At 54.1% G+C, this 247,492-nt stretch overlaps 1 protein-coding gene and 1 pseudogene across 50 annotated transcripts; both read right to left on the bottom strand.

Annotated features, from left to right (window-relative positions):
• Positions 1-7,037: 7,037 nt before the first annotated feature.
• On the bottom strand, positions 7,038-225,309 carry ABLIM2 (actin binding LIM protein family member 2). Of its 50 annotated transcripts, none has more exons than XR_012434605.1 (23): positions 225,178-225,309; positions 171,529-171,672; positions 162,172-162,355; positions 154,312-154,427; positions 145,857-145,983; positions 142,860-142,953; positions 125,686-125,773; positions 118,077-118,135; positions 108,887-108,964; positions 100,371-100,517; positions 97,156-97,188; positions 94,150-94,270; positions 92,245-92,343; positions 84,659-84,760; positions 84,078-84,131; positions 74,734-74,853; positions 73,316-73,368; positions 72,281-72,422; positions 56,085-56,146; positions 47,716-47,770; positions 46,363-46,422; positions 46,132-46,212; positions 26,236-28,001 (listed from the first exon to the last, which is right to left on the bottom strand). XR_012434605.1 is itself a non-coding variant. In XM_065544736.1 (22 exons), the coding sequence occupies exons 1-21, from the start codon at positions 192,913-192,915 to the stop codon at positions 46,167-46,169; spliced, it is 1,947 nt and encodes a 648-aa protein (XP_065400808.1). In that variant the 5' UTR covers positions 192,916-193,004; the 3' UTR covers positions 7,191-7,306; positions 46,132-46,166. The 50 variants fall into 50 exon arrangements, 16 of the variants coding, with proteins under 16 accessions (XP_073895474.1, XP_065400808.1, XP_073895465.1 ...); XR_012434606.1 differs by having other exon boundaries at positions 72,281-72,419; XR_010586722.2 differs by lacking the exon at positions 225,178-225,309 and adding an exon at positions 192,891-193,004.
• Positions 222,711-223,646, bottom strand: LOC141410275 (uncharacterized; annotated as a pseudogene).
• Positions 225,310-247,492: the final 22,183 nt, after the last annotated feature.

Genomic DNA, 247,492 nt, shown 5'->3' with positions numbered 1-247,492 from the left:
TTAAAACCTCTTTCCTCATCTTATTTGAGCTTCCTGCATCATGTGATCCCACACCCTTGGTTTTCCTGTACCTCCATAGCTGCCCCTCTCTGGGTCCCGGGGACCCACCGCCTTCTCTGCCCCACTTGTACATGTCTGGACTCAGGCCAAATGCCCTTCCATTTGCAGTGGGCACTGCTACAGGAAATCTCATGCCCTTCCGGGCTTCACAAACCATCCACATGCTCTGCTGCCTGCCAGAGACGTCCATCCCATCAGATGCCCAGCCCTGACCTTTCCCAAAGCCCCAGCTGGACGCAGGGAAGCATCTCAAATTTTCCGCGGGCCAAAACAGAGTGCTTTATTAGTGCCCTAACCTGCTCATCCACATTCTTGTGATTCTCTATAAACAGCCCCTCCATCCACCCAGCTGCTCAGGTGAAAATCTCAAATCCTCCTCCAGTCCTTCCTCCCCGAACCTCTCATACAGCCCTCTGCCTTCCTAGGACGCTGAGCACCCCTCACTCCCAGCGCCAGCTGGGGTGCTGTCTGAGTGGCTGCTTCCCACGTGGCATGAAGTGTGACCTCTCACCTGGTGTGGTGGCTTACGCCTGTAGTCACAGCACTTTGGGAGGCTGAGGCGGGCAGATTGCTTGAGGCCAGGAGACTGGGACCAGCCTGGCCAATATGGTGAAACTAAAATACAACAATTAGCCAGGCATGGTAATGCGTGCCTATCATCCCAGCTACCCTACCCAGGAGGCTGAGGCAGGAAAATTGCTTGAACCTGGGAGGCAGAGGTTGCAGTGAGCCAATGTCACACCACTGCACTCCACCCTGGGCAACAGAGCCAGACTCTGTCGCAAATTTAAAAAAAAAAAAAAGAAGAAGAAGAAGAAGTGTGACCTCTCTAAGGCAAAGCAATGTCCCACTCTGATTCACTTCCATGTGTAAAACAGGACCTGCACCCTGAAGGCACTCACCCAGGGAGGCTGCTGGGATGGGTGGATGCACAGTTAAGGTCTTCATGGTGGCTGGGGCTGACCCCATCCCCATCGCTCTTCCCACACACACCTGCACACTCATCACTCCCACGGTCGCACCCACCACTGAAAGCCTGGCCCCTAATCTGATTTGCCTAACAAGGTCCCCGGATGAACATCACATGCTTCCCTACCTCTCCCCTACTAGGGCCCCATCGTGTTCTGGGATGTACTCAGGGATCAGGAGAACAAAACCTCAGGGAGTGAAAGGACATTCCAGGGTGCAGGCCTCTGCATCCTCCATGCCCTCACCCCTGCCTGACACACCCTCACCCCTGTACCTGGCCAGCTCCTACTAACCCTTAAAGTCTCACCAAGTTCAGTGGTGGCAGCCACACCCTAAAGTGACTGACCCCCCAATGACCTGTGCCCTTGCGTAGTCTTCCTGACCTTGGGTACGAGCAAAACCGGTGACTGGCTTCTAACCCATAGAGCCTGGCAAAAGCAATGGGATGTCACTGTCTGGTGCATCACCTTCGCACACTAGAGAGAGAGGTTCCGCCTGCAGGCGCTGCTGGAGGGAGATGCTGTGCTGAGAAAGGACCTTTGAGGGGGCCCCGTAGGCAAGGAAGCAAAAAGCTGGGCCCTTGCCATGCGGGTCCGAGGAAATGAATTCGGCCAATAACCTCAGTGGACCTGGAAATGGATTCTGCCCCGGTTGAACTTCAGATGAGGATGCAGCCCAGCTGCTTAGTGTGAGATCCCAAGCAGAGGACCTGCTAAAATGTGCCCAACTCCTAGCTTGCCAAAATTGGCTTAAAGGTGTGTGTTGTTTTAAGCTTCTAAGTGTTTAGTTATTGCCTATGAAAGTGTTAAAATATGAGACAATAACTTAGGTCCTCTCCCCATCACACACATTCTTCTTTCTGGCATTCATCACAATTATACTTATTGATTTAAAATCTCCCTCTTGACTGGGTGCAGTGGCTCAGGAGTTCCAGACCAGCCTGGCCAACATGGTGAAACCCCATCTCTACTAAAAATACAAAAATTAGCTAGACGTGGTGGTGCAATCCTGTAATCCCAGTTACTCGGAAGGCTGAGGCAGGAGAATTGCTTGAATCCAAGAGGCAGAGGTTGCAGTGAGCCGAGATTACACCATTGCACTCCAGCCTGAGTGACAAGAACAAAACTCTGTCTCAAAAAAAAAAAAAAAATTGTCTCTTGCCACTAGCATGAAGGTCCCATGAGAAGAAAAATGGAAATTCTTGCTCATAACAGTGCCCCAGTGCCCAGCACGGTGTAGTTCTAGGGCAGTTGGTCGACGGTGGACGCTGCTGGTTGGAGGGCCCAGCTGGCCCTCCCAGCTGCCTTCTCCCTGGTCACATTCCATTATAGAGAACAGAATAGTTTCTTGCCTTTCTGGAGTCCCTCTTAGTGGGGATTGGCCAAATGACATTGTCCTGCCCCGGGAGACATAAGTGGAAGTTGGCTGAAAGGTTTTTAGCCGTGGTGTGCTGGGGCAATTTGAACCAGGACATAAGTGCTGACCATCCATTGTTCGGGAATTCTGCAAGTTGGTTGTTCAACACATTCAGTACTTAAAAATATTAAGTAATATAAACTCGCAAATTAAAAAATGCACTAGACCAGGTGCAGTGGCCCACGTCTAACACATTGGAAGGCTGAGGCAGGAAGATCACTTGAGCCCAGGAGTTCAAGACCAGCTTAGGCAAAAAAGGAAGACCCTGTCTCTACAAAAAATTTTAAAATTAGCTAGGCGTGGTGGTGTGTGCATGCAATCCTAGCCACTCAGGAGGCTGAGGTGGGAGGATCGCTTGAACCATCTGTGCAAGGCTCCAATGAGCTATGATAGTGCCACTGCACTCCAGCCTGGGTGACAGAGCCAGACCCTGTCTCAGAAATAAACATATTTTATATATTAATAAATCTATAATAAATGTATATTTACATATACATTTATGTATTATAATTATATATTTAGACATAAATATATATTTTTTATTTTATTTATTTATTTATTTTGAAATGCAGTTTCACCCTTGTCGCCCGGGCTGGAGTGCAATGACACGATCTGGGCTCACCGCAACCTCCACCTCCCGGGTTTAAGTGATTTTCCTGCCTCAGTCTTCTGAGTAGCTGGGATTACAGGCGTGCACCACCATGCCTGGCTAATTTTGTATTTTTAGTAGAGATGGGGTTTCTCCATGTTGGTCAGGCTAGTCTCGAACTCCCAACCTCAGGTGATCTGCCCACCTCGGCCTCCCAAATTGCTGGGATTACAGGTGTAAGCCACCGTGCCCAGCCTATATTACATATTTATATATTATAATTATGTATATTAAATTTATATAATTATACGTAAATATAAATATAAAACAAAGATAATAACTCATCAAAATGCATTATTGCCTGATGATTTTACTCTTACTAAGTTCTTGAAGATTTGCATCTCCCGCGCCAGTAGGTGGAAATCCTAAATCATGGTGTGTTGCTGACTTCTCTCCCCAACTCCGTAGTCAGCAATGTCATGGCGGTAGCTTGGAATCAGACATAGTAGGAGAATTTATACATAACATGGCAACTGTTACAAATCAGGACGTTCCCTCTTCCTCCTCTCCCCCAACATACCAGCACACCCCTGATTTTGAGGGAAGTGTTTGCTCTCTTGGAAAAGGAAAAGACACAGCGGAGGCTGCTTTTTCTCAGCAGCAGGGATTATGACCACGAGCACGGGTGTGGTATCTGCAGCTATAGTGGCCACTGTGCAGCCATCTCAGACACTACAGGCAAGAGAATTAGAGAGATTCTGAACCTTGCACTATTGACCCAGTGAAACAACACCAGCAACCACTGACCCCCAGATCCTCTGTTGGGTAGAAAAAACAAATCCCTTTTTATCGAAGCCTCCGGTCATCAATTCTATACTTACTCACAGGATTCTGTAACTGAAGCATGTAGAATTAGTATTTGTTGAATTAGTAAATGAATAAACTCGGCCTGATTCTTGAACACGTACTTGAAAACCTCTCACCACATTCCTGCTGAGACATCCAGGTCTATGTCTACCAGGAAGAAGCTAACTACCCAATGAACCAGTCCAGAAAGAGTCTGACAGCTCTGATTAGCAGGAAGTTTTTCCTTTTATGCAACTGACTTTTTCTTTTTCTTTATTTTCTTTTCTTTTTTTCTTTTTTTCTTTTTTTTTTTTTTTTTTTTTTGAGACAAAGGCTCACTCTGTCGCTGAGGCTGGAGAGCGGTGGTATGAATATGGCTCACTGCAGCCTCCATCTCCCAGACTCAAACAATATTCCTACCTTAGCCTCCTGAGTAGCTGGGACTACAAGCGCATGCCACCAAACCCAGGTAATTTTTTTGGTTTTATTTCTTTTGTAGAGATAGGGTCTTGCCATGTTGCCCAGGCTGGTCTCGAACTCCTGAGCTCAAGCAATCCTCCTGCCTCGGCCTCCCAAAGTGTTGGGATTACAGGTGTGAGCCACCATGCCCAGCTGAAACTGAAATTTTCTGATCTCTTGGGACCTCAGAAAATAAGTCAAACCCTTCTTTTCCACCATAGCCCTTCTGATGTAAAGAGTTTTCATTCTCTGGAAAAACAAATCAGGGTTTATTGATCCAAGAGTTGGACCAACCCAGTTGGTGGAAACTCCTAATCTAGTTTGATACCGTGAAGGACTAGTTGCTGGAATGAGTGACCAACTGGAGACTTCTTCCCAGGCTTTTGCATTAACACATCTTTTGAGGAAAAAATATAATCACGAACTATTCATATGCCAAAGAAAGCTTCATCTCCATGACACCTTTGAGGCAGTCCTCTTCAAGGGAGTAAAGCTCGCCTCTGGCACCTGAGCACCTGGTGGAGATTCTGGGCCCAGTTTAGGATGTGCTGTCAGTTCGCCAGTGCAGTCAGAGCTCACAAGGCTGCTGCATGCTTTATCGATAACTAATCGATAATCACAGTTAATAATTGCATTAGTTATTGATAATGCACGCAGTAGCCTTTCGAACTTTTATTGCCTCACCCCACCTAAAGGCTTAAAACAACTCACCTTTATTATCTCATAGTTTCTGTGGGTCAGAAGCTTAACTGGGTGCCTGTGGCTTAAGGTTTCTCCCAAGGCTGCAATCAATCCATGAGCTGGGGATGTGGTCCCATGAAAAGTCTGAACTCAGAGAAATGTTTCCAAGCTCACTCGTGTGGCTGTATGCAGGCCATATTTTCTCACCAGCTGCTGGCCTTCTTCCATTGCTGGATTAGTCCATTCTCACATTGCTAGGAAGAAATAACTGAGACGGAGTCACTTCCAAGAGAAGAGGTTTTATTGGCTCCTAGCTCTGCAGTCTGTACAGGAAGCATAGCAGCATCTGCTTTTGGGGAGACCTCAGGAGGCTTCCAATCGTGGTGGTAGGTAAAGGGGGAGCAGGCATATCACAGGGTGAAAGCAGGAGCAGGAGGATGAGGGGAGAGGCACTGCACACTTTTAAATGACCAGATTTCATGAGAACTCACTCCTTATCAGGACAGTACCCAGGGAGATAGTGCTAAACCATTCATGAGAAATCCACTCCCCACATAAGCCAATCACCTTCACCAGAACTCCACCTCCAACACTGGGGATTGTATTTCAATGTCAGATTTGAGTGGGAACACACATCCAAACTCTATCAGTTCCTTACTGCATGAACCCCACATAGGGTAACTCACAAGAAGGCAGCCCACCTCCCCTCAGCACAAGCAGGTGGGGGAGCAAGAGAAAGCGCCTGAGATGGAAGCCACTGTCTTCTTATAACCCAGGACTGAAAGTGACATGCCATCACTTTTGCTGTCTTCTGTTCCTTAGAAGCAAGTCAGCAGGTCCAGCTCACACTCAAGGGGAGAAGACCACACAAGGGCAAAAATACTGAGGAGTGGGGATCATCGCAGGGGCCGCCTGCCACAGCTGCTGAAAACTGGTGTGTAAAACAAAATCTTGGCTTGACTTGGTGGCTCACGCCTGGAATCCCAGCACTTTGGGAGGCCAAGGTGGGCGGGCAGATCGTTTGAGCTCAGGAGTTCGAGATCACCCTTGGCAACATGGTGAAATCCCATCTCTACAAAGAATACAAAAATCAGGCCGGGCGCAGTGGCTCAAGCCTGTAATCCCAGCACTTTGGGAGGCCAAGGCGGGTGGATCACGAGGTCAGGAGATCGAGACTATCCTGGCTAACATGGTGAAACCCCGTCTCTACTAAAAATACAAAAAATTAGCCGGGCGAGGTGGCGGGCGCCTGTAGTCTCAGCTACTTGGGAGGCTGAGGCGGGAGAATGGCGTGAACCCGGGAGGCGGAGCTTGCAGTGAGCCGAGATCACGCCACTGCACTCCAGCCTGGGAGACACAGCGAGACTCCGTCTCAAAAAAAAAAAAAAAAAAAATACAAAAATCAGCCAGGCACTGGGGTCCCAGGTACACAAGAGGCTGAGATGGGAGGATGGCTTGAGTCCCAGGAGGTAGAGGTTGCAGTGAGCTGACACTGGGTGACTGCGTTCCAGCCTGGGCTACAGAGCCAGACCCTGTCTCAAAAAGTAAAACCGAAAATAAAAAATGAAAAAAATCAGACGGGCTCAGTGGCTCATGCCTGTAATCCCAGCACTTTAGGAGGCTGAGGCGGGTGGATCACGAGGTCAGGAGTTCAAGACCAGCCTGACCAACGTGATGAAACCCCGTCTCTACTAAAAATATAAAAATTACCCTGATGTCGTGGTGCATGCCTGTAATCCCAGCTACTCAGGAGGCTGAGGCAGGAGAATTGCTTGAACCTGGGAGACAGAGGTTGCAGTGAGCCAAGATCACACCACTGCACTCCAGCCTGGGCGACAGAGTGAGACTCCATGTCAAAAAAAAAAAAAAAAATGTATATATATATATATATATATATATACACACACACACACACATTAAAAGCAGCCATAGAAAACAAACATCACATCATTCTAGGCAGTAACCAAAGGAAATACAAGGGACTTCTCATTAGAAATAACGGAAGCCAGCCGGGTGCGGTGGCTCACGCCTATAATCCTAACACTTTGGGAGGCCAGGGCAGGCAGATCACCAGAGATCAAGAGTTCAAGACCAGCCTGACCAATATGGCAAAACCCCATCTCTACTAAAAATACAAAAATTAGCTGAGCGTGGTAGTGCATGCCTGTAATCCCAGCTACTTGGGAGGCTGAGGCACAAGAATCGCTTGAACCCAGGAGGCAGAGGTTGCAGTGAGCCAAGATCGTGCCATTGCATTCCAGCCTTGGTGACAGAGCGAGACTCCATCTGAAAAAAGAAGAAAGAAAAGAAATAATGGAAGCCAAAGGCAATGGAATAACAACAGTCTTGTCATGTTGAAATAGAAAGAAAAAACCTTTGTCAATCCATTTCCTGCAAAATCTACAATCTCTACTACCACTCACACACACTGTCTTCAGTCCCCTTTGTACACACGACATAATATGAAAAGAGCCACTTCCTGGCGGGCCCCAAGGAGCTCACGATTTTTACACGACTTCGCGCCTTAGCAGACTCTGGTCTATCAGGTTATTATGGTGGTGTGGTGTCTTGGCATAAGTTTGAGAGCAAAAACAATCATGTTTTGAAACCCAGTTCTAACACCTCTATGACCCTGAGCGTCTCAGCTTCTCTGAGCCTCAGCAGCTGTATCAGTAAAATATGATAATACCTGCCATGCTGGAGTTTTCTTAGAATTAAATGAGACTGTATAGGTAAATTGCCTATCACGTAGTGGTCACCTCATAGATGTAAGTTTTTGGTTTTGGTTTTTTGGGGGTTTTGGTTTGTTTGTTTGCTTGTTTTTTTGAAACAGAATCTCACTCTGTTGCCCAGGTTGGGGTGCAGTTGCGATCAGGGCTCACTGCAACCTCCACCTCCCAGATTCAAGTGATTCCCGAGTCCCTTGCCCCAGCCTCCCAAGCAGCTGGGACTATAGGCGCCCACCACCATGCCCGGCTAATTTTTGTATTTTTAGTAGAGACAGGGTTTCACTGTGTTGGCCAGGCTAGTCTCCAACTTCTGACCTCAAGTGATCTGCCCGCCTCGGCCTCCCAAAGTGCTGGGATTACAGGCATGAGCCACCATGCCCGGCCAAGTTTTTGGTTTTTTCTGGCAAGCAAACTCCTACCCATTCTTCAAGACCCAGTTCTTGTCACCTCTTCCCCAAAGCTGTCCCAGCTCCTCAGAAGGGCATCCCTGCCTCTCCACCATCTCACAGCTGCCCTATCTTATCATACTTAACACCCCATACAATCACAGTCTGTTTCTAGATCTGTCTCTCCCATGCAACAGAGAACCCATCCAGGGCAGAGACTCATCCTTATCTTCCTGGCTGGCACCCACGAGGTGCCTGGCTCCGTAGTACACACTCCGTGAATATTTGTTATTTGATTGGAAACAGTTGGGGGTTAAAATGATCGTGTGCTGAGCATTTTTATGCTGCAAACTTACCAGCCTCCCAGCCATCCTTTCCAACTCCCTTCCCTATTATCATGGAAGGAGGGACTTGCCCTCCCCAGGTTTGACTCGGTTGTCACTTTCACTGGCCACCGTGTGTTAAACAGCACCTCTCGTCACTCTCCCCCTTATCCTGCATGTTTTTCCATAGCATGTATCCTCCCCCAGCACAGGGATTGTCTGTCTGCTCCCCACACCCCGGATAGAAGCTCCAGGGTTTTATCTGTCTTGCTCACTGTCATATCTGAAGATTCTGGAGGAGTGCCTGGCACCTGGCAGGCTCTCAGTAGTTTTCTGTTGAATTAATCAATCAATCTCATGTGGCTGTCTAGAGTCTAAGTCTTCACAATAATGCCTGGCGGGACTACGCCCTCAGGCTCTCAGCACGTGCTGGTTTTGCTTCCTCTTCTTCCTCCTGCCTTCCCTCTCTCCATCCCTCCTCTTCCTCTTTCCCCTTGGTACTTGTGCGCTCAGGTCTCTCTCATTACAAGATTCTACATCAGCCACGCGTCACCCACATCAACAGGCCCTCCACCTCCCCTGGGTAGGAGTTTGCCCCAGCCTCTCCACCCACCCCAGTGCAGGCGCGTATGCCCTGGTGAGCTCTTCTGCAGCCCCAGGTTCTCCATATCTTCTGCCTGGGTTCTGCCACTCCACTTGACAAAACTCTCCTTACCAAGGTCGCTGAAACTCTTTAGGACTAAATCCAAAGGACACACTTTGGTCCTAGCTGACTTGATCTCACCTCATCGTCGCTCTCTGGGTCCCTCCTTTTCACACCTGGGACTCCTTTGCCGTCTGTTGTGCCATGCCCGCTTGAGCTACCTTCTCGGGCCTCTGCCTATCCTCCATCAAGCTCAGAAAGGCCTTGGGTTCCTCTAAGTTGCTCCACGCCCTCAGCTCTGCTTGCTCAGCTCTGTCTCCCTGAGCAATCTCACACAGGTGATGACACTGGCCATCCCTCCCAGACAGCTGTACCCACCCATCCCTGTCTACTGGGCCTCCAGCCTGTGGTTCAGTCTCTCTTGGGCACCTCCACCTGGGCGGACACAGGTGGGCACATCAAACACGACACCCAGCAGACGGAACACATCTCCTTCCGCCCACCCCAGGCTACTCTTCCCGGGTTCCTGCTCTCTGAACAGCCCCACCATCCGTCCCCTTGCTCACACCAGAAGGCAGGGCCCAGTGCATATTTGGTATTTGATTGGAAACAATATTCAGGGGTGCAAAGAGAGGCTGCACCCCTCCCCCTCCCTGTCCCCGTTCTGCATCACCGTGAGGCCAGGCGAATCTGTCCTCGGGATCCACATCCTCCTCCCCAGCCCTCGGTCCCCTCCCTGTCCCCATTCCACATCACTGTGAGGTCGGGTGTACCGGTCCTCTGGATCCATGTCGTCCTCCCCAGCCCTTCACACTTCTCCAGGCCTTTGCTTCTCTCCACAGAGGTATGACAGAAGAATCCCTCAGTCTCCCCATCTCCAGACCTGGCACCTCCAATCCATCCTCCTCAGGACAGCCCAGGGTAAAGGAAGAGGGATGGTAGTCGTCCTTCCAGAACAAATCTCAAAAGTCCTTTCCTTGAGGAAAGCAGCTGTCTAGGTCTGGGAAGCCTCTCCGGTTCCAGGAGGATGGGCTGGGGCAGAGAAGCAGATAGACAGCGGAGCTGCTCTGGAGGAACGTGCTGGCCACCAGGGTTGGGGAGCAACGCGGGGAGCAGAGGGCAAGGTGGGGGGTGGGCAGCAGGGAGGAAGAGGAAGAGGCTTGCGGGAGAGTCCCGTGGTGGGAATTGCCTGGGGCATTTTGAGAACAAGGATGTCTAAAGACCAGTCTTGCGCTCTCCCAGCTGCGAGGTAACCTCCTCCTGACTTTCATGAGCTGTACTGGGAGGGTCCTGGTACATAAAAGCGGGGTGATATGGTTTGGCTCTGTGTTCCCACCGAGATCTCATCCTGTAGCTCCCATCATTCTCATGTGTTGTGGGAGGGACCCAGTGGGAGGTAAGTGAATTATGGGGACAGGTCTTTCCCATGCTATTCTCATGATAGTGAATAAGTCTCACGAGATCTGATGGTTTTAAAAACAGGAGTTTCCCTGCACAAGTTCTCTTCTCTTGTCTGCTGCCATGTGAGATGTGCCTTTCACTTTCTGCCATGATTGTGAGGTCTCCCCAACCATGTGGAACTGTAAGTCCAATAAACCTCTTTCTTTTGTAAATTGTCCAGTCTCGGGAATGTCTTTATGAGCAACATGAAAATGGACTAATACTGGGCGGGGGCTGGTTCATGTCTGGGTCAGCTTGGAGCTGGAAGAGGGGCTGGCTGCAGGAGATGACACTTCAGTGTTCTTGCCAAATCCTTCAGAATTTCACACACTTTTACCCAATAAGTGGATTTAACCAGTTCAATCAAAGCCACCAACCTTTTCTGAGGTTGCAGGGTTAGTACATACATGGAATTCTGACTACCCAGACAAACAGTGACAAAATGCAGGTGTGGAACTACTACCCCCAAAAGCCTAATGATATTTCCTTCCGCAACAGCTCACAGCTCACACCAATATCTTTTTTTTTTTTTTTAATTTGGGTCCTCTGCACAAGGACTCATGCATTTAAGTTCTCACATGGGGTCTGAACTAGCTTAGAAAACCTGGGAGTTGGCATTAGGGCTCCTTCCTGGGCTTGGGGCTAGAGTAGTCTCTCTCTGCTTCCTTTGGCCTTAGGTTTTCCTCCTGCAGCGTCAGGACATGGGACTGGATGATTTCTAAAGACTCCTGTACCATGGGCCCTGTCTGTGATTAATATGATTTTTTTTTTTTTTGAGATGGAGTCTCGATCAGGCTGGAGTGCAGTGGCATAATCCTGGCTCACTGCAAGCTCCACCTCCCAGATTCACACCATTCTCCTGCCTCAGCCTCCCAAGTAGCTGGGACTACAGGCACCCGCCACCACGCCTGGCTAATTTTTTGTATTTTTAGTAGAGATGGGGTTTCACTGTGTTGGCCAGGATGGTCTCAATCTCCTGACCTCATGATCCACCCGCCTCAGCCGCCCAAAGTGCTGGGATTACAGGTGTGAGCCACCGCGCCTGGTCTGAATATTATTATTTTAATTAAGCTCTCCATCCATCCATCCATCCATTCATCCATTCATCCATCCATCCATTCATTCAGTGTTTATCTTTTGACAGTGATAGGTGAGCTATGCATCTTGACACAAGACAATGAGGCTGGGCACAGTGGCTTACACCGGTAATCCCAGCACTTTGGGAGGCCAATGTGGGAGGATGACCTGAGGTCAGGAGCCTGTCCAACATGGCGAAACCCCGTCTCTAGTAAAAATACAAAAATGAGTTGGGCATGCTTCTGTAATCCCAGCTACCCAGGAGGCTGATAGCTACCCAGCTATCCTGAGGCAGGAGAATTGCTTGAACCTGGGAGGTGGAGGTTGCAGTGAGCTACGACTGTGCCACTACACGCTCCAGCCTGAGCGATAGAGTGAGACTCCATCAAAAAAAAATAAAGAAAGAAAGAAAAGAAAATGATTCATACAGCACCTGTGCTAGCAACTAGTTTCCCTTTAGGGCTCTTTACTGAAGAAAATGGCTGCACAATGGGCATCATTCAGGGCTGCAGAATGCGGCCCCTGTGTGAGGAAGATGGAGAGGAGGAGGGCCCCAGGAACTGAAGAATGCGTGGGCTTAGAGCTCCGTGGTCCTGGGCTTGAATCCCATGCCGCCACTCACCAACTGTACGACTGCAGATGTTGCCTTGTGTCTCTGAGCCTCCGTTTGCTCATATGTAAAATGGAATGGGTGTGCTGGTTCTGTTATGTGATGAGTCACAAAAACTCCCAGTACTGGGCCTGACATGTGGCCCACTCTCAAACACAGTGACTACAGAGCTTAAAAACATGGCTGTTGGCATCAAAGACTCTTTGCTTTGAATCCCAGATCTGCCACGTACTAGCTGCATGATCTCAGGCTGTTTACTTAGCTTCGCTGAGCCTCAGTCTCCTCATCTGTAAAGTGGAGATGATAATACCTGTTTTACAAAGCTGTTCTGAGAATTGAACTGTACAATGCTGTAAAATACCTAGCCTGGTGTCTGGCACAGAGCAAACACTGAGTTAATGGTAGTTGCTGATACATAAAGATGAGGAGGAGGAGGATGAGAAAGAAGAAGAGGGTGAAGACTTCTGAGAAATGAAATATGGATAGGCCTTGATTGAAAATGGTAAGGTGGCCGGGTGTGGCAGCTCACACCTGTAATCCCAGCACTTTGGGAGGCCGAGGCGGATTGATCACCTGAGTTCAGGAGTTCGAGACCAACCTGGCCAACGTGGTAAAACCCCATCTGTACTAAAAATACAAAAATTAGCCAGGTGTGGTGGTGGGCGCCTGTAATCCCAGCTACTCTGAAGGCTAAGACAGGAGAATCGCTGGAACCCACGAAGTGGAGGTTGCAGTGAGCTGAGATTGTGCCACTGCACTCCAGCCTGGGCGACAGAGCAAGACTCTGTATAAAAAAAAAAAAAAAAAAAAAAAGAAAAGAAAAGAAAAAAAAAAAGAAAAGAAAAAAGAAAAAAAAGAAAAAAAGAAAGAAAAAGAAAAAAGAAAATGGTAGCTTTTAGATGCCTCATCTCAACAGAATGATTTTTTATTTAATTATTTATTTATTTATTTTTTGCCTTCTGCCAACAAAACAATTTCCTTAAGGGAACATTTCCACTTCTGGTTCCCTTCAGATTCAAATTCCCTGTACATACTGTTTTCCTCTAATTACATTTTATGTGAAGCTCCCATTGATTTCAATGGGACTCCTTTAAGTACTGGCAGAAGACGTACCCTGCTTGAATGCTCTCTCGAACAGTGAAAGACAATGTCTCCGTTCTTCTCATTTCAGCAATATGTGTATGTTGAGTTTATTTATATAATTCCAACTCCCACATTTTTTTGCAGAGTTTCATGATTTCCCAAAAGTGTGTAGATATTTCTTCTAGAGACTTCTGTGAAAAACATTTTACTATACACCAATCTTGCCTATGGTTGTTAAACTCTTAAATAAAACATCAATGAAGAAAATTCAACAGTACATCAACAAATAAAATAATAAGATACTCAATTATTATATCTATTATTATATTCTATAACAGTATATATTTTTCTGAGACGGAGTTTCACTTTTGTTGCACAGGCTGGAGTGCAATGGCTCGACCTCGGCTCACTTCAACCTCCGTATCCCGGGTTCAAGAGATTCTCCTGCCTCAGCCTCCCGAGCAGCTGGGATTAGAGGCATGTGCCACCAGGCCTGGCTAATTTTGTATTTTTAGTAGAGACAGGGTTTCTTCATGTTGGTCAGGCTGGCCTCCAACTCCTGACCTCAGGTGATCTGCCAACCCTGGCCTCACAAAGTCCTGGGATTACAGGCATGAGCCACCACGCCCAGCCTATAATGATTAAAAAAAACCCAAAAGGTCTGACCAGGTAGAGTTTATACCAGGAATGCAAAGCCAGGAATGCAAATATGGCTCAATATTAGTAAATTCAGCCGGGCGCGGTGGCTCAAGCCTGTAATCCCAGCACTATGGGAGGCCGAGACGGGCGGATCACGAGGTCAGGAGATCGAGACCATTCTGGCTAACACAGTGAAACCCCGTCTCTACTAAAAATACAAAAACTTAGCCGGGCGAGGTGGCAGGCGCCTGTAGTCCCAGCTACTCAGGAGGCTGAGGCAGGAGAATGGCGTAACCCCGGGAGGCGGAGCTTGCAGTGAGCTGAGATCGGCCACTGCACTCCAGCCTGGGTGACAAAGCGAGACTCCGTCTCAAAAAAAAAAAAAAAAAAAAAAAAAAAATATATATATATATATATATATATTAGTAAATTCAGGCTGGGCACAGTGGCTCACACCTGTAATGCCAGTGCTTTGAGAGGCAGAGGCAGAATTGCTTGTGGCCAGGAGTTCAAGACCAACCTGGGCAACACAGCGAGACCCTGACTCTACAAAAATACTTTTTAAAAAATAGCTGAGTGTGGAGGCGTGTGCCTGTAGTCCTAGTTACTTGGGAGGCTGAGTTGGGAGGACTTCTTGAACTCGAAGTTTGAGGTTACAATGTGCTATGATGATTGCACCACCGCAGTCCAGCCTGAGTGACACACAGTAAGCTCGGATTTGAAAACATTAAAAAAGAAAAGAAAATTTATTAATATATTAGATCACAGTAAAATAGGAGAAAAATCATGCAATCATATCCAAACATTCAATATTTCAAGGAGAAAAATCATGCAATCATATCCAAACATACAATATTCATTCTTGCTGTTTAAAAACATTCAATAAGGCTGGGCATGGTGGCTCATGCCAATACTCCCAGCACTTGGGAGGCTGAGGCAGATGGATCATTTGAGGTCAGGAGTTCGAGACCAGCCTGTCCAACACGGCAAAACCCTGTCTCTACTAAAATATACAAAAATTAGCCGAGTGTGGTGGCGTGCACCTGTAATCCCAGTGACGTGGGAGGCTGAGGCAGGAAAATCACCTGAACCCAGGAGGCAGAGGTTGCGGTAAGCCAAGATTGTGCCACTGCACTCTAGCCTGGGCAACAGAGTGAGACTTCATTTAAAAAAAAAAAAAAAAAAAAAAATTTCAATAAAATAGAACTGGATGCACATGAATGTTCCCCTAGCCTGGTATAATATAGCACTCAAAAGCCAGCATCAGGCCGGGCACAGTGGCCCACACTTGTAATCCCAGCACTTTGGAAGGCTGAGGTGTGTGGATCATTTGAGGCCAGGAGTTTGAGATCAGCCTGGCCAACATAGTGAAACCCTGTCTCTACTAAAAATACAAAAAAAAAAAAAAAAAAAAAAAAAAAAGCCAGGCATGGTGGTGCAGGCCTGTTATCCCAGCTCCTGGAGAGGCTGAGGAACGAAAATCGCTTTTACATGGGAGCCGGAGGTTGCAGTGAGCTGAGATCATGCCACTGCACTCCCACCTGGGTGACAGAGTGAGACTCTGTCCAAAAAAAAAAAAAAAAGCAAAGCAAAGCAAAGCCAGCATTAGACTTTAGGCAGGGACTTATAGAAGGATTCCAACTGAAACTCATCAACATTACCTGTATTTAAAGTTGCACTTGAGCTGTGCTGTGGAACCAGAGATAAGATTGGAGGCAGGTGGAAGAACAAGCTGGGTTATCGACAGGAATATAAGAAAGGGTGTTGGCTGGGCACAGTGGCTCACGCCTGTAATCCCAACATTTTGGGAGGCTGAGGTGAGAAGATTGCTTCAGGCCAGGGGTTCCAGACCAGCCTGAGCAACATAGCAAAACCTTGTCTCTACAAAAATAAAAATAGGCCGGGCATGTAGTGGCTTATACCTCTAATCCCAGCACTTTGAGAGGCCGAGGCGGGTGGATCACCAGAGGTCAGGAGTTTGTGACTTGCCTGGCCAATATGGTGAAACTCTGTTTCTACTAAAAATACAAAAATTAGCTGGGTGTGGTGGCGGGCGCCTGTAATCCCAGCTACTCTAGAGGCTGTGGCAGGAGAATTGCTTGAACCTGGGAGACAGATGTTGCAGTGAGATGAGATCATGCCACTGCACTCCAGCCTGGGCAACAGAGCAACACTCCATCTCAAAAAATAAAAATAAATAAATAAACAGAAACATTAGCCAGCATGATGATGCGTGCTCAGGAGGCTGAGTTGGGAGGAACTCTTGAGCGTAGATGTTCATTAGCTGAGGGCTACTCTGGAATGTGCTACCTCCCTGGTACCCCAGGCCTGCCCTACACGCAGATTGAGCAAGATCCCACAGCTGGAGACGCAGATGTCTGCATAAGAAGCCTACTGGCTACAGAGCAATGTTGAGTGCCCTGAGGCTGCAGGCATGGCGGTGTGTACAGGGAATTCTGAGCTGATACAGAAAGTGTCCTAATCAGGCACAATCAGGGCATTGTGGAGCCCTGAGGAGGGACTGACTCATGCTCTGGCCACTGTGGCATGGCTCCTGGATGTGCCGCGAAGCTTCCTGTCCTGAGGCCTTTGCCTGTGCCGTTTCCTCTGCCTGGAAGGCCCCTTCCCATCCCTTCCTGGCCGGGGCCTTGGCTGGCTGACCCCTGCTTGCCCCTTTGGATGAAGCGCCATTGGAACTTGGTGCTGGACTCCTCCCAGGTACCCGGTTTCCCTCCTGGAGAGGCTCTCTCCACACCCGTTCTGTCTACACCAGCACTGGCTGCCCGGTCGCGCTGGTGTCTGCTCCTTGGATGTCTCCTCCACCAGTCTGTGATCAGTCGTTGAGGTCAGGGATGGTGTCTTATTTATCTGCGTTATTAGCACTCAGCTCAGTAAATATTTGTGGATTAACTGTGTCAACCTTAAATAATGAGATTCAGAAAATATGATCAAGTATAGAGTTTATTTGAGCACAAAGCTTGGGTTTGGCCACCTGGGAAGGCATCCACTCTAGATGAATGCAGTCAATGTTCCCAAAGTGGAGGAGTTAAGATTCCACTTACAGAGGCAGAGACAGAGAAGTTCCAGTAGGGTTACAGCATTTTCCATGCAAGACCAGGTGCATATGCCGCAGTGATTTAGTTGGTTACAAGTTGCTACATTCCCAGGAAGATTACTTTATTACTCTGTAAGGAGGGGTAGTGATATGAGGGGGGGTCTTATCTCTGGCGCCATGTGGTCGTAATTATTTACAGAAAAAAAACGGGCAAAAGTTGCAGCTGCATGACTGTGACTCAGGCTGCATAGTCACATCTCTTCAAGGCCTAGGAAAATTTAAGTTCCAACAGCCGTAAATTCAAATTATCATAAGTTTGAATATTTCGTTTCGCAACCGGATTATTTGGGTATAACAGTTGTGGGAGGGGCAGTTGTGTCTCAGCTGGGTATTGAAGGATGAACAGGAATTTGCCAGAGGGGGCATTCCAGGCAGAAGGAAGAGCCTTTGCGAAGGACACAGCGTTTGAAAAGCAGGTGGGACGGTGCTGCTCAGCAAGGAAGGGTGCAAGAGGGAAGGGCCAGGAAGAGGTTGGAGAGGGAGGCAGTGGCCAGATGATGGCCAGTGAAGGAGCCGGGGCCTCAGCAAGGAAGAAATTCATGAAGTGCCCCCAATACCGCCAATCAAGTCAGCAATACACATTGCTGTGGGCTGCTGAGCAGACGATGGACTGGAGGGTGAAGGAAACCAAGATATTTCACTGCAAAATATACATCTTTTACACATTTCAAGATTGCTATTTGCAAGGGATGGAGCTGTAAGAATAGCCGGAAAACTTTTTTTCTTTTTTTTTTTTTTTGAGACTGAGTCTCGCTCTGTGGCCCAGGCTGGAGTGAGGTGGCGCAATCTCGGCTCACTGCAAGCTCCGCCTCTCGGGTTCACACCATTCTCCTGCCTCAGTCTCCCGAGTAGCTGGGACTACGGGCACCCGTCACCATGCTAATTTTTTGTAATTTTTAGTAAAGACAGAGTTTCACCATGTTGGCCAGGATAGTCTCGATCTCCTGACCTCGTGATCCTCCTGCCTCGGCCTCCTTGCAAAGTGCTGGGATTACAGGCGTGAGCCACCGCGCCCAGCCACGGAAAATGTTTTTTAGACAGAGCGTTGCTCTGTTGCCCAGAGCTGGAGTGCAATGGCATGATCTCGGCTCACCACAACCTCAGCCTCCCGGGTTCAAGCGATTCTCCTGTCTCAGCCTCCCAAGTAGCTGGGATTACAGGCACCTGCCACCACACCTAGCTAATTTTTGTATTTTTAGTAGAGACAGGATTTCACCCTATTGGCCAGGGTGGTCTTGAACTTCTGACCTCGTGATCTGCCCGCCTCGGCCTCCCAAAGTGCTGGGATTACAGGCGTGAGCCACTGTGCCCAGCCAGAAAACGGTCTTTTGTTGGGGAGATTTGCATCTGTAGGGAAACCTGCATTGACGCAGCCCAGCTTTCTCTGAGGCCTTCCTTGGTCCGCATCTAGGAAAGGTTAACTAAGTCAGACGCCTTTAGAGGCCTGAAAGAAACATTTCCCATCTATTCTCTCTGAGGGCTGCTACCTGTGAGGTTTCCTCCTCTGCCCTTCCATAACTTGTTTTGCTGAGATCCGAGCCCTTATTTTTTCTGTAACTTTAAGATGGTATAAAAACATCAACTGTCTTTCCTTTCTTTGAGAGCTTATATTTTGTTCCACAAGATAATGTTTGCCTCTCAGACCCATTCAAATTCCAAAGAGAACCCTTTACAAGTGAATGTCTTTTATTTTAGTTGTTTTAACAGGTGGGGATATTCAGCACTATACAAATAGAAGAATCATTTACAAGTTGATTTTATTCTCCCTGATGTTCAAGTCCTGCTCCTCTAAAAATTCCCTACAGGCCAGGCACGGTGACTCCTGTAATCCCAGCACTTTGGGAGGCCGAGGGTGGGTGGATCACCTGAGGTCAGGAATTTGAGACCAACCCAGACAACATGGTGAAACCCGGTCTCTACTAAAAATACAAAAATTAGCCGGGCATGGTGGCGGGCGCTTGTAATCCCATCTACTCAGGAGGCTGAGGCAGGAGAATCACTTGAACCCAGAAAGTGGAGGTTGCAGTGAGCTGAGATTGCGCCACTGCACTCCAGCCTGGGCAACAGAGTGAGATTCCGTCTCAAAAAATTCCATCTCAAAAAAAACAAAAACAAAAAAATTCCCTACATTCTTTATCTCCACCCTCCCCTATGAAAAAGGGTAGAAAAGCTTCTGCACCCCACTGGGGGATTAAGGTGCTCACTCTGTTGCTCCCCACAGCCGCCCCATGCATGTGAATAAACATGGATGCCTTTTCCCCTATCAGTCTGCCTTTGTCCATTGATTTTCAGTGAGACTTTTGTGGGTGAGCAGTCCCCATGGCCCCTGTAAAGGAGTGGCACGGTATCTAAGTGTTACAGCTGAGAGAGACTCAGGGTGTCAGAGGAAGGGGAAGCTGGTAGCAGGCAGGGCTTGCTAATGGAGCTCTCAGAATCGATGCCTGGCTGAGGAATGAGCCTCACAATTGGGACATGAGAAAAGAAAGCTCTTCTATTTATGAAACCTAGTTCAGCAATAGGCTGGGCAGCCTCTGGTGGTCCCCAGGGAAGCACTGATTTCCTCTCCCATTTAATTGCTCAGAAGTGCTTTTATGCTTAGGGACTTGCCCCTCTCAGCTCTGTGGTACAGAGACTGCGGAATCCCGGACTTCTCCACAGAGCACCTGCCCTAACCCCAGCCAGTCTGCTCGAATGTGTGGGCTACTCCCCCAACACCAGCCTTCATCCCCTCCGCAAGGTGGGGTTGGGAGGAGGGCAATGGGGACCAGATTCTGGAATGATGCAGCTTTCACTTGTGTAAGTCGCATTAGCTTAAGTAATAAACGGGTCTCTGGCCGGGCGCGGTGGCTCACGCCTGTAATCCCAGAACTTTGGGAGGCCGAGGGCGGACGCATCACGAGGTCAGGAGATTGAGACCATCCTGGCCAACATGGTGAAACCGTGTCTCTACTAAAAATACAAAAATTAGCTGGGCGTGGTGGCGTGTGTACCTGTAATCCCAGCTATTCAGGAGGCTGAGGCAGGAGAATCGCTTGAACCAGGGAGTCAGAGGTTGCAGTGAGCCGAGGTTGTGCCACTGCACTCCAGCCTGGTGACAGAGCGAGACTTCATCTCTACATAAATAAATAAATAAATAAATAAATAAATAAATAAATAAATAAATGGGTATTGTCTCCAGGCAATGGGGCAGCCTGGGAACCCAGAAAGGGGAGTGAGGTGGATCACAGCAAGGAAAGGTCAAAACAACAGGGTGGGGGAGGGCCCTCCACAGGCACAGAATGAAGGCAGCTTAGGGATGGCTGCTTTGGAAGGGACAAGGGAAGGGACCCAGCTGGGGTTTGGGGCCAGAAGGAAGTGTACCTGATAAAGGCATGGCCACAAGCAATGGAGCACGTGCAGTGTTCCCAGGGGGACGGAGACCATGTGGGGAGCCTCGAGAACCAAGGGTGACAGGAAGCAGCCTCCCCGACAGGGAACACTGGGCTCCACTGTCCAGCACACAATCAGCTGTTACCCTCACTAGCATGGTGGCCAGGACCCACCTGTCCACACAGCTGGAGCCCAGGGGTACAGCGTCAGCCCTGGTAACCTATTGAGGGAGGGGGGTATCTGGAAGGAAGCGGCCTTGCAGGACCACCCCTGGTCCCCGTCCAATGTGCCACCTGCTCCTCCCAGGCACGTGAGGGGCTTCTCTGATTGGTAAGATACCCGGCTGCCAGCGGCCCGCTGTAAGGGTGACCTGCACGCCAAGCTCTGCTCCTGGCCCCTGGGCAGGCTTGCTCAGAAACACACCTAGGCAAGATGATGCATCTTGTCACAAGCCAGAGTGTGGGGTGTGGAGTGGCGTGAATGACTGGATCTCCCACCCAGTCATTGACACCTGGGTAATCCTGAGCAAGTTACATTGCCTCGCTCTGTGCCTCAGTTTCCTCATTCATAAAGTGGGGACTCAGGAAGGGTCAGCCTCCTAGGATTCTCTGAGGACTCCGTGGGGATAAGAGCGACTTCATTTTAAATCCTAATCCAGCACGTGACTCCTGACTAACCTGAGCCCGGGAATGCCTCCAAGATGTCGAGTTGATGTATTGCTCTTTATGTAGAAACACCTCTTCACTAGCCTTTCCTCCAAAACAACCCTTGGTGTTGCATACATGATAGGCTGTGACGCCCGCAGCCACCTACACATTCCTTCCAGAGCACGTACACTTTTTCCCCAATCTGTGGGTCTGCGCGGTTGTGGTGCAGAGATCCACTGTGGCTGCCCGAGACCACATTTCTGTTTGTTAAGTCCCCCCTCATAAATCACCCTTTACTGATAAACTGGATTTGTCTGCCTCTTTCTTTGGTTTCTTGGCTCCGTCTGCCTTTGGGGCCCAATTTGCATATACGGCCTTTTCAGGAAACAGACCCCACGTGGTCAGAGAGGAAGAAATGCATGCTGTGATGATTCTCTTCTTCACCTCCCAGGGGGGTTCCCTGGTCAGGCCCCAGGCCTGGGCTGGAGGTGGGCCTGGAGACCCATGCCCCTGGGCTTACAAGCGGATTTGGTACCATGCAGCTGCCTCTTCTTCACCCTGCACAGCCAGCTATGACCCTGGAGGGACCTAGGTCCAAGTTTGGGGCAAGGATGGGGGTGGGCCACAGTGGAAGACTTTTCTGATCTAAAATACACTGAGCAGGTGCTGGGCGTGGTGGCTCAGGCTTGTAATCCTAGCACCTTGGGAGGCTGAGGCAGGAGGATCACTTGAGGCGAGGGGTTCCAGACCAGCCTGGCCAACAACACAGTGAAACCCCATCTCCTCTAAAAATAGAAAAAATACCTGGGTGTAGTGGCGGCATGCCTGTAATCCCAGCTACTCAGGAGGCTAAGGCACGAGAATCACTTGAACCTGTGGGGAGGAGGTTGCCGTGAGCTGAGATCATGCCACTGCACTCCAGCCTGGGCAACAGAGTGAGACTCTGTCTCAAAATAAATAAATAAATAAATAAATAAATAAATAAATAAATAAATAAATGAAAAATAAAATAAAATACACTGAGCAGTATCTTCCAACTCGGTCATTCCAGAAGCTCTCCATTTCAGGACCCGAGGACTGGTGCATTAGGGAAACTGATCCTTTCCCTGGGCCACGATCCATCTCCTCATGCTGGTTCTCGACTCAGAACCCAGATGGTGCCAGGTGTGGTGGCTCACACCTGTAATCCCAGCACTTTGGGAAGCTGAGGCGGGTGAATCACCTGAGGTCAGGAGTTTGAGACCAGCCTGGCCAACATGGTGAAACCCCGTCTCTACTAAAAATACAAAAAATTAGCTGGGCATGGTGGCTCAAGACTGTAGTTCCAGCTACTTGGGAGGCTCAGGCAAGAGAATCACTTGAGCTTGGGAGGTGGAGGTTGCAGTGAGCCAAGATCTCACCATTGCACTCCAGCCTGGGTGACAAGAGTGAAACTCTGTCTCAGAAAAAAAAAAAAAAAAAAGGCTGGGCGTGGTGGCTCAAGCGTGTAATCCCCGCACTTTGAGAGGCCGAGGCCGGCAGATCACGAGGTCAGGAGATCGAGACCATCCTGGCTAACAGGGTGAAACCCTGTCTCTACTAAAAATACAAAAAATTAGTCGGGTGTGGTGGTGGGCACCTGTAGTCCCAGCTACTTGGGAGGTTGAGGCTAGAGAATGGCATGAACCTGGGAGGTGGAGCTCGTAGTGAGTCGAGATCACGCCACTGCACTCCAGCCTGGGTGACAGAGTGAGACTCCACCTCAAAAAAAAAAAAAAAAAGAACCCAGAGGGGAGGCAGGGTGGGCTTAAGTGCAGCCCAAGTGGTCGGCAAAGTCCACCAGACTCTGCCAGCCCCAGTGCCCTCTGGGCTCCCCCTCTTCCTCCTCTCCTGGCCAGCATCTCTCTACCCTTCTCTTTACCCATGGCCTCTGCTGGCTCAGGCTTCTGGTTGAGTGTTCCCTGCTTTGCCCACCCCCCATCAACTCCCTATTTCATGACCTCCCTGGGAGAGCTTTGGATTGAGTAGATCAATGTCCAAGTAGAGCAAAGTCTTTCCATGGGGCACAGCGTTGCCCTGGGCCACTAGGGATTCACTCTGCCGATCGCTCAGGGGCCATCCTTGGTCTGATCACCTGTGCTGGGGACAGCAGGTCACACAGGAGAACATGGTGCTCTGTGGGTGAAAGCCCTCTGGGGGGGTTCACTGCACATGGCAGAGACTCGGTGGGTATGGGGGCCAGGCTGGAGCCAGCATGCAGATCTGTGTGGATGAATGAGTGAATGGCTCACCCAGAGAGGATGGTGGCCAGGGCAGGGGAGGGCTCCAAGTGAGTTCCCACCAAGAGCCACCGAAGGCACTGGGGCTTGGACTTGGGGAAGAGAAGACACCCGTGTACCCTGGGCTGTAGTTGGTAAGGCTTGCTCCCGGTTCTCATCCTCCCTCTTCTCAGACAGACAGCCTGTGCTCCCTAGACCCTTTTTCAGCTGGGCAGGGACATGTGACTAGTTTCAACCACTAGAGGTGACAAGTGTCACTTTTCAGCCGAACACTAAGACCTGTGTGAGATTGTCACGTTCTCTCGCATGGCTGCAGTGAATTCTGAAGCTTTTGGTTCCGATTTAAGTAGCTTGGAATGCACACAGCTGCCCTGGGGAGAAGGGCTGAGGACGGAGGCCCTGCAGGCGCCGATGTCTGATGTCTCCCTGCCTATCTCTCCTGGGAGTTCCTCACACAGGCCCAGGGTGGTGCTGAATTGGGAAGGTTGGTGCCACTGGCAGACACGAAGACTGGCATGGAAGACTGAGCCAAACTGGCTTAGAACCTGGGGCTCTGAGGTTCAGATGGCAGACGTCATGAGTCTGGAGGGCAAGAACTGTGCCAAGCAAACCCCTGCACCCAGGGCAGTGCCAGGCACAGATGCATGCTCAGCAAGTGCATTCTCAATGGATCCTATAGACCAGGCACCAATGAACACTCGTTGCGAGACAGGAGTGACAGATCCCAGGGCCTGTGGACATGCACGTCTAAGCTTAGGGCAGCAGCAGTTTCTAATCCTCAGGGCACTGCACTGTCTAGCACGCAGCCAGTAGCCACATGTGGCTCCTGAACTCTAAAAGAGTTACATTGAAATCTCAGTTCCACTCACATTGGCTGCATTTCAAGTGCTGGTGGCTGGCGTGTTGGACAGTGCGGATGTAGAATGTCATTGTCATCACAGGCAGTGGGATTGGACAGCGCTGTTCTAGAAGCACGAGCGCCATGAGACTCTTTGGGGAAAGCACAGAAACCAGATGGGCTCCAGCCTTGCTAGGAAATACTCCAAAGACATTCCCAGTTCATAGAGCACGGTTACAAAGTCGTCAGCCCTCTCGGGCTTAGGGTTTGATGGACGGAAATGGTCAATAAAGCGAGAAAGAAGAAACTGTGGGCCGGGCGCGGTGGCTCACATCCGTAATCCCAGCACTTTGGGAGGCTGAGGAGGGCGGATCACGAGGTCAGGAGATCAAGACCATCCTGGCTAACACGGTGAAACCCCGTCTCTACTAAAAAATACAAAAAATTAGCCAGGTGTGGTGAGGCACGCCTGTAATCCCAGCTACTCGGGAGGCTGAGGCAGGAGAATCGTTTGAACCCGGGAGGTGGAGGTTGCAGTGAGCTGAGATCGCGCCATTGCACTCAAGCCTGGGTGACAGAGTGAGACTCGGTCTCAAATAAATACATACACAAATAAAATAAGATAAAATAGAAGAAACTGCTGACACACAGAGGGCATGAGGAGGTACCATGAGGAACGTCGGGATAGGTGGCAATTTGGAAAGTCAGCGGAGGGCCCTGTCTGAGAGGGGAGCTTCTGAGTTGAATTGAGAAGGAAGGGAGGGACCCTGTGTTGAGAAGCAGCAGAGCTCCCCCAGGAGGGAGATCGTGGGTGAAAACCGGCAGGCTTGGTGTCTGAAGAACTCAGAGAGAGCCACAGTTTGGGACTGTGACCATGGGGACAAACTCAGGGGCAGGGGGGTGGACAGGAATGGCAAGTGGGGGTCACATAAGGCCTGGCTCTTGAAGCCACAAAAGAAGGCCGCTGGGAGCTTGGTGTGATCTGACTGATGTTTTCAAAGCATCACTCTGGCGTTAGGTGGACACAGTTTGCTCAGGGGCAAGTGTGGGAGCGGACGGCAGAGGAAGGCTGTGCTGTAGCAGGGGAGGGGCCTGAGGGTGGCCAGGGTGCCTGCATGTCCTGGCTGCCAGGGCCAGACCAGGCTTATTCCTGTGTCTAGTGTCATGGGTCAGAGTGCCACCTCCTGTTCTCAGCATGCCCCACCGGGGACATCTGTGCAGGTGGAGAGCTGTAGGCCGATGCTTGGGAGGTGGCACTTACTAGGGCTTGTGGACAGTTGTCCTTGGGCCCGGGGTAAGAAACTGAGGACAATGCTGATTTCTGAGTGTGTAACTGGGTAGACGGTGGTGGCAGGTTGTGTGTATGGACAAGCTTTTTTGGGGAAGACTGAAAGTTAGAAAGAATCATGACTGTTATGGGAATAAGATTAGAGATGATGAGATGTTTAATCCCAGCAGGGCACTGTTTAATCCCATGTGGGAGCCCTGCCTCCAGTCTCTTTCCTTCCACCCTTTTCCTTGGCCCTGCGTTCAGCCATAACCAGCCACTGAAATTTCCAGAACTTGGGAGGCTGTGTCCAGCCTCAGCGCCTCCGCTACTGCTGTTCCAGCTGCCCAGAATGCCTTTCCCTTATTGGGGAGTGTTTATTCCCTTATCTCCCATTTGCCAAGACTTAGTTTGGGCAGCATCTTGTCTAGAAAGCTTCCCCTGACCTGGTGGTGTATTTGGGACCTCCCTGGGGCCAGCTCCACAGAGCATCGATCAGCCTTGCTGTCCTTGTCTCCCCAACCTCCGGGGCAGGTGTGTATCAAGTTTCCCTCATCACTGCCATCAGCAGAGGGCCTGGCCCTGGTGAGGGCCCAGGAATGCATCTGTGCAAGCTGCCTCTGGGGAATATCCAATGTGAACACTTGGCCCCTTCCTAAGGCCTCGCTTGCCCCGTGAACACACCCAGCGCTATGCCTGGAATGGGTGCCCTCCCCAAGCACTACTTGCAGAAGGGGCCTTGCCTTTCAAATCACACAAGTTCATAACAAGTGCTCTTGTACTGCCGCAAGTTATAATGCATCGTCTTTTATTTTCCAGGCTTCCTGGGATCAGACATGACATTGCACTAATGAGAAATGGGGGTTTCCAGTTGCTCAGGCTCAGATTGCTCAATGGCAGGAAGCATATTAGGTGCTAAAAACTCCCCGTCCCTAGCCGAGCCGGGCGGGTAAGAAGCCGAGTGCGAAACGGGACTTGGCGTGTCATGGGCGCTAAGGAAGCGGAGTAAGGCCAACTCACAGGCAGGAACATCGGGACACACACAAAGAGGCAACACCCACTGCGGACAGGGAAACAGACTTTGGTGTTTCATCCACCTCTCAGCGCGCTTATCCGCATCCTGTGACGGTCGGCGCTGCACCCTAACGCACTCCTAATGACAGACACCAATGCCTTCGCTTGGGGAGCCCGGCCAGCCTCCTGCTCCAGGATGCCCTGCTGGCTTCGAAGACGAGAAGAGCCATATCTCCATCCCATCTCCATCCTTCTCTCCCCAACAGCGTGTGGTTGTCTGTTTCAGGGAGCACATCACTCCTGGGGCGGGTGGGGTTTCTGTTTCAGGCTAAGACACCGCCAGCCGCAGCACAAGGATGGTGCACCAAGAGCTGCGTCGGGTATCAGGCCGGGTACGTGGAAACCCTTGATTCTGAGGCTTTGGCCGTCAGAGGAGGATGTTTTCTCTCCAAGATTTGGAAAAATAACCGCAAGGAGAACAGTGGTGGCTCTACTTCACGTGTATTTACAAAGCGTTATTTAGAGGGGTCTGTCTTTAAGGTTACCTGTGTGACAAGAAAAAGAAAAAAGAAAGAAAAAAAGAAACCAGACAGGGAGCTCTATGTATGAGACCACACCAAGAACTGACTGAAACCACACAGATCCGAGCGGTGGAGGATAAGGCTGGAGGCCGCTCCCCTGCAGAGGGACTGTAAAATTAAACTCTATATATGTCATCTTGCGTGTAAGTAGGCTATACTTTTTAATAAAATAAAAACTTCTGTGTTACTTTAAAGATATTGTGTAGGCATCTAGGGGGTGATCTGGAAGAGGAACGCAGCACATGGAGGGGCGCTGGCGGAAGGTGCCCTGTCTTGTCCCTTGTTGGCATTTGTCCCTAAAGAGACCCATCACAGACGCCTGCAAAAATCACACACCCCACTCTTGGCACTGTCCCGGACGCTCCCTGCCCTGTCTGCGAGTCTGCCCGTGAGGCCAGGCCACCCAGGCTCCGAAGGGCCGTGTGCCCACCCCCAACAATGGTGTCAGCACCTGTCATCAACAAGTCTCACAGCTCACGTCCCAGCCACCTCCGTCCCCCACGTGCCTAGCACCAGGGCCAGGGCACCTCGAGGATGCTGGGAAGGTGGACTGGGCTGCAGCCACCTGTGTGCTCCGTCTAATGCCCGACACAGCCACTCTGCAGCCTCTCCCTGACACCAAGCCACAGCGGGGAAGGGTGGTGTGAAGCTAGCCGTCTCGGCCCTAAACTACGGGCAGGAGCGTCGCCGGCAGCCACAGGGGCTGCACCTGCTGGGGGACCCCCTCCCGCCCACCCCATCGACACAGAGAAGCCAGAGCAAGGTATGTGGGAGGGGTGTGCGTGGTGCTCGCCAGGGACCCCTCGCCTCGGCGCCCGGCACACACCGGCGGGGCAGGCTGGCAGCTGTCAGAACAAAAGGGCTTTCTTCTTAAGGTCATTCCTCTTCCAGAGGGCCAGGCGGTCAAACTCCTCGATGCTCATCCCAAACACTTCCTGGAACTCCTCGGGCGACAAGTGTCTCTTCAAACAAAAAGGCAAAACAGAAGGGACCAGTTAGCACGCGGCAAGGGACACCGCTGGGCCGTGTGCTGCCGCCAAGCAATGCAGGGGCAGGACTGCATTGAGGACGGGGTGGCTCTCAGTGTGCGTGGCCTCCTGGCAGTTCCTGGCACCCTCTCTGCAGTGAAAGAACTGAGCTCAGGGACGGTGACCCTGTCAGGGACACAAAGGGAACACACAGCGCCCAGTGGTGGAGCTGGAGCCAGAACTTTCCGCTCTTGACCCCTACAAAGGCATCTGCTGCTGCAGACCGAGTTCATTAACATGGCCCAGAGCAAGACCCCTACCTGCCCGCGGATGTCTGAGCTTTTATAGATTTCCTTTGGCGGTCATATTCGTTACTTCAGTGAGCGGTCACAGCTGCCATCTGAGAGCAGGAGGTGGAGGGTTTAACTCCCCAGACTTCATAGCCCAGGAGGCTGGGGTGTGGACAGTGAGCAACGACGCCAGGCAAGGCCCAGGCCCGGGCGCAAACCCTCCCTCCACCGGAAGGCCCTGGTGTGTGAGTGTGGGAGAGTTGTTAGGCCTCTCTGAGCCCAGCTTCTTGTCTGGAGTCACCATGGAGAGGCACACAGCTTGGTGGTCAGGGCATGGATGCCAGTGCTTCTGGGATGCCATAGGAGTGAGTTAGCCCCTGGAGCCCTAGTCTGCTCATCTGCGTAATAAGGTCCCCCAGAGCCCACACCCTGAGCTGTGGGGAGGAAGGCGTGGACATAGGTCAGCACTGGCTGTGGACTGTACCTGTGGGTGCTGGCCGCGTGTGTTAGTATGACCTCAGCCACCGCAAGCTCTGTGGAGCTCCTCGCCAAGCAGCCACCTGCCTTCTAGCTCTGCCTTGCAGGACCTGCAACCCCTACTCTCTTGCCTGTCTTCCTCAGCAGACTGAGAAACCCCACATCTCTCAGAGCTGGCTCACGAGTCCCCTCCCAGGAGTAGCCTTTCCAGGGAGCCTGGGGCTTTCCATCCACAGGGATGCTTCCCTTGCCTCGCCTGGGCGGGGCTGAGAGAGGAACTGGAAGGAGGCTGAAGGCTAGTGGCAGGAAGAGGCCAGGCTCTGCCCGGAATCCCTGTCTGCTGCCCTCTGAAAAGTATGGCTTCAGTGCAGCTATGTGGGAGCAGTCTTCCACAGTTCTGCGACACGTTCCACACAGTTATCATATGCCCCAGCCATCCACTCTTGGACGGACACCCGGAGGAATGGAAAACAGGGACTCAGACAGATGATGGTCATCCACGTTCCTAGCAGCATTACTCAAAATCACTGCAATGTGGAAACAAGCCAGGTGTCCATCAATGGACGAATAGATACACAGAATGTGGCATGTCCATGTGACGGAATACCCTTCAGCCTTAAAAGGCCGTGAAGTTCCAACACATGCCACAGCATGGACAAGCCCCAAACATGCTTGCTGGCTCCGTGAAGGAAGCCAGACACCAAAGACCACATAATGTACGATTCTACTTCTTTGAAATGTCCAGAACAGGCAAGTCCATAGAGACAGAGCATGGATTCACAGTGGCCAGGGACTGGGGGAGAGAGGAATGGGGAGGGACTGTTTAATGGGTATGGGGTTTCCTCTTGTGGTGAAGAAAACGTTCCGGAGCTGGAATGTTCTGGAGCTGGAATGTTCCGGAGCTGGAGAGTAGGGCTGGTGGCACAATGTTGTGAATGCAGTGAACAGTACTGAATGGCACACTTTAAAATGGTTAAAATGGGCCGGGGGTGGTGGCTCATGCCTGTAATCCCAGTGCATTGGGAGGCTGAGGTGGGTGGATCACCTTAGGTCAGGAGTTCAAGACCGGCCTGGCCAATATGGCAAAACCCCATCTCTACTAAAAATACAAAAATTAGCCGGGCATGGTGGTGCATGCCTGTAATCCCAGCTACTCGGGAGGCTGAGGCGGGAGAATCGCTTGAACCCAGGAGGTAGAGGTTGCAGTGAGCTGAGATCACACCACTGCACTCCAGCTTGGGTGACAGAGTAAGACTCCATCTCCAAAAAATAAATAAAATAAAATAAAATAGTTAAAATGGTCAATTTGGATGGGCACGGTGGCTCACACCTGTAATCCCGGCACTTTGGGAGGCCAAGGTGGGCAGATCACTTGAGCTCAGGAGTTTGAGATCAGCCTGGGTAACATGGCGAGACCCCATCTCTACAAAAATTACAGAAATTAGCCGGGTGTGCTGGCATGTACCTAGAGTCCCAGCCACTGAGGAGGCTGAGGTGGGAGGATCTCTTGAGCCCAGGGGGTCGAGGCTGCAGTGAGCTGTCATCACACCACTGCATTTCAAACCTGGGTGACATAGTGAGACCCTGTCTCAAAACACAACCAACCAAAAAACTCAAGTGCTGTATTAGAATCACTGTGATTAGCAAAAGAGAAAATGGAAGTGGAGACATCTGGTCAACTATGAAAAATGTAAACCATTGCCATTCACGCATTTCACAAAAGTCACCAAATCTGTGAGGTATGCACTGGATTTTGGAGCCCCAGTAGTTGGGGTGATCTGGAGGAGGGACTCAGGAAATCCCCCAGAATGTCATGTTTTAGTTGAATCTGTGCCCAGAGTGAGTCTCTCTCTCTCTCTCTCTCTGTCTCTCTCTATCTCACACACACACATACACATACACAGACACACACACACACAGACACACACACACACACACACACACACACACACACACAGAGTATATCCAGCAAGTCCGCCAAGAAGAGGCCCTCGGCCGCCTGCTGCTATCTCGAGTTTGCGAAGAGGAAAAGAATCCTGGTGTTTGCCAGAAATGAACCACTTGCATGGCGCTGAGATCGGGGTTTCTTGGTGCTGAGAAATCCATCAGCCAGTCCACAGAAACTTAGAATTGTCATTTCAGACCGTGTCTCTTAAGACATTTAAGACACTCAATGTGTCATTTAAGATAGCAGCCCTGCACTTACAGGAACCAAATCACCATCTTCTGAATTACGGTGGAACAATCAAGACAAATGAGATCAAAGGAACGAAAAAGGAAAATCATTTCTAGCTTTATCCAAGACCTGGTGATACCAGACCTTGTTCCAGACATGGAAAGCCAGAGACATAAGGCCCCCGGCAGGGGTAGGCTGGGGTGGTGAACTGACACATAAGTAAATATGTGAACGACCAGAGGCTGACATCGAAGGGCAGGAGAGTTCAGTGCTGGCGCCTGGGGCAGGCCTCCCTGTGGCCACGTTCCTGCTTCCTGCTGAGGGAGGCTAGAGGAGGGGCACCAAGGTGCTGGCGGCAGAGAGAAGATGTCAGGGGGTGGTGTGGCAGGATAGCTGGGCAGTGCCCCCTGCCATCTGCAATTTCGTATTTAAAGGGAGGAAGACTGGTGAGTGAACAGTCTCTTGGGTTTAGCTGGGGTCAGGTCTTTGCTGGAGGAGGGAGAAATGGAGAGGGAGCAGACGGTGGGCAGTCATGCCCCGCATGCTGGGGAAGGAGAGAAGGGCAGGTGTGAGGATGACACCATGGGCTCCAGGCTGTGGGAGCCTCTGGGGAGGGCGATTCGAGGAAGACTTGGAGCTGGCAGGCAAGCAGGAAGGCTGGCAGGGTGTTGGGAGGTGGGTGTGGGAAGCAGAGGTACCCTTGGGGATGACTGTGAGGGGCGGTGGAGGGGTGGTGTGGCTGAGGTGTTGGAGGGAGCACCTGGGCGGCTTCTGAAGTTGCTGTGAATGGTTACCTTCTCTGGGAGTGCGGCACTGGGACTGGGACACTGCATCACCAGAGGTCCCGGGGAGCAGCCTGGTTTGGCAGACCATAGCAACAGGGAGGGGCCAGGGGTGTCCTGAGCACGTGGGCTGGGCTGGGTCACTCGTTTGTGGCCTACAGGGCCCAGGACTTGGGGTCAGGGGTCTAGGGGGCTGGCAGGGATCACCTCTCCCCAGGCTCCAGTCCTGTTTGCTGTCTGCAGCGTGAGAACAGAACTTGGTTGCCTGGGTATCTGGAAGGCTGGGTGAGGGTCACATAAGGGGCTGTCCCCAGCGGAGGGTCTGTTCATCACTCTGGGCTCCAGCTATGGGATTCTGAGTGTCACACCTCACCTGGCTGAGTCTCCACTGCCTCGTGGGTGAGAAGGGCTCAAAGGTCCCCACCCCGTGGCCAGCTGCAGAACTGGCATTCAATCTCACTCGGCCAGCGGCAGGGAGGCTTTCTCCATGGGTCTGCCAGGGCGGGCAGGATGGGTGAGGCCCAGTTGACCCCAGAGGCCTGGCCAGCTTTCTGGCCTCGAGCCAGCTCCTCTGGCCCCAGGTTCCTGAAGGCCCTGCAGGAGTGCACCTCACCCCCAGGGCCTGCGCAGGCCAGGCACAGCTGGAAGGAAGCAAGCCTGGGGTGGGTGTCTCTGCAGAGGGTGGGGCGGCCTCACTGCTGAGGTGCGCTGGTTTCCCCAGGGAACATCCTGCAGGGAGGCGTTTTTGCAGCCTGGCAGGGGGACTGCCTCAGGAAGCCCAGGCTCAGAGAGGTTGTGTGACTTGCCCAAGGTCACATAGCCAAGAAGTGGCAGAGCCAGACCTGGGAGCCAGGCTAGGTGGCTTGACCTTTCCTCCACCTTACTTCCTGCCTCCCACCTGGACCTCCAGGGCCATCTCAGGTTTGCTGTGAAGCCTCAGGGACCTGTGCCACCTCCACTCCAGCAGGCACAGGTTGTCCCGGCCAACTCCCCCACCAATGTCCAGCCCTAAGTCCCCTCAGGGTACTCCCAGCTCCCCTGACCCCACCAATCTCAGAGGCCCCTGGGAGGAGCCTCTCTGACACCTCCTTCCGCCACACAGCCCACCAGTCACAGCCACCCCCCGCACCAGCACAGGGCTGGCTGACCGGCACCTCCTTCCTCCACACAGCCCACCAGTCACAGCCACCCCCCGCACCAGCACAGGGCTGGCTGACCGGCACCTCCTTCCTCCACACAGCCCACCAGTCACAGCCACCCCCCGCACCAGCACAGGGCTGGCTGACCGGCTGGGCCTCAGGTCCTAGCCTTGCTCAGCCTGGGCCCCCAGGGCCAGCAAGGGGCCACATTTCTCCCAAGGCCTGGGCTCCGTGGTGCATCCCACTAGCTCATGCTGCCTTGGCCTGCACAAGGAGGCCCTGCATACAGGGGTGAGTCTCACTCAAGCCAGGCCCAGGCCCCAAAGTTCCAGCCCTCCCAGCAGGAGGTCCCTGCAGGACCTACAGTGACATCACTGTCATAATGATGGTGGCCACTGTCCCTCCAGGCGAGCTCTCCCTCCACACCCCGGGACCTCTCCCACAGCCTATGGGGCAGAGAGGGGACAGTGGCTTAGCGGGGCAATGCCATGGCTATCAGGTGGCCCCAGGACCCTGCCCCTCCACAGCCTTGCACACTCTCCTCCGCTCCTCTGCTCCACGGTGTGCTGTGGAACCCCAGGGGAAGCACCACGCAGTGCTCCCTCTCCCATTCACTGGCTGTTCTTCCTCATCCTACTGGTCCTGACTCAAGTGTCCCCTCCTCCTGGAGGCCCTCCTGGATTGTGCTCATCAAGCAGGCCCTGGGGCCATGCTGTGTCCCTCAAGGCTGAGTCAGTGCTGACCTTCTCTGGCTCTCAGCACCATGGGGGTGAGCACAGGCCTGTCTGCTCACAGCACTGTCCCATCCTCACTGAGGGACAAGATGTCCTGTCTGCATCTGTGAATCTAAATCTGGGCTCCCCTCTGCAGCGCTGCCTCCCAACACCTCCAGCTTCCACTGCCTGTCCTGCTCTCTGCTGTGGCGCCACGGAGCTCCCCCACCACTGTCCTGGCCTACGAGGCCCCTGCATTTGGCGTCTGCCGGCCACTCTCCTGACTCCCGACACTTTCTCCCAGCCACACAGTTCTGCTTGTGTTTCTCTTCCTTGTCTTGGCCAGGGAGGCCCTAAGGTCCGGGATTCTGGTGCAAACCTATCTCTCAGACACACACATGTGGCTCCAAACCTCCTATTGTCACCCTCAGTCTACCAGGACACACCCTCTCCTCAGACCAGTTGGATGAGTTTAAACAAAGGAGATATTCTTTCACTGTAGGGCCCTTATTTTTCAGGCACATTCCAACAGTTTGAGCTCTCACTGCTTGAGCAAACCCTGGTGTGCATTTGGCCTCAGGGCCTGTAAGAGGACAGTTCAAGAAACCACAGGACTCCAGCAATGAGCTGCTCCCCTTGCTGTGTGTGTGTGTGTGTGTGTGTATGTGTGTATAAGGTGAGGGATGGCAGGTAGGAAATGAATTCCAGGAAGAATAAAGTGTGTGTGCAAAGGCCTGGGGCAGGAGGAACCTTGGCTGCTGGGGCAAGCATAAGAAAGCTGAGGTGTTGACTGGGCACGGTGGCTCACGCCTGTAATCCCAGCAGTTTGGGAGGGTGAGGCAGGTGGATCAGGAGTTCGGGACCAGCCTGGCCAACATGGTAAAACCCCGTCTCCACTAAAAATACAAAAATTAGCCGGGCGTGGTGGTGCATGCCTATAGTCCCAGCTACCCAGGAGGGTGAGGCAGGCGAATCACTGGAACCAGGGAGGTGGAGGTTGCAGTAGGCTGAGATTGTGCCACTGTACTCCAGCACCTGGGTGACAGAGCAAGACCACGTCTCAAAAAAAAAAAAAAAAAAAAAAAAGAAGAAAGCTGAGGCGTCTGACCCGAGCTGGGAAAGGTGAGGACAGGATAGGCCCTGCATGGCCCTGGACTGTGTTAAGCAGTTTGGTTTTTAGCCTAACAGCAATGGCATTTATGACTAAGCGTGCAATTTACAAAAGCTCCTGTGGCTACAGCGTTGTTTTCCTGCTCTGCCCTGCCCCGCCAAGCAAGCAGAAAGGTCTCAGAGTGCGAATCCTCGAGCCACGGACCCGGGAGGGCCTCAGGCCAGACAAGAAGTCCCTTTCCACCCATTCACCTTGCGTTCTGAGGCAGCTGAATTGTACGTGTTGACGTGGCTGGGCTGTGGGGCCCGGTTGTTTGGTCATGTGCTAGTCTAGATGTGAAAGTGTGCTGTAGATGCAGCTCACATTGACGGTCAGCTGACTGCAAGAAAAGGAGATTGCCCTCAAGAATGCAGGAGCCTCATGTAGTCTGTTGACAGCCTGAAGAGAAAATACTGAGGTTTCCCAGAGAAGAAGCCCAGCCTGGAATATTGACTCCTGCCTGAGTCCCTGGCTTGCTGGCCTGACCTTCATATTGCAGAATTGTCAGCCTGCACAATTGTGTGGGCCAAGTTCTTAAAACAAATTTCTTAGTATATGGCTGTGGCTATCTATCTATCTATCTATCTATCTATCTATCTATCTATCTATCCATCCATCCATCCATCCATCCATCCACCCAGCCACCAACCCATCTACCAATCCACCCATCCACCAATCCACCAATCCATTCACTCCTCCATTCATCCATCCATCCATCCATCCATCTATTGATCCATCCATCCACCCATCCATCTATTCATCCATCCATCCACACTCATCCACCCATCCATCCATCCACCCATCCACCCACCCATCCACCAATCCATCCACCCACCCTTCCACCCATCCATCCACCCACCCATCCACCTACCCACCCATCCACCCACTCATCCATCCACCCATCCACCCATCCATCTACTCATGTATCTATCCATCCATTAATCCATTCATCTGTCCACCCATGCATTCATCCACCCATCAATCACCTACCCACCTACCCATCCACCTATCCACCAATCCATCCATCCACTCCTCCATTCATCTATCCATCTATCCATCCATCCATCCATCCATCCATCCATCCATCCATCCATCCATCCATCCATCTACCCACCCACCCAACCACCCATCCACCCATCCATTCACCCACCTATCCATCCACCCACCCATCCATCTACCCACCCATCCATCCACCCATCCACCTACCCATCCATCCACCCATCCATCCACCAACCCATCCATCTACCCACTCATGCATCCATCCATCCATCCATCCATCCATCCATCCATCCATCCATCTATCTATCCATCCATCCATCCATCCACCCACCCACCCATCCACCCATCCATCCACCAACCCATCCATCCACCTACCCATGCATCCACTTATCCATCTATCCATCCATCCACCCACCATTCATCCACCTAATGGTTCTGTTTCTCTGGAAAACCCTGGTTGATACACTTTCCTATCTAAGGAGCAAAATGCCTGTCTGTACTGGGAAGTTGGGGGCACCTAAGACAGGTTAGAAATTCATTTTCAGGCTGGACACAGTGGCTCATGACTCAAATCCCAGCACTTTGGGAGGCTGAGGTGGGAGGATCACTTGAGCCCAGGAATTTAAGACCAGCCAGGGCAACATAGTAAGACTCTGTCTCTACAAAAAGTAAAAAATTAGCTGGGTGTGGTGGCACATGCCTGTAGTCCCAGCTACTCAGGAGGCTGAGGTGGGAGGATCACTTGAGCTCAGGAGGTTGAGGCTATAGTGAGCTGTGATTGTGACACTGCACTTCACCCTAGGTGACAGAGTGAGACCCTGTCTCAAAAAAATGCATTTTCCACACTGTAATTAACTCAGAAGACAGCATGTTGCAGTGGCTGCCAGCAACACCTTAGCTTGAATCTCAGGTCTGCCTCTTATGAGCTCCGTGTTCTGAACCCCACTCTGCATGTTGGTGCCACCTGATTCGTCTGACCCTCTTCCATAGGACAGCCCTCTCAGAGTGGAAGAGGATGACCATGGCTTCTCCATACTCCTCCATACATATCCACACTAACTCAACACCTACCATGTGCTGCGTGGCACCTTTCACCGCTGTGCGGCTGGGCATCCTGCATCCCCTTGGCCATGCCCCATCAGTGGGTGTTAATCACATCTGCCCACGTGCTGCTCCACTAAGTGCTGGCCGCTGCATCATCCAACCTTGAAACTGAGGGATGCATCTGATCGGAACTCCAAACTTAATCTGCCTGCTTGCTTCTAGTCACTCGCGCCTTAATTTTTTAACCTATATAGCTAAAAGTCATGTGGCCAAACAATACGTAACTCAATTCCCAGTAGCTCCCTTACAGATAACACCTCTAATGTGTGGATCGCTATAGTAATGGTTGCTTAAAGTTGTTTTTTGGGAACTTACAGTTAGCTCTTGTCCATTTTAAGCCAGGAGACCATGAGCCCTTCAAGTAGGCCTGAGCGAATGCCCGACTTCAGAGGGCCAAAAACACCTTTCTTGGATCATGCTAACACTGTCTTTTTCTTAAACATATGTCCCATGAAGAACCATGTAGCTCAATCATGTTCACCCAAAATCCCGATGCCCTCACCCTCCTCACCAGCCAGTCATCTTTCCCACGCCTTAGATCACCCACTTCTTATTCCTCCCTAGGCCCTATTCTCTGGGAGGCAAGTTTGAGATTTGTTCTCCAGTCTCCTTGCTCAGCAGTCTTGTGCATAAAATTTTCCTCTTTTGCAAAACCCACTGTCACAGTGACTGACTGCCGCTCACAGGTGCAGAGCATCTGGCTGGGTGTCACCATCCCACCCACACAGCCGGCAGCCACACCTGGGGTGCTGTCCTATCACCAAGTTCCGCTCCCTTGACTTCCCACAGATCACCTGCATCCATCCGCTTCTCACACTCACCAGTCCACAACCAGTGTCGAAGATGCCATCATGTTTTGCCCCAGACCCAAATTGCCCTGAAACAGTCTCCCTGCCTCTACGCAGCCAATCTGGGCTTCATCATGTAGCCACAGGGGTTGTTTTCAATTGCACACCTAGTCATAAATGCCATTGCTCTTAGGCTAAAAAAAAAAAAACTGCTTAACATGGTCCAGGGCCCTGCAGGGCCTATCAGGGTTCAGGTCCAGACACCTCAGCTTCCGTATACTTCCTCCAACAGCCATGGCTCCCTCCTGTCCCAAGTCCTTTGCACGTGTACTTTGTTCTTTCTGGAATTCATTCCCTACCTGCCATCCCTCATCTTACTCACACAACACATGCACACACACACACATATCCACATGCATACACACACATACACACACGTATACACACGTATACACACATACACACGTATACACACATATACACATGCACACATGTGTACATGCATACATAAACATACACATATGCACGCATACATGTATACACACCCATATACACACATATCCACATGCACACACACACATACACACGTGTACACACATATACAGACACACATATACACACATGCACACACATGTGTACATGCATACATAAACACACATATACATGTATACACACCATATACACACACATGCACACATATCCACATACATACATACACACAGGCATGTGTATACACACATACACACTGATATAGTTTGGCCGTGTCCTCACCCAAATCTCATCTGAAATTAGAATCCCCATAATCCCCACATGTGGAGGGAGGGACTGGTGGGAGGTGACTGGGTCCTGGGGGTAGTTTCCCCCATGCTGTTCTCATGAGAGTGAGTTAGTTCTCACGAGATCTGATGGTTTTGTAAGTGTTTGACAGTTCCTCCTTTGCACTCTCTCTTTCTCTCCTGCCACCATGTAAGACGTGCCTTGCTTCCCCTTCCATCATGACTGTAAGTTTCCTGAGGCCTCCCGCGTCGTGCAGAACTGCGACTGAATTAAACCTCTTTCTTTTATAAATTACCCAGTCTTGGATATTTCTTTATAGCAGTGTGAAAATGGATGAATACACACACATGCGTGCACACACATACCCACATGTATATGCACATGTACACACATGTAAACACACATGCTCACAAGTATACACACACACATATGCAAGCACACAGGCACACACACGTCCCCTGTGGGAACCACATTCCCAGTGGGCCACCACATGGCCATTTATAAGGTAGGGCAGGCTGGCATGGTGGCTCACGCCTGTAATCCTAGCACTTTGGGAGGCTGAAGTGGGCGGATCATCTGAGGTCGGGAGTTTGAGACCAGGCTGGCCAACATGGTGAAAACCCATCTCTATTAAAAACACAAAAAATTAGTGGGGTGTGGTGGTGTGCGCCTGTAGTCCCAGCTACTCAGGAGGTTGAGGCAGGAGAATCGCTTGAACCCAGGAGGCGGAGACTGTAGTGAGCTGGGATTGCACCACTGCACTCCAGCCTGGGAGACCGAGGGAGATTCTGTCTCAAAAAATAAATAAAAATAAATAAATAAAAAGTGGGGCAGATCGTCACTGACCGGCCTAGAAATATCCATGTCAAATTTGAAAGCAAAAAGCAGGATGTCAAACCTGGATATACAGCATGAGCCCTCTTGATCCAAAATAGGATTCAGTTAGCTCTGAGATGATGTGCAAAAGAGATTTCCAGAGGCATGTCTCCCACTGAGTTATCCGCTGTGACTGGGTGGGGGAATTCCTTAAGAGGTTTATGTCCTTCTTTGTATTTTTCTGGACTTTTATGACAGTTAAGAATAGTTTTTATATTAAAAATAAAGCTCTTTCCTCTGAAAGAAAAACACCAGGGGTCCCTTTCTCTCCTGCCGGGAGGTGGCCCCTCCTGAGCCCCCTCTGGCTCACATCCCACTCCCAGCCCGAGGCAGGCAGGCAGCCGCTGCTGAAGAATGAGGGACATTCCCCATATGTGGTAATATTTCCAGTTGCCTCCTGGCTTGGCTGATCCTGAGGAGGGAGGACTACGGTCGCACCCTTGGGTGTGTTCTTGGAAATCTGAGCCATTAAAACCATTACCCAGGTGTCAGAGGGTGTTTTAAAAGGATACATTTACAAATGTTAACCGCGTGTATTTTACAATTTTCATGTTGTATTATTACCAAAAAAAAGTTAAATAGAAGTCCTGTCAAGCACACTACAGTCCCAAGAGGGTCGCAGCGAGTCCCAACAGGCCCCTGGTTCCACGCTGCTGCTGGCCGGGAGCTGCCAGACATGCTGGCTGAGCTCACCTCTTGCGGTGAGAGCAATTAACTCCAGCACCATGAGACAGTCCCCAGAGGGGAAGCGCCCTTTGACCAACAACCAGCAGGAACCCTCCTGGCAGTTCCTGACCGGGTGAACCACCCACCCCACTGGAGACACCCATTTTACAACGGTCAGTAGTATTTATGCTTGGGACGGGACCTGACCATGCAGCTCACAAGGAAACAAACAGGAGCTGAAGAATGCATCCCTGCAGGCTGCTAGCGGTGTTGGAGTTCAGTTTGAGGTGCCTTCTCTGGCCACTGGGGGATGGTCACATGTGACGGTAGGCAGAGGCCACCCAGACATCTCAAGGATGAGGTAGCAGGGGCGCCTCCTGCGTGTGAGGTGGGTGGCACTGGATTTGCAGCCTCACCTGCGCACTCATTGGATTCGCAGCCTCACCTGCACATTCACTCAGCACAGATGCTGGGCTTCTCCACCCACCTGGCGCTGCCTGGACCTACGTACCAGCTTCCTAGCCGGCTCCTGCTGCCTGGCTTCCTCCTACTGTCAGGCCTCTGAGTCCAAGCCAAGCCATCGCATCCCCTGTGACTTGCATGTATATGCCCAGATGGCCAGAAGTAACTGAAGAATCACAAAAGAAGTGCAAATGCCCTGCGCCGCCTTAACTGATGACATACCACCACAAAAGACGTGAAAATGGCCGGTCCTTGCCTTAAGCGATGACATTATCTTGTGAAATTCCTTTTCCTGGCTCATCCTGGCTCAAAAAGCTCCCCCACTGAGCACCTCGTGACCCCTACTCCTGCCCGCCAGAGAACAACCCCCCTTTGACTGTAATTTTCCTTTACCTACCCAAATCCTATAAAACGCCCCCACACTTATCTCCCTCTCTTTTGGGACTCAGCCCGCCTGCACCCGGGTGAAATAAACAGCCATGTTGCTCACACAAAGTCTGTTTGGTGGTCTCTTCACACGGACGCGCATGACATCTACTGATGACCCACGCACATCCTAACACATCAGAACTTTTGGGTGGCCTTTCCTCTTCTGTGCGGTAAAGTTCAAATGTCCCACAAGCTGCCAGCTCCCCCCACACCCCTGCAAATGGCCTTGTGCTATCTGGCTCTGTGGTTCCTTTGCTAGCACGATCCCTACCCATCTGGGTGCTCGGCGCACCCTGGGGGACTGACCGCACTGACTGGCCAAGGCAGTCAAGGGTTTGCCCTGTGGCTTCTCCCTCCTCCTCAGCCCCATCTCCCACCCTCCCACAGGCAGACAATCACTGCCTGTGGCCCGGCGTTCTCTTCCCCATCTTCAGGAATGTGAAAACAAGTTGCTGTTCAAAATCTAAGCTGTTGGAAATTTAACATATTTTGAGCCTTAAGAGAATATGATTACAAGACCTGAGTCATGTGACAGGCAGCTGTAACCTAAGCAGCTGTCACCTTTGTTTCTCTGATTACAGATTAGTCTTTTTCCTTACCTACATTGTTTTGTAAAATGCTGGAAACGACCAAAAGGCACCAGAGAAGACCCCTTTCCTCTTAACCACTCATCTTCATTGTAGATTCACTTCCTTCTTTCCTCTCTGTGTGGAAGACTTCACGTCTCTGTGAATGACTATCACGTTATCTGAGATGGAGTGTTATATACGCCACCCAGCCCAGGTGATGTCAGCAGCCCTGTTAGCTCCCGGCATGGGCCTATGGCTAAGCCTGGCCAATTGGGGCATTGCATTCCTTGGGCCAAACTGGCTGATCAAAGGGTGGTCGTATTACCTACTCAGGGGCAGAGATGGGGCTTTTTCTGCGACTGCTGAGAGAAAGATGTGGGTCTCTTCCCTGCAGATTTAGAACCTGAGAGAGGTGAGGTAAAAGTCTATTAATAGAGCCAGCACAGAAAAAGCACAGTCAAAAGATAGAAAGAAAGAAACTGGGTGCTGGAGACATAATTGAGCCCTTGATTAAGCCACACCTGAAGGAGACATTCAGTCATGAGAGTCAGCTGTAAGCCAAAAATTAATTCTAAGCCCTGCGGCCAGCTGATGATTGAGGAGGAAAGAACCCCTCCTCTCTGCCAAGGGGATTTCAAAGAAACCTAAAAACCTAGTTCAGGCCACGAAGGGAAGAGGGGGCGAGTCAGACATGTCTCATTCTACCATCCTCCCTTCGGAATTCGGGCACAACTGATAACATTAACATTAAAACAGATATCTTAAAACTGTAGCAATAAGCCAAATTCTAGGCTGACTCTAGTAGAGCATCACATGACAGAGAGCAGGCCCTGAAAGAAATACAAATATTTTACCCCGAAATATATGTTTTTTGGCTTTTTTTTTTGGGGGGGGGGGATGGAGTCTCACTCTGTTGCCCAGGCTGGAATGCAGTGGCCGGATCTCCACTCACTGCAAGCTCTGCCTCCCGGGTTTATGCCATTCTCCTGCCTCAGCCTCCCGAGTAGCTGGGACTACAGGCGCTCGCCACCTCGCCTGGCTAGTTTTTTGTATTTTTTAGTAGAGACGGGGTTTTACCGGGTTAGCCAGGATAGCCTTGACTTCCTGACCTCGTGATCCACCCATCTCGGCCTCCCAAAGTGCTGGGATTACAGGCTTGAGCCACCGCGCCCGGCCTTTTTGGCATATTTTAAAATGGCTCTGCAGGCCAGGCATGGTGGCTCACACCTGTAATCCCAGCACTTTGGGAGGCAGAGGCGGGCAGATTACCTGAGGTTGGGAGTTTGAGACCAGACTGGCCAACATGGTGAAACCTTGTCTCTACAAAAAATAAAAAAATTACCCAGCCATGGTGGTGGGTGCCGGTAGTCCCAGCAACTCAGGAGGCTGAGGCAGGAGAATCACTTGAGTCTGGAAGGTGGAGTTTGCAATGAGCCGAGATTGTGCCACTGCACTCCAGCCTGAGCGACAGAGTGAGACTCTGTCTCAAAGTAAAAACAAAATGACTCTGCAAAGCTGTCTCTTGTGGGGAAAATGTACATTCCAGAATCCCTTTCCCTTTCTAGGTCTTTTTCTGATCCTGAAGAGATTAGCCGAGAGTCGAGGGCCTTTTAAAAGTCTGAATAGGAAACATTTGCCATCTATTGCCTCTAAGGATGGCCACTTATGAGACTTCTTTTATGTAATAAGAATCGTGGTCTTCACAACCGCTTATCTTAACCCAGATGCTCCTTTCTGTTGATTCCAGGTCTTGAGATAATAACTCTTTCAACCAAGGGCCAATCAGAAAATCTTTGAATACACCTATGACCTGTATACCTCGAGCTGTCCCACCTTTCCAGACCGAACCAATGTGTACCTTACATGTATTGATTGATGTCTTCTATCTCCCTGAAACATACAAACCAAGCGGTAACCCAACCACCATGGGCACGTGTTCTCAGGAGCTCTCAAGACTGTACCTCTCGGGTGGTCACTCACATTTGGCTCAGACGAAACCTCTTGATGTATTTTACAGTTTGACTCTTCATGGACACAGTAAATTCCTTCTCTGCTTAAGTCACTTTGGGTCAAGTTCCTATCGTTTGCAACAAACAGGTCAAAATGGATGCATCCACCCCCAGCGCTACAGTCACACCAGTGACCTGGTCCTCTCCCTCACTGCCACTAGCCCTGTACCGAGGGAATGCTATTTTCCAGGCCCTGGGCAAGGGCCTTTATACAGCCTCCCGTCTGCAGAGCAGCTCAGTCAGGTGCAACAATATCCTCATCTTAGAGGTGAGGAAATCACAGCTCAAGAGCACCCAGCCAGCTAGTGCAGGGCAGTGGGTGCCTGCTCAGTGTTCCTGGTAAGGACGTACTTCCTATCTGGGGACACAGCCTGTAGCACCCGCTCCCTGCCAGCCTTTGCTCAGGGGCTTCCCTGGGCCTGGAATGCCTTTCCAGACTTCCCGTTCTGAGGAGCAGCCTGGCGCCTACTCCCCTCTCTGGCACCAGCACTAGGGCACTGCTGAGTGCCCCTCAGCTGCATCCATACCCCTCCAACTCCCTCCCCAGCAGCGGACTGAGCCACTGCCCCTCAGCTGCATCCACGCCCCTCCAACTCCCTCCCCGGAAGTGGACTGAGCCACTGCCCCTCAGGGGCATCCACGCCCCTCCAACTCCCTCCCCGGAAGTGGACTGAGCCACTGCCCCTCAGCTGCATCCACGCCCTCCAACTCCCTCCCCAGCAGAGGACAACCACTGCCCCTCAGCTGTATCCACACCCCTCCAACTCCCTCCCCAGAAGCGGACTGAGCCACTGCCCCTCAGGTATATCCACCCCCCTCCAACTCCCTCCCCAGCAGCGGACTGAGCCACTGCCCCTCAGCTGTATCCACGCCCCTCCAACTCCCTCCCCAGAAGCGGACTGAGCCACTGCCCCTCAGCTGTATCCACGCCCCTCCAACTCCCTCCCCAGCAGAGGACAACCACTGCCCCTCAGCTGCATCCACACCCCCCAACTCCCTCCCCGGAAGTGGACTGAGCCACTGCCCCTCAGCTGCGTCCACGCCCCTCCAACTCTCTCCCCAGCAGCGGACTGAGCCACTGCCCCTCAGCTGCATCCACGCCCCCCAACTCCCTCCCCAGCAGCGGACAACCACTGCCCCTCAGCTGCCTCCACGCCCCTCCAACTCCCTCCCCAGCAGCGGACAACCACTGCCCCTCAGCTGCGTCCACGCCCCCCAACTCCCTCCCCAGCAGCGGACAACCACTGCCCCTCAGCTGCATTCACGTCCTCCAACTCCCTCCCCAGCAGAGGACAACCACTGCCCCTCAGCTGCGTCCACGCCCCTCCAACTCCCTCCCCAGAAGTGGACTGAGCCACTGCCTGGTGGGCAGCTGGGGCATGGCCGGGCAGCTGGCCCTGTGCACATGGGGCCATACACACTCTCCAGCCTTGGGGCTCGGATGGGGCTGGGTGTCCCCTTTCCTTCAGGAGCCTCAAGACCCTTCACTCTAGCAAGAGAGTCTACTAAAAGGCAGCAGCACATTCACGGCGGGGCTCAGGAGATGAAACCCCCTGGCTGGATGCTGGGACACCACAGGGCGCTTGTGAGGAGTAATGGAGGATTGCACATGCCACTTTGGGCACATAGTAGCTACTCAACTAAGTCAGTTCTCTCAGTCAACAGATCTGATTCAAACACCTACTCTGTGCCGACATCTTGCTGGGGTTTTGAAACACACACTTGCTTTCTACATACGTCCGGTTATTTTAGATGGGTGTAAATGTGGTTGGGTGGGAAGCTGGGGCAGTTTACTCAGTCTCAGTAGGAGAGAACAGGCGCCTACTGCAGAGCTTATTCTTCTTTTTTATTTTTTTTGAGACCGAGTCTCTCTGTCGCCCAGGCTGGAGTGGAGTGGCACCGTGTTGACTCACTGCAACCTCCGCCTCCCAGGTTCAAGTGATTCTCCCTCCTCAGTATCCAAGTAGCTGGGATAACAGGCACCCGCCACCATGCCCGGCTAAGTTTTGTATTTTAAGTAGAGATGGGGTTTCACCATGTTGGCCAGGCTGGTCTCGAACTCCTGACCTCCAGTGATCTGCCCACCTCAGCCTCCGAAAGTGCTGGGATTATAGGCGTAAGCCACCGTGCCCAGCCCAGAGCTCGTTATTCTTTTTTTTTTTTTTTTTTTTTTTGAGACGGAGTCTTGCTCTGTCACCCAGGCTGGAGTGCAGTGGCCGGATCTCAGCTCACTGCAAGCTCCTCCTCTCGGGTTCACGCCATTCTCCTGCCTCAGCCTCCCGTGTAGCTGGGACTACAGGCACCCGCCACTTCGCCCAGCTAGTTTTTTGTATTTTTTAGTAGAGACGGGGTTTCACCGTATTAGCCAGGATGGTCTCGATCTCCTGACCTCGTGATCCGCCCGTCTCGGCCTCCCAAAGTGCTGGGATTACAGGCTTGAGCCACCGCGCCCGGCCGAGCTCATTATTCTTACAAAGCCTTCCCTGCCCCATCCACAAACCAAGGTGGTCTTCTTTGCAAAGTCGTCAAGGTTGGAGAACATCACCATGTCATTTGGCCTCTGAGGCAACGTGGGCCCCCGACTCTGCGTCATGGCAAGGCTCTGCACTGTCCCCCACGGTGGCCCCTTGGGCAATGACCTTGACACCACGGAGGAGGCATTTGCGGAGACTCTCACACGAGAAATGAGTCCCCTGCCCCGGCAGTCCCCCCGCTTACCTCCAGTCTCGTCCGGTCCACATCCTTGGGCAGTTTCACTCGAATTCGGTTTGTGACGATGAGGGAGTCATACGGATAGATCTGTTGGGGGAGGAAATCACAGGGTCACCTCACGAAGCAAGTGTGTGCTGGCACCAAAAATCTGAGCAGAAGGCCACCGAGAATACATACTTGCGTCTGCACCTGACACACACATTTCATAGGGAAAGCACAACAGAAAGGACTTTTAACCTGGGCAGGTGTGGCGCGGCACGGAGGTCAGTGTGGGAGCGGCCCCGCTTACCTTGTATTCTGTAAGAGAGAGAGAGCGGAGACCACGAGATGGTTTAGAAAGTGCGAGACGTTGTCCAAGGTGAGTGCAATCCCCACCCTGGGGTACTCCCGTCTCCCCCCTGCAGTCAGCTGGGCCATGCACGGTCCCCGAGCAGCCTGCACTGGGACTCTAATCTCAGAGCTGTAGGCGGAAGAGCTCTGAGGGCCTCCCCTAGGAAACCAGAACAGGAGGCATGGTCAGGCTGGAGGCCAGGCTGGACGCTGGAGGCCAGGCTGGTAGCCGGAGGGCGGCACTGCACTTTTCAGCTGTGACGCTGTCTCTCTGGTGGTCTGGGCCACCCTGAGAAAGATGCCAGCCTCAGTTTACTTCCTGGGCAGTGGGCATTTCAAGGGAAACTTTTACGGGGTGTTGTGGAGACTGACATCTCGCTACAGTCTGAGTCTCTCCCATCTCTCACCGTCTTACCTTACTAACTGTATTTTCTCCTTTTCAAACTACTCAGCTCTGCTCCCTAATGTCTTACTTCCAGACTGAAAGCGTCTTATCACAAAAATGAAACCGTGTGGATCGTAGGGCCTCCATGCACACAGAACCCACAGAAAGCAGTTATCTACAGAACCTGGTCCTCAAGTCAGTCTCAGAAGGGAGACCCCGTGTCGGGAAGTCGGTCCCGGAGTTTCCCCACATGCCCCGTGTGGTTCTGGATCTGCCAGCTCCGAGGCCCCGGGGACCGAAGGCCACTTAGAGGGAGCAGGCTGTGGCGCACTGATGCTCTCCGTCCCCATGCAACCCAACCCAGCAGAGCAAGGTTCCCCTGCCACTCTTGGGGACAGAAGCTGACCAGGAGGTAAGCAGTGCCTTCTGCCAGGCACCTGCCACAGGACCAGGTGGCCGCTCTGGTAACACAAACCTCCTAGCAGCCCTGCTGAACCCGGAGGGTCACTCTGCATGCCAGGAGCCACACGGCGAGCGAGACGCAGGCAGGGTTTGGCCCAGCGCCGTCCCACTCAGACCCTGGAAGCCTGTGCCTGTGACTTTGCTTCCCCAAGTGACACAGCGTGCCATACAATGCAGGACAGGGCCACCGTGGCCACGGATGGGAGAGAGGGAGCATCGCGGGTAAAGCTAGCTGGGAGTGGAACTGACTGTCGGCCGGGAGAGGCAGGGAAAGCAGCAGGCCCTCCCCTGAGGTGTTCCTGCCCCGCAGATTTCTGCAGGCTGTGGACGGGGCGGTTTCAGAAGGAGACTTGTGGAATGTGTTAGCGACCCCTGCCCCAGCCAGAGACCCACAGGGTCCCCGCTCCGTGTACCTCGCATGCCCCAGCTGGCATCCGGGTCTGCTCCACAGGGGGCCAGATTGGCATTCTGGAAGAGAAAGAGAGGTTGGGCGGCAAGAGACAGGCGGCACGAGGGCATGTGGGTGGGCGGGGAAAAGGAGATGTTGCCTCTTGGAGGCTGCGGTCCTCTCACTGCCTGGGGAGCAGGGTGTCCTGAGCACAGAGGTGGGGTGTAGGTGACGGAAGGACAGCGACGGTGGCTCAGGAAGAGGAGAATCTAGGATGCTGCGCCCGTGGGACTGGCCAGCTTTCTTGCTCATAGGATGCCCACCGCCTGGGGGCTCCACAGACCCTTCCTGTGTGGATGGCTCCAACCCCGTTTGAAAGCTGCTCCCAGGTGCCTGGGTTCCCTGCTCTGCAGCTGGCGCGGATCACAGCGGGGGGCTCAGCACCATTTCTTTGTGCACGCGGCGCTAGGCATGGCGCTCTGCGGTTCCCCATTGGTGATCTGTCCCCTCCACACGGTGGGCTCCTGAGCACAGCGCCTAGAAAGTGCTGTCCCAGGTGCTCGGGGAGCCCCAGGGTCCACCCCGGGCCCTCTGTTCCCTGTAAGATGGCCAAGAGGGAAGACTGGCTGCCATCTTCTGGCACTGTGCACGATCGTGGAACTCCTAGGGTATTCTTAGAGCTACACGGACGCACGCGGCTGTGTGTGTGAGTCAAAGTCCATCCACCCCAAATGCTCCAAAACGAGGGGGCTCCTACCTCCCTGGAAACTGTGGTACTCACGGCAGCTGTGTGTGTGACTGTTTCAAAGGTTAAAGGAGCCCCTGTCTGTAAGGCCTCTGGGATGTCACCCGGCATGTTGTAAGTGCCCATACAAGGTGGCGGTGCCTCTGACAATGACTAAGGGTGACACTCTGAGGGGTGATGGGCCCGAGAGCTCCTGCCCCTGTCTCAGGTGCTCCTGGCATTCATCAGCAAACTCTGCCACTTTAGTGCACTGCAACCATTAGTGTCTGGAACTCTTTCCCTTCTGTCCACCTGGAAGCATCATCGACACGTCCTGCAAACCTCTATGGAGGGTTCCCCACCCTCTAAAGCCTGCACTGAGACCCCGCAGGGGTCTGTCAGTCCTGCCCCTGCCCACCTCCTGCACCTCACTGGCGCCCGGGGTTTGCACTATGAACCCGGAGCCACGCTCTGTGGTGGTTGTGCCTTGGCTGCCCGCGGTGGACGGAGCCTGTTGAAGAAAATGTCTTTTTCACACTCCGTTCCCCAGCACCTGCAATGGGGTCTCAAACGGGATCAGGGCTCTTGGCCAGCGCTGCTGAAACTGGGTACAGGGATCACATTTCAGCGGGGAGAGTTCTGCAGCCAAAGGAGAGATGGTACACTCAGCCCAGCGGGTCTGTTACAGGGGGAAGTGTTTTCAACGGGAGCTTTGCAGCAGGCGATCAGAGAGGAGCCGGTTATAACCTAGAAAGCATGAGAGCAGGAAGACCTCAGAGCACCGAGTCCGAAGCCCTTCACCAGAAACAGGAAAACAGAGGCTCCGAGGGAAGCCGGAGCCGGACCTTGTTCCTGACGCAGAGCTGGAGTCAGAGGGCTAGGGTCAGGCTCACGAGTTGGGTAAGCACCCAGGCAGAGGACTGGAACCAGTCTCTATTTACATTTTTGCTATTTTGTTTATCATGAATTTTTTGCATTAATTTGGATTTCTAAAAATATTGCATTAAAATCTGACTTATCTTGACTGCATTTTTTCTTTAGTGCTTTGCTCCCTCACCCTAGTTCTGGGCCTGGACCCTGAGCCAGGGCCCTCTTGCCTCCACCACTTCACAAAATAACTCTTCCCTTTAGGAGTATTCACAAATAATCTCTATTTTTCTTCGAGACAGAGCCTCACTCTGTCACCCAGGCTAGTGTGCAATGGCGCAATCTTGGCTCAATGCAACCTCCACCTCCCGGGTTCAAGCGATTCTCCTGCCTCAGCCTCTTGAGTAGCTGGAATTACAGGCACCCGCCACTATGGCCAGATAATTTTTGTATTTTTAGTAGAGATGGGGTTTCACATGTTGGCCAAGCTGGTCTTGAACTCCTGACCTCGGGTGATCCGCCTGCCTTGGCCTCCCAAAGTGCTGGAATTACAGGCATAAGCCGCTGTGCCTGGCCATGCAACTATTTTTTAATTTTTAATTTTAAGAGACAGAGTCTGGCTCTGTCACCCAGACTGGAGTGCAGTGGCACGATCTCAGCTCACTGCAACCTCCATTTCCTGGGCAATCCTCCCACCTCAGCCTTCTGAGCAGGTGGGACTACAGGAAAGCACCATCACACTTGGCTAATTTTTGTATTTTTTTTTTTTTTTGGTAGAGATGGAGTCTCCCTTTGTTGCCCTGGCTGGTATTAAGCTCCTGGTTTCAAGCTATCTGCCCACCTCAGCCTCCCAAAGCACTGGGATTACAGGTGTGAGCCATCCTTCCTGGCCATGCCTGGCTAATTAAAAAAAAAACAAACTGTAGAGATGGGGTCTTGTTCTGTTGCCCAGGCTGGTCTCAAACTCTTGGCCTCAAGCAATCCTCCCGCCTCAGCCTCCCAAAGCACTGGGATTACAGATATAAGCCACCGTCTCCACTCAAGAACAATGTTTTCATACATTTTCTTAGACTCAGACTAGCACCCCAGGTGCACCTGTTCTGGTCAGGGAACCTCTAGGATAAAGCTATGGCTTTGCCTTTGCCGCCTGGCACGTCTGATGTGAAAGAGAAATGCTGCCCCCTAGTGCCGGCTGCTCTGCATAATGGCCTTCCAAAACTCACAGGGCACCACCTTCACCTTGGTTGGTTGGAAACTCACTCCCCAGCAGCAAAACTAGCTTCCTTTGGTCTTCCAGGCTCTGAGATAAGATGGAGACTCTAGGGCGGAGATGAGGCATCTACCAGGTGGAGGAGGGGGAATACTTTTTAGGTCTAGAGCAGGGAAAGTGGGGTCTACTTCTGGTCTTGTAAGTGCAAAGTGGGGATGGGGTGTGCAAGGCCTTTCAGGTGCAAGGGGTCTTGAGTTACTGCCTTTATGTGTGGACCAGCAGGAGAGCTAAGTGGCCAGAGGGCACCACAAAGGCAGCACCACCAGGCATATTCCTGGCTGACTCCCCTACGCCGCTCAGTGGCAGCACCAGGGATTTTAAAAGCAATACATGATTTACCTGTCCCATTTGTTTACTACTTATTTTTATTTTATTTTTGAGCCAGAGTCTCGCTTTGTCACCCAGGCTGGAGTGCAGGGGCGTGATCTCGGCTCACTGCAACCTCCGTCTCCTGGGTTCAAGCGATTCTCCGCCTCAGCCTCTCGAGTAGCTGGGATTACAGGCATGCGCTACCATGCCTAGCTAATTTTTGTATTTTTAGTAGAGACGGGGTTTCACCATGTTGGCCAGGCTGGTCTCGAACTCCTGACCTCAGGTGATCTGCCTGCCTTGGCCTCCCAAAGTGCTGGGATTCCAGGCGTGAGCCACCGCGCCCAGGCTGTTTAGCACTTCTTATGTGCCTGTGGCTCTACACATACATTCTCTAACCTTTGCAGCAACTCCAGGAGGTGAGCTCTGTCATTTTACAGATGAGCCTGAGAGAGACGAAGCAACTTGCCTGAGATCATATGGCAAATACATGGGACTGTAAATATTTGAGCCCATGTGTTTTATTTTCCAAAAATTATACTGAAATTGCTAATAGGAATTGAGATTATGGCCGTTTGCCACTGGTCACCCTTCTTTTCTTGCTAAAGCTCACATTGGAATGTGTTACTTAGCAGCTAGTGGAAGCAAGATAGAGTAGGAATTGCTTTTTAAACAATTACTCATATGGGAACCATGCTATGGAGCTTATAAAAAATTTCACAACTATAATGTTATTTGTCCTCAAAAAAACCCTCAAGAGGTAAGGATAATTTTTTAAAGACTAGAGAATAGAGACTCAGAAAATTTCAGTAACTTGCCCAAAAACAGAGCTGTGATTTGAACTCAAGGCTGTCTGATGCTAACGCATGTGTTCTTTGCAGCACTACAGTTTGGAAATACCAAATTTTTTAAATTTGTTAATGCCTGTCTTGTAGTCACATGCATAAACATTTTAATAAATATTTTCTGAACATGTGAAAATCCGATTCAAGAGATATATTTTTCATGTACCTATTCGATTGTTTGCTATTTGTACTATTTTTCTATGTACATAATTAATTTTTTGTTCACTAGGTACATTTGTCTTTTTTTTTTTTTTTTTTTGAGACAGAGTTTTGCTCTGTTGCCCCAGGCTAGAGTGCAGTGAACAACCTCAGCTCACTGCAACCTCTGCTTCCCGGGTTCAAGCATTCTTTATTCTTGTGCCCAAGTAGCTGGGATATTAGGCATGTGCTACCACGCCTGGCTAATTTTTGTATTTTTAGTAGAGATGGGTTTTCACCATGTTGGCCAGACTGGTCTCAAACTCCTGGCCTCAAGTGATCCACCCACTTTGGCCTCCCAGAGTGCTGGGATTATAGGCATGAACCACTTTGCCCGGCCCCATTTGTTTTATTTATTTATTTATTTATTTTTGAGATGGAGTCTCTCTCAGTCACCCAGGCTGGAGTGCAGTAGCGTGATCTTGGCTTACTGCAAGCTCTGCCTCCTGGGTTCACGCCATTCTCCTGCCTCAGCCTCCCGAGTAGCTGGGACTACAGGCACCCGCCACCAAGCTCAGTTAATTTTTTTTTGTATTTTTAGTAGAGATGGGGTTTCACTGTGTTAGCCAGGATGGTCTCAATCTCCTGACCTCGTGATCTGCCCATCTCAGCCTCCCATAGTGTTAGGATTACAGGCATGAGCCGCCGTGCCCAGCCTCATTTGTTTTATTTCAAAAGAGTCATATTCCAATCACCCACCATACTTGTATTTAATCAAGGTATCTGGCATTGCCATGTTGCTTGGTGCATTTAAGTTGATGAATGCTATAACTGCTTTATTAAATTACGCCTTCATAATGAATTAGTGTTCCCCTTTTATACTATTAATTTTTATTAACTCCTTTTAGTCTTAACTTTCACTTTATTTGATATTACTATTGCCACTCTTGCTTGCCTTTTGTGATTTTAGTATCTTTCTTATCCTTTTGCTCATCCTTAAAAAGTAGTTTTTAAGTGTGCATCTTATGATAACACATCTGATTTAAAAAATCCAATCTGACAGTCTCTGTCTTTTAATAGCACAGCTCAGTCTCTTCACATTCAGCATCATGCTTTTTCAGAATGAGCCTTCTTCCAGGGAGCTACCACAAGGACCTGCTGCCACCAGTGGTCACGTTCTGATTAACAGACAGGTGGTACCTGTCAGAGTCATTACTGCCTCATCCACAGGGAGAGCAGTAGCAGGCCTCTGTTCTCTATTCATTTCATGGGTAGGTTATGAGCATCTACCATGCATCAGGCACTGTGGCAGGCTTGGCTATTAGGACATTTTAATGACCTTTAGGACATATTGTGCTTTGGGTCACTGGGCCCTTGTAACAAATCCTTCTGGAAGAACACCCAGGAAAGCCTTTGCTTCCCATGATGAACTAATTTCCCCTCTTCCATCAGACAGTGAGGACTACGTCACTGCCATGATTGCCTCTATGCCTTGGCTACCAGGAAGCTCAGAGGTAAGCTTTGACAGCTTTTCTCATGTAAAAAAAAAAAAAAAAAAAAATATATATATATATATATATATATATATTTATATATATTTTTTTTTGAGACAAAGTCTTGGTCTGTCACCCAGGCTGGAGTGCAGTGGTGTAATACTCATTGCAACCTCTGCCTCCCAGGTTCAAACAATTCTCCTGCCTCAGTCTCCCAAGTGGCTGGGACTATAGGTACCCACCACCATACCTGGCTAATTTTTTAATTTTTGTAGAGATGGGGAGGCAGGCTGGTCTTGAACTCCTGACCTCAAGTGATCTGCCTGCCTCGGCCTCCCAAAGTGCTGGGATTACAGGCATGAGCAACTGTGCCCTGCCTCTCAGGTAATATTTTTTTGTTTGTTTTTTGATGTAATTTTCTCCTGTAGTTTCCTTCTCTCCTCCTTTGTAATTTGGTGTTCACGGGATTTTGGTCTCACTGCATCTATGCTTGAGGTCACCCAGAATCGTTTCTGGAAGTAAAGGCAAATCAAGAAACGACCTAGCAAATGACTTAGGAGCACCGTAGGCCATCAGCAACAGGGCACGGACTCACACTCCCAGGGCATCTCCAGGGGAAGGGCATGAGTCCAGGTGCTGAGCAGGGCCACCCTGCAAAAGGCTGGTCATGTGAAAGATCAAGTATCTGGCCTTCTCACTGAGAAACAGGCATAACAGTACATAAAAGTCTTAGAAAGAGTGAAAAAATAGGAAAGAACATTAGCAGGGAAAAGAGAATCCCAAAGCAAAGTCGTTAATAATGTTCACCAATCTCCCCCAGAAGCAATGTGAAAAGCTAAGAATCTCCACGTGATGATGAATTCCGTGCATATCAGTTCTCCTAACACATGCAGAGAGCACACCAGCTAACGCTCTCCTTCCCACCCCTTAGTCTGCAGGAGAAACACATTTACAGAAATTTAGTTCTTAATTCTGTAAAGCTTGAGGTTCTGTTCTCAATAGTTCTAGGAGAGGGAGTGAAGACGGTCCCTGCCAGAATGTCTGGATCGGCTGTTCTCAAACAGTGCGGCATCTGGAGACCACGACTTTCTCTGCAGATGCTGAGAGGCGTCAATTTGCACCATTTTAGCACGTGAGCCTAGAGAAGAACCTTCCCAGAGGATGCACAGCCCCGGCGTCAGTGACGCAAGACTACAAACGCAGAGCGTGCTGTTCTCTCGCTTTCCTTCCATATATTGAGGAAAGTCTCCAGGACCTCACTCGGGTGGTGGAACACCTTGGCTTGGTCCAGACTGTGAACACTGCGCTCACCAGCCCCAGGGTCAGAGAACAGCTGTTCCAGGTGAGAAGGGAACATTCTAGACAGTTTTCCCACTGTCCCCAGGACCCCTAACATTGAGCTCAGGGATTTGCACATCTTGGTGTCGTAGGAGTCCTGTGGACATTGGTCCAGCTCTCTTATCTCCCCTGCTTTCCATGTGGAAGAAGACGAGTGGAGAATTCCTTTGGAGAAAATTCAAAGAAGCATGCCACATGCATGGTCCCCAGTTAGGCCCATTCCAGAATGGGAAGAGCAGTTCGTTGGGTGGGGGTGGGGTTGGCTAGAATCAAATCATGCAGAGGTGCCTGGGCCTGGGGGAGATCCAGGGAGGCTGGGCCTTGGACAAAAACACAGCAGCAGGTCTGACAGAGCCTGAAGGAGATGGAAAGAACAAATGCCGGCCCAAGAGGACACCCACGGCTTCTGGAGACGGTGTCCTGTGGCCTTGACCCTGGGGAGAGTACCTGCCTGAGGACGCCATCCAGGGGTTACACACAGCCAAGGCTGCTCCAGTGCAACAAAGACGGGGTTAGTTTTTTAGTGGCCTCTGTTGAGAGGTGAATTGCCTCCGTTTATGAACAAATTTCCAGACTACGACGAGGCTGCCTTGTGCAGTGGGGAGGCCCCTGGGCTATGTGTGTGTGTCTGTGCGTTGGGAGGTCTGGGACCAGCAAGCCTGCTCCACCCTAGGGGTCCTCACCGGGGACCCCTGTGAAGCTGTGGGCAGAGGAACAAACACGAGCAGCTCTTCCTAAGGCGTTAACTGTCCTGGGGAACAGGACCTGGCCCCTCTGCAAGGCAATCAGCCCTCAGATTTTCTGGGCTCATATTCAGATGCCCCAAGAGTCAGCAAACTCAGGGTAGGAGATGGGATCGGCCTTCAGCTGGGGGCAGCCAAAGAGCCTGACTTCGAGTTAATCCAATCTCCATGCAGCCTCAAGTAACAGCCTTGGATGCTAAGGATTGTTTGGTGTAATCCCAGTAACAGTAATAGCAGTGAAGGCCAGGCCATCCCAGATAAGGAGGTGGGCACTTGGCTCACACAGGCTCACCGAATGCAACAGCCCTTGAGGGTTGTCAGGCTCAGCGCCACAGGAGGAGGAAGAGGGTTAGGAGTGGCTTCTTGGAGCTGGGCCTGATCACCGTGGGTGGCCCTTGTCTCCCCTGCTCCCACACACTGAGGTCTCTCTGGGGCCGGGGGCAGGGAGGCGGGGTGGGGAGGGTGTTGCCCAGGTCTGGTCCGGTCCTGGTAGGGAAAAAGCAGTGGTGGCAGAGGCAGCCCCTGGGTGGGGCATCAGGCAGAGGCAGGTGGGCCGCAGGGTCCCCGGGGCCTCTCCTCCTGCTTCGTGGTCAAGAAGCTGTGGGAAGCGTGCTCAGCCTCACAGCCATCGTTAGTACCCCGTGGCCAGGGAAGGGTCAGTACCTACCCGCTGGTCCAAGCCATTCTTTCCATGTCCTGGGAGAGGGTCAGATTTGGAATAGGGGAATCCTGAAACAGACACAGCACAGCTTTGTCACGCGCGCAGACTAAGTGCAGCAGCGAGGGGGGTGCAGCCCTGGGGGGCTTCCCACCGAGGTGGACAAGGCTGGGCAAGTAACACAGGGGAGGCCCCCTGAGGACCATGCCCAGCCTCAGTGGTGACCTTCTGTTCCCAGGGCACTGACTGAGGAGGAAGCCACGGAGGGGTAATGTCCTGAGCCTGCCCATGACACCGGAAACGCCACAGAACCTCAGCCCAGCTGGCCCCTGTGTTCAGGAACAGGCTCTGGCCTGGGCACCACCTGGCACCTGGGCCACGCCCCTTACTTTACAGACAGGGGAGTTGGGCAGAATCAGGAAGGGACACAGTCTCTGGAACCCTGGAGGAACAGCAGAGCTGTGCCATCCTGTGGCAAATGGAGGCCCACCAGAGGTGGCAAATGGAGGCCCACCACCAAGCACATGGGGCCTGGAGGCAATTTTATTTTAATAAACTTCTTGGCTGGGCATATTGGCTCACACCTGTAATCCTAGAGCTTTGGGAGGCCAAGGAGGGAAAATCATTTGAGGCCAGGAGTTCAAGACCATCCTGGGCAACATAGCAAGACCACCTCTGCACAAAGCAATGAGACGGCTGCAGTGGTGCACGCCTGTGGTCCTAGCTATTTGGGAGGCTGAGGTGGGAGGATCCCTTGAGCCCAGGAGCTTGAGGCTGCAGTGAGCTATGCTCACACCACTGCACTCCAGCCTGGGAGACAGAGTGACACCCTGTCTCTAAAAACAAATAAATAAATAAATAAAATCCTGAGTTGCTTGCAATTGGGGGGCTTCATATTAAAATCCAAATTTCGTGAAATAGTAGAGGGCTAGTCTGAGACAACAAATTCTGGATTCTCTGTGCAGCAAGGCTTGCTGGGGCTGCCAGGAGGGGGCAGCCTTTCCCAGCCCCCCACTGAGCTCCCTCCATCGCTCATGTCCCTGGCTGGCCCTGGGTGGGCCTGGGAGCTTGCTGGAAGTTTGAGACCTCCAAAGTAACCTCTTCAACGTCATGTGATGGGAGAGCAGGGAGGAAGTGAACGCCTGCCTGGCTCAGAGGGGGTGTGGTTGCATTCTGGAAAGGAAGGGGCAGAGTGTGGACCCTGGAGAGGCAGGGCCCTCCACACGCAGGGAAGCATCCTTAAAAGACCTGTCCTGGGTCCCTAAACTGTCTGTCTTTCCACTAGCCTGTGGGGTCTTACAGAGCACAGCCCACACCTGCCTCATCTGGCGGTGTCACCCCAGTACCGGGCCCCAGTGGCACAGGCCAGCCATGTACAGGGCCAGATGCCCACAGTCACTCCTGGGAGCTGCCAGGCCGCCCATGAGGCCTCTGAGGGGAAGGCGGCTCACATCCTTCAGTGCTCACAAGGCTGCATGTCTTTCGCAAGGACCGTGCCTCCAGGGGCAAGGCAGGTTCTGTGCACAGAACCGCCCACCCGCCCACTCCAGGGACCTCATTTCTGAGCAAAGGATGCTTCTCCCAGGGGTTTCATTTGGGGGTTCCTCATGGACTCAATGAGGACAGGGAAGAAATTCCATGAAGGTCATATGGGGACACAGAGAAGCCTGTGGGAGGAGCCTCAGCTGGGGACTTGTTTGCAACAGGGTGGCCAGTGGAAAGGTTCCACATGTGGGTCAGGAAGGCCTTTTAAACATCAAGATCAAGGTCCTCAAACCTATCTTAGCAGAGGAACTCCCTCGACATGCGAGCTTTTATGTGAACGCTGATATGCAAAACAGGCAAATGAGGAGCCGGGAAGACAGACGTGGGGAGAGGGGTGGGGGCCAGACCTTTGGGGCTATTCCTCCCCCTCCCAGCCCCTCTGAGGCACCCCCAGGTAAAAGGCCAGCTCTTCTCATGTACAGAAGGGGAGTCAGGGCCCAGAGACGTGCAGGAACCTGCCTGAGGTCACCCAGCCAGGTAGCGGCAGCACTGGGACGCCGGACGAGGCCGCCTGCCTTGCAGTCCTGGGGTTCCTCCAGGAGACACCTGCCTCCTCCTTTATGCCCAGAGCCCGGCATGCTCTGGGATCCCGAGGGCACCTCCAGCTCAGCGGGAGGTCCTTATCAGCAAAGGTGCCACAGGGGTGGTTCTCAAATTGGCATCCCCAGCTAACAGCCCCAACCTTGCCAGGGAACTTGTCAAAAATGCAAATTATTGGGCCCCACCCCAGACCTCCTGTGTCAGAATTCTGGGGCTGGGGTCCAGGGATCTGTGTTTTTACAAGGCTTCCAGACCATTCTGATGCACACTGGCCTACTGCCTCGAGAACAGAGAACACCCTCGGTGGTGTCCTGCACCCCTCTTAAGCCCGAGGGCCTCCACCTGCCTGCCCCTGGAGTCACCTGGACAGCGTGTGAGGTTCCCAGTGCGCAGGCTGCCGCCAACGGGTCTTGACTTTTAACCGCTTCACACGCAGGTGGAAACCTTTCGTCCACGAAGCCTGTGTTATCCTCCCCACTTTGACTACAACTGTCTCAGGGAGGTCTTCTATTTCCTTTGAGCACCCGTATCAGATGGTTCTAGAAGTTTTGCTTCAACCATCCAATGTGATGTAAGAATATGATTCTTTCCAAGAAGAGGGCTGTCTATCACGCTTTGTCCCCGGTTTTACCTATTCCAATGTTCTTCTTTCCTTTCTGAAGTTCCAAGCCTTCTATTATCATTTCCTTTCTGTTTGGAGAAGATTCCTCAGGGGTAGGTCTGTAGGATATTTCACTGAACACAGGATTCCTGCGCACACCACATGTTTCACGTGCTGTTTCAGCACGTGAAAGATGTCAGGGCACTTCCTGCTGGCCTCTGTGGTTTCTGATGAGAAATCTCAAATTGGTGTTTCCCCTCTGTTTTTTCTCTCTGGTTGCTTTCAACATTTTTTTATCCTTAATTTTCAGAAATTTAATTATGATATGTCTTGGGGCAGATTTTTGGGGTTTATCCTTTCTTTGGGACTCACTTGGTTTCTGGAACTTGTAGGTTTATGTCTCTTTCTTTTGCCAAAATTGTTACGTTTTCAGCCATTATTTTTTATATATTTATTTTTTTTGAGACGGAGTCTTGCTCTGTCGCCCAGGCTGGAGTGCAGTGGCACGATCTCAGCTCACTGCAACCTCCATCTCCCAGGTTCAGGCGATTCTCCTGCCTCAGCCTCCTGAGTAGCTGGGACTACAGGTGCACGCCACCATGTCCAGCTAATTTTTGTGTTTTTAGTAGAGACAGGGTTTCACCATGTTGACCAGGATGGTCTTGATCTCCTGACCTCGTGATCCGCCCACCTTGGCCTCCCAAAGTGCTGGGATTACAGGCATGAGCCACCACGCCTGGCCTTCTGCTGTCTTTTTTCATTCAAATCATTGATCTTTGGGGTTCTTGGTGTGATGGGTAATTTTTCTACAGGATCCTGGGCATTTTGGATATTATGTTAGGAGACTGATCTTGTTAAGTGTTAAATCCTCTATTTGAGCAGGCTGGCACCCTGTTTAGGTTTCGTGTGTACGGCCTGGTCTTTTGGAGGCTCTGGTTCCAACGACAATTTGCTTTTCAGAATGCTTGCTGAAGTGCTATTCTGGTCTGCTAGATTCAGCTGGAGCTGCCGGTCCGCCCACTTGGTCCCTGCTGGTGCTGCCCGTGGGGATAAAATGCCCTTCTTGGGGTGTCCTGTGTCACCGGGTGGGGGTGGGAGATGCCTGCCATGGGTAGAGACCGTGTCCCTGGGTTCACTCTCAGGACTGCGGGGTGCCTGCTGGCCACCTGCCCATCTACTAGTGTGGCTGCGGGAGGGAAACACCTGCATCGTCACCTGCCACTGCATGGGAGGCTGGGAGGCTGCAGGCCTGGGCCACCTCCTGCCGCTGGGTGGCGGTGGGAGTGGGCATGCAGGGCTGCTGTTCCCTGAGGTCCTGAGGCTGCCTCGCCAGGCCACTTTGCTGTTCCCACCTTTAGAGTTCTCCTATGACCAACCATTTGCCGTATCATTTCCAGGTCTGTTTAGTTGTAGGTAGCAGAGAAGAACAGGGAGAAACGAGATGACGCTATCTCACCCCCTGGGCTGCTGTCTGGGCTTCTGAAGTTGGCCTCTCTTGGGGAGGACGAGCAATCCACACATTTTAAAGGTCCAGGGATCCTTTGCACAGCCAGCGCTGAGAATCACTTGTTTATTTATTTAATAGTTTGAGACGGAGTTTTGTTCTTGTTCCCCAGGCTGGAGTGCAATGGCGTGGTCTTGGCTCACTGCAACCTCCTGGGTTCAGGCGATTCTCCTGCCTCAGCCTCCTGAGTAGCTGGGATTAGAGGCGTGTGCCATCAGGCCCGGCTAATTTTGTATTTTTAGTAGAGACAAGGTTTCTCCATGTCGGTCAGGCTGATCTCGAACTCCTGACCTCAGGTGATCTGCCTGCCTTAGCCTCCCAAAATGCTGGGATTACAGGCGTGAGCCACTGCACCCAGCCAAGAATCACTGGTTTAAAAAGTCCCTTTATGTATTCAGAGATTTCACTTGACTCTCACCAGCCTACACACTAAACATGAACCCATTTTACAGATGAGAAAGTTGACACCTAATGATATCAAGTGACCTGCTCAAGGTCAGTTACTGACTAGAGGCTGAGATGAGGAGGGCTCCCGGCTTCAGGAACCAGTAACCCCATCTGCTCCCAAGCCAGTGTGCCCTGGTGTGGGTTTGCAGACATGTGGGTCTAATGCGTGTCAGATGGAGGCAGACAGCTTTCAAGAGGCGGGGTGTGTGTATTACAGAGAGACACCCACACGGAGAAGGCAGGTAGGGGGCCAGGCGCGTGGCGGCAACTGGGTAGTCCTGATGCCAGTTACATGAGGCCCTGCAGGCACTGGATGCCCACCCGCTCCATGCCCAAGCTCAGCCTAACCAGGCTCCCCGCTGCCTCCCCTCTGTGAAGCCTGCCATGGCCACCTTGCCCTCAGCATCCACCAGGCCTGCTCCTAGGGCCCTGAGCCTCTTCTCCACGGGTCTGTCCTCTTCCAGGCTGGCTCATCAGAAGTCAAAGTCACCGCTGGACATTCAAGGCCGGGCATCTTGTGGGCAGAGGACTGTGGCTCACACGGCGTCTGGGTCTGCTTTGCGGACACCTGACCTGTGAGCCACTCGCTTGGGCAGCTCCCGTGTGCACGGGCAGGAGGCTTGGAGGCTGTGGCACTGCACAGGTTCGGGTCCCCTCTATGAGTCTTGGTGTCTCCATCTGAGGAAGGCGGGCACCCTTCATCCCTGAGCAGTGGTGAACAAGAGGCCCCTTGGCTGGTCTGACTGTGGACTTCAGAAGCAAGTGAGACGGGCCCAAGATGACCACAGAGGGCTTGCCATGGCCTGGCTTGTGAACTTGGAGGTGCTGAGCCTCAACATCCCTCGGGGTCAGCCCACAGGATCCCCGTGTGCTCACGTGCAAGCTCCTCAACCCCCACATGCTCCCTGGCAGGACTGGATCATCCCTGTTCTTACAGATGAGGAACTTCAAACTCAGAGAGGTTTCTCTTGTACCCAAGGTCACACAGCAAGGGATGGGCTGGGATTGAATCGTGGGTGGACCAGCGCCCTCAGGCAGCGCCCAAGGTCACACAGCAAGGGACGGGCTGGGATTGAACCGTGGGTGGACCAGCGCCCTCAGGCAGCGCTCTCTGAGGCCCCCTCATGTGCTCTTCTGGCCGGTTCTGTGGCTTTGTATTCAGGGTGGCCACCTTCATGTCCCCCACCCCACAGAACCAACGCTGGGTCCCAGGAAGGGCGGCTGCTGCTCGGGGAGCTGTCCCCGGAGCCTTTGGGAAGACGCGGCCAACCACAGGCACGGATGGCGAGGCCGCTGCCTGGGAACGGGAGGCACGGGACTCACACTGCTCCCAGGCACTAAGGGTCCACGGGGAGAAAAGCACACAGGTGACAGATCCGTGCTCCAGGGCCCTGAGCCGGTTCTCTGCGGGTCCGCCCTCTTCCAGGCTGGCTCATCAGAGGTCAAAGTCACTGCTGGACATTCAAGGCTGGGCATCTTGTGGGCAGAGGACTGTGACTTACACAGCGTCTGGGTCTGCTTTGTGGACACCTGACCCATGAGCCCCTCGCTTGGGCAGCTCCCATCCGCTCCCAGGTGCCTGGGCAGGAGGTCTGGAGGCTGTGGCGCTGCACAGGTTTGGGTCCCCTCTCTGAGCCTTGGTGTCTCCATCTGAGGAAGGCAGGCACCCCTCATCGCTGAGCGGTGGTGAAGGAGAGGCCTGTCCAGCTGGACTGGTGAGGGAGGCAGAGCTTCTGGTGTGGGATGGGGCTCTCCAGAGCCCAGGCACCATTGGAGGAGGACAGAGGAGGCCCTGTGGCTGTGGCTGTGAGATAACATAAGCTCCCAAAGGGACACAGGGTGCCACCCAGGCCTGTGCTGCTACCCGCAGAACTGGGAGGCCACACCTGTCCAGTCCCTAGGCATGGGTAAGCCTGCTGGGCACGGGGAGGCACGGGGATTCCAGCTGAAAGCTAGTCTCCAGCCAACCCGACGGCAGCGGCTGCTCCCTGGGGCTCCAGAACCCAGCATGCTCTGCCTGGGGCCGCTGTCCTCAGGGTGGTGTGTACCTCCAGCCATAGCACCTTTTCCTGGGCTGGGGTCCTCTCCCTGACCTCTGGACCTCCCTCTGCTCTCTCTGGGGGTCAGAGAGCACTCTGCCCACCCAGCGGGAGGCCAGGCCTTCCAGATAGGCCATCACTGTGGCCCAGCTGGCCACTCCTCCCTAATAGCCTCTGTACCAAGGGGCCCTCCGGCCACCAGCTGGATGCCAAGGTGGCCACGCCTGAGCCCCAGCTCTCCCTGGGCTGTCCCTCCACGCCCTTTCCCTAGGATCGGCCCTGTTGGCCACCCCCTTCCCTGCTTCCCTGGCCCACTCCTTCTCCCGGCTTTCTCCCTCCTGGGCACTCCTCCCCACATCCTCCGTGGAGTCTCCTGCCCGGCGATGGTACCTTCCCACCTGCCCGCTTGTCAGCACACACATGTGCTTGTTCTCTTTCTCTTCTTCTCTGTCTCCTCCCAGCATTTTGCTGAGATGGAGAGATGGGAGGATGCAGACAAGGAGTAGGCCGGGGGCCAGGCAGGAGATCACACCTTATTTGGGTCTCAGACCCTCTTTAGAAAGGAACACACACTCAGGACACAGCCACGCGCTCACAGTCACAGTGGCTGGGGCTACCAGCTCCCGTGGTTCCAGTCCTATCTGGGAGGCAGGGACCCTCAGTCTCTGCCTCCAGCCTGGACCTCTCCTCTGAGCTCCATCTGCCTGCTGGCAACCTCCCTGGACGTCTCAGGTTCTCCCAGCCAACGTGAAGACATGCATCTGTTCCCATTCCCATCTCTGAGTAAAGGTGGCCTCTGCCGGCCTGTGCCAGAGCCAACCCAGTGTCTTCTTTGATTCCGTCACTCCCGCACCCAGTGGTTCCTGAGCTGCCCCCATGCGGGCCCTGCCAGTGAGATCCTTTCAGGGCCCCAGATGCTTTTGTGGGTGCCACAATTCCTCTTGCCCTGGCTGAGCAGCCTGTAGTCCACTGTGTGTGCAGCTGCCTTTTGATGTTTTAAACACAGAAAATGCAACATCTCCTCTCACACTCGTGTCGTGCCAGCGTCCCCCTCCCTGGCACTGCACTCCAGACTTTTCCTGACTGGACCTCGGCCTGCTTCCACCAGCTTCTGGCGAGTCCCACCCCTGCCACCCTTACTGTCTCGGTTTCCCAAGGATGCCCTGCTCCTGCCTCCAGACCTGCCTATAGGCTGTCTGTGCTGCTTAAACCCTGAGTCAGGCCAGGCCTGGTCCTCTCAAGGGTGCACAAATTGCTCTGTGACCCGATGCATGGCCCTCACTGTTCTTCTAGCCCATGGCCCGGCCTCCATCCTGGGGGAGATGGAATGCGCTCCCCCATACATCGGCCCTATTCAAGGCTACACCCGCTTCAAGCCGTGCCAGGCACCATCTCTCTGCCCTGACTACTTATTGCATTTGAAAGCGCACCCTTCCCCCAGCCCTCTCTAGCCCTCTTAGAACAGGGCATTGATTAACTCACTTTCAGCTTGTTTCTGTCTGTCTCGCAGCCCCCAGTAGAATGTCAGCTCCACAGACAGGGAACTTTGTCTGTTTTGGCCTCTGCTCTGTCCCCAGCACCCAGGACAGCACCAGAACACACCAAGCACTCATGAAATACAGAGAGATGCCCCTTGGCTCACCACGGGCTCATCACATCCCATAAACCCAGTAAGATGAAAAGACCATAAGTCGAAAACGCATTGAATGCACCTAGCCTAGCAAACATCATGGCTTAGCCCAGCCTGCCTTAAACATGCTCAGAAACCTGCATTAGCCTTCGGCCAAGTCATCTAGCGCACACACAGCCTGGCGCAGCATGGAGGGCTGGCAGTCTCGTGTCATCCGCTTAATGCTGCACTGAGAGTGAGAAACAGAGTGGGTGTGTGGGTACTGGAGGGTGTGTGGGCACTGGAGGGTGTGTGGGCACTGGAGGGTGTGTGCGTACTGGAGGGTGTGTGTGTACTGGAGGGTGTATGGGTACTGGAGGGTGTGTGGGCACTGGAGGGTGTGTGCGTAGTGGAGGGTGTGGGCACTGGAGGGTGTGTGGGCACTGGAGGGTGTGTGTGTACTGGAGAGTGTGTGCGTACTGGAGGGTGTGGGCACTGGAGGGTGTGTGGGCACTGGAGGGTGTGTGGGCACTGGAGGGTGTGTGGGTACTGGAGAGTGTGTGCGTACTGGAGGGTGTGGGCACTGGAGAGTGTGTGTGTACTGGAGGGTGTGTGGGTACTGGAGGGTGTATGGGTACTGGAGGGTGTGTGGGTACTGGAGGGTGTGTGGGCACTGGAGGGTGTATGGGCACTGGAGGGTGTGTGCGTACTGGAGGGTGTGTGTGTACTGGAGAGTGTGTGCGTACTGGAGGGTGTGTGTGTACTGGAGGGTGTGTGCGTACTGGAGGGTGTGTGTGTACTGGAGAGTGTGTGCATACTGGAGGGTGTGTGGGCACTGGAGGGTGTGTGCGTACTGGAGGGTGTGTGTGTACTGGAGAGTGTGTGCGTACTGGAGGGTGTGTGTGTACTGGAGGGTGTGTGCGTACTGGAGGGTGTGTGTGTACTGGAGAGTGTGTGCATACTGGAGGGTGTGTGGGCACTGGAGGGTGTGTGCGTAGTGGAGGGTGTGGGCACTGGAGGGTGTGTGGGCACTGGAGGGTGTGTGCGTAGTGGAGGGTGTGGGCACTGGAGGGTGTGTGGGCACTGGAGGGTGTGTGGGTACTGGAGGGTGTGTGGGCACTGGAGGGTGTGTGGGCACTGGAGGGTGTGTGGGCACTGGAGGGTGTGTGCGTACTGGAGGGTGTGTGCGTACTGGAGGGTGTGTGGGCACTGGAGGGTGTGTGGGCACTGGAGGGTGTGTGGGCACTGGAGGGTGTGTGCGTACTGGAGGGTGTGTGCGTACTGGAGGGTGTGTGCGTACTGGAGGGTGTGGGCACTGGAGGGTGTGTGGGCACTGGAGGGTGTATGGGTACTGGAGGGTGTGTGGGTACTGGAGGGTGTATGGGTACTGGAGGGTGTGTGGGCACTGGAGGGTGTGTGGGCACTGGAGGGTGTGTGGGCACTGGAGGGTGTATGGGCACTGGAGGGTGTGTGGGCACTGGAGGGTGTGTGGGCACTGGAGGGTGTGTGGGTACTGGAGGGTGTGTGTGTACTGGAGGGTGTGTGTGTACTGGAGGGTGTGGGCACTGGAGGGTGTGTGGGCACTGGAGGGTGTGTGGGCACTGGAGGGTGTATGGGTACTGGAGGGTGTGTGGGTACTGGAGGGTGTGTGGGCACTGGAGGGTGTGTGGGTACTGGAGGGTGTATGGGTACTGGAGGGTGTGTGGGTACTGGAGGGTGTGTGGGTACTGGAGGGTGTGTGTGTACTGGAGAGTGTGTGCGTACTGGAGGGTGTGGGCACTGGAGGGTGTGTGCGTACTGGAGGGTGTGGGCACTGGAGGGTGTGTGGGCACTGGAGGGTGTATGGGTACTGGAGGGTGTGTGTGTACTGGAGGGTGTGGGCACTGGAGGGTGTGTGGGCACTGGAGGGTGTGTGGGCACTGGAGGGTGTATGGGTACTGGAGGGTGTGTGGGCACTGGAGGGTGTGTGGGCACTGGAGGGTGTGTGGGTACTGGAGGGTGTGGGCACTGGAGGGTGTGTGGGCACTGGAGGGTGTATGGGTACTGGAGGGTGTGTGCGTACTGGAGGGTGTGTGGGCACTGGAGGGTGTGTGGGTACTGGAGGGTGTGTGGGCACTGGAGGGTGTGTGGGCACTGGAGGGTGTGTGGGTACTGGAGGGTGTGTGGGTACTGGAGGGTGTGTGGGCACTGGAGGGTGTGTGGGTACTGGAGGGTGTATGGGTACTGGAGGGTGTGTGGGTACTGGAGGGTGTGTGGGTACTGGAGGGTGTGTGGGTACTGGAGGGTGTGTGTGTACTGGAGAGTGTGTGCGTACTGGAGGGTGTGGGCACTGGAGGGTGTGTGGGCACTGGAGGGTGTATGGGTACTGGAGGGTGTGTGGGTACTGGAGGGTGTGTGTGTACTGGAGGGTGTGGGCACTGGAGGGTGTGTGGGCACTGGAGGGTGTGTGGGTACTGGAGGGTGTGTGGGTACTGGAGGGTGTGTGGGTACTGGAGAGTGTGTGCGTACTGGAGGGTGTGTGGGCACTGGAGGGTGTGTGCGTACTGGAGGGTGTATGGGTACTGGAGGGTGTGTGGGTACTGGAGAGTGTGTGGGCACTGGAGGGTGTGTGCGTACTGGAGGGTGTGTGTGTACTGGAGAGTGTGTGCGTACTGGAGGGTGTGGGCACTGGAGGGTGTGTGGGCACTGGAGGGTGTATGGGTACTGGAGGGTGTGTGGGTACTGGAGGGTGTGTGTGTACTGGAGGGTGTGGGCACTGGAGGGTGTGTGGGCACTGGAGGGTGTGTGGGTACTGGAGGGTGTGTGGGTACTGGAGGGTGTGTGGGTACTGGAGAGTGTGTGCATACTGGAGGGTGTGTGGGCACTGGAGGGTGTGTGCGTACTGGAGGGTGTATGGGTACTGGAGGGTGTGTGGGTACTGGAGAGTGTGTGCGTACTGGAGGGTGTGTGGGCACTGGAGGGTGTGTGGGTACTGGAGGGTGTGTGGGCACTGGAGGGTGTATGGGTACTGGAGGGTGTGTGGGTACTGGAGGGTGTGTGGGTACTGGAGGTACATTTTCTACCCAATGTACATTGCTTTCACGCCAGCGGAAAGTCACACAGTCCCACGTCAGAAGTTGGGGACTGCCTGCATCTGTTCACTGGCAGCTCCCACCCACTGTCTATGGGCCGCTATGCTCTTCTTCCAGTTTTTTTTTTTTTTTTTTTTTGAGACGGAGTCTCGCTCTGTCGCCCAGGCTGGAGTGCAGTGGCCGGATCTCAGCTCACTGCAAGCTCCGCCTCCCGGGTTTACGCCATTCTCCTGCCTCAGCCTCCCGAGTAGCTGGGACTACAGGCATCCGCCACCTCGCCCGGCTAGTTTTTTGTATTTTTTAGTAGAGACGGGGTTTCACCGTGTTAGCCAGGATGGTCTTGATCTCCTGACCTCGTGATCCGCCCGCCTCGGCCTCCCAAAGTGCTGGGATTACAGGCTTTGGCCACCGCGCCCGGCCCGTTTTTTTTTTTTTCAGATGGAGTCTCACTCTGTTGCCCAGGCTGGAGTGCAATGGCACAATCTTGGCTCACTGTAACCTCTGCCTCCTGGGTTCAAGCTGTTCTCCTGCCTCAGCCTCCCAAGTAGCTGGGATTACAGGCATCCTCATGATCCGCCCGCCTCGGCCTCCCAAAGTGCTGGGATTACAGGTGTGAGCCACTGTGCCTGACCCTCTTGTTCCAGTTCTGATGTCTGCGAATTCCACCCCTAGGGGGTCTCACGTCTCTAAGCCTGAGCCAGGTGCCCTGCCCTTCCCACCAGATACCCTCGCGAGATTGACAGTAGCACGTCAGGGAGCCTCTTCCTTCGACCACGGACTAAGGGACGTGAGAAGAGCTCTTCTGCCCCACCTTGTAGCTCCAGAGGAGTAAAAGGAGAAAGGAGGAAGGCCACTGATGCCCCAGCCCCCACCCACCGCCTTCCCTTCTGCTCCCAGGAACAGAAAAGCTGCAGCAGGGGTGCTGTCTCCTAACCCTCCCTCCCAACAGGCTCCGAGACCTGGCAGTGGGGAGACAAGCAGAGACAAACACAACCCACCAGACACAGGACTCTGCCAGGTACCACAGTGAGAGGACACACAGAAGGTGACAGAAAAATGCCAAGCCACAGGTAGGTTGGGGGTGAAGCGCCCCCAAATGGGACCTTCCCTGTGTTGCTGCGGAGGTTAACTCAGAGCTCTCCTCACCCCCTCTCCAGCCTGGCCAGACCACCCTTGGCTCCCATCCTCCCACCTCTCACACGTGCCTCATGTGCTGGGGTTTGAGGAAAGGGTCTTAGTCCCTTTGGAAGTGCTGGGTCCTTTCTAGGGACCACTGAGTCCTCTGGGCAGTGCCTCGAGCTGCCCAGGGGGCTTGTATTATGCTCATACGCCTCTGACCTTCGAGGGCGGGATGTGGGAGACCTCAAAAGAGAGGATGGGGACTCAAGGGGCTAGGAATGTGGGACCCCAAGCAGTAGCAGGCCTGACCGCTGGGGACGCAGAGTCCATACCACCTTGTGTTTCTCCCCCAGGGCAGCGAGCCTTGTCCTAGAAAACATGTCACAACAGAAATTCAATAGCCTCCCTTCCTGTGTAGAAATCAGGTGCACTCATAATATAAACTGCTCTGCACATAGTCCAGATGACGCACTATGTGTAATACAAACAGGAACAGAAAAGTAGTCAATTGTAAAATGTAGATTTCAATATGATGCCCTCTTTGGAGAGGTGGCAGTGCCTGCTGGGAACTAATGGGATGGGGATGGCTCCCTGGTTTGTCACCGCCACAGAGTCCTCTGGCTTCCCTGCTGGGGAACGGGGACTGGGCCATGCTCACCACTGCCTCTCCGCTGCCTAGCACCATGTCCAGCACATAGTAGGTGCTCAGTAAGTATCTGGTGGAGGGATGGATGAAGGTCTGAATGATGAATTCAGCCTTGGGTGAGATGTGCGGATGGTGGTGTGGGTGAGATGAGTTTGTGACCGGGCGCTTGCGAGGCCACAGAGGTGCCCGGCGGGCAGGCGGCGGCGGGATGCGCGTGCGCTCGCTCTGTCGGCGTCTCTGCCTCTGCCAGCTCCCTGCACGCTTCTCCAGGTCAGGGGCTGTTCTCGTCTTCTCTGTCCCCCTCGGCGCCCTGCTCAGCGTCTGGCACAGAGTGGGTGCTCAATAAATACCCGTTGAATGTAACGCATTTCAATTCAACAGACATTTATTGAGTGCCCACTGTGTTGGGTGTCACAATCCTACCTTCCTTGGGCGCGCTACAGATGGACGTCCCGGGGTGCAGGTGGCGTGCCTTGCTGTGTGCAAACGCTTTGTTCAGTAAAAGTTGTGTGCAAATGGAACTGGTGCTCATGGACTCAGGTCTGGGGGCTACTTGGTGATAATCAAAAGAACCCCGAGAGAAAAGGGTGGCTGGCTGTCAGTCTCCGTGTGCTCCCCTTCCCACCTGGATTCCTCAGGAGGCCGCAGACGGCAAGGCTCACCTGATCCAGGCTCAGCCGGCAGCCTGGGTCCTCGCTGCCATTTCCATGCAAATTGGGAAACAAGGCAATGCCATCGGGACAGAAATAAAGGCACAATCAGAATGGTTAGACACAGCGGGTTTCCTGCTCAGAGGAAGTGACATTAAAACACCAGGAGGAAGCGAAGGAAGGACAGCATCATAGCCACATCCTCACAAGCAGGCACGGCCAGGGGAAGGACAAGCATGTCTGTGCTGGAGCAGAATCTCCCCGGGGAATTCACGAGTGCGGCGCGGGCCATCGGAGTCCTGCAGACCCAGTACGCCAGGGTGGAGGCAGCTGCAGCCTGCGTATGTCTGCACAGGCAGCCTGGGAGAAGAATATGACGGCAAGAGGCGGGGCTGACACACAAGCCCTTGCCACTGAGTGACCAGCCCACCCACACACCTGTCATGGCCTCTGGGCCTCGCAGGGCCGGCCACCCACCAGGCTTGTGTGCTCCTGGGGCAACTCCAGGGCACCTACATTCTGGCATTTTCAAATGAGGAAGCAGCGCACGAGGTGAAGGCCACCTGTGCAGGTCACACAGCGTATCAGGGGTACAGGGGTCACAAGGGGCAGCCCGTCTCTAGTCCGGCTTCTCCCACACAGCACCCCCGCTCCTCTCTTAGTCCTGAGTCCCAGGCAGGCCACAAACGTCAGTGGGAATTCTGGGGACAGTAGTTGGCCTCCCCGAAGAGTCTGTGGGAAGGTTATCCAGTGGGGGAGGCCATCAGTATGGCCCCAGCCTTGCAGAGTTCTGCCAGCCACCTGGCAAGGGAGGGACTGAACTCAGCTGAACGATGCCACCTTGAGATCCCCAAACACTGATTTCCTGGTTCCCAGGGCAAATGCCTTGATGCTGGGACACTGAGCAAGGTGGGGAGGGTGCTGGGGAAGCTGGTGGCGAGCGTGCTGGGGTGCAAGAGGAGTTCTCCTCCTCCAAACACAACGGCATCTGACACGTGAGTGCAGAGGGCAGAGGGACCACGAGCCAGTCCAATGTTCCCTGGCCCGCAGGCAGGTGCTGCACCAGCTGGGGGCAGGGATTCCTGGGATCTGAGAGAGAGGGACCAGAGGACTGGCATGCAGCCCCCCATGGGGGCACAGGCAGGCGCACAAGGACCAGCCCCACAGCCCCCTTGCCCCGCCTGCAGATGAGATGAGCAATTCCTCCAGAAGGAGCACGCTGCTATCTGGGGCGAACCCCTCTCCCTCTGGGGGAGTTTTTTGTGGGGTGGTTTTCCCATGGCAACGTCAACCTTGTGCCTGACCTCTGGGATCCTGGTATTTACAAAGCTGCACCCCAGGCGGGGGCAGAGGCCCGAGGCGTGCACGGACATCTGCTTACAGAGATCATACACAAGCAACACACCTTCCTTTGTTTAAAGTGATTCTTTAACACATGATCGTTTCCAAGCTTCTGTATCTTCTCTCTTTCCTGTCACATTGAAACACTTTTCTACTTTTGTTGTTAAGTAAGACGGTTTACAGTTTGCAGGCATGAGGATGAGGATGAGGATGAGAAACAGTTTCTGTTTACTGAGCAGCTACTATGGCCGGCCAAACGCCACACACATACCCAGTTCCAGTCTCCTAACACCTGGCCCCTGTCAGTGGTGAGCTCAGATTTGAACTTGGGACTGCCTCACTGCAAAGTCAGGTTTTTCTTCTGCTCTCACAACCCCCTCCATCCTCTTCCAGTCCCTGCTTCCGAGCTAAACCCAAGCCTTGCCCATAAAAACTGCCCCCAGCCCAGCTGAGACCCGCAGGCCACTTCTGGGAGGTGCTGAGTGAGTCTGGCCATGCTTGCTACTGGTTTTCACCTATGATTTACAGTGGCTGGAAACAAACAGCATTATCTGGAGTTTTCTCTACATTTGAACATCACTCCTGATTCAGTCTTCATAACACCCCCAGGGTCAGGCAGACGCCATCACTGTCTCTCTATGAAGCCTGAGGCCGTGCCTTGTTCAGGATGAGTCACAGGGGACAGGGATGGTGCCGTCACCAACTCCAAGTCTGCACTCATCAGCCGGACCATGCCCACGGCTGCTCTGGGGGGAACAGGCCCTGACTTCCACCCGGCAGCCCAGAGACCTTTCTCCTCAACAGCCCAGGAGCAGATCTGGGTTTCAGCATTCTTGCAGGCCCTGGAGATCTGTGAGGGGACATGCAGGCGTGGCCCTCATTAGCACACTGGCTCGGGGACAGTTCTTGGGAAGCCGGCAAACTGCAAAAGCGCCACTTTCCCATCCGGTCAGCCCTTAGATTTGTGGGCTTGCTCTTCCGCTTTTTAACAGGCAAGGCTTAGATTTGGGGGGATTGCTCTGAGTTATGGGACCCCATGTGCTGCGAGGCCTTTTGTGCACATCGCAGCTCCTTCTTCAAAAGAACCACTCACGTGAGTGAAAGCTGTCCCCTGGCATCCTTTGGAGAAGGTCTCTGTCGGTCCCGCTGCTGTGGGACAAGGACTGGGTGTCCAGGTCTGGAGAGTTGGTCCTCGTGTCTGCGTCTCCCTTGAGCATCAGCCAGCTGCTCTTCTGCTGAAGGTAAAAAACAAAGTCATGCGAATTTCAAGGTCATCTGCAACGGTGGGCACATCTCACCGGACCGTTCTTGTCACTTCCTTACTTCTAACATCCGAACTGACCCCGCTGTGAGAAAACTCATTATGTGAGAAACACAGCTTCCAATAAAAATCTCGCCATTTAGTGAGACCTATCCAGACGCTATCCAGGTACACGGAGCCTCTGGGGGAAATGGAGCTGCCCCCTCTTATGGACACAGACATTGAGGCTCTCGGAGGCCAGGGGCCCACGGGGCTCCGCACGGGGAGGATAAGGGATGCTGTCCAAGTCCAGCCTCGGGCTCTGCCCACACACAGCCCTGATTTCCAGCCCTAGCACAGGTGAAGGGAGCCAGGGACGCTGAACTCAGCCCAAGTGCCAAGCCCAGCCTGCAGCCTGCTTTTGTCACGAGCATGCTGTTGGAACACAGAGATGCCTGTTCGTGCCTCGGCTCCGGCTGCGTTCACAGAGTTCGGTAGCTGCATTAGACATGGTGCAGCCCGCAAAGCCTAAAGTACTTACTGTCTGGCCCTTTATGAAAAAGGTCTGCTGAACCTATTCTAGAATAATGGATGCCCCAGGGATGCACTTGGATTTATTTCTCTTTCACAGCACACATCTCTTCAGTCACAGAACCGTAACCAAGTCACACGGGCATATACCCAGGACATTGGTAGGAGACGTGTGCATCCTAAATGTAGGAAGGAAACTGATGGAAGGCCTCCTACCTTTGGCCTCGCAGGGCCCCTAAGGAAAAGAATGTAAGAGAAAGATTCGAAGTCTCAGTTGGAGAAGCCCTCACAAAACCGATTTCTTTCTGAGCAAGGCTGTTCTAAGCCTTCTAAGCCAGATCTGCTCCCTGGCATTACCTTCCTGTTATCCTGGTCGAAGCTTCCGTCCTCCCCATCCGATCGCCTGGCAGCTGGAAGGCAAAAATCCATTTGTGAAGGCAACACACCATTGATTGCGGGTTTCTGCCTCACCGTTTCCCATGTTACAGTTATGCTCAAAAATGAAAAATCAATCAAAGAGAAGGTCAGTAGTCCGAGTGCCTTTCAAGGGGCAAGGAACAAGGTGAGCTGGAGGAAGCTCCCAGGGATCATGTACCCAGGAGCATCAGCAGCAGGGGTGTGAAGTGAGGCCGGATTTCAGCAGTAGGGGTGTGAAGTGAGGCCGGATTTCAGTTCTAGCCAGACACTCACACAGAGTAGAGTCACGTTTTCAGATGTAGTCGCTTAGTCTTTTGATTTTGTTTTGTTTTGTTTTTTTGAGATGGAGTCTCGCTCTGTCACCCAGGCTGGAGTGCAGTGGTGTGAGCTTGGCTCACTGCAAGCTCCACCTCCCGGGTTCAAGTGATTTTCTCGCCTCGGCGAGCCGGTAGCTGGGATTACAGGTGTGTACCACCACACCTGGCTAAGTTTTATATTTTTGGAAGAGACGGGGTTTTGCCATGTTGGCCAGGCTGGTCTTGAACTCTTGACCTCAAGTAATCCACATGCCTCAGCCTACCAAACTGCTGGGATTACAGGCATGAGCCACCGCACCTGGCCCACTTGGCCTTTTGAGAACACACATTTTAAAAACCTCCCACGTGACACAAGGTCTCAGTCGGGGAGGCCTACGTGTCTGACCTGGGCGAGGGGCTCTGGATACACCACTGACTACCCCACCCACCCCCGCAGGAAGGGGCTTCGCGCCATTTCACAGATCGGGAGACTGCAGCTCAGGGACATGGTGTACCTCGCCCAAGGTCACTGGTGAGTGGGCGGCAGAGGCCGACATGAGCCCAGTCCTTCTGAGTCCAAAGTCCTTCCCTGTCTGCCCCACCCGGCTAACTGCTGCTGGCAAACTGCAAGACGGTGATGAGGTTCTGCTACTGGAAGACGTCCACGAAGAGCAGTCAGGAAATGACAAAATTACAAAATGCAACCAGAAATGGACTCAGTGAACTAGAACAAGCAAAAGTCCATTTTGCAACAGTTCCTTTACCAAGAATACCATCTGGAGCTGAGCAACGAGGCATCTGGATTTTCCATTCGCCTTTTGTTGGGGGGTTGTCACCCAGCTGGGCTGACATCGCCAGCCAAGAATGAGCAAATACATCACACAAGGCCATGCTGACATTTCTCGGCATCCAGTTTAGTACGTAAAGACCCACACCTTGTGTGTATCCCCTACAGAAACACTGACCCCATGCACTGAACAATTACACAAAAACCCGTCTCCGTCCCCAGCCCGCCACGAAGACCCAGGCCTCAGGAAGGACACGCCGAGGTGGGCCTCTTACCTGCAGCGGGCGGCAGGCTCGGGCCCGTCTGTCTGTTGGCGTACCCTGCCTCCTGCACCACCAAGGACAAGACTGATACCAGGCCAGAGAGCTTGGAAATTTGGGATTGGGCTACAGGACCTTGACAAGATAAGGCCAAAATTGAAGACTAAGCAGTTCCGTTCCGAATACACTGACATCTCGTAACTCTCAACGGCTACCTGTTTCTCCTTCTTCCAGGAGAGACAGTGATTTTCAGCATGAAAATACAAAGCCCTGCTCTCCCCACTCACAGAGGCAAATCAACGCCAAGCCTGCTCAAGAAGCACTTCATGGAGAGGCAGAGGGGGCAGGGAGCTCCGGGGGACGCATGCCCGCAGCTGGGCTCTCCTGTTGCCCAGACAACAGCCGTCGCCCGGCAGCGGAGCCCTTGAGTGTGCGGCCATACATCAGCCATGACTCTTGGCAGCTGCCCAGCAAGTCCCGGGGAGAAGGCAGGCCAGGGGCTACTTGGAGTTCTAAGAGCACAGCCATTGTCCAAGCCAGAGAAGGGCCCTAGGGCTGAGTCGGCTGGCAAAAATAAATGCACCGTTTCCTGAAAAGCCAGGAGGCTGGAAAGTGGATCACCACTCTTGGAATAATCTGCACGTGCATGGACAATTAAGTCACTCCAGCTGAAGGGCCCTTGGGGACCTGAAATCCCAGCCCTTGGAATTCAGGCCTGGGTCCCCAGAGGCCAGCCTGGCTTCCGGGACTTTCCTCGGCCATGGAAGATGGGTTGAGCAGACACATTCTGGCTGAAAAGCCATCTCAGGTCTCAAAAACAGCCCCGCCATCTGAGAGAGGGAGGCTCTGCCAAGATTTAGCAAGTTTCCTCTGCAAACACTGCCAGCTCCTCCAGATGTGCACAGTTTAACCAGACTTGTACCAAGGGCTTTTTCAAAACCAGTTTGCTAACCCACAGAACAGATGACCTCTTGAGAACTAGGAGCTTGGGTGGGAAAAGACAGGAAACTGGCACTTCGGATTATTGGCTTGCTTCCATAACAGCTCTGAGCCTCAGTTTCCTCATCTGTAAAATGGGCGAAGGATGCCCACCCCTCCACGTTGTGAGGATCACACGAGATAACCTGCATGGATGCTGGAACATAATAGGAAACTAAGCTTACAGGTTTTAAAAATTAGGAATAAACAAGAGGCTAAACTTTGAGGCTAATTTGCAGCATGCTGCTTTGGGATGTCAGAAAAAGATCAACTCAGGACAATAAGAGAAAGAGAGTTTAATGTGTCTTTTGTGTCCCACAGGCAGCTCCTTCTGAGTTCTGGAATGCATTTGCCAATGAGGAGCCCTCTTGGCAAAGGCTGACTTTCTACTCCCTGTGTTCCTTGGGGAATCTTCAGTTGGAGGCATCTGAAAGTAAGAGGCCTCGAATTTTTTTCCAGATACAGAACTGGCCTCTGCCTTTCCTCCTTCCCAAACCCCATCTTACCATTCATTCATATCTGAACATCCCTGCCAGCCTGTGTGCATCCCTTACTCCTTTATTCCTTTCCATACACTTCTTATCCATGCACCCACTCACTCCTTTAACTATCTGTCCATTCATCCAGCCATCCATCCACTAGTCCATTCATACATCCATCCACCCACCCATCCACCCATTTATTCATCTAACTACTCATTCATCCATCTACCCATCCACCCACCTATACATCCATCTGTCCATTCATCCAGCCAGCCAGCCAGCCACCCACCACCCATCCATCCACCCATCCTTCACCCATCCATCCATCTATCCATCCACCCACCTATCCACCCATCTATTCATCTATCTACCCATCCATCCATCTACCTATACATCCATCTGTCCATTCATCTGTTCACCCACCCGCCCACCTATCAACCCATCCATTCATCCATTTACCATTGATCCATCCATCCTTCACTCATCCATCCATTCATCCATCTACCCACCCACCCATCCACCCATCTATTAATCCATCCATCCACCCACTCAACCGTTTATCCATCCACTGCCCATCCATCCACCCATCCTTCCACCCATCCATCCATTCCAGCCACCCAACCATCCATCTACCCATCCATCCACCCACCACCCATCCATCCATCTATCCATCCACTTGTGCATCCACTTATTTTGATATTTATTCATCCAGCTTCCGCTTATCTACTCACTCACCTACCCATCCATTCATCCGTCCATCCATCCATCCATCCGCCCACCCACACCCACCCATTCATCCATTCCTCTCTTTGTCCACTTCATTTCTTTGTCCACTGATGCATCCATTCATCCAGGTAGCCCTTAATTCATTGATCAGTCCATCTACCCTCTGTTCACCCTTAGCCCCTCAACCTTTATCCCCATCTCCCTGTGCTGAGTACCTGCTGTGCACTGTCCTGTCTTAAGAATGCGGGATGAAAAAAAAAACTCAGACATGACCCTTGTCTTTCAGAAGTTCACAGGCCAGTGACGTCGAGGCAGAGGTGGATGAGAAGGTTTCTACACATAACAAGAGCTTTGATGGGAGGAGCAAAGTCAACACAGAGGCACTTCCCTGAGAACATGCATGTGATAAGCACTTACTGAATACCTGCTCCTCAGATAAGCACTGTATTGTGGTCTGGATAAACATTTTTCCTTTGTTTTTTTGAGACAGATTCTCACTCTGTCACCCAGGCTGGAGTGCAATGGCACAATCTTGGCTCACTGCAGCCTCTGTCTCCAGGGTTCAAGCGATTCTCCTACCTCAGCCTCCCGAGTAGCTAGGATTACAGATACCCGCCACCATGCCCGGCTAACTTTGTATTTTCAGTTGAGACAGGGTTTTGCCATGTTGGTCAGGCTGGTCTTGAACTCCCGACCTCAGATGATCCACCCGCCTCAGCCTCGCAAAGTGCTGGGATTACAGGTGTGAGTCACTGTGCCCGGCCCTTGGGTAAACATTTGTAAAGAATGTCAACAGATAATAATAGATGCTATGAACCTCATTTACAGATGAGGAGACTGAGGGCCGGAGTCTAAGGCCACATAGCTGGTAATTGGAACCTTGTCTGTCTGACCCTGAGGCCAGAGCTGGAGCCACTTTGTCCTCCATGTCAGACGTGTAAATTTTCAGACTCAGTGCTGCATCGCCACCAACTGTGCTTCCTGTGTCTTGTACAAATCCACTTCCCCACGGAGCAGCTGAAGAGAGATGCTTCCCGGGAAAGGGCTGCATCTGCTGAGTCTCTGCACTCCCTTCGGTGACCAACGTGCCAACCTGCAGCCTCAGGTGCACGGAGGAAGTGAGTGAGATGGGCATGGCACAGGGTCCTGTATTTCCAAGGGAGGGACCTACCAGCTCCCTCTTTGCTGGTATCAACACACTGACAGCTCTAACCTCCAAGGATCTCTTGCCCACGTCCAGGGGGCCAGCAGAGGTGTGGGGGCTGTTCCACCACCATGCCAGGGGTGCCAGCCAAGGCTCTGCAGCCAGCAAGCGGTCTCTGCCATGCTCCTCACCAGTTTTCTCTGCCTCCAGTGCAGAATCATTCCTGAGATTGCAAGAGCCTGAGGCAAGTCTGGGACTCTGGCAGTCAGGAGCCAGGACCAGGGGGCACCCCAGCAGGTGCTCTCTCTGGCAAGGGAAGGAGCTGATAGTAACTGGGGAAGGTGCTTGGGGCTTCATCCCTTAGGCCAGAGGGAGACGTCCTCTCCAGAGGGACGTCCTCTCCACTCCTGGGACTTTGAATAGCTCTGCAGGAGGTTTTGAGGATTTGTCCTCTCCTGTGTCTTCCAGACTCAGCCTCCAAGGAGTAGACCCATCAACAGGATTTTTTTCTGTTCTTCTCAGAATTATCTCTATCTCTACAATTCACATTGAATCGGAATGACATTGAGAGGGAGAGAGAGAGGCAGAGGGAGGGAGAGAATGTGAGTGTGTGTATGTGAGTGAGTGTGTAGGCGGGGCCCAGAGCATGGGCGCTGGAAACTAGAAACCTTGCTTAGCCTCTCACCTGTCTGGCTGTCGCAAATCCACTAGAATCTCAGCTCCACATGATCAGGGGCAATGCAGGGTCACCCATGTATCCCCAGCACTGGGACACAGCCTAGCACATAGTGGGGTGGATGCTTGAAAAACATCCCTTGGACGAACTAATGAAAAAGTCACTTAAATCCCTCCACACTGGGGTTTCTCCTCTCTTGAGTCAGAATAAGAACCTCTGCTCCCTGGTTGATGTCAGGATGGAAAAAGACTCCAGAGGATGAGGAAAGTGGGCCTGGAATCTCGGCCCCAGCCAATGCCTTTGCCTCCCTCCCTTTCTCCTTCCAGCCTCCCTCTTTTCCACTTTTATTTCTTTTTTTTTTTTTTTTTTTGAGACAGAGTCTTGCTCTGTCGCCCAGCCTGGAGTGCAGTGGTCGGATCTCGGCTCACTGCAAGCTCCGCCTCCTGGGTTTATGCCATTCTCCTGCCTCAGCCTCCTGAGTAGCTGGAGCCACCTCGCCCGGCTAGTTTTTTGTATTTTTTAGTAGAGACGGGGTTTCACCGTGTTAGCTAGGATGGTCTCGATCTCCTGACCTCGTGATCCGCCTGTCTCGGCCTCCCAAAGTGCTGGGATTACAGGCTTGAGCCACCGCGCCCGGCCTCCACTTTTATTTCTTTCTTTTCTTTTCTTTTTTTCAGATGGAGTCTCCTGTCACCCAGGCTAGAGTGCAATGGCACTATCTCAGCTCACTGCAATCTCCGCCTCCCAGGTTCAAGCAATTCTCGTACTTCAGACTCCCAAGTAGCTGGGATTACAGGTGCCCACTACCACACCCAGCTAATTTTGGTATTTTTAGTAGAGATGGGGTTTCCCCATGTTGACCAGGCTGGTCTCGAATGCCTGACCTCAGGTGATCCATTCATCTCGGCCTCCCAAAGTGCTGGGATTACAGGCGTGAGCCACCACGCCCGGCCCGTCTTCCACCTTTCTAGGATGGCCTCTCTGCGTTCTCTGCACTGCAGAAGGAGAGGTTAGCATGTCTTTTGTACCACACAGACAGTTCCTTCTGAGCCCTGGCATGCATTGGCCATGAGGAACCCTCTAGGGAGAGGCTGAGTTCCTATTCCCTAGCTCCCCTAGGGAGCCTCAGCAGGGACCTCCCAGTGCAATCCTCCCTCTGGACACAGGCTGCCTTTCCTCCCCATCCCGCTGGTCCCCAAACCAAAATGAGACTCCACCATTTTGGGTCAAAAAGGACCCAAAACCAAAATGAAACTCAACCCCACTAGAATCTGGAATCCCAGACAGACACCACAAGGAGTGATTAATTCCTGCTTTAAACCAGGGCACAAAGACACAGGGAACAACGCATGCCCCATGGGGTCACTTCCACAGTCAGCTTTGGGTGGGCAGGAGTGATAGCCCCCACCTGCCGGGCAAGTGGCGGGAGGTGTGTGTTGAGGGATGAGTGGGGAGCTGCACTGCCATCTGGTGGCTCATGTCTGCTTAGCAATGAAACAGCAAATCTGGTGAACTATGAGGACTGTCCCTGCATCTGGACAGTCGAACTTACTGGGAAATGTTGGGGAACCATCATTTTTCCTTCATGAATTCATTTTATCTTATTTTTTATTTTTATTTTTGAATTGTTCATCTTTTATGCATATTTTCCTAAATTTTATATAGCAAATAGATGATAAAACCACGACTACACTTCCTCAATTTTATAAGTTCAAATCAGATACGAGACTATTGTAAAGCTACTATTCTTATCTAAGAGGTGATTTCTTTTCTTTTTTTTTTTTGAGACGGAGTCTTACTCTGTTGCCCAGGCTGGAGTGCAGTGGTGCGATCTCAGCTCACTGCAACTTCTGCCTCCTGGGTTCAAGCAATTCTCCTGCCTCAGCCTCCCAAGTAGCTGGGATTACAGGCATGCACCACCATGCCAGGCTAATTTTTGTATTTTTAGTAGAGATAGGGTTTTGCCATGTTGGCCAGGCTGGTCTCAAACTCCTGACCTCAGGTGATCCACCTGCCTTGGCCTCCCGAAGTGCTGGGATTACAGGCGTGAGCCACTGCACCTGGTCACTCATGAATTCATTTTAAACTGCACACAGCTTCCCTCCCCTGAGGGGATCGATCAACAGAAGGTCCCTGCCCGGTGCCAAGTGTCGTGTGTCATCTCCCTGAAACTTCCTCAAAGCCCAACGGGCTATATGGCCTTGAGTCCCATTTTCCGGGGGAGACAGACTCTGAGAAAGGAAGCTCCCCACGATGTAGCTGGAAGCTGGGGGCTGTGGTTTGCACTGGGTCTGCCTCCTGGGAGGGTTGCAGGTCCCAGGATGAAATCACTTATTGTCAGACCAGACAAGCTAGAGCCAGGAAGCCATGAGGCAGGACATCTCCTGCCTGCATGCTGGAGATAAAGACTGTCTCGGGGACATTCCACAATAACCTCACCAGAAATCCCTTCTCAAGGACTGCAGCAACGGAGATAAGATGCTCTCCAAAGAATACCTGCCCAGCGATGGGGTCTCCACCAACGAACGGGCCTCAGCTCCGGCCTCGAGCCTCTGCAGCCGATGAACTCTGTTTCTAGACAGCTTATTTGAAAGGTTTTTGCTAAGAAGAGCTTCCCTTTACGTGCTCCTCTTCGGGTGCACATATGGCTTGCCACAGCCATGCATCTCAGATTAGAATCCTCTTTTCCATACATTCAACATATTTGGAGATACTTTTCTCCGCTTTGTTTTTTAGGTCAACACTCCTAAAAGTAACTGGGTTTAATACCATGAGTGACCCTAGATGGTGCATGGAAACACAAAAATGTGCACACTTATACCTGACCTGTTAAACTTCCTGAAAGTTCAGCCCTTGAGTAGATGACACACTGGTGGGTGGGAGATCCCCTGCGCCGCCTCCTCCCAGGCCCTCACACAACTAGCCCTGCTTCACGTCCATTCCTGACTGTCCAGGGAGGTGCTCTATTCTTGCCTGTCTTGTGTTCCTCCTTCCCTTTTTTAAAATTTTTATTAATTTTTTTCAGAGGGAGTCTCGCTCTGTCACCCAGGCTGGAGTGCAGTGGCACAATCTCTGCTCACTGCAACCTCTGCCTCCTGGGTTCAAGCCATTCTCCTGTCTCAGCCTCCCAAGGAACCGGGACTACAGGCGCCCACTGTCACACCAGGCTTTTTTTTTTTTTGTATTTTAATAGAGATAGGGCTTCACCATGTTGCCCAGGCTGGTCTCCAACTCCTGAGCTCAGGCAATCCGCCTGCCTCTGCCTCACAAAGTGCTGGGATTACAGGTGTGAGCCACCACGCCCGGCTTATAGCAAAATTTTGGAATAAAAGAGTTTTGGTCATTGCTCAGGGTTTAATCAAAGAGGAATTAATTTGCCTTTGGATAGGAGAATCATGCATAGCCCGATTTTAAAAAATGCACAAAGATGGCCAGGTGGCTCACCCCTGTAATCCCAGCACTTTGGGAGGCTGAGGCGGGTGGATCACCAGGTCAAGAGATTGAGACCTTCCTGGCCAACATGGTGAAGCCCATCTCTACTAAAAATACAAGAAAAAAAAATAGCTGGACATGGTGGCGGGCACCTGTAGTCCCAGGTACTCAGGAAGCTGAGGCCAGAGAATTACTTGAACCCAGGAGGCGGAGGTTGCAGTGAGCCAAGATCATGCCACTGCACTGCACTCCAGCCTGGTGACAAAGCAAGACTCCATCTCAAAAAAAAAAAAAAAAAAAAAAAAAAAAAAAAAAAAAAAGCACAAAGACGTTCACTGGAGACAGTAAAATCTAATCTCCCCACTGGATGGTTCAGTTAAAGGATTGAGGTCGAAGTTCTTTGTCTTAGACCTGGGTCTGTTGGATGGCAATAAGCAATTTCATAACCTGGTTTGCTCTCTTCCCCTTTCTAAGGGGCAGACCCTCTCCTGTCTTGCACATGTTAATCACACATTTTAAGGCACCAATCTGAGACAAAGTAGGGGGTTAATAAAAGGTCAAGGTAGTCAATCCCAATCTTGTGGCCCCACCAGCTCAGAACACACAGCCCTCCAGTTCAGGCCTGGTGCCATGATGGAAAGCCAGTCACTTACTGTGGCTGCTCCTTCTTTCAGCCAGGCCTTAGTTTCCCCACTTGTAACCCAAGGGAGCTGGTCTGGACAATTTCTAAGGGCCCTAGAGTCTATGCAGCCCATCCCGCTCCTATCCCTCTCGGAGGTTTGTGCTCTACGCTTCTCTGGTGGAAAGGTAATGGTAGAAGTCATCATTTCTGGAAACTCAAGAGATTTCATTCCTTTTTTCCTTCTTGGGAAGAGGAAAAAATGCACAAAGTACAGGACCTATGGCCACGATGGAGAAAATATTTTAAAAGTTTGTACAACCTGATCACTGATTTGTCGGCAAGTCACAGGAAACACACTTTCTATAAGATTCCGTCTAAAAGTGTCCATCCAGTTGTCAATGTGGGACGTGGCTGTTTGCTTTAAATACATCTGGACAAGAACATTTAATATGGAAATGCCTTTTCCCATCGCCAGTGACTTGATAACAGTTCCCATCGTGTGCACAGCACTTTACAGTTTAGAATGCACTTCCACATTCAGTATCCCATGAGGTTCCCACAGTCAGCCTGTGGAAAGGGCGGGGTGGAGGGGATGGGTCCTGTTTTGCAGATGAGTAAACCGAGGCTCAGGATGGTGAAGCAACCTGCTGTCAATCACCGAGAAATTCCAGGAGGAAAGAGAGGGGAGACCACGTGGCCCTGATTCCTGCTCCATGGCCCAAGCAAGCTGCTCCCTGCACACCTCCCAGGCAGGTTCACGTGGAGCAGAGCCGGGCATCAGCCCCTATTTGCTTATGCAACAAATCTCTGTGACTGAAGGCAAGGTCACCCATCCCATCATCAGTAATTCTCAAACACAAGACTAAAGTCTCCCTAAGGAACAAACGAGTGATTCACGTTTGTTCTGTATTCCAAAGATCAGGCCTGGATCAGACTGTGGTTCGAGAAGCCTCTGTCCCTCACCATCTTGGCTGAAGTCACTCTGGCTGCATAATTGAAGGCGCCACCACCAGGCTCTTGGCTACAAACCCCCATCCCAAGCCCTGGCTGACGTGCATCAGCCTCGGCGTCACAACACACAGAAGTGTCCTTACTCAGACATACCCTTCATCGTAATTTATAAGAAGAGGACTCTCAGGAGGCTGCTAGTGAATTTGCATTTAATAGTCAGACTGCTAAGGGCCTTGGTGGTGCCTTCACTGCATTTATCAGAACACAACAAAAGGATGCATTCAGAAGCAGATGGGTATTGACAGGCATGCGGGGCAAACCACAGCAGCGGGAGGAATCCAACCGTACCATGCTGTCTGTAGATAGGGGGTTTCCTATAGATGTTATCTTTTACGCCAGTGTCTGGGGAAGAAGAAAGAAAAAAAAAAAAAAAAAAAAGGAGAGAACAGGAGGGTAAGCAGCAAGTTGTGATGGTTTCTGTTCTACAGCTTTTTGTAAGCAACAAGCACTCACCCAGATTTAGAATCACCAGGCAGGAACTGGCACCCAGCAAGCGACAGACACCCAGGCCCCAGATCAAGCCTCCCTGATTCCAGATGCCACCCCCATCTGCAGGGGATGGGGCAGCAGCCAGGAACCTTGTGGCCCCCCGGGAAGTGCAGCCAGCTCAGACAGCCCTTTTCCTTCACCCCATTCCCAGGAGGACAAGCGCGTCTCCCTGCCGTTTGTGGGACTTTGGAAGAAACTCAAACGCACATTGGTTCGGGGTTGTGAAAACCCGTCTGATGGTTTTAAAGAATCTCAGTGTCTGGGGAGCAGTGGAGGAGCCTGGAGTGTTGTCTGGCACCTGCTGAGTAAGGCAAGCTGACAGTTTGGGTGTGGCCAGACGCTGGGTGTGAGGAGCCCAGCCGGTGTGTCCCGGAGCCTACCTGGGACGTGGAAGTGGCGAGGCGCCTGCTGGTAGGTGGAGGGGGGCGGCTTGCTGTCAGAGAGCACGGAGAGGCTGGGGGTGCTCCGGCCACTTTCACTGCCTCCAGACGGAAGGGCAAAGGCAGCAGATAGAAGGGGAAACGGGAAAGCAAAGTAGAATATTTCAAGCATGAAAAGCTTATTCGCAGCGAGCCCCATCTCTCCTGTCTGGTGGAGCAGCCCAGACCCCCTGCCCAGGGGAGGGAGTGTGGGCCTCATCCACATTCCCAGACTGTGTCCAAGGACTTGCTAATCCAACCCTGAGTTGAACTCTGTCCAGGGTCCCAAGGCAGAGGAGCGACACTGCTGCGGGCACACGGCTGGGCGGTGAACTAAGAACACCTTAGGGGGCTCACCCCATCTGCACCCCTGTGTCCTGGCTGGTGTTTGAATCCAGCCAACTGCAAATTCGCCAAAACAAAGGCCCCTCTTCCTAATTATCCTTGTATATAAACATGCTGTTTTCCTTGAGAATCTACAAATTAGCCATTCAGAATAGGATTAAAGCACTAAAATGATCAAAATTATCCTTAAAAGCCATTGAGTAAAATTTTTCCAGCTGCAGAAAAAAAGAATAGTATCCATCCATTACCACTTTTTTTTTTTTTTTTTTTTTTTGGGACAGGGTCTCGCTGTGTCACCCAGGCTGGAGTGCAGTGGCATGATCATGGCTCTGCAGGGTGCAGGTTCCACCTCCTGGGCTCAAGCTATCCTCCCACCTTGGCCTCCCAAGTTGCTGGGACCACAGGTGTGCGCCACCCACCGCGCCTGGCTAATTGTTTAAATTTTGTAAAGATAGGGTTTTGCCATGTTGCCCAGGCTGGTCTTGAACTCCTGGGCTCAAGCAATCTGCCCACCTCTACCTCCCAAGGTGCTGGGATTACAAGCGTGAGCCACCATGCCCTGGCCACATTCTTAAATACAACTGGTTTTGGGCAGATTAAATGGAAAGCATCCTCTGACCTTGCTTCAATTGCTGAGATCACCTGGAACTATAATTCTGTTTTGTGAACAAGGTTGGATTATCAAGTCACGCATCCAGAGGGCTGAGGTGACCTGGGTAACGCCCCTCCCCCCACACCTGTTTGGGGAATGAGTTGACAGACAGATGCAGGGTATTGAACGCTCGTGATGAGAAGGTGTACGCTCGCTACAGAACACACTCCAAGGCCCCGTTCCTCCCGCCCACCAGCCCCAGGAAACCCCCTCAGCACTAGGCAACCGGCTGCAAGGGGAAAGGCGCTCTTGACCTGAGAACGTTCCCTCAAGCTGCACAGCCTTTCAGAGCAGCAGGACCCTGCGGTGACACAGAAATGAAACAGAAACAGAACCTCTGCAGTGGGTGAGTGGTGTACTGGGCCTGGAGGTGGACTGGCCAGGAACCCCGCAGTGGACTCATGAGGAGGGCTCGACAGACCCCGACCCACAGGGGGCTCTTGCCTGGTGGTGGGCTGTGTGCAGCGGGAGGTCACCGAGGAGCAGGGTGGCTCCAGCTAGGCTGATGCCATAGAAGGGACTATAGACTCTAACTTTGAGCATTTTCTCACACCTGGGCATGGGTGCTGATTTTGCCTGTCAATGCTGATGGAGCATCAGATAACTGCTCTTCCCTTAGCGACCTCCCTCCAGAACAGCATGGAAACTTCTAGAGCCTCAGTCGGCTCTACAGGTGCCCTTGCTGGCCGTGGCACCCTTGCTGGTCGGGTCATGCTCGTCAGGTTTCTCCACGGTGGACTCCTGCACCTCCCAGTGGCAGCAGGGGCCTCACAGCAGGGAGACCGGACTCAACGTGCCAGGAAAGGACACCGCGGGTCCCTCCTACCGACTACGGCTGTGCTAGACCCATCCCCAGCAGCAGCAAAACAGGGCGGGTTTTAAAAACTGCACCCATACGAACTCTGAACAGAGGAAGATGTTTCGCTTCTGGCACCGTCTCCAAGCTGCATGTGCTCTTGGCACAGTCCGTGGACCTGGGAGGCCTGGAAGGGCTTGTTTCTTCCCATCTGGAATCATGGCTTCTGATCTGTCTCGGCCCCCACTCAGTGGGCTGAGGATCTAACACATCACAGGGTACCTGTCCCTCCCCAGTTCCCAGCCACAGAGCAGTATCCTCTGAAGTTTCAAACCAGAGTCTGTGGACACATGTGCATGTCTATTTGAGGAGGGTCTGGAGACTCATCAGCTTTCATCAGATGTTTGGAGGGGCCTGAGGCTGCAGGGAAGCTGGGGACACAGCCATAGTGGCCCACCTCACTTCTGCCCCCTGGGGCCCTCTAACATCAGCCCGAGTCCTGCAGCCTCGGTCCCTCCCTCCCAGCACCCCACCCCTCGATGAGTGTCCTCTCCAGGGCTTCCCACCTGTCCAGATCCTTCCTGGGTCCAGGTTCAGGCTCTGCCTTCTCTGCTCAGCCTTCTGGAAGGACTCGGTCTACGAGGACCTCTCCCTTCTCTGCACTCATGCCTGCCTGCTCCCTGTGAGGCTTCGTTGGAACAAAATGCATTGCCAGCTTCCACCTGGAGCACTGTGCTGCCAGGCTCACATCCTAGGGGGCTTCTGATATGCTCCAGAGGGGGGTGTGTCAGCATCCTTTAACCTGGGATGGTCCCTGTTAGCAGAGGAGCAGCCTCAGCCCTTTTGAAAAGTCTTTCTTCTCCTCCTCTTCCTCCTCCACTTTTTCCTTTCTCCTCCTCCTTATCCTCCTCCTCCTCCTCCTCTTCCTTCTCTGCTTTTTCCTCTTCCTCCTCCTCCTCTCCTCTTCCATCTTTTTTTAAATTTCAGTAAATGTTTCATTTGGAACAGCTTCAGGTAGTCCAGGGGTCTCCCGTACCCTCCCCAGCCGACATCCCTGCCGTCCCCTCTCCCAGCACTAGGGCATGCCCAAAGATTGGTGCCACCTGCATGCCACATAGGATTCAGGTTTCCCTGGGTGTCACCTGATGTTCTTCTGCTCCAGGATCCCACCCAGGAAACATGATGTTTTGCTGGCACGTCTCCCGAGGCTCTTCTCGGTTGCGACCTTTTGCAGACGTTCCTTGTTTTTGAGGACTCTGGCAGTTTTGAGGAGGGCTGCTGAGGGATTTTGCTTGATGTTTTCTCATGGAGATACTGGGCTTACGGGGTTGGGAAGGAAGCCCACGAGGTGAAGTGTCCTCACCACGTCCTATCAAGGGCACCTGCTGTCAGCAGAGTGGATCACTGACCGCGGTGGCCTTGCTGACCGGGTCATGCTCGTCAGGATTCTCCAGGGTGGACTTGCTCCTTCTCTCCCCTCCCACATGGCACTCTCGGGAAGGAGCCACTCTGTGCAGCCCACGCTTGTCCACACGTCAGAAGTGGGAGTTACAACCCCTCCTGGCGGACAAGGCATCTGCTCACGTTATTTGGAATTCCTCTGTGTGGGAGATCTCGCTTTCTCTCCATTTATTTGTTTACTCAACATTTATGTAGATCCGTGCGGACTGACCGCTCTTGCTATTATACTGTAGTTTACAATCCAATGCCACATCCTTCATCTTGGTGCTCCCAGTGGCCCAGCGTGTCCCTGGTGCTGGCTCAGCTGGCTCCTGTGGAGCCTCCTCCAGGTGACGCCACAGAGAGGCCAGCTGGCAGCCACGGGCAGGCCGGGTAGGATGACGCCCATACTGCAATGCACAGCCACATCCTGGGTCCTCAACCACAATCACCCTGAGGACGATGCTTCAGGGATGAGGCCCTTTTGCAGCTGAGGGAATGGCCGCTCAGCACGATGAAGAGGCACTGCCGGGGTCCGGGCAGTGGAGGGTGTGGGCCAGACCTGAGGCTCCATCCCAGGGCCCCTCCCTCCTTCCTTCTCAGGCCAGGGGTTCAGAGTGGGCCCACCGCTCAGCGCATGGAGGCTGCCTGGCCAGCAGCCTCAGCAGCACCAACTCCCCTCCCAGCCTGCACCTGCCTGTCCCTGCTGCCAGCTCCTCTGCAGGGGACCCACCAGGGACTGAAATTCACACAAAAGTGCCCACGGCTGTGGCCAGCACCTCTCCGGAAGCTGGGTCTTGGTGGGAAGGTGTGCCGGGGGTGGGGCCCTGCCAGCATTCGGTGGGGGTGGGGCCAGGCCTTGCCTCAGGGAGCCGCCCCCCTACAGTGCTGTCCTGAGGGAAATGTCCACTGGGAGGGGCCAGAGATGCCAGAGGAGCCCGTGGAGCAAACAGGAAGGGCTTTCCCAGAGGGCAGGCGATGCTGCGTGGTGTCCAGCTGACCCCGGGGGCTGCCACCAGGAGGTCCTAGGCTGGGACACACTGGAGCCCATGCTGCAGAGGAGGGCAGGTGCCTTCGTGTGGCCTCCGAGGTCGACCCAGGACCTGAGGGTGAACACACTTGTGAACGGAGCCCCGCGTAGAAGCCTGACCTTGGGCTCTGCCGGAAGGAGCTTTGAGGGCCACTCTGGGTTTTGACCAGTGGTTTTTTTCTGAGCCTCAGTTCCCTCAGGAGTACATTCTGGAAATAGGGTGGGTGTTCCCAAGGTCACGGACAGCCAGGGGAGTTGAGTAGGGGCAGACCATGGGGGTGCCAGGCTCCCCCACACTGGACACCAGAGGGGAGGTCAGGCGGCTTTGTGTGATTTTTTTCTCTTTTTTTTTTTTTTTTGAGATGTACTCTCACTCCGTCGCCCAGGCTGGAGTGCAGTGGCTCAGTCTCAGCTCACTGCAACCTCCGCCTCCTGGGTTCAAGCAATCCTCCCGCCTCAGACTCCCTAATAGCTGGGACTACAGGTGTGCCACCATGCCTGGCTATTTTTTTTTTTTTTAAATTTCTAGTAGAGATGTGGTTTCACCATGTTCGCCAGGCTGGTCTCGAACTCCTGACCTCAGGTGATCCACCCACCTTGGCCTTCCAAAGTGCTGGGATTACAGGTGTGAGCCACCACGCCTGGCCTCGTGTGATTTCTGAATGAAGGGCACTGGCAGGCAATGTGGCCGGGGGAACCAGGGCAGAGATGGGCATCAAAGAGGCAAAAACCTGTCCCCAACCAGGGGAGGTCTCAAAGGGATGGTGCCTCTTGCCCCAGGAGATGCCCTTGGAGGGGCTGTGGCATAGACGGCTTTGGAGCCGCATTGTGGTGGTGGGGTGGGTAGGTGGGCAGCCTCCAAACTCTCTCTTCTGCTACAAGGCGTGGAAGGAAGGGGAGGGGCTGCCAGTCCTTGGCTTCTCTCCTTAGCTGTCTGGGGAGCTGAGGAGGGGGCTGCTCCCCAGGGGGCCTGTCCTGGGCCTTCCTCACCCTGAACTATAAGAAATAGACGGTGGACACTCAGGACGGGGCCGGGGGGGAGGGTCACCAGGGCTGGCTCTGGCTCTAGGCCCCACAGAGGCTGCTCACACGGGCTGCCTGGGAAGTGGGGTGAGCCTGCCCTCGGCTCTGGCCATGCCCCTCTCAGGGACCCACAGTTGGGACAGCCACACCAGAAGGAGGGCTGAAGGTAGGAGGAGAGCCAGGTGTCCAGGGCCTCCTGGCACAGAGCAACAGGAGCAGCAGTATCTCCTGGGGTGACCTGCTGTGACTCACCCAAATGGTTAGATTCACACTGGGTTTTGGGAGTTCCCCCTGCCACACGACTGCCGTGGATCACACACAACAAAGGCCCTGCTGGCCATGCTCCTGCTCTGGGGAGGTGCCCTTTCTGGCTTTGCTTCTTTTGTTTGTTTGTTATTGTCTGAGACAGGGTCTTGCTCTGTTGCCCAGGCTGGCATGGAGTGGCACGATCATAGCTCACTGTGGCTTCACACTCCTGGGCTGAAGCAATCCTCCCGTCTCAGCCTCCCAAGGAGTTGGGATTACAGGCATGCACCACCATGCCTGGCTTTTTTTTTTTTTTTTTTTTTTTCAGACAAGGGGTCTCACTAGGTTTCCCAGGCTAGTCTTAAACTCCTGGCCTCAAGTGATTCTCCTGCTTTGGCCTCTCAAAGCAGTGGGATTACAGGTATGAGCCATTGAACCCGGCTGAGGACTTTGCTTCTTCTCAAAGGAGTCAGATCATCCCAAAGCTGTAGGGACAGGTCCCCAGAAAAATGAGGACGGCCATGTCCATCAATGGCCAGGAACTCTCTTCTCAGTAGGCCATGGGGCCTGCCCAGAGCAATGATGATGAGGCACACAGAGGGGTGTGCAGGTCCGAATGAACCCCGTTTGGTGACCATCCAATGACAGAGGGTCCAGCTGCCTGCCCCACCTTCTCACTCCCCGTGGCCTGGGAGGTTTTTTCCAGAGACATGCCCCCTCAGCAGCTGCTCAGGATGGGGAATTATTGCATTGCTTGGGGAACTGGTGAGAACATCGTTGCTGCCTCCTCTAATGCTCTGAGTCTTTCTGCGGTGCGCTGGCCAGCTGGGGCTGTGTCACAAAATACCACAGCCCGCGTGGCTTAAACAACAGGCATATTTCCCCTCACAGCGCTGCAGGCTGGACATCTCTGAGCCGGGTCTGGCAGGGCGTGGCTTCTCCTGAGACTGTTTTTCCTGGCTTGCAGACAGCACTGTGTCGGCAGCGGCCTTTTATTTCAGTGTGCGTGTCTGCAGTGGCCTTTTATCTGAGTGTGCGTGTCTGCAGTGGCCTTTTATCTGAGTGTGCGTGTCTGCAGTGGCCTTTTATCTGAGTGTGCGTGTCTGCAGTGGCCTTTTATCTGAGTGTGCGTGTCTGCAGTGGCCTTTTATCTGAGTGTGCGTGTCTGCAGTGGCCTTTTATCTGAGTGTGCGTGTCTGCAGTGGCCTTTTATCTGAGTGTGCGTGTCTGCAGTGGCCTTTTATCTGAGTGTGCGTGTCTGCAGTGGCCTTTTATCTGAGTGTGCGTGTCTGCAGTGGCCTTTTATCTGAGTGTGCGTGTCTGCAGTGGCCTTTTATCTGAGTGTGCGTGTCTGCAGTGGCCTTTTATCTGAGTGTGCGTGTCTGCAGTGGCCTTTTATCTGAGTGTGCGTGTCTGCAGTGGCCTTTTATCTGAGTGTGCGGCCCTGCGGGCCCTGCATGTGGGTGCCTGTGCAGGGATGTAGGTGCCCGTGCAGGGATGTGGGTGCCCGTGCAGGGATGTGGGTGGCTCATCCACTCCTGGAAGAGCCGAGAGTTGGAGCCACACTGGGTGTGAACCCTGCCCTGGGCCCCAGAAGCCTGGGGCTGTGGAAGAGTCAGGGCCCTCTGCATAGCGCAGCTTCCGCTCCTGAACACAAACCCTGAGAGCACCTGTGCCCCCGGCTGACGCATGAAATCAGAGGTGGTGACTTGGGTGAGGGTTCTGAAGACAAAGCTTGTGGGTGGGTGTGCGGGAACCCTGGTGCCCTCTTCCTGTAGCTTTCCAAGCCCTCTGTCTCTTCTGTTCCTTTATGTAACAAGGTACCTAAGTTTTCCTTCCAGGAAAATTTGCACACGGACACACAGAGCCAGACGCACAAGACACACACAGTGAGGGGCACAGGGCATGAAACAGGGGCTCTGGTGAAGCCATGCGGCAGACATGGACAGCGAGCACATAGACGCCAGGCGTGGACACCCGTGAGCACCCACAGCCCACAGCACTGCGCGCCTTACCTCGGAAGTAGGGGATGTAATGATGTCTGGACACGGATGTAGGGCTTGGGTGTTGGGACAGGGAGAGGCAGCTACTGGTACCCACACTCACAGTACCAGCTACGGGGTAACAGAGAGCAAGTCAGAGTCAACCTGGGCTGGCTGGTGCAAAGCCACACATATTCCTCATCCCCACCCTGCTAGGAACACTGTTGCTTCCTCTCTCGAGGAATGCACACCTTTTTGCACCTGAAGGGGGTCACCGAACACGTTTTAGACCACTCTCCTCCAGGTACGGAGCGAGGAAACCGGACCTCAGAGGACCAGGCAGAGGCCCCGGCTGCTGCATAGGAGCCTTGGGCCGGGGTTCCCCGGGGGTGTTGGGTCCCCAGCCAGGCCTGTCGCTTAGCACTGGGGGTCTCCTGGGGATCAAGGACTCAGCTGGAAAGCAGTTCAGGGAGTGGTCTGCCACCAGATATCCTCACCGGACTTGCCCGGCAAGATGCAAGCTTGGCTCTCGGGTTAGCCCGGGCCAAGTGCAGTCAACAAGCCCAGGCTGTCCTTGTGCTATGGCAGCTGAGCCAGCAAAGGGCCCTTAGGACGAGGAGCTCAATAAAGTTGACTGCCTTTAACTCACCTGCTCGCTCACTCACTCATTTCTTCACTCATTCATTCACTCAGTCATTCACTCACTCCCTTGCTTGCTCACTTACTCATTCAATCACTCATTCACTCACTCACTCATTCCCTTATTTGCTCACTCACTCATTCAATCACTTATTTACTCACTGACTCATTCACTCATTCATTCATTCACTCATCAATTCACTCATTCATTCACTTGCTCACTCACTCATTCAATCACTCATTCACTCACTCACTCATTCCCTTATTTGCTCACTCATTCAATCACTCATTCACTCACTGACTCATTCACTTGTTCACTCATTCATTCATTCACTTGCTCACTTATTCATTCACTCACTAATTCACTCATTCATGCACTCATTCACTCATTTACCACTCACTCACTCATGCACGCACTCCTTTACCCACTTTCTCAACATTTATTGAGCAGAATGTACCAGGCGCATTGCAGTCAATGGAAATAACTTTGCAAATGAATGAGTTTTGATTTTTCCACAAAGGCTGCAAAAATAAGAGCCATAGTCCATGGATGTATAAATGGAGCCATGCAGCAGCTGGCCAGGAAGGAAGCAGCTTGGAAAAATCCCTCAAAAGGCAGTGTCTGTGTGGAGCGTCCCTGTCGTGGCTTTGACACGCTCAGGGGGTTGAGGAGTTTCACAGCTACAGGGATTGATAACACAGCTGGGCGCCAGGCAGGGGATGAGGTGATACATGTGGAGAGGACCTGCCTCGGGGCTCCCTCCTGACTGGCGGGGGCCTCTCACCCATTCTCCCACGAGGACAGCTGTCACTGGGTGACCAACCTACCCACAGGTGAAATGTTAATGGGCTTAATTTTTCCACTACTGACTTTGTTTTCCCAGCTTGAGTCTTCTGAGACCCACATGAGTTTGCAGCCGGCTGACGTCTGCTCTCCTAACACATGTGCTGTCTTATCGTCCTGACATCTCTTGCCACCAAATCATTAGCTGGAATCGAAGTGCTCAGTGTGTGCTCCCCAGGACGTGTGCCCCACAGAGGGCTCCACCAACCCGCAGGGCAGCCTCTGCAGCTCACCTCACCCCAAGGTACAAGGAGGTCCTTTTCTTTATGCCACTAAATGAACAGGTTCTAGCCACCCACCTGCTGACAATCCCACCCATTTTCATCATGTCTCCAGTTGCATAAGAAAAAGGCCACTTATAAAAGAAAAACAACAACAACAACAACAACAACAACAACAACAACAACGAGAAAGACAGCATCCTGGGGGCTCAGAGGAACCAGGGGGCCAAGTACCTGGACGGCTGTAGTGCTGTGGTGACCGTGAAGTCGGGGTATAGCGCCCGAGGCTGACCGACCCAGTGGAGCTTGGGCTGGAGGTCCGGCACTGCTTGTAGGACCGGTCATCCTGATCCCCCTGGGAGGGAAGATGTAGCTTGTGAACATCCAGGCTGGGAGCACTGCCCACCCCTTTCCACCCATCTCCCCACACCATTTGGTGTTTGCCCTCCTGATCCAGCGGATGACTCAACATGGCCCCATGTGGGAATCTCCTGCACCTGTCAGGGCAGGCCTGAAGAGCCAAGTGGGGCTGGTGTGGTGCAGACACAGTCCCCGCTGTGCCTGCTGGATCCTTGCCACAGGGTGTGGTACAGGGACCCACTGGCGAGGATCCCCATCTTCCCCTGCTGCAGGTCGGGGCTCCAGCTTCATCCTCCGGGTCTCCTCCTGCCTGACCCTTGCCAGCGCCCAGCTCTTAGAACACAGTGTGAGAACCACAGAGACTCCCCCAGTCCTGAGGGGGGCTTCTCACGTGTGAACTGGGGTCTCTAACGGCCCTGGAGGCACATTTGGAGGTAGAAAGGTACTCCATCCCAGGCCGGGAAGCCCAGTTGAGTCAAACCCACAAGCAATGACATGGCAGACTTCATCCAAGCAGGAGCAGCTGTTTGCAGCAGGCAGAGCGGGAGGCAGGTGGCGTGGCGTGGCACCATGGCACGGGGGAGAGCAGGCTGCCCGGCCCACCACAGCTTGGCATGCTGGCCTGGGTCATTACATGGCCCAGCCCAGTGTCCTGCTGCAGGGTGGATGCTGCTGTTTTGCCCTCAAGGCCAGCACTGCGATGAGCAAAGGAATTCCTGGTCTGGGCCCATGGCTCCCCTGGCCTGTTGGAGCATGTCTCCCACCCCAAGGTGTGCTGTCCCTAACACCTGCCTAGTGCGCCACCTCCATGTGCTCAGGCCAGCCCTCATGCTAGGTTCCTACCTGGGCTTCGCCCTGCACCCTTTGGCGACTGTCTAACCCCAGCCAGGGGCATACTCTCTCGGGCTGGCTAGTGCCCTGTCTCTCTACCCCGGGTGTCCTCTGCACAGCCCTGTCCACCTTACAGGTGTCCTGGCTCCTTGTTCAGCCTGGACTCAGGGCTTGCCAGCTCCATGCAGGTTCAGCAGCTAGGTGCAAGTGGCCCATTGCGTGTTTGGCCGTCACATCCCTGGATCCAAGGGTTTGATGCCCCGATGCTGCTGGCCATGTTCTTCCAGCAGAACAGCACCACCAAGGCCCACACTTGCCCTGTTCCTCTACCGTCCCCCAGCGCAGTGTCTACGGGGACAGGCTAAGGAGTCAAGCAGAGAAGCCAGGCAGGGGGCTCTGCAGAAGATTCCGGTTCTCCAAAGCTGTCAGGAGCTGGGGAGGAACTCAGCCTCAGACCACTCCTAAGGGCTGGATTGGGAATCCTGGCTCTGGGCAGGGAAGGCAGGAAGCAGGCAAGTCCCAATGAGGGTGGCCGAGGTCCTGTGACCACAGTGACCACCTCTGGACCAGAAGCTTGCAGGCTGTGCATGGCTGTGCAGCCTCCCACTGAGCAAGTGTGCGTGCTTTTGTGCCCCACTCTGGGGTACAGCCCGAGACAGGGACCTCTGCAGGGAGACCAGGCTCTTTCCAGGAGTGTGCTCTGGGTCAGGCAGACCCTTCACCTCATCTGGAAGGGGAGCTGACATCCCTCCCTCAGGGGTTCCCTGTGCAGGTAAATGAGGAGATGAAACGATGCCTGGCCCCAGGCCTGGGACATCAAAAGTCACCGGTACATAGGAATCACTGCCCTAGGGATATAGCACCCAGGTACCACGGCCGTCACAGCTCCCGTGGGGCAGGCCGTCTGGAGCAGGAGGCTGGAGAGCCCAGTGGGTGAGCACAGGCTCTGAGTCACCCGCTGGGCTGAAATCCTCCCGCACCTCAGAGTGCGTGACCCTGGAAAGGTTATATGACTTCCCTGTGCCTCAGTTTCTCTGCGGTAAACTGGGGAAAATCACAGAACTTGCCTCTGGGGGTCGTGGTGGGGGATGAATAAATATATATATATATATATATTTTTTTTTTTTTTTGAGACAGAGTCTTGCTCTATCACCCAGGCTGGAATGTAGTGGTGTGATCTCATCTCACTGCAACCTCTGTCTCCTGGGTTTAAGCAATTCTCCTGGCTCAGCCTCCTAAGTAGCTGGGATTACAGGCACGTGTCACCACGCCTGGGTAATTTTTGTATTTTTAGTGGAGGCGGGGTTTCACTATGTTTTGGCCAGGCTGGTCTCGAACTCCTGACCTCAGGTGATCTGCTCACCTTGGCCTCCCAAAGTGCTGGGATTACAGGTGTGAGCCACCACGCCCAGCCTATAAAATGTTTACAACGGCACCAAGCACAGGGGAAGAGCTCAGGGCACGGCCGCTGCCTGGGCTCTCTGTTCCTGGCTACCATGACATGTTTCTGCTGCGGCCACCTGTGCGGCCGCACAGACTGCAGTCTGATTGGCAGCTGTCTATGTCACTGATGAATTTTGAGAAACAAACAAAAAAAAAAACAAACAACTAGACCACTAACAGTAAAAGCTCTTTTGTAGAGAGACATGTCCAGTGTTTCTCCACGAGGACTGGGTGCTTCCCATACATCCCACGTGGAGAGGCAGGAGGCAGAAAGCGCTCCCAGGCTCAGCCAGGCTCAGTCAGGCTCCTGAATTTTCCCCTAAAGGAAGCCACAGCCCAGACCACGATCTGCTTAGGGGAGACCCGCGTCCCAGGCGGCCACATCGGCAGGGCTGGCAGACACACGGGGGAGGCATGCAGGTGCGGTGTGATCATAAAAATAACCAGCAGCCAGGAGGATGCCCCACGTCACAAGGGCCGTGGCCCGGGGCCCTGTGGTGAAGAGCCGCCAAGGAGGCCCTTCCCGGGGGTCAGCTGGGCGGTTATGTTTATAACCTGGGCGGCAGCGCCACGGCAAGCGGGGGCAGGTGAGAGGGTGGTGGTTACCTCGGTCGGCGTTGGCGAGAGCAACTGAGGGGACTGTGGACACAACACACAAAGTGGCCGTTAGTGCTGGCGCCAGGCAGAGAGGGAGAGAGCAGTTCCGTGACTGGCAGGCAACACGGGCGCAAACACCCACACAGAGCCCTGATCCTCCAGACAGGAAAAGAACTCTACCCAAGAGACACAACACAGGGCTCCAGAACCTTCTCTTTGGAGAAACGTGGTTAATTATTCCCAGAGAAAGAAGCCCCTGGGGAAACTGATTTCGTGCCAATGAGCCCAGAGCTTGTCTCCACCTGGCCACCCCCATGTCCCACTGTTCTCCACGAAGACGTATTTTCCCAAAAGGAAGACCCTGGCTCAGGGCACGGGCAGCAACATCCTGAGGGCCCATCGCCTTGGTTTTCCCTGGACAAGAGAGAAAAGGTGCGCAGCAGAGAGAGGGCGATCAGGAGGCTTTGGGTTGGAGCCGGCTCTGCCGCAGGGGCCCTGGGGACCTAGACAGTAGGCTGACCCGTCTCCCCAGGCTGGCACCCCATCCACCACCACCTGCACGTATGTTCAGTGAGGGTCATGGAGGTAGAAGGGGCCCAGAAAGAGCACAGCCCTTGTGAGGTGAGCAAGCAGTGGGAAAGAGAATACCGTTCCCACGGCAGAGCGGGGAGGCACTCTGTTCACAGGAACCATGGTTATTACACAGCAATAACTCGACGGCCTCTGGGAGGCTGCCACAGGCCCTGTGCCGCCCCGTGCCATGGGAGGTGGGAAGCTGAAGGCTATGGGTGAAATGATGGAATCGAGGGAGAACCCTCAGGCTGCTCCTGGCCATCGGCGTAGAGGAAGCTCTGTATGGACACACCTGACCCAGGCACCCGGCCCTGCCCACCTGCCGAGGCAGGCCCCACGGGGTGGCACTTTATGGCTGAGCTCACACACAGGTGCCAGGGTTTAGCAGAGTGGGGAGGCCATCCCAGGTCTCCCCAGAGGGTGACTCCCAAGTCACAGCCCCTTCCTTCCTGCCCCTTCTCTGCTCTCTGGGGACAGGTCCTGGGGTCAGGATCATCCATGGTTCACACATGTCCTGCCATTTGAGGGGCGCAGCCCCAGAGAGGCTGAAAGAAACCTCAGTGACAACAGCTAAGGGCCCATGTCCACTTGGGCCTGGAAGCTGTGTCCTGGTCACGCCATGAGACCCCTGGGAGCAGGACAGGGAGTGATACCAGCCCACTCCCACACACATCACCTCTGCATTATGGCCCTTCATGGCCACAGAGCCCTCCTGCAGGGACACACGCACTCAAACCAGGAAAGGGTGTGCCCGATGCCCCAAGGCTGTCAGGAGTTGGAGGAGGAGCACGAGACCAACTCCTCCTCCTCCAGCACATCCTGTGGTCTTTGCAGGGAAGAAGGGACTGGATTTGGGTGTCAACCCTATGGCCAAGTTGCGAGTCCTCACGGACTGTCTTCCAGTGCCTGGTCCAGGTGCAGACCAGATGTTGGACCATAAAGCCCACACCCAGCCTGGGCAGGGTAGATGGGTACAGGTGGGTGGTGGGTGGGTACAGGTGAGTGCAGGTAGGTGGGTGTAAGTGGGCACAGGTAGGTGGGTGGTAGGTGGTGGTAGGTGGGTGCAGGTGGGTGGGTGGTGAGTGGTAGGTGGGTACAGGTAGGTGGGTGGCAGGTGGTGGTAGGTGGGTGCAAGTGGGTGGGAGGGTGGTGGGTGGGTGCAGGTGGGTGTAGGTGGGTGGGCGGGTGGTAGGTGGGTGGTGGGTGGGTGCAGGTGGGTGTAGGTGGGTGGGCGGGTGGTAGGTGGGTGGTGGGTGGGTGCAGGTGGGTGTAGGTGGGTGGGCGGGTGGTAGGTGGGTGGTGGGTGGGTGCAGGTGGGTACAGGTAGATAGGTGCGTGTGGGTGGGTGCAGGTGGGTGGGTGGTAGGTGGGTGGGTGGTGGGTGGGTTCAGGGGGGTGCAGGTGGGTGGGTGGTAGGTGGGTACAGGTAGGTGGGTGGTAGGTGGGTGGGTGGTGGGTGGGTGCAGGGGGTGCAGGTAAGTGGGGGGTGGGTGCAGGGGGGTGCAGGTGGGTGGGGGGTGGGTGCAGGGGGTGCAGGTGGGTGGCTGGTAGGTGGGTGCAGAAAGGTGGGTGCAAGTATGTGGCTGGTAGGTGGGTGCAGGTGGGTGGGTGCGTGTGGGTGCAGGTGGATGCGGGTCGGGATGCCCTCCCTTAGCTCCCCCCACTGGTCCCTCTCATTATCAGTGGGGTTTGTCACCCACATCCTCAAATTCTGTGATCCCCAGGGACAGAAGCAAGTCAGGAGGGCACCTGCCAGCCCTGAGCTCTTCTCACCCTCCCTGCACAGCCCTTGAGCTCGGCAGGTGCACCCAGCAGCCATGGCTTTCTCCCCTCACACCATCCACATCAAACATGCTGCCCTGGAGTCTCAGCTCTTGCTTCCCTAGAGGCCCTTGTTGAAGTCTCAAAACGAGAAGGCCCAAGGGAAACGTGTTTGAGAGGACTGAGCTTCCCCATCCCGGGGAGCCCCACGCCTGGCGGCACGCATGTCAAAAGCACACGCACTCGGGCCAACAGCCTGGCAATGCCTCCTTCTACCCCAGGCAGCCACGGTCATGTTGAAACCTCAGAACCACAAGAGGAAAAGCAAAAACCAACAATGCATTCCACAGGAAATGGACAGAGCAGCTCTAAATAAGAAACCTCTAAGGAGTAAGGAACGCCGTCCACAGGCGTGCCAGGAAATAAATAATTTGCGGTTCGACCAGGTTGGTCACATTGGCTCATGAATTCATGGGGCAGAGGAGCATGGGGCAGAAGCATGGCAGTGAGGGTGGCCAGGGCCAAGAGTCTTCTACAGAGGAAATGCATCTCATGCTTTATGAAAATAATCTAATGCTTAAGAAAATTAGGAGATTTTCACTGAGTTGCTGTCATCTTTGCTACAAATCAGCATGCTTCCTACTTTCTGCTCCAGTTAAGGAGGCTTCCAGGCTCACTCCTTCAGCAATGGCAGCTTTGGGGCCACAGTGCCTTGGGCGTTACTGAAATCGGACATGCAAGTGGCTCTCTGATGGGCATGAAGAGGCTGAGCATGTGGGTGAAGATGGAAGTGGCTCTGGCCCCATCGGACACAGCTAGGGATGACGCCTGTCCTGCAGGGCAGCACTTGGGGGCACAGGTGTCCAGGGCCACGTGGGCAGGGTACATACCTCGCCGTAGCTCTGCCTATCCCCTGCAGAGTGGCTGATGTAAGGTGAGTAGGAGATCATGTCGGGGCGGTCGATGTCATAGATGGCCTTATTTTTAGGAAGGGCTGCCAAGTCCCTGTAGTCCAGGATCTCACCACCAAGCTTGGCCTGAGGGGGGAAAGAGAATAGGGGAGGGGACAGTCAGACCCACATCCTAGAGGGCAGTGCTCCCAAAGCCAGATGCATCCCACAGGACCGTGCCCCCAAAACCAGAGGGCAGTGGCTGTTCAGCAGCCGTGAGGAGAGTGCTGGGGTCACAACACTTCGGGCAGAGTCTGAGCTCACCCCCAGCTCCTGGTATAGGTGAAATGGGGACAGGATCAAAAGCACAGGGAACTCCAGAGCAGGCGGGCCTGGGTCCCGAGGCCCAGCCACAAAAGAGCCAGTAGGCCTTGCGGAAGTGTCTTCTCTAAACCTCAGTTTCCTTCTGCACGAAGTGAGGGAAATGATCACATACGAAGGCTCTGGGGTCAAGGAGGCCACACCTGTGCTGTGCCTGGCACGGGGTCTGGCAGACTCAGCTCATGGCTTAAACATGTGCACATGCATGCACACGTACAAACACAGACACACACATGCAAACACACACACAAACACACACATAGGCAAACACATACGCATTCCTTACTATTCATGTGAGATTGGTCCCGGGACCCTTCTCAAATCCCCAAATCCTCAAATGCTCAGGTTGTTAAATAAAATTACGTGGTATTTGCATGTAGCCTGTGCACATCCTCCCATTTGCTTAAAATCATCTCTTGGTGATTTGTAATGCCTAACACAATGCAAATGCTGGGTAAATGGATGCTATGCTGTATTCTTTTATTTGTATAAATAAAATACTGTATTATTTTTATATTATTTTATTTGTATTAACTTTTATTGTTGTTTGCTATTTTTATTGTTTTGTAAGAATATTTTCAATCTGAGGTTGGTTGACTCTGCAGATGTGGAACCCATGGATACAAAGGGCGATGATATATACCTACATATACATGTGCACACATATGCACACACATGCACACACACACATGCATGTATACACATGCAGGCACACACATGCACTACACACATATGCACGCATACCCCCACACAGAAAACGTGTCTGTCTGAGACTGTGGAGGTACAGACACCCCCTCACATCCTGGCCCACTCCCACATACTAGCATACATGTGTCCACACCCACACACTGACACGTGTTCACACATGCAATCACTCCCCAGGCCCACAGCTCACTCACACACATCCAGCACACCCCCCACACCGGCACACACACCTGCACACCCATACTCACCCACAAACGTGCAGACACACCTGCCCACACGTACTTGCACACAATCACCCCACCACCACCAAGCAAGTTCACATTCACCGCCCCCCATGCCCACACGCACTCACATACATTCACATGCACTCCGGCAGCAAAGCACCTAGCATCTGACAGGCCAGCTGGGACACCCCCTCAGCAGGGTCGGGGGCCCTTCTGTCTTGTCTACCCCTGGCCCACCCTGGCCCGCAGAGGCGCTCCTGCCCTTGCTGAATGAATGTGGAATGCCGGGAGAACCCGTGTCTGCTCAGGCAGGTCCAGCTGGTGCGTGCTGCTCTCCGCTCTGATTCTGCCCAGCCTTCCCCTGCAGTACCCCACTGTGCACTGTGCACACACTCTTGCCCCTGCGTGTCCCCTTCTCCCTGGCTCTGGGCTCTCCAGGAGCTGCCTGGGGCATTTTCCAGCCACAGGTGACTCTGGTAGAGATTGCTGTTGCTGCTTCTCGATCCGGCCTCAGCCTCCTCTGGACACAATGAGCTCTCTACCCCAAGACATGCACTGAGCTGAGCCCTCCATCATCTTCACAAAGCACAATGATGCCAAGAAGGGGTGCTCACAGAAGCTCCTTTTCACAATGTAGAAGCCAGAGCCCAGAGAGGTTGGGTAACTTGCCCAGAGTCACAGAGCCAGGAGGGTGGAGGGCAGGACGTGACCCTGGCTGGCTGACTCCAGAGCCCGTGCTCCCCACCACAGCTCTCCCCTTTCCAGGCCTCACTGCCAGGGGAACGCCTCTCAGGCCCAGATGCATCCCAGTGTTCTCAGCTCAAACCTTCCGGGAGCCCGTTCTTGGCTGGACAATGCCAGTCCTCATTATGGCCCCCAAAACTTGGCCCTCCTGTTCCTGGCAGCTTCACCCTAAGCTGTCTCTTCCCCATGTCCCCAACTGTGCCAGGTTCAGCCCCCTACTCCAGCTTTCCTGTATTCATCCAGCTCTGTTAGTCCCCAGCCCACCTCCTCCATGAAGTCTTCCCTGATCACCAGGCTTGAGGTTCTCCTGAGATGTTGGGTCTTGGGGTGAACCCTGTCATTTGCGATGTGCATGAAGAGAATGAAGTTCTGACGTCTCAGATCTGTGGCTGCCCCTTTGGAGCCTGCGGCAGGATTCAAAAGACCTGAGATCCAATCCTGAGTCAGTCATTTGTAGATCTGATCCTGTAGGATTTTCAGCAATTCCCCTCTGCCTTCTGGGAAATTGGAACTCTGGTGCTTGTTTACCCACTTATCCATGCCACTTGGCACTCAAGTCCTTACAGCTCCCAGTCACCCACAGCCTGGGGGCTTTGCACCTGCTGTTCTCTCTCTGGGACGTGCCCTTCCCACACACCTTCCCTGAGCTCCACCTCTGTTCCTTCCAAACTCAGTGGAGGCCCCCCTGCCCCAAGTTAGTGTTGATCTTCATCTGTTGAGTCATCCTGTATCCCCCCAAGACTGTGGCTCCTGGAGGTCCAGGATTCATTACTGAGTCCCTTGCCCGGCTGTGAGCTTGACAGCGGGCTTGTGAATTGAACGAAAGCCAATCAAGCATTTGCAAAAGTCAGGTGAACTCTCAGCCAGATGCCTGGAGAGGTGAGTGTTGCATCCTCCCTTCCCCACCTCCGTCCCCTCCCAGCAGCGATGATCACAGCATTCATCTGTCCAGCCCCACAGCATAGGGGGCCGCCTTGCCCTGGGTTATTTCCCAGCCTTCCTCAGGCTTCCCTGAACCACCCGGCCCTGATGGCAGGGGTCAGAGAGGGCAGCCTGCAGGATGCCAACAGCCCCTGCCCGACCCCCTAGACAGGTTGCTAAGTAGCCTTGCAGATCCACTTCTCCCCATGCCAAGTCCTTGGGTGGTTGCCATGACAACAGACGGCATTCTCTAATTGGCGGAAGGCCTCTCGAGTATGTGTAAAGGGTTTTTCCTCTTTGCTTTCTTCCCTGCCACACTCCACCCAGCACAATACACACTAATATGGCCACCTACGACAGTATCATTACCATATAACCCAGTCAATGATAACACAGAATGGAAGCATGCTGCTTTTATACTCTGCACTACTGACATGTTGAAATAAAGGTTACAAAATAATATGTTCAGGGTGACTCCATGTTATAAAAATTATACACACACAGAAGCGAGACCTGAAGGGTGCCTCAGAAGCATCGGCAGGGCCACTGTGGCTGGCAGGATGTAAACGCTTTCATTTCCTCTGGTGTGCTGAGTACTGTTGTTTTTTTTTTTCATTTTTTAAAATAAATGCAGATTGCCTTTGGAATAAAGAAAAGAGCAGTGAAATAGGTGATGTCCAAAAGCCACGTGGTTTATGGAGGGTCTACCGTGTGTGCACGTTTTATCCTGGAAACTAAGATGAACGAGGCCCAGCCCCTGCCCACCAAGCCCTCACGGTCCGTGGAGGAGATGCAGTCACTTGGTGGATTCTGGTCCATTCCTGTGTACGTGAATGGCAGGGGGAGCTGGTCTCTTCCTGACGGTGAAGGAAGGGGATGCTGCATTTCACAACCACCCACAGCAGGCAGGGCCGGGCAACTGCAACCTGCAAAGCACCACGATGGGGGCATGGAACGGCCCCTTTCTGAGACGGTGGGAGTGCTCAGCACAAAGCAGGGGGCAGGCACACAGTAGGTTGATGACAGACACCAGCAGAGGTGAGATGAAAAGCAGAGCAGGCCAGGTGCGGTGGCTCACACCCGTACTCTCAGCACTTTGGGAGGCCAAGGCAGGTGGGTCACCTGAGGCCAGGAGTTTGAGACCAGCCCGGCCAACACGGTGAGACCCCTCTACTAAAAATACAAAAGTTAGCCAGGCATGGTGGCATGTGCCTGTAATCCCAGTGACTTGGGAGCCTGAGGCAGGAGAATTGCTTGAACCTGGGAGGTGGAGGTTGCAGTGAGCCAAGATTGTGCCACTGCACTCCAGCCTGGGCAACAGAGGAGACTCAGTCAAAAAAAAAAAAAAAGAAAAAAAAGAAAAAAAGAAAAGCGGGACACAACCCTGGGATAAGGAGGGCTTGCCCACCAAATCACATCATCTCGGTGAAGAGCCAGACTGTGTGCACTGCCCACTCGTGTGGCACCAACCCCAAGGTGGGAGAGAGAGAAGGGCTGCCCTGGCTTCTGGCCTGTGTGACCCCTGGGAGGGCTGGGATGCAGCCAGGCTGGGTGCTGACCATGGTACTTGGAGCATGTGCCAGAATTAGGAGCATGTGTCCTTGGATTATGGCTCCACCACTTAGAGGCTGCAAAGTCAGCGCATATCTCAGAGTGGCATCAGCAACGTGGCATCAGCAACGTGGGCACACTGATGGCAGGTCCCTGGACAGCTCTGAGGCCAAGAGGAGGCAGCATGGCACTCCACACATTCTCTCTTGTGTCAAACTAAGGGCCGGGAGACTGGATTAATTTATTCGAGGCCTTCTGTTTAAAACTGGAATTGTGAGCACACCTACTTGGCCAAGCGGGAAGTCCATCAAAGCGGAGACACAGTGCACCAGGCTGCAGTCAACCTGTGTTAAGTGCACGCCCCGCTGGTGCAGAAATTCTTCACCCACCAACATCCTGCCCTGTCCCTTGGCAGGCGTCCCACCTGAAACCTGCACTTGGGTCTGCCCCGATCTCTCCTGTGGACAGGAACCCCTTCCCCTACCCAGAACCGGGATGCCATCTGGCCTGGCTGGGTCCCCAGAACTCCACAGGGAGCTTGTGTTCGCCCATGTGCTGCCTGATGCAAGAAGAAAAGGAGCCACCACGGCTGTTCACAACACTGAGCAGTGAGTTCTCCTGGAAAAACCCAAGTCTCAGAGTCATGGAGACCTGTGAGCTCCAAGCCCAGCTCTGCCTTGAAAAAGTGCTGCATGGCCTTGAAAGTGGGACCATGACAACAGAGGCTGCTGTCACTGCTTACTGAGTGCACACACAGTCACCAGCACCCCACGCCCCTTGCAAATGCCAGTTTGTTAAAAAAAAAAAAATGAGCTCATATTTAATGAGCAGTTATTATGTGCCATACAGGTTCCAACAACAACAACAACAGCAGCAACAACAGCAACAGCAACAGCAACAGCTACCATGAATGAGCGCTTAGTAGGCACCAAGCCAGATGCCGAGTACTTTGCACATGTTGGGGCTCAGAAAACACTACCCCAAAGTACAGAGCCCCAGCTTACTGAGGACTTTGACCTAAGGGAGAGTGGAAGGCCTTGGAAGCAGGGTCTCTCTGACCGCCTCCTGCCCTCCTGTCTCTCACCCTCTTCCTTCCTGCCCCCCACTGAAGTGAGCCATAGAAACCAGAGTTCCTCTTCCCCAAGGCGGGTCATAGAAACTAGAAGCACCTCCCCAAAGCCAGCCATGAAGCCTAGAAACATGAGTCTAACCTTTCCCTCATTCTGTGCACGACCTGGCCATGGAGACGTTCTCTGACCTAGCTTGCCTGAGGGTGGGTCCTAAGACCCCCCGCCCTATACCTGGAGGAAGAAGGGCTCCCCAGAGAGGAGAAGCATCTGAGCGGACGGCCCTGCTGTTTCCCCACTCGGTCTATTCCCACCAGATCACACACTTTTTGTCCAGTCACGTTTCTACATGGCCATCCAGTTACCATCCAATCTAAGCATAAAAATAGGCCGGGCGCGGTGGCTCACGCCTGTAACCCCAGCACTGTGGGAGACCGAAGCGAGTGGATCACCTGAGGTCAGGAGTTTGAGACCAGCCTAACCAACATGGAGAAACCCCATCTCTAGTAAAAATACAAAATTAGCTGGGTGTGGTGGCGCATGCCTATAATCCTAGCTACTTGAGAGGCTGAGGCAGGAGAACTGCCTAAACCCAGGGAGTGGAGGTTGCAGTGAGCTGAGATCGAGCCATGGCACTCCAGCCTAGGCAAGAGTGAAACTCCATCTCAAAAAAAAAAAAAAAAAAAAAAAAAGAAGAGGGTTGGCCAGGCATGGTGACTCACACCTGTAATCCCAGCCCTTTGGGAGGCTGAGACAGGTGGATTGCTTGAGGCCAGGAGTTCAATACCAGCCTGGGCAACATAAAAGTATCTCATCTCAACAAAAAATGCAAAAACTAGCCAGGTGTGATGGTGCGTGCCTGTAGTCCCAGCTACTCAGAAGGCTGAGGTGGGAGGATCGCCTGAGCCCGGGAGGTTGAGGCTGCCGTGAGCCATGATCTCACCATTGCACTCCGGCCTGGGCGAGAGAGCGAGACCTTGTCTCTAAACCAAAATTAAAAAGGACAGTCCTCCCTGGGTCTTTGCACCTTCGTTTCTGAAGGCTCTTGTGTCACCTAAAACTTTGATTAAATACATTTTCTCTTGTGAACTTGTCTTTTGTTATAGGAGCGTTAGCTGCGACCCTTTCAACGGGTGAGGAAACAGACCACACTTTTGTGGCCCTACACAAACATGATCTCATTCACATGATAACTGTCATAACCATTATTCATGAGGATGCTGATGGTATTATGGGCTGACCTGTGTCTCCCCGAATTCCCATGTCGGTAAAATCCTAACCCACAGGATCTCAGAAGGTGACTGCATTTGGAGGCAGGGCCTTAAGAGAGGTCATCAAGTTAAAATGAGGCCGTTAGGGTGGGTCCAATCCAATCTGCCTGGTGTGCTCATGGGAAGAAATCAGGACCCGGATGCACACAGACGACCCGTGAGGACGCAAGGAGAGGACGGACACCTGCGGGCCAGGGATGGGGAGACCAACCCTGCCGACTCCTTGATCCTGGGTTTCCAGGCTCTGGAACTTTGAGACAATTTATTTCCGTTGTTCAAGCCCCTGGGAGGTCGACACAGATGATGGTAATGGTAACGGCAGTGAGCATCTCCCACAGCCTTCTTCTGGGCAGGCGCTGTGCTCACTGTCACCCAGGCAGTGCCTCAGTGAGCCCTGGACCGAAGGTACCCGGGGGTCTCCACGGCTTACTGAGGCACTCCCAGAGGCACCAGGCGGGTGGCACCTCGTCCAGGGCGCGCAGCCAACCTGGTGCCTTCATGCACCCGCCTAAGCTTTGGAGTGCACGTCCCAAGGGCCACAGTGCCACTCACCCTCCAGGCCAGCAGTGCATCACGGTAACTGAGGACTCGTGTGCTCCTCACGGGCACTGTCAGGATTAAGGTCAGGAAGGACCCTGTGACCCTCTGTCCAACCACTACAAGCGAGGAGGGCAGAAAAGAAGCACAGCAGAGAGCGGATCCAATACATTGTCTCAAAGTTCCAGAGCCTGGAAACCCAGCGGATCCAGCCTCCGCTGAGGCAGAGAGAACCCAGGTCCTGGCCTGGTGGGGACGGGGAGGGGAGAAGGGGCTTGTCCCACGTCACCAGCCATTCCAGTGCTGGGTTCTGGTGCAGGGGCAGCCTACGCAGCAGTCCTGGGTGGCCCCTGGTTACCACCGCATCAGCCATCCCTCACCTGGTGCTGGGGGTCCTCGCCTAGATAAGGAATTTTGGTATTTACACAGCAATATTAGCAAATAATAGTAACAATAATCTCCCATCTCGAATCCCACCACCCAGAGGAAATTTCTGGTAACGACTTGTTAAAATGTTTTCAATCATTTTTATATTTGTGTGTGCTTACGGAAGCATGTGAGGCGTGCACACGCGCACACACACACACACACACACACACACACACACACACACACACACACAGAGTCTCTCTCTCTTTAACGAAAACGGGATCACATAATTTACATCACCCTTAGTGTGCTTCTTTTAGGGAGGCGTCGGGAGCACGTGCGTGCTGGTCTACACAGATCTGGGCCGTGGTTTGCAAAACCTGCAGGGTCCGCCTGGGTGCCTGGCAAGCCCTGACTGTCAGCCATTGATGTGACGTGTTTGCGCCACTATAAACAGCAGCTGTGTACACACCACCGTGTGGCTCTTGTCACCAGATAGTTGGGGAGAGGTTCCCAGGGGAATTGCCAGGTCAAACAAACATTCTGTGTTTCAGGTTTTCAGTCAAACTCATAAAGCCTGTACCGACCTCCACCCCGAAGCAGGGACAAGAGCAATGGCCGTACCTTGGGCCCCAGATGACAGCTCTCAGGGAACTCTCTTAGGGGCAGGCTCAGCCATGGCCACTGGGCCTCCCTTCTCTTTCCACCCTCCCACTGCCATCCCCATAAAAAAGGCCCCGACTTACATAAATCACACGGCTCGGAGACCCTGAGGTGCTGGAAGCAGGGACAGAAATGATGCTCTCTGAGGAAGTTCTGGTTTCCTGAGAAAGGAGAGAGGAAGAGATTGAAGCCAGGTACCAACATTCGGGGCCTCCAGAGGCGACTGTCGGGAGTTCCACTCCAGCAGCCACGCCAGTGCACTGGGGTGTTTCTTTAAAGTTGGGGCTGGGTTTCTTTAAAGTTGGGGCTGGGTCGGGCGCGGTGGCTCACGCCTGCAATCCCAGCACTTCGGGAGGCGGAGGTGGGCGGATCACGAGGTCAGGAGTTCAAGATCAGCCTGACCAACATGGTGAAACCCCGTCATTACTAAAAATACAAAAATTAGCTGGGTGTGGTAGCGCACATCTGTAATCCCAGCTACTCAGGAGGCTGAGGCAGGAGAATCGCTTGAACCCGGGAGGCGGAGCTCAGTGAGCCGAGATCGTGCCACTGTACTCCAGTCTGGGTGACAGAGAGACTCCATCTCAATAAATAAACAGATAAATAAATAAATAAATAAATAAATAAAGTTGGGGCTGAAGGAATTCTTAGAATAAACCCACAAGCTTGGCTGAATGACTGAAAAGCTAGCATCAGACAGATGCGGCGGGCCACATGGGAGCAGAGTGACACACAAGCCGTTCCACAAACTCCAGTTATACTCAGGGACGTCATTTTCCACCGGGATTATGGGGACTCGCTACAGCTGAGTCCACTGGCCCAGGTTCTTGGGAACATGGGACCATTTTGGTCACCCTCAAGACCCTCTCTAGCTTGGCCCCCAGCTCTGTTCTCCATGCCCTCTGACCCTCCCATGGTCCCCCAAGGCTGTCTTAGCTCAAGGAGCACCTGCTCCCACCTGACACACAACTTAGAAACGGCCCTTCGGAGTCCCCTGACAGCCACTCTCTCCACCGCACCTCTGGGCTTGTCCTGGCCTTTTTGCTGCCGTCACCCCGGGACCTGTGTCCTCCTTGCATGCTTGCTGCTGTCTGGTCCACTCCTCCCTCCCAGACTACACCTGCTGTGTCCCCTGGGCTGATGGTTTTCATGACTGTCCTGCCTCTTCCCCCACCTCAGCCCCTTCCAGCCCTGTGGACACGCTCCTTCTGTGGTCCCCACACCCCTGGCTGCACCTGCTGTTCCTCCCCACCTGCAGGGAAGGGGTCTCTCCTGGTTCAGCCCTCACTCCTGGGCCACCTGCCTGGCCTTCCCCATGCCTCCTATTCACCCTGTCCAAAAGGAGCCCATCTCCACGGAGGCCTCCCCAGCCCTCAGCAGCCAAGAGCTCGACCCTCACTCTCCCCACGGCCCCCACGTCCTCTGCTGCGTCGATGGTTTCCCACCCCGACCACAGACCCCACTGCAGCTCCCTCCTCTCTCATTTTCTGAGCAGACCCTTTTCTTGCCACCCCCAACAATTCTGTCCCGCCCATCTCAGGGGTCCATCCATGCAGCCCGGGAGGCATCACAGTGGACGGGCTGATCTGTGACAACATTCGTAGGTTGAATCCTAACCCCCAGGACCTCAGAATGTGGCTGTATTTGGAGACAGCGTTTTTAAAAGGCCACTAGGATGGGCCCTAATCCGTTATGCCTGGGGTTTCTACGAGCACAGATCAGGACACAGACACACAGAGGGAGGCCACGTGGAGGCGCAGGCAGCATCTACGAGCCAACGAGGGAGAAACCACCCCAGCTAACGCTGTGATCCCGGCCTTTTGGGCTCCAGAGCTGTGGGAAGGTGGGTTTCTGCTGTGCAAGCCGCCCAGGCCAGGTGCGTTTATCGGGGAAGCCCCAGCTGCCTGACTCAGGCTGGGCACGGTGCGGCGGCTGGCGTGGGTGACAACCAGTGCCTCCTACACTCAGCGCACACCAACGAGGATGGGCAACACCAGCGCGGGACGTGGGGCCACGTGCAGCAGCGGGAGGACAACCCTGTGAGGCATGCGGGTGGTGCCCGGGCAACCCTGAGTGCAAACTTGATTCTGCATCTAGAAAGGAAGGAGAGGAGGGAGTGGGCATGACACTCCACCGCCTGTCTGCCACCTCTGCACTTGCCCCGCTCAACTGGCCCAGTTCCTCTCTATGCCCCGTGTCTCCTCATATCCTAAGCTTGGCAGCTGCCGCCGCCTCTGCCACCTCCTCCTCTAGGAGGCCTGCCTAGCTTCCTTGGGCCTCCCTCAGGCCTGGGGCTACATGCCAGGTGGACATCAACTCTGGGGTCTGCCTGCCCCCTGGGACCACAGATTTCTGCAGGCTGGCAAGGGTTGGGTCCTCAGTCATGCCCAGGATGGCCCAACACCACCTGCTGTTTGCAAAGTGGACAGCTAGTTCTGAGGTCCACTGTTCCTGGGCCAGGTCGAATGTTTTACAGGCCAAGATGACAGTTGCATACATTTTATATGAATACATCGAAACACCCTTTGAGTCTCAGCGTCCTTCTCCATCCCCCGGCACCGCCTCCCTGAGGGGTTTTCCGTTTCTGAGGATTAGATCAGGGATGAGGCACGTGAGGTGCTTAGCACTGAAAAATTCTCCCCACTATTATTTCAGCTCAAGGTGGGCGCAGGAGATGACCTTGACAGAGAACCGTCTTCTCTGCAAAGCAGACGAACATTGGGTGTTTTAGAAGAAAGATTCCCTTAAGCTGAGCACACCAACAGCAGCGCAAGAAAGTCTCGCAGGCTCCGGAGGAATGTTTCACAGCCTCCAACTGTGCCTTGGTACAAATGGGAGGGCGGGAGTGTTGGCCGGTTTCAGCACCGGGCCAGGGGTGGGGATTGCTCTCTGCATGTTTGAAGGAATTGGGCGGGGCAGCCAGGTCACTGTCTTCATTCCCCTCCCTGGGCTCAGTCTCCAGCTCTGTGATGGGTGGGGAGGAGTCAGAAGGGAGCTGAGTAGGCCTGATTTTCCCCAGTGGGAGGAGGCTGGAGCTTTTTCTGACTTTCTCCCTACCCGACTCCACTCGCACAAAGGTGCTTGGCAATGGAACTTAACATCCGTATGTTCTCCCAGGCCCCAGTACAAGCGCCTTGTTCAGACCCACAGAGATGGAAGGGCTGGGAGCTCACCTGGCTCTAATCCCCACCAGCTTTGCCTGGCCCCAGGGAGGCAGCTGTCCTTCTATAGCCACTGGGGAGGCCTGTCATTAGGGTCACATGGTCTGACCCCTCTCATCTCCATGTGAAAGCCGAGGGGCTGAGGCTCAGAGAGGGCTAGTGACTTGCACCAGGTCACACAGCTGGGAGGAGGCAGAGCAGAACTCCAATGCCAAGCCTTGCTCTACTGCTCTTGGCCACCGCTGAGAATTGCCAGGACCGTCTCGCTCCCATTCAGCTGGAACGGCCCTATGTTTGGTCTCAAGAAGCCTGTTTCCTTCTTCCTCAACGGCCCCCACAGTCTCCAGCTTCCTCCTGGGCTCCCACCCACGGTAGCCATCATGGAGGCCTCTGTGCACGGGGGAGGCCTCACTCTTAACTTTTCCAAAGGAGACCCACCTTGGAAACCCACAGCCTAAGGGACCAGCCTGGCCAGTCCAGGCTTCCTCCACTGAAGTCACCCAGCCCCTGGCCAGAGCAGGGACCCCTCTGAGCTAAGCTGTCCCTGTGGCCACCTTCATTGTTCTTGGGGGTTACCTTGGGCTACTCACAGGCACAGGGCCACCCCCTTCCCACCCCAGGGTCCTGAAACCCACGTTCAGTCCCCTGAAGATCACTGGCTTCTCAGACACACCACCCAGAGCCAGAACCAGACTGGGCCATCAGCCACAGCTCCAGGAAGCCACCTGTGACCACCACCAGCTGGGCCTGGGCCCCTCTCGGTCACAGCACCTCTGAGCATCCTGCACATCATGCCTGCCCATCCACATCTGTCTCCCCCACCAGACGGGGGCTCCTTGGGGGCAGGGACCCCTCAGGTCTTATTCACCTCTCTGTTCACGGTGCCCAATCCCAGAGCGCACACGGTAGGTGCTTCGTGGCTTGTGTGTCAAATGACCATATGATCAAATGCCCGAGGCAGGCGGCACTGGGGACAGGGCAGCTAGGACCACATCCTTCTCACCTCCGCTGAGCACCCTGGCCAGATGCCAGGGACGTCTGACTTGCCGTCTGTAAACCAAAAATTAAATGCTAGGGCTCCCCGGCCATCTCAATGGACTCTATCCAGTTGGCCAGGGCACCCCAAAGTTAACCTAGAAGACTAGATCTGGCCATGATGGGAAGCAGGGTTCAGACAGGCCTCACTATGCCTGCCTCCCTTTGGAATTCAGGAAAAGCCCACCAGCATTTAACATCAACACAGACCTTAAGTCTGATGAGAAACATTTACAGTCTATTCTCTCTGAAGCCTGCTACCTGGAGGCTTCATCTGCGTGACGAAACCTTAGAGGCCACAAAGAGACATTCCTTTCTATAGATATTAGCTCTTTCAACCAACTGCCAATCAGAACATTTTATGTTTATTTTTTGAGACAGGGTCTCACTCTGTTGCCCAGACTGGAGTGCAATGCCACAATCTCGACTCACTGCAACCTCCGCCTCCCGTCTCAAGCGATTCTTGTGCCTCAGCCACCTGAATAGATGAGATTACAAGCATGTGCCACCATGCCTGGCTAAGTTTTATACTTTTGGTAGAGAGCAGTTTTCACCATGTTGGCCAGGCTGGTCTCGAACTCCTGACCTCAAATGATCCACCCACTTCAGCCTCTACTGTGAGCCACTGCGCACAGTTAATCAGAATTTTTTTTTTTTTTTTTTTTTGAGACGGAGTCTCGCTCTGTCGCCCAGGCTGGAGTGCAGTGGCCGGATCTCGGCTCACTGCAAGCTCCGCCTCCCGGGTTCACGCCATTCTCCTGCCTCAGCCTCCCGAGTAGCTGGGACTACAGGCGCCCGCCACCTCGCCCGGCTAGTTTTTTGTATTTTTTAGTAGAGACGGGGTTTCACCGTGTTAGCCAGGATGGTCTCGATCTCCTGACCTCGTGATCCGCCCGTCTCGGCCTCCCAAAGTGCTGGGATTACAGGCTTGAGCCATCGCGCCCGGCCAATCAGAATGTTTTAAAATCTACCTATAACCTGGAAGCCCCTGCTTTGAGTTGTCCCACTTTCTGGACCAAACCGATGTCAATCTTACATGTATTCTGACTGATGTCTCATGTCTTCCTGACATGTATAAAATCAAGCTGCATCCCAAACACCTTGGGGGCCTGTTCTCAGGGTCACACGAGGGCTGTCATGGGACATGGTCACTCATATTTGACTCAGAATGAATCTCTTCCAGTACTTTACAGTTTCCCTCTTTCCGTGGACAGGTCCTTGTCCTCGGAGAGCTCCCATCCCCATGGTGCGGAAGGGGCAGCCATGCGATCAGGGCCACCTTCTAGGCTGTGGAGAACAGTGAGTACTCCCTCCTCCCTACTGCAATCTTGTCTGGGGCAAGGGGCTCAGAGGTCGGTCTCTTGCTGAAAAGCAACCCTGAGGCAGGGACAGACTGGCTCCTGTGAGGGTCCTGGAGCCCTGCAGGCGCCAGCACAGAGGGGTTAGGACTGGGAGTCACTTCTCCTCTTGGACTAGCAGGTAGCATGGAGAAGCCACTTCCGGCTGGGTGTCGAGTTTCCAAGAGCAAGTGAGGTCGAGGCCCCCAGGAGTGGTCCAGGCCCGCCTGCCTTCTGTATACTCTCTCCTTAACTGGTTTGCGCCTGACAGAACAACACAGAGCAGGATGGCTCTCCCTCCCACCCCCAGGCCAGGAAGCGCCAGGCCCTCCGGGACAATCAGCTCCAAGGGGACCTGAGATGTGTACGGTACGAGAACCATTAGGCCGGGAGCCATGCCAGTCCCTGGACTCGGTGCTAAGAGGCCAACCGTTCTCAGGCTGCGCCGCCCCCATGTGTTGGCAGAGGCCAACTAGCCCTCTGTTAAAAATAACTGCTTCAAAAGCAACTGCAAACAGAGCCCAGGAAACAAGGACGTCTGAACAGGCCCCGAGCACAAGGACGCCTTCCTCGTCTGCTGGCAGCATCGGTGGTTAAAGTGACCCCCGCCCATTAGACCAGTGACCCGGAGATCAGCACGGGCTGGCATCAGTGTGGGGGGTGGAACTGCTGCTGCCGCCTGGCCAGAGTCAGGCCTCCTGCAGGTCCCACGGCCAGTTCCACAGCAGGGGCCAGACCCAGGAGCTGGAGCCAGCCGCCCCCCACCCCGCCCTTGAGGGGACCTGGCTGTGGTCGTGGAGTTCCCTTTTCCAGCCCTGGTCAGTCTCAGTGTGGTAGGAGTTATTAAAAAATTATTTTAAGGGCTGGGCATGGTGGCTCACGCCTGTAATCCCAGCACTTTGGGAGGCCGAGGCAGGTGGATCACGAGGTCAAGAGATCGAGACCATCCTGGCCAACATAATGAAACCCCTGGCCAACATAATGAAACCCCGTCTAATAAAAAACATAAAAATTAGCTGGGTGTGGTGGCACACGGCTGTAGTTCCAGCTACTTGGGAGGCTGAGGCTGAAGAATCACTTGAACCCGGGAGGCAGAGGTTGCAGTAAGCTGAGATTGCGCCACTGCACTCCAGCTTGGTGACAGAGCAAGACTCCGTCTCAAAAAAAAAAAAAAAAAGAAATTATTTTAGGCAGATAGAAAGGAAAAGGGGTCCTTGGGCAGTTTTCGTTTTCAAAGCAGTTCCTAGAGCCAGGCTGGCATCCTTTGATATGCAAAGGCAGGCCACTAGAAACCGGGTCCACTCAAACATGGCGATTCCTGCGGCCTTCTTGCCCTTGCCCCACATGTTCCTGGCAGCGGGGCCGCACTCACATATCCCCATGTATGTAGAACATCATGGCGCCCTGCATTTGCATATTAAAAGGCTAGGGTGGGAGGGCCAGCTTTTCCATGGGCTACGTGAATGACATGCCTGGTCAAACCAACCCCTGAGACCTGTTGAACCTCTATATATACCTGGCTGGTGTCCACCCCACTTGGGGTTCCTTCCCTTGGCTTTGGGGCCCCCCTCCCTCTTTCTCTGTACTAGGGAACTTCTTCCCTCTTTTCTTGCCTATTAAACTCTCCACTCCTTAAAACTACTCCACGTGGGTCTGCGTTGTTTTTTCTAATTCAACTTGAGACGAAGACCCTGGCATTCCTCCACTCATTGGAGCCACATCATCAGGAGGCAGGGTGGTGTCCCCATGCACACATGCAAGCCACAGTGTGGTCTGGTGGCCTCGGCATGAGAGGCTCCCTCGCTCAGGTCCCTTCCACAGGCCTTCCGTGGGCACGGAAGGATCTCACAAATGGTGTCGGCCCTGTGGTCACATCAGAGTCACACACCATGGCTTGCTGAGGGAAGGGCTGCTGCCTTGCTCATCTCTGAGACCCAGGGCAGCCTTGGGGTAGCTTGTAGAATGAATCATGGACTGTAGCCACCATTTGAGAGGACGACAACATTCACAATGTGCCAGCTAGCTGCTGCCATCCTGGACAAGCTCACAGCGGGATTTCGTCGCGTGACTCTTCTGCCACCGTGGAAGGTAGAAAAGGGTAGATTTCCCCTGGGGCCCCTCCCCTGCCCAAAGCAGAGCCGCTAGGAGAGCATCAGGGACACAGGTGGGAAGCCAGGGCCCCTGCTTGCCCCTTTGCGGGCCTCCAGCCCTGCCTGTTCTGCTGGCCAGCAGGGCAACTGCCCTTCCAGGAGGAGTCCGGATGCCGGGCATCCTGCAGCTTCACTCAGACAGGCCTCCACGCGAACGCTGTCCTGAACCCCATCAGACACTCTGAATGCCCCACTCTGTTCCCTGCAGGCACAGCTGCTCAAACAAGAGCCTACACCTGCCGCTATAGGACATCAGAGTCACTCAGGACCCCCAAGGTAGCCTGCGTGGTGGACTGGATGAGGCCTCCAGGACACCCCACATTCGGGAGGAAATGGGAGGCCAGGGGTTGCTGAGATCCACAGCAGGAGCAGGATCAGGACGTGGCCTGACGTGTGGGCCTTAGGGGTGTCCTCAGGTCCTGGACCACCAGTCAGATGGGGCCATAGACCACCCTCGGGTCCCAGACCACCAGCCAGATGGGGCCTGCCCCAAATCACTAAGCTAAAGGGAAAAGTCCAGCTGGGAACTGCTTGGGGCCAACCTGCCTCCCATTCTATTCAAAGTCACTCCTCTGCTCACTGAGATAAATGCAGATCTGATTCCTCCTTTCAGAACTCCGAAGAATGCAATCACTTTATCTACCTAGGACCTGGAAGCCCCTCCATGCTTTGAGTCATCCTGCCTTTGCTTTGAGCTGTCCCGCCTTTCCAGACTGAACCAATGTTCATCTTACATATGTTGATTGACGTCTCATGTCTCCCTAAAATGTATAAAACCAAGCTGTGCTCTGACCACCTTGGACACATGTCGTCAGGACCTCCTGAGGCTGTGTCATGGGCACACATCCTCAACCTTGGCAAAATAAACTTTCTAAATTAACTGAGACCTGTCTCAGATTTTCGGGGTTCACAGACGTGAGGGTGGTCTTGGGGACTGTTTGGGGCCCCCAACACTGTCGTTGTCCGCCAATTTCCATGGCCATTGGAGTTCATCAAGTGAGTGAAAAGGTCAGCAGGACAGTCCACAAAGGCTCTTAGATGCCTCTTGGCTGTGTGCACTCCAAAATTTGTGTGTTGGAAACTTGGTGTCCCTTGTGACGGTGTTGGAGGTGAGGCCTTTGGGAAGTGACTGTTCATGAGGGCTCTGCCTTCCTGAATGGATTGATGCCGTTACTGTGGGAGTGGGTTAGTTATCTCGGGAGTTTGACCCCCTTTTTCCTCTTTGTTCACGAGCTCTCGCCCTGTCTCCCCCTCCTGCCATGGGACGGCTCTCACCAGATGCCGCACCACGCTCCTGGATTTCCCCTCCTCCAGAACCATGAGCCGAATCAACTTATTTTTAAATAGATTACCTAGCCTGTGGTATTCTGTGATATCAACAGAAAACAAAGATGCCCTTGTTCCCCCTGTATTATTGCTCACCTGTCTACCTGTTTACCCTCCCCACCTCCTAAGCCTCGCTGCCCCCATCTTGCAGCCTGTGGGACTGGACAACGAGCCTGTAGAACCTGGTCAGTGTCCTCTTAACTGTACAGAGATTGTGCAGGAGCAGTGAAGAGAACATCAGAGACACCAGTAAATGCCACCAACCTTGTTTCTGTCTTCAGTTCTGGCTGCTTGTCGACACGCCGGATGCCAGATGGAGGAACCTGTTGACAAATTCCCAAGAGGGAAATGATTAGAGTTATTTTCCACGTTGCAGGGGCCTGTGTGGAAACACAGAAGAGGGAGCAGGACATGTACAGACGTGCACTCGGACTCCACCCTTCAAGCGTCCCTGAGCATCCTCTCTGTGCTGGAGTTAGTGCCGGGCAGTGGGTACCTAGATCCCAGTCCCCGCCCCCAGGGGCTCACAGCCCAGTTGTGGGATGGAGGCAGGAAATAAACAGGGAAATGGCTGCTGTGCACAACTGCTCCCACAGGAGGAGGCGTAGGGTCTTGAGGAACCTGGGGGGCAGGTGGAAGATTCTTCTCTGAGGAGGGGGTGTTTGAAGGAGTTTCAAGTCCCTGGCTAGGATGTAGGATTGACTGCCTGCATGTTGAGGGCAATGGCTGGGCCCACCTGCAGAGACAGCTGGGGCTGCAACCTGGGTGGGAGCCAGCCTTGGGGAGGAGGACTTGGGGGGCAGGGCTCTAAGCTGAGAGGTGGGAAGAGCGAACCTCAGCTGGGAAGTGGGCCTGCTCCTTAGGGTATGGGGTGAAGAACAGGTGTGTTCGGTGGGAGCTGGGCACAATGCTCAAACACTGGCCCCGCCCTGTCACTAATTTACTCAATCTCTGTGGCTTCTTGTGCCTCAGTTTCTCTAGCTGTCAGCTCTGCCCAGCCACCCATGTCAACAGCCACTACCATCAACATAACAAGGTCACCCAGCACCAAGCGCCCCCAACATCCCTGGCACTCTGGTCTCTTCTAATTCAACCTCAAACTGCCTCAAGTCTTCGGTTTTCTTTTTTATTTTATATTTTCCACCTACGAATGAGCTAATACGAATTCTACCTTGTCAGGTCACTGGATGAATTTAATAAAATTAAGCAGAGGTCATAAAGCATCAGAAAAGTGCTTTGTGAGTTGTTGTATATAAATGCTAGTTGCATTAGTGCAACCCTTCTTGTGCATGGGGGACTCAGTGAATGTCAGCTCTCTCTGCCCACCTTCCATCCTTCAGAACCTGGGGCACTTGCACCTCCTGGGGCCTCCCTGAGCCTCAGCCTGACCTGCCACCCCCTACGACGGGCTGGCACCATGCTCGCACACCCAGCCTGACCCGCCACCCCCTGAGACGGGCTGGCACCATGCTCACACACCCAGCCTGACCCGCCGCCCCCGTGATGGACTGGCACCGCGCTCACACACCCAGCCTGACCCGCCGCCCCCCGAGATGGGCTGGCACCGCGCTCACACACCCAGCCTGACCCACCGCCCCCGTGACGGACTGGCACCGTGCTCACACACCCAGCCTGACCCGCCGCCCCCCGAGACGGGCTGGCACCGCACTCACACACCCAGCCTGACCCACCGCCCCCGTGACGGACTGGCACCGCGCTCACACACCCAGCCTGACCCGCCGCCCCCCGAGACGGGCTGGCACCGCGCTCACACACCCAGCCTGACCCGCCGCCCCCCGAGACGGGCTGGCACCGCGCTCACACACCCAGCCTGACCCGCCGCCCCCCGAGACGGGCTGGCACCGCGCTCACACACCCAGCCTGACCCGCCGCCCCCCGAGACGGGCTGGCACCGCGCTCACACACCCAGCCTGACCCGCCGCCCCCCGAGACGGGCTGGCACCGCGCTCACACACCCAGCCTGACCCGCCGCCCCCCGAGACGGGCTGGCACCGCGCTCACACACCCAGCCTGACCCGCCGCCCCCCGAGACGGGCTGGCACCGCGCTCACACACCCAGCCTGACCCGCCGCCCCCCGAGACGGGCTGGCACCGCGCTCACACACCCAGCCTGACCCGCCGCCCCCCGAGACGGGCTGGCACCGCGCTCACACACCCAGCCTGACCCGCCGCCCCCCGAGACGGGCTGGCACCGCGCTCACACACCCAGCCTGACCCGCCGCCCCCCGAGACGGGCTGGCACCGCGCTCACACACCCAGCCTGACCCGCCGCCCCCCGAGACGGGCTGGCACCGCGCTCACACACCCAGCCTGACCCGCCGCCCCCCGAGACGGGCTGGCACCGCGCTCACACACCCAGCCTGACCCGCCGCCCCCCGAGACGGGCTGGCACCGCGCTCACACACCCAGCCTGACCCGCCACCCCCTGCGATGGGCTGGCACTATGCTCTCACACCCTCTGCTAGTTGCGTGGCTGCATCTCCATCTCTCACCTGCCACTCCCACGAAGGTGAAGGCTGCAGCCAACCTGCGTATCCCACAAACAAGACATACAGGCTAGCACATGGTAGGGGCTGAAAAGTGTGTGCGCAATGAAGGAACTTATCCCATCTCCTGCCTGCAAAGCCCTCGGGGTCACGTAGATTTCATGGCGGCTCCTTTCTGAGGACAGAGCAGCAACTCGGAGCTCTGAGAGATGGTGACTGGGTTCCATGCGCGAGTGCATAGAAAACATTTCTTGTTTATAAATTAAAAAAAAATATATATGGCTATAAACGTAATAGGGCCGGGCGAGGTGGCTCATGCCTATAATCCCAGCACTTTGGAAGGCCGAGGTGGGTGGATCACCTGAGGCCAGGAGTTCAAGACCAGCCTGACCAACATGGCGAAACCCCGTGTCTATTAAAAATACAAAAATTAGACAGGCGTTGTGGTGGGCGCCTGTAATCCCAGCTATTTGGGAGGCTGAGGCAGGAGAATTGCTTGAACCCAGGAGGCAGAGGTTGCAGTGAGCCAAGATTGTACCACTGCACTCCAGCCCGGGCAACAAAGAGAGACTCTGACTCAAAAAAAAAAGTAATAGATGTCTCTTATTAAAAGTCATAGAAATCATTAAAAAAGTGTAAATGAAATCAAAATAATTTCTAATCTATCACTCGCTTTTTGTTGGCTGCCTTCTAGTATAGGTGTACCTACAAATGGAAGGGGTTCAGTGTACTTACACAATCTTTCTTTTTTTTTTTTTTTGAGACAGGGTCTCACTCTGTCACCCAGCCTGCATGCAGTGGTACAAACACAGCTCACTGCAGCCCCCACCTCCTGGGCTCAAGCAATCCTCCTGCCTCAGCCTCCCAAGTGACTGGGACTAAAGGCGCGTAGCACCACACGCAGCTAATTTTTCATTTTTTGTAGAGATGGGGTCTCACTATGTTGACCAGGCTGGTCTCGAACTCCTGGGCTCAAGCAATCTGCCTGCCTCGGCCTCCCAAAGTGCTGAGATTACAGGTGTGAGCCACTACACCCAGCCCACAGACACAATTTCATATCCTACATATTTGCTTAAAAATGTCTTGAACATTTCCTCAGTTAATTAAATATCAAAACATGCAACTTTAAGGGCTACACAAAATGGATAGATAAGAATTTTATCTCTCTACTCCTCTCCTGATCTTTCTTTCTTTCTTTTTTTTAAGACAGACTCTCTCTGTTGCCCAGGTTGGAGTGCAGTTACGTGATCCCAGCTCACTACAACCTTTGCCTCCCAGGTTCAAGAGACTCTCGTGCCTCAGCCTTCTGAGTAGCTGGGATTATAGGCATGTACCACCGCATCCAGTCTTGTTTTGTTTTGTTTTGTTTTTTGAGATGGAGTCTCGCTCTGTCACCCAGGCTGGAGTGGAGTGGTGGGATCTCGGTTTACTGCAAGCTCCACCTCCCAGGTTCATGCCATTCTTCTGCCTCAGCCTTCCGAGTAGCTGGGACTACAGGCGCCCACCACAATGCCTGGCTAATTTTTTGTATTTTTAGTAGAGACAGGGTTTCACCGTGTTAGCCAGGATGGTCTCGATCTCCTGACCTCATGATCTGCCCTCCTTGGCCTCCCAAAGTGTTGGGATTACAGGCGTGAGCCACTGCACCCGGCCCACACTATTTTAGTAGATACGGGATTTCACCATGTCCTGAACTTCTGACCTCAGGTGACCCATCCACCTCAGCCTCCCAAAGTGCTGGAATTACAGGCATGAGCCACTGCACCTGGCCTCCTCTCCTGATCTTTCTAACATTTTATTTATTTCTAACTAACATTGCAAGGGCTCCATTGCACACAACTGGCACATACTTCCTGTAAATGGAGTATTGGCTCAAAGAGAGGAGTCACGTTTAGGGCTCTTGAGATTTTTCTGGCAATTTCCCAATTTTCACCCCTACTAGCTGCATAAGAAGCCTGTGTCCTTGACTTCTAACCAACATGGGGCTCACACTTCCTTTTTATCTTTTTATCCCAGCAGGAAAAAGGAGTATCTCATTATTTTAATACGGGCATCTCAACAATTAGCGGGATCTAACGCCCCACCCCATGTTTACGGGAAAGTCCACGGCAGGAGTGGTGGTGGACTGTGGGGGTTGGCCTAGCCTCATCGCCCCGGAGACTGTGGGGGTTGCTGGGGCCCATGCTTTTCAGAGCTTTTATTGCAGCAGGATTTGCCAGCCAAATAACATCTGCACAGAGCCGCGACATCCCTGGAGGCCACACAGAGGGTCTCAGGATGACCAGGCAGGGTGGGGGCCCCAAGGAGGCCTGTGCCAGGGAGCAGAGCCTCAAAGCCACACAGCTGGTCAGACCTGTCATCATTCAGACTCAGAAATCCAAGTTAGGAGAGGGGATGGGCCTGGGTTTGACACCCCACAGAACCTCACAGCAGAAGTGAGGGCCGGCCTCAGGCCCGTCCTGAAGGGCGCCTTTGTTCCTGAGATGAGGTTACACTTGATGTCAACTTGCGTCCCTGAGCTGCCGTCCCAAGGCCATTGTGCTCAGCGTCCACCGGGCCCCACTGTCTAAGGATGCTCTTTACTGTGGGGGCCAAGCCCCATGCAGAGCAAGGCCCCTGGCCAGACAGCCTGGCACTGCTGGGACGGTCCCAAAGGACCCTTTGACGGGTTCTCGAGCAGACTCAAGGAACAGGCGACACTGGGGACGAGGCTGTCCTGTCTGACATCACCCTGCTGGGTTCTGCCTGAGAAAGGGAGGTCTGTGTGACCCACGGCCCTGTGACGATGGCTACATGAGGTCATTCAACAGCCTGCAGGCACCTGCCCGGCAGACGCTCTGACAGCCGCTCTCCCCCACCCGGCCTGGCCCAGCTGGCTTCTGGGAGCACTAAAGACGGAGAATCTTCAAAAGGGAGCTGTGGCTAAAGAGATGAAGCCTCAAGACCAGACCCGTCCTTGCCAGGGCCCCTCTGCCCCATCCCATCCATCATCAGGCTTGGGGGCCGCACTCCAACACACAGCCCTGTCCCACCAGTGCTCCCCGGACCAGGCCCTTGGGTCAGACTCCTCTGAACCCTCTTCTCAATTAGGCCTCGACTTTTACCCAGGTCTCCACCATCACCCTCCCAACCCATCCAGTCTTAGGCCTGCCTGGCCCCGTTTCTGCGAGAATCCTGCAAAATTAGTTTGGCAGGAATCCCCGGGCCTAGAAACCTAATCTCCCGCCACTTCTGATTGAGTTCCTCTCCTTTCTTTGATGTCTCAGTCCTTAGCCCGTCTTTGGCAAGCATCTCGTGGGGTCAGTTCAGCAAGAAGCCCAGGACCTCGAGCGACTTTCCACCCGCCACCCCATCGCTTCTCATTGGCTGCGATCCCCACTGTCTGCCGTATTCAGAATCTCATCCCCTCTCTCGTCCCTTGCGATGGTCCTGACTCCTGCTGGGAAGAGTCTTCCTTACCGGTTTTAATGAGTGCCAGAATAATTTTCTTTAGCAGGGAGGGCTCAGGGAATGCATAAGCAATACACAGAGGGGTGGTCGGAGTGATACGATGAAGCATAACTCTAGGGGCCTCTCTGCAAGGAGAGTGATGGGGCTCAGAACATGCCACCCCAAACAGGACTAGCAGGCCAGAATGTGCCACCCCTAACATGCCCCTTTGGCATAAGGGTTATTTTGAGTTGATTACTGAGGGAAACAGTAGACTCAGAAAAGCATTGAAAACCAAGTAGAAGTGACCATTTTATAAGGGGAATTGAGATCTCCAAAAGAAACCTCCAACTCTAAGGGTGTCTCCTTTCTGCACCAGGAAGATGAGGGTGACCCGAAGTCCCTGGGTCTCTTCTCAGTGGAGAAGGCACACAGCATACCTCCCCCTTGCCTAAGGTGCCCCCCTGTCCCCCCCCACCCCCCCACTCAACATAACTGTGCCTCCCCACACCCTTCCTTCTTCGTTGTAGGGAATGCTGTTGTTTCAGACTGAGGTCAAAACTGCCTCTGACGGCTGGGTGTGGTGGATTACACCTGTAATTTCAGCACTTTGGGAGGCCAAGGTGGGCAGATCGCCTGAGGTCAGGAGTTCAAGACTAGCCTGACCAACATGGTGAAACCCCATCTCTACTAAAAATACACACAAAAAAATTAGCTGGGTGTGGTGATATATGTCTGTAGTCCCAGCTACTTGGAAGGCTGAGGCAGGAGAATTGCTTGAACCCAGGAGGCGGAGGTTGCAGTGAGCCAAGATCTTGCCACTGCACTCCAGTCTGGGCAACAGAGCAAGACTCCGATTCAAAAAAAAAAAAAGGAAAAGAAAAGAAAACCCCAAAAACAGAAGCAAAAAACCCCAAACTGCCTCTTGGAGATCTGCCCCTGCGTGTCCTCATTTCTCTGGGCTACCTTTGCACATACACAAGGTGCATGTGTTAATAAGCTTCTGTTCTTCTGTTCATCCTTATCTTATTAATCTGTCTTTTGTTACAGGATCTGTCCCAACTAAGAACTATAAAAGGTAGAAAATTATGTTTCTTCCCCTTCTAGGAGTCATTGTCTCCCTCCTCCCCTCTCACTGGATACCTACATTGTGAAGGAATAAAGAGTGGCTGAATGCTACCATCAGAAGGTTAATTTAATTGTGAAAATGAGAAGCAATGAGCTAAAAAGGGTTAATCTGGGAGGAGGAGAGACGACCAGTCCTCGAGTCTCGCTCTTTCATCAGGTCTGGCAGCCCACAGGACACCCCGCCTTTGTGATGACAGTGATTTTTAATGGTGAGTGGGCTTGGGGCATTTCCCATGGGGCCCGTTAGAAGTCTGCTACGTTTTCCTCCAAACCCTCCTTTCACCAACGCTCTGTGGGGCTGGCTCTTCCCTTGCTCCTGGAAGAAAGCCTCGGCTGCTGCCAGTGCCCTCAGTACCTCGTTACCCACCTCCTTTGTGGACAGAGGGGTTGCAGCAGGCTGGGTGGCTGGGGCAGGAAACACCTAAAACTCCTAACTCGGACTCCCTGAGCTGGCGTGGCTGTCCAGAAGGGGCCTGAAGTGGCGATGGATGTGAACAGGCTGTATTTGTTTAAGCTTTGCTACTTGCAGCCAAATAGCTAGCACTTCTGCATGCTGGTCTTTGGCTCGGCCCTTTTCCTTTCTTGCTGGTCTCGGGCTCGCTGAGGTCACTGGACAGACAAGGCAGGCTGAGGAGGCTGGCCTGGCACGTGCCCCCACCCTGCCCTGCCGGCTCCCCGCTGTGGCTGGGCTGTTCGTGACCTAGCGAGCTGACGCTGTAACCAAGCCATTCACACCCAGCATGTGGTGTGGACCTTGCAGAGTGTAGTTCCTTGCTCTAGGGGACCAAACAACACATTTTAATTTGTACCTTGAAGATACATCTCTTCGCCTTCTGCAAACATCTGGCCGCACCTGACACATAGCGCGCAGGAAGGGTGGTAGTGCTTCTCCCCGGCCTGTAAAAAAAGCACAAAACAGAGTGTTTCTACTAAAGCCAGAAAGGTCAGCTGGGTCACAGTGCCCGGCACGGATACAGCACGCTCTGCGCACAGGTACTCAGGGGATACTGGAAGGGCCAGCCCCCACCATTGGTACCCAAGACCCCTGAGCAGAGCCCAGACCCAGGGGGTGCCCCAGGCTGTCCAAGGCGCCCTGTGGGGAGGCAGGGGGGGACCTGGCTGCACTTGCCCAGGCTGCAGGAGCCCAGTGTGCAGCTCCCTGCTGGGGTAGTCCAGGAGGGGTCTGCCTCCTCCACCAGGCGGTCTCCACAGAGGGGCCTTGATATCTCCAGAGGGAGCCGGAGGGGCAGGAGGAGGAGGAAGAAAAGGGGAGAGGGAGGGGAGGGAAAGATAACACGATTTCCCCAGGTGCAGAAATTAGGGGAGTGGGGTGAAAAAGGATGAATACTTTCCTTTTCATATCTCTGTATTGCTCTGTATGTTCAACGAGCATTTTGTTTTTATCATTCTTGAAATTTATTAAATTAGATTACAAATGCTAATACTGAAATAACCCAAACAAATTACATTGCCTGGTTTGGCTTATTTTTGCCTGGAGGAAAAAAAAAAACCCACCCCGAAATGCTGCCTTCACCCCCACATTCCAGCGCACACCTCCTACCCTGAGGGCATGGTGGGTGCAGCCTGTTGCTAAATGTGGAGGCTAAATCCCCGTGGCTCACTCTTTCCTAAAACGGGAATGGGAAGAAGTTTCCTAATCCCTACCTACATTTGAATTTGTAATAACCAGTTTCCTGAATCAGTAAGTAAAGGGCTGAAATGTCGTTTTGAGCATCCAGTTTTCCCTGTCCCGTGCCTCCCCTAGGATAAAAACAGCCCCTGAGGTGGCCCCTGTGTATTGGGAGGAAGAACCCCAGAGCAGGTTTTCTCCTGCGCAGAGCCTGGTGTGGCCTCCTCTGCCAAACTCCCGGCCAGGTGATGAGGCCATGAGTCTTCCAGCAAAGGGGCCCTTCCCGCAGGTGAGGAGGTTGACTTCAGTCCTGTCTGCCCTCCAGGGCCCAGGCCTCGGCACCAGCTGCCCCCTCCACTGGAGCAGCCCTCCCACTCTCCCACCCCTGCCACCCTGACTGCTCTCTCATCCCAAACGCCACCTCCTCTCGGCAGCTTTCCCTGAACGCTTCTGTAATTTGGGTGTTCACAGCCCCCTTTCCACACTGTTTGGGGATTACCTTCGTGTATTCTTCCCCACTAGATGACCAGCCTCTCAAACACAGGGCCTGGCACCTGGGCCACGTCAGGGAGCACCAGGTGCAGGGATCTCTCTGGACAGAAGGTCACGCCACAGCATCTGGCCCCAGAATGTGGGTGAAATGATCATTTCGCTGATCACAATTATTCAAATGTCCAGTGGTCTGAGTAGCACTCTTTTTATTTTTTTTTTGGAGACAGAGTCTCACTCTGTCGCCCAGGCTGGAGTGCAGTGGCGCGATCTCAGATCACTGCAAGCTCCACCTCCCAGGTTCACGCCATTCTCCTGCCTCAGCCTCCTGAGTAGCTGGGACTACAGGCGCCCGCCACAGCGCCCGGCTAGTTTTTTGTAGTTTTATAGAGATGGGGTTTCACTGTGTTAGCCAGGATAGCCTCGATCTCCTGATCCATCCTCCTCAGCCTCCCAAACTGCTAGGATTACAGGCGTGAGCCACCGCACCCGGCCTGGTCTGAGTAGCACTCTTAAGTGTAAATCAGAGATTGAGACAACTTTGTAGTTTTAAAAATAAAAGTCACCAGGTATCAACGTCACAGTTGTCAGCTGCCGGCTCACTGCATTCATAATGAGTATTCCTGAGTTTATGGCCTGTGACCTGTCCTCACGCCTGCTTAATCCAGGTGCCCCAACTTCACACTGACTTCCTCCAACAGCAGGAGTTCTGTGATAGCCACAGGGGATGGAAAGCAACCCTGCAGGGCAAACAAACCCTGCTGTCTCCGTGGCATGTCTACACGGCACGGCCACATGTGAATCAAGAGAGAACACTGCTGGGACAGTTCCTTCCTTTCCTTCCTTTCCTTCCTTTCCTTCCTTTCCTTCCTTCCTTTCTTTCTTTCTTTCTTTTTTTGAGACAGAGTCTCCCTCTGTCGCCAGGCTGGAGTGCAGAGGCATGATCTCGGCTCACTGCAACCTCTGCCTCCCGGGTTCAAGTGATTCTCCTGCCTCAGCCTCCTGAGTAGCTGGGACTACACGCACATACCACCATGACCAGCTAATTTTTGTATTTTTAGTAGAGACAGGGTTTCACCATGTTGGCAAGGATGGTCTCGATCTCTTGACCTTGTGATCTGCCCGCCTTGGCCTCCCAAAGTGCTGGATTACAGGTGTGAGCCACCGCGTCCAGTCTGCTGGGACAGTTTCTAAGACAATGGGCTTGAGCCCTCCACAGCAGCAGTGGCTATGGTCTCCACAGCTCGTGCCAAGAAGCTCGTTACACACATTAACTTGTCGAGTCCTTGTGGCAGTGCTATGGGTATATTATTACTCTCACTGACCACAAGAGGCACAGAGAGGTGGAAGAGTGTGAGCAAGTTCACACAGCAGCAGGTGGTAGAGCTGCAGTTATAGCCCAGGAGGCTGGCTCCCAAGTGCAGAGCTTAAGCCCATGCCCAGGCCTGGCAGGTGATCAACCCCCAGCCTGGTACGGATCTCAGGTCTGGTGCATGGACCCCCTCCTCACATGCTTGCTGCTACAGCTCAAATGTTTGTCCCTGTTAGATACAGTTAGGTTCCCTCTTCAAACAGCTTAGCCAGTTTCCCTGTTCTCTGTACTGTAATTCCAAATACCCCCTTGCCTTTGCTGTGCCCCAACTCATCTGAATATGCCTGGGCACGCCTGAACTTGCTACAAACCCCAGTCCACATTCCTTTCCTTATTAGGGAATAGGTTACTTTCCTAGTCCCTCTGTAATTGACCCCCTTTCTCTCGCTTCTCACCTCCCTTACGTGCCTACCTTATCTAAGAAAGTTTAAATGTTTAGCCAGTTGGGACTAGTTCAGACTGTGTGGTCTGACCCTAGAAAATAGGGGAAAGACACAGAAGCAGAAGCTGCATTAGAGATAATAAAAACCCTGATTTCCTTTGTTCTGTGTGCTCTCGCCATTGCTGTATACATGAGACGCACCCTTCTGCAGAGGTAAATTTGCCTTGCTGAGAAACGCTTTGTCCTTTGTCTCAGTGCTAATTCTTCTTTGTGGCACCAAGCATTTGTTCCCAACATCCCCTTCAAAACTCAAGCTGAAATCTAATCACCAGTGTGGCAGTATTGAGAGGGGGCAGACTGTGAAGGTGCTGCTGTCAGGATGGACTGATCCATTCATGGATTAATGGGCCATCATGGGAGCGGGATGGGTGGCTCTGAAGACAGGAGGAAAGCTCTGAGCCAGCCAGCACACTCAGCCCGTCACCATGGGACTCTGCAGAAAGTTCCCACCATCCACAGGATGTGCCTCTCCACCCCGGATTTGCAGCCTCCATCACTGTAGGAAATCCATCCTTTTCTTTACAAATTCCCCAGGAGTTTCAGGTATTCTGTTACCCATCACAGGAGTGGACTAACACACCTGTACCCTCGTGCCCTGAATGAACAACACAGAGGATGCTGGTGAACTGATCCAAGCCAAGAAGTTGGACACAAGAGAATAGGCCCCAGGTTGAGGAAGTTCAAAACCAGGCAAAGTGATCTACATGGCTAGAGTAGTCCCCGTAGCCCTCGGGGACTCACGGGGGAGTCTGGGGCACTGGGTCTGTTCTCCTTCTTGACTTGGCACCAGTTCCATGGGTGTGTCCAGTTTGTTAAAATGTATCAAGATGCACAGGTATAATTCATGCACCCCTCTGTGTGTATTACATGCCAACAAAGCAAAGACCTAAATACAAGAGCTAACACTGAAAAATGATTAGAAGAAAACATGCTGTTAAGAGGACTGGTGCAGTGGCTCACACCAGTAATCCAAGTGCTTTCAGAGGCCAAGGCAACTGAGGCCAGGAGTTCAAGACCCGCCTGGGCAACATAGTGAGACACATTCTTCACACACAAAAAAAGAAAAATTAGCCAGGCATGGTGGCTTGTGCCTGTAGTCCCAGCTACTCAGGAGGCTGAGGTGGGAGGATACTTTGAGCCCAGGAGTTGTAAGTTACGGTGAGCTCTAATCATGCCACTGCACTCCAGCCTACATGACAGAGTGAAACCCAGACTCTTAAAGAAATGTTTTAAAAAGGTGGCAAAGGACTTGAATAGACACTTCTTCAGTGAAAACACACAAATAGACAACTGGTACATGAAAAGATGCTCAACATCATTGTCATTAAGAAAATGCAAATCAAAGCCATAGGAGACACCACTTCATACCCACAAGGGGAGCTACAATAATAACAACACAGAAAGGAAAAGACAAGGTGTTGGTGAGGATGTCAAGACACAGGAACCCTGGCCGGGCGTGGTGGCTCAAGCCTGTAATCCCAGCACTTTGGGAGGCCGAGATGGGCGGATCACGAGGTCAGGAGATCGAGACCATCCTGGCTAACATGGTGAAACCCCATCTCTACTAAAAAATACAAAAAACTAGCCGGGTGAGGTGACGGGTGCCTGTAGTCCCAGCTACTCGGGAGGCTGAGGCAGGAGAATGGCGTAAACTCGGGAGGCAGAGCTTGCAGTGAGCTGCGATCCGGCCACTGCAGTCCAGCCTAGGAGACAGAGCAAGACTCCGTCTCAAAAAAAAAAAAAAAAAAAGACACAGGAACCCTCGAGCACTGCTGATGGAAACACAAACTGGTGCAGCTACTGTGGGAAACAGTGTGTTGGTTTTTCAAGAAGTTAAACACAGAATTGCCAGGAGCCAGGAATTTCACTCTTTGGCATTTAAGGAAAACGAAGAGAAAAGAACAGGAGAAATGAAAACGTGGCTGGGCATGGTGGCTCAAGCCTGTAATCCCAGCACTTTGGGAGGCCAAGGCAGGCAGATCACCTGAGGTCAGGAGTTTTAGACCAGCCTGACCAACATGGCAAAACCCCATCTCTACTAAAAATACAAAAATTAGCCAGGCTTGGTGGTGGGTGCGTGTAATCCCAGCTACTCGGGAGGCTGAGACAGGAGAATCACTTGACCTTCGGAGGCAGAAGTTGCAGTGAGCTGAGATCGCATCACTGCACTGCAGCCTAAGCAACAGAGCAAGACTCCGGAAAGGAGGAAAGAAAGAAATGAAAGAAAGGAAAGGAAAGGAAATGAAGAAAGAAGGGAAGGAGAGAGGCAGGGAGGGAGGGAGGGAAAGAAGGAAAGAAGGAAGGAAGGAAGGAAGGAAGGAAGGAAGGAAGGAAGGAAGGAAGGAAGGAAGGAAGGAAGGAAGGAAGGTTCCACACAAAAACCTGTACATGATGTTCACAGCAGCATTCTATATAACTGCCAAAGGGTAGGAACAGCCGTCTTCCATCATAGATGAAGAAATTGTGGCGTATCCACGCCAGGGAGTATTATTTAGCCATGGACAGGAATGGAAGCACTGATCCTGCTACAACATGAACTCTGAAAACGTGTGCAGTGAAAGACACCAGACGCAAAGCCATGGGGTAGAGGATTCCTTCACTATGGAACATCCAGAGCAGGCAAATCCACGGAGACAGAAAGCAGGTGGCTGCCAGGAGCTGGGGGAGGAGGCAATGGGGAGTAACTGCCTAGTGGGGGTGAGGTTTCCTCTCGGGGTGACGAAAAAGTTTTGGAACTAGAGAGAACTGGAAATTGCGTGATACTATGAACGCACCAAATGCCACTGAACATTTTAAATGGCTAATTGTATGTTACATGAATGTCACCTCAATTTGTTAAAGAAGAGTTGATCCCCAAACGGCCAACTTTTAAATGACCAACCACATGCCAAGCATCGTGTCAGGTGCTCTGCCTGCCTCAAGTTCATCCTCACGGCAGCCCTTTGGGGTGAGCACTATTGTCACTCCTTGTTTTCCAGAGAAGGAGGTCGAGCCTCAGGGAGGCAACGAGGCCTACCCAAGGCCATGTCATTGAGAGAATGAGGAGCCAGGATCCAAAGCAGGCGGGCTGGATGCTGTCTCCTGGGAAGACTCCATGAGCCCTGGGGACAATCGGGGACATTTGTGGCTGAGCCCCTGCAGGTCAGGGGCCTCAGAACATGGAATTAACTGCATCCTTAGCTCACCGGCTCCCTGTCAACAGCACTCCCCCCACAACCAACGCACAGACGCAGGAAAAGGAAGGGTGGCAGAGCTCCTACCGCACTGGAGGTAGAGACAGAAACCTTCCACGCTGTACGTGCCACGGCCCGGCCCATGGCACAGAGGAGCAGCCTGGGGTCCAAGAAACCACGCAGCAGAGTTAGAACCAAGTCTGAGCCAGTGCCAGCTCTGCACCCTTTCCAGTGATGGCACAGCTGTGTGGCCAGGGGCAGCCAGCACCCTCACTTACAGTTTGGGCCACTCACAAAGCGTGAGAGTCAACAGCCAAACTGTTACATTTTAAGGATGCTCCATGTTCTGGAAGAATCCACCTGTGGTGAAGAGGCAGGGCTGGAGTGCCTGCGTCCTCAGGCCCTGGGGGACACCATGGGGCTGTCAAGTGGACAGAGTAAATGTACCTGCAGGTGCTCAGGCCTGTCCCAGGCTCGTGGCCAAAGCCATGGAGGTGACAGATTCCAGCCTGAGAGTCTCCGTTTCTGGCTTTGTGACTCAGGCTCCATGTCACCTGCTGGGGTTCAGTGTCCCCGTGTGTAAGACGGAGAGGCCTGTCCCTCCCTCTCAGGCTGGGGTAGTATAACCGGGCTCTGTGATTCCAGAGGACATTTAGCTGGAAGGTACCAGCATGGCACAGGTCACCCCATCCCTGCCCCATACTTCCTGCTGAGAACCAGTGGGTCACAGGTGGCCATCGAGGGGCTGATGGAATAAAAAATTAGGGGCCAGGCGCGGTGGCTCAAGCCTGTAATCCCAGCACTTTGGGAGGCCGAGATGGGCGGATCACGAGGTCAGGAGATCAAGACCATCCTGGCTAACACGGTGAAACCCCGTCTCTACTAAAAAATACAAAAAACTAGCCGGGCGAGGTGGCGGGCGCCTGTAGTCCCAGTTACTTGGGAGGCTGAGGCAGGAGAATGGCATAAATCCGGGAGGCGGAGCTTGCAGTGAGCTGAGATCCAACCACTGCACTCCAGCCTGGGCGACAGAGCGAGACTCCGTCTCAAAAAAAAAAAAAAAAAAAAAATTAGAAGTGTCCTCATTCCCCGTGTCACCTCCTATTGTCACTCCTTTTCTCTCATAGTGACTGGGATGTCCCAGTCATTGGCACACTGGCCACATCCTCCCAATTGCCACCCAAGGAGTGCCTGAAACCTCGGCCGCTGGTGGTTCCAGTGAGTGCACAGCTCCCCAGGCAGGTGGGAGTCCCAGCATCGCCCGTGTGGGGCTCAAGATGGCTCAGCTTTCAAAATAGACGAGCAGCTGAAAGACTGCAGCGCATGGTTTTAGGAAGACCATCTTGTGCCTTCCGAGGGGCGGCTGTCATCTTTAATACGGCAGAACGGGGTGCCAGGGACGCAGACCCACAGCCTGTGATGGCTCAGGGTGACCACAGGTCCTCAGCCAGTGCCGGGTCAGAGGGCAGAGGCTTTAGGGACACCCCCACTGTGATGCGCAGAGCAGGGCCAGCAGGACAGAAGTGGGGCAAAGCTGCCCCGGCTCCAGAAACCCCTCCTGTCCTGGCAGAGGAGAGCTGGTGGCCCCCGTTTCTGGGCTTCTGGAGAATGGGTCGGCCCTCTCTGCCATGAGCCCGTCACACCTGAGGCAGGCGGCCCCTTTCCTCCCTGAATCCAACCACGGAATCCGGGTGCAAAGGCCTCCTCTGCCCACTGGACAGCGGCCACGCTTCCCCTCCCTCCTTCCCGCTCCAGGCTTCCGCTCAGCCGAGGGCTGGGGCTGGGCCTGCGGGCCGCGCCTCTCTGGGGCAGGCAGCTCCCAGCAGCTGCTCCTCACACAGTCACCGGCCCAGTTCAGAGCTCTAGTTTCCTTTCTGAACTTCCAGAACTGAGTCCAGATCTTTTTTTTTTTTTTTTTTTGAGACGGAGTCTGGCTCTGCCGCCCAGGCTGGAGTGCAGTGGCCGGATCTCAGCTCACTGCAAGCTCCGCCTCCCGGGTTTACGCCATTCTCCTGCCTCAGCCTCCGGAGTAGCTGGGACCACAGGCGCCCGCCACCTCGCCCGGCTAGTTTTTTGTATTTTTTAGTAGAGACGGGGTTTCACCGTGTTTGCCAGGATGGTCTCGATCTCCTGACCTTGTGATCCGCCCGTCTCAGCCTCCCAAAGTGCTGGGATTTACAGGCTTGAGCCACCGCGCCCGGCTGAGTCCAGATCTTAAAAGCCCTAATCACCGTGATGCACAGACAAAATGATATTTATAAAGAAACAAATGAAAGCTACGAGCAGGGGATCCCCCTGGGGGAGTTTGGCGGCCAGGACAGAGTCCCCAGAATCCCCAGGGGCCACTGCATCCCAGAAAGAAGGGCTCCACTCTGAGCAATGCCCAGCAAGGCCCCTCGAGCTCTGGGGCCCTCCTCAGACCTTCCCTGTGCCTTGGAACACAGCTTCTCTTGGGCCCAGGCCTGTCCAGTGCACTCACTCCTGGCCCTGCTCCCTCTTCCTCTCTACCCAGCTCCCTTTAGGGCGTGAGCCTCAGAAGAGCTTGGCCTACTGGCCTCATTCTCTGCTGTACCCCGGTGTCCCCTCCAGCAGTGGCACTGGCAGAGGAGCTGTCCAGTGGGGACGTTCTGAACAAGGGAACGCGGTGCCCAGGAGGGCAGCCTGAGCGGCCCGAGAGGACCAGAGAATACTGACTAAGTTTGGGAAAGCCTCTGGCAGAATCCAGCCTGCGGATGTTCACACGCACTCAGCGTGTCCAGGCTCGGAGGGTCCTGCTACAAAGACAGTGATGAGCACATTGTCCAGGGATCAGCGGATGCGAGGGAGGACATGACAGGCCAGCATGGAAGGGTAGGACCAGGGGCTCTGATGTGCTGCTGGCATGAGGCAAGGCAGGAACGCGGTGATCTGGCGAAGGGTGTGTGCGCATGTGCGTGTCTGTGTGTCTCCATGTTTTGCCTGTGTGTCTGTGTGGATGTCTTTCTGTGTGTGCATCGTGTGTGCTGTCTTGGTTGTCTGTGTGCACACCTGAGTGTCTCTCTGTGTGTTTGTGTGTTGTCTGTGTGTTGCTCTGTGCAGTCTCTGTGTCCATGTGTCCACATGTTGTCTGTGTATGTGTTGTTGTGTCCATGAATGTTGTCTGTGTCTCTCCGTGTGCTTGTGTGTCTCCATGTGTTGTCTATGTGTACGTGTCTGTGGGACCCGTGTGTGTTTTCTGTGTGTCTGTGTTGGTGTCTGTGTCCCTGTGTTTATGTTGGCTGTATCATGTGTTTCTGTGTGTTTATTTCCATCTGAGTTGTTTGTGTGCCTAAGTGTGCTGTCTGCATGTCTTGTACGTGTATGTGATCTGTGTGTCCTTTTGTGTGTGTGTCTGTGTGCTTTGTGTGTGTATATATCTGTGTATCTGAGTGTGTCTGTGTCATCTGTGTCTTTCTGTATGCTTGTGTGTCTGCATGTGTCTATGTATGTGTATAATCTGTGTCTGTGTGTGTATGTCTGTGTGTCCTGTGTGTGGCCTATGTGTATGTGAGTCTGTGCCTGTGTGTGTCTGTCTCGTGTGTGTGACTGTGTGTGTCTGTGTTTCTTCCTGTGTCTGTGTGTCCATGTGTGTTTTCCGTGGGTGGTGCCTGTGTGTGTATATCTCTGTGTGTCTGTGGATGTGTGTATCTGCACGTGTGCAAAAACTAAAAGGACGACTTCTAGATGCCAGCAGTAGTTAGCTGCGGGGGTGGCACTATGAATATTTGGGCTTATTTTATGATAAACAGGTATTCCTTCTGAGCGAGAGAAGTTGGGGACTTGAGAAGTCGTGATCACCTCTGCCCTTCAGAAATGCTGTATATTTATTTGGAAACACGGTTTGTTTTCTCCCAATGACGAGTCATCGCCACTTCCTGCCCCAAGACAGACAAGATGAAGCAAAGAACAAATGTCCTGCAGTTGCAAGAATGATGTTCAACTGGTCCCTGACCCAGGGCAGAGACAGCCTGGGCACCCCCTTTCCTGCCAGCCTCCCCTGGGGCAGGGATCTGTCACCTGCGTCTCCGTGAACCCAGCACCTAGCCCAGGGTGGAACACATGGTGAGGCCAGGAAGGGTCTACAAGGGAGTGGTTGACTGGGGAAGGAAAGAGGAGGGGCAGAGGGAGGGAAGGAGGAGGGGAGGAGTAAAGGGAGGAGGAATTGATTCGAAGTCCCAGGGGGACGCTGGGCTTCTCGTTGCCGTGGAGACGGCCCCGGCACAGGCTGCACGAGGCACATGGGGCCCAGACCTCGGCCCTGGCAGGGTTAACAGAGGGTGGGGCTGGAAAGAGGCGCCCCCACTCCCGCCCACCTCTGCAGGGAGGTGTTGACAGGGCGAGGGAGGGATGGAGTCCCTGGAAGGCTGGGCTCTGAACACTGAAGCCAGTGGCTTCCCCTCATCCACACCTTCTCCCTTTATGCAGCGCGGGTCTAGAGGCTGGTCACACCGCTGTCCCCGTGGATTTGCCTGCCGAGTCCCAGCTCCCTCTGTGGGGGCGGTGCCATCCGTCCCCAGGAGCCGGCTCTGCCGCAGTTGCTGCCAGGCGCCACCCACCTCTGCTGCCACAGCCCAGTGCCTCCCCCATCCCTAGCCAGCCATCCCGGCCCAGGAGTGGGGCACAGATATCAGCCCCTTCCATGCTCCCACAGGACCCCAGCAAGGAGCCAGCTCATCAGGACAGACATGCAGAGATGGGTGGGATGCAGGCCAACACACACGAGGGTGCTGCACGTTTAGGAGAAACTGAGGGAGCGACGGGGAAGGAAAATCCCACTGTCACCACCAAATGCACATTTCGCGGGCAGGCGGGCACTACGGGCGCCAGCACTTAGGATGGCACCATGCCCGCCACACGCAGACACAGCACAGGCGAGGGCTCGGCTGGTGGTGGGAGCCTGGGATGCTCTGTGTTTGGGTCCTGCAGAGAGAAGCCAGGGGCACTGCCAAGCGCCTTGGGGGGCAAAATGGGGTATGGGGGAACAAGTGGCTCCCAGGTCTCACACCTGACTGCTCTGTGCCAAAAACCCACCTACCCGCAGCCCCGCCTGGCCCCGGGGAGCCCCCATCAGCCCCTTGGAGTTGCGGGCCAGGCTTCCTACCTGCACGGTGTCTGGGCACCAGAGCCCAGTCTGACGGCCCTGCTTGAGTGCCCCGCTCCCTGGAACGGGTGCCTGCGAGGGTGGATGCCCTCACTTTCAGCCAGCGGTCTGTCACCTGCTCCTGCTGCACCCCAGGAGTCCACTGTCACCCGGCTGGGCGCCGGCACGCTGGGCCAAGCATCAGGCAGCGCCACCGCAGCAGCAGCAGCTCCCCTTCTGCGGAGCCAGGCTTGTCCCCGCCCGCGGTTCCCACCTTGCACCCGGGGAGGATGCTCAGAGCTGTGTGGAGCCCGCCGACTCAGCCACGCCGCCACAGACTCGCCTCCCCGGCAGAGGCGAAAACAAAAGCATTAATCTTCCCTGGGAGGCCCTTTCTCCTCCATAGCAGAGGAGGAGGAAAAAACCCAGACCTGTTTTGCTCCTGCTCCTCGAATTAGGATGGTTCCTTCCCGATGAACCAGGGTGTACCCCAATTTCTGTATCTGGCATTAAATACCAGAGATGCTTACACTGCAGATGTGGGACCCTTGCCTCCCAGCCCATCAAGGGGCCGGGGGGGGGCACTGGCTGCCCGATGCAACCCACTTTGCTCACCCAGTGCGGATCGTGCCTGAGGCAGAGTAACCAGAGTTTGGGTGGGGTCTGCCCCTGACCCCAGGCCAGGGCCTCTCTGGTGTGGGGGCTGCTGCCCATGTCAGAAAGGCGAGGCAGGTGAGGTTCCTGCACCAGCAGCAGCAACAGCAGCAGCTGACTGCACCCAAGATGCACCCCACTTTAGGCCACCAGATGTTCCAACGTGGCTATGCTATTAAGCCAAAAATGCAAACCCACATCTGTGCACTAGGAGAAGATGAAGGGTCGGGGGAAATCTGCGAGGCCCGGGCTCCAGTCTGGCTCTGCCACCGGCTCTCAGTGGCTGATGGCCGGGCACATGGGTGGATCCAGCTGGACACCCAGGTGAGCGGTGGGAGGCGGTGTGTATATGGGGGAGGGGGTGTGCCTGCATGTGGCGTTGGCCTGGCTGAGCATCAGAGCCACCTGCGTGTAAGAGGAGCAGGGTCAGGGACAGCACGTGAGTGGGGAACGCAGGCCCTGAATGGCCCCTGGGGAGGCAGGGAGGAGTCAGTAAGAGGAGGCTTAAAGGCCTTAGGGTTTCCTGCACACAAAGCCCCCAGATCTGCAGAACAGCGGGGACAGTGCAGGTGGAGGGTCACAGAGAGGGCCGCCTCGAAGGGAGAGGGGAGGCTGAGTCTCTGCAGCGGGGACTTCCATGCCAGGCTGCAGGCTGCTGTTTTTAATGGGAGAGACGAACACTGTCTAAAACACCACTGGGGAGGAAGCCTTGGCAGATAAGCTGGGGAAGACGGGGAGGAGACAGGATTAAGCACGGCAGAGGGGGCGATGGCCAGAGGGGCTGGACCCAGGCATAGGCGTGTTGGGGGTGGGGGTGGTGTGCGGGAAGCAGCAGGTCAGGGGAGAGAGTAAGGATAGAAATGGGGTCTCATGGAGAGTGAGCCACCCAGGCTGCCCTCGCTGAGGTCTGGCCGCCATCTCTTTGTCAAGCAGAAGACAGGGCCGCTGTGTGGGCAGGGAGCGCAGTCCGGGAGAGTGTGGAAGGTCTGGGCTGTTCTCTGCAGAGAACGGAAATGTGGCTTTGGAGTGCCAGGTAGTGTATCAGGCCAGGCTCCATCCTATCCTGCAGGCTCCTCCAGAGCCCTTGCCATCTCCTACAGGGTAGAGTGTGCCAGCGAGGGCTGGGCAAGGGGAGGGGTGAGGGAGGGAGAGGCCACGGCCCCAGGAGAAGGAGAGAGAGGAGAGGGCCAGGCAGGACGTCGTCCCTGGGATGCATCACTGGCTATAAATATCAGATATGATCGCCACCCAGGAAAAGACTTATAGGGCAGACAGAACATCTGCAGTCTTATGTGATCCACCTGCGCAGAAAGCATGAAGACCCCAATAGATAAGCAGCCAACATTTACATCAGATAACTGAAATACAAGAATTAGGAATGGCTAAAAATGACAAGAGACCAGGCGTGGTGGCTCACGTCTGTAACCCTGGCATTTTGGGAGGCTGAGGCAGGTGGATCACCTGAGATCAGGAGTTCGAGACCAGCCTGCCAACATGGTGACATTCTGTCTCTACTAAAAATACAAAAATCCACCAGGCGTGGTGGCTCACACCTGTAATCCCAGCTACTCAGGTGGCTGACGCAGAAGAATGGCTTGAACCCAGGAGGTGGAGGTTGCAGTGAGCTGAGATTGTGCCACTGCACTCCAGCCTGGGCAACAAGAGCGAAACTCTGTCTCAAAAATAAATAAATAAATAAATAAATAAATAAATAAATAAATAAAACAAAGGAGACTCGGCCTCACTAGGGATTGAAGAAAGGCAAATTAAAGCTAGATCCTGTGGGGTGCGGTGGCTCACACCTCTAATCCCAGCACTTTGGGAGGTTGAGATGGAAGGATCACTTGAGGCCAAGAGTTCCAGGCCAGCTGGGGCAACACAGCAAGATCCCTGTCTCTAAGAAAATTTTTAAAATTATCCAAGATTGGTATTGCATGCCTGTAGTCCCAGCTACTTGGGAGCCTGAGGAAGTATTGCTTGAGGTCAAGAGGTTGAGGCTGCAAGGTGTATGACTGCGTCCCTGCACTGCAGCCTGGATGACAGAGGAAGACCCCATCTCTAAAAAAAGAAATGAAAAAAGCAAGATCCCATGTTTCCACCTATCAAGTTGGCAATGGTTTAGATGAGAAATACTATATCTTGTTGACAAGATTGTAAATCAGTATAATCTTTCTAGAAAGCAATTTATAGTAACCATCAAGAACACTAAAAATGTTCCTAGTTTTTGACTCAACTTCTACATTTCTGTGAATATATCTTAGGAAAAATTAGAAATGCAAACAAAGCATTAATTTAAAAAAGGTGTTCACTGCAATGGTACTGATGGTTGTAAAAAACTGGAAGGCGGCACTGTGTCCAGCCATAAATGATCAGCCTGGTAATTCTTTTTCTTTTTTTTTTTTTTTTTTTGAGATGGAGTCTCGCTCTGTAGCCCAGGACGGAGTGCAGTGGAGCAATCTCGGCTCACTGCAACCTCCGCCTCCTGGTCCTAGTTCAAGCAATTCTCCTGCCTCAGCCTCGAGTAGCTGGGATTACAGGCATGCACCACCATGAACAACTAATTTTTGTATTTTTAGTAGAGACAGTTTCATCACGTTGGCCAGCCTCGTCTTGAACTCCTGACCTCATGATGCGCTCGCCTTGGCCTCCCAAAGTGCTGGGATTACAGGCTTGAGCCACTGCGCCCGGCCCAGCCTGGTAATTCTGAGAGTCATGATGAAATATGAAGCGAGAGTAAAGCTTATGTCTGAACGAACCTTGAAAACACCAAGCTATGTGAAAGAAGCTGGTCATGAAAGACTACATATTTTATGATTCCGTTCATATGAAATGACCAGAAGGGAAGTCTGTGGAGACAGAAAGTAGAATGGTGGTTGCCAAGGGCTTGCAGGTACAGGAGTGATAGCTAAAAGGTACGGGGTTCTTTCCAAGGTGATGAAACTGTTCTAAAATTGACTATGCTGATGGCTGTAAATATCTGTGGAGATACAGAAAACCATTGAATGGGCTGGGTGCGGTGGCTCACACCTGTAATCCCAGCATTTTGGGAGGCTAAGGCAGGTGGATTGCTTAAGTTCAGGAGTTCGAGACCAGCTTGGGTGACACAGTGAGACTCCATCTCTACAAAAATTACAAAAATTAGCCAGGTGTGGTGGCACACACGTGTAGTCCCAGCTACTCAGGAGGCTGAGGTGGGAGGATCACTGAAGCCTGGGAAGTGAGGCTGCAGTGAGCTGTGATGACATCATTGCACTCCAGCCTGGGCAACAGAGTGAGACCCCCTCCAAAAACAGAAAAAAGAAAACCATTGACTTGTGCCCTTGAAATGGGCATGCTGTGAACTGTATCTCCATGAAGCCGCTGAAAAAGACCCCACAATACCGAAAAGAAGAGATGCTTATGAGGAGTTTATAATAAGCCGGGAACCTGCTAAATAGGAAATCCGAGTTGGGAAACACAGAGATGTTTGGGATACAACATGGCACAGATGGTTTGAGATCAACTGTGATTACACGGAAAGGAAAAATGAAAGAAAACTGGCCAGAAAGTTAGGCTAACTACAATTGCACAGTCAGTGGCTTTATTTTCTTCTTAGCACCTCTCTGGACTTTGCAAACTTTCTCCCATCCATGAGAATGGAGGACATCCCTCTTGGAACCACTCCACAGAGAAGCGCACAGTGCTGTGCAGGGCCAGGACCCTTCCTGTGGGGGCATCCCGCCCCCTGGAGTCTGCAGCAGAGGGGAATGAGACACAGTGACTGGGACTGGGATGAGTGTGGCCAGCCCTGTCCCCCCACCAGGTAGAGTTGCTGGATGGGGGTTTGAAAGAAAGTGGCTTGAGGTCAGGTCCAGCTCTCTGCCAGCTGTCTTTTTCGTGCCAGAAAAGCAACTCTGCGCTCACGGTTCCATTCCCCTCCACGTTCTGAATGCTCTTGGGTGTTGGGTACCAGCTGTGGCAGCTGGAAAGGGGAGCCAAAGGTTCACCCCATTCCACCCTCTCCAGATTGACCTCTGCGGCAGCCAGTGGGAGCGCTCTAAAACTCCAATGCGGCCCGGCATTCCCTGCACCAAAGCCTTCCTCAGTGCCCCTCCCTACATCCTCATCTCCAGCCCCGCCCTATCCCCCCAGCCAACTCCCAGAGACCAGCTCCTGTGACCTCCGACCTCCTTGAGAGGGACTCCCATGCTGGGCACAGCCCCTCTCCATTCCCGAGAACCCCCGGTCACCTGTCGCTTCCCCCATGGACCATGGGCCAATCCAGGGATGGAGACGGTCCACCTGCCTGACCAGCACCCAGCACTGAGCCAAGGAGGGGCTGCAGGGTCAGGGGGCTCTGTGAATCCAGAGGGTGGGCTACAGGGTGGGGGCCTCTGTGAACCTGGAGAGGGTAGGCTGGAGGGTGGGGGCCTCTGTGAACCCGGAGAGGGTAGGCTGGAGGGTGGGGGCCTCTGTGAACCCGGAGAGGGTAGGCTGGAGGGTGGGGGACTCTGTGAACCCGGAGAGGGTAGGCTGCAGGGTGGAGGTGGAGGGGTCTGTGAATCTGGAGGGCGGGCTGCAGGGTGGAGGGATGGGGAGGGCGGGGTTCTGGTCCTGGCTGCTCCATGGGATTTATCTTATTGAACAAAATGTAGAAAAGGGCATAACATGTAATTTGCACACGGGGAACATGGCCACATGACTACCTCCCAGACCAAGGAACACAACGCTATCAGCACCTCAGAAGCTCCCGCCATATAATTGCTATCTGCGCTGCCTGCCGGGTGGCCCCGCTGCACCTCCTGTGGGGACGAGGTCCTGCTGTGTGCTCTCTTCCATCTTCCGTGCCTCTGAGTCCCAATTGAGACAGCAAACGGTTGGGCCAAAACATCTCAAAGCACTTCCCACATGCTCTGAATTTGTCAAGTGGCACAGAAGAGAGCATCACAAGGCAGGCTTCCTGGAGGAGATGGCACAGGGCAGGCCCTGGGCAGCTGGCGTCCAGTGGCTGAGCTGGCAGGAGCAGCGAGGCGAAGCTGCAGCCAGACAGACTCTTGCACAAACACACACAAATCTCCCAGTCAACTCCCAGGGTGCGGTTGGGCCCTAGCTCAGAGAGGGCGGGGGCCCGGCCCACAGCACTCACCTCCAGCACACGCCCCGTGATGTATTTCTCACATCTGTCACAGCGGATGCCGAACTTGGCGTGGTAGTCAGCTTCGCAGTAGGGCAGGCCGTCCCTGCAGTGAGACAGGCAGTCAGCACAGGGCGAGGGTCACCCGAGGACCCTTGAGATCTAACAACCCTCACCAACAAGAAGGTCTGCCCTCAAAGTGGGAGAATGTCCACCTCCTCCTGCCCAGGTAACAACGCCTCCAACAGACCGTGTCACACGGACACCAGCCCCACGAGAAATAGGACGACAATGGTCCCATTTCACAGACGAAGAAACTGAGGAGCACAGGCCAGGCCACCTGCCCAGTGGGTGGGAGGGGAAGACAGCAGCAGCTTCTGGGGAACGAGAGCTGCTTCTGCAGACCTGACTCTTCTTTCTGGCTCCTTCCATTCAAAGTTCAACATCTGGGGCACCTCAGAAAACTGTGAGCCAAAAAGGGGGGACAGTAAGGGCGCCCACATTGGGGATGGGGTTGGAGTATGACAGAAAGCCCAGGGGAGGGTGTCGTAGGTTAGGACGAGACTTCACTGTCCCCCCTGCATCCTGCCCTGCATCACAGTCCCCAAATACGAGGGGGTGACAAAGGCTGACTCTGGCCACACATGGAGGGGCCTGGCCTTCTGTAGTGCAGGAAAAAGCAGGAGGGCTGCACAGACGTGTCCGTCCCCTTTCCCCACGCACACATGCGACCTGCCTACTATGTGCCAGGAGCACGGGGCTCAGGGAATTGGTGTCGAATGCCCGTCATCCTGGGCCTGCACCTCCAGCAGTGGCTTTCTCTGAGCCTGCATAAATGAGCTATAGAGAAAAGCATCTGCAGGGTCATCCTGGCACAGCTCCTGTTATCATGATCTTCACACCTGTTTTCATGATTATTAAGAGATCAACATGCCAGGAGGGATGGCTGCACAGATGCGGGGAGGGCAGGTTGGCAGTGGCCACACTCGGTGCGGGGAGGTGCTGCTGAGCCGTGGTTAAGTGAACAGGCCTGCATTCAAATGCCACATCCCAGCTGTGTGACCCTGGGCAAGTCCTTAACCTCTCTGAGCCTCAGCTTCCTCATCTGCAAAATGGGGGAAATAATAGTAAGGACGAATGAAGAGAATGGCAGGCCCTTTCCAAGGTGGCTGAAGCCATTGTCATTACTAACTAGGGCTGTCCTCTCAGCCCTGGCCACACCCAGCAGGTGTGGGGGTGACTGGCACAAAGTGGGGTGCCTGCCACTCCAACGCGCCCCCCTCCAGCATCGCTGAAGTTGCTGTAGTGTTCCAAATTTGGTTTGAGTTTTTACACAGCTGCTACAGAAGGGAGGATTTGCCAGGCTGCCGTGGATTAGACCCCAGCTCACGTTCTTTTCCTGCAACCTCTGTACTGTTGCTAGGTCCCCAGGATGTGGGGTCATGAGCCCCGGGCCTGGGTGCCCCTCTCTGGCTGCAGTCTGGAAGTGGCCCACAGCTGGGCTAAGCTGCCGCTGAGAGAGAGTGGCAGCCCTTCCTTCCACGTGAGAGGGAGACAAAATGAGTCTTCAGGCTTACTTCCAAATGCCGCTGACCTCAGGACTCCTGTAATAACCCACAAATGGGTGTATTTGCAGCAAATGGGAGGTTAAAGATAACATCTCCATGGCAACACCAACGCCCTCCTCGTCAATTCTGGGACAGCTCTGGAGGCTGCTAAGTAACATGCAGGGTGTGGGTGAGCTGCCAACGCTGCGGGAGGGGCCTGCCGCCTGCACGGGGCTGCGTGCACCACACCGGGCGGTCCCTGGCTGACTGTGACACAGGCGGGGAAACTCATGCGCCCCACAGGTCCCTCACCCTGGGTGCAAGCTCACCTCGGTTTGGAGGTTTTACTTAAAATGATGTCTTGGAGATCATTGCAGATTCCACAGCAGTTGTAAGAAACAACACAGAGAGGTCTCATGTACCCTTCACCCAGTTTCCCCCAGTGGTGATGCAGAATTAGTATATACTCTCAGCCAGGAAGTGAACACGGGCACATCCACGGACGTGATTCAGGTTCCGTGTGACACGCGCTCGAATGTGCATGCATCTGCGTGTGTGTGTGTGTGTGTGTGTGTGCGCCTCACTCCGTGCAGTTTTATCACAGGACGTTTTTCATCTCCCTCAATTCCTGTGATGATTTTGCTCCCATTGGGCATTGAGAATAAGCACAGTGTAGACAAAAGACCTTCTAGCTCCCAGGAAGGGGCCCTCTGCGCTCAGAGGAGCTGCCCTCTGTCCGCTCGTCCACATATTCGCCCCTCACCTGCGCCATGCAGAAGGCTTGCCTGCCTCAGGTCCCCGACCCCACCAGGGTTAAAACCCACCCCCAGCTCCTGGCCCTGAGCTGCCTCCATTCAAGGCCATGATCTTCCCAGAAGGCTTACCCAGTTCCCAAACCGGCCACCACCCCAGCTTGACTGCACATTTGTGGGACATGTTTGGTGCCGGTGGCAGCCGTCCCAGGGGCCCCTGCCTTGCAGAAGACAGAGTGAGTGGCTGCGGGGCCCCAGCCCTGACACCTGCGATGGTCAGACCCTCTCCTCATCCCCGTGCTGGCCTCTGCTGACATTGCTTCACCTCCTGCAGCATATCCAGGTGCCAGAAAGGGCAGCTGATCCCATGGGGATGGTGGAGGGGGACTGAGACGGAGAGGGAAGGCACTTCAAAAACTCAGCCCTGGCAGCCCTGGCAGCTCTGCTTCTCATCCATAAAAAAGGAGCTGGAAGCTGCAAACGCCGTTAGAGAAGCCAGGGCTGGCCAGGGAAGGGGGACACAAGGCTTTCAGGACAGATTCGCTAGGCTCTGGACCATGTTTCTCACCCAGCGGCAGGATAAGAGTAGCTGCGTGAGGAATAGGAGAGACGCAGAGATGGTGGTGCCTGGGACACGTGCAGAGTGCGGGACCCCTGCAGAGTAGGGAAGCCTGAGCGGAGGCTCTCACTGGAGCCCTCCTCCCACTTACTTGCTGATGTACTCGGCGTTCAGGAGCTTCCCACAGCTCTTGCACTTAAAACAGCCCAAGTGCCAGTGCTTGTCCAAGGCTACCAGGGCCTGGCCGTTCTTGATTTCTGTGCCGCAGCCCCCACAACCTGGAAGAAAGAGAACAGAACACGGACACCCCCACCATTGTGAGAGGTGTGGGGGAGGCCCCCTGCTCTCCAGACTCCGTGAAGGCCCCTGGGGCAGCCAGAGGGGCGGGGCAGACGAGCAGCTGGGAGGAGCCTCTCACACAGCAGTCTCTGGAGCACAGGGAAGGCAACTGGGGAAGTTTCATCCTGCATGCATTGAGCGCTGACTGCATGCAGCCTGGGCTGTGAGCCGGGGAAGCCTAGATGAAGAAACAGAGGCCCTGTCTTGCAGGAGAGTGGAGTCAGCTCCCGGCACAGAGACGTGCCAGGTTGAACCCAACTGTGACTCGATGTGCCCTCCGAAGGGAAATGGACCGCACTAGAGAGGGCTGAGCCAGCCACCAGCCCCCAACCCAGTCACCCCTGGGAGCTCTCCTGCCACACCCAGCCAGCCAAACCCACCTTCTCTCTTCCTGTCGTCCCCACAGTGACTGGCACTGTCCACCCCATGGCCACCTGCCTCGTGGGCCCCTGCCTGGCCCCCTGGTGCCCTCTCTGTCCCTCCCAGCCGTGCCTGCCCTGCTCACTTGCCCCATGTCCTAGGGCCTGGTCTTTATGCACAGGGATTCCAGCTTCTGGCCCTGCTCTGAGCCCGTGGCCCACAGTCCCTCCACCCTATGAGCCACCACACCAGGGGCTCCACAGCCAGCATCATGGGCGTGCTGCAGGCAGGGGTGCCCCTGGCAGAGCAGGTGGAGCAGGCTGGGGAGCTGGGGAGAGCCTGGTGCATGAGCCTGCGTGGGATGTGGGTGAGTGCGTGTGCATCTGTGTGCATAGCGTGTGACTGTAAGTATGTGGCTGCATCTTACGGGACTGTGTGCATTTGTATGTCACCTGAGTCTCCCCGTGAGTCTTCCTGTGAATATATGAGGTCAGGGGTGGGGAGTGGGAGGCAGTGACAGAGACACCCATGACGGCATCCCCAAGGGAAAGGGCCTCTCGCAAGGTGAACACCTGGTGACAACAGCAGCAGCAACTGCGACAGAGCAGGGCCCACTGAGTCAACCACCCAGGTGTGCATTGATTCACGGATCATACACGCCCTCACTCCAGGGACCTGCACCTGTCATAGCTGAATGTGTGTCGGTGTGTGTGACTGGTGCATGAGTGTGTCTATGTATGTGTTTGTGTCTGCATGTGTGAATATGCCTGCATGTGAGAGTGTGTCTGTGTGTCTGTGGCAGTGTGTGTCTGCATGTGAGAGTGTGTGTTTGTGGCAGTGTGTGTCTGGGTGTGAGAGTGTGTCTGTGTGTCCGTGGCAGTGTGTGTCTGGGTGTGAGAGTGTGTCTGTGTGTCTGTGGCAGTGTGTGTCTGGGTGTGTGAGTGTGTGTGTGTCTGTGGAAGTGTGTGTCTGCGTGTGAGAGTGTGTCTGTGTGTCTGTGGAAGTGTGTATCTGCATGTGAATGTGTGTGTGTTTGTGGAAGTGTGTGTCTGTGTGTGAGTGTGTGTGTGTTTGTGGAAGTGTGTGTCTGCGTGTGTTTAAGGGTGTGGTTGTGTGTTGGGGGCATGACAAGGGCAGGCCCCAGACCCCGTGATGGACAGGCAGGAAGAGGGTGTCTGACAAACAGGGCCTTGCCACCTGCAGGAGCCCCTGAGTACTTCACAGACCAAGCAGGGACCCTCGCGCCCAAGGACACCTCCACCCAAGATGGAAAGAAGGTGGCCCCAGGGCCTGATGCGCTGGGTACAAATCCTGGCCCCCACTAGGCGCTGGGTCACACAGAGCGTGTTCCTCCTGCGGGAGCCCCCATTTCCTCATCGTGGGGTGGAGCGATCACCTCCGCACTTGGTGCCTGCCCAGATCCAGTGCTAATTTACACAGAGGACCTGGCCCAAAGCCTCTGTGTCCTGGGTGAACAGTGAGCACTGGCGAGACCCCACGTGGGCCTGCTGCGTGGTAAGAGCTCAGCGGAGGCTGCTTCTGTGCATGGCCTCCTTAGTTTCTTTTGGCAGAGACCTGAGTCATTGTTTTTAACAATTAAAACAAACGAACACTCACAAAGCTGTTGGTCAAGCTCAGGATTTCCTAAGTGACCACGCTGTGCAAATTCACATGCTACTTTGGAAAACAGCCAGAGAGCAGATTCAAACTCCAAGGGAAGGGGGGCCTCTTACTCATCTCAGGACCCTGGGTGCCCAGCACAGGCTGCGGGCTTGAGAGACACGTGGGGGAATGAATGAATGAATGAATGAATGGGAACCAAAGTAAGAGGATGCCTCCACCCTTCTCAAGTCCAGGAGGCGACCCCCACATCACCCGCTTCGCCACGCTCCTTCCCTTGTCTCTGCAGAGGCAGACGACGCACAGCCCAGACTTAGCCTCCTGGCTCCCCCCACTTAGCAGGTGATAAGGCACATTTTGCAAAGGTCTGTGGCAGTGGCTTTCAACGTGGGGCACTTTTGCCCAAGAGACATTTGGCAATGTCTGATGACCCTTCTGACTGTCATAACTTGGAGAGGGTTCCAGGCATCTAGTCGGTAGTGGACACAGGATGCTAACCTTGCCAGGACAGCTGCCCTCACCAAAGGGCTCTCTGGCCCTACATATGAATGGTACTGGAGCTGAGATCCCTGATCCGAGCCTCTGTTGGCTTGTCTGCACGTCAAGGGAGCACAGCACACAGGGCTGTGTGGTGACCAGAGGACAGGCAACAGAGAGCAGTGGTCAGATCCCAGCTCTGCCCCCCACCGGCTGTGACCTGGGGAAGTCACTTCACTTCTGTGTGCCCCTGGAGTGAGGGCTTGTGTGACCCGTGAATAAATGCACACACGTTGACTGGTGAGGTGGGCCCACCTCTGATCTCACTGCCACTGCTGTTGTCACCAGGTGGGCCCCTCGCGGGAGGCCTGCTTCCTCTGGGATGCCCTTGCGGGCATCTCCGCCACTCTGCCTCCTACCATATTGGCCGGCGCCCTCCCCTGCCAAGAAGCTTCCTTGACCTTGAGCTCCAAGCTGCAGGGGGGATGCCAACCTCACACCTGCCTCGGCCCCCTCATTCTCTTATCAGCAGTACACGTGGAGATAAGAGCAAGGTGCAAAAGGAGTGTTGCCATGGAAACCACATCCTCACTTTCTAAACACATCTGGAGCTCCATATTTCTTTGTGGGCTCTGCACATGGCAGCTCAGAGTCCTGTGTGACACAGGCTGTGGACTAAAGCTGTCAGTGGCAGAATGTCCCTAGCAGGGCAGAAGGGGCCTCAGGACACCCCAATGTCAGCTGGCCACGTGCCCGTACATCCTGGCTGGCACTGCCAGCAGCAGCAACAGCATAACCCTCCTAGAACTTTCCGCTTTTCTATTTTCCCCAAAATGCTCCCTCTTCCACCAGATGTGGTCATGGTGGGGGTGGTTGTGGTGGGGGGTGGCTAGGATGTGCCAGGCAGCCTCTTGGAGCCTCAGCTGGGAGTTCAGGGGGTGCAGGTGCAGGAGCCAGACCCCCACTGCAGCACCCCAGGTCTAACTGGGGTCGGGGAGTAGGGGGAGTCTCAGATTCTAGATCAAATCTGAGATTGAGTTTTGGAAACAAGGACTCTGACCGAGCTCCAAAACTTGAAAGTGATTAAACTCCATGAACTTGGCTTGCAGTTTCATTTAGGAACCTGTACCGGAGGAGGAAAAGCCGCTGGAAAAGATAAAACATGTTCAAGTTCAGCCCCAGTGCACTGCAGTCAGGACTAGACTGGGACACAGGCCTGCCATGAGCCCAGAGAGGGGCGGGGGCTCCTGCGAGGATCCTGGGAGGCACACCCAGGGGTTCTCCTGTTTCCTAGGCAGCCAGGGAGCAGCGGGAGCTCCTGGGTTTACCCCCCAGCCTCACCCCAAGGCTCTCCTGTTTCCCAGGCAGCCAGCAAGGGGGCAGGGGCTCTGGTCCGGGCATCCACCCTCTTAGCACTACCCTTGCAGGAGCAGAGAACACAGGGACTCCACGTGCCACAGTCCAGGTGGTCAACCCTGTCGCTGGAAGAGTGGAGGACCCTAAAGCCCCATCCCTGGGCCCGGGACCTTGGGACTGCACACACGCCTTCCCGCCCCTTCATCCCTCACTCTGGTGGGGCCTCCCCAGGTCGAGGGGGTGGAGCTAAAGAGCACGGCAGCCAGGCCCAAGAAGTACACGTGGGGTCTTCTCAGCATGGATGGAGCTGCTCGCCATCCCTTTTCCCCAGGCCAAGCCCATCTTCCCCAGTTGCCAGCCTGCCACCCACACCCTGGCTGGCCCCACGCCCACATCGAAGGCCCAGAGAGGGGACACCTCTTGCCCTCGGCCCCCAGTGGTGAGTGCAGGGTCCACCCCGGGTAGCTGGGCTCAGAGCTGCCTCTGGGTCGGCACGCGGCGCTCGCACTCCGGGAGGGCCAACCTGTGGCAGGCTCGTGACCAGCAGTGGGTCAGCACTGGAGAGCTGGGGCTCACAGGAAGGAGCAGAGCTTCAGGGACACAGGGGACCCCCCAACGAGCATGGTGGGGAAGCCGAGGCTTGCGGGGTGTTGGCTGCTCCTCCTGGAAGGCGCCTGTGTGGCCCACCCTAAAGGATTTCTTGTTCCTGAGTGGCCTGCTTGGGGCAGCAGAGGGAAGCTCAGGGCCACGGGCCTCAAGCTTGAGCTCTGCCTCAAGAGCCAGCCACTCTCCCCTCCCCAGGGAAGGGCAGCCACACAGGCAACCACGTGAGGCCCCGCCCTGCTGTCCCCTGACCCGGCAAGCCGGCCAGGCAGACGGTGCTGCTTCCTACATTCCGGACTGACTGGACTCTACCCCACTCCACAACCATCTGTGGCTCCTCATGGCCTCCAGATGTACCGAGAACACCATGGCGTGGCTTTGGAGGAAGCTGCCATCTGGTGTTGCTGTCTCAGTGTCATTCCTGTTCCCCACCCCCACGCTGCAGCCCCGTCCACTCACACGGGTCTGGGGGGTGCTCATGCTGCAGCCCCGTCCACTCACACGGGTCTGGGGTGTGCCCACGCTGCAGCCCTGTCCACTCACACGGGTCTGGGGGGTGCCCACGCTGCAGCCCTGTCCACTCACACGGGTCTGGGGGGTGCCCACGCTGCAGCCCCGTCCACTCACACGGGTCTGGGGGGTGCCCACACTGCAGCCCTGTCCACTCAAGGGTCTGGGGGGTGCCACACTGCAGCCCCGTCCACTTACATGGGTCTGGGGGGGTGCCCCCAGCACATTTCACAGGTGTGTTCAGTCTTTGCACTCTCTTCTCACCTGTAGCACCCTCCCCCTTCCAGACCCACCTGCTGGAATTCAGCCTGTGTCTCCAGTTTCAGAGCCAAGGCCACCTCCTTAGACAGCCTCTGGCCCTAGCGGGGTAAGCTCACTTGCTTTGGACTTGAAAAGCCTTGGCCCACCCCTTGGTACTTCTGCCCCCTGACGGACACTGAGCACCCAGCACACCCACTCCTGCCATGTACAGGGCACACCTGCACCTGCAGAAGAGCTCCTCCAGGCACAGCTGCTGGGGCAACAAAAGCAGGCCGGACCGGGAAGACTGCAGACATCCACACAGGAGCCAGGACTGCTGCTCAATGCTTTCTAGGCGCAGAAATGGTTCTAAGCTCAGGATTCTCACCACAGGTTGGGGGAAGGGGCAGGTTACATTATTAGATGTCTAGGGGTCCTGGGAGCTTTGTTCTTTGAAAATGCAAATTTGATATTTCAAAATAAATTTACATTTGGAGAGGGCAGAGTCTTTCTGCCAAGGGTATTTTTGAAAACCTCAAAAAAAAAAAAATCTCAGACAGTGATTCTGTGGTTGGTCATATTTCCATCCCCCCGACCCCGCTTTTTTTTTTTTTTTTTTTTTTGACAGTCTTACTCTGTCACCCAGGCTGGAGGGCAGTGGTACAATCCCAGCTCACTGCAACCTCCGCCTCTCAAGTTCAAGCGATTCTCCTGCCTCGGCCTGCTGAGTAGCTGGGACTATAGGCGGGCACTACCACACCCAGCTAATTTTTGTATTTTTAGTAGAGCTGGGGTCTCACCACTTTGGCCAGGCTGGTCTGGAACCCCTGGCCTCAGGTGATCCGCCCGCCTCGGCCTCCCAAAGTGCTGGGATTACAGGCGTGAGCCAATGTGCCCAGCCCATGTTTCCCTTTTTAATTTGGCTGCCAGGAAGCTTTGGACAAACTTTAAAACTGATCTCCCCCTTTTAAAATTTGCCATAGAGCTTTTGATTACTATCTGAACTTCATTTTAACAGTACTACTGTTTGTGAAGCCAAATTCTCAAAGATGGATAAAAGGCATTAAATAAAACCACGTTTACGTTAAAAAAAAAAAAATTCAATCAATCCAGGCCCTAGCTGGAGAGAGATTTTTGAATGGAGGACTTTCCTAGCAAGTCCCAAAGCAGCACCCTCCCCACCCAGTGCTGCTGCAAACTTCGTTCCAAGGGATGCAGGCTTCGCTTCGTTTCACAGAGTCAAATTATAGCCAGCTCCCAGGGCCAACGCCGCACTCCTGGGAGGCTGGAAGTGGAATCGCCTCTATAGACACTCTCAACACAGCAGACAAAGTGGGGGAGAAAGGAGGCATTTGACACAGGAGAGGAAATTAATTGCAGGCAAGATGCTGACTCCAGAAATCAGTAGAAACCTCTCCTCCGTCTGGGGACACGTGGCCCTGCCTCTGGGGACACGACAGTGACCACGGTGCTCAGAGTGGGCTTCTGCAGCAGGTGCCTAGCAGCGGTGGGTCCTGGTGTGCCGGGCTCCCCTCCCAGAGCCTGTGTGCCATCTCATGCCCCAGCAGAGCCACCCCAGCTGGGAAAGGCCACTTGGCTGCCCCCTTCTTGCTGATACTTGGCCCCACACCTGCAAACCCCTGACACTTTGGCTGGCATTTGTTTTTTTTCACACTAACGACCTCCTGCTTCCTAATTCAAGAAGCATTTATTGAGCCCCCACTGCATACACACCTGGCCTAACTCCTGGGAGGTGGAGCAGTGAACCCGAGCGCCCCTGACTGCGGGAGCCCGGAGCTCAGTGCTCTTCTACGGGTTCTCGGGGGTCCAAAGGGGTCCCAGGTAGCCTGGAATTAACAGAGGGGAGCTGAGGGGAGTGAATGCCAGAGGGAAAGGACCCGAAGGAGACCTGGAAGGCTTCCTGGAGGAGATGTGCTAGAGCCGGGCGAAAGCAGCAGTGGGCATTAGATGGGAGAGCAGGAGAGACACATGGGGTGGAGAAAACAGCCAGTGCAAAGGCTTGGCGGCACGAGAGCCCCGGAAACTTCCATCCCTGGCTGCCTCCTCACATTTATCCACAGCGGTTCACTGCCGCTGCTGCTGCTCTGGGCCCCTGTTTGTCAGGCCCTGTCCCTGGGCACTGCAGAGACCACGCCCCCAACTCAGCACCCCCCTGCTAAGCCCTCCCCAGCACCTCCCACTCAGCACGCCCCACTCAGCACCCCCCACTCAGCACCTCCCACTCAGCACGCCCCACTCAGCATCCCCCAACTCAGCACACCCATCCACTCAGCACGCCCCCACTCAGCATCCCCCACTCAGCACCCCCCACTCAGCATGCCCCCACTCAGCATGCCCCCACTCAGCACCTCCCACTCAGCACGCCCCCACTCAGCACCTCCCACTCAGCATGCCCCCACTCAGCACCCCCCACTCAGCATGCCCCCACTCAGCACCCCCCACTCAGCACGCCCCCACTCAGCACCCCCCACTCAGCACCTCCCACTCAGCACGCCCCCACTCAGCACCTCCCACTCAGCATGCCCCCACTCAGCACCCCCCACTCAGCATGCCCCCACTTAGCACGCCCCCACTCAGCACGCCCCCACTCAGCACCCCCCACTCAGCACCTCCCACTCAGCACGCCCCCACTCAGCACCTCCCACTCAGCATGCCCCCACTCAGCACCTCCCACTCAGCATGCCCCCACTCAGCACCCCCCACTCAGCATGCCCCCACTCAGCACGCCCCCACTCAGCACCCCCCACTCAGCACCTCCCACTCAGCACGCCCCCACTCAGCACCTCCCACTCAGCATGCCCCCACTCAGCACCCCCCACTCAGCATGCCCCCACTCAGCACGCCCCCACTCAGCACCCCCCACTCAGCACCTCCCACTCAGCACGCCCCCACTCAGCACCTCCCACTCAGCACGCCCCCACTCAGCACCTCCCACTCAGCATGCCCCCACTCAGCACCCCCCACTCAGCACGCCCCCACTCAGCACGCCCCCACTCAGCACGCCCCCACTCAGCACCCCCCACTCAGCACCCCCCACTCAGCACGCCCCCACTCAGCACCCCCACTCAGTGCCCACTTACTTCGGAGGCCCTGGGGCAGGTGTGCGCTGCTGCCCACCGACACGGGCAGGGAGCATTTCTGGCACATGCATTCCTTCCCGTTGAAGGTCACTCGGTCCCCAGGAGGGAAAGGCAGCCTGAAACAAGAGAGCTCGTTACCAGCCAGGCCCGCCTTCCGGCTCCTCTCTGGGGGAGCCCTGCCCCAGAGCAGGAGACCAGGGCCAATGTCTCCCCAGGGCTTCGCAAAGGGACCAGTCACAGGCTGAGGATGCAATGCAGGGCCTCTCCACCCAGGCACTGCCGCGTCCCCGCAATAGGACCTCAGGTAGTCATTGACATCTGAGCCTCAGTTTCCTCATCCGTACCAACAGGCAGAATCGTAGCGCCTAAGGCGGTGGTGAGGACCAGCTGAGGGCCAGCCCAGTGCTTGGCACATGGCAACATGCCATGCCACCGGTGCCTCCAGCCCACCCTGCCTTCCCGGCGACATGGGATGCTTTCTTCATATTGGCTCAGCAGCAAGGGCAGCAGCTATACCCACTGGGCATCTCCTGTGTACCCAGGGCCTGCTACTGTGATAGGCGCCCTATAGGCATGCCTCATGAATAACCGCACGCCATTCAACCTAGTTGGCATTTGCTTCATGTCTTGTCTTTTCTTTTTTTTTTTTTTTTTTTGAGACGGAGTCTCACTCTGTCGCCCAGGCTGGAGTGCAGTAGCGCGATCTTGGCTCACTGCAAGCTCCGCCTCCCGGGTTCACACCATTCTCTTGCCTCAGCCTCTTGAGTAGCTGGGACTACAAGCGCCCGCCACTTCGCCTGGCTAGTTTTTTTGTATTTTTAGTAGAGACAGGGTTTCACCGTGGTCTTGATCTCCTGACCTTGGGATCCGCCCGCCTCAGCCTCCCAAAGTGCTGGGATTACAGGCATGAGCCACCGCGCCCGGCCGCTTCATGTCTTCTCTATGTGCGAGAAACTGGAGTTCAGAGAGGATGTGTAACTTTTCCAAGGACACATCGATACGAGTCAGAACCAGAATCAAACCAAGACCTGTCTGGCTTCAAAGTTCCACGATTTATCTACCTGGGCCGCGAAGAGGGCAGTGTCTTTAAAAGCACACCTCGTAGACAGGAAGATGCTGGACAATTGGATCCTGTCTGTATTTAAAATTCTGCCATTCTGCTCTAAATGGAGTTTTTGCATTTATTTCAATTTTTTAAAATTTTGCGTTAAAATATCATTTACTTGACTACTGAGTTTTCTGGTACCCCCTTAAAGTCTGCCTCCGCAGCAAGTGCCGGGAGCAAGGCTGGGTGAGGGACCGCGGAGAGCCGGCCCATCCTCCTGCAGCCCGGGGATGTCTTTGGAGACTGAGGGATGGCTCAAGTAGCTGCATCTAGCAAGCTCAGGCCGGGCCACCTGCAGACGGGGCCAGAAGCACAGCCTGAGAATGCTGCCATGTCTGCCCTCGACACCTGCTGCCACCAAGCTCCCAGTAGCCGCCGGGCCACTTGCCTTCCCCAGCTGAGCCTGGCCAGAGAACCAGGTGCTTTTTAGGCAGAAGCCTGTGGAAGTGTCAGACCGTGGGTGCCCCTTAAGGCTCCTGCGTGGCCAGGCGTGGTGGCTCACATTTGTAATCCCAGTACTTTGGGAGGCTGAGGTGGGAGGATCACTTGAGGTCAGGAGTTTGAGACCAGCCTGGCCAGTATGGTGAAACCCCGCCTCTACTAAACATACAAAAATTAGCTGGGTGTGGTGGTGTGCACTTGTAATCTCAGCTACTTGGGAGGGTGAGGCAGGAGAATCACTTGAACCGGGAGGTGGAGGTTGCAGTGAGCCAAGTTTGCACCACTGTACTCCAGCCTGGACGAAAGAGTGAGACTCCAAAAAAAAAAAAAAAAAAAAAAAAAAAAGCCCCCCTGCTCAAACATCTTTGTTGGGTTCACCTGTCTTCTTCAGGGAAGAGACCATAGATGCATTGTTGATTGAATGAATGGGTGAATAAGTGAAGGATTGAAGCTCCCCTAGGGGGCTGTGCTCGGTCTACTCTCTCCTGATGAGTCCCTGCCCGGCCTCCCACCAGGGCCTGCCAGATGGAGCTCCCTGAAGCTAGAGACCACTGTGCCTTCCCCTGCTGAAGGCCTGCCAGAGCCTCGCCCTGTGGGGCTGGCATTCAGTGTCCTTGGTCCATGCAGCAGGTGTGTTCCTGGATTCCCACTGGGCCAGTACCTGCTCCTGGGGATCCAGGACAAATACAGGCTGAGCTGGGCCCAGGGCCCTCTCCTCCCATTCGCCACCCAGGAGCCTGCACGGCTCTCCCATGCCCATGTTGCCACTGTGTGAGTGCTGTGGTCTGCTGCCCCCTGGGTCTCAGTGTCTTGCACCCTCCCTGTGGTGGGGGATCTTGAGACAGAGTAGGAGCCCCTCCGCATCCCTGGATGTGCTTGGAGCGAATATCTGGCTGTGTAACCCGGAGCAAGTTACTCAGCCTCTCTGAAACGCTTCTCACCTATAAAGTAGGACGGAGAACGCCCGCATTCCAGGTTTGTATTCACACATTCATTTGCCCACAGGACATCCTGCCCGGGAAGCTCTGGCATATTGCCTGGGCCTGAGAGGGGCTGACTCAATGGCATCTATGATTTTATTTCCTCAACTTTATTGAGGTACATTGTGACAAATGTACACACCCATGTAACTGCCACCGCCACGTCATGATATGGAACATTCTTTCCACTGCAAAAAGCCCCCTGTGGTTGTCTACAATCACACTGCCTGTGACCTCTGGCCCCAGGCACCATGATCATCATTGTCACCAGGGCCCCAGACACTGTGACTATCACTGTCACCGTGGATTAGATTTGTGTGTGTGTGTGTGTGTATGTGCGGAATCACAGAGCACGTAGTCTTTGGTGTTTTGTCAGCGCCGTGTTTTTGAGATTCACCCGTGCTACTGCCCATGTCGATCCTTTGTTCCTTTGAGGACTGAGCAGTGTCCGTCCCATGGACAAACCACAATAGCCATTCCATGCAACTGCGGGGGGCTTGTGGGCTGTTTCCGGTTTGAGGCTGTTACAAATAAAGCTGTTAAGCACAGTTGCCAACTAGCCTCTCCGCGGATGCAAGCTTTCCCTCTGGGTGAATGCAGAAGACGGGTTTTCTGATCATGTGCTCAGTGTGTATTTAACTTTATCAGAAACTGCCAAGCCGGTTTCCACGGCCACAGTGCATGTTCGGCACTGGAAGGACACTCCTCTGGCTTCGCATCCTCACCAGCACCTGCCACGGTCCATCTTTTTAGCTTTAGTCGTTCTAATGGAGGCGTAATGGCATTTCTTTGCAGTTTTCATTTGCATACCCCTGTGACTAATGATGATAAACATTGTTTCACGTATGGTGTTGGTCATTTGTGTGTGTGTGTGTGTGTACACATATATACACACACACACACATATATACATTTTTTTTTTTTTTGAGACACAGTATTGCTCAGTCACCTAGGCTGGAGTGCAGTGGCACAATCTTGGCTCACTGCAACCTCTGTCTCCTGGGTTCAAGTGATCCTCCTGCCTCAGCCTCTTGAGTAGCTGGGATTACAGGTGTCTGCCACTACACCCGGCTAATTTTTATATTTTTAGTAGAGATGGCGTTTCACCATGTTGGCCAGGCTGGTCTTGAACTCCTGACCTCAAGCAATCTGCCCACCTCAGCCTCCCAATATGCTGGGATTACAGGCATGAGCCACCACACCCAGCCCATATGTATATGTTCTTTAGTGAAGTGTGAAAGACAATAGGATCTCAGGACCCCAAACTCACTATGCCAAAGGGAAAGTTAAGCTGGGAACTGAGTCATGCAAAAACTGCTTTCCTTTTGTTTCCAGAGAGCTGTAGTTTCACAACCCCATGTCACATGTAAAATGCAAAACAGAATGGCGTATGACAAATGTAAAATGTAGATTTACAGAGGGTTAGTCTTAACTGTTTCTTCGACTCCCTCTTTTCACATGTAAAACACAGATTTACTGAGGCTCTGATTAGCATATGAAATCTAACTATAAAGACTGTAGCTATCTGCCTCATGGTCCTCCTCCTCCCCCTTTTTTTCTCTCCTTCTTGCTCTTTCCCCTTTAAATACCGAAGTGTCCCAAACCCCCTTTGGAAAAAGAACAGCTCGCAAGTGCTCCTGTGGCTTGCATTTCACCCTGGGCACATCCTCAACCTTGGCTAAATAAATCTCTATTGATTGAGCCCTGCCTCCATCTCTTTTTGGTTTATAGTTGTCTCTGTTAAACTCTTTTGCCCATTTTTTAAAAAGTTTTTTTGAGACAGAGTCTCCCTCTGTCACCCAGGCTGGAGTGCAGTGGTGTGATCTTGGCTCACTGAAACCTCTACCTCCTGGGTTCAAGTGATTCTCCTGCCTCAGCCTTCCAAGTACCTGGGATTACAGCACCCACCATCATGCCTGGCTAATTTTTGTATTTTTAGTAGAGACAAGGTTTCACCATGTTGGCCAGGCTGGTCTTGAACTCCTGACCTCAAGTGATTCACCCGGCTCAGCCTCCCAAAGTGCTGGGATTACAGGTGCGAGCCACTGCACCCAGCCTCTTTTGCCCATTTTTAACAAGATTTTTGGTCTTATTATTGAGTTGTGAATAATCAATATTTTGTAAATAATCCATATTTTGTAGAGCAGTGCTGCATCAGACACAGGTGTGAGGGTTCACCCTTGAACTCATATCTAACACGGCACTCTCTGCCAGCCGATGGCTTGCTTTTACAGGTTCTCATTTTGCATTTCCTTCAGCCCACAAAACTTCCTGTTAGTTTATTTTGGTGTAGGTTGGCTGGCAACAAATTCTCTTAGCTTTGTGGGTCTAAAAAAGTCTTTATAGTGCCTTCGTTTCTCAGTAACAGTTTTGACATTTTATTCGCATACAATATAATGTACAATCCAGCAGCTTTTAGCATATTCTGAGTTGTGCGACTATCACCATAATCGATTTTAGAACAATCTCATCACCCACAAAAGAAATCCCATGCCCTTTAGCAGTCTTGCCTTCAGTTTTGGAAGTCTTTTGTGCTTAGTCTAGAATTATTTGATAGATATTTTTCTCTCAGCATTTAAGAAATGTTATTCTATTGTCTTCTAGCCTACATAGTTTCTGATGAGAAGTCTGGAGTCATACCTTTGTTCCTCTGTAAATAATATTTCTTTTCCTCGGGCTGCTTTTAAGATTTCTTTTTAGCACTGGTTTTCAGCAATTTGATTAGGATAGATTTGGTAGATTCTGATGTGTTTATTCTGCTTGATGTTCATTGAAATTCTTGGATCCATGTGTTTACAGTTTTCACCAAATTTGCAAAATGTTCAGCAATTCCTTCCTTAAGTACTTTTTGGTCTCCCTTATCCATCTAGATAGAGACAAAGATCTACAACCACAGGTCCCTGAGGGGCTTTTCATGTTTTTCAGTCTTTTGGTCTCTCTGCTTAAGTCTGAATTCTTTCTAATGCTGTGTCTTCAAGTTTACTGATATTTTCTTCCGAAATACCCAATCTACTGCTAATTCCTTTCAGGAGATTTTCCACTTCAGCCATTGTATTGTTCATTTCTACAAGTACCAGTGGTTTCTTTTTATATCTTCCATAACTCTCCTATTTATGTTCATGTTTCCTTAAAATACTTAATCATATTTACAGTAGCTATTTTAAAGTCATTATGTGCTCATTTACCATTCCTGTCATTTCTGGGCCTATTATTACTGACTTTTCTTCTGGGTTTGGGTCACATTTCCTAGTTTCCTTTTATTAGGCTGCTGTTTGTTACGATTAATTTTAATGACAAAACCCACAATTACTTTTGCAACAACCTAATACAACTAGTAATTTTTCTTTCTTTTTTTTTTTTTTGAGAGACAAGGTCTTGCTTATTACCCAGGCTGGAGAGCAGTGGTGCAATCATAGCTCACTGCAGCCTCAAAATCCTGGGCCCAAGCCATCCTCCCACTCTAGCCTCTCATGTAGCTGGGACTACAGGCATGCACCACCATGCCAGGCTAATTTTTAAATTTTTTGTAGAGACAGGGTCTTGCTATGTCACGCAGGCTGATCTTGAACTCCCAGCCTCAAGAGATCCTCGCACCTCAGCCTCCCAAAGTGGAGGGATTATAGTCATGAGCTGCTGTGCCCAGCCATCACCAGCAAGTTTTGACTGGACACTGAACACTTATAAATTTTACGTCGTCGAATGCTGGATTTTTAAAAATCTTCTTGTGAAAAGTGTTGGGCTTTGCCCTGGCGGACAGTTTATTTGCAGATCAGCATGATCTCTTAAAAAAATAATTAATCAAAAAAATAGAGGTGGGGTCTCTTTATGTTTCCCAAGCTGGTCTCCAATTCCTGATCTCAAGCAATCCTCCTACGTTGGCCTCCCAAGGTGCTGGATTACAGGTGTGAGCCTCCGTGCCCAGCCAGCGTGATCTTTCTGAGGCTCCTTTTCTGCTTCGGCAGAGCAGGTTCATTGTAGCCTTCACTCTGGGGCTGTTTTGTCTTCTGGATAAGACATGACCCTTTTGGTGTCCACACTGCATGCCCTGGGGTTCAACAAGGAATCTCCGCCCTGGACAGGACTCAGATGTTTCCCAAATCCAGCAATTGTTTCGCTGGCGCCACCTGGTCATGCTCTGCCCCACTGTGTGAAACTTCTCTATGACTACAGGGCTTCGTGCTTGGTCAAAGACTCCAAGGCACCTGTGCAGATCGGTGCTCTTGTCCGCTGTGCTCCCACCCCTCTGGCATCGTGCCCAACAAGTTCCAGCTGTGCCTGCCTTTCTAGTCACTGTCTCCTGCCTCAGGACAATGCCGCAGTCCCCTTGGGTCTCTCCCCCAACCCCATGCTAGCCTTCCAGAAACCGCCTCCAGGAAGGAAGCTGGGGCAATCACAGGCCTCACCTCACTTAACTTGTTCCCTTCTCTTAGTTATGAGCCCCAGAGTCTGGAAATGGTTGTTTCATATATTGTGTCCAGTTTCCTTGTTGTTGATGGTGGCTGGACAAGTCCAGTCCCAGTGACTCCAACATGACCAGGGCTGTCTGTTATTATTTTTTTAAATAATAGATTAACCAGAGGCGATCTTTCAAACCAACTGTAAGATGTCAACGCTTATCTCTAAGCTACGTACACAAAAATCAAACATTCAGATAATCCCTGGGAGAGGTCTGACCCAGGTCACGCTACGATGACACAGCGCGACTCTCCCTAGAAATACTCCTTGTCATCGTCACCTCCTGTCCTTAGCATCCTCTGACAAAGGTTCCATTTCTGTCTCTGGCGCATGCTGTAACCACAGGGAACTGCTTTGGAAACAACATTGAAAACGCCCCCTGCAAACTGGGTGTGGTGAGACAGGGAGTACAGAACAGAAAATAAACTGTTTTTCATGTTTTTATTCTTTGTTTTCTAGAAACAGAACATTTCCTCTGGGAGGAACAAGTCAGGGGCTGTGGACGGAAGGGGGAGGTAGGGACCATGTGGGAAGGCTGCCTTCGGGCCTCCCTGCTCAGCCCCAGGAGGTGCAGGCAGAGGAGGGCCGGTGCAGTCTTGCTGCCCGGGCAAGGACCCAGTCTCCGCAGCCAGCACTCTCTGCTTGCTTGCTCTGTGCCATGCACCAGACCCAAAGTGGGGCAGCCCACCCCTGCCCTTACAGGGAGGCCTCTGGACACACTGCAACAGAAGGGTGCAGACTGTGGGCCCTGGGACAGCCTCGCTGCAGGATGCAGAGGGCAGATCACGGGAGGGAGCAGGAGGAAGAAAGCAAGGGAGGGAGGGAAGGAGAAAGGCCTGGAAGGCCGGGGCGGCGGAGGCCAGGTGCCCGCTCACTCACCGGCAGACGGCGCACACAAAGCAGTCGGGGTGGTAGGTCTTGCCCAGCGCCGACACCACCTCACCCTCGATGAACTGGTCACAGCTGAAGCAGCGGGTGCCGTAGAGCCTCTGGTAGTCCAGCGTGCAGATGTACTCGCCCTGCCGCACGAAGAAGCCGCCCTCGGCCAGGTCGCGGCCGCATGCTGGGGGAGGACGGGCGAGGCGGTGTTAGCGGCAGAGGGGCCCATCTCCACATCCCTCAGGCCCCAGGTGGACCCCCCTCCACACACGCACCACCACCTGACACAGGCACCGAGGCCTCAGCACACACTTGGGGTGGCTCACTCAACTCTTGGTGGGCCAGGCTCCCGGGACAGACTCCGGCTCTGGCCCCTGGCCTGGTGGTGAGTGGACTTTCCTTACAGAAGCTTGGGAAAAGGGCGCTGACTGGGACAAGAGCCAGGCTCTCCTGAGGGGCTGCCCAGCCTCCCACCCTGGCTAGGGTGCCCCCAGCCTCTGTGACCCTGCCAGGAATGGCCCCTGAGCCTCTCCTGTCCTCTAGTGGGCTGTTTCCAGCACTGGGCATATAGATCAGGAAGGGGCTAAAGCCTGATCACCTACTGTGTGCTAGACTCTGTGCTGGGGCCCAAGGTTCCCAGGAGGACAGACTAGGTCCTTGTGGTTGGTGCCTCCAGCCCCGCTCGAGACTTCCCAGCCCCCTCCCGCACTCCTCTGGGTCTCCATGCCCTCACGGTCCTCGGTGCCTGTCTCCCCACAGTGTAAACAAGGCCAGCGCTGCAGGAGGAGAGAGCCTGAGGGTTCCCGAAAGGAAAGAACTTTGTCTCTTTTCCCAACACACACCCGCCCCAGGAAGCTGAAGCCCTGGAGTTCTATGGAGGGCCGAGGGGTCTCTGCCAGGTGGGGAAGGGAACACTCGCCCTCAGGACGACCTGCTGGTCATCACCAGCTCAGAGGCCCTGAGTCCTTGTCCTGAGCACGAGTGCATTCCTCCCATAAGCTTCCCCTCCAGTGCCAGGGCCACGTGGAGGCCATGCATGGTTTCAGAGGGAGCAGCCCACAGCCTCCCCTGGCCTGGCTGGCCCAGCCCCTCCCTGCTAGCATCACAGAGGAACCCCCTGCAGCCCCAGCCCCTCTGGCCTGGTCAGTCCTGGGTCCCGCCTGCTGGGTCAGTGCAGCTCACAGCCACCAAGGAGGGGCTTTGAGAAACCATGTAGCCCTCATATATTTTAAAGCTGACATCTAAAAGTTGTCATTACAATGTTAACTGCTTGCAAAGGATGTCGTTTCTGCATATTGTGAATACGCGCACCTTTAAAGTGAAAGGTTACATCATTCCTTCAAGGGCATCCAGTGGGATATCAAGTCCAAAGCAAGACCCTCAACATCTGCCTACAAAACCCCCAACAGCGCTCTGGAAACAAACTGGCTGGAAGCACCAGAGCGACTGGAAAGCCTGTATTCCGGCGTTTAGTTTTCTCCATTTCTACAAAGAGATGTTTGCTCTTCTGATATGGTGAGATGTCAACCGAACAGCTGAGATTCCAGATGCAGGAGCTGCGGGGATTCAAATCCCAGCTCCACCTGCATAGTGCGCTGTGTCCCTGGGCAAGTTCCTTAACCTCTCTGGGCCTCCTTGTCCTCATCTAGCACACAGAAGCTACTTCAGAGGGGTTCACGGCAGCACAGATGAGCATCCTGTGAGCCAGTGCGACCTGAGACCTGAGTCCTGCCTGGCTCAGCATCGAGGCCCTGGCTGCTGCTGTAATGGCTGGTCCTAAGAGGCCCGAGCCGGAGATGCTGATTCTGAATTCTGTCTCAACGTGAGAATGAAAACCCAGAATGAAACCCAGTCTAGACGGTCTGGGAGGGATGAGGACATGGTGTGAGATGCCTGCACTCGCCCCTCCTGGGTGTTCTGGGGTATTTATGAGAAACAGCCAAGGACTCCCAGCATCAAAGGGAAGCTGCAGACAGGTGGGCCTCAGCCCCGGGCCAGGGTGCCCTAGCTCTGCACTCCACGCTCTGGCTCATGAAAATCCAGAAGGAAACCCGGGCTGAGGATGAAAATGCTTTGTCTGATCTTGCACCATAGTGTCGACCAAGCAAATACATCCCAACTGGGGAGAACCAGAGACTTGGGGGCCTCACTTTGGAGCATCGTAGTATTCTGATATCAGCGCCACCCGCACCAAGACAGTCGCTGGATGGTGATCGGGCTCACAGCACTCACGGCTCTGGCATTTGTCAATTTCTCTACTCTTCATAAAGACATGATGGTGTGGGGTGTTCCTTAAAGGAGGAACATGTGGCAGTGGTTCTGGTGCCCCACTCCAGCACCGTGAGTCCACTCCTGGGAGCACCAGGCAAGTGAGTACGTCCAGCCCCAGCCATTACCTGGGAGGTTGCTGGTCAGATTCTAGCTGTCCTGAGTATGCCAAGGTCACCACAAGGCGATTAAAACCCAGACCTCTGGCCAGGTGCGGTGCCTCACGCCTGTAATCCCAGCACTTTGGGAGGCCGAGGCAGGTGGATCATGAGGTCAGGAGATTGAGACCATCCTGGCTAACACGGTGAAACCCCATCTCTACTACTAAAAATACAAAAAATTAGCGGGACACAGTGACGGGTAGTCCCAGATACTTGGGAGGCTGAGGCAGGAGAATGGCGTGAAGCCGGGAGGCAGAGCTTGCAGTGAGCCGAGATCGCTCCACTGCACTCCAGCCTGGGCGACAGAGCGAGACTCCATCTCAGAACAAAAAACAAAACAGCAACAACAGCAGAAACAAAAACCCCAGACCTCTGTCTGCTAAAAATAAAACGTTCAAGTTCCCTGGTCATTTTAGAAGTCCTTAAGGACACAACACATTGTTCTTATATTGCATTTTGTCATTTATCAAATTAGCACAGACACTGGCAGGAGGCAGGGGAGGTGGGGGTGACGGCAGCACCATCCTTTGGGCACATGCTGTGGTCATTTACAAGAAACAGGCAGGAGAGGGTGGCGGCCGGGGGGAAAGGGTGAATCAGCACCACTTTCTGGAATGCCAGTTGGCACTGACTCCAAGGAATGTGAAAACTTCCCACCCTTTGATCCAGCAGTGCCTCTCCTGGGATTGTCCCAAGGAAATGACCACGACTGTCACAGAAATTCAGTTGCAACAATGTTCCCTGCATTATAGATACAGTAAAATGTCATACATAGATCCCTGGGCTTTAGAGTCAGGCAGGCTGGGCTTGAGTCCTTGCTCCTCCCACTTCCCAGCTGTGTGACCTTGACCAAGTTACTTATCCTCTCTGAACCTCAGAGTCCTCATGTGTAGAATAGAGGTAGCAATACCAATCTTGCATGGTGGCTGTAAGAAATCAATGAGATGAAGGTCAGGCGCGGTGGCTCACGTCTGTAATCCCAGCACTTTGGGAGGCTGTGGCAGGCGGATCACCTGAGGTCAGGAGTTCGAGACCAGCCTGACTAACATGGAGAAACCTCGTTTCTACTAAAAATACAAAATTAGCCGGGAGTGGTGGTGCATGCCTGTAATCCCAGATACTTGGGAGGCTGAGGCGGGAGAATCGATTGAACCCGGGAGGCGGAGGTTGTAGTGAGCCGAGATTACGCCACTGCACTCCAGCCTGGGCAACAAGAATGACACTCCGTCTCAAAAAAAAAAAAAAAAAAAAAAGAAAAAAGAAAGGAAAAGAAAAAGAAATCAATGAGATGAGGTTTAACAAGCCATGCTTTGGAAGGAATTTGGGAGGATATTGACATGAATGTGAGGAATTTGTATGGTGAGAAAGTGCCCACACACTAATTTGAAGTGAACGAATCAGGCATACGGCCGGCATGCTTTCAAATTTTAAAGAGACCCAGACAAGGGGAAAGCTGAGAGGAATATATACCCAGATCCGAACACGGACCACCCAGGGTGCTGTCCACCCGCTGCTCTCTATTTTTCTATATTGGAGAGTGGAAGAAGGAGATGCCAATTCACATCAAAACACAAGAAAACAGAGAACCCCAGGGGCCTGAGTGAGCCTTAACCTGGGCGAGGGCTCCAGGGCTGGCCAGTCATCGCGGCTCCAAGTCTTGGCCCAGCCCGGCTCAGGGTCCCCTTCTGTGAATAACAGGGCGATGGGTGGACGTCATTTGAGAGTCCTCCTGCCGGGACTTTCACAACTCTGCCATGTGATCTTGACTCTCCTGGCACCCTCTGCAGCTCAGGCTGTGCGGAACAAGGAGTGCCCTGGGCCGAGTCCAAGGCCCACCTGTCTGGAGCTTCCCTTTGATGCTGGAGGCCCATGGCTGTTTCTCATAAAAGCCTGGAATGCCCAGGAGGCACGTGTGCAGGCATCTTGCACCATTCCTTCATTCCTCCCAGACCGCCTAGAACAGGCGGCTATTTATAGTCCCAGATGGACGCGTCCTCAGGGACAACTCCACCTGCCTTACGTGCGCAGCTCACGGACTCTCCTCCGGACACACGTCCTTCCCTCCCTGCCTGTTTTCTTGGCTCTTGCTAAAATCGTGGACTGGCTCAGTTCCACTTCCAGCTGGACCAGAAAATGCCTGCTTTCCTGAGGGCACACGTGGGCGTGGCCTCATCTTTTCATCATTGCAAGTAGGAGACAACAGATCATGGTTAAAACATATTCCCAGAGCTCAGAGCTCAGCCATCCTTTGAAGGCCAAGTAAACCAGATTCGTTTTTACAGGCACTCTGTGCTATGCATTTGATGTATTTATGTTCTACATGTATTCCCATTTGTAGGGTAAAGACAGAGCCAGCTGGATCTCAAAGACATCCAGAATGAAATATCTTCACATCCCTCATCCCAGCCGCCATCGGCTCCAGTCTAGGCGCCTGCACCTGCTTCTACCCTCCTCCCGACTCCCAACCTGGCCTCCATGCACCAGCAAGCACCCAGAGATTCATGGGAAACTACAAGGATGGAGCAGGACCCTCCTCTGCACTTCTTCGCTGGTGTCAAAGCCACAGTCCTTGCAGGGATGCAGAGGCTCTACCTCCCTTATCCCCTTGGTCATTCTGCTCCAGCCACGTGGGCCTCCTGCTGTTCCCAAACCTGCCTGCTTCCCGGTCTCTGTACTGGCTGTTCCCTCTGGTGGGAACACTCTTCCCTCACTAACTCCCTCACCTCCTTCCAACAGGCTTTGCCCAGAGGTCACCTCCTCCGTGAGGCCCACCCTGACCACCAGTTTGCATCTTTCCTTCCCTAGCAGGACTCACTTTCTAGCACATGATGAAATTCGCTTATTTATTCTTTATTGTGTTTATTGTCTGTCTCCTTGCATTAGAACTGGTCCCCAAGAGGACAGGATGTCTGTTTTGTTCAAGGCTATCTTCCATACACCCTGAACAGTGCCTGGCACACAGTAAATGCTCAATAAATAGTTGTTGAATGCCTTTACTTAGAAAAACTGGGTTGAGGCACCTGCCTAAGAGCCACATGAGCTATGGGTGGCAGAGATGGAATTTGAGTGCCCAAGCCTGGGGCAGCCATAGACAAGACGATAATCATACGATTTCACAGATTTCCCAGGTAAACTGAGGCACAAGTGCCTGGGGAGTGGGAACCCAACATAGTGGGACCTCTTGAATCAGAATTAGGTTGTGATACAATTGTCTTCCCTGCGAACAGACGCTGCTTTGGCTCACCTGGTAATGTGCCTACCCGAGGACGGCCATGATTGGGCTAAGTCAGCCACGATCTCCCCGTTCCTGTTTGCCAGTGGGGGTGAATGTGTGACCGAGTTCTGGCCAATGAGTCATATGGGGAGTCTATGGGGACTTCAGGAAAGGGCTCTCCTCCCTAATGAGAGGGAGGATTATGCGAGGAGAGAGCCTTTGCCTGTGCACACCTCCAGGCTGGATGCCATGCGGTGAGAACATGATGCTGGAGCAACAGCAGCCATCTGAGACCATGAGGAGAGGCACCGATGACAGGCACAGGGGGCTGTGTGGGAGAGAGAACGTCTCTCTCTAATTAAACCCTGGTCAGTTGTTTAATTAGCCAACCCTGGGGTAGGGGTATGGGGTTACCTTCAGACTTCGTGTTAAGGTGATAAATATCCATGTTGGATATTTATGAGTTGGGTCTTCTTTTTATTCATCCCAAAGCACCCTCAATGATTCATAAGCTGCATTCTCATGAGAGCCTGGAGAGAAGACTCATCCAAGACTGTACAGTCCTCAGGCTTAAACAAATGCAGCTCATTTGAAAGCTTGCAGGAAATCTTAGTTACTCTGTGCCATTCTCCAGCGCAGAGGCCACCCACCGAAGGCAGAGCTTTCCCAGGAGAAGGGGTGGTCACTGCCCTGGCTGCCGCATCTGCAGGGCCAACAGGCCTGGCACACAGTGAGGCTCTACCTGGCTGTGGGTGGGTATGTGGTGGATCTTGGCACCGACCTGCCCTCAGACCCCTGCCACTGCTGGAGCCCATGGTCACTAACTGTCTTAGGTGATGGAGTGTGAGTCCCTGGCCCTGGGTCAGCCTGCCATTGACACTGTCTCATCCCACCGCCTGTAGCTGGCGAGGAAGGGGTTATGGTTATTCCACACCCACTGGAGGAGGCTGAAGTGGCCTCTGCCCATGTGACACAGGAGGGGGACCCGGGCAGTTTCCACCACCCATGAGTCCCCTGGGTCACAGGAGGTGATGAACTTGACTCAGATCTGATGCATTTTGCTGCAGGCCCAAGGTCTGTGCTTACGGAAATCCTTTCAAATAAAGTGCAAGCTTCCCCTTTGTCTTTTAAACTAGGCTTTTAAAAAGAGGCATCTAATGGATTTTGCTTTCCAGAAATGTGGCAAATGTATCTTTATGGAGAGTTGAAAAAATTAGACCAGACAAATCCCACGATGCCCTGGAAAGCCCTAATGAAAAGCATGAAATCCACCAGCTGCAGGGAGAGAAAGGCCAGGGCGGAGGCCACCCCTTCTCCCAGGCAAGTGCCCCTGGCGCTGACACACCCCCTTCGCTCTGCAGCCCAGGCGGGGTTCCTGAGGCTTGGGAAGGCAGGTGGACCACCTGCTTGTTTATGGAAATGTGGGAGGATGGGGGCCGGCCACACTCACACCCACAGCTCGTGCTCTCACTCCCAGAAAACAAATCCTTCCCTGCGTGTGCTGGACAGGGTGCTGTTCGCTTAATCATTCTTCCAAAGCAGCTCCCAGAACTTAATCATTCTTCCAAAGCAGACCTCAGGCCTGGGTCCGCACACGAGAACTGGGCTTCCTGCTGCCTTTGTCAGGCCGGGCAGTGGTATTGGGGCACCCAGGGCATCAGGGTGCTGTGGGCGGAATTCACTGAGGGCCGAGCCAGGCTGTAGGTGTGCAGGCAACCCCCCATCCAGGTGATCTTGGGGCACTGAGTACCCCCAGTGATGTCTCCGATAGTCACCCATATCCTTGGACAGAGTCCCAGCATCTCTGAGGGGCGGGGCTGGGGTCGGCCTCAGCCCAAGGGATCCAGGGCATTCCCACTCCTGCCAGAAATGGTGCAGCCCCCTCGGGGTCCCAGGGCCAGTGGAGAGCTGGCTGGGCTCAGCATCTTCCGTAAGTCACCAACCCCCTGCAGGGCCCCAGCTGCCGTGCTGTGGACTTAGGCCTCCTCCAGGACCAGCGGCACCAGGGTCAGTTCTCAGATGGTCCCCTTTTAGCAGCAGAAGAGTCTAGGCCATTGTTTTCAAGCTTCCTTTTCAAGCAACAGGACTCTACACACAGTCTTTACACTGCGCCTGCAAACACGAAGCGGACTAGTGGACGATGTCTGCACTCCGATGGGCAGGGCTGAGACAGCACCTGCTTCCCTCCTGCTGCTCCCCCATACCCGGGAGACCCTCAAGGCACCTCCACAGAAACCCAGGAGGGAAGACCCTAGCCCAGGGGCTGCAGACATGCCTGGAATGCAAACCCTGGGCAAGCTCCTGGAGCTTCCAGACCTCAGTGTCCCCCTTTCTGAAGCGCAGTCATATGTCCCCCTGGACGGCTGGTGCCGGGATGATTCCCTTCCATCTGGAGCGGCCTTTCTTCTGACAGGCAGATTTCTACTCTCTTGAGGTTCTAGACAGCACGCCACCTCCCCTGTGAAGTCCTTTCTGGAGTCTTCGAAATCCTTCCCTGTGGGCATCCCCCGCTACACACATGTGCTTGGTTTTTACTATAAAAAGTCACCTTTTCAAATCGTATTGCACACCTTACCTAACATTATCTCCCTCACCAGACAGTGAACGCAGCCATGCTAAAGCTTGTGCTTTCTTGGTCTTTAGAACATTCAAGAGGCTGGCGCACAGCAGGGCCTCCTGGAGCCTTTGTGGAGCGGATGAATGCAGCCCACAACCATCACATGGGGGCCATGCGACGCCTGATGAAAATCATGATGCCCAATTATCTGCTTGTGGCACATTTCCTAGTTTTGTTTGCCCAGAAAAAAGCACACCGTCAGCACACTAGGGTTCATCGAGGGTCATTATGGTTAAGCGAGTGTGAATCTCCAAATGGCCCAGGGGCTCGTCATACGGAACCTGCAGAAGGCAGGCAGGCACGGGCCACACACCGCAGCAGGGATTTGCAGTGTCCTTAATGTAATTCCTTTAAAACTGCAAACTCCTCGCATCGACATCCATCAAATTGGTTTGATTTGCACATCCCTTCCTCAGTGCTATTTTTAATCTAATTTTAGAAAATTAGCGAGGGCACATGTGCTATCTTTGTGTAGGAAGGAGGAACAGGCTGGAGGGAGACTCGGCACAGGCCATCTCGGTTGGCGGGGCCTCATGTGATTTTTTTTGTTTGTTTTGCTTTTTTCTCATCTTTTCAGGATTATTGGAATTTAGTAGATTATTTACATTATTGCTTTATAATCATAGAGAAATTGAAGTGATTTTAGTCTGGAATAATGGTAATGTTCTCGGTGCTACTTCGGGTGGGGGTGCCCGCATGCCTGTGGTCCAGCAAAGGTCCCGCGTGTCCCCCACTGCTGAGTTCACGCAGCTGACCACGACCATTTATTTACCTGTGTGGCTGCAGTGCTCAGGTGACCACCTTCCTTTGGCCCCAGGACCAGAATTCTCTGAGGCTGGGTGTAGCCACATGAGGACACCCCTGGGGACCTGGACCCTCATCCCCTGACCCTCCCCACTCTGGCGATTTCTCCATCACACCCACAAGAGACAAGGCTGTGTTGAAAAGATCACACTGTCCTATGAAGATTCTGTACCTAGAGTGTTCTCCAATATCCCAGGCCTAAGCAGAGCTTCCCAGGATGCTATGAGGGCCTGGGATCGCCACTGGGAGGCCTGTTTCAGGGGCCACACTGCAGAGGATTGGGGGACACTCACCTTTGCAGACGAAGCACTTGATGTGGAAGTACTTGTCCTGCACCCGCAGCACCTCGCCCTTGCACACATTTCCACACGTGTTGCACAGGATCGCCGTGCTGGGCGACTTCTCCAGCGGGCTGGGAGCAGCCTGGGGCTGCGACACTGTTGGGAAAGAGAGAAGAAGAGTGTTCAAGGGTGGATGTGTGAGGCACAAAGGTGAGCACAACAGGGGTGTGAGGACGCAGAGCTGACCCTCCCAGCAGGCCCCGCGCCCACCAGCACAAGTCCCACAGGGCATCAGGGTCGGTCTGTTGTCTTCTTTTGCCTGGGAACCCACAGGAGTCAGATTACAGAGGGGTGAGGGGCCAGAGGGCAAAGGCCAACTGGTTAACCGCCAATGTGGGCTCCTGTCTACCGTAGCCCCACACAGGGAGGGGCCCGGGGTTCTCATGCACATGCACACCTATGGCAATGAGGCCACCACCTCCCCACCTGAAAGATGACCCAACCACAGCTGCCTTCACCTGGCACGGCCTTACCCTCTGGGGTCTCAGGGACAAGGCACCCCCCTGTAAGCTCAGCAACCCTCAGTAGCAGGCACCAAATCTTCTCTTCTGCAAGTACAGCAGCCACGGTCCTAAGGGGAGCTTACTTCAACTTCCCTCTGGGTCCTGGGACATGGAGCTGAATATTGCTGCTGTCCCCTTAAATCTCCCTTAAAGCCACCACAGTACAGGATGTTTAACGGGTGGCTGGATGGATGGACAGGTCAGGATGGATGGTCACAGGGCCTGACTGAGGGCTCCCGGGAACTAGGCAGGGTGACACACTCCTCATCCCCATCCTCCCAAAGCAGCTACAGAGACTAGTGCCCAGGACGGGGGTCCACGGCCCAGAAGCCTCAGGTCTGCCCTTTGAGGGGCTCCCAGTGGGCATTAGGGACGGCCAGGTGAGCAACAGTGACCACCAGGTGGTCAAGCTGGCATCGCTTTGAAGCTTGAGGAATTGGTAGATGGAGGTGAGTGAGCTGGATGTGGAGCTCTGCCAGGCACAGAGTCAGCCACACAGGACCTGGGCAGGACCCAGGCGGTGGCTCCTGGGGGGCCGGCGGAGAGGAGCAGCTGACACTCAGCAAGTGCTGGCTTGCAAGAATGAATCAGCCTGGGGACTGAAGGCCCAGAGCCCAGGGCAGGCACAGGCGGCAGGTAGGAGGTTCTGTGGCTAGGACTGCAGTCGGCAGAACAATGCCCCTAAGATGTACCCTTTCTAATCCCTGGAACCTGTGTATATGCTTCCTGACATGGCCAAAGGGGCTGCAGGTGTGACTAAGTTAAGGGCTTTGATGGGATATGATCTGGATTGTCTACCTGAGTCCAACATAACCACAGAGGCCTTAAAATCAGAACACGATGCGACTGTGGCCAGAGGTGTGACCGTGGAAGAAGGTCAGGGAGATGACACACTGCTGGCTTTGAAGGCAGAGGAAGGGGCCACAAGCCAAGGAATGTGGGAGCCTTGAGAAGCCAGAAAAGGCAAGGAAAGTATTCTGCTCTGGAGTCCCCAGAAGGAACCAGCCCTTCTCACACCTTGATTTTAGCCCAGCAAGACCTGGTGGGCACCGTGACCTCCGGAACTGGAAGCTAATAAATTTGTGTTGCATTCAGTTTGTGGTCACTTGTTACAGAAGCCAGGGAAGTGAATGCAGTGGTCAACCTGTCAGACAGGTGGGGGCCGAGGGGCCGAGGCGCCAAGCCCCTCCCCTCTGCATTCTGCCAGCCACTCCTCGTCTGGGAGGGAGAGCCACCAACAGCAAGGCCCACCCCAGTGCAGCAGCCCAGGGCGGGCTTTCACTCGGCCAGCGCTGTGCCCCACGCCTTCTGCTCAGGCCAAGTTCACCCCAAACCATCTCATTGAGAGACTGAACACACAGACAATGGCCAGGCCCAGAGAAAGGCAGAGCTCAGCCCACACCTGCAGCTGCCGGCCCAGGAGTCCAGTCCGGCCTTGGCACCCAGCCGGGAAGCCAGCTATCTGGCAGACTCACAGGGAGGCGACAGCTCTTCCTCGACAACCAGGAGGCTAAACAATAACTGGGTCCCACATGGCCAGGACTTGACTCGAAACTGACAGCCATCCTAATTCGTGCCCCCGCTTTCCAGTTAGGATCATTCTGAGGAAGCCAAATACACCCCTAACCAGTCACATGGGATGCCTCCCTTCCAGGAGCCACCTCCAGTCCTCCGAGGCCAACAGCCTCCATGGGGGCTCACCCGGAGCCGTCCTTCCCGCTCGGAGGCTTCCCCACCACTTGCCTGCCCATGTGGTCAACTCCCTTGCCACAGTGGGTCTGAGAAAGTCACCTCTACTTGTCCTCACGTCTTCCTTTATTTCCACAGCACTCTAACACCAGCTCCCCCTGTCTCGGTCTGGGTTCCCCTGAATCCAGTCTTGAAGACAAGGCTGTGGGTGCAGTGGTCTATTTCGGGGGCCCCAGGTGCCAGGCCGGAGTGAGGAGCAGGGAAGATGAAAGCTGCTGGCAGGCGTGTTGTTGAGCTGCTCCCCACGTGGGAGAGGAGCCTCAGGGCTTGGGGATGTCCAGGAAACCCTGCGGAGCATGTCCCAGCTCTCCCGTGGAAGGAAGGGAGGCCGGGGCACTGGCCCCCAACCGCCTGTCCCCTGAGTGCAAGAGCTGCTCCAAGGCGGAAGTCTCAGCCCCCTCTTCTGGTCTGCCTGGTGTCTGGGCTGAGCGAGTTTCTGAGGCACAGAGCCAGGGGTGCTGCAGATGCCAGGGCTGGGCAGCCTGCAGGTGATCGGGCATGGCCCACCTGGCTGCCGTCGAAACCACAGGTGGGCTGAGGGACGTGGCACAGGCCCAGAAAATACCTGCCACCCTTCATTTGAGGGCTAAGCGTATTCACACACAGATGCACACTCACATATATTTACACAATTGCTAAATGCCAGCACTGATTGCGCTCTGAGCCTGGAAGGTCTCCTCATCTCCCTGGTAAAAATCCAGCAACTGCATCTCAGACAGAGGAGACCATTTCCCCATCCAGTTCCAACCTGCCCCTACCCATTCTCAGAAACCACATCCTGGAAGCCACTGATCTGGCCACCCGTCCTCGTCTGGGGTCCCTGCCCATCAAGGGAACTGTGACTGGACAGCGCAGAGGAGGAACCTGGGTCATGTTGGGGCAGCAGGTCTTCCCAGGCCAGGGATTCCAAACAGACCAAGGGCAGTGGGTGTCAGCTGTCTGGGGACAAGGGAGAGGGGTTGGCCTGGGAAGCAGGCACGGGAAAGGAGATGAATGGCATGAAAAATAACTCAGCGCCACCCTGGGCCTGCCTCCGGTTTTGCAAACTGGACAAGACAGAGTCCGGTGAGGGTCCCCGCGGGCTCAGTCTGCAGCCACTGGAGGCCACTTGGCCTTTCTCACTCTGGTTGAGTCCACAGCAGGCTTGTTCCACACACCTTTTGCCTGCAGAATGAAACCACCTCAACCATCATTTAATAAAGACGGTGGAGAGGCGGCAGCAGGCGAAGGTTTTCTGGGCTGGAGTCGAAGCCTCCCGGTGCAGAACAAGGATTAGAATTGTGGACTACACTTCAAACAGTGCCTCTCGGCCACGCATGGCCCCCAGGCCACCGGGACCCCTATAGGTGCCATGCGGGTGATGTACCCGGTCCACATCTGAGGCTCAGTCAGAGCTCACAGGGGTGGGGGCTGTGCATCTTCAAGACGCGTATGTTCTGATCTATTGGCAACAAAGAGAACAACGCACAGGCGTCTCTTCGTGATCCGACGAGGGAGAGGTTCGCGCTGCTGGAATCCAGCCCAAATCCAGCCTGAGGGAAGCGTCAGCTTCAGAGTCTCAGAGTGGTGGGGCCAGATGGCCTGGGATGCAGCCTCAGCTGGCCTTCTGCATGCTGTGACCTCAGGTGAGTCTCTGAAACTCCTAACCTTCTGTCTGTGTGTCTCTCCATCTAGGCATCCGTCTTCTTGCATTACCTGGCCCCAGGGATGCCAGGACCATGGGCGAAAACATTCCCATAGCAACCAGCCCAGCAAACAATAAGTGCTCAATACACAATTGCCATTGTTATTTTCAAGAACCCTGGCCTGACATCACGGTTTCCAGGTGACTGGAAATATACTTGGTCGGGGGTGGCGGGGCGGGGCAGGGGCGGGGGTGGGGGGGTGTTGGGGGAAGCTGCTAAGAGCATGGATTTGCTTGGAGGCCCCAATCTCGCCTGCTGGGACTGCCTCTGAGACGTCCTGGGGCTGCGGCGACATGGCGGAGGCTCTGCCCTCTCGCGATGGGAGGTAGACACTGCGCGGTGAGGACGCCGCTGCCTCTACGCAGGTGCAGCTCCTACAGGCTTCCCTCCAGCTGGCCCTTCCTGCCAGGCCCTGGGACCACAGGTAGGTAAGTGGGTGTACGGCGTTCATTCCTCATCCGGCTGCAGCTGCCAAACTGTGAGGACAGGCATGCAAGGAGGCTAGGGGGGGCAACAGCAAAACCCTGCCAAAGCAGGGGCCAGGTGGCACTCTCAGTCCCCCAGAACCTGGCCCAAAGTAAGCCACGTGTTTTACATTAAAAAGAGAAGTTTCAAGTTATCCTTCAGCAGGTGAATGGATAAACGAACTGGGGTGTATCCAGACGATGAACTATTATTCACCAACAAAAAGCAGCGAGCCATCACCCTGTGAGAAGGCATGGAGAGACCCTCAATGCATACTGCTAGCTGGCAGATGACAGCCTGGGAAGCCTACACCCTGCAGGATTCCAATTATGTGACATGCTGGAGAAGGCAAAACTAAGGAGACAGTAAGAGGATTGATGGTTGCCAGGGCTGGGATCAGCGGAGCGCTGGGGAGTTTTAGGGCAGTGACGCTGCTCTGGGCGATACTGTAATGGTGGATCCATGACACTGTACATTTGTCCAAACCCATAGAAACTACAACACTGAGAGCGGCCCCCAACGTAAAGTATGGACTTCACCAAACAATACATCAGGCCGGGCGCGGTGGCTCACGCCTGTAATCCCAGCACTTTGGGAGGCCGAGACGGGCGGATCACGAGGTCAGGAGATAGAGACCATCCTGGCTAACATGGTGAAACCCTGTCTCTACTAAAAAAAATGCAAAGAACTAGCCGGGCGAGGTGGCGGGCGCCTGTACTCCCAGCCACTCGGGAGGCTGAGGCAGGAGAATGGCGTAAACCTGGGAGGCGGAGCTTGCAGTGAGCTGAGATCCGGCCACTGCACTCCAGCCTGAGCGACAGAGCGAGACTCCGTCTCAAAAAACAAACAAACAAACAAACAAAAAACAATACATCAACATTGGTACAGTTATAACAAATGTACCTCACCAGTACAAGATGTTAATCATAGGGAAGATGGGATGGGAGCACATAGGAACTCTCTGTGTCTTCTAGAAACCAAGAACTGCTCTGAGAAATAAAATTATCAAAAAAATTTTAAAATTCTAGGCCAGGCACTGTGGCTCATGCCTGTAATCCCAGTACTTTGGGAGGCCTAGGTGGGTGGATCATTGAGGTCAGGAGTTGGAGACCAGCGTGGCCAACATAGCAAAACCCTCTCTCTACTAAAAATAAAAAAAAGTAGCCAGGTGTGGTGGTGCACACCTGCAATCCCAGCTACTTGGGAGGCCGAGACAGGAGAATCACTTGAAACCTGCGAGGCAGAGGTTGCAGTGAGCTGAGATCATGTCACAGCACTCCAGCCTGGGTGACAGAGTGAGACCCTGTCTCAAAAAAAAAAAAAAAAAAAAAAAAAAAAAAAAAAAAAAAATTACAAAGGAACCACAATTGCAGCAGGTTCATTTCACTGCAATTTCGAGATTGGCTCCAATAATTCGGTTTAACAAGTCTCTAACTGTGATAATAACATAAAACATAAACTCAAATGCTAAGAATCCATCACACAGGGGCTGAGAGTATTTAATCCCTCGTGATAATGAAACCCCAGCCTCGGGGATCCCCAGTGGGAATAACAAGAATGATTGCTGGTGTCGTTCACACATAACCTTCACAGCTAAGGGACGTGCCTCTCTCAGGAAATCCCCCTGCCTCCCCCTCCAGGCTGGACTCCTGATCTGCCACCAGCCCGCCAGAATGGGAGCCAGCAGGGTCTGGTTTGGGTCCACCATCCAGGGGCAGCGGTGTGATCTTGGTGAACGGATTTAACTCTGCAAAGCCTCAGTTTTCACATCTGTAAATTGGGGCTTGATCTTAGGAGGACTTTTTAAACGTCCATTGAAGTAGAGAAAGCTCCATGTGCAAGGCCTGAGAGGTGGCTGTGAACAGCAGCTGTTAGCTGAGTTCTGTTTCAGGCCGCAGGGTGGAGGGGTCAGATCGGGGGTGGCTATCGGAAAGGGGAAGAACAATCACTCTCAGGTCCACTCTAGGTTTCCAAGTCCAGAGTGGGAGTCCACAAGCATTTTCAGGAAAAGGCAAGATGGTAAATACAGTGCAGGCTCCAGGGACACCGCAGGGAACACAACAGCCACGGTCCAAGCCCTCCACCTTCTCTTGTTTGTTCCACACCACACCCCACAGGAATGCCGGTCATCCACATCTCACAGATGAGGATGCCGAGGCTAGGAGATGGTCACACAGCTGAGAGACTGGGGCCCAGCGCAGGTGTGTCCAAGGCTCCTTCTCCCACCCCTTTCATCACCTGCTGGGCTTCAAGCCATGTGTTCACTTGTTCAACAGACACAGACACAGGAGTAGACCCGCTGTCAGGTACTGGGGAGACAGGTGTGCCATTCAGCACCACATCAGCATGACAGGCACAGGAAGAGGGACATGCCAGGCCAAGGGGGCACAGGCAGGGGGCAAACTCCTCTTTCTGCACAGCGAACCAGCTCTCACGACCCAGACAGCAGAGTTCTCATCATTCTGTCATCTCTGGGAATGTTTTTTCTTCTCTTGAGGCAGGGTCTCGCCCTGTCACCCAGGCTGGAGTACAGTGGCACAGTCTCAACTCACTGCAGCCTCAACCTCCCGGGCTCAAGCCATCCTCCCACCTCAGCCTCCCGAGTAGCTGGGACCACAGGTGTGTGCCACCACGCCCAGCTAATTTTTGTATTTGGGATCTCGCTATGTTGCTCAGGCTGGTCTCAAACTCCTGGGCTCAAGTGATCCTCCCATGTCAGCCTCCCAAAGTGCTGGGATTACAGGCGTGAGCCACCACGCCTGGCTGGGGATTTGCCTGTTTATTTCCGCTCCGTGCCCGCGGATCTATATTTAGTTCCACCCTTCTCTGAGGGCCCAGTGAACTTTGGACCTCTGAGCATGTATTCCTGGCTTAGCCAAAGACCAGCAGCCGTGCTCGCTTTGTTCTCTTGCTCTCCTCGTTTGTTCTGGAGGTAAATCCACCTTGAGAATGGGCAGGGGACCCCCCTGTGTACTCACACAGGGGAAACCTTGGGGTCTTCCCATGGCAGGGGTTCTCATCGGAGCCCCGCTCCATCTGCCAAGATGATTTCAGAAAGCTCCCCGTCTGCTGTTTCTATCACCCAAATGGCTGGCCTGGGGTTTCCAAACGTCCCAAGGATGTTCTAGTAATATTCAGTTTTCTAAGCCTACACACACACACACACACACACACACGGACTCCAGAGGTGCCGGCTTACCCAGAGCAGGTCACAGGACACACAGTTCCAGCTTCCCTTTCACACCTTTCCTTCTGACTGTGTCAACAAGCAGAGAAATACAGAGACGGGCACAGGGCTGTGGGCAGGCACAGCGGGGAGATGAACCTGTGTACAATCAGGGAGGGCTTCTGGGAGGAGGTGACATGAGCTAGAAGCTCAGAGGATGGGCAGGCGCCTTCTGGGACAGAAGCAGGCACACATCACAGTACTCGGCTCACCTTCATTGCAGCACAGCCCTGACACGTGGGCGGCTGCTGTCCACTGGCCTGTCTGCCTCCCCTGGCCTGGAAGCCCTCACGGGCCAGGGCCATGCCTGAGGGGTTTGTCTCCCTAGGGCCGGGTGCTGAGGAGACCAGAGCTGATGCTGGCCCTGTGCTGACGTGTGCTCAGCCAGTCCTTGCCAGGAGACAGGCAAGGCTCTCACACACCACAGGGCCACACACACCCTGTGCCAGCTCTGCCCTGGGGCACAGGGCTTTCTCTGGGCTCATTTTATGAATATGGAATTAAAGGGTGCAGGCACACACACTTTGCATCTTCATGGATCCTGCCACGCTGTCTTTTTGGGGACTTACAAGCCCCCGCCTGTGCCTTAGAGTGTGTCCCCTCCCTCAGGTTCTCACTTTGTAGGTCGTGCCTTGGTTTAAGAGCAGGTCCAGGCCTACCTACTGCCCTGCCCAAGTGTTACTTGTTAGAAAATCATGCCGGATCACAGGCGGGCGCTTCCTTCCTAACCTACTTAAGGGCTGGCTGCTAATTATAACCATGAACCAAGGACATTGCTCTCTGGAGCCGGCCCCATTCTCACCACGGCCATCAGAGCCTGGGCTTAGCAAGGGGCCTCCGCAGGTCTCTGACCCCATGTGGCCAGACGGGGCGACCCTCTGTTCAATCCCCCCTTAAGCAAAGAAGCACTGGATACTTTCTCCCTGCCAAAAGCTAGGCCAGCATGGGGCCGAGTGTTGGGCAGGCACGCCCTGTCCCCAAGCAGTCACGGGACAGTTCTGGGCACAAGGGCACACAGGAAGCTCATGGTGCCAGCGCCGTGGGACCCCAGGCCCTGGCACACTCCTCCCGGGGCTGGCCCAGCTCTATTTCAATGATGATGTGAGACACCTGCAGGGCACCCTGGAACGCCTACAAGGAGGTGACCTGGCCCTCTTCCAGTTCCCCAGGAGTGCAGTCTGGCTTCTCCCTTGAGTCCTTGACCTGCCCATGGCCAGACCACAGGTCCCTGAGGACCACAACCAGCTCGGCTCTGCCTTGGAGTCCTGAGGATGGACGCAGGGCTTGCACACAGGTATTTGCAGATGAAACTGATTATGGGAAAATGCCGCAGGCTCCTGACCTCCACATGCCCCTCTCGGCATCGCTGTCACCCCAAACCACGACCTCCTGGGGTGTCATTCACCCTGGCCCTCAGTGCCCTTCCCAGGGCTGGCCCAGACATCGGCAACCAAACTCCTCTTTCTGTCCAGTGAACCAGCTCATGGCGGGGATCACTTGAGTCCATGAGCCACCCCTCCTCTCATGCTCGCCTGCTGCACAGAATGTGTCCTTTGACATCTGTCTCCTCTGTAGGGCTGGTGGGCTCCATGCCTGCTGGGCTCACCTGGAGGCCCAGCCCCCTGCCACTGCCTGAACCCTAGGATGTGCTTGGGGAACAGGATGAACACATGCGCCTCACACTGACCTGCAACCACCTTCCCCTCAGCATGTGACAGTAGCATCCAGTCATCTCAGCACCTCCCACGGTGTCCTTCTGGAAGCCTCTGAGCTTATCCCTCTGAGCCTCCCCACGGGCTGTCTGAGCAGAGCCCCGTGGCAGGCTGCATCTTCAAAGGTGACGATCACAACAACCATTCTCACATGCTCTCCTACAACACCGCGTCGACCCTTCTTCTATTACCCGATGGGGTCTAAAGCCTCTCACCTTGAACCTGGGTGGACCTCTGCAACTGCTTTGACCAAAAGGATACGACAGAACTGACGCCAGGCAGCTTCCAAGCTGGGTCATCAAATACCCGTGGCTTCTGCCTTGCTTTCTTAGGATGCTCATCCTGGGAACCCGGTGGCCATGCTGGGAGGAAGCCCAAACCACTCCACACTGTGGCCACACATAGAGCCCACATGCCGCTGTTCTGGCAGAAAGACCACAGAAGTCCCCGTGGATGGCCAGCATTGACTGCAGGACGTGCCAGCAAAGACACCTGCGGAGGATTCTGGCTCCCAGCTCTTGAATCACTCTCAGCCTTTGGGTCTGCCCAGTGAAACCACAGACATTGTGGAGAGGAAACAAGGCATGCCCACTGCGCCCTTTCTGAATGGCAGCCCCTCCCAACCCACGAATGTAACAGGATGTTTGTCTTATGCCACTGAGGCTTGGGGCGGTTTGTTAGACAGCCATGGAAAACCAGAATGCCACCACAGTGACGGCCCCAGACATTAGAAGACCTCTTTGCAAAGCTTTTGCTCACATCATTTCTACACAGCTCCCTCTGTGCATGTGCCCCAAGAGCAGGAACCCCCTCCCACCCTGCTTAGAAGCTCCCCCTCCAAACCCAAGGCTGGCCACCTCCTCCTCCCTCTCCGATCCCACTTCTGCCATCACACACACGGGCTTACACAAGATGCCCAGGAACGGGTTCTCCAAATCAGTGGGTTTCTACTTGAGGACCTTGGAGATTTTGCAAGGGGTCTGTAAATGCATTTGCACACCATGATTGTCTGCAGACAAACGGCTCGACCTATGTTGTGCATCCAGGGACTACGGTTTTCAGTTGTAGGTAGATGCTCAAGGGACTCTTAAAAAGTGAAGGCTGCCAGAAAGTGTTACAAAATCCCCAGTTGCTTTTGTTACTGAATATTTCTTAAGCGATACAATGATTGGATATAGCGTGAGGATGTGAGTTCACTGAGAAAGCGGTTTTCACTGTCTGGAAGGTTTGGCGGCACATAACATCGATCACAGCAGCTTCCCTACTCTGGAGAAACAGCTCCAAAAAAATACTAGGTTCCAAATTCTTCCTGATCTAATTTCTGGAACTTGCCTACCAAGCAAAAAGTTAGATTTGATGAGGATAGCAGTTTACAGTTTACAAATTAGCCTCTGCATTTTATCTCTGCTCATACAAAAACTCCCTGGTATAGACGGCAGGAGAGGGGACTCAGTGGCGACGCCTGGTCTCCTCGCCATCTCTGCACAGGCTGGCTCCAGACCTCTCTAGAGACAGTAAAGTCACTTTCTCCAAGCGGAGGAGGCACTTGCTGTTTTGATCCAAGAAGGGAAATGCCCTTCAAAGCCTGGCGTGACCTCACCTGGAATCTTCACAGCCACTCTTGGAGGTAGATATTCTTTTGCCCATTTGGCAGTTGGAAGCTTAGAGAGTTTAGTGACCAGCCCAAAGCCACACAGGGAGGAGTGGCAGAGCCAGGATTCAAGCCCAAGTCTGCCGTTCTCCAGCTACCCAAGTCAAAGACAGATGCCAATGACTGATTGGTAGCCCACTGCCCCTGCCCACTGCAAGTCACACTCACAGACTCCACCCACCACAGACTCCACCCACAGCAGATTCTCCTGCTTCAGGTTCTACTCACCACAGACTCCACCCACTGCAGACTCCACCTACCACAAGCTCCACTCACTAAAACTCCACCCACTGCAGATTCTCCGCTTCAGGCTCCACTCACCACAGACTCCACCCACTGCAGACTCCACCTACCACAGGCTCTACTCACTAAGACTCCACCCACCATAGGCTCCACCCCCAGCAGACTCCACCCACTGCAGACTCCACCTACCACAGGCTCCACTCACTAAGACTCCACCCACTGCAGATTCTACCTACCACAGGCTCTACTCACTAAGACTCCACCTACCATAGGCTCCACCCCCAGCAGACTCCACCCACTGCAGTGCTGCCACTGCAGGCTTCCTTCCTCTCAGCCTTGCCTGGGCTCCGCCCACCTCTCGGTGTTCCTCTGGCCCCAAAGACTGCTTCCTCCCATGCCCTGTGATCACCATGCTCCTAGGCTCGACTGAGAAGTCCTAACCATACTGGGATGACTTTATTATCTCCTGGGCATGGATCCAGAAGCCAGCTCTGCTTACTCTAAATTCAAGCAGGGTGTCCTAGCCAATTCCCATTGGGCCTCTCTCCTATGTCCCCACGCAGCATCCCGTTGGCCCAGCTGCTCACCATGGGAAGAGATGATGGGTTGACCCCACCCCAGAGATCAACTGTAAAGCTCAGGACAGTTCAAGTGAATCAAGCCCCAGATTCTCTGGGCTTCACGCAGGACATCACAGCCAAACACAACCGCAGGAAGAGGAGTCCTGGTGATTTTCAGAGACCTGTGTTATGGTCCAGGCCAGCCCTGCTAGCTCCAGGCCACATGCTCTTGGGAAAGTTATCACCTCTGGAGCCTCTCCCTGCCATCTGCGCAGGCAGGCCACGGCTGTACTGAGCTCTTGGTGATGGGGTGAGAATCAGAGGCCGAGGCTGGACACTGAGCCTGGCACATAGCATGAGCTCAACACACGCCAGGGCTCAGGGATCCTTGCACACTGACCGCCACCTGGAGAGACACCAGAGGACACTTACAGAAGAGCACTCCACACTCATGTCTAGAGGCCCCTGAGAGCTCAGGCAGGAGCTGGTCCCCATGAGACTTGTCCTCCAGCCCCACAGGGTTGTAGGGAGGCCTGTCTTGCTGGAAAGCGTGGGGTCGGTCCCTTTTCCCTCCAGCCCAGTTTCTAATCTGAGTCAGCCTCACTGCGAGGGGGCAGTCAGGGTGATGGAGTCCCCAAGACAAGCTCTCCATGTTGGCAAGGTGGCAAGATCTGGGAGGGTGGCCTCAAGCACAAGCAGCACCCCTCTGCTTAGGCCCCTCCCCCGCTCAAGAACCTTCCATGGCTCCCCACAGAACACAGCCCAGCCCCCAAACCAGCACTCCAAGCCTGGTACCCGCCTGGTTCCCTGACTTCCTCACTGCCCTCTGATCCCACACTCTTTCCCAAAGTTGTCCTCGACAGTCCTGGCACCAGCCTGGTCTCCCACCATTCCTGTCCCGGGAGCACTGTGTGCCCATCTCACCTGGGAAGACCCTACTTGTCCTCCAGGTCCACGTCAAATGCCCCCTCTGTCCTGACAGCGCATTCACAGACAATGATTGACTCTTGTGCTGAGCTCTGCACTGGAGCCTCCAGACCCTGAGCACCCTTCTTTGCACCCTAAGTTTAAGCAAATTGTCCTTATTTTATAGATGCAAAAACTCACCAGGTGAGGGGATCTGTCCATTGTCTACCTGGGCCCACTGATGGTGTGACCTTGAGCAAGTAAGGGCACCTCTTTGAAACAGAATGAGGCTCTGGCTTTGTCTACGGCCCCGCGGTGCCAGGGCTCCCCTAGAGACCCGTGCTGGGCCACGGGAACAAGTGACCCAGTGAGCCTCAGGCTGTCCCGGGGACACTCTTGTCCTGGCACAATCACTGGTCTCAAACGTGTCTCAGTGTGGGGTGTGGGGCTGAAGAGCGCCCTAGTCTCACTTCTGAGGTGAGGTGAGTTGGGGGTGCTGGGTATGGAAGAATCTAGAAGCCCAAAGGAGGCTGAAGAGGACATGTAGTCTTGTGGCACAGGTCTCGGGCTTCCTTCTTCTTGTGTTTTTTTTTCGAGAGGGAGTCTCGCTCTGTTGCCCAGGCTGAAGTGCAGTGGCATAATCTCGGCTCACTGCAACCTCCACTTCACCGGTTCAAGCGATTCTCCTCCCTCAGCCTCCTAAGTAGCTGGGATTATAGGCACCCGCCACCACACTGGGATAATTTTTGTATTTTTATTAGAGACGGGTTTTCACCATGTAGGTCAGGCTGGTCGCGAATGCCTGACCTCATGATCCGCCCGCCTCGGTCTCCCAAAGTGCTGGGATTATAGGCATGAGCCATCGTGCCCAGCCCGGGCTTCCTAGTTACTAAAAAAAATCTTAAAATCACCAAAGAAAATGATTCCATTTCCTTGATACTTTGCACAGTGCTGTAAATAACAGTGACACTGTCTCTTAAAAACAAACAATCAAACACACAATTTCCTCTTGGGCTCTGGCTCCAGGGGGCTTTGTTGCTCGGACCCTTTGTGAGGTTGGGGCTTTCTGGAAACTGAAACTCCACGAGCCCCAAGCGAGGCTAAGGGGTCAGGGAAGGGGTTTCCAGCCCAGCGGGAAGAGCAGACCCTTCGCCACTCCACTCCGCGCAGATCTGGGGTGCGCCCTCAAGGCCCGCGGGTGGGGGTGTCCCACAGCTCCTTCTGGCACGAAAGCCCTGTGATTTTCCTATTTGGAGGTAGGGGCCCGTGAGGACAAAGTCACTCTTGGCCACAAATGGGCTCTGTTCACAGAGCAACAGACACAGACGTAGGGCGGTGGGGTGCCCAGCGGCCCTCAGAGCCTGAGAGGAGCCTCTCCTCTGGGAGGCAGGAAGAGAAAAACAGTCGAGCGGCCACGCTGCCCCTTCCTTCCAGAGGATGTGGCAGGAAGCAAGAGCGGTGCCGGGGAGCAGCTCGAGCCATCTGTGTGGGCCGAACTGGGACCCCCAGATGCCCATGTTGAAGTCCTAACCCCAGGACCTCGGCACGTGACTGTGTTTGGAAACAGGGCCTTCAAAGGCATCATTACGGTAAAGCGAGGTGATCTGGGGGGTAGGTCCTCATCCAATCTAATTGGTTCAGAAAAAGGGGAAATGTAGACACAGAGACAACCGCAGACAATCCCCCATCTGTGTGTTCTGTGGTGGCAGCATGGGAAACCAGAGGGAACACGACGCGAAGAAGCGGGAGAAGATGGAGACTTAGACGCCAGGACTGGGGCCCTGGGACACGTCCTTTCTTGCAGGCTCAGAAGGAGCCAGCCCTACCCGCACTTTGGTCTGGGACTTCTGGCCTCCAGAACTGTGGGAGGATGAACATCTGCCGGTCCAGCTCCCATCTGTGTGCTCTGTCGTGGGAGCGTGGGAAACCAGCAGGAGCGCTTCTCAGCTTACATTGCAGGTCCCTCCTGATGAACCCGGGGCAAGCTCGTGACATCACTAAGTTGAGACTTCACCGACCACACCTAACCTAACGAACGTCACAGCTCAGCCCGGCCTACCGGAAACATGTTCAGAACACCTACACCAGCCTACAGCTGGGCACACGCATCTAACGAAAAGCCTGTTTCATAGTACAGTATTGACTGTCTCCGTACCGTACCGCAGATCGCTAGCCCAGAAAAGGATCAAAATTCAAAATTCAAAGTATGGTTTCTACTGAATGCGTATTGTTTTTGCAACATTATAAAATCAAAAAATGGTAAGTCCAACCATGGTAAGTGGGGGCCTGTCCGCACACCATCCCTGCAGGCGGGAAGAGCCAGAGCTGGCCTCAGAGCCCATCCAGGGACTGGCCAGCTCCCTGGTCACTTCCCTGAGCCCATTTTCCATCTGCAAAGTGGGACACTGATCCTACCCGAGGCCAGGCTTTTGGAGAACAGTGACGTGACGGTGACCGCACGGAGCTGGCAGGAGTTTGTGTGAGTTGGGGTGGGGGCTTCCTTCCAGGGGCAGAGCTGGGAGAGACGGTACTGGGCCACCGCCCCTGCTCAGGCTGGCTGTGGGCTCCGGGCAGATGCCAGCCCAGCTCCTGCTGCTTCCAGGACTCTTCAGGCCTCCAGCTGCTGGCCCAGGTGCCCCCAGCACCCACTGTCCTGGAGGGTGTTATTCCATCACCAGAAGAGTGCAGCCCTTCCGGAGCGAGGGGCATCTGAGGAGCTCATGGGAGGCGTCCCAGAAGGTCAGGGCTCACGGCATGTACACTGACTCCCCACCGCACCCCCGACACAGAGGCAGACAGTGTGGCCCAGCCCATGTCATGCAGCAAGTCTGTGGCCAGGCCAACACCAAGGCTCGGGTCTGCAGGCTCCCAGCCCAGGGCTCGTCCCCCAGGGTCACATTGCCTTGAGCCAGAGTGGCCACGCTGGTCCAACAGGTGACCTCCTCTAGGCCTTCAGCATACAGCAGATGCCCAGTGAATATTTCTCAAATCTAATAGGAAACAGGAAATGCGCTGAGTGACCGCAGGGCACCGTCCAGTGGTTGGGGGGGTGGGGTGATGATGAATAACCCATGTCACGCCATCTTTCAGTTCCTGTGTCCAGGCAAACACCAGGGACTGCACTCAGCACCTCCACCCACGACCCAGGTCACGGAGCTGCAAATGGCAAAACTGCGACAGTTGGGCATTGGACCAAGACCTGCCCAGACCTCAAGCCAGCTCTTAACTCCCTCTCTGGGAGGAGCTGAGGGGCTGAGCTAGTCCCACCAGGGACCCCACTCTCTCCAGGCAGCTGCTGTGGTACATGTCCCTAGTGCAGGGATCTGGGGGGCTGGGGGACCTGCCAATAGGCCCCCAAGCACATACTGGCCACACCTCAGCTGCAACCCACTCCTGCCCAGGCCTTCGAAGATGGGGCCACAGCCTTGACCTGAAGATACCACACCAGCCTGGATGGGGAGTCTAGCTGCCGCCTGTGCATCTCCATCATATCCAAATGGCCACAGAGAGTTGAAGAGGTTCCCCCACTTTGTCCCCTCCTCCCATCCTCCATTTCCCAGGAGACACCCTCTGTCCTGGTCCGTGTGGGCTGCCAGAACAATACCAGATGGGGTGGCTTAAAAGACTGACACTTATCTCCCACAGTTCTGGAGCCTAAGAGTCTGATATCAGGGCACCAGCATGGTCAGTCCCTGGTGAGGGCTCCCTTACTGGTTTGCAGATGGCTGCCTTCTTACTGTGTCCTCATGAGGCAGAGAGAGCACTCTGGGCAGGAGTCCCATCATGAGGACCCCACCCTCACGACCTCATCTAAACCCCATCACCTCCCCAAGGCCCCTCTCTTCCAAATACCATCACCCTGGGGGTTTGGGCTTCAGAGTGTGAAGGCTGGGGGGACATGAACATTCACTTCTTAACACCATCCACTGTCAGACCCTCCATGGTACCTGCCACTTTAGTCCAGTTGTTCTTTTCCTCCTGCACAGCTGGGACCTGTCCTCTCTTCACCATTTACCGATAGGCAAAAAGAGGTTCCAAGCAGGAACACACCTCCCCAGGCCACTAGGACCCAGGCCTCTCTGACCCTGGCCCTTTCCACCATGCCCCACCACGTGGATGAGGGGATGGGAGAGGGAGAGAGGTGAGGGGCGAACCAGCCCTAGGGGTGGCAAATCCATCTGGGACCTGACCAGTGTGAGATGTCTTCCTGGAGGCCGTGCCTGCCTCCCCTGGCGTTCCCGCTCTGCAAGCCTCCTTCCCACCCGCTGCTGCGCTCCTGGTGTGGAGCAGTCCCCTGTTCGTGGTTAATGCCCTCAGAGCCCAGCACCGTGTCCCAGCACTGTGGGAGGACGACCTCTTTGCCTGGATCTGAACTCCTTAATCCTAATTGCGGTCCTCAGAGCATTCTTCCCCTGGCAGCTGGCATCCCTTACTTGGGGTCTCTAATCCCTGCCTGACCCTCCCCTGTGCAGGTATGGTGTGGGCACAACAGCACCAGCCCCCTCTCTAGCTGGTATGAGAGGCGTTGTCACCCTCAGGCTGCAGGCAAGGGAACCCTGGCTCAGAGACGCTCAGTAACCTAGCCAGATCACACAGCCCTCAACTGGCTGGGTGGGGCCTGGAGCCTGGGCCTCTGTGTCAGGGAGCTGGTTTTCTTCCTGTCTGCCCTCCCGTCTCCCCCTCAAATTCCTGAGCCTTCTCATGTTCTCCTGATCTGCTGATTCAAGGGAGGCTGGTGTGAGGGAAGCATTTCCGGCACATCTAATTAAAACTGGCCGTCGGGATGGTTGGCCTGGAGCCCAGGGAAAGCCAGGCTGGGCAGGGGAAACTGGCTGCAGTGGCTCTGTGGCATTCGCTAACCACCTGCACAACAGAAGCAGCCAGTCCCTGCCTTAAAGTGGGTCTCCTGGCGGCGTCACCCTTGTACCGACAGGATCCGGCTCACACACCAAAGCCTACAGGTCTACACATGGGCAGGCAGGGGTGTGCCAGCACCCGGTCACACAGCCCAACTGGGGTGACAAGGTCCCGGCTCCACCCGGACAGGCCAAGAGGAGGGGCAGGAGGTGGCGTGGGGTGGGAGCCCTGCCCGGGATCCTTGCTAACTTCTGGAGACACGGTTCCTTTGGGTTCAACGACAAAAATAACTTCGTTTTGATGACCTAAGGAATGCTACTCATGGTTAGAAACCTAAACAGTACATCAAAGTTGAAGGAAAATTTAAAATCCCCTGCTTCCCTTTTACTCTGAGACGGCCACTCTTAACAGCTGAGTGGCAGCTCTACCACATGTTTCTGTAGGCCACAAACAAAACCACACATTCTCGCACACCTGGGACATACGCTATGACATCGCATCCTAGAATAATTCATCTGTCTTCTCGTAAGGCAGCGCCTCGATGTGCTTTCAGAAACAATATTCTCGGCGCCTCCACAGAGCCTACCCAGCTCTGCAGACGTGCTCGGTGTACACATGTGAAAGCCATAACTTCATTGAGATATAACTCACACAGCAGTACAATGTGCCTGTTTGGAATGCACACTCAATGGCTTTTGGTATTTCACAGAGCTGTGTGCTGATCACCATAATCCATTTTAGAAAGTTTCCATCACCCCAAAAAGAAATGCTACATCCTTTACTGTCACTCCCACTCTCCCTCCGCAGCCCCTGGTAACCACCAGTCTGTCTCTGTGAATTTGCCTGCTCCGGGCATTTCATGTGAACGGAATCCCACACCGCGTGGTCCTTTGCGACTGACTTCTTTCACTTGGCGTCATGTTTTCGGGGAGAATCCGTGGTGTAGCAGGCATCAGTGCCTCGTTCCTTTTGATGGCTGAGAAATATTCGTTGTATGGACAGACACTGTGTGGCTCATCCATTAGTCAGTTGATGACCTTTGGGGCTGTCTACTTTCTGGTGATTATGAATAACGCTGCTATGAACATTCGAGTGTGAATATTCGTGTGGACATAGGTTTGCATGTCTTTTGGGTAGATACCCAGGAGTGGAGTTGCTGGGTCCTGTGGTCACTCTGTGTGCCACATTTCAAGGAACTGTCAGACTGTTTTCCACACCGGGTTCTGATTTCTACGCATCCCCACAGCCAGCTCTGGGTGTGCCTGCGATTGTGATCTAGCCATTCTAGTGGATCTGTAGTTGTGTCTCACTGGGATTCTGATGTGCCATTCCCTGCGGGCGAATGATGCTGGGTGTGGTTCATATACAGACTCTCCCTTTGGGAATCTTCTTTGTGAAAATGTCAATGCAGATGCTTTGCCCATTTTTTAACTTGGTTGTCTTGATAGGATTACGGGATGAGAGTTATTCGTATATTCAAGATACAAGTCCCATGTCAGCTTGCTAATTTGCAGAGATTTTCTTCTATTTTGTGAGTTGTGTTTTCACTTTCCTCACGATGTCTTTGGCATCATAAAGATTTTTTATGAAATCCAGTCATCTATGTCTTGTTATGATGGCTTGTGCTTTGGCGTCTTTTCTAAGAAACTGTCGCCTGACCCACTGTCATGAAGATGTGCTTCCGAGGGTTTTTCTAAGAGATTTACAGGTTTTTCTTGGTTTTACTATAATTTTACATGAATAATTTTACATAAATAGAATCGCATCTACCTGACTGCGAGTTTTAATTGTGGATACCCTTGCTTTGCATGTGCATCGTGATCTGCAGTGTTGATGGCCGCAGGTTTGCCTGGGGCCTCGGCACCGGGGCTGCGTCTGGGATGGTCGTGGTCAGCTCTGCCATCAGTGTGACGGTCCATCCAGCACAGTTGTCCACAGGTGGTGGAAGCACGGTGGGCCTGAGAAGCATCACAGACTCAGCTGAGCTGGAGAGGCCTGTCCAGCCTCTGCCATGGAAATTCCATTTGGGACACGGACATTGTCACCTGCTGTCCCCTCCGGGAATCCACGGCTCTCCTCAGAACACTCCAGCACCCTGGCCACGCCAGCTCGTCCTCCCGGGCAGGAGGGAGAACTCACACTCAGATGTGCATGGGCAGCCTTGGGGGACCTGCAGCTTGGTGCTTTTGGGAACACACCTGTGTGTCTCCTCTTTCGGTTCACAAAACCCTGGGAGGGAGGAGCCACACAGCCAACCCCCTTTTTCTGGGGGCCTCACGGGCAGGGAAGTGTCTCCTCCAGGCCCCACAGTGAGGTCAGGCAGAATCAGGGCTTGAAGCTTCATGGGTTGGACTCCAGGGCCACTGCCACTGCCCTAACCAGGGCTGCTCCTTTCAGTAACATTCCACAGAGTTTCAGAGTGTGAGACGCTGACAGGGGAGCTATGGACAAGAGTCCCAGTTCCCCTGCACAGGGCAGACCCCACAGGCCAGAAGGAGGGCACCAGGGAAGGAAGATTCTAGTCCGGCGGCTCAGAGATGAGGCCCTGCTGGGCACTAGGCCTCTTCCCACACAGAGTGGGGAATGTTTTAGGGGGAGGGGGGAGCTGCTGGAGGCCCTGGCACTGTGTCAGGCCCACCGAGGCCCCCGCCCCTGTGTATCCCCAGCTCTGCTTCCAGGGGTCCAGGCTCCTCCCCACTGTTCTCCCTCCCCTCCCTTCCCTCTCCCCTCATCTTACTCCCCCTGCCCCCCTTTTCTCCTCTCTCCCTAGCCTCCCACATTTTGCCATGACCTTCACCCTACAGGCCGCCTGGTCAACATGCAGGATTAGAGCTATTGGACTTGCTGGTCATTCGTATCTAAGGAGCCTGATGGGTCCTGTGTTTTTTATGTTAATATCAGGGGAGCTGCGGCATTCATGCTATTCCCCGAAGCAGGACACTGGGCCAACCAGTCCCTACTGTGGGGTGTCCTGTGCACCACGGGACACTCAGCGGTGGCCTGACCTCTTCCTGCCAGATGCCAGAGACACCCTCCTTAGCTGTGACCATCAAAAACGTCTCCAGATGGCCAGGCACGTGGCTCACACCTGTAATCCCAGCAATTTGGGAGGCTGAAATGGGAGAATTGCTTATACCCAGGAGTTCAAGATCCACCTGGGCAACAAAGTAAGACCTTGTCTCTACTAAAAAAATAAAATATTAGCCAGGCATGGTGGTGTGCACCTTAGTTCCAGCTACCTGGAAGGCTGAGATGTGAGGATCACCTGAGCCCAGGAGGTTGAGGCTGTAGTGAGCCATGTTCATGCCACTGCACTCCAGCCTGGATCACAGAGTGAGACCCTGTCTAAAACAAAAAAAAAGGCCTGCAGACATTGCCACGTGTCCCCCTGGGAGCACAGGAGCACAGCTGCCCATGGGTAAGAACCAGCAGCTTAAAGGAAAAAAGAAAAGGGAGGGAGGGAGGCCCAGATGCTGTCAGCGGGTGCTGGAGTCCAGACGCAGCTCCGATACCAGCACCGTGTGAGGTTGGACCAGACCCTTCTCGTCCCCAGCCTCAGCTGATTCACCTGTATAATGGGGGTCACCCTCCTCACCCCACAGTGCTGCCCCTAGAAAGTGTGCCCGAAGCCTGCACCCACTGGCGCCCGTGGCGCTGGCGCTCACAAGCTTCACGCAGGGCATAACTTGACTGGACCCGTCCATTCCCGCCAGACCCCTGAAGCTGATTCATACAAAAGCGCAGTTTGGGGCTTTACCTGTGTCTCCCCCTGGCACTCCCATGGAGCGTGGCTGCTTGTGAAGGGCCAGCGGGTCAGCGGCTCTCCCTCTGCGTGGCTGGGCCTGGCACCCATGGAGGCTCGGGCAGCAGTGGGCCGGGGAAGAGCCTCTGTGGCCCACAGGACTCCCACAGGGTCACGTGGCAGCTGCCATCCTCTGCCCAGGGAGGGGCAGAGCCAAGCCCTTCCCGGCACACTGAAATAGACTCCGGCCACACTGTACGCCAGACACACACCTGTCTCCCAGGCGTTCAGGAAAGGGGTTCTCAAAAGGCACTCGGGGTGGGGGAGGTGTGGTGGGGGTGGGGAGCGTCTGCTGACCCTTCCTCCATGTGTAGGGGCAGCATGAGTGAGCTCAAAATCCCCACAGCCCCATGTGCTGGGAGTCACAGCCTGCACCAGGGGTCCCTGAAATGCGGGCTTCAAACAACAGATACCGATTCTCTCGCCGTTGTGGGGGCCAGAAGTCTGGCGTGAAGGTGCCAGCAGGGCCCAGCTCTCCACAGGGGTGTAGGGAGGTTCAGGCTTCCTCTTCCCACTGCGGGTGGCTCCAGGCACCCCTTGGTGTTTGGCCGCAGGGCCCCCGTCTCTGCCCCCGCCGTCACGGGCCGTCTTCCCTGTGTGTCTCTTCGTGTCCTCTTTTGTCTCTTATGAGGACACCAGTCACTGCATTTAGGGTCCGCCCTCATCCACAATGACCTCATCTCCATCTTTACCGTAATTACATACGGAAACATCAAACAAGGTCACATTCTGAGCTTCCAGGTGGGTGTGACCACAAGAAGACGTGTCTCTATCTAGCGAATCAGAGTCCAGCACCCCGTCGTAGGATGCGTTGCACCTGCACACCCAGCACAGCTGCCTCCAGCTCGCACGGCCCCTGCATACCAAACATGGCCAGCACCATGCAGAACAGAGTTTAAGATTTTATTTAATTTTAATTCAACCAGGGAACCTGCTGGTTACCAGACGTGTTCCCAGGCTCTAAAACACGAATGCACTAAACCTTCAGTGACCTTGCACAGCTGGTCTCCTTGCCCTGGCTCTCTAAGGCAGGAAAGAGATGAAGTCATTGTCTAGCCCAAGGCCACTGCCATGGATTGAATGTGGTGTCCCCTCCTCCAGACTCACACGCTGATATCCTGAACCCCAGTGTGATGGGATTTGGAGGCGGGGCCTTGGGGAGGAATTAGGTCTTGCAGGTGGAGCCCTCATCATGGGATGAGTGCCCTTGTAAGGAGAGGCCAGAGGCTGCCTCGCTCTTCCTACCATACGAGGGTGCAAGGAGAAGGCGGCTGTCTGCAGCCCAGAAGTCGGGTCCAGAGCCCGACCATGCTGGCACCCTGATCTTGGACTTCTAGCCTCCAAAACGGAGAAAAACAAATGTCTATTGTTTAGAAGCCACCAGTCTATGGGGCTTTGTTGAGCTGCACCGAGACCACACATCCTACCTGGCTGCCCCCGGCTTTCCCCTGACTGGGCTGCCAGTGCCCCCACAGGCTGTGCCCATCCAGAGATCTGAGGCTGGGGGCAGAGGTCCTGGAGGACCACGCACGGTGGGTGTGTCTAGGCACTAGGGGCAGGAAATGTTTCCTTTTAACATTTCCCCGAGTTTTGACATTTACAATTTGACATCAGAGGAAACACTCTCAATGCCACCTTTAAGGGAAAAGGAATAAAAGGCAGAAATACGTATGCCCCCCTCCCTCTGTCACTCACTCAAATACCCTGCACAAGCGAATCAGAGGCCAGCACCCCGTCATAGGATGTGCGGCACCTGCACACCCAGCACATCTGCCTCCAGTTCGTGCAGCCCCTGCGCACCTAAAACATGGCCAGCACCATGCAAAACAGAGTTTTAGATTTTATTTGATTTTAATTAATTTTAAATAATCACATGTGGCCAGTAGCTACCATACTGGTTCATGCAATTAGACTAAGACACGCTGTAAGACAGATGTTTAAAGACGGTGTTTCTAAGATTCAGGGAGAAATCCGGGGCACAGAACTTGAAACCCTGACACCCCACCCCAAAGCCCACCACACTGTGCTGTCATCATGACTGTGTTCGCAAGCCAACTGTACGCACATATGAGTCTTCTGCAGACACGCCTTTCAGCAGCAGCCAGTGGGGCTGGGAGCAGAGACAGGTACGCTCCCTCTCTCTCTCTGTGGCTCTGGGGTCCTGGGAGGGCTGGCCTTGAGAAGTGTCAGGGCTAGAAGAGGCCATAGTGATCACCAGCCACCCATCTCCCCGCCATTGTACGGATGGGAGTGCAGGGGCAGCCTGGAGAGTCCTGTACCTAATCCTGAGAGGAGACCTCTTCCATGCTCAGAGACACCAAGAAGCCAACCGCACCAGCCCAGGACATGGGCCAGGGAGGCTGCTGGAGCCAGGCTTCCGCTAGTCAGCATGGCTGGTGCCCTGCAGGCTCCCAGCACTCAGCACTGCCTGGGGTTCCCACGGAGAAGGAGCCTCAGATCCCCCTCGCCTCCGGCCTGCTGTCCACCCCTAAGCATCGAGTTTACTCAAAGGCAGCCCCCAAGGGAGGCCCTGGTGGTATCAGGCTGGAAGGGGAACACTCGAGTCTCGAAGGAACTCAGCCAGCAGGTACTGATGGCTCAGAGGGCCAGGGATGGAGACGCAGGATGGCCAGGGTGGTGCTAGATGGCCGAGGCCCGGCCGCGTCTCTCACCAGTTTCGGGATGGCCCATAGTGGGAAACATCACGTTGCTTTGAGGCCATCATGTTAAGGGGATTTTCTGTAATGTTTGGGAGAGGGGCATGTGGAGAGGTCGGCCTTCTGAGTCCTGCCTGGGCCCTCAGGGTCCTCCTGGCTCAAGCCCAACAACTGCAGTGGCTATGGCAGGGAGAGCGGGCGCCGGCGCCGGGCACTGATCCGGGCCTTTCCACAGCTTTTTAGAGTATCAGGTTGTCTAAGCTTCCCTGAGACACTGTGATGCGGCGCCATGCTCGGCCCCACCTTACTGGAACTTGAAGGGAGGCAGCCTGGCCCGAGCCCAGGGTGTGCTAGACGGCACCAAGGGGGGCACAGGGTGACCTGACCTGGCCTGGAGGGAGCAGGGGGGCTTCCTGGAGGAGGGGGTGTCAGAGTCCAGCTGTGAGAGGGAGAAGGAATTAGCCAGGCTCAGGGAGGGGAGAGACAGTCTGGGCACAGGGCAGTGCAACAAGGACTGGAATACAAAATCCGTATCGCTGGGTTGATGTCAAGGCAGCCCCGAGGCCAAGTTCCCCAAAGGCTCTAGGGCAGGCTGTTCTTGCCTTGCCCGGCTCCTGGGGCGGCCTGTATTTCCTGACTGTGGACGGCAAGGTGGCCCCAAGGTTGAGCTCCCCCGAAGGCTCTAGGGGAGGCTGCGCTTACCTTGCCCTGCTCCTGGGGCTGCCTGCATTTCCTGGTGGCGGCAGCATCACTCCAGGCTCTGGCTCTGTGGTCACCCCACTCTGCCTCTCTCTTAGAATAACTGTGATGACACTCAGGGCCCACTCAGATCATCCGGGATCAGCTCCCCATCTCAGCATCCTGGTGTAATCCCATCTGCAACGACCCTTGTTCCAAATAAGGCAATATTCATAGGTCACAGGGATCAGGACCTGCTATGCTGGGGTGGGGCACAATTTCTCAGCTGACCACACGCAGCAGCAACTTATCTGATACTATATGTAAATAGCGAACAAAAAATTCACAGAAAGCACCTTTATTCCTTATGATGTGCTCTACTGCTTTCTACTCAACTCACCTTCTTATGTAACGCACACGGCTGCGACCCACTAAACTGATTTCCTGCCAGGGACTGGGTCGCCACCTGCAGTGCAGAAAATTCTATCCTAACCTCTGCAGCTGCATCCTGCCAGGGTGGGGACCAGGCGAGAACTACGATGACTTTAGTAAAAGAGGGGGATGAGCTGTTTATGCACACGGAGGGCAGGCGGGACTGACAAGGGCCTGGGAGGACCCCCGACCCCTCCCCAACTCTCTCACATGCTCTTAGCCACCTTCTGCTGGCCTCAGCACAGAAGTCTGCATCCCTGAGCAAAGCAGCCTGCACCCCCAGCGCAGCAGCCTGCACCCCCAGCGCAGCAGCCTGCATCCCCAAGCACAGTTGTGCTGGCCGAGCTCAGGCCTCCGGGTGCCTGAATGTCTCTCTGTGGAGGTGGGGTGTGCTAGCAGGATGGCTCAAGTGGCACAGGCAGGGCCTGGTTAGAAAGGAAACAGCGTGCATGGTCCCATGAGGCTGCAATCACCCGCCTGCTCACTCATGCTCACCCCCTCCCCAGCACACAACCCTTCACTCCCTGACAGCCCAGCGCTGCGGCTGCCACCCATCACGGGGGCATGGATGGGGTACAATGTACAATTACTCACATCTTCATTTCTGAACACTGCTTAAAAGCTGAGAAGTAATGAGATCAGACCCTGAAACAGGGTCAGGCAGGAGAGATTGTCACTGAGACTTAAAGCAAGGAAGACACCAGTGCTTTTTCAGGATTGTAAAACCTTAGGTTTAGAGGGATCTGAGACCATCCAGTCCCTGAAGAAGGATGTCCAGCCCTGGCGTCTCCTGAGCACTGGGCCCCCAGCCTCCCTCTGAGTGCTGGATGCCTCCATGGGGAAGCTTTGGGCACCTCACAGTCAGAAAACAGAATGCAGAAGGCCTGCTCACTGCCACCTCCCTCACCGCCACTCCCGCCCCCCAGCAATGCTGCACATCATGAAGCAAGGCCCTTACCCTGCTGTCTTCCCTCGGGTGACTCAGTCCTGGGCCTGCAACAGGCCTCAACGCTCCACAGCCCTGGGACCTGGGCCCAGCGACTGAACCTCTTAGAGCCTCAGTTTCCTCATCTGTAAATGGGGATACCATGGACTGGGTTGCAGGGAGACTAAATGAGATGATGCCTGTGAAAGTGCCTGGCCCCTACCCGGGCACGTGGCAGGCACTCGGTAATTGGCATCTTTGTTCCCCAGTTCCTGACTCGATGGGTGTCCTGTCGCTGCTGTGACACAGTGCCACAGACAGCGGCTTAACAACAGGCATTTACTCTCCCAGGTTCTGGAGACCAGAAGTCCCGGATCAGGGGTTGTGAGGACAATGCAGGCTCTGGGGCTCTGGGAAGAACCTTCCTGGCTTCTTCCTGCTTCTGCTGGTGGCCGGCAATCCTCACGAGCCTCAGCCTGCAGCCACATCCCTCCAATCTCTGCCTCCGACATCAGCTGGCCTCCTCCCCGCGTGAGTTCACATCACCTTCCCTCTTCTCCCTTCCCAAATCCAGCATGACCTCATCTGGACGAGTTCCATCCCACAGTGACCCTACCACCAAATAAGGTCACATGTGGAGGTGTCAGGGCTTAACTTAGTGGGAATGCAATTCAACCCATAGTGGCGGCTTTCCCCTTTTCATCAGGAGACCTACACCCCGGTGCCCCAGCACAACACGTCCCCATTAAGGGAGCTTTCTCCCCATCCCCTGTGGGGCATCTCTTCTCCTGCCCCCTCCTGCCTGTCGGTCCGTATCTCTCCTGGTAGAGATGGGAGGTCCTCATCCCACCCTCAAGGACCCTCCACTCCTTGCCAGGCTAGCCTCCCAGTCTCCAGCACACAGTGTCCTCTTTGGGGCACACCAGGCCTCCCAGGTTGAGAACAAACTCCTGGTTTCGGATCTGCACATCCCAGCCCAGCTGGAGCTCCTCCCCGGGTCCCACTCTCCTCCTCCTGGTTCCGGATCTGCAGACCCCAGCCTGGCTGGAGCTCCTCCCTGGGTCCCGCTCTCCTCGCCCCTCACCCCTCTGTGCTCTGCACACGTCCAGGCTGCTCAGCTCCACCTGGGCCCATGCCCCGGCCCTCCGACAGCATCTCTGCAGGACAATGAGCATTGCAAATGCCCCTCGAGACAGCGATTCCCAGAGCCCCCTGAGGTGTCAACAGGGAGCTGGTCACCATGGAAACAACCCAGGCAGTTGATGGCTGGGCTAGTTAGGCAGTGTCCCTGTCCACACCACAGTCCTGAGTGCCACTAACACCAGTGCATTTGTCCATGGGGGGAGCACCTGTCAGGTGCCAGAGCAAGGCACATGGGGACATGGGGGTCTCATCATGCATGAAGCTGGCAGGTTGGGGGCGGTGACAAACAGTGAACAGTGAGGTGAGTGCCCTCTGTGGCTGCTGCGACTGCCGTGGGCACTGGCGGGCCGAGGGCCTCGTGAGGACAGGACATCTGCGCCAAGCACTGAAGGACACAGCTGAAGAGGGGATGGAGGTGCAGAGGCTCCAAGACCAGGCGGAAACAAAGGCAAGCGGAGGATGTTGAGGGGCCATGAGGGAAGCCTTGAAGGCCCAGACTAAGCATGACAACTCCCTTCCCGAGGTCTCAGGCAGCCCCAGGGCAGGGTGAGCACGGAGCCGCAGGGAGAAAATCCACCAGGGAGGATCGGAGGGGATGGCGCTGCGTCTCCCTGTTGGGAGGTGCCACCCCTCCACCACACCCTGCCTTCTGTCCCCAAGGAGGCCCAGGCCGGAAACTGGGCCGCCTCCTGCTGCACCCCCTCTCCACACCCACAGGCCCTCCACATGCAGCTCGGCCCAGCCCCTGTCAGCAAGAAGAACACATGCTAAAACCAATAGCGATCCGTCTCCCTGCCTGTGAAACACAGACCACACGCCCAGTCAGCCTCCTGAATCAATAAAGACAAATAACCCCACAGAAAAATAAGCAAAGAAAGGGACAGGAAATTCATAGAGACACAAACGGCCCGGAAATGTATGAAAATGCTCTCGGGCTCTGCAGCACCAGGAAGACATGAAGCGCCCCCTTTTCCCATGGTCTGGCAAATATTTAAAAGACTGACAGTGTCCAGAGCTGGGCTTGGAGGGACCAGGGTTGAGGGACTTGTGCCTTTTTGGTACAGGTACAAATTGGGACAGCCATTGGAGAGGGTGGCTTGGCAGAAGGCATTTCCATCCAACAGTTCCTCTTCCATACCTTACATGTCTATTTGCATGTGGGTGCAAAGACATATGTGTGAGAATTTTCATCTCCACTAGGTGCACACAAGGTGTGCTAAAATCTGAAAGTACTTGGGAGCCAGTGGGCCCCGTGTGCCTCTGATGGGCACAGTGGCAAGGACCCAGCATCACTGAGGCAGGCCCTCGCCCAAAATGCTCAGCCAAACCCAGACATGAAGAAACAGACCAGTCCTAATGGTGGGACATGCCACAAGGCCACAGGTCTGGACTTTTGAAGTGTGTCCATGGCACAAAAGAAAGACAGAAAAGGAAAAAAGGTAGGGAGAACATTCCCGAATAAAGGCTACTAAGGACAATGACACATGATAGCCAACTGCAATGCATGATTCTGGGTCGGATCCTGGAGGAGAAAAGGTAAGCAAATACCTGCAACGGACACCTGGGGGTAACCGGGGCAGCCAGAAGGTGGACATTGCACAGGCTATGTTTTGCTAGCGATATGTGCTAACGTTTTGCTATATCTGGATGCCTGTGCTCCCCAAATTCATGTGTCGAAGTCCTCACCCCCAATATGAGGGTGTTAGGCGGTGAGGCCTTTGGAAGGTGATTAGTTCATGAGCGTGGAGGCTTCATGAATGGGATTAGTGCTCTTACAAAAGGGACCTCAGAGAGCTCCCTCGCCCCTTCAGTGTGTGAGGACACAGTGAGAAGACGTCATCAATAAACCAGGAAGCAGCCCTGCCCAGACACTGAATCTGCTGGTGCCTTCATCTGGGACCTCCAGCCTCCAGGACTGTGAGAAATCAATGCCTGCTGTGTATAAGCTGCCGGGCTGTGATGTCCTGTGAGAGTGGCCCCATGGATGAAGACAGACGCTCTCCAGGAGCACCGATGATGCGGGTTCCAAAGGACTTGGCACCCAGCCTGGAGGCCGGCATCATGGGCAAGGGGCCTCTCATGGCTGACGCGTTTCCTCATCAGCACATCAGGACAGTAAGAGCTCCCACTTCACAGCTGGTGAAGAACCAACGTGGTGAGGAATGAATAAAGCAGCTGGTGGAAAGTGCTGTGCATGGGGCCTGGCACCTGGTCCCTGCTCTGAGGTCACCTGCCACGGAGCTGCTGACAAGACCCTAGGCCGGGCGCGGTGGCTCAAGCCTGTAATCCCAGCACTTTGGGAGGCCGAGGCGGGCGGATCACGAGGTCAGGAGATCGAGACCATCCTGGCTAACACGGTGAAACCCCGTCTCTACTAAAAAAAATACAAAAAACTAGCCGGGCGAGGTGGTGGGCACCTGTAGTCCCAGCTACTCGGGAGGCTGAGGCAGGAGAATGGCGTGAACTCGGGAGGCGGAGCTTGCAGTGAGCCGAGATCCGGCCACTGCACTCCAGCCTGGGCGGCAGAGCGAGACTCCGTCTCAAAAAAAAAAAAAACCCCTTAAAAACACGAATGTGTATGTGCTCACGCACGTTCACAGCAGCAGAATCTCCACCAGTCAAGCGGTGGAGACGACCCTTGCATCCATAGACATGAACAGATGGGCAAAACGTGGTCTATACGGACGATGAAATATCACCCAGTCCTAAGAAGAAATGAAATCCCGACACAGGCTACAGCATGGACGGCTCTTGAGGACACCGTGCCCAGTCCCAGAAGGACAAATATCACAGGATGTCACTTAGATGCGGTCCCGAGAGTTGTCAACTTCATAGAGATGGAAAGTAGAAGGGTGGGTGCCAGGGTCCGGGGAGTGAGTGTTGAAGGGGACACGGCTTCCATTTGGGAAGATGAGAGTCCCGTGGATGGATGGCGTTGCTGGTTGCACAGCACTGTGTAGTGTATGGGCTTAGTGCCACAGAACGGCCCACTTAAGAATGGTCTAGATGGAAATTTAATGTATCCATAGTACCACCGTTTTTAAAAATGATGCCAATAGATGCTCTCTGTGCCCAGGGCAGCAAAAATCCAAACTAGACATGGGGGAAGGGCTCTGCCGTACCAGATGGGGGCCTCGCCTTCTGCACCCCACATGGCTGACTTTGTGGGTCAGTGGCCTGTTGCCCACCTGAGTCCCCAGGACCCACCAGACAACTCGTGGTCTGCAGGGCATCTGCCAACAGTGCCACTGTCTGAGTCATGCTGACGAGGCCAAGGGAAGCGGAGGAAGGAAGGCGCATGACATTTTCCCACTCAGTGTGGCTAAATGTACGTCTCACTGCCTAGTGCCACGTCCCACCACGTGGCCTCGGGTCCAGCTGCAACTCTCCAGAGCACACGGCGGGGCCTCCCCGCTTAGGCCTCAGGAAACCAAGGCCTTCACTCGCTGCTATGGTCTGAATGTTTGTGCCCCCCCGCCCCCAAATTTGTGTGATGAAATCCTAACTCGCAAGGCAATGTATTAGGAGCTGGGCCCTCAGGAGGTGATCAGGTCATGAGGGTAGAGCCCAAAGAGCTCCTTGTCGCCTTCCGTGGGAGGACACAGTGAGAAGGCCCCATCTATGAGGAGGTGGCCCCTAACAGAGCCCACTCTCCACGCCTCCATCTGGGACTTCCAGCCTCCACAAGTGTGAGAGTCCAACGTCTGTCTTCATAGGCCGCCCAGGCTGTGGTATTTGTCACGGCAGCTGGGCTGACTCATACACTGATGTGGGCACTGCTCAGACCCTTAGTCCCCAGCAGGTGCTGGGACCCCCCCCCTGCCTCAGGGGCTCACTGGCTCAGGGGATCCTGAGCCAGGCGAGACAGTCCCTGCTCTGGGAGTCCCTGGTCAAGGAAGGCAGACAGAAAGGTCATGAATCCCAGACAAGTGGACAAGCCCATGCCTCACAGGGACAAAGACAGTGGGGGCGGCTGAGGGCCTGGGGAGTGGCCACAGGCAGTGCGCCCCATGGGGCAGGCCTCGGGCAGGGGGCGTCCCACGAGGGGAAGAGCCTGTGCAAAGACACAGGGCTGGGGAAGGGCCTGGCATTCATGGGAGCACCTAAGAGCTCAGCCTGGCCGGGCACAGGGTGTGATGAGGAACTGATGGGAGGTGCAGTTGACGAGATGCAGCCACATCACAGTCCCTCAGCCAAGTTGTGGAGTTGCTCCCTGTGCACAGGTCTCACAGGCCAGCCTGACACAGTCCTGCCCTCAAGATGCCCCCACCAAGTGTCAAATGGTGCAGCCACTGTGGAAAAGTAGGGTGGGCCCTCCAAAACTTGAGAGAATGGCCATTTGATCCGGCAGTCCCACTTTCTGGGTATCTACCCCAAAGAACAGAAAGCAGCCTCCCTAGGAGATACCTGCACACCCATGTTCACAGCAGCCTTAGTCACATCAGTGAAGAGACAGAAGCTGCCCAGGTGTCCTTCGCAAATGAACTGATAAACAAAATGCGGCCCAGCCATTCAGTGGAACATTATTCAGCCTTAAAAAGGAGAGGAATTCTGACACGGGCTATGACATGGATGACACTTGAAGACATTACGCTGAGTGAGATCCCAATCACAGAGGGCAAATAGTGCAGGATTCCACTGATAGGAGGCCCCTAGAGTTGTTGAATCCACAGAGACAGAAGGAATGGGGGTTACAGGGGCTGGATGGGGGAGAATGGGGAATGAGTATTTAATGGGGACACAGCCTCAGTTTAGGGAGATGAAAAAGGTTCTATGGGTGGACAGTGATGATGGCTGCATCATCATTCAACCATGTGAATGGACTTAATGCCACTGAACGGTATACTTAAAAATGGTTAAAATGGTACATTTTAGGGTAAATGTATTTAACCACAATAAAATATAAAATTTAAAAATACAAAACAATCATATGGAACCAAAAAAGAGCTCATATAGCCAAGACAAATCTAAGCAAAAAGACCAAAGCTGGAGGCATCATGCTACCTGACTTTAAACTATACTACAAGGCTACAGTAACCAAAACAGCATGGTACTGGTACAAAAACAGACACACAGACCAATGGAACAGAACGGATATCTTAGAAATTAGACCACACATATACAACCATCTGATCTTCAACAAACTTGAGAAAACAAGCAATGGGGAAAGGATTCCCTATTTAATGAATAGTTTTGGGAAAACTGGCTAGCCATATGCAGAAAATTGAAACTGGACTCCTTCCTTATACCTTATACAAAAATTAACTCAGGATGGATTAAAGACTTAAACGTAAAACCCAAAACTATGAAAACTCTAGAAGAAAATCTAGGCAATACCATTCAGGACACAGGCATGGGCAAAGATTTCATGACAAAAACATCAAAAGCAATTGCAACAGAAGCAAACATCGACAAACGGGACCTAATTAAACTAAAGAGTTTCTGCACAGCAAAAGAAACTATCATCAGAGACTGGGTGCAGTGGCTCACGCCTGTAATCATAGCACTTTGGGAGGCTGAGGTAGGTGGATCACCTGAGGTCAGGAGTTCAAGACCAGCCTATCCAACATGGCGAAACCTCATCTCTAATAAAAATACAAAAATTAGCTGGACATGGTCATGGGCACTTGTAATCCCAGCTCCTCAGGAAGCTGAGCGCAGGAGAATTGCTTGAACCCAGGAGGCGGAGGTTGCAGTGAGCTGAGATCACACCATTGCACTCCAGCCTCAGCAACAAGAGCGAAACTCTGTCTTGAAAAGAAAAGAAAAGAAAAGAAAACTGTTATTAGAGTGAACAGACAACCTATGGAATGGGAAAAAATTTTTGCAATCTATCCTTCTGAGAAAGATCTAATATCCAGAATCTACAAGGAACTTAAACAAATTTACAAGAAAAAAACAACCCCATCAAAAAGTGGGCAAAAGACATGAACAGACACTTCACAAAAGAAGACATTTATGTGGCCAACAAACATGAAAAAACCTCAACATCAATCATCATTAGAGAAGTGCAAATCAAAACTACAATGAGATACCATCTCACACTAGTTAGAATGGCAATTATGAAAAAGTCAAGAAACAACAGATGCTTGTGAGGCTGTGGAGAAATAGGAATGCTTTTACACTGCTGGTGGGAATATAAATTAGTTCCACCATTGTGAAACACAGTGTGCTGATTCTTCAAAGATCCAGAACCAGAAATACCATTTGAACCAGCAATGCCATTACTGGGTATACACCCAAAGGAATATAAATCATTCTATTATAAAGATACATGTATGTATATGTTTGTCGCAGCACTATTCACAATAGCAAAGGCATGGAATCAACCCAAATGCCCATCAATGATAGACCGGATAAAGAAAATGCAGCACATATACACCATGGAATACTATGCAGCCATAAAAAGGAATGAGATCATGTCCTTTGCAAGGACATGGATAGAACTAGAAGCCATTATCCTTAGCAAACTAACACAGGAACAGAAAACCAAACACTGCATGTTCTCACTTATAAGTGGGAGCTGAACAATGAGAACACATGGAAACGGGGAGACGAACAACACACACTAGGGCCCATTGGAGGGGTGGGGGGAGGGAGAGCATCAGAATAAATAGCTAATGCATGCGGGGCTCAATACCTAGATGATGGGTTAATAGGTGCAGTAAATCACCATGGTACATGTTTACCTATGTAACAAACCTGCATGTCCTGCACGTGCATCCCAGAACTTAAAATAAAATGAAGAAAAACATACAAAACAAAAGCAATGCTCCCCATCTGGTGAAGGAAAGAGAGAATGTGGTCAAACACACCACAGGGAGCCATGCAGTGGGATCCCACACGGCTGGTAAGGCATCAGCCATGGCCGGGGATTTCATGCCAAGCAGGAACTTTGTGAAACAGTGCCAGAGGAGGACCGCGTCGTGCACCACCTGGAGGCTTGCATGGTGGGGAGCATGGGGGAAAGGTGGCAGTGGCACGGGGGCCTTGCCTGCATGTGGGAGCCACATGCAGCCTCTCTTTAACCAGCTGCCCCTTCAAAAACAAACACTCATTCTGTCCGTGACACCGTTACTCCCATGACTACTGCTACTGCTGTCCATGACACCGTTACTCCCATGACCGCTGCTACTGCTGTCCGTGACACCGTTACTCCCATGACCGCTGCTACTGCTGTCCGTGACACCGTTACTCCCATGACCGCTGCTACTGCTGTCCGTGACACCGTTACTCCCATGACCGCTGCTACTGCTGTCCGTGACACCGTTACTCCCATGACCGCTGCTACTGCTGTCCGTGACACCGTTACTCCCATGACCGCTGCTACTGCTGTCCGTGACACCGTTACTCCCATGACCGCTGCTACTGCTGTCCGTGACACCGTTACTCCCATGACCTCTGCTACTGATGATGGAAGCAATGACGATGAAATTGACCCCAGAGAATACACAAGAGGGCAGTGACCCAGGGGAGTGGGGCCTCCTGAAGGTCCCATGGATGCCAGCAGAGAGTGGCACCCAGACACATACAGAAGGAGGGAAGGGGCTGACAGTATTCAGAAAAGAGTGCATTTACCGCAGCTCCTGAGTCAGGGTGGGCTTCAGGGCAGGGAGGTGGCTGCCAAGAAGAGCTCTGAAGAATTAGGAGCTGGACCAATGCAGAGGAGGCCTGGGTGGTGTGAATGGTGTTTTTCTAGAACTCTTCCTCATTAAAATCTATGGTAAAGCCTGCAGCTGTGGGCTGGTCTCCAAGGCCACTGCACCTGACCTCAGGATCAGGTGGACGCTGCCCCTATCTCCAGCCCCCTGACCTGCCCTTGCCTTAGCCTCACCTGTCTAGATATTCTCGCCATCCTGCAAGTCATCTCCAGGTAGTGGGAAGGGCCCGGGACTGGGAATAGAGAGCCCTGAGCTCACATCATAGCCTTGTCTCTTCCCGGTCATGTGACCTTGGCCACCCCCTCTCCCCAACCCCCGGAGCCCTAAGTATTTCTAAGAATTCTGGAATCACTCTAAAGAGATCACAAACATCGAAGTGCCTGGCCCTGAGCAAACAAAAGCTATAATCTTATGGATTATAAGACTCACAAGTCCAAGCCCCAGACATGACCTGCAGTTAATTACCAGCCCCTCTTCCTCCTTGGCAAACCGCAGCCACACACGCCTCCTTCATGACTTTCCCCGCCGTTAGCTTCCGCTGGCCTGAAGCTCACAGGCACCCAGGGAATAACCTTTGCCAATCACATTCACCAACATTTGAATAATTTAACTTCCATAAAAGGGGAAGGGAGGCTATGCTTAATATTAAGCATAGATTATGCTTTTTTATTTTTTATTTTGTAGAGATGGAGTATGGCTATGTTGCCTAGGCTAGTCTCAAATTCCTGGCCTCAAATGATCCTCTGGCTTTGGTCTCCCAAAGTGCTGGGATTACAGGAGTGAGCACATAGATCTGCTTCTAATGTCAGCCAGTTATGCTTGATGTTAGGAGCAGATTGATGTGCAGATCTGTCCACAGGAGACCTATTTGGGAGGGCGATTGTGAGTTCTAAGTAAAAGGAGAATTTGCAACCAGCGCTACTTGCCACACTGTAGCTAGGGTCCCTCTTAAAATTTCATATGTCCACCTGTGTGGGGCCAAACGGTCCACCTGTACTTCAAGTAGAGAGAGAATACATGCACCCTGGGACTGAGAAGAGGGGGAGGGGCCCTCCAGCTCCCTGCCGGAGCCCACCAGAAAACCTAACCATGAGTGCAGAGGGGAACAAGCCGCTTGGCCATGCCATCCTGGGGCCAGCGGGGTGCTGTGACCAGCCCACCTCCCTCCAACTGCAAGCCCAGCCTCTAGTGGCGCAGCTGTTTGAGTTACCCTGAGTCAGGTGGTACCATGGGAAATAGAGGGTTCTATTCCTGGCATAACTAACCCTCTTTCCTGGATCTGGGACAGCAAGGGCTGGGACACTGCCCGGGTCTCCACACCAGCTCGAGCCCCTCCCAGAGTGTCCGGGTCTCGCAGTCTCTGTGGCACCGACCCCCACTGCTGTGACTGCCTGCTCCCAGCTGGTCTCTCCTGCTGCCCGCACTGCCCGAGGGCATGGACTCTGCCTCACCTCACTGCCCCAATATCACCCCTGGGGCCAGCACTGAGGGTCCCAGTGCCCAGGGGGTGCACTGGCAGAGTCCATTATGATGACTGTCCACCTTCAGGCACAGAGGGCACATGTCCTGGTCACCTGGCTTCCCTATTGTCCTCCCTGGCCCAGGACCTAAAGAGCCACTAGCTTGAACAAGATGCTGCTAAGCCTCAAAACAGGTGCCCACCCCAGCCCTTCACTGCTCTTGAGTGAAATTATGACAAGGGCTGTGGGTGGGCCGCACGGGCTCGCTGGGCCAGCTGCTGAATGGTGCATCGGGGCGCTGGCATCCCTGATGTGTGCTTGTAACCACAGGGTGGGCACAGAGGGGGACCAGGGCTCCCAAATCGGCGGCTTTGCCCTTGACGGCTCTCACTCTTCCCCTGCACGGTTGGACAAAGCTGCCACTTCCTGCAATTGTGCAGCACCAATTGTCCCCTCTCTGGACCCTGCCCTCCCCGAGGACACCATCCCTTTCTGGTCAACGAGCCCTCAGTGAGGACGCCAGCCTGGCCCAGCCCTCGAGGAACCTCAGGTCTGGGGAAGGTGGGAGGGCGAGGAAGATAGCTCAGTGAACGAGAGGGGAGGCACAGGGATGCGGCCTTGGCATCTGTTCCCTGAACACTCTCAGCCAGCCTCCCTCCCCTCTGCAGGCCCCCCGCTTCCCATCTGCAAAGGCCCAATCCTCCCTTGATCCTGGCAATACCGGCTCTTGTCCTTCTTGTCCCCTTTCTTCATGGCTATATGTCTTGAAAGGGGTGTCAATGTCAACAGTGTCCAAACTGCGGGCGGGGGGCGGGAGTGGGGGACGTCTGCAAATGCATCTCCTAGGGCCTGCCCAGCTCTACCACAGCATCCCAGGCTGAGGCCCAGGCGTCTGCGTGTTGTACTGTCAGGGGTCTCCACTCCTCTAAGGAAAGAGCTTCCCCTAGACACGACTCCCAGGGCCCCCAGGCTGGGTTCCCTGCACTGTCACTGAGCACGCACTACCAGCCAGTTGCTATGGGAGGTACCGGAGGACCACGGTGCACAAAAGGCAGACAGCACCGTAGAGCCCTGCACCCTGCACCCTACCCAGGGCCTAAGGTCAGGGCATGGATGAAGTTCCTCAAACACACCCCCTCCCTCCCATCTCGGGGGCTCTGCACCAGCTGTCCCTGCTGTCAGGTGCCCTTCTCCCACTGCTTTGTTTGGCTAAGTCCTACTTGGTTGGATGTCACCTCCTTCAGGAAGCCTGCCAGGATTTCTCTCTCAGGCCAGGTTCACTTTCTCTCTGGCCCCACAGCCTCCCTCCCTGAGAAGTGCTTTCACAGAGTGTCATCACTTACTGCATGCCTTCTTCGTTGGCTGGGTGCTCCTGGAGGGAAGAACTGCCTCCAGTGCCCGGCCAGAGGATCAACGTGCTCCAGGGAACACACCACCTCTAGCCTCCCCGCCAAGCCTGTGGACGCTGCCTGGCTGCGTGTTAGAGGACATGGCTGCCCGTGAGACCTGGGGTGGGGCCAGGCCTTTGCAGCAGGCTGGGGGGTCTTCTGTGAGGGGTATCCTTCCTGGTATCTGTCTCCTCAGGGAGCGGCAAGTCCTCACTGAGGAAACAGGTGCTTGGAGGGGAGGACTTAGGTCCCAGGAGAAACCACCAGCCCCCACCCTGAAAGCTGCCCCTTGGGGGCTTCCCAGGTCAATACCACGGAGGGGCCAGCTGTAGCCTGATGGCCCCTTCCCTCCCAAGTCCAGAGCAAAGTCCTGCTGGGATCTCCTGCTAGGCCACAGGGGTGCCTGGCAGAGCTGGGGGAAGGGAAGGGATCAAAGTTGCGAGCAGAGCCTCAGGGGGGAAGCAGCCCTTGGGGCTGGGGCAGAAATTCCTGGTAAAATCCCAATTTCCAGCAAAATCCTCCTTCTAAGTTGTCAACTTCCTAGGAAGCTGTGGGTCACATTTTAAGGAAGAAGAGAGAGAGAGTTTCTAAGTCCCTTCCAGAATCCGCATCCACCCCCTACGGCTCCCCGGTGAGGTGATGGCACTGTCCCTCGTGCCCAGGGCCGCCGCTGGGGGACCTGTTCTATTTGAAAGGCAAGGTGTGGAGGAGAATCACAAATACGCAGACAGCACGTAAAACGACTCCCGCACTCCCGCGCTGAGCTGAGAGAAGGCTTGTGAAAGCCTGGCAGGAAGCTGACCCACATTTAATGCAGATTATGGAGGGAGGGAGGGTGCCATTCAGCTGAGCACAGGGTCTGGAAGGACACAGCCTGAGCTCCAGTGCCAGCCCGACGGCTGCACTGGGGCAGGCTTCTCCGTGTCACTTTGCCTCTACGTCCCCACCTGTAAAATGGGGAGTCACAGCTCCCCACCCCGCCACCCGGTGTGAAGAGGACTCACGGAGGTGACGCAGCCCGCGCTCAGCCCATGTTATGACCCCGCTATGCTGCTGTCTATACCAGCCGCCGGGCACCCTTTTATCAAGAAGCGTGAGCTCTTTGGAAAGCATAAAAATGCACCATCCGCAAAAGGGATTTTTTTTTTTTTTTTTATCAGGCACATAACTCTTTGTTCCCTGTTGGCCTTAGAATTTGAAAGAACCCGTGGGGAGACACGCTGTGGCGAGGCGGCGGCACTGGGTGGGTGTTCTGAGAGGCAGGCATGCCCATGGGAAGCCCACCTCCCATCTTTACCAGCCGTGGGACCTGGGGCAGGTCGTGCCTCCCGTCTTATCCAAGCGCCCTCATCTGCAAATTGGGAGCAGTAACATCACCCCACAGGGCTTTGTGGTGTCAGAGATCCACCTGTGCAGCCTTGCTCCCATGCCCAGTGTCGCTAGGTGCTCTGTAAATGGCAGGCATTGATTTTTTTTTTTTTTTCTGAGACAGAGTCTCGCTCTGTCGCCCAGGCTAGAGTGCAGTGGCATGATTTCAGCTCACTGCAACCTCCGCCTCCCAGATTCAAGTGATTCTCCTGCCTCAGCCTCCCGAGTAGCTGGGATTACAGGCACACACCACCATACCCAGCTAATTTTTGCATTTTTAGTAGAGGCAGGGCTTCTCCATGTTGACCAGGCTGATCTTGAACTCCTGACCTCAGGTAATCTACCCACCTCAGCTTCCCAAAGTGCTGGGATCATAGGCGTGAGCCACTGCACCTGGCCTTTTTTTTTTGACATAGAGTCTCACTCTGTTACCCAGGCTGGAGTGCAGTGGCGTGATCTCAGCTCACTGCAACCTCCGCCTCCTGGGTTCAAGCCTCCACAGGAGACCTATCTGGGAGGGCGATTGTGAGGGACGGCCTCAGCCTCCTGAGTAGCTGGGATTATAGGCACACACCACCACGCCCAGCTAATTTTTGTGTTTTTAGTAGAGGCGGGGTTTCGCCATGTTGGCCAGGCTGATCTTGAACTCCTGACCTCAGGTGATCTGCCCACCTCGGCCTCCCAAAGTGCTGGGACTACAGGCGTGAGCCACGGCACCTGGCCAGGTATTGATTTTCATTAGACAAATCAATCACTCCCTTTGGGTCCCGCTCCGCTCAGCGCCGAGGGTTCCTGAGGTTGCCGGCGCACCCGGGATATATTTAGCTCTCTGCCGGAGCCCTGCTGGGTGCTAGCATTCCAGCTGAGGACATGAAATCTCAGACCAGCTCCTCATTTCTCATTGGCAACCACGGATTTCGCTCCAGAGCAGAACTCCCTCTCTTTTATAACCGAAGGCTAAATTATCCCCCGAGGACACACTCGTGTATACACACACACATACACACACACACTTGAGATCCCTGTGCTTGTAACATGTCAATACCACTCACAGCCCTAGCTCCACAGTGAAAGTCCACCTCCCAAAATAGAGAATCTCAGAGCAAGAGGACCTGGCCAGCTGCCGGGGAGGCTGACAGCTGCTTCCTAATGGAGTGTCCTTGAGAGCTAGTATTGAGCAAACCCGCCACTGGCATGTCCTTAAAATGAATAAGCAGTGAAAACACAGAATAGCAAAGCATTAGGAACAAAGGAAAATTGCCCATGTTCCTAGCACATTTTTTTTTTCTGAGATGTTTTTCTGCATATTTTGCAGACTATAAAAAATGATGTGTCCTGTATTCATCTACTACCAGCCTTCACACATAGTTTATTCATGCTTCATAATATTTTTAATGCACAACATTCCATCTTTTATCAGCAGCTCTCAAAGTGTGGTCTAGGGAGGTCCTCAGGACCCCATACAGGGTTTGGTGGTCAAAATCCTTTCAATAACAACACTAAGATATGGTTTCCCTTTTCACTGTCACTCTCTCCTGAGTGTGCAATGGAGTTTTGCAGAGGCCGCATGACACGTGACATCACAACTGATTTAACTCAGGGCAGACATCAGAATCCAGCCGTCACCTACAAAGCCAGATATTAATGAGATTTGCAAAGCTGTAAAGCAGTACCTCGGCTCACTAAAAATGCTCTTATGTTAACATGCAAAGCAGTCATTGTCCTTTTGCAGTTTAACACATTTTTTATTTTTCAATTCTTATTTATATATATTTTTTGAGACAGGGTCTCACCCTGTCACCCAGGCTGGAGTGCAGTGGCGCAATCATGGCTCACTGCAGCCTAAACCTCCCAGCCTCAAGCGGTCCTCCTGCCTCAGCCCCCAGAGTAGCTGGGACTAGGCACATGCCCAGCTAATTTTTTTATTTTTTGTAGAGGCAAGGTCTCACTATGTTGCCCAGGCTGGTCTTGAACTCCTGAACTGAAGTGGTCTGTCCACTTCGGCCTCCCAAAGCACTGGGATTACAGGTGTGAGCCACCATGCTGAGTCAACAAATTTTTTTAAAATTCTGTTTTAATTTCGAATACAATAAATACCAAGAAATACAATGCACATAAGCAAAAGCTCCCTGGGGTCCTTGATAATTGAGCCCTGAGGCCCTAGAAGTTTGAGAAGTGCTGCCATGGATGGACAGGAATTTCAATAGCCAGCGTTCTGCGGTTGGACATTTACGTTGCAGAGTATGTAACCCCTGCAATTAATGGCTTTTTATTTCTGAATTCATGTCTGTGTTTCAGAACCTTTCTTCTGAAGAGATTCCCAGAAGTCGCATTATTCCATCAAAAGGCATGAATGTATTTAAGACTCCACACGTTTCACCTAACTGTTTCCCAAAAGACTGGACCAATTGATATTCCTGTCCACAGTCTGTGACAGGATCCAGCTCCCGGGATGTTTAAATTTAGCGAGTAACATTTTTTTTTTTTTTTTTTTTTTTTGAGACGGAGTCTAGCTCTGTCGCCCAGGCTGGAGTGCAGTGGCCGGATCTCAGCTCACTGCAAGCTCCGCCTCCCAGGTTTACGCCATTCTCCTTCCTCAGCCTCCCGAGTAGCTGGGACTACAGGCGCCCGCCACCTCGCCCGGCTAGTTTTTTTTTTTTTTTTTTTTTTTGTATTTTTAGTAGAGACGGGGTTTCACCGTGTTCGCCAGGATGGTCTCGATCTCCTGACCTCGTGATCCGCCCGTCTCGGCCTCCCAAAGTGCTGGGATTACAGGCTTGAGCCACCGCGCCCGGCCCATTTTTTTTTTTTTTTTTTTATCCTATGAGAAGTCATTCTCACTTTCTCATCCATTCTAGAGACCCCACAGGGAGAAGAAAAGGTATCAACCCCATAAACAGGATGTACCAAGAGACTACCTGTGCCAGGCTGAGTAATGCCTCCCCCAGAAGATACCCACATCTAATCGCTAGAACCTGCGACATAGATAGTTAAACGGGGAGGGGTCTTTGCAGATGTGATTACATAAAGGGTCTAGAGACTGGGAGATGATTCTGGATTCTATGGGTGGGCCGCGAGTACAATCTCAGGAGTCCTCATGGGGAGGAGGGAGCGGAGACGACATACACAGGGGAGAAGTCACGTGAAGATGGAGCCAAGGGAGGTTTGAAGATACTGCCTTGAAGATTGGAGCAATGTGGCCACAAACCTCAGAATCTGGCAGCCACCAAAACTGGAGGGGCGAGGACTGAGCCTCCCCTGAGCCCTGGTGGGAGCTGCTGGCGCCAGGTTTAGCCTCCGACACTGACATTGAATTGCTGGCCTCCAGAGTTGGGAGGAAACGCCTTCTCTTGCTTTAAGCCCCTGGGCTTGTGGTCACTGGTGACGGCAGCCCCTAGACACTCACAGGTGGCCTTTGCCCGGCACTCCAGTTGTGCCACCTTCCCTGAGCGAGGCACGGACCTGCACAAAATCCTTTCTTTAATGTGTGAATCACCCTTTAACTATGAAGTCAGCCCTAGGCCCAATATCCCAGCATAGGGGGCACGAGTCAGGACCCAGCTGGAGACCAACCCCAAACTCTGGTGTGGTTCCCTGAGGCCTGGGTGGGCGGGCACCAAGGGACAGTGGCCCGACCTTGCTAGGGGAGAAACCCTCACCAAAGCCCATGATGCACACCTTCCTCGGCAGAGAAGGGGCTTGGGGTTGCAGGAGGCCGGGGAGAGGGAGAAGAGGAGGAGGCAGCAGCGGTGCAGCAGCAGCTCTCCTGCGGCGGCCCTGGGCAGGCAGGTTCTGAAGGGCCCAGAATGTCTGGAGGGGACAGAATGAGCTGGTGGATGAGACGGCTGCAGCTGCAGGTGACCTAAGGAGCACCAAGGTCCTGGGGAGGCCTCCCCACTGGATTCCAGAAGGGGCTCTGGGCCTACAGTGAAGCAGGGCCCACAGGAGGTGAGGGAGTCGCTCAGGACAAGGGGGCGCCATGGTGCACCACGGTTAGGAGTGCAGGTTCTGCAGCTGGCACGGTGCTTCTCAGCTGAATCACCTCAGGAGAGTTACCTAATTCCCTGGGCCTCTGTTTGCTCACCTGTGACGTGGGAATACTGGTAGTCCTGAGCAAGGAGATCTGATGTAAGAATTACAGGGTGAAAGCACATCACAGTGCAGGGCCCAGGCACGGTGCTGGGTCCATGTCAGGGAACCACGTAAGCCATTCCCCCGTGGGCGTGCACAGCAGGGTCCTGCTTGCCTGGAAGCAAATGCTACATCCCAAGGTGTCCACGCCCTAAACCACACATGGGCTAAGAGTTGGAAAGATCCTCTAGGAAAAGCCCAACTCCAACAGAGATGAGGAGGCCAAGGCTCAGGGGGTGCATGGCCTGGGCTGGTTTTGGGTCCCCCGCCTCTCCATTAGACCACCCCTATCTCCTCCCAGAGTTGCTTATGCACCAAGAAACCCAGGCTCCGCAGGCACCAGGGAGATCAGGCCACGCCAGGACCCGGGATCTGGAAGCACCAGGGAGAGTCCAGCTGTGCCGAGGCCCAGGGTCTCCGGACACCAGGGAGAGTCAGGCCACGCTGAGATCTGGGGTCCCCAGATACCAGGGCAAATCCAGTCAGAGTGTGAAGGGTGCAGGGCTGGGGCCTTCTGGAAGCTCCAGGGGAGATCCGCTTCCCTGCCTCTTCCAGCTTCTAGGGGCACCCGAGTTGCTGGGTGCGGGGCCCCTCCCTCCACCCTCAGAGCCAGGCGTGGAGACTTCTCTCTCCTCTCTGCCGCCTTCCCTTCCCTGGGCTTCCTGCCTCCCATTAGCGAGAAGCATCAGGCCCCCCGAAATCCAGAACAGTCTCCCTGTGGCAAAATCCTTCACACAGTCACATCTGAACAGTCATTTTGCCACACGAGGTCACATAGTCACAGGGCCTGGGATTAGGACATGGGCACCTTTGAGTCCACTGTTCAGCACCCCGCACCATCCAAAAGGAGGTATTTCAGAGAGGTCAGCTCCCAGCTCCAGGCTGCAGAGCAGGCAGGAGCACACGCAAATCTCTGCAGGAAACCCCAGCTTGGTCTGTGTCCACCAGTTCAGGGGAGGGAGGGAAGTGGAGGGCCTAAAGATGGGAAGAAAGCTTCATGGAGGCCCTGGAGTCTGGCAGAGCCTTGAAAGGGAGAGGAGGAGGGACTCCAGGAGAGTGGGGGCAGACAGACGGTGACAAGAAGAATGCAAGGCTGTTTAAGGATCAGGGCTGCCGGGCGCGGTGGCTCAAGCCTGTAATCCCAGCACTTTGGGAGGCCAAGACGGTGGATCACGAGGTCAGGAGATCGAGACCATCCTGGCTAACACGGTGAAACCCCGTCTCTACTAAAAAATACAAAAAACTAGCCGGGCGAGGTGGCGGGCACCTGTAGTCCCAGCTACTCGGGAGGCCGAGGCAGGAGAATGGCGTAAACCTGGGAGGCGGAGCTTGCAGTGAGCTGAGATCCGGCCACTGCACTCCAGCCTGGGCGACAGAGCGAGACTCCGTCTCAAAAAAAAAAAAAAAAAAGGATCAGGGCAAAGACAGCACATAGTAGGTGCTTAATAAATAGTCATGGAGGGACAGGAGAAAGATTTTGGGAAGAGCTCTGAGCCCTTGCGGGGGTCTGTTGACTGCTGGACACAGAGGAGGCCCGGACCTAGGCTGAGACTTCCCCAGCACTTCACACTCAGGACTGGTCCTGCGCCTAGACAGGACGGGGCCTATGGAGAAAGACCCCACATAGCTGGTCCCTCTGTGGGAGGATTCAGAGGCTCCCAGTGGGACTGAGTCCCCAGTTGCCAGAGTGGTGCCCCCCATCCAAATGCCCCTTCCTGGCTTCCCCTCCCTTCCCCCTCTCACCTTCCTCACACCTCCTTCACGCTTCCTGGGGTCACCTCCCAGGTAAGCCACCTGTGCCCAAGTTCCAGCTGCACCTACTCAGGGAGCCTAAATGGAGACAGCTGTGGGGCAACGGCATTTGAAACTTGGGCATTTGAAACTTGGCTGCCAGGTTGAAGGTCTGGATGGTCCTTGGAATTCTTCATTCTAGGCACTTCGTGTCCAACTGCAGCATCAATTGATGTCATTTTCCATGTGCGATCCTGGGGACACGGAGGTCCGTAGAAGCAGAGGGTCAGAGACGGGCCAGGCTGTGAGTGCTTCACCCAGAATGACAGCAGACAGATGAGGAGGCCATGCTGAACTGAGGACGGAGTTCCACCCATCACTCATCCTCCACTCCTTGGGTGTTACGAAATGCCTCCTCTCATTCCACCTGATGGGCTTTCCGGGGAGCCAGGACAAGGCCCTGTCGTGCCTTGAGGACAGACACCAGTGGGGACAGAGCCAGCATGCTAGCTGCAGTGACACTGAGCACTTTTCTTGGTGTGCTGGCTGGACTCACATTGCCAGATCATCTAACTCGTCGCTCTAAACACAGAGAAACCAAAGTCTCAAACTTCCAGCACAGGATGCGAGCTCCGTGCAGGAGGCAGGGGGAGCCACTGCTGCCGCCTGGGATGGGGGCTGCTCAGTAGAATGCAGCTAAAATGAAGCTTCCAGCTGAGACCGATGACTCAAGACACCACACCTCCTGAGGATGCTGTGCCGAGAAGAACTGGGAGCTGGGCGGCTCTCTGGAGACGGTGCTCCTCCTGGCACTGGGCTGCAGCCTTGTAAACAGGACTGAGATGGGACTGGCAGGGGAGACAGCAGGACCAGCAAAGGGGAGGGGAAGCTGTGAACCCAGCCTAGGCTGTGGCCGATGGTGCCAAAGCGGCTCCCACAGGGTACAACGTTGGGTTTGTCCCCAAACTGTGAAGGGTATTTACGGCTGTGACAAAGCCCACCCTGCCCGTTCCCTGGTGCCTGCTGTGCCCAGGCCCTTGACTCTCACTCAGCATCTCTGAGTCTACAGTAACCCCTCAAAAGCAGCTGTCATCACCTGTACTTTTTATGTGGGGAAACTGAGGCAAAGGGCAGTTAAGCAATCTGCTCAGAGAAGCACACAACTAGCAAGGGACATTAGGGGCTAGAGCCCAGGTGTACCCAGCCCCAAAACCAGCACACCTTCTGAGGCACCCAGACTGCCCCCCTCACGTTTGGAACTGTTCAGCCAAGGGAAGTGGCACGAAGCCGCCCAGCTTGCTATCTGCAGCAGACCTGTCTGTTCTAGGCCTGGAAGCTGCTGATGGCAGGAAGTCCCAGAGCCAGCCCTGGAACCCACAAGGGCCAGGTGCCAAATCCCCAAGGACCAGTGCGCACCCCAGAATCCAAAGTCCCCTCCTCTGCCCCAGTCCTTCCCACAGACATGAGAGACCCAGCTGCCCTCCTAGCTCGAGCTCCAGGCGGACATCCACAGAAGCCGCTAACCCACAGGTGTCGAGGCACCTCCCTCCACGCCAGAGACTCTTAGCGCGAGGCCCAAGTACGGCTCACCCAGCCGGGAGCACCCCGAGAGCCAGATGAGAAAGGCAGGTGCAGCAGGGTCCCCGAAATGGTGGCCAGGCCTCACACCCAGACAGTGGGTGGGGTGGGGCGGCGGTGTCAGAAGAAAGCAGGGTCGCCCCCTGAGGGTGGCAGTGGCCCTGTTTTTACAGATGGGTACACTGAGGCACAGAGGGATGATGACTTGTCCAAGATCACAGAGGTCTAGGCAAGGGGCTGGAGACGCTGCTGGGCTGGGCTGGGCTGTGTAAGCAGGGGGAGAGGTACCGCTTTCAGTGGAACAGATGGGCCCTGGGGGGATTGCAGGACTCGGGATAGGGGTGGGGGAGCCGGACCAGAGGGTCAAGAGTCCGGGGCGGGGTGCATGGGCTCAATGTGGTGAAAATCCCTCTCAGGCCCAGGCTATCTGAGGGTGAGTCACAGGGGCCATGCAATGACCCCAGGCAGGAACCCCCATAGGAGGTGGGTTTGGTCTAGTCCTGCCTCCTGGCTCTGTGCCGGCAGGTCCTGCACCTGGAAAATGGGAATAACACACCACGGCCCAGGCGAGAAGATGGGCTGTGTGAGACCCCCACCAAGAAGCACCATCACGATGCCCCCAAATGGGCCAGGCTTCATCCAGACCAACACTCAGCCACACGTTATGAGGCAGCAACAAATCCCCCAATGCAGCCAGCTAAAGCACACAGGTGGGAGACAGGCAGACAGAGCCCGCCCAGCCGGGGAGACGCATGTCTGTGGCTGAGTCGGGCACACTGGGGTTCAAATCCCAGCTCTGCCATTTACCAATCACGTGACACCAGGTCCCGGGCGGGACTCGCAGGCATTTCCTCCTCTGTAGGCAGAGATGGCACCGGCCGCTCTGAGCAGCGCTGCGAGGACCCCGGGAGGAAACCTATATGAGCATCTGGCCCAGGCCCCAGGGCAGCACTGGATGAGCCACGGTCTCTGCGACATTTAAGCCTGTCCTACCTGGGTGCTGCCTGACACCCTAGATACCCTGAGCAGCCCTGGTGATGGAAAAATTCCTTGAGTAAATTAAGACTGCTCCGCTCGGGTTGCCCTGCGCTGGGTGTGAGCCTCAGAGGTCTGCTCTTTCAGGGCTTCCCCGGGACTGGGACAGCCGCGTCCATCATGAGGGGATGACTGCAGGACCCATGTGATCAGCCTCAAGCACTAGGAGCTACCCCAAGACGTGATCCATGTTTTCCTATCATAACTATTTTAACAAGCTCTGGGAGCCTCTTCCACGTGCCAGGCAGAGGCTGATCAGCTCATGAGACCCTCCATCCCTACCGGGATCCTGGGGAGGGGCAGCAATGGAAAGAAGGACGCAGAGGTCTGGTCTTCGATCACGCTAGCGAGTGGCAGGGATGGGTGTGAGCCTGAGACCCCACTTCAGGGTAGGTTTTACGGAGCCCTACCTAGGCAGAGGCACAGCCAAGGGGTGCAGCAAGGAAGGTCCCTGAGTATCTTTGCAGGGAAGGGGCTGTGGAATCCAGGCTCTGGGGTTGGTAGATGGCATCGGGCCAGCAGCCTGGTCTGGCTTCAAGGACAGGCAGTGCCTGCTTAAAGGGCCAGCGACAAGACAGGTCCCTTCATCTCCCAGTCTTGCCAGTTTCCTCTTGCGAGCTCAGAGGTCTCCCAGGACCCAGATGACGCTCTGGAAGCCCAGGGTGTGGCTCAGGCAGCTTTTCCATGAGTCAGGGACACATACCTTTCTCTGGGACAGTAAGATTGGACCTTCCAAGAGTTCATCAAACTCAAGACTTGATTCCAGAAAATATCCTATCTACCCCCAAACTATCTCATTGACAGAAACCATAGAGTCAAAGGATCTTGGGTGGCCATGTTAGGAAGGAACCCTGCACATCACAGGAGAACAGGGCAGAGCTTGGGGGTGACCAGGCTAAGCAGAGACTACCAATGTCTGGGCAACGGCAGTCCTCTCCAGATACAATCTCAGATGAATTTCTGGGTCAGGAGGGTCTGGCTTCTGCTGCACCTCATTCAGAGCGGCATCAGGCAGGGGAAAATTGGCAGCGGTGCAGCTGCCTGGGCTAAGCTCCCTCAATGCTGGGAGACATCACCATCCCATGCAGCAGACAGTGGCCCTGCAGAACAGAATTGCCAGACTTCTCCTGGAGTCATGGGTTTCTACCAGCACGTGCCCTTCTCAGAGCTGGAGGCAGAGTGTGCTCTCTTCTTTCCATCTGATCTTTCAGTACAAAAGAAAAGGGCACACAATGAAGAAAACTTGGGAAACACATGGAAAGTAAAAAGGTGCAGAAGAGGGAAAACTTGGTTCCTTCTCCCACCACTTATAGATGGGCACGGACGGCACTTCCACACATCGCCTCCCTCACTGTTTTGTAGAGTTGACATCCTATATGACATACAATTTTGTCCTCAGCTGTTTTGTTGTTTTCTAAATTAAATTTCTTTTTTCTTTTCTTTTTTTTTTTTTTTTTGAGATGGAGTCTTGCTCTGTTGCCCAGGCTGGAGTGTAGTGGCGCAATCTCGGCTCACTGCAACCTCCGACTCACTGGTTCAAGTGATTCTCCTGCCTCAGCCTCCCGAGAAGCGGGGACTACAGGCACCCACCACCACAACCAGCTAATTTTTGTATTTTTAGTAGAGACGGGGTTTCACCGTGTTGGCCAGGATTGTCTCAATCTCCTGACCTCGTGATCAGCCCGCCTTGGCCTCCCAAAGTGCTGTGATTACAGGCGTGAGCTACCACGCCCTGCCAATTAAACCTATTTTCTTAAGCATTTTCTCCTAACATTAGAAATTCTTTACATACCCAGTTAGTTCTTCACATGCATAGTAACTTCATATACATGTCTTCCCCACCGCCCAATTAGAATGTACGTTCAAGAGAACATAGATTTTGGGTTGTTCTCGTCCATTGCTGAATCCCAGGGCCTGGAGCAGCGTGGGCTCACGTATTAGCCTGTTCTCATGCTGCCAATAAAGACGTACACAGGACTGCGTAATTTATGTAGGAAAGAGGTTTCACGGACTTACAGTTCCGCATGGCTGGGGAGGCCTCGCAATCATGGCGGAAGACGAAGGAAGGGCAAAGGGACGTCTCACACGGCAGCGGGCAAGAGAGCGTGTGCAGGGGAACTGCCCTTTATAAAACCACCAGCTATTGCGAGCCTTAATCACTACCATGAGAACACCCCCTGTGATTCAATTATCTCCACCTGGCCCCGCCCTTGACACGTGGGGATTATTACAACTCAAGGTAAGACGTGGGTGGGGACACAGCCAGACTGTATCAGCTCATAGTAGGCATTTTGTGCGTCTTTTGCTGAATAATGAGTGAGTGAGATGGAACAGGTGGCTCATATTCCATCACTGACTTCCACGGTTTGGTGGTTTCTAACTTCTTGTTGTTACTAGTAAGACTGAGATGAACGTGTCTGTGGCTACGTCACTGCCCATTCTTGGATTAGGTGGAGAAACGTGTCTCTGTTCCAAATACTAGGATCTGCACCGTCCAATCCGAGGACTAGGGCTCAGGTTTGGGTTCTGCCACACCCTCTCCTTGGCCCTGGGCAGCTGCTTTTCCTTCTCTAAGCCTTGGTTTCCCTCTTTGTGCAGGTGGGTGGGCTTGGGCTGGAGCATTTCTCACATCCCTTCCAGCTCCATGATCCTAAGAGCAACATGGAAACAGAAGGCTGAGCCAGCCACCAGGCCTCCCTTGGACCCGCACCCCTGTTATGGACTGAATTGTCTAAATTCATGTGCTGAAGTCCTAACCCCCAGTACTCCAGGATGTGACTATGCATGGAGACAGGACCCTGAAGGAGGCCGCTAAGGTGACATGAGGTCATGAGGGTAGGTTCTAACCCAGTCTGGCTAGGGTTTTCTTTTTTTCTTTTTTCTTTTTTTTTTTTTTGAGATGGAGTCTCACTCTGTCGCCCAGGCTGGAGTGCAGTGGCGTGATCTCGGCTCACTGCAAGCTCTACCTCCCAGGTTCACGCCATTCTCCTGCCTCAGCCTCCTGAGTAGCTGGGACTACAGGTGCCCACCACCATGCCCGGCTAATTTTTTATATTTTTAGTAGAGACGGGGTTTCACCGTGTTAGCCAGGATGGTCTCGATCTCCTGACCTCGTGATCCGCCCGTCTCGGCCTCCCAAAGTGCTGGGATTACAGGCTTGAGCCACTGCGCCCGGCCTGGCTGGGGTTTTCATAAGAACAGATTAGGACATACACATACACAAAGGGAAGACCGTGCGAGGACACAGGGAGAGGGCGGCCATCCACAAGCCAAGGACAGAGGCTTTGGAAGGAAGTAACCCAGCTGACACCTCGATCTCAGACTTCTGGCCTCTAGAATTGGCAAAAAAATAAGTGTCTTCTCTTTAAGCCACCTGGTCTTTAGTACTTTGTTATGGAGCAAATTAACACAACCCCTCAGGAGCCTCTGTCCACCTGGGGGAATCTGACCTGCCAGGCCAGCGGCTGCCCAGGGGGACATTTAGGCTCAGAAGGAGCACAGGCCTTGCTCAAGGATCTGGTGCTGACTAGTGGCAGACCTGGCACTGGAATCCCCCCCACCCCGCCCCCTGCCCCAGCTCAGGTACCTTCCTCAACCCCACCCTCAGCTGGCCCCCCTTGTGACCACGTGGGCTGCAGTGAGACGAAGCTACACCACACTGATCATCACCTGCTGGGCTCACCATGTGTGGACTGGCACTACACTCAGAACTAAAGGCCTGCCCGCCATACTACTGGGAAAACTGAGGCAGGGGGAGCCCCACAGCGAGGGCATTGGATTCGGATCCAGGCCTGTCTGGTACGAGGCACCATCTCCTTCCACTTTGCCATGTGCTATATAAACAGTCGCCCCGGCCACCTGAAATCAACAGGCAACAAAAGTAAGGCAACTACATGGCCTCAATCCACACCCGGGTCATCTTGGAGGCACCCTGTGTCATGACACTGAAGATGTGCACACAGCCCAAAGGAATGGGGAGCCTGCAACCCAGAAGGGTTAGACAGGTCGTCCTGGGCTCTGAGCCTCCGGCCTATTTGGGCAGCTGGAGACTGGACGAGATGATGCTCAGCCCCTCCTACCAGTGCTGAGCTCTGGAATACTGCCAGCCGGCGTGGGGAGGGCCATGGGGGACCTGCCCTTGTTGCCCTTGTTGACGATGGAAGCTCCTGTCCTGCCAGACATACACAGTGGCCGGACATTAGAGCCCACATGCCAGGGACAAGGGACCATGCTGTCTGCTCTCCCCCACTGTGTGGGTGGGAATGCCTGCTGTGCACATCATCGGCTGGGGACAGGGCTGGGCAGGGGCGACAGGTGGCCCGGAGAGCACACACACTGCCAGTTCCAAAGGGCTGGATTGATTCAGAGGGGCTGAGCTGAGCTGGCCACCCAGCAATGACCATCCCAAACTACTGAGGCCCTCCCAGGTGTGGGGCTCTTCATGTGGTACCTTGTCCCCTCCAGACAAGCAATGCTATTGCTCTTACAGGTCAGGAAGCCAAGCTCCGGAAGGTGCCACCTATGCCTAAGACCACCAGGCAGCCACCATGGTTCAAACCCGTCACTGCCTGCAACTGCCCCAGTGCCCCCACACCTCTTCTCGTCAGATGCAGAGGGGAGATGCCAACACTGCTTCTGAGGCTCTCCCTGATGACAGGGGGGACCACAGGTATCAATTATGGCCACAAGAAGCATAAAATTACTGTGTGTGCACCCAGCCATTATCCCCACCTGCCATTAGATAAATGTGTCTGGCGGTTCTGCCAAGTCTCAGGGTGCCCTGCTGCCCAGCCACCCCCAGATAACTAGGTTGGCCATTTCAGAAATCCTCTTCCAAAGGGTTCTGCCTCCGACCGCCCCAACTGCCTGCCATTGCGCTCAGCTACTCCCAAAGGCTCCCTGCAACGCAGTCCCTCCTTCCTTGGATTGAAGGGGGAGGGAGACAATCTCCCCAGGGAGGGGAGTCCCTGGCCCCTCAGCCCCCGCTCCCTTCTAGGCCTACAGCCCACAGGAAGCTCTTACTAAATGCACATTCTCTCCCCAGTCCGATCTCCCCCAGGGGAAGCGGCTGTCCCCATTGGTTTCTGCACCATGGCCAAGGGCCATACTGCAGTCCCTAGCGCGACAGGCTTAGAGGAAAGAGCACAAGAGTCAGGGAGCACCGGGTTCGAATCCCCGCCCCCCTTCCTGAGTCAAGCAAGTGACTCAAGCCTGGTGCGCCTCGGGTCACACCCTGAAAAATGGGGTGACAGCTCTTCCCTGCCAGGAATGCAACGACAAGCCCTCAGCCCGATGCGGGCCCCAGGAGGCTCTCAGATCCGGGCATCCTCAGGCCGCCTCCGGGGCTCACCGCCAAGGGCGCCAGTTCTAAGTCTCAGTTTCCCCCACAGCACAAGGCGCGGCTGGGCTCCAGCGCTGTGGGATTTTTCCAGCGCCGCACAGAGGCTGTCAGATCCCGGAGGGTGGGTGCGGCGGGAAAGGCAGCGGTGCGACGCGCAGGGACGATGGGCTGGAGACGCGCAGAGATCGGGTCGGTGCCGGGATTGACACATGCGGGCTCCGGGTCCCCAGATCTGCTGCGGAGAGTCCTGGGCGCCGAGGGTCGGCCTGACGCCCCCAACCCAGGCGCTGCCGGAGAGCGCAAGGGCGGCTCCCCCGGCTGCAAAGCCCCGCCTGTCATCTCGCCTCTGCGTGCCTAGGTCTGCTGGGGCCCCGGCTCTTCGCGCGGACCCTGACCGCTTTCTGCAGCCTGGAACAACCCGGACCCCCGTGAGAAGCAAAGAAGGGGCGCCTTCCAGACAGCCCGGCGCAGCCACACCGGCCGGCGCGCTGGGAAAGGATTCCCGGCCCCTGCCACTGAGCTAAGCGTTCCAGGCGCAGGGCAGGAGACTGCGCTCTGGCCCCTCGCAGCTGCAAAATCCTGGAGCAAAAGTTGGGTGGAGCCGCTGGGTGATTTTCCCCGGCGTTGCAGGTGCAGCCGCCGAATGACACCCAGCCCTTGCGGCGCCGCGATCCAGCGAGGGGACTCGCTGGTCCCTCGGTCCCCAGCACTCACCTGCACTCATCTCAGCAGCAGCTCGGAGTCGGGGCGGCCCGGCGCTGCGGCAGCCAGACCCTCCGGCCCGCAGGTGCCGCGCCCGCGCTATGGTCCGCCAGCCCGCCGGCTCCGCGCCGGCTCCTTGCGCACAGCCAGGCAGCGCCGCCGCAGCCCCACGGCGCGCAGGTCACGCCCACTCCACGCCCACTACCACGCCCCTCATGGCGGCCCCGCCCCGTGTTCGCTGCCTCCCGGAAGCACCCTGGGAAGTGTAGGCGCCTCGACCCGCCGCTCAGCCTCGCTCCCCAGCTGCCGGAAGAGAGGACTACAAGTCCCAGCATGCTCCGCGACCAGCGCAGGCGCAGACGGGCGACGGCGGCTGAGGCCTTTCGCAATCGTTCTGAGATCTCTGCAGAGCTGTCGCCACGGCTTGAGGGGCGACCTGGGGATCGCCGCTCTCGGAAGCCCGGGAGTCGCTAGGAGAGCGGCGCAGGGAAAAGCGAGCTTCGTGCAGCTCTTCTTGAGTCGTGGAGCTACAAGGCGCCTGAACACTTTCTGGGCCAACTCTTCTTTCCCAGTTTACAGTGAAGGAAACTGAGGCGGGGGGCGGGGCGCGGGCAGGATTAGCCCATATCTGTCGGCGAGGCTTGCGCTGGTGGGGATTCGTGCGCAGGTTTCCTACCTCTGGGCCTGGGCTATCCGCGCCTCGCCACCCACCCCAGGCTCCCGTCGCTCCTCGCCGGCTGGCGCCCAGCTGGGAGGTGCACCGGGAGAGGTGGCGCGGCTCACTTCGGCGCAGTCCCCATGGTGACCGGCTCCCCTGTGACATCAGGCGCCCAGCACAGGGCGTGGACGCGGGTGCAGGAGAGGGAGTCAGGGAACGGGGAGGAGGAGGGGTCCCCACTGTGTGCCTGGTGCTACAAAAGGCGAGCTGCAGAGAGGTCGAGAGGAGCCGGCCAGCACAAGGATGCCCACTGGGCGCAGAGGGTCTGGGCTGGAGGAGCGTTTGGGATGCATAATCGCAGGAACCTGGCATGGAGAGAGAGGCCAAGGACTTTTGGCTTGAGCCAGGGCTGTTTGGAGATGCTTTCAACAAGGGGAAGAAGATTGGGCACAGAAAATGTAGACTGAGTGGAACACTGAGGCAGGAGCAGGTCCTCCTCCCCTTCCCTTAGCAGCAGCCATCTCCCCCAAGAGGGGCCAGGACGAGAGGCCGGGAGTACAATGGCTCAGGGGACAGCTGAAGCCCTGGGGAACCAGCCCAGCCCCACACACCCTAGAAATCCAAGAGGCCCAGCTAGGTGATTCTGCCTGCAGCTGCAGGGTTCCCATGCCAGTCCACTGGGATCTTGTGCCATGTAATTGAGGGGGCGCCAGATCTAAGGATCAGTGAGCTAATATATGCTGTGACCCAGTGTGAGTTGAGATCAATAAATGTCTTTGCTTTGCTATTATTATTCTCGGTGCCTAACATAGGGCCTGGCACAGAGCAGGCACTCTGCAAGTATCTGTTGAATAAAGGGAGAGAAGGATAGAGGGGAGGGGAGAGTGCTGGCACCTGGCACTCCTGGATCATAACCTGAGAGGTAGGCCAGGCACCCACCTGCCATAGGGACACCCTGCTGCCATTTGCCCTCTAAGGAGCTCTTGGTCAGGCTCCCCCGCAGCCTCTGTTTCCTCTGTGTTTGCAAGGGCTCCTGCGAACCTCCCGGGGGTGCCATGATTTCCCCACACAGCCTGGTGAGGATGGCAGGGAGCCCTCACACCTCTCTGCCAAGACTCTGTGAGCCAGAGGGTGGATGTGGGTGCCCCATTCCAGACTGGTTCCAGAGCTCAGGACAAGGGGCTGGGGAGCCTTAACAGTTCTCAACCTGGAAGGACCTCGGGGCCATGTGATTCCAACATCTTCTTTCACAAGGGCAGAAACCAAGGCCCAAAGACGTCCTGCCCCAAGTCACCCAGCAAGTGAGTGACGGAGTGGGGCTTGAGCCAGGCCTTTTCTTTCCTTCCTGCGCGGTGTCTGCTGAACTGGGACTTCAGAGAATCTGCTGGTTGAACTGAAATGATTTAAACAGACTTTGGTTCTCTGTCTGTGGTACTACAGGCCAGGTGTGACCTCAGGCAACTTGCTGGCCCTCTGTGTGCCTGAGTTTCTGTATCCTTCAAATCACAGTGCATACATACCCCTTAGGATTCTCGAACACCTTTAATATGCTGGGCTCTCTAGTCCTAGTGAAGAAAATAGACAAGAAATCGTTTCACAAGTCACAAGATTCATTCTAGAAAAACGCTGCCCTTCTTATTTTTTAGCAGGCCTGGTGGGGTGTTGGGGGTCTTCAAGGGGCTCGTGGACACAGGGAGGCCCCAAACATGTCAAACCAAGGCCCCTTAAAGGTTCATTAAACGGGGACCGGGCGCAGTGGCTCACACCTGTAATCCCAGCACTTTGTGAGGCCAAGGTGGGAGGATTGCTTGCACTCAGGAGTTTGAGACCAGCCTGGGCAACATGGCAAAACCCCGTCTATAAAAAACACAAAAATTAGCTGGGTATGGTGGTGTGTGCCTGTGGTCCCAGCTACTCTGGAGGCTGAGCTGGGATGATTGCTTGAACCTGGGAGACGGAGGTTGCAATGAGCCATGATTGGACCACTGTACTCCAGCCTGGGTGATAGACCCTATCTCATGAAAAAAAAAAAAAAATTCATTAAGTGTGCATTGAGAGGAGGGCCTTGGTGGGTACTTTGGGGGATACCAATATGGAAGCAGGAGCCCCTGCCCTCCTCCTCCTGCCTCAGCTCACATGCCCTGCACCACACAGGGAAGCCCTACAGTGACCCATACCCCCTTCCAGCAGGCAGGGGGTAGAGACCTGAACTCCGGGGGACTCCCTTCTCCCTCCATTGCTTATCCAGGTTCCCCTGGGGGCTCCCATCCCATTTCACTGGGGATCCTGTCAAGCCCCTCATAGGCGGGTGTCCCAGGCAGTGGCCTCGAAGGCCCCAGGCCCCATCTGCCCATTTCCACGCCCACACTTTCAGCACAGCCCTTGACTGTACCGCTCCTGCCTGAGGATCTGCCTGCTTCAGTGGACGGTGGACTTCTATGCTCTGCAGACAGGAGTCTTACAGAGGGGAAGCAACTTGACCCAGGTTTCTCATTCCAGGAAGCATTAGGGGGAAAGCGAGAGTTTTCCAAGGCACCAGCTAAAGGGCGGGGTTTCCTTCCCTCCTCCCAGTGCCCTTGGTAGGAGGCTTCGGGCTGCACCCCTGGACTGGCCTGCCTGGGACGCGGTTTCAGGCACTCTGCCTTCTTCTGGGATTAGGAGACACTTAAAGGTGATGTGTCCACCTTTCCCCTGCTCTTTCCGGGGTGCTCTGGGCTTCGGGGAGGACAGCAGTGTTATGGGGGTCTGCCCAGGGGCAGACAAGAAATCGTTTCACAAGTCACAAGATTCATTCTAGAAAAACGCTGCCCTTCTTATTTTTTAGCAGGCCTGGTGGGGTGTTGGGGGTCTTCAAGGGGCTCGTGGACACAGGGAGGCCCCAAACATGTCAAACCAAGGCCCCTTAAAGGTTCATTAAACGGGGACTGGGCGCAGTGGCTCACACCTGTAATCCCAGCACTTTGTGAGGCCAGGCTGGAAGGATTGCTTGTACTCAGGAGTTTGAGACCAGCCTGGGCAACATGGCAAAACCCCGTCTATAAAAAACACAAAAATTAGCTGGGTATGGTGGTGTGTGCCTGTGGTCCCAGCTACTCTGGGAGGCCAGAAGACTGGTCAGAACCCCCAGTAGGGCACCCCCTCTTTCTGAGTGTCCTAACCACTGTTGTGGGATGTGGGTTGTTCCAGCGATGGAGGGAGGAGAATGCAGAGAGGGTAGCCCCAGGGCTGTGGCCCACTGCGCCCCAGGCCAAGCCGTCCGAAGCCAAACGCTGCTTCCCTGGGGCGCCAGGTTTACATGTGGGGTCCTGGACCTGGTGATAGAGGCAACCATAAAAAAACAAAAAGGTGGCCAGGTGCGGTGGCTCATTCCTGTAATCCCAGCACTTTGGGAGGCCGAGGCTGGCGGATCGCAAGGTCAGGAGTTCAAGACCAGCCTGGCCAACATGGAGAAACTCCATCTCTACTAAAAATACAAAAATTAAGTGGGTTTGGTGGCGCACACCTGTAATCCCAGCTACTGGGGAGGCTGAGGCAGGGGAATTGCTTGAACCTGGGAGGCAGAGGTTGCAGTGAGCCGAGATCGTGCCACTCCACTCCATCCTGCATGACAGAGCGAGACTCCATCCAAAAAAAAAAAAAGAAGAAAACACAAAAAGGCAATTCAACACAAACACGCACTTTCACAAATGTCTATTGAAAACATAAAGCCAGGTGCTTGGGTGAAGAGCTTTGCCATGGCGTGTCTGGGGAATACTTTTTCTGCATGGCTGAGCTGCGTGAGGCTTCCTAAAATGTGAGTCCTGTGACCACAGGTAGAGACTTGTTCTCTTCATGATAAATGCCTCCACCATGAGCACAGGCACCTGTCACTGCTCTATGGCCTTTAAATTGCTTCAAAATTAGGATCGTTTGTCCTGAAAAAGCTAGTATCCTTTCAGAGAGTGTGAAGCTCTTAGAAAGTGTAGAAGGACATGTGCTGGATGGGGTTGGGGGCTGGGGCAGACCCCACAGTGCCAGCCTCACATGGACTGGGGCAGGTGGGGCTGTGGGTTTCTTGAGGCTGGGCCAGGAGGGGCCAGGAAGGAGAGGGGCCAGCATCCCATGGGCTGGCGGCTGCTTTAGGGGCCAGGGGAGCCTCCATGGAGAGGTTCTGTCTAAGCCCCAGTGGGAGCAACTCCAGGCTAGCTCAGAGGTGGAGAGATGTGTGACACTGCACTTCAGAGCTCCCAGGGGCCAGGCTAGGCAAACAGTGATGGCCAGGGCTGCTGTGTCCTGACGGCTCTGCACCAAGGCTCAGAGGACCCTGTCATTGTCATTGTATCATCATCATCCCAATGTCACAGATGGGAAAACTGAGGCCTTCACTTACCCAATTGCAAACTATGACCAAGTGGAGCAGGTAGGAGGCACACCAGGGCCCCGCTGAGGAGACAGCCTGTGGGCTTCAGCCCCATGGCCCTCTAGAATCTGTCATCCCCTCCAGGGGGCATTCAAGAGGTCAAGGGATGAAGCTGGGAGTCGTGGGGTCCAGCATGAGGTGCATGGCCAGGGGACCTGCTCCGCTGGGCCCAAGCCATGCCAGGCTTGCTGCCCCCACCCTGGGTTGCTGGGAGTGCCCTGTCTTCTCCTGGACAGCTCAGGCTCACTCTCTGGACCTTGGTTGAGATCCCCTCCTTGGACAAGCCTCCCTGGTCCTCTAGCAAAGTCGGGTGCCACCTCCACTCCCCCAGGGGGTCTCCAGCTCAGAGGAGAGTGCCCACTGAACTGCAGGATCAGCGGGTACCCGCACTGCGGCTGCCACTCCCGCTCAGCAAAGGAAAGAGGTCAGACCTGCCTGAGCCCCTTTCCCACCGTCCTGACCTCTCCCTGGGTCTGCTGGGGCTTCCCACAAATTGCTTCTACGGAGAGCAGCACGGTGTGGCTGCACTCACCTGGGGCCTGATCTAGAAAGAAGGTGCCCGCTCTGGAAACCCAGCGGTGTGGAAACCCAGCAAGTCAGAGACACAGGGCAGCAGACAGAGCAGACGGCGTCCTGAGGCCGTCAGGGGCTCTACACTGTAAGGCAGCCTCCAGGCTTTCTCTCACCAAAGCGGCAGGATTCCTTGTCCTTTCTTCATCTCTAAATACAGTCCAGGAATTGATTGACTTCACAGCCAAATGGAGAAACAAATGAAATATGATTTCATTGTGGGATCTTTCCAGTTGCTCAATAATTTAAAACCACGCCATATGAAACCAGGAGTAAAAATAGCATGTGACTCATGGCTTGGAGCCTGTCTCTCAAGCATGGGTCCACACACCTGGATTTTCAGTGAGGTCAGGCCCAGCCTCACCCTCACATGCCCATGCCTTGCCTGACGCCTCCAGGTGGGTCAGGAGGGGAAGCGTAGCCCTGGGTTACACAGGTATCTGTTCTCCCTAACACTCGATCTACGCCACAATTCCAGCTGCCCAGTTAACTCAGAGTGGTTTGTAGACTTGGCAATGTTTTGCCATCACAGAAAACTCACAAGAGATGGTTCATTACAAGTGATGGAAGGAAGCAGAATGTATAGGCCTGATTCGGGAATATGACTCACACCGTGCAAGGCTTGGATGTGGATGGTCTTCCAAAAGCCCTGCCTCTGGTTCAACTTTATTCCTGTGCAGCAGAAACAGATGAGGAACATCAGGAGCACCTGGGAAGGAACGAGAAAGGGAGAGCAGAGCAAGGGGCAAGCTCGGAGGTGAGGGGCCACATCTATTCAGCACCTACTGTATACCTGCCCCTGTGCTGGAAGTGAGAGATGAAAAAGCTCAGCTAGAGCAGGCAGGTGCATGAGTCAGCCACGCTGCGGAGCAGAGGACCACAGGCTTTGCCGAAGGGGCTTGAACAAGGGCAGGGCATCTCTCCCAGCGCCAGAGGCCGATCTCTGCACTCTACCTCTCCTGTCACACGGCATTCTTCTCTGAATGTTCCCCTTCTGTTCTCATAAGGACACTGGACCTAGGATGGAGGGCCCACCCTAACCCAATACTGTCTGACTTCATCTTAACCAGTCGTGTCTTTGAAGACCTGATTTCCAAATAAGGTCACATTCCCGGGGGCTAAATCTTGGGGTTAGGACTTCAACATATCCTTCTGGAAGGTACAAGGCACCCCACCAGAGGGGACCACCATTATTGGACCCCACAAGGGACATGGTCTTCCAGAGCCATGGCCTGTGGGACCGGGGAGGAAAACTGCAGGTCTGAGGGCTCCCAGTTGGGGAGAAGAAATGGAAGCCCAAAGAGACAAGGTCAGATGGGGCCAGGTCCTCAGGAGGCCAGAAGCCACAGTGCTCCCCCAGCCATGTGACCCTTGGTTGACGACCACGCAGGCACACAGCCCTGCAAGGGACCCAGAAGTCAGCCATCCCTGACAGTGAGAGCAGCTCTTGTCCTGGGTGGGCAGATGGGTCCTGCCAGAAGCCTGGGACTGGCCTTGTTGGCCTCATCAGCAAGCTCAAGTTTGCCCCCCAGCTGCTAATCAAGCAAGACATTGTGTCTCTTCTTAGCAACTTTGTCACCAGGCTGTGCTTCCCAGAGCTGCTGTGTGGGCATGGTAAGGATACGGTTTCGAAGAAGCTTAATCAGGAGGCCTTGCCTGTGTAACTTACGAAGTGCTTGTTCCACGGGCCTCCCAATTGGGTGTTCCCTTGAGGTCATGATGCTGAGTGTCACCCAGTCTTACAGATGAGACAGTGTAGGCTCACCAAGGCTAAGAAATGTGCAGTCAGCTGGATGGGGCTGGACCCGGTTCCCTGAGATGACCAGAGCAGGGCAGTCCCCACTAGAATTTCTTCTTTCGCTATGGCCAAGCTGCTTGGAGCAGGAACTGCGTGGTTTGATGATAATGCTAATGGTTTGATAACAAAAAATGACTTTAAGTAAAGGAGATCACCCTTGATAATAGGGGGATCACCCTCATCCAATCTGTTGAAGGCATGAAGAGCAAAAGCAGTTTCCAGTGGAGAAGAAAATTTGCCTCAAGACTGCAGCACCACCTCCTGCCTGAGTTGCCAGCCTGCCCTGCAGATTTCGAACTTGTCAGCTGCCACAATACCATGAGACCATTCCTTAAAATAGAACCCTGTTTACCTATCAATTGTCCTTTGTACCTGTCTGCTTACCTACCTACCCACCCATTCATTCATCCTTTCATCCATCCACCCACCATCTATCCATCTACCATCCTCCACCCATACATTCATATATCTACTCATCTATCCACCTGTCCATCCACCCATCCACCCATCTATCCATTCATCCAATCACCCATCCAGCCATCCGTCACCCATCCATCCATCCATCCACCCATCCATCCACCACCCATCCACCCATCTGTCCATTTACTTATCTGATCATCCACTCACCCATACAGCCATCCATCCACCATTCATCCACCCATGTATCCATTCAGCCATCTATCTGTCACCCATTCACCCATCTGTGCATCCATCTGTCCATCTACCTACCCATCCACCACTCATCTACCCATCCATCCACCACCCATCCACCCATTCATCTATCCATCTGTCCATCCACCCATCCATCCATCTACCTATCCATTCATCCACTCACCCAAACCGCCATCCATCTACCACCCATTCACCCATCTATCCACCACCCATCCACTCATACATTCATCCATCTGTCCATCTACCTATCCATCCACCACTCATCTACCCATTTATCCACCACTCATCTACCCATCCATCTATCCATCATCCACCCACTATCCATCCATCCACCCCCCCATCCACCATCCATTCACCTATCCATCCATCCACTCTCATCCACCCATCCATGCTTCTGCCACCTATCCACCATCCACCCACCATCCATCTGTTTCTATCAGTTCTGTTTCTTTGGAGAAGCCAGACTGATATACTTTCCAAATCTATAATTCCCTGGGCTCCCTAACACCATGATTTGAAGGCCACTGGCTAAGCTCAGCCTCTCCTAAGCTCCCAGCTCCAGAAATGGCACCTGCTGCCACCCCATTGCCCTCCCTGACACCTGAGAACCCCTCTGGGAGGCTTCTCTTCCTGCTCCATCACATCAGTCCAACCTCAGGTCCTGCCTCCAAGTCCTTCCACAGTGTAGTGGGACACACGTGCAGGCACCTTCTCCTGCTCTCTTTGCTCCACTCTCCCCACCCACATTCCTTCTTCTGCAGCCAGAGGGATTTGCTAAATCAAAGCAAATTCCACTCCGTCACGCCCCTGCCTGCCAGGGGCCTCCCTCTCCTCCTCTGCCTGGCCAACTTCTCTTCAGTCTTTAAGGATCAGCCTAGGCATCATCTCCTCCTAGAAGTCCTCCCTGGCCCCTGGCTGAGTTGGGCAACCCCCGGGTTTCCATGAGTCCTGGAACTTCCTCTTTGGAGCAGGAACTATGTGGTTTGATGATAACGCTAATGGTTTGATAATAATAAAATGACTTTAAGTAAAGGAGATCACCCTTGATAATAAGAGGATCACCCTCATCCAATCTGTTGAAGGCATTAAGAGCACTTGGGATGCTGGTCGCTTGGGATCGTCATTGATTGTTTCCTTGTCTGTCTCCCTCACTAAACAGTGAGCTTTGAGAGCTATGAACTTCTCTGAGGAAAGCTGAGATTTGAAAGGGCCGAGGTAATGGGCCAGGTAAAGGATGGGGCGAGAAAATCCAGGAAGACCTGTGTGTTTTACTTGACTTTTTGATTGCAGTACCTGGAACATGAAAAATCGAATGCTTTTATCCTATCTTGTTCTAAAGAGTATATGGGGCTTCTTACAAAGAAAGCATTACTATAGAAAGATCTTTTGAAAAGCTGGTAAGAAAACTAGAGTTAAGGAAAGCTACATAGATTGGGAGGAAGTTAGGGCTGAGGTCAAGCCCTCGAATCTCTGCCATGGGCGGTGACACAGCTGAGGGCAGCCCCTCCTTCCTCTCTGCACTGCCGGGCAGCCCCAGCAGAGAGAGGAACAGGGTCAGTTACATAATTCTCTGTGTCCACAGGATTAGAAGAATTGCTGAGAAGAAGCACACTTCCCAACCCTGAGACTTGAAGAACCTGCCTCTACAGATCCTGTGGGGTGAGGCCAGTATGGCTTCCCCCTCAGCCCACAGCCGACACAGCATGCATCTCAGAGCACTGCTTCTGCTAACCATCCCTTCCTTCCTGTCGCTTTTTGTCACTGGATGCAGAGAGGCCTGGGGGCTTACCGTGCATACAGTAGGTGGTGAGCAAACATCTGAAAGGAGCCTAGTCGTATAATGAAGTGGTATTTTTAGCATAAAAGTTACCCATAATTTCATGGAGAAAATATGTGATCATCTACATTTCTCAGGATGCCAAGGCGAACGAGGTTTTTTTACTTTGCTGCCCCCTGGTGGCAGACTACACTAATTGCAGGCATACTATCAAGGATCAGAAATCCCCTCCATCCCAGCAGTGACACCCACCCTGTGAAAAATGGGCAGACACTGCCCTCATCAAAAAGCACCCAAACATCTGCCTTCAGCCAACACAAAGGGACAGAAGGGAAGGGGTAGTTTCATGCAAGATCTTTAACCACCCTCCCTTCCTGATTTCTGAGGTGCTGGGTCCAGAGACTGTGCAGGCTTGTAACTGTGATCTTGTTAGGCATATGAGTGTGGAGATGGTGGGGCAGCCAGTCAGACACGCCGTAGTCTCTGTTTTTGGGCGGGTTGTTTACTTCACTCCCATTTCCCCTGCTCCCTGCTTTCTTATAGCACCCCATTTTTTGTGCAAGGGCCACAACACCTACCCCCATGCAGGCCATGGACTTTTCAGTGAGTGAGTGACTCCACATCCAGCTCAGAAGGTTTTAATGAGTCAAAGGATGACCCCATCTCTGGAGACAGGCAGGCTACATTAGTTAACATCCCTGGACACAAAGATTTGCTCCAGGAAAGGCATATGACCCAGTTCGGGTCAATGGAGTGTGGCAGGTGGCTTGCTGAGAAAGGCTGGAAAGAACATCTCCACCTTCAGCAGAGAATTTGGGAGCTGCCTTCTCTCCTGCTTTGGTTATTGCAGTGTGGGATGTAGGCCAGGGACCGCTTGGGCAATTTTGTCTCCATGTGGGAAGTGAGCCTGAGAGTGAACCCAATTGTAAAGAAGTGGTCTCAGAGCCCCTGGATCAAGCCAGTCCTGAGGCCCACCTACCTCTGGACTTCCCAGTCCATGAGCCAAGGAAGACTTTTTCATTTGAGCCACTTGGACGTGAGTACTTTATTATTTATAACACTCCACGAAGCCCCAAGTCATCAGTGTCTGTGATGTCACTGAAATGAATGCCAGTGGGCTTAAGTGTCCTTGGCATAGTCTCCCTCAAAATACCATGGCATTTGGATTGCTTTTGGTTTAGGCAGCAGAACACTGCAGGGGCCCTCACCCCTCACCCCTCACCTGCTCCCTGGCCTGGCGGGTGTGCTTGGGGGATTCCTGAGAGGCTCTGGCTTCCCTGACCCCTCTTCAGAGGTGGAAAGAAAGATGATACCTCTCAACTCCACTTCAGGCAAGACTCAGGAAGAAAGGGATCCCCACTGTGTGTCAGGGAGCCTCTTTACATTCACCCCACTGAAAGATGGAAGGAGAAATATGTCCAGTACAGAATGTTCCCTAGGTCCCCAGTTCCCCACCCAATGCAGGCTGGCAAAAAGTCTTGCAGACTGTGATCAGGACTTATTTACTAATGACAATGGATAGTATTGTCTATGCAACTTCCTGGGGAGGGGGCTCAGACCAAATGTCCCATTTTGCAACTAAGACAGTGAGATAATGAGCTCCTGACCACAGGGCTCACTTGTCCTTCCACACACCCCATCTCAGGACAGCTGTCGGGTGCTAGAATGACCCACCTGAGGCTCAGCCTTCTGTGCTGTGTGCTGAGGGCTGAGGGTTCTAGTTCACAGGACACAGCATGTGCACCAAACCAACAGACAGCACACAGGGCCTGGAAGCAAAGGGCAGAAGCTCTGTCCTTTGCAGGGACCTCCTTGTGACCTTTGTGCTTCAGTCTTGAGCTCTGTGGCATCAGAGGTCTTGGTTCAGGGTAGGAGGATGGCGATGTTTCTGCCAAGGGAGGGAATAAAGTCTCTCTCAAATCTGTTGAACCCGTTGAACCTGAACCTGACTATTAATGGGCTACTCATCCCAATGGATGGGAAGGCAATGAAGAGTTCTTCTACTGGGAGGGAGGGGGCAGAAGACTGCAAATTACTCTTATTACCATGAGAGTTGGAGGTGCGCCTTCACCATGAGAGCAGGGAGGAATGAGGAGCCTCAGCCCAGAAGCTTCACTGGGGCGTTTCTAGGTTCTTCCATGCCCAGAGATAATGGTAAATAGGCAATTGCAACCACTACTGACCGGCAGACACAAATGACTCAGGGCTCAGATACCTTAGAGCTGGGGGTGTGGGTCACCAAGCCTGACCGACGGGCTGTCCAGGGTGCACGGTGGGAGTGGCTGGTGGAGGAGATGGTGGTGTCCACCATAGCCCTGGGATCACCTGCAGCCGTGGGGCCAGGGCTTGTCCGGCTGACCCTCCTCGAGGAGTCTGCAGAGATGGTGAGCAGCTTGGAGGCCCCATGGTGGGACTTTCTGAGGCAGGAGTAGGGGAGCCACATGGGGGTGGACTGTGGGGGCACCTGAGGGGTGACCTTCCCATAGCCCTGACCGGGTGGGGGAAACCAGCGAGGCAGAAATAGAATCTGACTGCACTGCTGCATTGGCCACCTGCACATGTCTCTCTCTGATTCCGCCCCTGGCTTCACTGACATCCGACGTGGGATGGTCTTGGAGCTTCCTGGCATGCCAGCCCAGTCCTGAGAGGGAACTGGCAGTCACAGGCACACTGACCCATGGGGCATGGGAGCCTATGAATGCATGGCCCCCTCTTCCGAGCTGCAAGGGGACAATTTATTTTATTTTTTTTGAGACAGCATCTCACAGTTGCCCAGGCTGGAGTGTAGTGGCGAGATCTCAACTAATCACAACCTCTGCCTCCCAGGTTCAAGCGATTCTCCTGCTTTAGCCTCCCAAGTAGCTGGGACTACAGGCGCCCACCACCATGCACCACCATGCCCGGCTAATTTTTATATTTTTAGTAGAGACTGGGTTTCGCCATGTTGGCCAGGCTGGTCTCGAACTCCTGACCTCAGATGATCCACCCACCTCGGCCTCCCAAAATGCTGAGATTACAGGCGAGAGGCACGTGCCCAGCCTGCAAGTGGACAATTCTAAGTCACGTTCTGCTCGGCTCCTCTGACGATCCCGACCATCAAGCCCCAGGTGCCCGCAGGGGAGAAGTCCAGAGACAATGCCCCCCGTATGGGCCTCCCTCCCGGCTCCCTCTCCCCAGCCCCACTCCTGTTGCCCTGGGCCCTTTAGAAATAAACTTCCTCTTCCGGAACTGGGTCTCCAGCTCTGCTTTCCAGAGAGGGGTGCGGGTGGGGGAACAGCTTGAGGCAGGGAAGGAGCAGGGAGCAGGAACCCAGGGTGGCGGACGGGTACCCAGAAGCCTCAAATGCCAGCTGCAGACGCTGGGCTCCTTGGGCTCTCAGCAAATGCAAGTGGCTGAGTCTTTGTGCCTGAGATGTCTGAGTAACAGCAATTGCAGACTTGACCCAGGAGAGAGATGGAGAGACCGACAGAGACCACAGACACCCACACATACACAACTGGAGAGAGAGAGGGAGGGAAGGAGAAAGACCCGGAGAGGAAGAAACAGGGAGATGCGGGGAAATGACAGAGGAAGAGACTGGGGTGGAAGGGGGGGAAAACAGAGTTGCTGGAAGTGGAAGATCAGCCCTGCCACCCCTCCAGCCTGGGGTTCTGTCGCACAGGACCCTCTGCTCACAGTTCTCCCAGGGACATTTGGGACCTGACCATTGTGGATGCCAGGGGCAGGGCGGTGGCTTCATTCTGAGGATGGATGCCTGAGGGCATTGGGGCTCCATGTTCTCAGGGAATCCTTAAAGAGAAAGGCCAAAGGGAAGGAAAAATCAGGAGATGTTTCGCTCACATTAGCCTCCGGCCCCGAGGATCCTGAGCTCATCCCAGCTGCTGTGAGCAGCCGTGGGAGGATGTGCTGGGGTCCTTGCTGATGGTGAGTAATCCGACCTACTCTCCAAATAGCCAACTATCTGCTTTCTTGCACAGAAGGAAAGGGAAGTGTGGGGGAGAAGATGCAGACACCAGTGGGCTCTGAACTTTTGTCAGGGAGAGGTCCCCATGTGGGTTTCTGAGCAGAAACGCCCAGGACCCGCAGGACCAGTGTCGCCATTGCCCCACTGCCACTCCCTCTCCGGCCTCACTCTTCTCGTCTTCGTGATGGGCATGTTCACACGCAGCCCGCAGGCTGGCGGTGACGGTTTCGCAGGGTGAAGTGCATGAGCAGGTGCCATGAAGCCGGCCCCATCCACACATGCAGATGGCGGGAAGAGGGGCTCCCCCAGCTCTCTGACTCGACAGCTCAGTTTCCTGGGAGTCCTGCACATCCCTGCTCCCCTGATGTGTCAACTGCCCTCCAGTGCTGGGAGATCACGCAGGCAGGCAGCTGAGAACTCCCAGCTCACCCCCAAGCTGAGTATGCCTCAGGGTCTGACCCTAACGAGGGTCCCAGGCAGTGTACCCACGGGGCACTCCTGACCTCGCTGCAAAGGAATCAAAGCTGAACAGACATGGGAACCCCAGCGCACACAAACCAGACAGGACAAGGACCAGACGTCTGAGCCGTTTAACCAGCTCCACCGCCCGCCGGGAAAGACACTGAATTCACAAAGACCTGTTTTTAAGAAGTGATGAAATTACCTTTTATTTTTGCGGGGGTGGGTGAGTAAATGGATGGACACACAGGATAAAACTCAGAATGGTGAGAACCCAAACAAGGTAACTGTTACTGTATATAAAAGTTTAAAAAAGAATAGTACTGAAACAACGCCACCGCCACATAAGCACCCTCCTACGCCGGGCACACGGCATTCCCTTAGGCTACCTAGAATCCTTCACTGAGCCTGTACCACCATCGCTCTTGCACAGATGAGGAAACCGAGGCTGACTCGGGGAGGGGCCTTCCCAGGGTCACGGAACTGGAGATGGCAGTGCCAGGACTGGAGACCAGGCCCGCAGTGCGCTCTGAAGGCACACGGTAGGTTGAAGTTGCTCTGCCAAGGCGAGTCTGGATTCTGGAATGTTCATCCACTACACCAGGGTCAGCACCTGCCCACTTGTGCCTTTCTTCCTGGGAAATCACTCCCCATAGCTTGCTAACCCGGGCCTTCCGCTGCAGAGCACACCCAGGGGGAACTCAAGCTACCTGCTGCTGCCCATGGCCAACGTGGCCACACCTGCCCCTCGGGGCTGGAGGCCAGAAGCAGAGGTGCCAGCCAGCCTGGCAGAAGGGACTCTGGGGGCAGGGCCAGAGGTGAGGAAGAGCGGCCATCATAGCCCAAGGCTTAGCCATGCCCTGCCTCCCCTCTCTCCCACCTTTCTCGGGGTCTCTGGGCCCCTTCCTGGCCTGTGGCCTCCCTCCGGGCTGGGTTTCCTGGTGGCCCTCTGGAGCGCAAGAGACCCAGACTAGGCCAACTAGACCGCCCCACACCCCGACTAACTGTGACACCCAGATTTTTCCTGAGCCCTCGCCGCTCCTCCTCCATAAAAGGGAGCCGGCACTGGCCTTGCAGGGCTGGTAGGGGCGGAATGGCGCAGGAGAAGGGGCTTCAGCAAGTTGTGCAATAAGCACCCTCAGGCCAGGAGCTGGAGGTTTTAGGTCGATCGATCAATTGATTTGGTAAAGTCTGGAACTTGGGTAAAAAGGCAGACTACGGAAACTGAGGACTCCAGGAGTCAGGGGTGGGCAGGAGAGAAGAGAGCAGGGCAGGTCCACCACAAGTTTATGTCATCCGGTCCACCCCGACCCACTTCACAGCTGGGGACACCCAAGCTCAGAGAGGTTGAGTGCTCTGTCCCAGGTCACACAGCAGCTTTTGGTAGAGCCAGGAACACCAAGGTGGAGTACATTCTAATCCCAGTGTTTTTAGTGAATTGGGCGGACCAAGGGGGCCTGCCAGTGTTTTATCAGATCGCTCTCATCCTTGTCCTTCCAGAAAGTCAGGCTCTGTTTATTATTTGCTCTCCCAAGGTACAAACAGACCTGGGACCTTCCTGTGTTTTCTTATTCAGAAGAGATGCCGCCTTTCCAGGGGCCGCAGGGGAAGGGAGTGGATACTACTGCAGCAACAGCTACACGACAAAGGCCTGACGCCAGAGCAACCCTCAAATTACTGAGTGTCCTGGGCGCTTCACCTGCATGACCTCCTCCCAACAGAGCCAGAGACTGCTAGCTCCATTTCACAGGTGAGAAAACCAAGGCACACGAGGCCACACCCTCCCCAGTAGGCAGCAAATGGCAGAGTAGAAGCACAGACCCTAAGTGTGCTTGGCACACAGTCACAGCTGGAACCATGAACTTCACCTTGCCTTCCTTCATTTAATCACAAACAGTGCTTCCGTGTGGGCTGGGGAGGAAGGGAGGTTGAATCCTGTATTTTTAGTGGCTTAAAACAGCATTTATTTTTGCAGTTTCTGTGGGTCAGGAATCTGGTGCCTCTGGCTGAAGGCCACTCATGAGGTTACAGTCAGCATTGGCAGGGTCTGTGGTCTCATCTGAAGGTTCACTGGGGGACGATCCACCTCTGAACCTGCTCATGCATGAGCCCCATTTGTGAGATGAACAAACTGAGGCTTAGAGAGGTTAAGGGTCTGACTCCAGAAAATACAGCTGGAAGGATCAGGGCCAGGTGAATTCATCAGCCTGTGCAGAGACAGGTGCTGCAGGTGGAGGCAGCTCCTGGGGCTTGCCAGGGCATGGAACCCACTCCGTCTTCTGTCTTTGCCGGCAGCTGCCACCGTGAGCACCGACAGCCCACTCCTCTGACATCAATCCACAAATCCCAGCCAGGCCAGGCCTTTCTGTAATCCCGTCCTGACTTTGTGGATGTCTCCTAGGCTCAGGTGGGGCAGCTGCCCAGGGTCACACACTGGGGGTTTGGTGGAGGTGGGATGCAAACCAGGTCTTCCGGCTGAAAGCCCCTGTTCTTGCTCCATGAAACAGCTTCCTGTGTCCAGAGGCAGAGACACCTGAGCCCCAGTGCAGGGCCTCACCTTGATGCAATCAACTCGTGACCTGGTGCCACAGGCATGGCAAAAGACACCTCCAGGGAGGCAGGTATGATGGTGGAGTCCAGGCTGCGGGGCCAGAGTGCCTGGGCCATCCCCACGTTCATCCCACTCCCCAGCAGGAGATGCTGGGACCCCCCACCCCCGCATCATCTGTCAGCTCGCCACCCTAAAGAGTGAAGCCAGCAGCCCCCACCTCGCAGGCTACGCTGGTGATCAGACAGGTCAGCCAGGTGGAGTGGTAGCTGAGTCGGCGCATGCAGGATACATTCGCCGGACGCTGTCCCTCCATCGCAGAGATCTATGCACGTTATCTGCCGTTCAATGCAGTACTACTACATGCTTAAGGGTTGGGGATCTCACAACTGGAGACAGCCAGATGAAGCCCAGCCCACCACTTCCTGGGCAAGCCATGCCCCTCTCCTATCCATGGAAGGGGTTGGTTTAGGAACGTGCCCTCCGGGCGCTCTCACTGAGGGGAGGAACTGGAGGGTCTTAGCCTAGCGCCTGTCTGAGACCAGAGCTCAATCCTGGGTGCTGCTGTTGTTTTTCTGATTTTCCGCTAGAGGGCAGTGGCGGGTCAGGGCCGTCCTCTCCAGGCTGCGACTATCTGGGACTGTAAGTGTCTGGAGAGCTATAGAGGTTGGTGCTCTGTCCACACACGAGGAGGCACTTGCTCGAAGCTACCAGGGAGAGCTGCCCCGGGCTCTCAGAACCCATCACATGCTTGTTCACAATGGGTGCTTGTGGGGAAACACCACAGGCAGGCAACAGCCTAAAGGATTGCAAACTTGTTGGGGGGAGTTGGGGGCCATGAGTCAGGTGCTGCTGAAGACCGGGGCCCTAGGATCCCCTGTGCAAGGTGTGCTGTGCTTGGGCTGGGCCGGGGGCACTGGACCTCTGAAGAGGGACACCTATTTTGTCTATAAACTTTCCCAGAAACACCATGCACCAACAAATGGCTTTTATTAGCACACTAATCACATTTCTTCTGATTGCAAAAATAATCATCTTCTGATTTTAAAAGTAATGCACATGAAAAATACAGAAAGAGGATAGTGAACATTTATTCCATTTATTCACTCCAACCTGTCACTCTGATGACCACAGCAAATGTTTCCATATTCTTCTGTCCAACTTTTTTCTTCTTTTTTTTTTTTTTTTTTTTTTGAGACGGAGTCTCGCTCTGTCACCCAGGCTGGAGTGCAGTGGCCGGATCTCAGCTCACTGCAAGCTCCTCCTCTCGGGTTCACGCCATTCTCCTGCCTCAGCCTCCCGAGTAGCTGGGACTACAGGCACCCGCCACTTCGCCCGGCTAGTTTTTTGTATTTTTTAGTAGAGACGGGGTTTCACCGTATTAGCCAGGATGGTCTCGATCTCCTGACCTCATGATCCGCCCATCTCGGCCTCCCAAAGTGCTGGGATTACAGGCTTGAGCCACCGCGCCCGGCCAAACTTTTTTCTTCTTAAGAGCATTTTTGGAAGCACAATGTTTTGAGATCTCATCTGCCTTGGGGAATACATTGAGATTGCCTCCCACACAGTCACTGTTCTACTGGAACATTGCCCGTCACTCTCAGTGGCTCCTGACTCCCTGCTGGGCTGGGCAGACCCCTGGTATCAGGGCCCAAGCTGGATTTGGAGAGGGTGGGTCCTGGGGAGAGGTGAGGTCCAGCTCCTGCGGCCAGGTCAGAAGGGCGCAGTTCAGGTCCTGTGTGGCCTCAGTGTTACCCATCCCATTGCCCTCAGCCAGTGTGAAGCTGGGATTCCCCCACTCGGGAGGTCCAACTGTCTCTGCCCTGCCAGATCACCCACCTTTCCTTTGCCTGTCTCTGTGTCTTGCTCTGGCCCCGGCCTGTATTGCTTATCCCAGAGAGAAACAAAGGAGCAGTGTGCTAGCCGCTGCGGGGCTAGCACACTGGGTCTAGCAGTGTCCATCGTTATGTGGGATCTTCCAGCCTCTCGTGGGTGGCCTCCACGCAGGGGGCCATGCCTGCCCTTCAAGGCCACCTTTCACCCCTCACTCCCTCACTCGCCCTGCAAACTCCTCCCAGCCCTGGGAGACTCGCCTCATGGGGCCCCTGTCAAATCTCCGTCCGCCTCTGCACTAGCAGGTAGCCTGGCCGGCACTTTTAGGATCAAGACTGACCAAAAGGAAGTGCACTTGGCTTTATTTATTTCTAGAACAGTCTTATAGAGTCAGACAATACAGAGGTCACTTGTGGTTTGTTTCTTTGTTTTGTTTTTTTGAGACGAGTCTCACTCTGCCCCCAGGCTGGAGTGCAGTGGTGCAGTCTTGGCTCTCTGCAACCTCCGCCTCCTGGGTTCAAGCGATTCTCTCACCTCAGCCTCCTGAGTAGCTGGGACTACAGGTGCACACCACCACACCCAGCTAATTTTTGTATTTTTAATGGAGACAGGGTTTCACCATGTTGGCCAGGATTGTCTGGATCTCTTGACCTTGTGATCCCAGCCTCCCAAAGTGCTGAGATTATAGGCATGAGCCACCATGTCCAGACATGTGTTTTTAAATGAATTCTGGCTCCGTAGTGCCAGTCCCCAAGGCACAAGGAATTATACATATTTTTGTTTGTGTGTTTGTTTTAGAGACAGGGTCCCACTCTGTCACCCAGGCTGGAGTGCAGTGGCACCATCATAGCTCACTGCACCCTCTACCTCCTGGACTCAAGCGAGACTCCCACCTCAGCCTCCCAACTAGCTGGGACTGCAGGCACATGCCACCATGCCCGGAATTTGTTGTGGAGACAAGGTCTCACTACATTGCTCGGGCTGGTCTCAAATTCTTGGGCTCAAGCAATCCTCTCCCCTCAACCTCCCAGAATGCTGGGATTACAGGCATGAGCCACCGTGCCTGGCCTCACACACATCTCGTACACATCAGTGAAGCCTCTTCTCATGTGAGTTCTGAGTCCATCTTAGATTAAAAGGAGGAGGCCGGGAGGCTGCCGCGGTGTGGACGCTCCTGTCGTTAGGGAGTTCTTGACAATGAGAAGGGAGCAGAGATGTCTAGCTCCGGCTCTCACACCATCCCAGCCCCCCTCAGCCCGCTGGAGCCGTGGGGGTGTCGGTGAAGAAGGAAAATGCCTCCCCACAGTCTGGCAGGTAGGACGTCCCTGCTCAGTAACTCAGCCCCGCACCCTCGCTGAAAGGTGCACAGAGCATGCCCAGCCAAACCCTTCCAGCTGCAGACAGGGAGACTGAGGCTGGGATTTTAAATGCAGGCTCCTGACACGGCTCAACCCCGGGAGAGGACATGATGGGCTGGGGAGGGCAGAGGTCAGAGCGTCTAGCACAGAAGAGCTCCAAGTCTCTGCGACTTTAGCCGTGGGAGGTGCCTGGGCGCAGACCCAGCTTGAGGCTTCCAGAATAAGAAGGTGTCCAAGCTGCTGGGCTGCTAGACCCTGTCTCTGCCCTTGGAAACGGGGACAGCTGACTAGACCTCACTTGGGGGTGGGGGTGGGGGGTTGACACCCAAGTCAGAGGCACAAAGAGAAGCACCCAGCAAGGCCCCTGGTCCCCTGCAGGCTCTTGACCTGCAGAGGGCCCATGGTAGAGAGCGGCCTGGGACTAATCTCTTCTCAGCCCTGAGGCCTGGCCTCCCTGGTCTAGTGGCCAGGGCACACACCTGTGGCCACCAGGAGCTTGGGGACCTCCAGGAATTCCAGGGCTCTGGGCAGGTTCCTGAGGTCACAGCTCAGCTCCGGCAGGGTGTCAGTCACCAGGGACCTCCGTACGACTATGGGGTCAGAGAGCTCACCCCACGGAAGCTGACTCAGCGCCTGCTGGGGGCAGGCTGAACGTGTCACCCCATGTGGCCAGGCTTCCTGGGTTTTCAAGAACAGCAGGATGTCTGGCTTTCGGGGGAAACCTGTGCCTGCTTTATTGCTGGAAACACACCGGGAAGTCTCTAAACCTCACCCCAGCGCACTGAGGGCCACGGACGAGGGGGATGCTCCGGGAACGTGAGCTCCCAAGGTGGGGCCTGTCCGAAATCCCTGGTCCTGGAGCAGTGCCCAGGGAATGTGGGGGAAGGAAGCCTCTAGTGCAAGGGACAGGGCAGAGACCCAGTGACTGTTGTTACCAGATTGCAACGAGCAGGGCATTATAGAGGCGAATTTAGTGCTCTCCTAATTCAAAGCAAAGAAAAATGTCAAACAATTCATACCTCATTCATTCATTCATTCATTCATTCATTCACACAGATAACAAGCGTTGCATGGGCAGCTCCTGCCCAGCCCCGAGGACCAGCTCAGGCCCCAAGCCCAGCACTTCCCCTGTCCCCACTGAGTCACAGCCTAAGTCACCTGGCAGGGCTGGGTCAGGATCACCAGGATGCCTGATAAAAATACACGTCAGGGGTGTGCGTGTGTGTGTGTGTGTGCATGAATGTACATGTATCTCTGTGTGTGCATGTATATGTGTATATATGTGTACATATGTGAGTGCACCTGTATGTGCATGTGTGTATGTGTGCACATGTATGTATGTGTCTATGTGTATGTGTGTGCATGTTGGTGTATGCATGTGTGCACGTGTGTGTACATGTGTCTGTGCGCACGTATGTGTATATATGTGAATGCACCTGCATGCATGTGTATGTGCACATGCGTGTATGTGTCTATGTGTATGTATATGTGTGTGCATGCATGTATGTGTATGCATATGTGCATGTGTATCTGTGTGTACATGTGTCTGTGTGCGCATATGTATGTGTGCACATGTGTATGTGTATATAGGTGTGTGAGTGCACTTGTGTGTATGTGTATGTGTGAGCATGCATGTGCACATGTGTGTATGTGTGTGCATGCAAGTATGTGTATGCACGTGTGCACGTGTCTCTGTGTGTGCATGTGTCTGTGTGTGCATGTGTGTATACGTGTGTGTGAGTGCACCTGTGTGTATGTGTATGTGGGTGTATGTGCACACATGTGTGTATGTGTGCACGTATCTGTGTGTGCCTGTATGTGTATGCATGTGTGCACATGTGTGTCTGTGTTGTGTGTCTTTGTGTGTAGGGCATTGTTTTAGGCCCTGAACATTGATTAACTCGTTTATTCCTCATAAATATCCCATGAGGTAGGCCAACTACCTATTGTTCTTCCAGCACAAAGTCCAGGAAAGGGAGGCACAGAGAGGTTAAGGAACTTGCCCTGTGCCACACAGCCAGTCACAGAGGCCGTGCCCAGCTCCTGGGGGTTCAGGGGGCCTGTGTCTGTCAAGGCCCCTGGTGAGTACCTGAAGGTAAGAGTGCTATTTGGAACAGAGGTTCCCAGAATCACCCGATGACAAGTATTGCTTGGGAACTTGTTAAAAATCCAGATGTCTGGGCCCCACTCTGGGAGATCCTGATACGGGGGTCCCGAGTCAAGAATCTGAACCTGTAAGGACGTCCCAGGTGACTCTATCTTGAGCGAGTTTGGGGACCAGTCCCTCTGGC

This window comes from Macaca fascicularis, chromosome 5 (assembly GCF_037993035.2).
Source record: "Macaca fascicularis isolate 582-1 chromosome 5, T2T-MFA8v1.1".
Classification (NCBI taxonomy): Eukaryota; Metazoa; Chordata; class Mammalia; order Primates; family Cercopithecidae; genus Macaca; species Macaca fascicularis.
Note: the sequence above shows the minus strand (reverse complement) of the source record. Positions and strands in the feature narration are given on the sequence as shown.

Coding starts and splice junctions, on each gene's coding strand:
- ABLIM2 (XM_074039373.1), bottom strand. Junction 108,965..118,076: donor GAACTGAAGACAGAAACAAG/GTTGGTGGCATT, acceptor CTCCTTTCTCAG/GAAACCAGAACTTCCTCAGA. Junction 84,132..84,658: donor TCGCCACTTCCACGTCCCAG/GTAGGCTCCGGG, acceptor CTTCTTCCCCAG/ACACTGGCGTAAAAGATAAC.